The 269,350-nt window shown below is 49.9% G+C and overlaps 1 long non-coding RNA gene, 1 pseudogene and 8 gene segments (V, D, J or C); all 10 read left to right on the forward strand.

Annotated features, from left to right (window-relative positions):
* The first annotated feature begins 11,229 nt into the window (after positions 1 to 11,229).
* On the forward strand, positions 11,230 to 11,734 carry LOC137226767 (immunoglobulin heavy variable 3-23-like). The segment is given in 2 exon segments: positions 11,230 to 11,313; positions 11,418 to 11,734. Coding segments are annotated over 2 exon segments (363 nt in total).
* A 17,031-nt stretch (positions 11,735 to 28,765) lies between these two features.
* On the forward strand, positions 28,766 to 29,278 carry LOC137227935 (immunoglobulin heavy variable 3-23-like). The segment is given in 2 exon segments: positions 28,766 to 28,867; positions 28,962 to 29,278. Coding segments are annotated over 2 exon segments (363 nt in total).
* A 13,312-nt stretch (positions 29,279 to 42,590) lies between these two features.
* Positions 42,591 to 175,278, forward strand: LOC137225841 (immunoglobulin heavy constant mu-like). The segment is given in 11 exon segments: positions 42,591 to 42,690; positions 42,795 to 43,107; positions 108,886 to 108,904; positions 128,329 to 128,347; positions 165,291 to 165,344; positions 170,868 to 171,179; positions 171,253 to 171,588; positions 171,831 to 172,148; positions 172,310 to 172,642; positions 174,829 to 174,944; positions 175,029 to 175,278. Coding segments are annotated over 11 exon segments (1,875 nt in total).
* On the forward strand, positions 56,579 to 57,098 carry LOC137227446 (immunoglobulin heavy variable 3-11-like). The segment is given in 2 exon segments: positions 56,579 to 56,678; positions 56,782 to 57,098. Coding segments are annotated over 2 exon segments (363 nt in total).
* On the forward strand, positions 71,237 to 71,754 carry LOC137228616 (immunoglobulin heavy variable 3-23-like). The segment is given in 2 exon segments: positions 71,237 to 71,336; positions 71,441 to 71,754. Coding segments are annotated over 2 exon segments (360 nt in total).
* On the forward strand, positions 77,003 to 107,031 carry LOC137206904 (eukaryotic translation initiation factor 3 subunit J-like; annotated as a pseudogene).
* A 5,578-nt stretch (positions 175,279 to 180,856) lies between the features above and the next one.
* Positions 180,857 to 210,937, forward strand: LOC137207130 (immunoglobulin heavy constant delta-like). The segment is given in 7 exon segments: positions 180,857 to 180,875; positions 181,238 to 181,303; positions 181,596 to 181,919; positions 182,108 to 182,440; positions 186,650 to 186,792; positions 209,959 to 210,041; positions 210,664 to 210,937. Coding segments are annotated over 7 exon segments (1,242 nt in total).
* Positions 210,938 to 219,676: 8,739 nt separating this feature from the next.
* LOC137207138 (Ig gamma chain C region-like) lies at positions 219,677 to 221,364 on the forward strand. The segment is given in 5 exon segments: positions 219,677 to 219,723; positions 219,808 to 220,055; positions 220,387 to 220,473; positions 220,616 to 220,945; positions 221,030 to 221,364. Coding segments are annotated over 5 exon segments (1,047 nt in total).
* Positions 221,365 to 222,820: 1,456 nt separating this feature from the next.
* On the forward strand, positions 222,821 to 225,316 carry LOC137229163 (uncharacterized). The gene is made up of 2 exons (XR_010945634.1): positions 222,821 to 222,930; positions 224,262 to 225,316. It is a non-coding gene; the product is annotated as an uncharacterized lncRNA (long non-coding RNA).
* A 26,841-nt stretch (positions 225,317 to 252,157) lies between these two features.
* On the forward strand, positions 252,158 to 253,643 carry LOC137226340 (immunoglobulin heavy constant gamma 2-like). The segment is given in 4 exon segments: positions 252,158 to 252,241; positions 252,573 to 252,617; positions 252,753 to 253,082; positions 253,167 to 253,643. Coding segments are annotated over 2 exon segments (600 nt in total).
* Positions 253,644 to 269,350: the final 15,707 nt, after the last annotated feature.

A 269,350-nucleotide genomic window follows, 5' to 3' on the forward strand; every position in this document is an offset into this window, starting at 1 on the left:
TCACTTGCTGTGACAGGGAGAGTAAAAATGAACACTCCTAGAAGTAGCGAGTCGTGCACCGTGACCAGATCACCTGCCCAGCATGTTGGAGTCCTGAGGAGCTTCCAGGAGCTGTCTGTTCTTAGGCCTTGCTAGCCCTGGGGATTCCTCAACGTCCACCCACAAGGAAGGAGCCCTGAAGCTTGCGGTGTTCCTGCAGACACTCAGCTGTGCACAGGAAACACGCAGCTCAGGCTACTGACCATGTCAGCAGTGCTGGGATCCATGACCATCTCAGCAAGAATGACTACCTTGTCCACAAAATACACGGTGTGTTTAGTTGTTAAGAGTAAATCCACTTCCAGAGCAACTCTTGATAATATTTAAACTGTTTCAGGTGAAGAAATGCTCACCCAAGTTAAGGGGAAAATGAGCTCTGTTGTGAATTATGATAAACATTAAATTTTACCTGACTTTGTCTGAATTCAATGTCATTATTACATGTATGGTTTGTCTCAAATACTTGTGCATCCAGGATATAAACATGACGTAATGCAGAAAGGAAAAAACAAGAGTCTGTGGCTGACATCTTGGAGGACCCTGAATGTGTGAAGGGTATTTATGTGAAATATATACATCCATGGGATTAAAGTCTACTCCCCAAATCTGCCGTTAATCCTTGAGCACAGCTGACTTCCTGACTATCCCTTCAGCATCATTTCATTCCTGGACACAGAGTCCCCCAGGCATAGGGAGGGGACGCCAGGTGGGGGCTGAGTTCTCTGAAGGCACAGTCAGCACCCTCCTCAGGTGGAGCCCCAGAGACTGGGACCTCCCTTCACTACTTTCCGATTTTTATAGACTGGTCCCTCCCATATGCAAACATCCCCTTATGTCACAAGGTAAAAACAAAGTACCAGTTCACTTAAATTCGGGTTTCTCCTCATGCTTGAAGAGAATTTCTGGGCTTCATGAATCCCATCTGCAAGAAGATGAATCCACTGTGGTTCTTCCTCTTCCTGGTGTCAGCTCCCAGAGGTGAGTGTCTCAGGGATTCAGACGTGAACACATGGGGAAGCTGCATATGAGCCCATGAGTCACTGTGGTTCTCTCTGTCCACAGGTGCCCTGTCCCAGGTGCAGCTGCAGGAGTCGGGACCCAGCCTGGTGAAGCCCTCACAGACCCTCTCCCTCACCTGCACTGTCTCTGGATTCTCATTAACCAGCACTGCTGTAGCCTGGGTCCGGCAGCCTCCAGGAAAGGGGCTGCAGTGGGTTGGGGGAATATATAGTGGTGGAAGCGCATATTATAACCCAACTCTTAAGTCCCGGCTCAGCATCACCAGGGACACCTCCAAGAGCCAAGTCTACTTATCGCTGAGCAGCCTGACAACTGAGGACACAGCCGTGTATTACTGTGCGAGAGACACAGTGAGGGGAAGTCAGTGTGAGCCCAGACACAAACCTCCCTGCACGGAGGTCCGTTACCACGAGGGGGCGCGCAGGACCCAACAAGTACAGTGCTGAGGCCTGTGGCAGGTGCAGAGAGGGGCTGAGAGGGAATTCTTGTTAGAACCTGTACTTTCCCCTTCCAGCCCAGGACCTCTACCAGAGACCCTGTTCTGTATCCTAATGTTTCTTTGTTGTGGATTATGAAGTGTCTAGAAAATTTTGTGTGCATGTACATATTTGCTGAATTTTTATTTTTATTATAGTTGTGTATATATATATTCATATGCACAGACACATATAATACTCAAGAATTAAGGTTGTTTATCATTTCTTTATTTACCTTTTTCTCAAAGGAGCTCAGAACAACCCTGTGGCTCACCATAATGTTCAATTTCAACCTGAAGTTTGTGGAACTCGTAAATATCCTGACAATGCACATGAGATTTTTAAACCGTATTAATTGTTGTTTTGTTTTTGTAGATGTGGAAGGAAGAGACACACCGTCCTGCTTTCAGGCAACCTGCACAAGCATTCTGAATTCTGCAGCAGGCAGTGTTATAGGCTCTAACGCCAGAGTGCTCCAATACTGCACGTGCAATTATCCTCGTTATTCACAGATTCAATATCTGCAAATTCATCTACTTCTAGCTTTTATGAGCACCCCAAAATAAATACTGTCATTTTGTGGTCATTCACGGACATTTACAATGCAGCTGCTTGTTTGAATCACACAACGCACATGCGCGCTCACACACACAGACACACACACACACACACACACACACACACGCACACATTCCCAGCTGAGGTCAGTCAAGGTGTTGCTCTCTTTTCTTGTTTCAACTCCCGTCATGCAATTGAGCACTTTCTGGGATCAAATTAGTGTCATGCTTTTCACATTTCTGTGATTCTTGGCGATTGTTTAAAGTAGTCCCAGGCATAGGGCTGAGGAACAGTCTAGTGTCCCTATGCACAAATGGCTGTGAATGGACTTAGGGAAAATGTACATGAGACATCAGCTTCATTCAGGCATGCGTTATATGACCATGGGTGGTGAAAATGATACTCATGTTTCCAATATAAAGTTCATCCAAAACCTGAAGACAAAACTCGCTGCTGCATATGGGATGCAGCCTTGGAAACTTGGCTTAATTCCAAATAGAGCCTGGCAAGTGGGGGCTTATGGCCAAGAAGGCGGTGGGGTGGAGTGGACTGGAAGTTATTAAGAGAAGAAATACAAGCTAAGGGGATTCTGGTTACATAGACTCAAAAGGATTCTTGCTAAAGGGCGACCAGGGTGATCAGATAACATATGCATGATAGGGGGTTTGAAGGATTTGATCAAATATTGATGGTGATCAGAGTTCAAGGGTAGGGGATCCTCATTATTCTCACTTAGCAGGGCACTTGACAAAACCTGCTCATGCAAATATAAACACAGAAGCCCACAGGTCATGACTAGCTGAGAAGAGAATTACAAGGATCCTGTTGGCTAATGTGTGGTCAAGTGTCTATGTTACACTTAAGCAGAGAAATATTGAACACACTAAGAAATCAGGGATGCACACACGAGAGAGACAGAGAGAGAGAGAGAGAGAGAGAGAGAGAGAAAGAAAGAAAAGACCATCTGAGGATTCAGTGAGAAAAGGTCCACATGCAAGCAAAGGGCAAAGGCCTGAGAAGAACCCAAACTTGCTGACGCCATGACCTTAGACTTCTATCCTCCAGGGCTGAGAGGAATCCATTTCTGTTGTTTAAGCTGCACAAACTGTTTTTATGTAATGACCACATTAGATGATTATACACAGGTGTTATAGAAGCAGAGAGACAAATATGGAAATGTAAGTATCATTTTGGAAAAGAAAAATCACCCATCCTCATGGGGCGAACTAGATGATCATCCCCCAAAAGACATAAAAGTGCCCACTGTAACATTCTTTAGAATTCATAATAGGGTGTGGAATGATTGCCGGATAAATTTTCAGAAATATTTCCTCATGAGACCTTTATTTGAAATTTAGGTCACTACCTACTCTTATTAGTTGTCCAGTTTTTAATTGTTTAATGACATAAGTGATTCTTCTGTTGAACTTCAAATCTACTTCCAGCTTCAGATGGATTTCCAAGTTCTTTCAGCATGAAAAATCTCCCCAGTCCTGTTTGATGCAATACCTTTCACTGGAATAGTATGAGTATTGTTTATATTTGGAATTTGATGTCCATATAACACTGGAGTCATTTTCTCCCCTAGAGGACATTTGGAAATATCTGGACACGGGTTGGGCTGTAACATGTGGGCTGTGCTGTCAGTACCTAGTTACCTAGTGGGTAGAGTCCATCTGTGCTGACACACATCCTACAATGCACACGACATTATGAGCCACGTGCAAGTCCCCAGTAAAAATGGAGAGAATAACTCTTTTATCAAGGGAAAAAGGGACTTGAAAGGGCTATAGAGAACTGGGTCCGTGGTTTTTCGGGAACACACTGAATCCAGGAAAGAGACATTCGGATATGAAAGCCCAGAACAGGTTCAGGTGTCTATGTGTCATTCAAAGGCTGGTTCACAATGAAGAGCACCTCCTCTCGGGGCTGGTGCCTCAATGGGAGGACCTCTGTCTGCACAGGGTTTAGGGACACAGCAAGGGATGCTTGTCCTCAAACAAGGGTGAGGATGTGGGCTCTCAGCCTCCCACTGAGCATGATTCATAGGTCATCAATCTGCTCCTTTATACAATGGTCCATGTACTGAGTACAAAATTTTAGCTTCATGCATTTGCAAATGAGCTGATGTGTCTTAGGTCAAATATGGACATTCTGAGCCCTGGAAGCATCGCCCAACATCCACACTACCTCTTCCACAGAAGCCTATAAATCCTTTTTTTTCTCTTTGTACATGAAAATAAAGGAAACGCTTTAGGGGGATTAGCTGAAAATCATGGTGATAAATATCGACCCATATTTAACAGTTAGACTCAGTAGCAAAAGGACTTCCAACTTGTATGCAAGCTATTTCAGCAACTGTTCTCTTATGTAAAACTACTGAAGAAATATTGATGGAATCTCCTCTGACTATTTATGCCCCTCACTTGGTTGAGTCTCTTATAAACCCCTGCCACACTCAACACTATTCTGTAAATCAATCAGCCTCCTATGAAGTATTATCACTATCTACACCTAATATTACCCTAGTTTAGTGTAATAACCTTATCCCTGCAACTTTGTTTACAGCACCACAGGAAGAAAAAGACCACGAGTGCATGTTATTAACAGATTAAATTCTTTCTCTTAGGAGCGACTTACAAGAAGCTCTCATTGACAATGCTGGTCTAATTTGGATTAGAGATGGGTCCTAATTAAAATATAAATGAGCACGTTACTGAGCTGTGTATGCAGTAACTTCCACAGTGGACATAACTGAAAGCTCTTATTTACCAGAAATTAAGTCAGCACAACAAGTTGACTTGATTGCTTTCACTTGAGCTTGTCCACTAGCTAAAGACCAGATAGCAAATATTTATACTGACAGCCGTTTTGCCTTTGGAGTTGTGGTGAAAACTCTGAAATGTTATGGCAACAACAAGGCTTTTTAACCTCCTCAGGAGGGCCCAGTAAAAATGAAAAACATGTTGCAGAGTTATTAAATGCTGTACAATTGCCAAAACTGTTAGCAATTATTAAAACGCCGTGACATTCCCAATCTAAGACTATGGAAGCTAAAGGAAATCAGCTTGCTGATGCTGCCACCAACCAAGCAGCTCTAAATAATCTTCTGTCCAGTCTCGAGAATGTCCACTGCTCTCTGTTAACCCTGCTAACTCAATAAAGGATTTCTTTGCACACGGTCAAGAAATCACCACTGAAGAAGAATAACATACGGCAATAAATAAGAGGAATTGTTAACTCCATCACACCAAGAGCATTTGGACCTGATAAGAAACCTATAGCACCTGCTGGAGCCCCATTACCATTGCTACAGCATGTGCATTCTTTAACTTACTGGGCACCTGAGGAAATGATTCTATAGGGAAAACAGTGCATTTGGAGACTTTCTCCCACAGTGGTTCCTAATGTATATGCTCGCTGTAATGTATGTCCTAAATATAACCCTGGAAAGTCACTTCATGGGTCACATGGATACTTTCCCCTTCCTGAGGGACCCTTTGAGGCATGGCAATTGGATTTTGTCCAGACGCCACCCTCTCAAGGAAATAGACATAGCTTGGTAATGATCTGCATGTTTTCACACTGGGTTGAAGCATTTCCATGCAGGAGAGCAATGGCTTTAACAGTAGGTAAATTGTTATTAGAAAAGATAATTCCTATTTGGGTAATTCCTTCTGAATTACGCAGTGACTGGGGAACTCATCTTACTGGACAAATAATTAAATCTATCTTTGAAATTTGACCAATAATGCAGCATTTTCAGTACACTAATCATCCTCAATTTTCAGAATGGTAGGAAGCACTAACAAAACTATCAAAATGCAACTGGCAAAACTTTGAGAAGCATTTCTTCTTACATGATCAAAAGCTCTTCTCCTAGAGCTTCTCAAACTTAGATCTGCACCTTTTGGTAAACACCGGCTGGCCATTTGGAAATAATAACAGGATGGCCTATGCTATTAGATGAGGGAATATATGAACCAAACATGTTCCAAAGAGAAATATTACATTATTGCCAGGGCCTGATTAAATCACTTAAGCAAAATGAAAAATTAGTAGCTGGGCGATGAAGACTTTAAGGATCATGGATTACAGCCTGGAGATTTTGTTTAATGGAAAATACAGAAAATAAAAAATCCATTGCAGCCACTTTGGAAAGGACCTTATCAGATATTATTAACTAATCCATGTGCTGCCACATTAGAAGGCATAGACTCAAGGAATCACACCTCTCATTTTAAAAGACCCCTCCACCTGAATGGATCCCTTATTTCTGACATCCGGCTTTGAATAACTGAGAACAATGCCACCAACCCAAGACAGGAGGAAGATGACAGCAGTAGTAGACGGCTAACCAAGAGTCTGGACCAGTCCTGTAAGACTCATCCTACTAATCTAACTATACTACTTTCCAAAGGTCTGTCCCCAATCAAAATTTAAAGTTACTGTTTTACTTCTGGCTATACTTTTGCCCCAACATTCAGGATGGAAAGAAAAGTCTTTAGTAAAGTTGTTACAAAGTATAGCAACTGGGGGCAATGCAACCAATTTTTGGATTTGTCATCCAAGTCCTCAGTCAATACAAGAACAACATAATCCCCTCATACTACTGTTGCACTTATATTAATACCTCTGGAGAAGTTGAGACGTGCCTAGCAAAATTTTCTCAAAACGCAAAATGGTTACAAGATGTAAGAATAACTGACCCTTTAAATGACCTGTTTAGTTGACTCCCTTCAAGAATAGACAGAATTTTTCACTTTGCTTTACAGATAATTAGTATTATCATAACATGTATTATCACTCTTTTCCTAACTATCAAGCTACTCATGACATGTATCACTTCTTACTTTAAGTCTATGGCTAAAAGTACAGGTACAATGATTGTGCAGCAATTCAATATTGTTGAGAATATGTATACTATGAAATGCTTCATGTCAGTATATCTCTGTGTTTATCCACCACATTCAATTAACTATACCCCCAATGAGGACAACTAGGTAAATCTATTCCTAAATAAATAAATTTAAAAGGTGAAAGAGGTAGACCCAGCTCTGAGGGACATGATGGACCAGGGGCAGGCCGTCACCACCCTGGCTTCAAGGGACATGTATTTTGATCATCAATGCTTTCTTTTCTTTTCTTTTTTAATTTTTTTTTTATACAGCAGGTTCTTATTAGTCATCCATTTTATACACATCAGTGTATACATGTCAAGCCCAATCTCCCAATCCATCATACCACCATTCCCACCCCCACCCCACCCCCCCCCGCCTCTTTCCCCGCTTGGTGTCCATACGTCTTTTCTCTACTTCTGTGTCTCAATTCCTGCCCTGTAAACCAGTCCATCTGTACCATTTTCTAGTTTCCACATATATGCGTTAATATACGATATTTGCTTTTCTCTTTCTGACTTACTTCACTCTGTATGACAGTCTCTAGATCCATCCAGGTCTCTACAAATGACCCAATTTCGTTCCTTTTTATGGCTGAGTAATATTCCATTGTATATATGTACCACATCTTCTTTATCCATTGGTCTGTCGATGGGCATTTAGGTTGCTTCCATGACCTAGCTATTGTAAATAGTGCTGCAATAAACATTGGGATGCATGTGTCGTTTTGAATTCTGGTTTTCTCAGGGTATATGCTCAGTAGCGGGATTGCTGGGTCATATGGTAATTCTATTTTTAGTTTTTTAAGGAACCTCCATACTGTTCTCCATAGATCAATGCTTTCTATTGAAAGGTTTATGATCAAAAGGGGGGACTGATGAAATAAATCTTTCCATATTGAAATATAAGGAAGGCATTCTGGCTTATAAATGAGTTAACTTGAGTTTTTCACTAACTGAAATAGCCTGTTTATCTCCAATCAAACATACATTGTACATCTGATTTATTTAATCAAGTAAATGGCACATTGACCAGAAATAAAGAATGTCCATGTTAAAAATAAAGATTAAATGCCTCTCTTCCTGGGACACCAGTGCTAGTACTCCTTCTGTGATAAGACTCCCTTCCCAGGGCCAAGGCCATAATGAATTGCTGTATACATGCAGCTCTGCTTTTTGTGAAAACTTAAAGAAATATATGCCTAAGTTGTTTAGTGTTCTTTGTTCTGACAAGGTCTAGAACTGTGCTGGAAACCATGCTTCTCCAGAGCAGTTTCTCAGAGTAATCTGGGAAGCTGGTTTCTGGGCTACAGTAGAGTCCGGCTCAAATTAAACCCATTTCTATGTGTATTATTGGTTGTTTATTGATTATTTTTGTTGTCTGAAGGGACAAATCATGAAAACTAACTCTGCCATCCCACCAAGGGGAGCCTCACGCTGCCATGCAGAGAAACCCTGCAGGAAAAGCAGTCCTCAGATTTAATCCCACCAAGGGTAGTCTCATCTGCCCCAAAGAAACCCAGGAGAATAAACAGGGCTCAGAATTTTCATCCCAAGGAAAGTAGCTTCACCCTGTCATGCACACCAACCCAGGAGCTTAAGCAGGACTCAGAGTTTTAATTCCTGTGCTAGGATATCACACTACTGCTCCAAATCCATTGACAAGTACATACCCTGGGTGGAGCAGGAATTACAGTAAGGTGTGTAAAGAAGAAAAGGTGAGTTTCAGGTGTGTGATGGAATATGCCTGTGGGAAACCTGAGGTGTGCATCCTCTCCAACCACAAATGCATAGGATGAAGGGAGCATCGTGAACTCACGTAACAACAATGCTGTAACAATATAACAAGCTGTCAGGGGTGATGAGAACCACATCTCAGGAGAGGGTACAGGGAAAGAAAACAGGAGCTGTGCTGGGCCCCGCACTGAAGAAGCAAGACCCAGGGACTGAGAGGGTGGGGAGCTGTGATTAGATGAGGGAGGGGCAAGAGGTGGGGACCGTGAAGGTGGAAACTCTAGGCTCAGAAATGTGGGGAGTCCTTGGACCTGTTTCCAACCCATCTGGTAGACAATGTGCTTTCCCATCCTATACTTTCAAACCATGTAAATTCACAGGGATCCTGGAATGCCCAGATTAACTGTGATCACAGCCCCTGTGAGCTTACAAAGACAGACCTCTTCAATGAAAATTCCTCATCAAGCTCCAGTGTAAAATCCACCTTGGGCTCTGGGAGCTGTCTGCTCAGGCAGGGCTGAGGTCTGTGGGGAAGGCAGAGCTGTGGTCTAGAAGAAGATGAGGCTGTGGGGTCTTCTCCTCTGTCTGGTGACAGCTCCCCAAGGTTACGGTCTCAGATGTCAGACACAGGTCTGTGAAGATCCTTGTGAATGGAGGCGACTGACAAGGACGGATCCTCCTTGCCTCCAGGTATCCTGTCCCAGGTGCAGTTTCAGGAGTGAGGCCCAGGACTAGTGAAGCCACAGCAGACCCTCTCCCTCACCTGTGCTCTCTCTGGTTACTCCATCACAAGTGGTTATGGTGGGAGCTGGATCAATCAATCCCCAGGGAAGAGGCTGCTGGGGATGGAGAAATATATGATGATGGGACCACTTACTACAGACCATCCCTCAAGAGCTGCACCTCCGTCTCCAGAGACACTTCCAGGAACCAGTTCTCGCTGAAGCTGAGCTCTGTGACCACCAAGGACTGTGCTGTGTATTACTGTCACAGTGAGGGGAAGTCAGTGTGAGCCCAGACACACACCTTCCTGCAGGGAGACAGGAGGGAATGGGTTTCAAGGGCACTCAGGATCCCCAAGGGGCACACAGGTACAGAGGGAGCACACCAATCACCCAGGGGAGACTCAGAACACACCACAGGGCACACAGAACCTCCAGGGGCCACGCAGGAGCACAGGGTCCAGGCTCAGGACCAGGTGCAGCGGAAGGGTAAGGTCTGCTTTCCTGCCACAGTCTGTGGGTGCCTCTGCATCTAAAACTGTTCCATGGAGATCCTTAAGTTTATAGCTAATTGCCAACTACACAGTACAATTTAGAAGCTTTTGTTGTAATACAAAGACACATTCGCACCTCACCAAAGACGTAGGGTCACTTATGGATGCTGAAATGACTGCCAGTGGTCACCAGGGTCAGAGTCCTGAGGAGAATCAGGGACACGGTGAGCCTTTTCCAGTCAGACTCAGAGGACAGATCTCAGTAGGAATCCCAGACGAGGCCGGCACACTGCACACATTTTATGTAAGAAAACAGGGCTTTACTGGATTCTCTTGGTGACATAGAGAAGAAAATGTGTGGTCTACAAACAATTTTAATTTCCTCATTTACCCCAAAAGCTTTATTCCTGAGTTCTCTGTGAGGTCCCGGCTCAGACTTACCTTCCTCATCTGAAACTGTTGATTGTGTCATGATTACTCTTGTTCCCACTTTCAGTGTTTTCCCTCCACGAAAGTACATTCTGCATATTCCCTTCCTTAAATTCTAGAAATAAAAACAAATGTGAAGTAGATCATGATTTGCCTGGATGGGGGAAGGGCAGAGGGAAGGGAGGGATCAGGGGGAATATTTGGGGTGAGGGGCTTGTTCACTATTGTGATTGTGTAGACGAGCACGTATGTCATACTTTCAATTGCAAATGTCCTGAAAATACGCTTGTGTGAACCCTGGTTCTCTGTACATTCCTTCAGGAAACACTAGAATGCAGAAAACTCTCACATATTCTCATTACAGGAAGGGGTCCTGCAAACCTCACTGGACGTGACACTCTCTATTTTGGGGCTCGTTCAGGGGAGAATTTTTGTCCAGGATGAGGATATCAAACCCAGACACTGGGGCTCACATTTACCAGATATAGCCTCTTAGAGACATTCTACAATGCCTTATGATTTTATTTGTAATTTTACATCTGTATAAATGAATTAACATTCATGCCTAATGTCATATTTATGTAATTTTGTAAAAATGAAATAAATATGGTGAAGTTTAAATTTTTATCAATGTATAGCAACATAATGTAAAATTACATTTTCTCAAATACTATCATTGCCACCTAAGTGCGCAGGACACACACGTCTGCTCTGGGGCAACTCCTCCTCTGTTGGTGTCCAAACCAACAACTAGCTATATAGTCAGAAGACATACAAATAACGTCCTCCTTATGCTGATGAAAAGCAGCCCAGCCCTGACCCTGCAGCTCTGGAAGAGGAGCTCCAGCACCTGGATTCCCACGTGCTCCCATTCGGGGTTCCGGACAGAACACTCACCATGGACTTTGGGCTGAGCTGGGTTGTCCTTGTGGCTATTTTACAAGGTAATTTATGGAGAGCAAGAGATATTGAGGATGTGAATGGATATGAGTGAGGGAATCAGTGGATGGGTGACAGTCTCCTGACCAGGATGTCTCTGTGTTTGCAGGTGTCCAGTGTGAGGTGCAGCTGGTGGAGTCTGGGGGAGGCTTGGTGCAGCCTGGGGGGTCTCTGCGACTCTCCTGTGCAGCGTCTGGATTCACCTTCAGTAGCTATGCCATGAGCTGGGTCCGCCAGCCTCCAGGGAAGGGGCTGGAGTGGATCTCAGGTATTAGTAGTAGTGGTGGTAGCACATACTATGCAGACTCTGTGAAGGGCCGATTCACCATCTCCAGAGACAACTCCAAGAACACGCTGTACCTGCAAATGAACAGCCTGAGATCTGAGGACACGGCCGTGTATTACTGTGCAAAAGATACACAGTGAGGGGAAGTCAGTGTGAGCCCAGACACAAACCTCCCTGCAGGGAGAGAGGACGGGGGGATGCATGGGGTGCTCAGGACCCGCCTGCATAGAAGCTTAAACCAGTGACAGGTGCAGAGGGACAGGGAAGTGGCTTCCCCTTGGAGTTAATGATTTCCTTCCACTCCCAGCTGCCAGCTGCCCTCAGGGAAATTTCCTGCTGTGACCTTTTTGGCTTTGATGTGCACACACTCTCTGCAGGCACTAAAGGGAGAAGAAATATTCTCTGTTTGCAGATGAGACCTCTCCTTCATCCGGCCCCTACAGACCCCATATTCCTTGTCACAATCTGATTACGGTTCTCTCACCTCAGAAATGCACATGTTGTCCCCTCATGGTCCCTTCACCCCGCCAGCACAGGGGAATGACCCCACGGGGTTATGATGAGCTCCTGGGGTCTCTGCCCTCCTTGCAGCATGATATCTTCTGGGACCTCATCCACTCGGGTAGACACTGCTGTCCAGGGATTGCCCTTCTGTATTAGTCCCTTAGTCTCCTGGATGAGGAGGTAGTCTGCCTGAGGACTGGACTCCTATTTCCCCACAAGGCAGGGAGGAACACAAGCCCAGAAGTGGAAACCTGCCCCAGCCCGCCTGGGTCACGTCTGGGTGGTCTCTGAAAGCAGTCCTGTGTTGCGTGCTAAGACCTGTCTCAGCCTCCACAGCGAGAATCCGCCTGGATAACGGGAACCAGGTGACAGAGTCCTGATCCTGCCCCCTCTCTGCTATTCCCCTACTTTCCCTAAGATGCCCACCCCATAAATGCTCTCTTCTACAGTAAATGAGGTTGTTTCCTAGTCAGCATTTCAAGATATATTGTTGTGAGTATACATGAACACACACAGTTATTGTGTTTATTTTGCATCCTGAAAGTTATTGAATTTATTGGTTTTAACAGTTTCTCATATGGAGTCTTCTCCTTTCCTTTATAAACATCATACTGTTTGCAAACAAGGAACGTTTCACTTCTTCCTTTCTGGTATGGGTGACTTATATGTCTATTTCTCACCTAAATTGCACTGGCTAAGACTTCCAATACCATGTGAGTAGCAGGATAGTCTCTTCAACAAAAATGGTGCAGGGAAAAGTGGATATCTGCGTCCAAAATAATGAAATCTGACCCTTAACCTATACCATAGTTGAAAAATTATCCCTGTTGAATTTGTGTTTACAATACACTCATATCTTCCGGATGTTATGTAAATGTCACCACAGTGAACATGCACTTTACCCTTTTCTGCTCACAAATTATCTTAGATTTTGTCTGCTCCTTTCTCCCAGTTTCCCTTCTCTCAAAAGGATGGGGTGGAGGTCCCTCTCATATTTCTGGAGTCTGGGATCTAAGCACCAGACCAAGGTTCTCTAGCTGAGCTCAGTCTCTGTGCATTTCCCTGAGCAGAGAACAGAGAGAACATGGTCAGCACTGTCCTGTGATGGTCTCCACTGTCCTCGATCTCTTGTTGGAAATGGCCAGCGGTCATTCAAACCCAAAACTGTTTATCAATATAGATAACAGGGAACTGAGGATGGAGAGCATGGTCATGAAGCTCACACCCCTGAGACACAATCAATCCCACGCCCAAATCCATAGTCTCTGGCTTCCATCCGTTCTGTAACCTGATTTCTGTCTCCACCTGTAACAAAGTATGGGGAGGGCTAAATCCTTAGACCAGGGGTGTGCCTGGGACCTACAAGGATGGCTGAGATGAAGACGAAGGTTCTGTGTGAAGCTCTTTACAGGAACCTTCAGAAATCCAAACCTAGCATTAGATTTTGTTATATTCAGATATGATTGATGACGTTGTACAAGTGGAAAGAGATTTATTATGTACACACAAATAAGACCATGTGACATTGGTGATGGGATAGACACAGATCAGTGTAACAGATGATGTGTGCCTTTGGATAAGCTTAGTTTTAATTTCATAAGACGCATTATGTACAGAACATAAAACAGAATATACTTATTTATACACACATTTTAAAATATTGGAAATGTGAAAGATTTATTTAATAAAATTAACAGAAAATGCCAATTGCAGGAATATAATTAAAACATGTATATCTTAGCTATTAGGTGAAGCAAGCATTTACTACAAAATAAAGCAAAACAAGCCACAATCATAAAACTCAACATCAGGAAACACATGTCTCTGATCTGGAGATAGTGGTCCGTTAAAAGTAATGTCATAAATACTCACATTAAACGAAATGGAAGTTTGAGACAGATTGTCATCTATTATGGAATTATATTTGTAGCAAGTTGATATCAAAATATTGTTTTATATATTAGGATTATAAAATTTGGCAATGCTAGATATATTTAATGTGCTTATTTGGGTTTCAGAAAGTGTCTGGAGAGAACTGTAGTCATTTGTTTTATTTTTCTGTTTCATTTTTTAATTTTTGGCTGCGTTGGGTCTTCGTTGCTGCGCGCAGGCTTTCTCTAGTTGCGGCGAGTGGGGGTTACTCTTCGTTGCAGTGCATGGGCTTCTCATTACCATGGCTTCTCTTGTTGCAGAGCATGGGCTCTAGGCATGTGGGCTTCAGTAGTCATGGCAGGCGCGCTTCAGTAGTTGTGGGTCGCGGACTCTAGTGCGCAGGCTCCGTAGTTGTGGCGCACGGGCTTAGTTGCTCCACGGCATGTGGGATCTTCCCAGACCAGGGCTTGAACCCATGTCCCCAGCACTGGCAGGCAGATTCTTAACCACTGTGCCAACAGGGAAACCCTGGAACTATAATCATTTAAAATAGCTACTTGAATAATACAAGAAATTAAAATTATAGTAACCCACTCATCTCGTGTAGCTTTGTTCTAATGATCAGAAAGAAGGTACCATCACTTGACCTGATCCCAACGTCCCACACTGAACAAGTGTTCTACTAGGAGTGACAGGCTGAGTGAGTCCAAATGCCCCAGATGGCCCAGGGGAGCCTAAGTCAGTGCTTCTCCACTTATAAGGACAGGGATGCCCCACATGCAAATTTTCCTCCATTCTCTAGGGTAAAATGGACCCTTGGGCTGTGGGAGCTCACAGCTCTCTCCTCAGGCAGGGCTGAGGTCTCTGGGGAAGGCAGAGCTGTGGTCTAGAAGAAGATGAGGCTGTGGGGTTTCTCCTCTGCCTGGTGACAGCTCCCCAAGGTAGGGTCTCAGGTGTTAGGCATGGGTCTATGGGGATGGTTATGGCTGTAGGTGGCTCACAGGGACTGATTCTCCTTGCCTCCAGGTGTCCTGTCCCAGGTGCATCTGCAGGAGTCTGGCCCAGCACTGGTGAAGCCACAGCAGACCCTCTCCCTCACCTGTGCTGTCTCTGAATTCTCCAACACAACAAGTGGTTATTGCTGGAGCTGGGTCCGCCAGCCTCCAAGGAAAGATCTAGAGTGGATGGGAATCATATGCTATAATGGTGCCACAGCATATAACCCATCCCTCAAGAGCCACACCTCCATCTCCAGCGACACGTCCAAGAACCAGTATTCCCTGCAGCTGAGCTCTGTGATCACAGAGGACACAGCCACGTATTACTGTGCAAGAGACACAGTGACGGGAAGTCAGTGTGAGCCCAGACACAAACCTCCCTGCACGTGAGACAGGAGGCCTGTGATGCAGCGGGCCGTAAGGGCCTCTGGAATGTACTCAGGACTCACCAATTTTGCCTTTTGTCACCAGAAGCAGGTGCAGACGGTAGTTAATGGTGGTTTCCTGTCAGGGTCTGGGGTTTCCTCTCCATGTAGCATTTTTCCCAGGGGAACCTCTCTAGACCCATGCTTCTGTGCTTACACATTCAGTCTCTGAATTACAAAGGGTTTTTGAAATGGGGAAAATATTATCTCAGGTAAGAAAGGCAGAGAGTCAGAGTTAGATATTCAGGATTTCCCTTGTCTAAATCTAGTCTAAACTGACCTGTTTCAAAACTATTCCATCAGATGTATAAAGAGTTAAACATACTCTTCCTTCCTCATTGTGATATCTCAGTCCTGCCCTACTGTAGACCAGCTGTCCCTGCCAGGATGCTGGCTGGTGACTTGCCTGCTAACCTCTTGCATGAGAAGCATAAATACGCCGAGCAGCTCCGGATCCTCAGGGGGTCGCTGGGAAAGATGCCAGTTAGAGGGGACGTGGGTGGGGGTGTTTCTACATGTGCTCCTTGCTTCCAGGCCCAGTAGAATCCCTATACGCTTAGATCATACCTGCATCCTCTTCTACTGCGCAGATTATTTTATGTAAAATATTCATCGTCAAAGCTATTACCAATAGACAAGTAGTTGGTAGGGAATGGTTGTAGTCAGGTAGATAATAACATGAATTTTCAAAAACTGCTGAAAACCAGTCTATGCTCCTTTCTTCACCACAGCTTCTCAAGGGAGCACTAAAATGCAGGAAAATCACACATGTTCTCATTCCAGGAAGAGTCCTGCAGCCTCACTAGGCACGCCCACCTCTGTCCAGGAACCCCTGCAGGGGCAGCCAGGCCCAGGGTGAGAAGCCCAGGCCTGGATTGGAGGTCTCACTGTGTCCTGATGTGTGCTCTCCAGCACATCACCTAACAAATCCAGGCAGCTGTTTAGCTTCACGTCTGTTAGATGCAGCTGAACTGCCACCTGCAGCACATGCTTGGTGTGAAAATGGAGAAACAAAATAAAAAAAGTTGCTCTGAGTATTGGGGCCCAGGGTAGGCCACCCCAAAGTGCACCTCCGTTGTATATTGATTGCTGTGAATTAAAGTGACTTAAGAAAGCGCCAAGACAGAGAGACAGTCCGACCTTCCTTTCTGTCCCCCTGAAGCAAGAAATTAATCTCTCACGTGAAAGGTGCTCTCCCTGCATCTGGAAGGAGGAGGACACCCTCATCACCAGAGATGGGAATTTGGGCCTGGAAGCCTCTATGAACAAACCATGTTCCTTCTTTAATGCACCACCCCGCCCCCAAACTCTGCTTAGGTTCTACTAATTGGGCACCAATAACATACATTTCTTTGTCCTGTCAATTCCTCAGAAGTATGGCATCTTTCTCTAACTATATAAAAGCTGCCTGCTTTGGTCACTTCTAGATCCATTTTGATGACACATCCATGCACATGATTAAAAGTTATTTTATATCCTGTCAATCTGTCTTTGTTAGTTTTATTATGAGTCCAGCCTCAGGAACTCAAGAGGGGCAGAGGAGGAGATTTCCCTCCTGACATGTCCAAGTTGTCTTCTCTTCAGCCTCACGCTGTACAACTTCTTAGGATCCTCAGTCCTCACGGCTACTGTCACTCTGCTGACATCACCTTGCCAGGTCTGTTTTTCTGGCATCTCTTTTCTGCATTTCCATCTCACCATTCGATATTTCTTCCAAATCGGTGTGACATTTCAGTGTCCATTGTCTGGTGTACACAGTTTATTAGTCATTCCCTATGAAAGGACCTCTTGGTCTTTTCCAAATTTTGTCAGATATGAATAATGCTCAGTGAGCATCGTGTGCAGGGTTTTCTCTGGACTAAAGTCTTATTGTCTTTCAGATACATACAAAGGAGCACTACTGCTGAAACATAGATACGGGTATGTTTAGTATTGTAGGAAGCCCCCAAAATGTCTCCCAATGTGCACCCTGTTCTGCATCCCCACCTGCTGTGAATGGCCCCCCCCCCTGCTGCTTCACATCCTGCAGGTGTTTAAGGTTCTCAGAGTCCTGATCTGATCCACTCTTGTAAGTTTTCAGGGATATATCCTTGTTCGGAATGCCACTTCCCTGTGACATATGTTCTCCCACAGCCTTATTTGCAAACTCTTTGTCTTTTTGGTCAGGTGTCTGTTAAGGGTTTTAGCCCATTTTTTAATACTTTTGTTTCTTTCTTATTGTTGAGTTTAAGGCTTCTTGGAACATATTAGATAACAATCAGATATACTGGATATGTCTTTTGCAAATATTTTCTCCCAATCTCTAGCTTACCTCTGGGTAAATTTCAAATGTGTTTTTTATGCTTCTCAAATATTACTTGTTGTGTTTCTATTACAATGAAAAGTGAAGTTAAACTTTCACTTCCTAAGCCATGGGAACTTTATGTGGGAACATGTCACAGTACACTCAAAGTCTCTCTCTGATACCACAAGGATGGAATGGATAAACAGAGGGGGGACTTCTTCAGAGATGCTCTTCTGGTAAAGAGAAATGTACCAATGTACCCTCCTTCCTGTGTTGCTGGTGAGAACTGTGCTGCGTGTCCACAGAGACACAGATCCTTGATGAGAGAGTGAGATTTCATCAGTTAGAGCGACGGATTCCTAACAATAAATTTTACCCGTGACGGATCTGAGTTTATGAATGATTGTAACTTGAATGATTCAATGGATTTAGCAATGGTTGAAACAAAATCAATACCTTGAATTATTATTATTAATTTTAATTTATGTTGCCCCAGAGAAGAGTTTGACAATTACAATTTCAGTAACACATTTCCATAATTTTTACTTATTCCTGTTAAAATTTAGACAACATGTTGTTTCATAACAAATGTTTCATCTACATCCCTCACATTTGAAACTGGATTCCAAGTAGACCTAGAAAATGAAATGTGAGGACAGTGAATGTCTCCACATTCAGTAACGTCTAAGGCAACAAATCTAACATCACACGAGGACGCTGCTGATTTCCAACTATAGTTCCCGCTTCTTCTTTGCCCAATGATTCCAGGAAAGCTACTAAATGACCTAAACCCTCTGGTCCCAATGTTGCTGAAGCTCACACCTCATTCTGAGCTTATCCCCTCAAGAGTTTATAAGGGAAAACACAGAGACCATCAGAAGGACCTGTCCACGTGGCCCCCAAGAAGCCACCACCATCAGCCCTTCTCCCTCCCATCACGATGGTCAGGCCCTCTTGATGTGACCATCACTGGTAACCTGCAGAGCAAGATGACTGAAATCTCCCCACTTCATTTCCCATCACCCACTGGGCATCTCTAATAGATATTCCCTCAAGCATTATCATATGATCCAGTCTCCAGACATAATTTCCTCCAATTATCTCCACAAAGGAAAAATAACTTTTTTAGTTCTGGTGACCTAACACATTTTTCCTATGGTTAAATGGACCCTAACAACACATCCCCACCCACTGAAACATAAAACACCTGTTATATATCCTTCTATGTTAACACGAATTTGGTTGGATCTCCTCTAATCCACCAGCTCAAGAAGGGCAGGTCAGATGCTGGGGCATCTGTACAAATGCAGGCCCTTCTTCCACCTGCTGAATAATGGGCCCATCTGGTTCCAGGTTTTAGATGCCATCGCTTCCGCTCCCCTATCCCACAGCATATCAGCTCAATTTTCAGGTCCTGACAAAAGGGTCCAGACTTGTCCTGTGATTCTTGCCCATATCACTGTGGTTGGCTCTCCTATTATCAACATTCAAGGAGGCTGATTCTTTAGTATTTAATTTACTCTGCAAATATTATTGGAAAAGCTACAAGAAGTATAGTACTGTGTTCGTGAAAGAGTATGGAGTAAATATCTTCTCACAGACGACAGGCTCGACACCAGTCAGTGTACAGATGAAATCACTGGGGTGAGAGAAAGGTGACCTGCCCCAGACACACAGGTGTGGCCTCTCAGTGCAGGAGTGGAGCCAGCGCTACATGTACAGGGTGTCAGTCAGAAATGGGGACTCACATTGGTCTTTCTGGTTCCCAGAAGAAGTAACATCACTGATGACACTCATGTCAAAATCCAACACGCCTGGCAAACCCACTATAAATGTCAGACATACCATTACCATCGTGATCCCCAATTTACATCCTTGCAGACTGAAATGCAGATGGTGAGGCCACATCCTCAGTGCCCACAGCGAGATGCGATGGAGCTGTGCTCTGCTCTCCAGCACCATTTACTTATATGACCTCAGGCACAGTCCCAGGACTCACTGACCCAGGGACTCTGGAGAGCTGCTCTCAGGTGGACTTTTCAAAGGAACCCATTTCCGGAGGTGGGGCTTTCCTTTGACTATGACGCCCTCATACCCTGCAAGCCATTCACTGTGTAAGTTTACTTCCAAGAATCATGCATGTTCTCTTACCCAGTGCAGAGGGAAATGTGTTCCCTGAGCTCCGATGTCACTGGCTGTGACAGAGTTACAAATGAACACTTCTACAAGGAGTGAGTCTGTGCACTGTGACCAGGTCACCTGCCCAGCATGTTGGAGTCCTGTGGAGCTTCCAGGAGCTGTCTGTTCTAGACCTTGCTAGCCCTGGGGATTCCTCAACGTCCACCGGCAAGGAAGGGGCCCTGAAGCTCGCGGTGTTCCTGCAGACACTCAGTTGTGCACAGGAAACAGGCAGGTCAGGCTACTGGCCATGTCAGCAGTGCTGGGATCCATGACCATCACAGCAAGAGTGACTACCTTGTCCACAAAATACATGGTGTGTTTAGTTGTTAAGAGTAAATCCACCTACAGAGCAACTCTTGATAATACTTAAACTGTTTCAGGTGAAGAAATGTTCACCCAAGTTAAGGGAAACACGAAGTCTGTTGTGAATTGTGATAAACATTAAATTTTACCTGACTTTGTCTGAATTCAATGTCCTTATTACATGTATGGTTTCTCTCAAATACTTGCACATCCAGGATATAAACATGAGGTAATGCAGAAAGGAAAAAACAAGAGTCTGTGTCTGACATCTTGGAGGACCCTGAATGTGTGATGGGTATTTATGTGAAATATATACATCCATGGGATTAAAGTCTATTCCCCAAATCTGCCGTTAATCCTTGAGCACAGCTGGCTTCCTGACTAGCCCTTCAGCATCATTTCATTCCTGGACACAGAGTCCCCCAGGCATGGGGGGGGGGACCCCAGGTGGGGGCTGAGTTCTCTGAGGGCACAGTCAGCACCTTCCTCAGGTGGAGCCCCAGAGACTGGGACCTCCCTTCACTACTTTCTGCTTTTTATAAAAAGGTCCCTCCCTTATGCAAATATCCCCTTAGACCACAAGGTAAAAACAAAGTACCAGTTCACTTAAATTCGGGTTTCTCCTCATGCTTGAAGAGAATTTCTGGGCTTCAGGAATCTCATCTGCAAGAAGATGAATCCACTGTGGTTCTTCCTCTTCCTGGTGTCAGCTCCCAGAGGTGAGTGTCTCAGGGATTCAGACGTGAACACTTGGGGAAGCTGCATCTGAGCCCATGAGTCACCGTGGTTCTCTCTGTCCACAGGTGTCCTGTCCCAGGTGCAGCTGCAGGAGTCGGGACCCAGCCTGGTGAAGCCCTCACAGACCCTCTCCCTCACCTGCACTGTCTCTGGATTCTCACTAACCAGCGATAGTGTATCCTGGGTCCGACAGCCTCCAGGAAAGGGGCTGGAGTGGGTTGGTATCATGTGGAATGATGGAGACACATATTATAACCCAACTCTTAAGTCCCGGCTCAGCATCACCACGGACACCTCCAAGAGCCAAGTCTACTTATCGCTGAGCAGCCTGACAACTGAGGACACAGCCGTGTATTACTGTGCGAAAGACACAGTGAGGGGAAGTCAGTGTGAGCCCAGACACAAACCTCCCTGCACGGATGCCCATTACCACCAGGGGTCGCACAGGACCCACCAAGTACAGGGCTGCGACCTGCAGCAGGTGCATATATGGGCTGGGAGGGAATTCTTGTTAGAACCTATGCTTTCCTCTTCCTGCCCAGGACCTCTACCAGAGACTCTGTTCTGTATCCTAATGTTTCATTGCTGTGGATTATGAAGTGTCTAAAAAATTTTGTGTGCATATACATATTTGCTTTTTATTTTTATTATAGTTGTGTATATATATATTCATATGCACAGACAAATATAATACTCAAGAGTTAAGGTTGTTTATCATTTCTTTATCTTTTTCTCAAAGGAGCTCAAGAAAACCCTGCAGCTCACCATAATGTTCAATTTCAGCCTGAAGTTTGTGAAACGTGTAAATATCCTGACAATGCACACGAGATTTTTAAACCGTATTAATTGTTGTTTTGTTTTTGTACATGTGGAAGGAAGAGACACACCGTCCTGCTTTCAGGCAACCTGCACAAGCATTCTGAATTCTGCAGCAGGCAGTGTTATAGACTCTAACGCCAGAGTGCTCCAATACTGCACGTGCAATTATCCTCGTTATTCACAGATTCCAAATCTGCAAATTCACCTACTTCTAGCTTTTATGAGCACCACAAAATAAATACTGTCAATTTTGTGGTCATTCACGGACATTAAGAATGTGGCCGGTTGTTTGAATCAGGCAAGACACATGCGCGCACGCACACACACACACACACACACACACACACACACACACACACACACACACACATTTTCCCAGCTGAGGTCAGTCAAGGTGATGCTCTCTTTTCTTGTTTCAACTCCCGTCATGTAATTGAGAACTTTCTGGGGTCAAATTACTGCCATGCTTTTCACATTTCTGTGATTCTTGGCGATTGTTTAAAGTAGTCCCAGGCATAGGGCTGAGGAAAGTCTAGTGTCCCTACGCACAAATGGCTGTGAGTGGACTTAGGGAAAATATACATGAGACATCAGCTTCATTCAGTCATGAATTATATGGCCATGGGCGGTGAAATGATACTCATGTCTCCAATATGCAGCTCACCCAAAACCTGAAGACAAAACTCGCTGCTGCATATGGGATGCAGCCTTGGAAACTTGCCTTAATTCCAAATAGAGCCTGGCAAGTGGGGACTTATGGCCAAGAAGGCGGTGGGGTGGAGTGGACTGGAAATTATTAAGAGAAGAAATACAAGCTAAGGGGATTCTGGTTACATAGCCTCAAAAGGATTCTTGCTAAAGGGAGACCAGGGTGGTCAGATACTGTGTGGGTGATAGGAGGTTTGATGGCTTTGATCAAATACTGCGGGTGATCAGAGTTCAAGGGTAGGGGATTCTCATTATTCTCACTTAGCAGGACTCTTGACAAAACCTGGCCATGCACATATAAACACAGAAGCCCACAGGTCAAGAGTAGTTGAGAAGAGAATTGCAAGGATCCTGTTGGCTAAGGGGTGGTCAGGGGTCTTTGTCACACTTAAGAAGAGGAATAATGAACACACAAGTAAACCTGGGATGCACACAGACACACAGAGAAAAGACCATCTGAGGATTCAGTGAGAAGACGTCCATCTGCAAGCAAAGGAGAAAGGCCTGAGAAGGACCCAAACCTGCTGACACCGTGACCTTAGACTTCTTGCCTCCAGGCCTGAGAGGAATCCATTGCTGTTGTTTAATCCACCCAGTCTGTTATTCTGTAATGGCCACACTAGCCAACGAGTACACCTATAATATAGACGCAGATAGACATATATGGAAATGTAAGTATCGTATTGGAAAAGAAACATCACCCATTCTTCAGAGGTGACATGAAGCGGTGTCCACCCTGGATCTCAGCCAGCACCCTCCTCCACAGCCCTAGAGAAGGACCAGCCGGGACCATCTTTATATGGAGACATGCTTCCACCTGCACATCACACCTAGGCTCAAGGGGAAAGCACAGCACCTGTGCTACTCAGAGTCAGGGTTCTCATCTTCACTGACATAACTCTCTGAAAGTCAAAGCATTGATCAAAATGAACGTGAAAATCTTCTGGTCATTCCTCCTCTTGCTGGCATCCCTCAGCTGTGAGCATCTCCTGGGTCTGAGGAAGGTGGAGTTATGGGATGACATCTGTGAACTGGGTGTCTCCTTGTTTCTCCTTCCCCAGGTGTCGTGTCCCAGGTGCTGGTGCAGGAATCGGGCCCAGGACTATTGAAGATCCTCTCCCTTACCAGCTCAGTCTCTGGATTCTCCATCACAAACAGTGCTGGCTGCTGGGACTGGATCCCTCAACCCCAGGGAAAGGGCTGAAGAGACTGGGGTGCTTTGCTTCTGGGAATAGCACAGCATACAAGATGTCTCTCCAGAAATGACTCTCCACCTCCAGAGACACCTCACAAATTCAGTTTTCCCTGCAGCTCAGCTCCGTGATGACCTAGGACACATCCCTGTGTTACTGTTCCAGTTGGTTCAGTGAGAAGTCAGGATGAGTCCAGACACGACCCTCCCTGAGGGGGCCGCTCCAACCACCAGGAGGCGCTCAGGGTCACCAGGAAACAAGAGGACCCATTTCAGGGCAGGTGCAGAGGATGTCACGGAGGCATTTTCTCTCAGAAGCTGTGGTTTCTCCACTGGATCATTGCCACCCCGGAAGCCTCATCCACAATGATTCCAGGGAACTTCCTTGTCTCTAATCTTGAGACTTTTTCATGGAATCAGGCTTGTCTGTCTTTCCCCATCTATCTTTGGAAGAGCTGCACAGAAATATTTCTCCATGACACCTTTATTTGAAGGTTAGGTCACTACTTTCTGTTATTAGTTGTCAAGTTTTTAATCGTTTAATGACATAAATAATTTTTACTGTTGAACTTTAAATCTGCTTTCCGCCATCAGATGGATTTCCAATTCCTCTCATCCTGACAATCTCTTCAGTCCTGTGTGAAGCAACTCCTTTCACTTGAATAGAATGAGTCATGTTGATATTTGGAAATTGATGTCCATACAGCACTGCAGTCATTCTCTGCTCAGGGGACCTTTGGAAATATCGGGACACAGGCTGGGCTGTAACATGTGAGCTGTGTTTCCTGTACCTTTTTATCTAGTGTGGACATTGATAATAAATAATTAGATAAAACAGAGAGATAGATAAAAGGGAACAGAAACAAGTATATCCTAGTCGTATGGAAAATAACCATAAAAACTGACTACATAACCCATATTTAGGGAATGGTAAAGGCTCGAAGGTGTAAAGATGATACAAGCACCCGTATGAAGTTATTTGCATTAACATAAATATTTTTAAAACTTTTGTAAATATTTTTCTAGCTCACGCCTCAATCACTTGATGAGTGTCTGGTTTTCTCTCTAAGAAATTGACAAATATATTCCGATTGGCGGCCACTGGCATCCTTCCAGCAAGCGGATGAGGGGCCTTTCGCTCTACATCATCCCCAGTATTTAAATTTTTTTTTATTTTGTGCTTTAACTGTTGTAATAATTGAGTAGCAGTATTTCATCATCGTGTTATTTTATGTTTCCTTAATGAAGAATCCTGTTAAAACATTTATCTCTTCTATGTGTAAGTATCTTCAAATCACTGGCACAGTGTACATTATTTTCATTATTTATTGCTATCGTTGAGCTGTTAATTTGCTGTATATTCATGATACAAGTCCATATGAATATGATACTAGAAAGCACATTCTCCAAGTCTGTGCCTAATTCCCTTATCAGTGAAGTTATTCTTTCTGTTGCTATTGTTGTTTTTAGTACAGAATTTTTAATGGATACAGAAAAATTACAAATTTATATTACAAATGATGTTTGGGGTATTATATCTAAAAATTCATAATGTAACACAAGGGCACCCATAAGTTCTGCCATGTCCATACTCCAGGCCACTTTCAGGGATGGAGGGTTAAGTTCACCTTCTTGAAGGGAGGATGACCATGATGAGGTACCTGAAGTTATTCCTTAAGGGACATTTATCCTACCTTCCCCATTAGATATATTTATTCAATCTCTTTATATAAGTATGAATCAAGGTATTTGTTTCATAACTTGTGTTGAGGTTATATATTAAGGCATTTTCTTTGCTTCTGTAATTGTGACCACTTGTCAGCCACGGGGAGCTCTTTCAGATTGTCTCCTGTATCCTCTCTGCGGGCCCCCCTCCATTTGTGTGAAGACTTCCTTACTTTCTGGTGCTACAAGAATCTGCAGGATAATCATGTGTATTCTCTTCTCTGGCCCTAGAATTAGCCATGCCTCAGCTGAGTTGCGGATCCTTTTCTGGAGAATAGTAATAGGAATCAGAAGATTGGGTATTAGGATGCTAATGCTGGTGTTCTGTCTACTGGGAGCATTGGCTCTAGACCCTATAAGCTAAAAGACCTTGGAAATATATCTGTGTGCACTACCCCACGTATACACACACACGTCTGCAACTATCTCTGTATCTCACCTTCTGACCTGTGTTAAGGTAAATGTGAGACAATTCTTACATCTCCAATCCTAGAGCAACATCACATGGTTAAATCCAGACTTTCCACCTTGTTTGTCTGTTACGTTCCATCCAACAGTGAGAAAACTGGCTCCACCGATGCCATCCAGCTACTAATTGTTCAATTCCACATGCACAGTAGTAACTGAATGCTTAGCCTGACTCCTGATGGAAATACCGTTATCCACCAGGCTCTAGTGCTTACGTGCAGTGGCTTAGAACTTAGCCTTCACACTCCACACATTTCCAAAGTCACTTAGGTCAAAACCTACTTTCCCACCTTCTCCAGCCATGTTAATTCATAGATTCACTATGATATTAGGTATCATCTATACAGTGTGCATCGTTCCATTCTTCAGTCTCTGAACTTCTAAATGAAATTTATATTTATATTAAAAAGGTTCTCCTATTACTGTATATATTTTGACAAATTCATAGTGCAATGATTCCACCACTGCAATTTCATTGAGAAGAATTTCACCATCCTTAAATATTGTCCATGTTTATCTTATGAAAAACCTTCTCCCAAATTCCTGCTAAATGCTTCTCTTATTGGTTTATATATAGACTTGCCTTTTCCCAAAGGTGAAATAGATGAAACTGAACGTTTTCAGACCGATTTTTTAATTAGCAGTATGCATTTAGGATTCCCTCATGTCCTTTCATGGTATAATAGTTTAATATTTAGATTGCTGAATGCAATTTCACAGCATGGATACATCACTCATTGTTTATCTGCTAATTTTTGGAAGAATGTATTTGTGGCTTCCAATTTTTCTCAATTGTAAATGAAGAGACCACAATAATTCATGGGCAGTCAATGATGGAGCTCTAAGTTTCAAGTCACTTATGTAAATATTACGAGCATGACGTTGGGGTCTTACATTAAGCTCTGTCTAGGTGTGTGAGTGACTGCGTGGAGGAAGTGCTCTGATGCAGAGACCACTCAGCTGACCCAGGCATCGTGCTGAAAGGATGTCAGAGCCCAAGCAATGTCCACACGAGGTGGACACAAGGCCCAGCCCTCAGACCCGGCTGAGCCCCAGCCTACAGTCAGGGTCACCCTCCCTTACACGTGAATGTGCATCACAGGAGCAGGTCCTGTCGCTGAACTTGAGCCTCTCACAGCGACCCTGCATGGGGCAGGGTGGGCTTCTCCTTCAGGCCCTCCCTAAGCAGAGACAGTGAACAAAATAAAGAGCTGCTGTCAGTGTAAACTGTCAGGGGTTGTGGCAGGGTTTTGTGCGTCAGTCAGCACCTGGAACATTCTTATGCATTTCCGCCTGCGATCCTATTGCATATGTGGTAAGTATATGGCACAGTGGGACTGGATGAGGGGACAAAGGTCACACTGTGAGCGGAGATGCTATGAAACAGTGCAGATCCAAGTCCAGGGCCAAGGTCTTCCCCAGGATGCAGGAGGACCTAAGAGCTCAGGCAGGAATCCTGGGCTGTCCCAGGTAGGAAGACACACCTGTGTGGGTAGAGAGGTAACACCATCTGACTCACACTTTAGCAGGACCACGCTGACACTGGCGAGGTATTTAGGAGACGTTGGGACACTATTAAACCCTAACCACACTCGACCTCAAGGCAAACATTTCTAGTTTAATCTTGTAGTAGTTTTTAATCCATTCAGCAGCCTATGTCAGGATTAACATTCTTATTCTTTGTTATTCTGTGAGCATTTGTCTCTCTCCAAGATTTAAATTTGTTGCTGTCTTAGTTCTATAATTATCTGATATATTGGTGAGATTTTGATAATGTGCAACTTGCCCCATTTTGAGGCTGTTTTAAGAACACTAAATAAGAAGCATTTTCTCAGCTTCTCATCTCTCTGCGTCTCCAAGACGAGTATCAGCTTTATTGTAACACCCAGAAACTGGAAAGAGTTCCAATATCACACATCAGCTTAATAAATAAGCCAATCATGCTATGATCATTCTTGAAATGCAACCTGTTATTAAAACCAGGATTCCTGATGCACACAAAAACATGAGAGTATTCACAAATATTTGTGCTGACTAAAATAAGCCATAACAATAAATATATATATATTTTTTTTGTTTTGAACATATATTATGTTCCCACTTTTATAAATTCTAGAAAATGAAAAGTAACCTGCAGTAAAAAGGGAAGATCAACGGTGATGAGGGGACAGGATGGAAGATAACAAGGGACAGGAAGGCGGAAACCCAGAAACTACTGAAAATAATGAGAGGAATTGATTTGTTCTCTCCTGATAATGCTTATGCCTCCGTCAGTATTCATCACAGTGTTCATTCTGAGTGTGTGCGCTTTGTTACATGTCAAGAACGTCATTAAAGTAATTACAAATAAAGGAATGCATGACTTGGGAGGGAAGGAGTGAAGGGAAGATAATGAAACATAAGAGACTCTTGAAAATACTTCTCATCAACGCTGACCCCCTCCATATATTTTAGGTAAACACGAGAAGAGAGCAAAGTCATCATGACCTCATTACAGGAGGGGGATCTCCAAACCTCACCCGGAAACTCCAACTCTGTCCTCTAGTAGGTTCCAGGGAGCAGCCTGGCCCAGAGCTCAGGAGCAGATGCTGCATCTAACGGTCACCCCATGTTTCTCCTTGGACACTACACACACCCTCCATTCCTCTGGGTGTAGTTTACACCTCTAATATGAGGGTAACAATGACAGCTACATGACGGGATGTGAGTGCATATGTAAGATGACATACGGGTCCTAAGGGATTACTCTGGAACAATCACACCATGAAAGTTATATTTCCCAGTTGCTACCAACACCACAAAATCCAAGACTCTCACACCTGCTCTGAGACCCTGCCCTTTCTGAGGACATTCAACGACGTAGCCTCTTATATACTAGAAGGTCATGCAAATAGGGTCCTTCCTCTGCTGATATAAAGCAGCCCCAGCCCTGACCCTGCAGCTCTGGGAGAGGAGCTCCAGCCCCGGATTCCCACGTGCTCCATTCGGGGTTCAGGACAGAACACTCACCATGGACTTTGGCCTGAGCTGGGTTGTCCTTGTGGCTATTTTACAAGGTAATTTATGGAGAGCAAGAGACACTGAGGATGTGAGTGAGGGAATCAGTGGATGGGTGACAGTCTCCTGACCAGGATGTCTCTGTGTTTGCAGGTGTCCAGTGTGAGGTGCAGCTGGTGGAGTCTGGGGGAGGCTTGGTGCAGCCTGGGGGGTCTCTGCGACTCTCCTGTGCAGCCTCTGGATTCACCTTCAGTAGCTATAGCATGAGCTGGGTCCGCCAGGCTCCAGGGAAGGGGCTGGAGTGGATCTCAAGTATTAGTAGTAGTGTTGGTAACACGTACTGTGCAGACTCTGTGAAGGACCGATTCACCATCTCCAGAGACAACTCCAAGAACACGCTGTATCTGCAAATGAACAGCCTGAGATCTGAGGACACGGCCATGTACTACTGTGCGAAAGATACACAGTGAGAGGAAGTCAGTGTGAGCCCAGACACAAACCTCCTTGCAGGGAGGGAGGAGCGGGGATGCAGGGTGCACTCAGGACATACAACTGCTGTGTGGTTCAGCCCCAGGAGCAGGTGCAGATGGTAGTTAAGGGTTGCTTTCCTCTAAGGGTCTGGGGTTTCCTCTCCATGTAGCAGTTTTCCCTGGGGAACCTCTCTGTACTCATCCATGGTTCTTCAGTTACACATTCAGTCTCTCAATTAGAAAGACTTTTCGAAATAGGGGAAACAATGTCATATATGAAAGGCAGAGACTCAAATTTATATGTTCAGGTTTTCCCTTGTCTAACTCTTGTCTAAATTGACCCGTTTCAAAACTATTCCAGCGGATGTATAAAGAGTTGAACATACTCTTCCTTCCTGATTGTGATATCTCAGCCCTGCCCTACTGTAGACAGCTGTCCCTGCCAGGATGCTGGCTGTTGACTTGCTGCTAACCTCTTGCATGAGAAGCATAAGTGCGCTGAGCAGCGCTGGATCCTCAGGGGGTCGCTGGGAAAGATGCCAGTTAGAGGGGACGTGGGTGGGGGTGTTTCTACATGTGCGCCTTGCTTCCAGGCCCAACAGAATCCCTATACACTTAGATCATACCTGTATCCTGTTCTAATGTGCAGTATATTTTAGGAAAAATATTCATCGTCAAAGCTATTACCGATAGACACATATGTAGTTGCCAGGGAAAGTTTATAGTCAGGTGGATAATAACATGAATTTTTAGAAGCTGCTGAAAACAGATCTATTCTCCTTTCTTCTCCACAGCATCTTACGTGAGCACTAAAATGAAGGAAAATCACTCAGGTTCTCATTCCACGAAGAGTCCTGCAGACCTACAGGCAGGCCCACGTCTGTCCAGGAACCTTTGCAGGGGAGGCCAGGTCCAGGGTGGAGAAGCCCAGGCCTCGACAGGAGGTCTCACTGTGTCCTGATGTGTGCTCTCCAGCACATCACGTGCCAATTCCAGGCTGCAGGTTAGCTTCACATCTGTAGGATTCAAGTAAATCTTTACCTACATCACATGCTTGGTGTGCATATGTAGAAACAAAATAATAAAAGAGGCCCTGAGTGTTGGCGCCCAGGGTAGGTCACCCGAAAATATGCCTCAAAGTGACTTAAGACAGAGCCAGTGCAGAGGGACATTCTGGCCTTCCTCCCTGTCACCCTGAAGCAAGAAATAAACCTCCCATGTGAAAGGTGCTCTCCCCACATCTAGGCGTGGAAATGAAATCGTCCTTCACCTCATGCTTTCCACCTGCCATTTTTCTGTGGAAAAATATTTAGCCAAAGAATAAGTTTAATCAGAGAAGCGAGCAAATGCAGAAAGAAGGGAAAACTGTCCAACAAGACTAAATAATAATAGTTTAGTCATTAAGCAAATCAAGGACCTTTAGTTCCTCCTCAAGGGCTATAGATAATATTCTTGTCCATGTCTCATGAGCCGTCTTACAGATACTGAACCTCCCACCAGGAGGAAGAAGTTAACTGCATGATGACCAGACTGTAGCCATGACATAAGCTGCCACAATTGCAAGAACTGGCCTCAAAGAAATGGGAACAAACCGACCCTGGACCTGAAGATTAACTCTACTTAAAACAATCAAGAGGAGGCTGATCAGACCACCACATGACCAACTGCAAGACGACTGTCACAGCTGACTCTGCCGTTTCTGCCCGTAGCCCCTCCTTCCGCCTATAAAAGCCCTTTCCCACAGATGCTCAGTGCGGGGTGGCCTTTGGAGAGAAGTCAGTCCCCCACCCCCGGGTGCAGGCAGTCAAAATAAAGCAAACTTTCCTTTCACCAACTTTGCCTCTTTATTGGCCTTTCAGCACCGAGCAGCCGGACCCTGCTTTCCATTGCAGAGGGACACTCTTATCACCAGGCATGGGGAATTCAGGCCTGGAAACGTCTATGAACAAACCTGTTCCTTCTTTTTTTTTTTTTTTTTTTTGCGGTACGCAGGCCTCTCACTGCTGTGGCCTCTCCCGTTGCGGAGCACAGGCTCCGGACGCGCAGGCTCAGCGGCCATGGCTCATGGCCCCAGCCGCTTGCGGCATGTGGGATCTTCCCAGACTGGGGCACGAACCCATGACCCCTGCATCGGCTGGCGGACTCTCAACCACTGCGCCACCAGGGAAGCCCAGAGCTCTGTTTTGTTAACGGGCCCCAGGGTGACATCTTATCTTGGCAGGACCTGTTCTGAGGAGTGGCTGGAATCTTTGCATTATTGTCATCTTGTCTAGAAGACTGCTGTGTTCTAGAGAGAACACACTAAACAAGTTGGTTAAAAGAAGGCAGGGGTCAAAGATCAGTAAAAGAATTATTGTAACCAGGGGCCCAAGGAGGAGTAAGAACCAGGTTATGCTTCATAGCAGTTTTTGATGGTGGTCCAGGCAGTGTCAGCGCTCGGGTCACCCTGTCCAAAGTTAGAATGACCATATCGTAACAATAAAGTTCACCCGCGACGGATCTGAGTTTATGAATGATCGCAACTCGAAACATTCAAAGGATTTAGCAACGGTTGAAAACACAATCAATACCTTGAATTTTTATTATTGATTTTAATTTATGTTGCCCCAGAGAAGAGTTTGACAATTACAATTTCAGTAACACATTTACGTAATTTTGACTTATACCTCTTGAAATTTAGGTACCACGTTGTTTCATAACAAATGTTTCATCAACATCCCTCACATTTGAAACTGGATTCCAAGTGGATCTAGAAGACGTAATGTGAGGATAGCGAATGTCTCTACAGTCAGTAACATCTAAGGCAACAAACCTAACATCACATGAGGACGCCGCTGATTTCCAAGTATAGTTCCTGCTTCTTCATTGCTCAGTGATTCCAGCAAAGGTACAAAATGACCTAAACCAGTGGTCTCAATGTTCCTGAAGCCCACACCTCATTCTGAGCTTATACCCTCAAGATTTTATGAGGGAAAACACAGAGACCATCAGAAGGACCTGTCCACGTGGCCCCCATGAACCCACCACCATCAGCCCTTCTCCCTCCCATCACGATGGTCAGGCCCTTTTGCTGTGACCATCACTGGTAACCAGCAGAGCAATATGACTTAAGTCTCCCGACTTCATTTCCCATCACCCACTGGGAATCTCTAATGGATATTCCCTCCAGAATTACCATATGATCTCGTCTCCAGACATAATTCCGTCCAATTAGCTCCACAAAGGAAAAATAAGATTTTTTTAGTCCGGGTGCCCTAACACGTTTTTCCTAGGGTTAAATAGACCCTAACAACACATCCCCACCCACTGAAGCATAAAGACACCTGCTATATATCCTTCTATGTTAACATGAATTTGGATGGATCTCCTCTAATCCACCAGCTCAAGAAGGGCAGGTCAGATGCTGGGGTATCTGTACAAATGCAGGCCCTTCTTCCACTTGCTGAATAATGGGCCCACCTGGTTCTATGTTTTAGATGCCATCCCTTCCGCTCCCCTATCCCACAGTGTATCAGCTCAATTTTCAGGTCCTGACAAGAGGGTCCAGACTTGTCCTGTGATTCTTGCCCATATTACTTTTGTTGGGTCTCCTATTATTGACATTCAAGCAGGCAGATTCTTTAGTATTTAATTTACTCTGCAAATATTATTGGAAAAGCTAGAAGAAGTATCGTACTCGGTTCATGAAATTATATGGAGTAAATATCTTCTCATAGACAGTAGGCTCGACATCAGTCAGTGTACAGGTGAAATCACTGGGCTGAGGGAGAACTGACCTGCCCCAGACCCACAGGTGTGACCTCTCAGGGCAGGAGTGGAGCCAGGGCTACATGTACCGGGTGTCAGTCAGAGATGGGGACTCACATTGGTCTTTCTGGTTCCCAGGAGAGATAACATCACTGATCACACTCATGTCAACATCCAGCACCCTGGCAACCCCACTATAAATTTCAGACATACCATTACCATCGTGATCCCAAATTTACATCCTTGCAGACTGAAATGCAGATGGTGAGGCCACATCCTCAGTGCCCACAGCAAGATGCGATGGAGCTGTGCTCTGCTCTCCAACACCCGTTACTGATGTGACATCAGGCACAGTCCCCGGACTCAGTGACACAGGGACTCTGGAGAGCTGCTCTCCGGTGGTCTTTTCAAGGGAAACTGCTTCCTGAGGTGGGGGCTTTCCTCTGACCATGACACCCTCATACTCTGCAAGCCATTCACTGTGAAGGTTTACTTCCAAGAATCATGCATGTTCTCTCACCCAGTGCAGTGGGAACTGTGTTCCCTGAGCTCCAATGTCACTGGCTGTGACAGAGTTACAAATGAACACTTCTACAAGGAGTGAGTCTGTGCACTGTGACCAGGTCACCTGCCCAGCATGTTGGAGTCCTGAGGAGCTTCCAGGAGCTGTCTGTTCTAGACCTTGCTAGCCCTGGGGATTCCTCAACGTCCACATGCAAGGAAGGAGCCCTGAAGCTCGCGGTGCTCCTACAGACACACAGTTGTGCACAGGAAACACGCAGGTCAGGCTACTGTCCATGTCAGCAGTGCTGGGACCCATGACCATCTCAGCAAGAATGACTACCTTGTCCACAAAATACACTGTGTGTTTAGTTGTTAAGAGTAAATCCACCTCCAGAGCAACTCTTGATAATATTTAAACTGTTTCAGGTGAAGAAATGTTCACCCAAATTAAGGGAAACACGAAGTCCGTTGTGAATTATGATAAACATTAAATTTTACCTGACTTTGTCTGAATTCAATGTCATTATTACATGTATGGTTTGTCTCAAGTACTTGCGCATCCAGGAAATAAACATGAGGTAATGCAGAAAGGAAAAAACAAGAGTCAGTGTCTGACATCTTGGAGGACCCTGAATGTGTGAAGGGTATTTATGTGAAATATATACATCCATGGGATTAAAGTCTATTCCCCAAACCTGCCGTTAATACTTGAGCACAGCTGACTTCCTGACTATCCCTTCAGCATCATTTCATTCCTGGACACAGAGTCCCCCAGGCATAGGGAGGGGACCCCAGGTGGGGCTGAGTTCTCTGAGGGCACAGTCAGCACTCTCCTCAGGTGGAGCCCCAGAGACTGGGACCTCCCTTCACTACTTTCCGATTTTTATAGACTGGTCCCTCCCATATGCAAACATCCCCTTATGTCACAAGGTAAAAACAAAGTACCAGTTCACTTAAATTCGGGTTTCTCCTCATGATTGAATAGATTTTCTGGGCTTCATGAATCCCATCTGCAAGAAGATGAATCCACTGTGGTTCTTCCTCTTCCTGGTGTCAGCTCCCAGAGGTGAGTGTCTCAGGGATTCAGACGTGAACACATGGGGAAGCTGCATCTGAGCCCATGAGTCACCGTGGTTCTCTCTGTCCACAGGTGTCCTGTCCCAGGTGCAGCTGCAGGAGTCGGGACCCAGCCTGGTGAAGCCCTCACAGACCCTCTCCCTCACCTGCACTGTCTCTGGATTCTCATTAACCAGCAGTGCTGTAGCCTGGGTCCGGCAGGCTCCAGGAAAGGGGCTGGAATGGGTTGGTGCGATGAGTTATAGTGGAAGCGCATATTATAACCCAGCTCTTAAGTCCCGGCTCAGCATCACCAGGGACACCTCCAAGAGCCAAGTCTACTTATCGCTGAGCAGCCTGACAACTGAAGACACAGCCGTGTATTACTGTGCGGGAGACACAGTGAGGGGAAGTCAGTGTGAGCCCAGACACAAACCTCCCTGCACCGAGGCCCGTTACCACCAGGGGGCGCACAGGACCCACCAAGTACAGGGCTGAGGCCTGCGGCAGGTGCAGATAAGGGCTGGGAGGGGATTCTTGGTAGAACCTGTGCTTTCCACTTCCTGCTCAGGACCTCCACCAGACACCCTCTTCTGTATCCTACTATTTCATTGTTGTGGATTATGTTGTGTCTAGAAAATTTTGTGTGCATGTTCATATTTGCTTTATTTTATTTTTATTATAGTTATAGATATATAAATATATCTATATCTATACATACACACACACATATAGTATACAGGAATTAAGGTTGGTTTTCATGTCTTTAGTTTTCTTTTTCACAAAGGAGCTCAGTACAACCCTGAGCCTCACCGTAACGTTCAGTGTGAGAGTGATGTTTGTGAAACTGGTAAATACCCCGAGAAGGCACCTGAGACTTTTAAACATTATTAATTTTTGTCCTCCTTTTGTACATGTGGAAGGAAGAGACACACCATCCTGCTTTCAGTCAACCTGCACAAGCAGGTTGAGTTCTGCAACATGCAGTGTTACAGACTCTAGTGCCAGAGCGCCCCAACTCTGCACATGCAATGATCCTCGTTATTCACAGATTACATATTTTCAAATTCAGCTACTTGCTAGCTTATTAGCACCCCAAAATTAATGCTGTCATTTTGTGATCGTTCACGGACATTTACAATGTGGCCAGTTCTTTGAATCACCCAACACACACACACACACACACACACACACACACATATTCCCTTCTGAGGTCTGTCAAGGAGATACTCCCGTTTCTTCTTTTAACCCCTGTCATGTAAATGAGCACTTTCTGGGGTCAAATTAGTGCCATGCTTTTCACATTTCTGTGATTCTTGGCAATTGTTTAAAGTAGTCCCACGCATAGGGCTGAGGAACAGTCTAGTGTCCCTACGCACAATGGCTGTGAGTGGACTTAGGGAAAATATACATGAGACATCAGCTTCATTCAGGCATGCGTTATATGGCCATGGGTGGTGAAATGATACTCATGTCTCCAATATGCAGCTCACCCAAAACCTGAAGACAAAACTCGCTGCTGCATATGGGATGCAGCCTTGGAAACTTGCCTTAATTCCAAATACAGCCTGGCAAGTGAGGGCTTATGGCCAAGAAGACGGTGGGGTGGAGTGGACTGGAAATTATTCAGAGAAGAAATACAAGCTAGGGGATTCTGGTTACATAGACTCAAAAGGATTCTTGCTAAAGGGAGACCAGGGTGATCAGATACCGTGTGGGTGATAGGGGGTTTGATGGCTTTGATCAAATACTGCGGGTGATCAGAGCTCAAGGGTAGGGGATCCTCATTATTCTCACTTAGCAGGACTCTTGACAAAACCTGGCCATGCACATATAAACACAGAAGCCCACAGGTCAAGACTAGTTGAGAAGAGAATTACAAGGATCCTGTTGGCGAAGGGGTGGTCAGGGGTCTTTGTCACACTTAAGAAGAGGAATAATGAACATACAAGTAAAGCACGGATGCACACAGACACACAGAGAAAAGACCATCTGAGGACTCAGTGAGAAGACGTCCATCTGCAAGCAAAGGAGAAAGGCCTGAGAAGGACCCAAACCTGCTGACACCGTGACCTTCGACTTCTTGCCTCCAGGCCTGAGAGGAATCCATTGCTGTTGTTTAATCCACCCAGTCTGTTATTCTGTAATGGCCACACTAGCCAACGAGTACACCTATAATATAGACGCAGATAGACATATATGGAAATGTAAGTATCGTATTGGAAAAGAAACATCACCCATTCTTCAGAGGTGACATGAAGCGGTGTCCACCCTGAATCTCAGCCAGCACCCTCCTCCACAGCCCTAGAGAAGGACCAGCCGGGACCATCTTTATATGGAAACATGCTTCCACCTGCACATCACACCTAGGCTCAAGGGGAAAGCACAGCACCTGTGCTACTCAGAGTCAGGGTTCTCATCTTCACTGACATAACTCTCTTAGAGTCAAAGCATTGATCAAAATGAACATGAAAATCTTCTGGTCATTCCTCCTCTTGCGGGCATCCCTCAGCTGTGAGCATCTCCTGGGTCTGAGGAAGGTGGAGTTATGGGGTGACATCTGTGAACTGGGTGTCTCCTTGATTCTCCTTCGCAGGCGTACTGTCCCAGGTGCTGCTGCAGGAATCGGGCCCAGGACTATTGAAGATCCTCTCCCTTACCCACTCAGTCTCTGGATTCTCCATCACAAACGTTGCTGACTGCTGGGACTGGATCCCTCAGCCCCCAGAGAAAGGGCTGGGGTGACTGGGGTGTTTTGGTTTTGGGAATAGCACAGCACACAGGCTGTCTCTCCAGAAATGACTCTCCACCTCAGAGACAGCTCACAAATTCTGTGTTTCCTGCAGCTCAGCTCTGTGATGACCTAGGACACAGCCCTGTGTTACTGTCCCAGGAGGCCCAGTGAGAAGTCAGGGTTAGTCCAGACAGGACCCTCCCTGCAGGGGCCGCTCCAACCACCAGTGGGCGATCAGGGTCATCAGGAAACAAGAGGACCCATTTCAGGGCAGGTGCAGAGGATGTCACGGAGGCATTTTCTCTCAGAAGCTGTGATTTCTCCACTGGATCATTGCCGCCCTTGAAAGCCTCATCCACAATTATTCCAGGGAACTTTCTTGTCTCTAAACTTGAGACTTTTTCATGGAGTCAGGCTTGTCTGTCTTTCCCCATCTATCTTAGGAAGAGCCACACAGAAATATTTCTCCAAGAGACCTTTATTTGAAGGTTAGGTCACTACTTTCTGTTAATAGTTGTCAAGTTTTTAATCGTTTAATCACATAAATAATTTTTACTGTTGAACTTTAAATCTGCTTTCCGCCATCAGATGGATTTCCAATTCCTCTCATCCTGACAATCTCTCCAGTCCTGTCTGATGCAATGCCTTTCACTTGAATAGAATGAGTCATGTTGATATTCGGAAATTGACGTCCATACAGCACTGCAGTCATTCTCTGCTCGGGGGACCTTTGGAAATGTCGGGACACAGGCTGGGCTGTAACATGTGGGCTGTGTTGCCTGCACCTTGTTATCTAGTGTGGAGATTGATAATAGAAATTTAGATAAAATAGAGAGATAGATAAAAGGGAACAGAAACAGGTATATAATCATCGTATGGAAAATAACCATAAAAACTGACTACATAACCCTTTTTTAGGGAGTGGTAAAGGCTGGAAGGTGTAAAGATGATACAAGCACCCGTATGAAGTTATTTGAATAAACATAAATATTCAAACAAATTTGGTAAATACTTTTCCAGCGCACTCCTCAATCCCATGGTGAGTGTCTGGTTTTCTCTCTAAGAAATTGACAAATATATTCCAATTGGCGGCCACTGGCATCCTTCCAGCAAGTGGATGAGGGGCCTTTCGCTCTACATCATCCCCAGTATTTGAATTTCTTATTATTTTGTGCTTTAACTGTTGTAATAACTGAGTAGCAATATCTCATCATTGTTTTATTTTATGTTTCCTTAATGAAGAATCTTGTTAAAACCTTTATCTCTTCTTTGCGGAAGTATCTTCAGATCACTGGCACACGGTTCATTATTTTCATTTTTTGTTACTGTTGTTGAGCTGTGAATTTGCTGTATATTCATGATACAAGTCCTTTATAAATATGATATTAGAAAGCACATTCTCCAAGTCTGTGCCTAATTCCCTTCTCAGTGAAGTTATTGTTACTCTTGCTGTTGTTGGTTTCAGGACAGAAATTTTAATGGATACAGAAAATTACAAATTGATTTTACGAATGATGTTTGGGATATTATACTTAAAAATTCATCATGAAACTCAAGGACACTCTTTAATTTCTATCACAACTCTACGCCAGGCCTCGTTCAGGGATGGAGGGTTAAGTGCACCTTCTTGAAGGGAGGATGACCATGATGAGGTTCCTGAAGTTATTCCTTACGGGAGATTTATCCTACCTTCCCCATTAGATATATTTATTCCATCTCTTTATATAAGTATGAATCAAGATATTTGTTTCATACGTTGTGTTAAGGTTATATACTAAGGCATTTTCTTTGCTTCTGTAATTGTGACCACTTGTCAGCCATGGGGAGCTCTTTCAGATTGTCTCCTGTATCCTCTTTACGGGCACCCATCCATTGGTGTGAACACTTCCTTACTTTCTGGTGCCACAAGAATCTGCAGGATAATCATGTGTATTCTCTTCTGTGGCCCTGGAATAAGCCAGGCCTCACATGAGTCGTGGATCCTTTTGTCGAGAATAGCATTAGCAACCTGAAGGGTGGGTTTAGGACACTAATGCTGGTGTCCTGTCCACTGGCGGCATTGCCTCTAGACCCATAAGCTAATAGACCTTGGAAATATGTCTGTGTGCTCTACCCCACGTATACACACACACGTCTGCAACTATCTCTGTATCTCACCTTCTGACCTGTGTGAAGGTAAAAGTGAGACAATTCTTACATCTCCGATCCTAGTGCAACATCACTTGGGGAAATCCAGGCTTTCCCCCTTGCTTCTCTGTTACTTTCCATCCAACAGTGAGATGCCTGGCTCCACCGATGCCATCCAGCTACTAATTGTTCAATTCCACATGCACAGTAGTAACAGAATTCTTAGCCGGATTCCTGATGAAAATACCGTTATCCACCGGGTTCTAGTGCTTACATGCAGTGCTTACAACTTAGCCTTCAGACTCCACACATTGCCAAGTGACCTGGGTCAAAACCTATTTTTCCACCTTCTTCAGACATGTTAATTGTTAATGTTGATTGTTTACATGTTAATGTTACATGTTGCATGTTAATGCAAATGTTTACGTGTCAATTGTTAATGTTAATTGTTAACATGTTAATTAACATGTTATATGTTAATTCAAAAATTCACTAAAATATTAGGTATCATCTATACAGTGTGCATCGTTCCATCCTTGAGTCTCTGACTTATAGATGAAATTAATATTTATATTCAATAAGGTTCACTCTTTCTCCTATTACTATATATATTTTGACAAGTTCATAGTGCAATGTTTCCACCACTGCAATTTCATAGAGAAGAATTTCACTATCCTTAAATATTGCCCATGTTTCACATATCAAACATCTTCTCCCCAATTCCTGCTAAATGCTCATCTGCTTGCTTTATATATAGACTGAAGTTTTCCCAAATGTGAAATAGGTGAAATTGAAAGTTTTCAGACCGAATTTTTAAATAACAATATGCACTTAGGATTCCCTCATGTCCTTTCATGGTATAATAGTTTAATATTTAAATTGCTGAATACACTTCCACAGCATGGATACATCACGCATTGTTTATGTACTAATTTGTGGAAGAACATATTTGTGGCTTTCATTTTCTCTCAATTGTAAACGAAGAGACCACAATAATTCATGGGCAGTCGATGATGGAGCTCTAAGTTTCAAGTCAGTTATGTAAATATTACGAGCATGACTTCTGGAGTCTTACATTAAGCTCTGTCTAGGTGTGTGAGTGACTGCACGGAGAATGGGCTCTGATGCAGAGACCACTCAGCTGACCCAGGCATCGTGCTGAAAGGATGTCAGAGCCCAAGCAATGTCCACACGAGGTGGACCCAACGCCAGCCCTCAGACCTGGCTGAGCCCCAGCCTACAGTCAGGGTCACCCTCCCTTACACGTGAGTGTGCATCACAAGAGCAGGTACTGCAGGTGAACTTGAGCCTCTCACAGCGATCCTGCATGGGGCAGGGTGGGCTTCTCCTCCAGGCCCTCCCTAAGCAGAGACGGTGAACAAAATAAAGAGCTGCTGTCAGTAGAAACTGTCAGGAGTTGTGGCAGGGTTTTGTGCATGAGTCAGCACCTGGAACATTCTTATGCATTTCCGCCTGCGATCCTATTTCATATGTGGTAAGTATATGGCACAGTGGGACTGGATGAGGGGACAAAGGTCATACTGTGAGTGGAGATGCTATGAAACAGTGCAGATCCAAGTCCAGGGCCAAGGTCCTCCCCAGGATGCAGGAGGACCTAAGAGCTCAGGCAGGAATCCTGCGCTGTCCCAGGTAGGAAGACACACCTGTGTGGATAGCCAGGTAACACCATCTGACTCACACTTTAGCAGGACCACGCTGACACTGGCGAGGTAGTTACTTAGGAGACGTTGGGGCACTATTACACCCTAACCACACTTGACCTCAAAGCATCCATTTCTAGTTTAATCTTGTAGTAGTTTTTGTTCCATTCAGCAGCCTATGGCAGCATTAACAATCTTAGTCTTTGTTATTCTGTGAGCATTTGTCTCTCTCTAATATTTAAATTTGTTGCTGTCTTCGTTCTATAGTTATCTGATGTAATGGTGAGATTTTGATAATGTGCAACTTGCCCCATTTTGAGGCTGTTTTAAGAACACTAAATAAGAAGCATTTTCTCAGCTTCTCATCTCTCTGCGTCTCCAAGACGAGTATCAGCTTTATCGTAACACCCAGAAACTGGAAAGAGTTCCAATGTCACACATCAGCTTAATAAATAAGCCAATCATGCTATGATCATTCTTGAAATACAACCTGTTATTAAAACCAGGATTCTTGATGCACACAAAAACATGAGAGTATTCACAAATATTTGAACAGAGTAAAATAAGCCATAACAATAAATATATATATATATATATATTTTGTTTTGAACTTATGTTATGTTCCGATTTTTATAAATTCTAGAAAATGAAAAGTAACCTGAAGGAACAAGGGAAGATCAACGGTGATGTGGGGACAGGATGGAAGATAACAAGGGACAGGAAGGAGGAAACCCAGAAACTACTGAAAATAATGAGAGGAACTGATTTTTTCTCTCCTGATAATGCTTATGCCTCCGTCAGTATTCATCACAGTGTTCATTCTGAGTGTGTGTGCTTTATTACATGTCAAGAACCTCATTACAGTAATTACAAATAAAGGAATGCATGACTTGGGAGGGAAGGAGTGAAGGGAAGATACTGAAACATAAGAGACTCTTGAAAATACTTCTCATCAACCCTGACCCCCTCCATATGTTTTAGGTAAACACGAGAAGAAAGCAAAGTCATCATGACCTCATTACAGGAGGGGGATCTGCAAACCTCACCCGGAAACTCCAACTCTGTCCTCTAGTAGGTTCCAGGGAGCAGCCTGGCCCAGAGCTCAGGAGCAGATGCTGGATCTAACGGTCACCCCATGTTTCTCCTTGGACACTACACACACCCTCCATTCCTCTGGGTGTAGTTTACACCTCTAACGTGAGGGTAACAATGACAGCTCCATGACGGGATGTGAGTACATATGTAAGATGACATATGGGTCCTAAGGGTTTACTCTGGAACAATCACACCATGAAAGTTATATTTCCCAGTTGCTATCAACACCACAAAATCCAAGACTCTCACACCTGCTCTGAGACCCTGCCCTTTCTGAGGACATTCAACGACGTAGCCTCTTATATACTAGAAGGTCATGCAAATAGGGTCCTTCCTCTGCTGATATAAAGCAGCCCCAGCCCTGACCCTGCAGCTCTGGGAGAGGAGCTCCAGCCCGGGATTTCCACGTGCTCCATTCGGGGTTCCGGACAGAACACTCACCATGGACTTTGGGCTGAGCTGGGTTGTCCTTGTGGCTATTTTACAAGGTAATTTATGGAGAGCAAGAGACACTGAGGATGTGAGTGGATATGAGTGAGGGAATCAGTGGATGTGTGACAATCTCCTGACCAGGATGTATCTGTGTTTGCAGGTGTCCAGTGTGAGGTGCAGCTGGTGGAGTCTGGGGGAGGCTTGGTGAAGCCTGGGGCGTCTCTGAGACTTTCCTGTGCCGCCTCTGGATTTACTTTTGATGATTATGCCATGAGCTGGGTCCGCCAGGCTCCAGGGAAGGGGCTGGAGTGGATCTCAGCTATTAGTTGCAATGGTGGTAGCACATACTATGCAGACGCTGTGAAGGGCCGATTCACCATCTCCAGAGACAACTCCAAGAACACGCTGTATCTGCAAATGAACAGCCTGAGATCTGAGGACACGGCCGTGTATTACTGTGCGAAAGATACACAGTGAGGGGAAGTCAGTGTGAGCCCAGACACAAACGTCCTTGCAGGGAGACAGGAGGGGGGATGCAGGGGGCACTCAGGGCATACAACTGGGTGTTTCAGCCCCAGGAGCAGGTGCAGATGGTAGTTAAGGGCTGCTTTCCTCTAAGGGTCTGGGGTTTCCTCTCCATATAGCAGTTTTCCCTGGGGAACCTCTCTGTACTCATCCATGGTTCTTGACTTACACATTCAGTCCCTCAATTACAAAGACTTTTCGAAATAGGGGAAACAATGTCATATATGAAAGTCCGAGACTCAAAGTTATATATTCAGGTTTTCCCTTGTCTAACTCTTGTCTAAACTGACCCGTTTCAATACTATTCCAGCGGATGTATAAAGAGTTGAACATACTCTTCCTTCCTCATTATGGTATCTCAGCCCTGCCCTACTGTAGACAGCTGTCCCTGCCAGGATGCTGGCTGTTGACTTGCTGCTAACCTCTTGCATGAGAAGCATAAGTGCGCTGAGCAGCCCCGGATCCTCAGGGGGTCGCTGGGAAAGATGCCAGTTAGAGGGACGTGGGTGGGGGTGTTTCTACATGTGCGCCTTGCTATATAGAATCCCTATATGCTTATATAAGACCTGCATCCTGTTCTCCTGTGCAGATTATTTTATGTCAAATATTCATCGTTAAAGCTATTACCAATAGACACATGTGTAGTTGGTAGGGAAAGTTTATAGTCAGGTGGATAATAACATGAATTTTCAGAAGCTGCTGAAAACAAGTCTATTCTCCTTTCTTCTCCACAGCATCTTACGTGAGCACTAAAATGCAGGAAAGCCCCACAGCTTCTCCTTCCAGGAAGAGTCCTGCAGCCTCACTATGCAGACCCACCTCCGTCCAGGAACCCCTGCAGGAGCGAACATAACCAGGGTGGAGACGCCCAGGCCTTGCTGTGTCCTGATGTGTGCTCTCCAGCACATCACCTGCCAAGTCCAGGCTGCACTTTAGCTTCACATCTGTAAGATGCAGGTAAACCGACACTTACATCACATGCTTGGTGTGCATATGTAGAAACAAAATAATAAAAGAGGCCCTGAGTGTTGGGGTCCAGGGTAGGCCACCCCTAAATATGCCTCAAAGTGACTTAAGACAGAGCCTACTACAGGGACACTCTGAATTTCCGCCAAGTCACCCTGAAACGAGAAATAAACCTCCCATGTGAAAGGTGCTCTCCCCCATTTAGGTGTGGAAGTGAAACGGTCCTTCACCTCGTGTTCTCCACCTGCCTTTTTTCTGTAGAAACAATTTAGCTAAAGAATAAGTTTAATCTGAGAAGCGAGCAAATGCAGAAAGAAAGGAAAACTCTCCAATAAGACTAAATAATAATAGTTTGGTCATTCAGCAAATAAAGGACCTTTAGTTCCTCCTCAAGGACTATAGATAATATTCTTGTCCATGTCCCCTGAGCCGTCTTATAGATACTGAACCTCCCACCAGGAGGAAGAAGTTAACTGCATGATGACCAGACTGTAGCCATGACATAAGCTGCCACAATTGCAAGAACTGGCCTCAAGAAATGGGAACAAACCGACCCTGGACCTGAAGATTAACTCTACTTAAAACAATCAAGAGGAGGCTGATCAGACCACCACATGACCAACTGCAAGACGACTGTCACAGCTGACTCTGCCATTTCTGCCCGTAGCCCCTCCTTCTGCCTATAAAGCCCTTTCCCACAGATGCTCAGTGCGGGGTGACCTTTGGAGAGAAGTCAGTCCCCCACCCCCGGGTGCAGGCAGCCAAAATAAAGCAAACTTTCCTTTCACCAACTTTGCCTCTTTATTGGCCTTTCAGCACCGAGCAGCCGGACCCTGCTTTCCATTGCAGTGGGACACTCTTATCACCAGGAATGGGAATTCAGGCCTGGAAGCATCTATGAACAAACCTTGTTCCTTCTTTTTTTTTTTTTTTTTTTTTTTTTTTTTGCGGTACGCGGGCCTCTCACTGCTGTGGCCTCTCCCGCTGCAGAGCACAGGCTCCGGACGCGCAGGCTCAGCGGCCATGGCTCACGGGTCCAGCCTCTCCGCGGCATGTGGGATCTTCCCAGACCGGGGCACGAACCCGTGACCCCTGCATCGGCAGGCGGACTCTCAACCACTGCGCCACCAGGGAAGCCCAGAGCTCTGCTTTGTTAAGGGGCCCCAGGGTGACTTCTTATCTTGGCAGGACCTGTTCTGAGGAGTGGCTGGAATCTTTGCATTATTGTCATCTTGTCTAGAAGACTGCTGTGTTCTAGAGAGAACACACTAAACAAGTTGGTTAAAAGAAGGCAGGGGTCAACGACCAGTAAAGGAATTCTTGTGACCAGGGGCCCAAGGAGGAGTAAGAACCAGGTTATGCTTCATAGCAGTTTTTGATGGTGGTCCAGGCAGTGTCAGCGCTCGGGTCACCCTGTCCAAAGTTAGAATGACCATATCGTAACAATAAAGTTCACCCGCGACGGATCTGAGTTTATGAATGATCGCAACTCGAAACATTCAAAGGATTTAGCAACGGTTGAAAACACAATCAATACCTTGAATTTTTATTATTGATTTTAATTTATGTTGCCCCAGAGAAGAGTTTGACAATTACAATTTCAGTAACACATTTACGTAATTTTGACTTATACCTCTTGAAATTTAGGTACCACGTTGTTTCATAACAAATGTTTCATCAACATCCCTCACATTTGAAACTGGATTCCAAGTGGATCTAGAAGACGTAATGTGAGGATAGCGAATGTCTCTACAGTCAGTAACATCTAAGGCAACAAACCTAACATCACATGAGGACGCCGCTGATTTCCAAGTATAGTTCCTGCTTCTTCATTGCTCAGTGATTCCAGCAAAGGTACAAAAATGACCTAAACCAGTGGTCTCAATGTTCCTGAAGCCCACACCTCATTCTGAGCTTATACCCTCAAGATTTTATAAGGGAAAACACAGAGACCATCAGAAAGACCTGTCCACATGGCCCCCATGAACCCACCACCATCAGCCCTTCTCCCTCCCATCACGATGGTCAGGCCCTTTTGCTGTGATCATCACTGGTAACCAGCAGAGCAATATGACTTAAGTCTCCCGACTTCATTTCCCATCACCCACTGGGCGTCTCTAATGGATATTCCCTCCAGCATTACCATATAATCTGGTCTCCAGACATAATTCCTTCCAATTAGCTCCACAAAGGAAAAATAACTTTTTTTTAGTCCGGGTGCCCTAACACATTTTTCCTAGGGTTAAATAGACCCTAACAACACATCCCCACCCACTGAAACATAAAGACACCTGTTATATATCCTTCTATGTTAACCTGAATTTGGCTGTATCTCCTCTAATCCACCATCTCAAGAAGGGCAGGTCACATGCTGGGGCATCTGTACAAGTGCAGGCCCTTCTTCCACCTGTTGAATAATGGGCCCACCTGGTTCTAGGTTTTAGATGCCATCCCTTCCATTATCCTATCCCACAGCATATCAGCTCAATTTTCAGATCCTGACAACAGGGTCCAGACTTGTCCTTGATTCTTGCCCATATCACTGTGGTTGGCTCTCCTATTATCAACATTCAAGGAGGCAGATTCTTTAGAATTTAATTTACTCTGCAAATATTATTGCAAAAGCTAGAAGAAGTATAGTACTGTGTTCATGAAATTGTATGGAGTAAATATCTTCTCATAGACAGCAGGCTCGACATCAGTCAACGTACAGGTGAAATCACTGGGCTGTGGGAGAGCTGACCTGCCCCAGACCCACAGGTGTGACCTCTCAGGGCAGGAGTGGAGCCAGGGCTACATGTACAGGGTGTCAGTCAGAGATGGGGACTCACATTGGTCTTTCTGGTTCCCAGGAGAGATAACATCACTGATGACACTCATGTCAACATTCAGCACCCCTGGCAAACCCACTATAAATTTCAGACATACCATTACCATCGTGATCCACACTTTACATCCTTGCAGACTAAAATGCAGATGGTGAGGCCACATCCTCAGTGCCCACAGCGAGATGGGATGGAGCTGTGCTCTGCTCTCCAGCACCACTTACTGATGTGACCTCAGGCACAGTCCCAGGACTCACTGACCCAGGGACTCGGGAGAGCTGCTCTCAGGTGGACTTTTCAATGGAACCTGCTTCCTGAGGTGAGGACTTTCCTTTGACCACGACACCCTCATACTCTGCAAGCCATTCACTGTGAAGGTTTACTTCCAAGAATCATGCATGTTCTCTCACCCAGTGCAGTGGGAACTGTGTTCCCTGAGCTCCAATGTCACTGTCTGTGACAGAGTTACAAATGAACACTTCTAGAAGGAGTGAGTCTGTGCACTGTGACCGGGTCACCTGCCCAGCATGTTGGAGTCCTGAGGAGCTTCCAGGAGCTGTCTGTTCTAGACCTTGTTAGCCCTGGGGATTCCTCAACGTCCACCTGCAAGGAAGGGGCCCTGAAGCTCGTGGTGTTCCTGCAGACACTCAGTTTTGCACAGGAAACACGCAGGTCAGGCTACTGGCCATGTCAGCAGTGCTGGGACCCATGACCATCTCAGCAAGAATGACTAGCTTGTCCACAAAATACACGGTGTGTTTAGTTGTTAAGAGTAAATCCACCTCCAGAGCAACTCTTGATAATATTTAAACTGTTTCAGGTGAAGAAATGTTCACCCAAATTAAGGGAAACACGAAGTCCGTTGTGAATTATGATAAACATTAAATTTTACCTGACTTTGTCTGAATTCAATGTCATTATTACATGTATGGTTTGTCTCAAGTACTTGCGCATCCAGGAAATAAACAGGAGGTAATGCAGAAAGGAAAAAACAAGAGTCTGTGTCTGACATCTTGGAGGACCCTGAATGTGTGATGGGTATTTATGTGAAATATATACCTCCATGGGATTAAAGTCTATTCCCCAAATCTGCCGTTAATCCTTGAGCACAGCTGACTTCCTGACTAGCCCTTCAGCATCATTTCATTCCTGGACACAGAGTCCCCCAGGCATAGGGAGGGGACCCCAGGTGGGGGCTGAGTTCTCTGAGGGCACAGTCAGCACCCTCCTCAGGTGGAGCCCCAGAGACTGGGACCTCCCTTCACTACTTTCCGATTTTTATAGACTGGTCCCTCCCGTATGCAAACATCCCCTTATGTCACAAGGTAAAAACAAAGTACCTGTTCACTTAAATTCGGGTTTCTCCTCATGCTTGAAGAGAATTTCTGGGCTTCAGGAATCTCATCTGCAAGAAGATGAATCCACTGTGGTTCTTCCTCTTCCTGGTGTCAGCTCCCAGAGGTGAGTTTCTCAGGGATTCAGACGTGAACACATGGGGAAGCTGCATCTGAGCCCATGAGTTACCGTGGTTCTCTCTGTCCACAGGTGTCCTGTCCCAGGTGCAGCTGCAGGAGTCGGGACCCAGCCTGGTGAAGCCCTCACAGACCCTCTCCCTCACCTGCACTGTCTCTGGATTCTCATTAAGCAGCTATGCTGTAGCCTGGGTCCGACAGCCTCCAGGAAAGGGGCTGGAGTGGGTTGGGGGGATAGATAGTGATGGAAGCACATATTATAACCCAACTCTTAAGTCCCGGCTCAGCATCACCAGGGACACCTCCAAGAGCCAAGTCTACTTATCGCTGAGCAGCCTGACAACTGAGGACACAGCCGTGTATTACTGTGCGAAAGACACAGTGAGGGGAAGTCAGTGTGAGCCCAGACACAAACCTCCCTGCACGGAGGCCCGTTACCACCAGGGGTCGCACAGGACCCACCAAGTACAGGGCTGAGGCCTGTGGCAGGTGCAGATAGGGGCTGGGAGGGAATTCTTGGTAGAACCTGTGCTTTCCACTTCCTGCTGAGGACCTCCACCAGAGACCCTCTTCTGTATCCTACTAGTTCATTGTTGTGGATTATGTTGTGTCTAGAAAATTTTGTGTGCATGTACATATTTGCTTAATTTTATTTTTATTATAGTTATAGATATATAAATATATCTATATCTATACATACACACACACATATAGTATACAGGAATTAAGGTTGGTTTTCATGTCTTTAGTTTTCTTTTTCACAAAGGAGCTCAATACAACCCTGAGCCTCACCGTAACGTTCAGTGTGAGAGTGATGTTTGTGAAACTGGTAAATATCCCGAGAAGGCACATGAGACTTTTAAACATTATTAATTTTTGTCCTCTTTTTGTACATGTGGAAGGAAGAGACACACCATCCTCCTTTCAGTCAACCTGCACAAGCAGGTTGAGTTCTGCAACATGCAGTGTTACAGACTCTAGTGCCAGAGCGCCCCAACTCTGCACATGCAATGATCCTCGTTATTCACAGATTACATATTTTCAAATTCAGCTACTTGCTAGCTTATTAGCACCCCAAAATCAATGCTGTCATTTTGTGATCTTTCACGGACATTTACAATGTGGCCGGTTGTTTGAATCACCCCACACACCCACACACACACACCCACACCCACACACACACACACACACACACACACACACACACACACACACATTCCCAGCTGAGGTCAGTCAAGGTGATGCTCTCTTTTCTTGTTTCAACTCCCGTCCTGTAATTGAGCACTTTCTGGGCTCAAATTAGTGCCATGCTTTTCACATTTCTGTGATTCTTGGCGATTGTTTAAAGTAGTCCCAGGCATAGGGCTGAGGAACAGTCTAGTGTCCCTACGCACAAATGGCTGTGAGTGGACTTAGGGAAAATGTACATGAGACATCAGCTTCATTCAGGCATGCGTTATATGGCCATGGGCGGTGAAATGATACTCATGTCTCCAATATGCAGCTCACCCAAAACCTGAAGAGAAAACTCGCTGCTGCATATGGGATGCAGCCTTGGAAACTTGCCTTAATTCCAAATACAGCCTGGCAAGTGGGGGCTTATGGCCAAGAAGACGGTGGGGTGGAGTGGACTGGAAATTATTAAGAGAAGAAATACAGGCTAAGGGGATTCTGGTTACATAGACTCAAAAGGATTCTTGCTAAAGGGAGACCAGGGTGATCAGATACCATGTGGGTGATAGGGGGTTTGATGGCTTTGATCAAATACTGCGGGTGATCAGAGTTCAAGGGAAGGGGATTCTCATTATTCTCACTTAGCAGGGCTCTTGACAAAACCTGGCCATGCACATATAAACACAGAAGCCCACAGGTCAAGACTAGTTGAGAAGAGAATTGCAAGGATCCTGTTGGCTAAGGGGTGGTCAGGGGTCTTTGTCACACTTAAGAAGAGGAATAATGAACAGACAAGTAAAGCACGGATGCACACAGACACACAGAGAAAAGACCATCTGAGGACTCAGTGAGAAGACGTCCATCTGCAAGCAAAGGAGAAAGGCCTGAGAAGGACCCAAACCTGCTGACACTGTGACCTTAGACTTCTAACTTCCAGGCCTGAGAGGAATCCATTGCTGTTGTTTAATCCACCCAGTTATTCTGTAATGGTCACACTAGCCAACGAGTACACCTATAATATAGACGCAGATAGACATATATGGAAATTTAAGTACCGCATTGGAAAAGAAACATCACCCATTCTTCAGAGGTGACATGAAGCGGTGTCCACCCTGGATCTCAGCCAGCACCCTCCTCCAGAACCCTAGAGAAGGACCAGCCGGGATCATCTTTATATGGAATCTTGCTTCCCACCTGCACATCACACCCAGGCTCAAGGGGAAAGCACAGCACCTGTGCTACTCAGAGTCACGGTTCTCATCGTCACTGACATAACTCTCTGAAAGTCAAAGCATTAATCAAAATAAACATGAAAATCTTCCTTCTCTTGCTGGCATCCCTCAGCTGTGAGCATCTCCTGGGTCTGAGGAAGGTGGAGTTACAGGGTGACATCTGTGAAGTGGGTGTCTCATTGTTTCTACTTCCCCAGGTGTCTTGTTCCAGGTGCTGGTGCAAGAATCGGGCCCACGACTATTGAAGACCCTCTCCCTTACCTGGTCAGTCTCTGGATTCTCCATCACAAACAGTGCTGACTGCTGGGAATGGATCCCTCAGCCCACAGGGAATGGGCTGGGGTGACTGGGGTGCTTTGGGTCTCGGAATAGCACAGCACACAGGCTGTCTCTCCAGAAATGACTCTCCACCTCCAGAGACACCTCACAAATTCAGTTTTCCCTGCAGCTCAGCTCCGTGATGACCTAGGACACAGCCCTGCGTTACGGTCCCAGGAGTTTCAGGGAGAAGTCAGGGTGAGTCTAGACACGACTCTCCCTGCAGGGGCCTCTCCAACCACCAGGGGGCGCGCAGGGTCATCAGGAAACAAGAGGACCCAATTCAGGGCAGATGCAGATGTCATGGAGTGATTTTCTCTTAAAGCTGTGGTTTCTTCCCTGGTTCACTGCCGCCCTTGCAGTCTCCATCCGTAATAATTCCAGGGAGAGACTTCCCTGGTGGCCCAGTGGGTGGTAAGACTCTGAGCTCCCAATGCAGGGGGCCCATGTTCAATCCCTGGTTGGGTAAATAAATCGCACGTGTATGTCACAACTAAGAGTTTGCGTGCCACACTAAGAACAACGATTCCAGGGAACTTTCTTGTCCCTAAACTTGAGACTTTTTCATGGAGTCAGGCTTGTCTGTCTTTCCCCATCTATCTTTGGACGAGCCACACAGAAATATTTCTTCATGAGACCTTTATTTGAAGGTTAGGTCACTACTTTGTGTTATTAGTTGTCAAGATTTTAATCGTTTAATGACAAATAATTTTTACTGTTGAACTATACATCTCTTTTCCACCACCAGATGGATTTCCAATTCCTCTCATCCTGACAATCTCTCCAGTCCTGTCTGATGCAATGCCTTTCACTTGAATAGAATGAGTCATGTTGATATTCGGAAATTGACGTCCATACAGCACTGTAGTCATTCTCTGCTCGGGGGACCTTTGGAAATGTCGGGACACAGGCTGGGCTGTAACATGTGGGCTGTGTTGCCTGCACCTTGTTATCTAGTGTGGAGATTGATAATAGAAATTTAGATAAAATAGAAAGATAGATAAGAGAGAACAGAAACAGGTATATAATCATCGTATGGAAAATAACCATAAAAACTGACTACATAACCCTTTTTTAGGGAGTGGTAACGGCTCGAAGGTGTAAAGATGATACAAGCACCCGTATGAAGTTATTTGAATAAACATAAATATTCAAACAAATTTTGTAAATACTTTTCCAGCGCACTCCTCAATCCCATGGTGAGTGTCTGGTTTTCTCTCTAAGAAATTGACAAATATATTCCAATTGGCGGCCACTGGCATCCTTCCAGCAAGCGGATGAGGGGCCTTTCGCTCTACATCATCCGCAATCTTTGAATTGCTTATTATTTTGCCTTTAACTGTTGTAATAAGTGAGTAGCAGTATCTCGTCATGGTGTTATTTTATGTTTCCTTAATGAAGAATCTAGTTCAAACCTTTATCTCTTCTTTGCGGAAGTATCTTCAGATCACTGGCACAGGGTTCATTATTTTCACTTTTTGTTACTGTTGTTGAGCTGTGAATTTGCTGTATATTCATGATACAAGTCCTTTATAAATATGATATTAGAGAGCACATTCTCCAAGTCTGTGCCTAATTCCCTTCTCAGTGAAGTTATTGTTACTGTTGCTGTTTTTGGTTTCAGGACAGAAATTTTAATGGATACAGAAAAAATACAAATTGATTTTACGAATGATGTTTGGGATATTATACCTAAAAATGCATCATGAAACTCAAGGACACTCTTTAATTTCTATCACAACTCTACGCCAGGCCTCATTCTGGGATGGAGGGTTAAGTGCACCTTCTTGAAGGGAGGATGACCATATTGAGATTCCTGAAGTTATTCCTTACGGGAGATTTATCCTACCTTCCCCATTAGATATATTTATTCCATCTCTTTATATAAGTGTGAATCAAGATATTTGTTTCAGAACTTGTGTTAAGGTTATATACTAAGGCATTTTCTTTGCTTCTGTAATTGTTACAGCTTGTCACCCATGAGGAGCTCTTTCAGATTGTCTCCTGTATCCTCTTTATGGGCACCCATCCATTGGTGTGAACACTTCCTTACTTTCTGGTGCCACAAGAATCTGCAGGATAATCATGTGTATTCTCTTCTGTGGCCCTGGAATTAGCCAGGCCTCACATGAGTCGTGGATCCTTTTGTCGAGAATAGCATTAGCAACCTGAAGGGTGGGTATTAGGACACTAATGCTGGTGTCCTGTCCACTGGCGGCATTGCCTCTAGACCCATAAGCTAATAGACCTTGGAAATATGTCTGTGTGCTCTACCCCACGTATACACACACACGTCTGCAACTATCTCTGTATCTCACCTTCTGACCTGTGTGAAGGTAAAAGTGAGATCATTCTTACATCTCCGATCCTAGTGCAACATCACTTGGGGAAATCCAGGCTTTCCCCCTTGCTTCTCTGTTACTTTCCATCCAACAGTGAGATGCCTGGCTCCACCGATGCCATCCAGCTACTAATTGTTCAATTCCACATGCACAGTAGTAACAGAATTCTAGCCGGATTCCTGATGAAAATACCGTTATCCACCGGGTTCTAGTGCTTACGTGCAGTGCTTACAACTTAGCCTTCAGACTCCACACATTGCCAAGTGACCTGGGTCAAAACCTATTTTTCCACCTTCTTCAGACATGTTAATTGTTAATGTTGATTGTTTACATGTTAATGTTACATGTTGCATGTTAATGCAAATGTTTACATGTTAATTGTTAATGTTAATTGTTAACATGTTAATTAACATGTTATATGTTAATTCAAAAATTCACTAAAATATTAGGTATCATCTATACAGTGTGCATCGTTCCATCCTTGAGTCTCTGACTTATAGATGAAATTTATATTTATATTCAATAAGGTTCACTCTTTCTCCTATTACTATATATATTTTGACAAGTTCATAGTGCAATGTTTCCACCACTGCAATTTCATAGAGAAGAATTTCACTATCCTTAAATATTGCCCATGTTTCACATATCAAACATCTTCTCCTCAATTCCTGCTAATTGCACATCTGCTTGCTTTATATATAGACTGAAGTTTTCCCAAATGTGAAATAGGTGAAATCGAAAGTTTTCAGACCGAATTTTTAAATAGCAATATGCATTTAGGATTCCCTCATGTCCTTTCATGGTATAATAGTTTAATATTTAAATTGCTGAATACACTTCCACAGCATGGATACATCACGCATTGTTTATGTACTAATTTATGGAAGAACGTATTTGTTGCTTGCATTTTTTCTCAGTTGTAAATGAAGAGACCACAATAATTCATGGGCAGTCGATGATGGAGCTCTAAGTTTCAAGTCAGTTATGTAAATATTACGAGCATGACTTCTGGGGTCTTACATTAAGCTCTGTCTAGGTGTGTGAGTGACTGCATGGAGGATGGTGTCTGATGCAGAGACCACTCAGCTGACCCAGGCATCGTGCTGAAAGGATGTCAGAGCCCAGGCAATGTCCACACGAGGTGGACCCAAGGCCCAGCCCTCAGACCCAGCTGAGCCCCAGCCTACAGTCAGGGTCACCCTCCCTTACACGTGAGTGTGCATCAGAGGAGCCGGTCCTGTCGCTGAACTTGAGCCTCTCACAGCGACCCTGTATGGGGCAGGGTGGGCTTCTCCTCCAGGCCCGCCCTAAGCAGAGACGGTGAACAAAATAAAGAGCTGCTGTCAGTAGAAACTGTCAGGGGTTGTGGCAGGGTTTTGTCCGTCATTCAGCACCTGGAACATAATTATTCATTCCCCCGTGTGATCCTATTCCATATGTAGTAAGTATATGGCACAGTGGGACTGGATGAGGGGTCAAAGGCCACACTGTGAGCGGAGATGCTATGAAACAGTGCAGATCCAAGTCCAGGGCCAAGGTCCTCCCCAGGATGCAGGAGGACCTAACAGCTCAGGCAGGAATCCTGGGCTGTCCCAGGTAGGAAGACACACCTGTGTAGGTAGAGACGTAACATCATCTGACTCACACTTTAGCAGGACCACGCTGACACTGGCGAGGTAGTTACTTAGGAGACGTTGGGGCACTATTACACCCTAACCACTCTCGACTTCAAGGCATCCATTTCTAGTTTAATCTTGTAGTAGTTAGTTTTTGTTCCATTCAGCAGCCTATGGCAGCATTAACAATCTTAGTCTTTGTTATTCTGTGAGCACTTGTCTCTCTCCAAGATTTAAATTTGCTGCTGTCTTCGTTCTATAATTATCTGATAAATTGGTGAGATTTTGATAATGTGCAACTTGCCCCATTTTGAAGCTGTTTTAAGAACACTAAATAAGAAGCATTTTCTCAGCTTCTCATCTCTCTGCGTCTCCAAGACGAGTATCAGCTTTATTGTAACACCCAGAAGCTGGAAAGAGTTCCAATATCACACATCAGCTTAATAAATAAGCCAATCATGCTATGATCATTCTTTAAATACAACCTGTTATTAAAACCAAGGATTCTTGATGCACACAAAAACATGAGAGTATTCACAAATATTTGGACAGAGTAAAATAAGCCATAACAATAAATATATATATATATATTTTGTTTTGAACTTATGTTATGTTCCGATTTTTATAAATTCTAGAAAATGAAAAGTAACCTGAAGGAACAAGGGAAGATCAACGGTGATGTGGGGACAGGATGGAAGATAAGAAGGGACAGGAAGGCGGAAACCCAGAAACTACTGAAAATAATGAGAGGAATTGATTTGTTCTCTCCTGATAATGCTGATGGCTCCGTCAGTATTCATCACAGTGTTCATTCTGAGTGTGTGCGCTTTGTTACATGTCAAGAACCTCATTAAAGTAATTACAAATGAAGAAATGCATGACTTGGGAGGGAAGGAGTGAAGGGAAGATACTGAAACATAAGAGACTCTTGAAAATACTTATCATCAACACTGACCCCCTCCATATATTTTAGGTAAACACGAGAAGAGAGCAAAGTCATCATTACCTTATTACAGGAGGGGGATCTGCAAACCTCACCCGGAAACTCCAACTCTGTCCTCTAGTAGGTTCCAGGGAGCAGCCTGGCCCAGAGCTCAGGAGCAGATGCTGGATCTAACGGTCACCCCATGTTTCTCCTTGAACACTACACACACCCTCCATTCCTCTGGGTGTAGTTTACACCTCTAACATGAGGGTAACAATGACAGCTCCATGACGGGATGTGAGTGCATATGTAAGATGACATACGGGTCCTAAGGGTTTACTCTGGAACAATCACACAATGAAAGTTATATTTCCCAGTTGCTACCAACACCACAAAATCCAAGACTCTCACACCTGCTCTGAGACCCTGCCCTTTCTGAGGACATTCAACGACGTAGCCTCTTATATACTAGAAGGTCATGCAAATAGGGTCCTTCCTCTGCTGATATAAAGCAGCCCCAGCCCTGACCCTGCAGCTCTGGGAGAGGAGCTCCAGCCCGGGATTTCCACGTGCTCCATTCGGGGTTCCGGACAGAACACTCACCATGGACTTTGGGCTGAGCTGGGTTGTCCTTGTGGCTATTTTACAAGGTAATTTATGGAGAGCAAGAGACACTGAGGATGTGAGTGGATGTGAGTGAGGGAATCAGTGATGGGTGACAATCTCCTGACCAGGATGTCTCTGTGTTTGCAGGTGTCCAGTGTGAGGTGCAGCTGGTGGAGTCTGGGGGAGGCTTGGTGAAGCCTGGGGGATCTCTGAGACTTTCCTGTGCAGCCTCTGGATTTACTTTTGATGATTATGCCATGAGCTGGTTCCGCCAGGCTCCAGGGAAGGGGCTGGAGTGGATCTCAGCTATTAGTAGTAGTGGTAGTTACACAAACTATGCAGATTCTGTGAAGGGCCGATTCACCATCTCCAGAGACAACTCCAAGAACACGCTGTATCTGCAAATGAACAGCCTGAGATCTGAGGACACGGCCGTGTATTACTGTGCGAAAGATACACAGTGAGGGGAAGTCAGTGTGAGCCCAGACACAAACCTCCTTGCAGGGAGACAGGAGGGGGGATGCAGGGGGCACTCAGGACATACAAGTGTATGTTTCAGCCCCAGGAGCAGGTGCAGATGGTAGTTAAGGGCTGCTTTCCTCTAAGGGTCTGGGGTTTCCTCTCCATATAGCAGTTTTCCCTGGGGAACCTCTCTGTACTCAACCATGGTTCTTGACTTACACATTCAGTCTCTGAATTAGAAAAGCTTTTCAAATTTCTGGGGAAAATGTCATATATGAAAGTCCGAGACTCAAAGCTATATATTCAGGTTTTCCCTTGTCTAATTCTTGTCTAAACTGACCCGTTTCAAAACTATCCCAGCGGATGTATAAACAGTTAAACATATTCTTCCTTCCTCATTGTGGTATCTCAGCCCTGCCCTACTGTAGACAGCTGTCCCTGCCAGGATGCTGGCTGTTGACTTGCTGCTAACCTCTTGCATGAGAAGCATAAGTGCGCTGAGCAGCCCCGGATCCTCAGTGGGTCGCTGGGAAAGATGCCAGTTAGAGGGACGTGGGTGGGGGTGTTTCTACATGTGCGCCTTGCTATATAGAATCCCTATATGCTTATATAAGACCTGCATCCTCTTCTACTGCGCAGTTTATTTTATGTGAAATATTCACCGTCACAGCTATTACCAATAGACACATATGTAGTTGGTAGGGAAAGTTTATAGTCAGGTGGATAATAACATGAATTTTCACAGGTTGCTGAAAACAAATCTCTTCTCCTTTCTTCTCCACAGCATCTTAGGTGAGCACTAAAATGCAGGAAAGTCCCACAGCTTCTCCTTCCAGGAAGAGTCCTGCAGCCTCACTATGCAGGCCCACCTCCGTCCAGGAACCCCTGCAGGAGCGAACATAACCAGGGTGGAGACGCCCAGGCCTGGACAGGGGGCCTTGCTGTGTCCTGATGTGTGCTCTCCAGCACATCACCTGCCAAGTCCAGGCTGCACTTTAGCTTCACATCTGTAAGATGCAGGTAAACCGACACCTACATCACATGCTTGGTGTGCATATGTAGAAACAAAATAATAAAAGAGGCCCTGAGTGTTGGGGTCCAGGGTAGGCCACCCCTAAATATGCCTCCAAGTGACGTAAGACAGAGCTCAGTACAGGGACACTCTGAATTTCCTCCAAGTCACCCTGAAACGAGAAATAAACCTCCCATGTGAAAGGTGCTCTCCCCCATTTAGGTGTGGAAGTGAAACGGTCCTTCACCTCGTGCTCTCCACCTGCCTTTTTTCTGTAGAAACAATTTAGCCAAAGAATAAGTTTAATCTGAGAAGTGAGCAAATGCAGAAAGAAAGGAAAACTCTCCAATAAGACTAAATAATAATAGTTTGGTCATTCAGCAAATCAAGGACCTTTAGTTCCTCCTCAAGGGCTGCAGATAATATTCTTGTCCATGTCCCATGAGCCGTCTTATAGATACTGAAACTCCCACCAGGAGGAAGACGTTAACTCCATGATGACCAGACTGTAGCCATGACATAAGCTGCCACAATTGCAAGAACTGGCCTCAAGAAACGGGAACAAACCGACCCTGGACCTGAAGATTAACTCTACTTAAAACAATCAAGAGGAGGCTGATCAGACCACCACATGACCAACTGCAAGATGACTGTCACAGCTGACTCTGCCGTTTCTGCCTGTAGCCCCTCCTTCCGCCTATGAAAGCCCTTTCCCACAGATGCTCAGTGCGGGGTGGCCTTTGGAGAGAAGTCAGTCCCCCACCCCCGGGTGCAGGCAGCCAAAATAAAGCAAACTTTCCTTTCACCAACTTTGCCTCTTTATTGGCCTTTCAGCACCGAGCAGCCGGACCCTGCTTTCCTTTGCAGAGGGACACTCTTATCACCAGGGATGGGAATTCAGGCCTGGAATTCTCTATGAACAAACCTTGCTCCTTCTTTAATGACTACGCCAGCCCAAACCCTGCTTAGTTTCTTCACTAATTGAGCACCAAAATCATACATTTCCTCCTTCGACCAATTCCTCACAAATATTGCATCTTTGTCTAAACATATAAAAGCTGCCTGCTTTGGTCACTTCTGGGTCCATTTCTATGGCCCATCTATGCCCATGGTTAAATTTTTTTTCTCCTGTTAATCTGTCTTTGTCAATTGTGTTATCAGTCCAGCCTCAGGAACTCAAGAGGGGCAGAGGAGGAGATTTCCCTCCTGACATGTCCAAGTTGTCTTCTCTTCAGCCTCACGCTGTACAACCTCTTAGGAACCTCAGTTCTCACGGCCACTGTCACTCTGCTGACATCACCTTGCCAGGTGTGTTTTTCTGGCATATCTTTTCTGCATTTCCATCTCACCATTCGATATTTCTTCCAAATCGGTGTGACATTTCAGTGTCCATTGTCTGGTGTACACAGTTTATTAGTCATTCCCTATGAAAGGACATCTTGGTCTTTTCCAAATTGTGGCAAATATGAATAAAGCTAAGTGAGCATCGTGTGCAGGGTTTTCTCTGGACTAAAGTCTTACTGTCTTTCAGATACATACAAAGGAGCACTATTGCTGAAACACAGATAAGAGTATGTTTAGTTTTGCAGGAAGCCCCCAAAATGTCTCCCAAGGTGCACCCTGTTCTGCATCCCCACCAGCTGTGAATGGACCCCCTGCTGCTTCACACCCTGCAGGTGTTTAAGGTTCTCAGAGTCCGGATCTGATCCACTCTGGTAAGTTTTCAGGGATATGTCCTTGTTCAGAATGCCACTTCCCTGTGACATATGTTCTCCCACAGCCTTATTTGCAAACTCTTTGTCTGTTTGGTCAGGTGTCTGTTAAGGGTTTTAGCCCATTTTTTAATCCTTTTGTTTGTTTCTTATTGTTGAGTTTAAGGCTTCTTGGTACATATTAGATAACAATCACATATACTAGATATGTCTTTTGGAAATATTTTCTGCGAATCTCTAGCTTGCATTTGGGTAAATTTTAAATGTATTTTTTTTTTTTTTTGCTTCTCAATTATTACTTGTTGTGTTTCTATTACAATGAAAAGTGAAGTTAAACATTCACTTCCTAAGCCATGGGAACTTCATGTGGGAACATGTCACAGTACACTCAAAGACCTCTTTCAGATACCACAAGGATGGAGTAGGTAAACAGAGGAAGCACTTCTTCAGAGATGGTCCTCTGGAAAAGTAGAAATGTACCAACGTACCCTCCTTCCTGTGTTGCTGGTGAGAACTGTGCTGCGTGTCCACAGAGACTCAGATCCTTGATGAGAGAGTGAGATTTCATCAGTTAGAATGACGGTTTCCTAACAATAAATTTTACCCGTGATGGATCTGAGTTTATGAATGATTGTAACTTGAATGATTCCATGGATTTAGCAAAGGTTGAAAACAAAATCAATACCTTGAATTATTATTATTAATTTTAATTTATGTTGCCCCAGAGAAGAGCTTGACAATTACAATCTCAGTAACACATTTCCAAAATTTTAAATTATACCTCTTAAAATTTAGACACCATATTGTTCCATAATAAATGTTTTTTCTGCATCCCTTACATTTGAAACTGGATTCCAAGTGGATCTAGAAGACGTAATGTGAGGACAGCGAATGTCTCTACAGTCAGTAACATCTAAGGCAACAAACCTAACATCACATGAGGACACTGCTGATTTCCAAGTATAGTTCCTGCTTCTTCATTGCTCAGTGATTCCAGCAAAGGTACAAAATGACCTAAACCCTCTGGTCTCAATGCTCCTGAAGTCCACACCTCATTCTGAGCTTATACCCTCAAGATTTCATAAGGGAAAACACAGAGACCATCAGAAGGACCTGTCCACGTCGCCCCCATGAAGCCACCACCATCAGCCCTTCTCCCTCCCATCACGATGGTCAGGCCCTCTTGCTGTGACCATCACGGGTAACCAGCAGAGCAATATGACTTAAGTCTCCCGACTTCATTTCCCATCACCCACTGGGAATCTCTAATGGATATTCCCTCCAGCATTATCATATGATCCAGACATAATTCCCTCCAATTTTCTCCACAAAGGAAAAATAAATTTTTTTAGTCCTGGTGACCTTACACATTTTTCCCAGCGTTAAATGGACCCTAACAACAGATCCCCAACCACTGAAGCATAAAGACACCTGCTATATATCCTTCTATGTTAACATGAATTTGGATGGATCTCCTCTAATCCACCAGCTCAAGAAGGGCAGGTCAGATGCTGGGGCATCTGTACAAATGCAGGCCCTTCTTCCACCTGCTGAGTAATGGGCCCACCTGGTTCTAGGTTTTAGATGCCATCCCTTCCATTCCCCTATCACACAGTGTATGAGCTCGATATTCAGGTCCTGACAATAGGGTCCAGACTTGTCCTGTGATTCTTGCCCATATTACTTTGTTCGGCTCTCCTATTATCGACATTCAGGCAGGCAGATGCTTTAGTATTTAATTTACTCTGCAAATATTATTGCAAAAGCTAGAAGAAGTATAGTACTGTGTTCATGAAACAGTATGGAGTAAATATCTTCTCACAGACAGTAGGCTCGACGTCAGTCAGTGTACAGGTGAAATCACCGGGCTGAGGGAGAGCTGACCTGCCCCAGACCCACAGGTGTGACCTCTCAGGGCAGGAGTGGAGCCAGGGCTACATGTACAGGGTGTCAATCAGAGATGGGGACTCACATTGGTCTTTCAGGTTCCCAGGAGAAGTAACATCACTGATGACACTCATGTCAACATTCAACACCTCTGGCAAACCCACTATAAATTTCAGACATACCATTACCATCGTGATCCCCAGTTTACATCCTTGCAGACCGAAATACAGATGGTGAGGCCACATCCTCAGTGCCCACAGCGAGATGCGATGGAGCTGTGCTCTGCTCTCCATCACCATTTACTTATATGACCTCAGGCACAGTCACAGGACTCACTGACCTAGGGACTCGGGAGAGCTGCTCTCAGGTGGAATTTTCAAGGGAACCTGCTTCCTGAGGTGGGGACTTTCCTCTGACCATGACAGCCTCATACTCTGCAAGCCATTCACTGTGAAGGTTTACTTCCAAGAATCATGCATGTTCTCTCACCCAGTGCAGTGGGAACTGTGTTCCCTGAGCTCCAATGTCACTGGGTGTGACAGGGAGAGTAAAAATGAACACTTCTAGAAGTAGCGAGTCTGTGCACTGTGACCAGGTCACCTGCCCAGCATGTTGGAGTCCTGAGGAGCTTCCAGGAGCTGTCTGTTCTTAGTCCTTGCTAGCCCTGGGGATTCCTCAACGTCCACCTGCAAGGAAGGAGCCCTGAAGCTCGCAGTGCTCCTGCAGACACTCAGTTGTGCACAGGAAACAGGCAAGTCAGGCTTCAGACCATGTCAGTAGTGCTGGGATCCATGACCATCTCAGCAAGAATGACTACCTTGTCCACAAAATACACGGTGTGTTTAGTTGTTAAGAGTAAATCCACCTCCAGAGCAACTCTTGATAACATTTAAATTGTTTCAGGTGAGGAAATGTTCACCCAAGTTAAGGGACACACGAAGTCCGTTGTGAATTATGATAAACATTCAATTTTACCTGACTTTGTCTGAATTCAATGTCATTATTACATGTATGGTTTGTCTCAAGTACTTGCGCATCCAGGATATAAACTTGACGTAATGCAGAAAGGAAAAAACAAGAGTCAGTGTCTGACATCTTGGAGGACCCTGAATGTGTGATGGGTATTTATGTGAAATATATACATCCATGGGATTAAAGTCTATTCCCCAAATCTGTCGTTAATCCTTGAGCACAGCTGATTTCTTCACTATCCCTTCAGCATCATTTCATTCCTGGACACAGGGTCCCCAGGCATAGGGAGGGGACCCCAGGTGGGGGCTGAGTTCTCTGAGGGCACAGTCAGCACCCTCCTCAGGTGGAGTCCCAGAGACTGGGACCTCCCTTCACTACTTTCTGCTTTTTATAAAAAGGTCCCTCCCTTATGCAAATATCCCCTTAGACCACAAGGTAAAAACAAAGTACCTGTTCACTTAAATTCGGGTTTCTCCTCATGCTTGAAGAGAATTTCTGGGCTTCATGAATCCCATCTGCAAGAAGATGAATCCACTGTGGTTCTTCCTCTTCCTGGTGTCAGCTCCCAGAGGTGAGTGTCTCAGGGATTCAGACGTGAACACTTGGGGAAGCTGCATCTGAGCCCATGAGTCACCGTGGTTCTCTCTGTCCACAGGTGCCCTGTCCCAGGTGCAGCTGCAGGAGTCGGGACCCAGCCTGGTGAAGCCCTCACAGACCCTCTCCCTCACCTGCACTGTCTCTGGATTCTCATTAAGCAGCTATTATGTAGCCTGGGTCCGGCAGGCTCCAGGAAAGGGGCTGGAGTGGGTTGGGGTGATATATGGTGGTGGTGGAAGCGCATATTATAACCCAGCTCTTAAGTCCCGGCTCAGCATCACCACGGACACCTCCAAGAGCCAAGTCTACTTATCGCTGAGCAGCCTGACAACTGAGGACACAGCCGTGTATTACTGTGCGAAAGACACAGTGAGGGGAAGTCAGTGTGAGCCCAGACACAAACCTCCCTGCACGGATGCCCGTTACCACCAGGGGTCGCACAGGACCCAACAAGTACAGGGCTGTGACCTGCAGTAGGTGCATATATGGGCTGGGAGGGAATTCGTGTTAGAACCTGTGCTTTCCTCTTCCTGCCCAGGATCTCCACCAGAGACCCTGTTCTGTATCCTAATGTTTCATTGTTGTGGATTATGAAGTGTCTAGAAAGTTTTGTGTGCATGTACATATTTGCTTAATTTTTATTTTTATTATAGTTGTGTATATATATATATTCATTTGCACAGACACATTTAATACTCAAGAATTAAGGTTGTTTTTCATTTCTTTATTTACCTTTTTCTCAAAGGTGCTCAGAACAACCCTGTGGCTCACCATAATTTTCAATTTCAGCCTGAAGTTCGTGAAACTTGTAAATATCCTGAGCGTGCACATGAGACTTTTAAACAGTATTAATTGTTGTTTTGCTTTTGTAGATGTGGAAGGAAGAGACACACCGTCCTGCTTTCAGGCAACCTGCACAAGCATTCTGAATTCTGCAGCAGGCAGTGTTATAGACTCTAACGCCAGAGTGCTCCAATACTGCACATGCAATTATCCTCGTTATTCACAGATTCAATATCTGCAAATTCACCTACTTCTGGCTTTTATGAGCACCACAAAATAAATACTGTCAATTTTGTGGTCATTCACGGACATTAAGAATGTGGCCGGTTGTTTGAATCAGGCAACACACATGCGCGCGCACACACACACACACACACACACATTCCCAGCTGAGGTCAGTCAAGGTGATGCTCTCTTTTCTTGTTTCAACTCCCGTCCTGTAATTGAGCACTTTCTGGGGTCAAATTAGTGCCATGCTTTTCACAGTTCTGTGATTCTTGGCAATTGTTTAAAGTAGTCCCAGGCATACAGCTGAGGAACAGTCTAGTGTCCCTACGCACAAACGGCTGTGAGTGGACTTAGGGAAAATATACATGAGACATCAGCTTCATTCAGGCATGATTACATGGCCATGGGCTGTGGGATTGATATTCATGTATCCAATATAAATCTCATGCAGAACATGAAGACAAAAGTCACTGCTGCATATGGGATGCAGTTTTGGAAACTTGGCCTTATTCCAAATACAGCATTTCAAGTGGGGGCTTATGGCCAAGAAGAGGGTGGGGTGGAGTGGACTGGAAATTATTCAGAGAAGAAATACAGGCTAAGGGAGACCTTAAGCTGTATTTACATAGACTCAAAAGGATTTTTGCCAAAGGCTGACCAGGGTGATCAGATATCATGTGGGTGATAGGGGGTTTGAAGGATTTGATCAAATACTGCGGGGGATCAGAGTTCCAGGGTAGGGGATTCTCATTATTCTCACTTAGCAGGGCTGCTGACAAAACCTGGCCATGCACATATAAACACAGAAGCCCACAGGTCAAGACTACTTGAGAAGAGAATTGCAAGGATCCTGTTGCCTAAGGGGTGGTCAGGGGTCTTTGTCACACTTAAGAAGAGGAATAAAGAACAGACAAGTAAACCAGGGATGCACACAGACACAGAGAAAAGACCATCTGAGGACTCAGTGAGAAGATGTCCATCTGCAAGCAAAGGAGAAAGGCCTGAGAAGGACCCAAACCTGCTGACACCATGACCTTAGACTTCTTGCCTCCAGGCCTGAGAGGAATCTATTGCTGTTGTTTAATCAACTCAGTCTGTTATTCTGTAATGGCCACACTAGCCAAAGAGTACACCTGTAATATAGACGCAGATAGACATATATGGAAATATAAGTATCGTACTGGAAAAGAATCATCACCCATTCTTCAGAGGTGACATGAAGCGGTGTCCACCCTGGATCTCAGCCAGCAACCGCCTCCACAGCCCTAGAGAAGGACCAGCCGGGACCATCTTTATATGGAGACACGCTTCCCATCTGCACATCACACCCAGGCTCAAGGGGAAAGCACAGCACCTGTGCTACTCAGAGTCAGGGTTCTCATCTTCACTGACATAACTCTCTTAGAGTCAGAGCATTAATCAAAATGAACATGAAAATCTTCCGGTCATTTCTCCTCTTGCGGGCATCCCTCAGCTGTGAGCATCTCCTGGGTCTGAGGAAGGTGGAGTTATGGGATGACATCTGTGAAGTGGGTGTCTCCTTGATTCTCCTTCGCAGGCGTACTGTCCCAGGTGCTGCTGTAGGAATCGGGCCCAGGACTATTGAAGATCCTCTCCCTTACCCGCTCAGTCTCTGGATTCTCCATCACAAACAGTGCTGGCTGCTGGACTGGATCCCTCAACCCCAGGGAAAGCGCTGAGGAGACTGGGGTGCTTTGGTTCTGGGAATAGCACAGCACACAGGCTGTCTCTCCAGAAATGACTCTCCACCTCAGAGACACCTCACAAATTCTGTGTTTCCTGCAGCTCAGCTCTGTGATGACCTAGGACACAGCCCTGTGTTACTGTCCCAGGAGGCCCAGTGAGAAGTCAGGGTTAGTTCAGACAGGACCCTCCCTGCAGGGGCGCTCCAACCACCAGGGGGCGATCAGGGTCATCCGGAAACAAGAGGACCCATTTCATGGCAGATGCAGAGGTTGGGATGGAGGGATTTTCTCTCAGAAGCTGTGGTTTCTCCACTGGACCATTGCCGCCCTTGAAAGCCTCATCCACTATGATTCCAGGGAACTTTCTTGTCTCTAAACTTGAGACTTTTTCATGGAGTCAGGCTTGTCTGTCTTTCCCCATCTGTCTTAGGAAGAGCCACACAGAAATATTTCTCCAAGAGACCTTTATTTGAAGGTTAGGTCACTACTTTCTGTTAATAGTTGTCAAGTGTTTAATCGTTTAATGACATAAATAATTTTTACTGTTGAACTTTAAATCTGCTTTCCAGCATCAGATGGATTTCCAATTCCTCTCATCCTGAAAACCTCTCCAGTCCTGTCTGATGCAACTCCTTTCACTTGAATAGAATGAGTCATGTTGATATTCGGAAATTGACGTCCATACAGCACTGTAGTCATTCTCTGCTCGGGGGACCTTTGGAAATGTCGGGACACAGGCTGGGCTGTAACATGTAGGCTGTGTTGCCTGCACCTTGTTATCTAGTGTGGAGATTGATAATAGAAATTTAGATAAAATAGAAAGATAGATAAAAGAGAACAGAAACAGGTATATAATCATCGTATGGAAAATAACCATAAAAACTGACTACATAACCCTTTTTTAGGGAGTGGTAACGGCTCGAAGGTGTAAAGATGATACAAGCACCCGTATGAAGTTATTTGAACAAACATAAATATTCAAACAAATTTGGTAAATGCTTTTCTAGCGCACTCCTCAATCCCATGGTCAGTGTCTGGTTTTCTCTCTGAGAAATTGACAAATATATTCCAATTGGCGGCCACTGGCATCCTTCCAGCAAGCGGATGAGGGGCCTTTTGCTCTACATCATCACCAATCTTTGAATTGCTTATTATTTTGCCTTTAACTGTTGTAATAAGTGAGTAGCTGTATCTCGTCATGGTGTTATTTTATGTTTCCTTAATGAAGAATCTTGTTCAAACCTTTTATCTCTTCTTTGCGGAAGTATCTTCAGATCACTGGCACAGGGTTCATTATTTTCACTCTTTGTTACTGTTGTTGAGCTGTGAATTTGCTGTCTATTCATGATACAAGTCCTTTATAAATATGATATTAGAGAGCACATTCTCCAAGTCTGTGCCTAATTCCCTTCTCAGTGAAGTTTTTGTTACTGTTACTGTTTTTGGTTTCAGGACAGAAATTTTAATGTATACAGAAAAACTACAAATTTATTTTATGTATGATGTTTGGGAGATTATACCTAAAAATTCATCATGAAACTCAAGGACACTGTTTTGTTTTTACCACATCCCTATGCCAGGCCTCGTTCTGGGATGGAGGGTTAAGTGCACCTTCTTGAAGGGAGGATGACCATGATGAGGTTCCTGAAGTTATTCCTTACGGGAGATTTATCCTACCTTCCCCATTAGATATATTTATTCCATCTCTTTATATAAGTATGAATTAAGATACTTGTTTCAGAACTTGTGTTAAGGTTATATACTAAGGCATTTTCTTTGCTTCTGTAATTGTTACAGCTTGTCACCCATGAGGAGCTCTTTCAGATTGTCTCCTGTATCCTCTTTACGGGCACCCATCCATTGGTGTGAACACTTCCTTACTTTCTGGTGCCACAAGAATCTTCAGGATAAGCATGTGTATTCTCTTCTGTGGCCCTGGAATTAGCCAGGCCTCACATGAGTCGTGGATCCTTTTCTGGAGAATAGCATTAGCAACCAGAAAGGTGGGTATTAGGACACTAATGCTGGTGTCCTGTCCACTGGGGGCATTGCCTCTAGACCCTATCAGCTAAAAGACCTTGGAAATATGTCTGTGTGCTCTACCCCACGTATACACACACATGTCTGCAACTAGCTCTGTATCTCACCTTCTGACCTGTGTGAAGGTAAAAGTGAGATCATTCTTACATCTCCGATCCTAGTGCAACATCACTTGGGGAAATCCAGCCTTTCCCCCTTGCTTCTCTGTTACTTTCCATCCAACAGTGAGATGCCTGGCTCCACCGATGCCATCCAGCTACTAATTGTTCAATTCCACATGCACAGTAGTAACAGAATTCTTAGCCGGATTCCTGATGAAAATACCGTTATCCACCGGGTTCTAGTGCTTACGTGCAGTGCTTACAACTCAGCCTTCAGACTCCACACATTGCCAAGTGACCTGGGTCAAAACCTATTTTCCCACCTTCTTCAGACATGTAAATTGTTAATGTTAATTGTTTACATGTTAATGTTACATGTTAATGTAAATGTCCACGTGTTAATTGTTAACATGTTAATTAACATGTTAATATGTTAATTCAAAAATTTACTAAAATATTAAGTATCATCTGTACAGTGTGCATCGTTCCATCCTTGAGTCTCTGACTTATAGATGAAATTTATATTTATATTCAATAAGGTTCACTCTTTCTCCTATTACTATATATATTTTGACAAGTTCATAGTGCAATGTTTCCACCACCGCAATTTCATAGAGAAGAATTTCACTATCCTTAAATATTGCCCATGTTTCACATATCAAACATCTTCTCCCCAATTCCTGCTAAATGCTCATCTGCTTGCTTTATATATAGATTGAAGTTTTCCCAAATGTGAAATAGGTGAAATTGAAAGTTTTCAGACCGAATTTTTAAATAACAATATGCATTTAGGATTCCCTCATGTCCTTTCATGGTACAATAGTTTAATATTTAGATTGCTGAAAACAATTCCACAGCATGGATACGTCACGCATTGTTTATGTACTAATTTGTGGAAGAACGTATTTGTTGCTTCCATTTTTTCTCAGTTGTAAATGAAGAGACCACAATAATTCATGGGCAGTCGATGATGGAGCTCTAAGTTTCAAGTCAGTTATGTAAATATTACGAGCATGACTTCTGGGGTCTTACATTAAGCCCTGTCTAGGTGTGTGAGTGACTGCACGGAGAATGGGCTCTGATGCAGAGACCACTCAGCTGACCCAGGCATCGTGCTGAAAGGATGTCAGAGCCCAGGCAATGTCCACACGAGGTGGACACAAGGCCCAGCCCTCAGACCTGGCTGAGCCCCAGCCTACAGTCAGGGTCACCCTCCCTTACACGTGAGTGTGCATCAGAGGAGCAGGTCCTGTCGCTGAACTTGAGCCTCTCACAGCGACCCTGCATGGGGCAGGGTGGGCTTGTCCTCCAGGCCCTCCCTAAGCAGAGACGGTGAACAAAGTAAAGAGCTGCTGTCAGTAGAAACTGTCAGGGGTTGTGGCAGGGTTTTGTGCATCAGTCAGCACCTGGAACGTTCTTATGCATTTCCGCCTGCGATCCTATTTCATATGTGGTAAGTATATGGCACAGTGGGACTGGATGAGGGGACAAAGGTCACACTGTGAACGGAGATGCTATGAAACAGTGCAGATCCAAGTCCAGGGCCAAGGTCCTCCCCAGGATGCAGGAGGACCTAACAGCTCAGGCAGGAATCCTGGGCTGTCCCAGGTAGGAAGACACACATGTGTCGGTATAGACGTAACACCATCTGACTCACACTTTAGCAGGACCACGCTGACACTGGCGAGGTAGTTACTTAGGAGACGTTGGGACACTATTACACCCTAACCACACTCGACCTCAAGGCATCCATTTCTAGTTTAATCTTGTAGTAGTTTTTATTCCATTCAGCAGCCTATGGCAGGATTAACAATCTTAGTCTTTGTTATTCTGTGAGCACTTGTCTCTCTCCAAGATTTAAATTTGCTGCTGTCTTCGTTCTATAATTATCTGATAAATTGGTGAGATTTTGATAATGTGCAACTTGCCCCGTTTTGAGGCTGTTTTAAGAACATTTAATAAGAAGCATTTTCTCAGCTTCTCATCTCTCTGCGTCTCCAAGACGAGTATCAGCTTTATCGTAACACCCAGAAACTGGAAAGAGTTCCAATATCACACATCAGCTTAATAAATAAGCCAATCATGCTATGATCATTCTTGAAATACAACCTGTTATTAAAACCAGGATTCTTGATGCACACAAAAACATGAGAGTATTCACAAATATTTGAACAGAGTAAAATAAGCCATAACAATAAATATATATATATATATATTTTGTTTTGAACTTATGTTATGTTCCGATTTTTATAAATTCTAGAAAATGAAAAGTAACCTGAAGGAACAAGGGAAGATCAACGGTGATGTGGGGACAGGATGGAAGATAACAAGGGACAGGAAGGAGGAAACCCAGAAACTACTGAAAATAATGAGAGGAACTGATTTTTTCTCTCCTGATAATGCTTATGCCTCCGTCAGTATTCATCACAGTGTTCATTCTGAGTGTGTGTGCTTTATTACATGTCAAGAACCTCATTACAGTAATTACAAATAAAGGAATGCATGACTTGGGAGGGAAGGAGTGAAGGGAAGATACTGAAACATAAGAAACTCTTGAAAATACTTCTCATCAACGCTGACCACCTCCATATGTTTTAGGTAAACACGAGAACAGAGCAAAGTCATCATGACTTCATTACAGGAGGGGGATCTGCAAACCTCACCCGGAAACTCCAACTCTGTCCTCTAGTAGGTTCCAGGGAGCAGCCTGGCCCAGAGCTCAGGTGCAGATGCTGGATCTAACGCTCACCCCATGTTTCTCCTTGGACACTACACACACCCTCCATTCCTCTGGGTATAGTTTACACCTCTAATATGAGGGTAACAATGACAGCTACATCACGGGATGTGAGTACATATGTAAGATGATATACGAGTCCTAAGAGTTTACTCTGGAAAAATCACACAATGAAAGTTATATTTCCCAAATGCTACCAACACCACCAAAATCCAAGACTCTCACACCTGCTCTGAGACCCTGCCCTTTCTGAGGACATTCAACGACATAGCCTCTTATATACTAGAAGGTCATGCAAATAGGATCCTTCCTCTGCTGATATAAAGCAGCCCCAGCCCTGACCCTGCAGCTCTGGGAGAGGAGCTCCAGCCCCGGATTCCCACGTGCTCCCATTCACGGCTCAGGACAGAACACTCACCATGGACTTTGGGCTGAGCTGGGTTGTCCTTGTGGCTATTTTACAAGGTAATATATGGAGAGCAAGAGACACGGAGGATGTGAGTGGATGTGAGTGAGGGAATCAGTGGATGTGTGACAGTCTCCTGACCAGGATGTCTCTGTGTTTGCAGGTGTCCAGTGTGAAGTGCAGCTGGTGGAGTCTGGGGGAGGCTTGGTGAAGCCTGGGGGGACTCTGCGACTCTCCTGTGCAGCCTCTGGATTCACCTTCAGTAGCTATGCCATGAGCTGGGTCCGCCAGGCTCCAGGGAAGGGGCTGGAGTGGATCTCAGATATTAGTAGTGGTGGTAGCACATACTATGCAGACTCTGTGAAGGGCCGATTCACCATCTCCAGAGACAACTCCAAGAACACGCTGTATCTGCAAATGAACAGCCTGAGATCTGAGGACACGGCCGTGTATTACTGTGCGAAAGATACACAGTGAGGGGAAGTCAGTGTGAGCCCAGACACAAACCTCCTTGCAGGGAGACAGGAGGGGGGATGCAGGGGGAACTCAGGACATACAACTGGGTGTTTCAGCCCCAGGAGCAGGTGCAGATGGTAGTTAAGGGCTGCTTTCCTCTAAGGGTCTGGGGTTTCCTCTCCATATACCAGTTTTCCCTGGGGAACCTCTCTGTACTCATCCATGGTTGTTTACTTACACATTCAGTCTCTCAGTTAGAAAGACTTTTCGAAATAGGGGAATAAATGTGATATATGAAAGTCCGAGACTCAAAGCTATATATTCAGGTTTTCCCTTGTCTAACTCTTGTCTAAATTGACCCGTTTCAAAATGATTCCAGCTGATGTGTAAAGAGTTGAACATATTCTTCCTTCCTCATTGTGATATCTCAGCCCTGCCCTACTGTAGACCAGCTGTCCCTGCCAGGATGCTGCCTGTTGACTTGCTGCTAACCTCTTGCATGAGAAGCATAAGTGCGCTGAGCAGCCCCGGATCCTCAGGGGGTCGCTGGGAAAGATGCCAGTTAGAGGGACGTGGGTGGGGGTGTTTCTACATGTGCACCTTGCTTCCAGGCCCAATAGAGTCCCTACACTTAGATAATACCTACATCCTCTTCTACTGCACAGATTATTTTATGTAAAATATTCATCATCAAAGCTATTACCGATAGACACATATGTAGTTAGTAGGAAAAGTTTATAGTCAGGTGGATAATAACATGAATTTTCACAAGCTGCTGAAAACAGATCTATTCTCCTTTCTTCACCACAGCATCTTACGTGAGCACTAAAATGCAGAAAAGTCCCACAGCTTCTCGTTCCACGAAGAGTCCTGCAGACCTACAGGCAGGCCCACCTCTGTCCAGGAACCTTTGCAGGGGAGGCCAGGTCCAGGGTGGAGAAGCCCAGGCCTCGACAGGAGGTCTCACTGTGTCCTGATGTGTGCTCTCCAGCACATCACGTGCCAATTCCAGGATGCAGTTTAGCTTCACATCTGTAGGATTCAAGTAAATCGTTACCTACATCACATGCTTGGTGTGCATATGTAGAAACAAAATAATAGAAGAGGCCCTGAGTGTTGGCGCCCAGGGTAGGTCACCCGAAAATACGCCTCAAAGTGACTTAAGACAGAGCCAGTGCAGAGGGACATGCTGACCTTCCTCCCTGTCACCCTGAAGCAAGAAATAAACCTCCCATGTGAAAGGTGCTCTCCCCACATCTAGGCGTGGAAATGAAATCGTCCTTCACCTCATGCTTTCCACCTGCCATTTTTCTGTGGAAAAATATTTAGCCAAAGAATAAGTTTAATCAGAGAAGCGAGCAAATGCAGAAAGAAGGGAAAACTGTCCAACAAGACTAAATAATATACTTTAGTCATTAAGCAAATCAAGGACCTATAGTTCCTCCTCAAGGGCTGCAGATAATATTCTTATCCATGTCTCATGAGCCGTCTTACAGATACTGAACCTCCCACCAGGAGGAAGAAGTTAACTCCATAATGACCAGACTGTAGCCATGACATAAGCTGCCACAATTGCAAGAACTGGCCTCAAAGAAACGGGAACAAACCGACCCTGGACCTGAAGATTAACTCTACTTAAAACAATCAAGAGGAGGCTGATCAGACCACCACATGACCAACTGCAAGATGACTGTCACAGCTGACTCTGCCGTTTCTGCCTGTAGCCCCTCCTTCCGCCTATAAAAGCCCTTTCCCACAGATGCTCAGTGCGGGGTGGCCTTTGGAGAGAAGTCAGTCCCCCACCCCCGGGTGCAGGCAGCCAAAATAAAGCAAACTTTCCGTTCACCAACTTTGCCTCTTTATTGGCTTTTCAGGACCCAGCAGCCGGACCCTGCTTTCCTTTGCAGAGGGACACTCTTATCACCAGGCATGGGGAATTCAGGCCTGGAAGCGTCTATGAACAAACCTTGTTCCTTCTTTTTTTTTTTTTTTTTTTTTTTGCGGTACGCAGGCCTCTCACTGCTGTGGCCTCTCCCGCTGCGGAGCACAGGCTCCGGACGCGCAGGCTCAGCGGCCATGGCTCACGGGCCCAGCCGCTCCGCGGCATGTGGGATCTTCCCGGACCGGGGCACGAACCCGTGACCCCTGCATCGGCAGGCGGACTCTCAACCACTGCGCCACCAGGGAAGCCCAGAGCTCTGCTTTGTTAAGGGGCCCAGGGTGACTTCTTATCTTGGCAGGACCTGTTCTGAGGAGTGGCTGGAATCTTTGCATTATTGTCATCTTGTCTAGAAGACTGCTGTGTTCTAGAGAGAACACACTAAACAAGTTGGTTAAAAGAAGGCAGGGGTCAACGACCAGTAAAGGAATTCTTGTGACCAGGGGCCCAAGGAGGAGTAAGAACCAGGTTATGCTTCATAGCAGTTTTTGCTGGTGGTCCAGGCAGTGTCAGCGCTCGGGTCACCCTGTCCAAAGTTAGAATGACCATATCGTAACAATAAAGTTCACCCGCGACGGATCTGAGTTTATGAATGATCGCAACTCGAAACATTCAAAGGATTTAGCAACGGTTGAAAACACAATCAATACCTTGAATTTTTATTATTGATTTTAATTTATGTTGCCCCAGAGAAGAGTTTGACAATTACAATTTCAGTAACACATTTACGTAATTTTGACTTATACCTCTTGAAATTTAGGTACCACGTTGTTTCATAACAAATGTTTCATCAACATCCCTCACATTTGAAACTGGATTCCAAGTGGATCTAGAAGACGTAATGTGAGGATAGCGAATGTCTCTACAGTCAGTAACATCTAAGGCAACAAACCTAACATCACATGAGGACGCCGCTGATTTCCAAGTATAGTTCCTGCTTCTTCATTGCTCAGTGATTCCAGCAAAGGTACAAAATGACCTAAACCAGTGGTCTCAATGCTCCTGAAGTCCACACCTCATTCTGAGCTTATACCTTCAAGATTTCATAAGGGAAAACACAGAGACCATCAGAAGGACCTGGCCACGTCGCCCCCATGAACCCACCACCATCAGCCCTTCTCCCTCCCATCACGATGGTCAGGCCCTTTTGCTGTGACCATCACTGGTAACCAGCAGAGCAATATGACTTAAGTCTCCCGACTTCATTTCCCATCACCCACTGGGAATCTCTAATGGATATTCCCTCCAGAATTACCATATGATCTCGTCTCCAGACATAATTCCGTCCAATTAGCTCCACAAAGGAAAAATAAGATTTTTTTAGTCCGGGTGCCCTAACACGTTTTTCCTAGGGTTAAATAGACCCTAACAACACATCCCCACCCACTGAAGCATAAAGACACCTGCTATATATCCTTCTATGTTAACATGAATTTGGATGGATCTCCTCTAATCCACCAGCTCAAGAAGGGCAGGTCACATGCTGGGGCATCTGTACAATGCAGGCCCTTCTTCCACCTGTTGAATAATGGGCCCACCTGGTTCTAGGTTTTAGATGCCATCCCTTCCATTATCCTATCCCACAGCATATCAGCTCAATATTCAGGTCCTGACAACAGGGTGTAGACGTGTCCTGTGATTCTTGCCCATATTACTTTTGTTCGTTCTCCTATTATCGACATTCAAGCAGGCAGATTCTTTAGAATTTATTTTACTGTGTAGATATTATTGGAAAAGCTAGAAGAAGTGTAGTACTCTGTTCATGAAATTGTATGAGTAAATATCTTCTCATAGACAGCAGGCTCGACACCAGTCAACGTACAGGTGAAATCACTGGGCTGAGGGAGAGCTGACCTGCCCCAGACCCACAGGTGTGACCTCTCAGGGCAGGAGTGGAGCCAGGGCTACATGTACAGGGTGTCAGTCAGAGATGGGGACTCACATTGGTCTTTCTGGTTCCCAGGAGAGATAACATCACTGATGACACTGAGGTCAACATTCAGCACCCCTGGCAACCCCACTATAAATTTCAGACATACCATTACCATCGTGATCCCCAGTTTACATCCTTGCAGACTGAAATGCAGATGGTGAGGGCACATCCTCAGTGCCCACAGCGAGATGCGATGGAGCTGTGCTCTGCTCTCCAGCACCACTTACCGATGTGACCTCAGGCACAGTCCCAGGACTCAGTGACCCAGGGACTCGGAAAAGCTCTCAGGTGGACTTTTCAAGGGAACCTGCTTCCTGAGGTGAGGACTTTCCTTTCACCATGACACCCTCACACTCTGCAAGCCATTCACCGTGAAGGTTTACTTCCAAGAATCATCCATGTTCTCTCACCCAGTGCAGTGGGAACTGTGTTCCCTGAGTTCCAATGTCACTGGCTGTGACAGGGAGAGTAAAAATGAACACTTCTAGAAGGAGTGAGTCTGTGCACTGTGACCAGGTCACCTGCCCAGCATGTTGGAGTCCTGAGGAGCTTCCAGGAGCTGTCTGTTCTTAGACCTTGCTAGCCCTGGGGATTCCCCAACCTCCACCCGCAGGGAAGGAGCCCTGAAGCTCGCAGTGTTCCTGCAGACACTCAGTTGTGCACAGGAAACAGGCAAGTCAGGCTTCAGACCATGTCAGTAGTGCTGGGATCCATGACCACCTCAGCAAGAATGACTACCTTGTCCACAAAATACACGGTGTGTTTAGTTGTTAAGAGTAAATCCACCTACAGAGCAACTCTTGATAACATTTAAACTGTTTCAGGTGAGGAAATGTTCACCCAAGTTAAGGGACACACGAAGTCCGTTGTGAATTATGATAAACATTCAATTTTACCTGACTTTGTCTGAATTCAATGTCATTATTACATGTATGGTTTGTCTCAAGTACTTGCGCATCCAGGATATAAACTTGAGGTAATGCAGAAAGGAAAAAACAAGAGTCTGTGTCTGACATCTTGGAGGACCCTGAATGTGTGATGGGTATTTATGTGAAATATATACATCCATGGGATTAAAGTCTACTCCCCAAATCTGCCGTTAATCCTTGAGCACAGCTGACTTCCTGACTAGCCCTTCAGCATCATTTCATTCCTGGACACAGAGTCCCCAGGCATAGGGAGGGGACCCCAGGTGGGGGCTGAGTTCTCTGAGGGCACAGTCAGCACCCTCCTCAGGTGGAGTCCCAGAGACTGGGACCTCCCTTCACTACTTTCTGCTTTTTATAAAAAGGTCCCTCCCTTATGCAAATATCCCCTTAGACCACAAGGTAAAAACAAAGTACCTGTTCACTTAAATTTGGGTTTCTCCTCATGCTTGAAGAGAATTTCTGGGCTTCATGAATCCCATCTGCAAGAAGATGAATCCACTGTGGTTCTTCCTCTTCCTGGTGTCAGCTCCCAGAGGTGAGTGTCTCAGGGATTCAGACGTGAACACTTGGGGAAGCTGCATCTGAGCCCATGAGTCACCGTGGTTCTCTCTGTCCACAGGTGTCCTGTGCCAGGTGCAGCTGCAGGAGTCGGGACCCAGCCTGGTGAAGCCCTCACAGACCCTCTCCCTCACCTGCACTGTCTCTGGATTCTCATTAAGCAGCTATGCTGTATCCTGGGTCCGGCAGGCTCCAGGAAAGGGGCTGGAGTGGGCTGGGGTGATATATGGTGGTGGTGGAAGCGCATATTATAACCCAACTCTTAAGTCCCGGCTCAGCATCACCACGGACACCTCCAAGAGCCAAGTCTACTTATCGCTGAGCAGCCTGACAACTGAGGACACAGCCGTGTATTACTGTGCGAAAGACACAGTGAGGGGAAGTCAGTGTGAGCCCAGACACAAACCTCCCTGCACGGATGCCCGTTACCACAAGGGGTCGCACAGGACCCAACAAGTACAGGGCTGTGACCTGCAGTAGGTGCATATATGGGCTGGGAGGGAATTCGTGTTAGAACCTGTGCTTTCCTCTTCCTGCCCAGGAGCTCCACCAGAGACCCTGTTCTGTATCCTAATGTTTCATTGTTGTGGATTATGAAGTGTCTAGAAAGTTTTGTGTGCATGTACATATTTGCTTAATTTTTATTTTTATTATAGTTGTGTATATATATATTCATTTGCACAGACACATTTAATACTCAAGAATTAAGGTTGTTTTTCATTTCTTTATTTACCTTTTTCTCAAAGGTGCTCAGAACAACCCTGTGGCTCACCATAATTTTCAATTTCAGCCTGAAGTTCGTGAAACTTGTAAATATCCTGAGAGTGCACATGAGACTTTTAAACAGTATTAATTGTTGTTTTGCTTTTGTAGATGTGGAAGGAAGAGACACACCGTCCTGCTTTCAGGCAACCTGCACAAGCATTCTGAATTCTGCAGCAGGCAGTGTTATAGACTCTAACGCCAGAGTGCTCCAATACTGCACATGCAATTATCCTCGTTATTCACAGATTCCAAATCTGCAAATTCACCTACTTCTGGCTTTTATGAGCACCACAAAATAAATACTGTCAATTTTGTGGTCATTCACGGACATTAAGAATGTGGCCGGTTGTTTGAATCAGGCAACACACATGCGCACACACACACACACACACATTCCCAGCTGAGGTTAGTCAAGGTGATGCTCTCTTTTCTTGTTTCAACTCCCGTCCTGTAATTGAGCACTTTCTGGGGTCAAATTAGTGCCATGCTTTTCACAGTTCTGTGATTCTTGGCAATTGTTTAAAGTAGTCCCAGGCATACAGCTGAGGAACAGTCTAGTGTCCCTACGCACAAACGGCTGTGAGTGGACTTAGGGAAAATATACATGAGACATCAGCTTCATTCAGGCATGATTACATGGCCATGGGCTGTGGGATTGATATTCATGTATCCAATATAAATCTCATGCCGAACATGTAGACAAAACTCACTGCTGCATGTGGGATGCAGTTTTGGAAACTTGGCCTTATTCCAAATACAGTATTTCAAGTGGGGGCTTATGGCCAAGAAGGCGGTGGGGTGGAGTGGACTGGAAATTATTCAGAGAAGAAATACAGGCTAAGGGAGACCTTAAGCTGTATTTACATAGACTCAAAAGGATTTTTGCCAAAGGCTGACCAGGGTGATCAGATATCATGTGGGTGATAGGGGGTTTGAAGGATTTGATCAAATACTGCGGGGGATCAGAGTTCCAGGGTAGGGGATTCTCATTATTCTCACTTAGCAGGGCTGCTGACAAAACCTGGCCATGCACATATAAACACAGAAGCCCACAGGTCAAGACTAGTTGAGAAGAGAATTGCAAGGAGCGTGTTGGCTAAGGGGTGGTCAGGGGTCTTTGTCACACTTAAGAAGAGGAATAAAGAACAGACAAGTAAACCAGGGATGCACACAGACACACAGAGAAAAGACCATCTGAGGACTCAGTGAGAAGATGTCCATCTGCAAGCAAAGGAGAAAGGCCTGAGAAGGACCCATCCTGCTGACACCGTGACCTTAGACTTCTTGCCTCCAGGTCTGAGAGGAATCCATTGCTGTTGTTTAATCCACCCAGTCTGTTATTCTGTAATGGCCACACTAGCCAACTAGTACACCTGTAATATAGACGCAGATAGACATATATGGAAATGTAAGTATCGTATTGGAAAAGAATCATCACCCATTCTTCAGAGGTGACATGAAGTGGTGTCCACCCTGGATCTCAGCCAGCACCCTCCTCCACAGCCCTAGAGAAGGACCAGCCGGGACCATCTTTATATGGAGACACGCTTCCCATCTGCACATCACACCTAGGCTCAAGGGGAAAGCACAGCACCTGTGCTACTCAGAGTCAGGGTTCTCATCTTCACTGACATAACTCTCTTAGAGTCAAAGCATTGATCAAAATGAACATGAAAATCTTCTGGTCATTCCTCCTCTTGCGGGCATCCCTCAGCTGTGAGCATCTCCTGGGTCTGAGGAAGGTGGAGTTATGGGGTGACATCTGTGAAGTGGGTGTCTCCTTGATTCTCCTTCGCAGGCGTACTGTCCCAGGTGCTGCTGCAGGAATCGGGCCCAGGACTATTGAAGATCCTCTCCTTAACCGCTCAGTCTCTGGATTCTCCATCACAAACGTTGCTGACTGCTGGGACTGGATCCCTCAGCCCCCAGAGAAAGGGTTGGGGTGACTGGGGTGTTTTGGTTTTGGGAATAGCACAGCACACAGGCTGTCTCTCCAGAAATGACTCTCCACCTCAGAGACAGCTCACAAATTCTGTGTTTCCTGCAGCTCAGCTCTGTGATGACCTAGGACACAGCCCTGTGTTACTGTCCCAGGAGGCCCAGTGAGAAGTCAGGGTTAGTCCAGACAGGACCCTCCCTGCAGGGGCTGCTCCAACCACCAGTGGGCGATCAGGGTCATCAGGAAACAAGAGGACCCATTTCAGGGCAGGTGTAGAGGATGTCACGGAGGGATTTTCTCTCAGAAGCTGTGTTTTCTCCACTGGACCATTGCCGCCTTGAAAGCCTCATCCACTATGATTCCAGGGAACTTTCTTGTCTCTAAACTTGAGACTTTTTCATGGAGTCAGGCTTGTCTGTCTTTCCCCATCTATCTTAGGAAGAGACACACAGAAATATTTCTCCAAGAGACCTTTATTTGAAGGTTAGGTCACTACTTTCTGTTAATAGTTGTCAAGTGTTTAATCGTTTAATGACATAAATAATTTTTACTGTTGAACTTTAAATCTGCTTTCCAGCATCAGATGGATTTCCAATTCCTCTCATCCTGACAATCTCTCCAGTCCTGTCTGATGCAACTCCTTTCACTTGAATAGAATGAGTCATGTTGATATTTGGAAATTGATGTCCATACAGCACTGCAGTCATTCTCTGCTCAGGGGACCTTTGGAAACGTCGGGACACAGGCTGGGCTGTAACATGTAGGCTGTGTTGCCTGCAACTTGTCATCTAGTGTGGAGATTGATAATAGAAATTTAGATAAAATAGCGAGATAGATAAAAGGGAACAGAAACAGGTATATAATCATCGTATGGAAAATAACCATAAAAACTGACTACATAACCCTTTTTTAGGGAGTGGTAAAGGCTCGAAGGTGTAAGATGATACAAGCACCCGTATGAAGTTATTTGAACAAACATAAATATTCAAACAAATTTGGTAAATACTTTTCTAGCGCACTCCTCAATCCCATGGTGAGTGTCTGGTTTTCTCTCTGAGAAATTGACAAATATATTCCAATTGGCGGCCACTGGCATCCTTCCAGCAAGCGGATGAGGGGCCTTTCGCTCTACATCATCCGCAATCTTTGAATTGCTTATTATTTTGCCTTTAACTGTTGTAATAAGTGAGTAGCAGTATCTCGTCATGGTGTTATTTTATGTTTCCTTAATGAAGACTCTAGTTCAAACCTTTATCTCTTCTTTGCGGAAGTATCTTCAGATCACTGGCACAGGATTCATTATTTTCACTTTTTGTTACTGTTGTTGAGCTGTGAATTTGCTGTATATTCATGATACAAGTCCTTTATAAATATGATATTAGAGAGCACATTCTCCAAGTCTGTGCCTAATTCCCTTATCAGTGAAGTTATTGTTACTGTTGCTGTTGTAGGTTTCAGGACAGAAATTTTAATGGATACAGAAAAATTACAAATTGATTTTACGAATGATGTTTGGGATATTATACCTAAAAATTCATCATGAAACTCAAGGACACTCTTTAATTTCTATCACATCCCTACGCCAGGCCTCGTTCTGGGTTGGAGGGTTAAGTGCACCTTCTTGAAGGGAGCATGACCATATTGAGGTTCCTGAAGTTATTCCTCACGGGAGATTTATCCTACCTTCCCCATTAGATATATTTATTCCATCTCTTTATATAAGTATGAATCAAGATACTTGTTTCAGAACTTGTGTTAAGGTTATATACTAAGGCATTTTCTTTGCTTCTGTAATTGTTACAGCTTGTCACCCATGAGGAGCTCTTTCAGATTGTCTCCTGTATCCTCTTTACGGGCACCCATCCATTGGTGTGAACACTTCCTTACTTTCTGGTGCCACAAGAATCTGCAATATAAGCGTGTGTATTCTCTTCTGTGGCCCTGGAATTAGCCAGGCCTCACGTGAGTCGTGGATCCTTTTCTGGAGAATAGCATTAGCAACCAGAAGGGTGGGTATTAGGACACTAATGCTGGTGTCCTGTCCACTGGGGGCATTGCCTCTAGACCCTATCAGCTAAAAGACCTTGGAAATATGTCTGTGTGATCTACCCCACATATACACACACATGTCTGCAACTAGCTCTGTATCTCACCTTCTGACCTGTGTGAAGGTAAAAGTGAGATCATTCTTACATCTCCGATCCTAGTGCAACATCACTTGGGGAAATCCAGCCTTTCCCCCTTGCTTCTCTGTTACTTTCCATCCAACAGTGAGATGCCTGGCTCCACCGATGCCATCCAGCTACTAATTGTTCAATTCCACATGCACAGTAGTAACAGAATTCTAGCCGGATTCCTGATGGAAATACCGTTATCCACCGGGTTCTAGTGCTTACGTGCAGTGCTTACAACTTAGCCTTCAGACTCCACACATTTCCAAGTGACCTGGGTCAAAACCTATTTTTCCACCTTCTTCAGACATGTTAATTGTTAATATTAATTGTTTACATGTTAATGTTACATGTTAATGTAAATGGTTACGTGTTAATTGTTAACATGTTAATATGTTAATTCAAAAATTCACTAAAATATTAGGTATCATCTATACAGTGTGCATCATTCCATCCTTGAGTCTCTGACTTATAGATGAAATTTATATTTATAATCAATAAGGTTCACTCTTTCTCCTATTACTATATATATTTTGACAAGTTCATAGTGCAATGTTTCCACCACTGCAATTTCATAGAGAAGAATTTCACTATCCTTAAATATTGCCCATGTTTCACATATCAAACATCTTCTCCCCAATTCCTGCTAAATGCTCATCTGCTTGCTTTATATATAGATTGAAGTTTTCCCAAATGTGAAATAGGTGAAATTGAAAGTTTTCAGACCGAATTTTTAAATAACAATATGCACTTAGGATTCCCTCATGTCCTTTCATGGTATAATAGTTTAATATTTAAATTGCTGAATACACTTCCACAGCATGGATACGTCACGCATTGTTTATGTACTAATTTATGGAAGAACGTATTTGTTGCTTGCATTTTTTCTCAATTGTAAACGAAGAGACCACAATAATTCATGGGCAGTCGATGATGGAGCTCTAAGTTTCAAGTCAGTTATGTAAATATTACGAGCATGACTTCTGGGGTCTTACATTAAGCTCTGTCTAGGTGTGTGAGTGACTGCACGGAGAATGGGCTCTGATGCAGAGACCACTCAGCTGACCCAGGCATCGTGCTGAAAGGATGTCAGAGCCCAAGCAATGTCAACACGAGGTGGACCCAAGGCCCAGCCCTCAGACCCGGCTGAGCCCCAGCCTACAGTCAGGGTCACCCTTCCTTACACGTGAGTGTGCATCACAGGAGCAGGTCCTGTCGCTGAACTTGAGCCTCTCACAGCGACCCTGCATGGGGCAGGGTGGGCTTCTCCTCCAGGCCCTCCCTAAGCAGAGACAGTGAACAAAATAAAGAGCTGCTGTCAGTGTAAACTGTCAGGGGCTGTGGCAGTGTTTTGTGCATGAGTCAGCACCTGGAACATTCTTATGCATTTCTGCGTGCGATCCTATTTCATCTGTGGTAAGTATATGGCACAGTGGGACTGGATGAGGGGACAAAGGTCACACTGTGAGCGGAGATGCTATGAAACAGTGCAGATCCAAGTCCAGGGCCAAGGCCCTCCTCCCCAGTTTGCAGGAGGACCTAACAGCTCAGGCAGGAATCCTGGGCTGTCCCAGGTAGGAAGACACACCTGTGTGGGTAGAGACGTAACACCATCTGACTCACACTTTAGCAGGACCACGCTGACACTGGCGAGGTAGTTAGGAGACGTTAGACCTCAAAGCATCCATTTCTAGTTTAATCTTGTAGTAGTTTTTGTTCCATTCAGCAGCCTATGGCAGCATTAACAATCTTAGTCTTTGTTATTCTGTGAGCACTTGTCTCTCTCCAAGATTTAAATTTGTTGCTGTCTTCGTTCTATAATTATCTGATATATTGGTGAGATTTTGATAACGTGCAACGTGGCCCATTTTGAGGCTGTTTTAAGAACACTAAATAAGAAGCATTTTCTCAGCTTCTCATCTCTCTGCGTCTCCAAGACGAGTATCAGCTTTATCGTAACACCCAGAAACTGGAAAGAGTTCCAATGTCACACATCAGCTTAATAAATAAGCCAATCATGCTATGATCATTCTTTAAATGCAACCTGTTATTAAAACCAGGATTCTTGATACACACGAAAACATGAGAGTATTCACAAATATTTGTGCTGACTAAAATAAGCCATAACAATAAATATATATATATATATTTTTTGTTTTGAACTTATGTTATGTTCACAGTTTTATAAATTCTAGAAAATGAAAAGTAACCTGAAGTAACAAGGGAAGATCAACGGTGATGTGGGGACAAGATGGAAGATAACAAGGGACAGGAAGGAGGAAACCCAGAAACTACTGAAAATAATGAGAGGAATTGATTTGTTCTCTCCTGATAATGCTTATGCCTCCGTCAGTATTCATCACAGTGTTCATTCTGAGTGTGTGCGCTTTGTTACATGTCAAGAACCTCATTAAAGTAATTACAAATGAAGAAATGCATGACTTGGGAGGGAAGGAGTGAAGGGAAGATACTGAAACATAAGAGACTCTTGAAAATACTTCTCATCAACCCTGACCCCCTCCATATATTTTAGGTAAACACGAGAAGAGAGCAAAGTCATCATGACCTTATTACAGGAGGGGGATCTGCAAACCTCACCCGGAAACTCCAACTCTGTCCTCTAGTAGGTTCCAGGGAGTAGCCTGGCCCAGAGCTCAGGAGCAGATGCTGGATCTAACGGTCACCCCATGTTTCTCCTTGGACACTACACACACCCTCCATTCCTCTGGGTGTAGTTTACACCTCTAACATGAGGGTAACAATGACAGCTACATGACGGGATGTGAGTGTATATGTAAGATGATATATGGGTCCAAAGGGTTTACTCTGGAACAATCACACAATGAAAGATGTATAAAGAGTTGAACATATTCTTCCTTCCTCATTGTGATATCTCAGCCCTGCCCTACTGTAGACCAGCTGTCCCTGCCAGGATGCTGCCTGTTGACTTGCTGCTAACCTCTTGCATGAGAAGCATAAGTGCGCTGAGCAGCCCCGGATCCTCAGGGGGTCGCTGGGAAAGATGCCAGTTAGAGGGACGTGGGTGGGGGTGTTTCTACATGTGCGCCTTGCTATATAGAATCCCTATATGCTTATATAACACCTGCATTCTGTTCTACTGCGCAGTTTATTTTATGTGAAATATTCATCGTCAAAGCTATTACCAATAGACACATATGTAGTTGGTAGGGAAAGTTTATAGTCAGGTGGATAATAACATGAATTTTCAGAAGCTGCTGAAAACAGATCTATTCTCCTTTCTTCACCACAGCATCTTACGTGAGCACTAAAATGCAGGAAAATCACTCAGGTTCTCATTCCAGGAAGAGTCCTGCAGACCTACAGGCAGGCCCACGTCTGTCCAGGAACCTTTGCAGGAGAGGCCAGGTCCAGGGTGGAGAAGCCCAGGCCTCGACAGGAGGCCTCGCTGTGTCCTGATGTGTGCTCTCCAGCACATCACCAGCCAAGTCCAGGCTGCACTTTAGCTTCACATCTGTAAGATGCAGGTAAACCGACACCTACATCACATGCTTGGTGTGCATATGTAGAAACAAAATAATAAAAGAGGCCCTGAGTGTTGGGGTCCAGGGTAGGCCACCCCTAAATATGCCTCCAAGTGACGTAAGACAGAGCCCAGTACAGGGACACTCTGAATTTCCTCCAAGTCACCCTGAAACGAGAAATAAACCTCCCATGTGAAAGGTGCTCTCCCCCATTTAGGTGTGGAAGTGAAACGGTCCTTCACCTCGTGCTCTCCACTGCCTTTTTTCTGTAGAAACAATTTAGCCAAAGAATAAGTTTAATCAGAGAAGTGAGCAAATGCAGAAAGAAAGGAAAACTCTCCAATAAGACTAAATAATAATAGTTTGGTCACTCAGCAAATAAAGGACCTTTAGTTCCTCCTCAAGGACTATAGATAATATTCTTGTCCATGTCCCCTGAGCCGTCTTATAGATACTGAACTTCCCACCAGGAGGAAGAAGTTAACTCCATGATGACCAGACTGTAGCCATGACATAAGCTGCCACAATTGCAAGAACTGGCCTCAAAGAAATGGGAACAAACCGACCCTGGACCTGAAGATTAACTCTACTTAAAACAATCAAGAGGAGGCCGATCAGACCACCACATGACCAACTGCAAGACGACTGTCACAGCTGACTCTGCCGTTTCTGCCCGTAGCCCCTCCTTCCGCCTATAAATGCCCTTTCCCACAGATGCTCAGTGCGGGGTGGCCTTTGGAGAGATGTCTGTCCCCCACCCCCGGGTGCAGGCAGCCAAAATAAAGCAAACTTTCCTTTCACCAACTTTGCCTCTTTATTGGCCTTTCAGCACCGAGCAGCCGGACCCTGCTTTCCTTTGCAGAGGGACACTCTTATCACCAGGGATGGGAATTCAGGCCTGGAATTCTCTATGAACAAACCTTGCTCCTTCTTTAATGACTACGCCAGCCCAAACCCTGCTTAGTTTCTTCACTAATTGAGCACCAAAAGCATACATTTCCTCCTTCTACCAATTCCTCACAAATATTGCATCTTTGTCTAAACATATAAAAGCTGCCTGCTTTGGTCACTTCTGGGTCCATTTCTATGGCCCATCTATGCCCATGGTTAAATTTTTTTTCTCCTGTTAATCTGTCTTTGTCAATTGTGTTATCAGTCCAGCCTCAGGAACTCAAGAGGGGCAGAGGAGGAGATTTCCCTCCTGACATGTCCAAGTTGTCTTCTCTTCAGCCTCACGCTGTACAACCTCTTAGGAACCTCAGTTCTCACGGCCACTGTCACTCTGCTGACATCACCTTGCCAGGTGTGTTTTTCTGGCATATCTTTTCTGCATTTCCATCTCACCATTCGATATTTCTTCCAAATCGGTGTGACATTTCAGTGTCCATTGTCTGGTGTACACAGTTTATTAGTCATTCCCTATGAAAGGACATCTTGGTCTTTTCCAAATTGTGGCAAATATGAATAAAGCTAAGTGAGCATCGTGTGCAGGGTTTTCTCTGGACCAAAGTCTTACTGTCTTTCAGATACATACAAAGGAGCAGTATTGCTGAAACATAGATAAGAGTATGTTTAGTATTGCAGGAAGCATGCAAAATGTCTCCCAAGGTGCACCCCGTTCTGCATCCCCACCAGCTGTGAATGGACCCCCTGCTGCTTCACACCCTGCAGGTGTTTAAGGTTCTCAGAGTGCGGATCTGATCCACTCTGGTAAGTTTTCAGGGATATGTCCTTGTTCTCATTGGCACTTCCCTGTGACATATGTTCTCCCACAGCCTTATTTGCAAACTCTTTGTCTTAAAGAGTTAACAGGTACCTGTTAAGGGTTTTAGCCCATTTTTTAATCCTTTTGTTTCTTTCTTATTGTTGAGTTTAAGGCTTCTTGGTACATATTAGATAACAATCACATATACTAGATATGTCATTTACAAATATTTTCTGCGAATCTCTAGCTTCATTTGGGTAAATTTTAAATGTATTTTTCTTTGCTTCTCAATTATTACTTGTTGTGTTTCTATTACAATGAAAAGTGAAGTTAAACTTTCACTTCCTAAGCCATGGGAACTTCATGTGGGAACATGCCATAGTACACTCAAAGTCTCTCTCTGATACCACAAGGATGGAATGGGAAAACAGAGGAGGGACTTCTTCAGAGATGCTCCTCTGGAAAAGTAGAACTGTACCAACGAACCCTCCTTCCTGTGTTGCTGGTGAGAACTGTGCTGCGTGTCCACAGAGACTCAGATCCTTGATGAGAGAGTGAGATTTCATCAGTTAGAATGACGGTTTCCTAACAATAAATTTTACCCGTGATGGATCTGAGTTTATGAATGATTGTAACTTGAATGATTCAATGGATTTAGCAACGGTTGAAAACACAATCAATACCTTGAATTTTTATTATTGATTTTAATTTATGTTGCCCCAGAGAAGAGTTTGACAATTACAATTTCAGTAACACATTTACGTAATTTTGACTTATACCTCTTGAAATTTAGGTACCACGTTGTTTCATAACAAATGTTTCATCAACATCCCTCACATTTGAAACTGGATTCCAAGTGGATCTAGAAGACGTAATGTGAGGATAGCGAATGTCTCTACAGTCAGTAACATCTAAGGCAACAAACCTAACATCACATGAGGACGCCGCTGATTTCCAAGTATAGTTCCTGCTTCTTCATTGCTCAGTGATTCCAGCAAAGGTACAAAATGACCTAAACCATCTGGTCTCAATGCTCCTGAAGCCCACACCTCATTCTGAGCTTATACCCTCAAGATTTTATAAGGGAAAACACAGAGACCATCAGAAGGACCTGTCCACGTCGCCCCCATGAAGCCACCACCATCAGCCCTTCTCCCTCCCATCACGATGGTCAGGCCCTCTTGCTGTAACCATCACGGGTAACCAGCAAAGCAATATGACTTAAGTCTCCCGACTTCATTTCCCATCACCCACTGGGAATCTCTAATGGATATTCCCTCCAGCATTATCATATGATCCAGACATAATTCCCTCCAATTTTCTCCACAAAGGAAAAATAAATTTTTTTAGTCGTGGTGACCTTACACATTTTTCCTAGCGTTAAATGGACCCTAACAACACATCCTCAACCACTGAAGCATAAAGACACCTGCTATATATCCTTCTATGTTAACATGAATTTGGATGGATCTCCTCTAATCCACCAGCTCAAGAAGGGCAGGTCAGATGCTGGGGCATCTGTACAAATACAGGCCCTTCTTCCACCTGGTGAATAATGGGCCCACCTGGTTCTAGGTTTTAGATGCCATCCCTTCCATTCCCCTATCACACAGCGTATGAGCTCGATATTCAGGTCCTGACAACAGGGTCCAGACTTGTCCTGTGATTCTTGCCCATATTACTTTGTTCGGCTCTCCTATTATCGACATTCAGGCAGGCAGATGCTTTAGTATTTAATTTATCTGCAAATATTATTGCAAAAGCTAGAAGAATTATAGTACTGTGTTCATGAAATAGTATGCAGTAAATATCTTCTCATAGACGGCAGGCTCGACATCAGTCAGTGTACAGGTGAAATCACCGGGCTGAGGGAGAGCTGACCTGCCCCAGACCCACAGGTGTGACCTCTCAGGGCAGGAGTGGAGCCAGGGCTACATGTACAGGGTGTCAATCAGAGATGGGGACTCACATTGGTCTTTCTGGTTCCCAGGAGAAGTAACATCACTGATGACACTCATGTCAACATTCAACACCTCTGGCAAACCCACTATAAATTTCAGACATACCATTACCATCGTGATCCCCAGTTTACATCCTTGCAGACCGAAATACAGATGGTGAGGCCACATCCTCAGTGCCCACAGCGAGATGCGATGGAGCTGTGCTCTGCTCTCCAGCACCATTTACTTATATGACCTCAGGCACAGTCCCAGGACTCAGTGACCCAGGGACTCGGGAGAGCTGCTCTCAGGTGGAATTTTCAAGGGAACCTGCTTCCTGAGGTGGGAACTTTCCTCTGACTCTGACACCTTCATACTCTGCAAGCCATTCACTGTGAAGGTTTACTTCCAAGAATCATGCATGTTCTCTCACCCAGTGCAGTGGGAACTGTGTTCCCTGAGCTCCAATGTCACTGGCTGTGACAGAGTTACAAATGAACACTTCTAGAAGGAGTGAGTCTGTGCACTGTGACCAGGTCACCTGCCCAGCATGTTGGAGTCCTGAGGAGCTTACAGGAGTTGTCTGTTCTTAGACCTTGCTAGCCCTGGGGATTCCCCAACGTCCACATGCAAGAAAGGAGCCCTGAAGCTCGCAGTGCTCCTGCAGACATTCAGTTGTGCACAGGAAACAGGCAGGTCAGGCTACAGACCATGTCAGCAGTGCTGGGATCCATGACCATCTCAGCAAGAATGACTAGCTTGTCCACAAAATACACGGTGTGTTTAGTTGTTTAGAGTAAATCCACCTCCAGAGCAACTCTTGATAATATTTAAACTGTTTCAGGTGAAGAAATGTTCACCCAAATTAAGGGAAACACGAAATCCGTTGTGAATTATGATAAACATTAAATTTTACCTGACTCTGTCTGAATTCAATGTCATTATTACATGTATGGTTTGTCTCAAGTACTTGTGCATCCAGGAAATAAACAGGAGGTAATGCAGAAAGGAAAAAACAAGAGTCTGTGTCTGACATCTTGGAGGACCCTGAATGTGTGATGGGTATTTATGTGAAATATATACATCCACGGGATTAAAGTCTATTCCCCAAATCTGCCGTTAATCCTTGAGCACAGCTGACTTCCTGACTAGCCCTTCAGCATCATTTCATTCCTGGACACAGAGTCCCCAGGCACAGGGAGGGGACCCCAGGTGGGGGCTGCGTTCTCTGAGGAAACAGTCAGCACTCTCCTCAGGTGGAGTCCCAGAGACTGGGACCTCCCTTCACTACTTTCTACTTTTTATAAAAAGGTCCCTCCCTTATGCAAATATCCCCTTAGACCACAAGGTAAAAACAAAGTACCAGTTCACTTAAATTCGGGTTTCTCCTCATGATTGAATAGATTTTCTGGGCTTCAGGAATCTCATCTGCAAGAAGATGAATCCACTGTGGTTCTTCCTCTTCCTGGTGTCAGCTCCCAGAGGTGAGTTTCTCAGGGATTCAGACGTGAACACTTGGGGAAGCTGCATCTGAGCCCATGAGTCACCATGGTTCTCTCTGTCCACAGGTGTCCTGTCCCAGGTGCAGCTGCAGGAGTCGGGACCCAGCCTGGTGAAGCCCTCACAGACCCTCTCCCTCACCTGCACTGTCTCTGGATTCTCATTAAGCAGCTATGCTGTAGCCTGGGTCCGGCAGGCTCCAGGAAAGGGGCTGGAATGGGTTGGTGCGATATGTGGTAGTGGAAGTGCATATTATAACCCAACTCTTAAGTCCCGGCTCAGCATCACCACGGACACCTCCAAGAGCCAAGTCTACTTATCGCTGAGCAGCCTGACAACTGAGGACACAGCCGTGTATTACTGTGCGAGAGACACAGTGAGGGGAGGTCAGTGTGAGCCCAGACACAAACCTCCCTGCACGGATGCCCGTTACCACCAGGGGTCGCACAGGACCCAACAAGTACAGGGCTGCGACCTGCAGCAGGTGCATATATGGGCTGGGAGGGAATTCGTGTTAGAACCTGTGCTTTCCTCTTCCTGCACAGGACCTCTACCAGAGACTCTGTTCTGTATCCTAATGTTTCATTGCTGTGGATTATGAAGTGTCTAAAAAATTTTGTGTGCATATACATATTTGCTTTTTATTTTTATTATAGTTGTGTATATATATTCATATGCACAGACAAATATAATACTCAAGAGTTAAGGTTGTTTATCATTTCTTTACCTTTTTCTCAAAGGAGCTCAAGAAAACCCTGCGGCTCACCATAATGTTCAATTTCAGCCTGAAGTTTGTGAAACGTGTAAATATCCTGACAATGCACATGAGATTTTTAAACAGTATTAATTGTTGTTTTGTTTTTGTAGATGTGGAAAGAAGAGACACACCGTCCTGCTTTCAGGCAACCTGTACAGGCATTCTGAATTCTGCAGCAGGCAGTGTTATAGACTCTAACGCCAGAGTGCTCCAATACTGCACATGCAATTATCCTCGTTATTCACAGGTTCCAAATATGCAAATTCACATACTTCTAGCTTTTATGAGCACCACAAAATAAATACTGACAATTTTGTGGTCATTCACGGACATTAAGAATGTGGCCGGTTGTTTGAATCAGGCAACACACATGCGCGCACACACACACACACACACACATTTTCCTAGCTGAGGTTAGTCAAGGTGATGCTCTCTTTTCTTGTTTCAACTTCCGTCATGTAATTGAGCACTTTCTGGGGTCAAATTAGTGCCATGCTTTTCACATTTGTGTGATTCTTGGCGATTGTTTAAAGTAGTCCCAGGCATAGGGCTGAGGAACAGTCTAGTGTCCCTACGCACAAATGGCTGTGAGTGGACTTAGGGAAAATATACATGAGACATCAGCTTCATTCAGGCATGATTACATGGCCATGGGCTGTGGGATTGATATTCATGTATCCAATATAAATCTCATGCAGAACATGAAGACAAAACTCACTGCTGCATATGGGATGCAGCTTTGGAAACTTGGCCTTATTCCAAATACAGCATTTCAAGTGGGGGCTTATGGCCAAGAAGAGGGTGGGGTGGAGTGGACTGGAAATTATTAAGAGAAGAAATACAGGCTAAGGGAGACCTTAAGCTGTATTTACATAGACTCAAAAGGATTTTTGCCAAAGGCTGACCAGGGTGATCAGATATCATGTGGGTGATAGGGGGTTTGAAGGATTTGATCAAATACTGAGGGTGATCAGAGTTCAAGGGAAGGGGATTCTCATTATTCTCACTTAGCAGGGCTGCTGACAAAACCTGGCCATGCACATATAAACACAGAAGCCCACAGGTCAAGACTAGCTGAGAAGAGAATTGCAAGGATCCTGTTGGCTAAGGGGTGGTCAGGGGTCTTTGTCACACTTAAGAAGAGTAATAATGAACAGACAAGTAAACCAGGGATGCACACAGACACACAGAGAAAAGACCATCTGAGGACTCAGTGAGAAGACGTCCACCTGCAAGCAAAGGAGAAAGGCCTGAGAAGGACCCAAACCTGCTGACACCGTGATCTTAGACTTCTTGCCTCCAGGCCTGAGAGGAATCCATTGCTGTTGTTTAAGCTGCACAAACTGTTTTTCTGTAATGACCACATTAGCGGATTATACACAACTGATATAGATGCAGATAGACATATATGGAAATGTAAGTATCGTATTGAAGAAGAAACATCACTCATCCTCCAGGGATGACTTAATGATCATCCCCAAAAAGACGTGTAAGTGTCCACTGTAACATTCTTTAGAATTCATAATACAGTGCGGAATGATTTCTGGATAAATTAATGTCAGAAATATTTCTTCATGAGACTTTTATTTGAAATTTGGGTCACTACCTACTCTTATTAGTTGTCAAGTTTTTAATTGTTTAATGACATAAGTGATTCTTCTGTTGAACTTCAAATCTACTTCCAGCTTCAGATGGATTTCCAAGTTCTTTTAGCATGAAAAATCTCCCCAGTCCTGTTTGATGCAATACCTTTCACTGGAATAGTATGAGTATTGTTTATATTTGGAATTTGTTGTCCATATAACACTGGAGTCATTTTCTTCCCTAGAGGACATTTGGAAATATCTGGACACGGGTTGGACTGTAACATTTGGGCTGTGCTCTCAGTACCTAGTTATCTAGTGGGTAGAGTCCATCCGTGCTGACACACATCCTACAATGCACACAACATTATGAGCCACATGCAAGTCCCCAGTAAAAATGGAGAGAATAACTCTTTTATCAAGGGAAAAGTGAGGTCGAAAGGGCTATAGAGAACTGAGTCCATGGTTTCTCTTTGGCTGAGTTCTTGCCAGAAAATTAGAGGTAAACTTTCTTCTTCTTGTTGAATTCTGAGATCGTCAAAGGGCATGAGAACCTCCCTTCTGTTAACCCAATTTTATTTGAGTTTTCTCTTCATTATTATTATTATTGTTGTCATTGTTTTTATTTTACTTTTTCCACTTTTTTTACAACTATCTTCTAATTTTAATCGGAGTTAAAGGTTGGACTAGACAATAACATTTGGAACCAATTAAATATAATTTTACCATTTTCTCCCCATGACTTGTTATAATTATCCCACCATGAGGTAATGAATGTTATTGCAGAGAAAAGCTTATTTTTTACTTTCTAAATTTTATTGTTTTAATTAGTTATTTTTATTGAAGAATATTTGATTTATAATGGGTTAGTTTCAGGTGTACAGCAAACTGATTCAGTTATATATATATATATATATTATATATATAAAACAAAATATTATTACAAAATATTGTTACTTATTACAAAATATTGAGAATAGTACCCTGTGATATATAGTAGGTCCTTGTTGATTATCTATTTTATACATAGTAGTGTGTTTATGTTAATCCCAAATTCCTTATTTATCCCTCCCTCTCACCTTTCCCCTTTGGTAGCCATGAATTTTATTTTGAAGTCTCTGAGTCTGTGTCTGTTTTATAAATAAGTTCATTTATATCATTTTTTTAGAATCCATATATAAGTGATTTCACATGTTATTTGTCTTTCTCCATCTGACTTACTAAACCTAGTATAATAATCTCTAAGTCTATCCACGTTGCTGCAAATGGCACTATTTCATTCTTTTTTTATGTCTGAGTAATATTCCATTGTATGCATGCACCATATCTTCTTTATCCATTCATCTGTCAATGGACATTTAGGTTGCTTCCATGTCCTGGATATTGTAAATACTGCTGCAGTAAAAATTGGGGTGCATGTATCTTTTCGAATTATATTTTACTCTGTGTATATTCACAGGAGTGGGATTGCTGGATCATATGGTAGCTCTATTTTTACTTCTTTAAGGAATGTATATACTGTCCACCACAGTGGCTGTAGCTATTTACATTCCCACCGACAGTGTAGGAGGGTTCCTTTTCTACACACCACCTGCAGCATTTATTATTTGTAGCCGTTTTGATGATAGCTATTCTAACTGGTCTGAGGTGATGCCTCATTGTAGTTTTGATTTGCATTTCTCTAATAATTAGCAATGCTGAGCATTATTTCATGTACATTTTTACCATCTGTATATCTTCTTTAGAGAAATGTCTATTAAGTCTTCTGCCCATTTTTTGATTGTACTGTTTGTTTTTCTGATATTGAGCCTTATGATCTGTTTGTATACTTTGGAGATTAATCCCTTGGTTGTTGCATTGTTTGCAAATATTTTCTTCCATTCAGTAGATTTTCTTTTTTTTCTTTCAATTTCCTTTGCTGTGCAAAAGCTTTTAATTAGGTCCCAATTGTTTATTTTTGGTTTTATTTCCATTATTCTAGGAGACAAATGCAAAAAGATATGGCAGTTATGTCAAAGGATGTCTGCCAATGTTTTCTTCTGTTTCATAGTATCCATTTATACAATGGATACTATAAAACTCTTAGTTAGTATCCATTTATATATATTTATAGTACACATTTAGATATTTAATCCCTTTTGAGTTTGTTTTTGTGTATCGTGTTAGAGAATGTTCTAATTTCTTTCTTTTACATGAAGCTGCCAATTTCACGTCACCACTTATTGAAGAGACTGTCTTTTCTCCATTGTATATTCTTGCTTCCTTTGTCATTGATTAATTGACCATATGTGTGTGGGTTTATCTCTGGACTTTTTATCCTGTTTCATTGAACTATATTTCTGTTGTTGTACCAGTACCACACTGTTTTGATGACTGTAGTTCTGTAGTATAATCTAAAGCTAGGAAGCCTGATCCCTCCAGCTCCAATGATCTTTCTCAATATTTCTTTGGCTATTTGGGGTCTTTTGTGGTCCCATAGAAATTTTTTTTTAATTTCTTCTAGTTCTTTGATAAATGTTAGTGGTAATCTGATTGGGATTGCATTTAATCTGTAGAGTATGTTGCGTAGTATCCTCATTTGACAATATTGATTATTCCAATCAAAGAACATAGTATATCTTTCCATCTGTTTGTGTCATCTTTGATTTCTTTCATCACCATCTTATAAATTTCAGAGTACAGATCTTTTCCCTCCTTAGGTAGGTTTATTCCTAGGTGTTTTTTTTTCTTTCATGCCATAGTAAACGGAATTGTTTCCTTAATTTCCCTTTCTGATCTTTGTTTTTAATGGGTAGAAATGCAACAGATTTCTGTGTATTAATTTAGTATCCTGCAACTTTACCAAATTCATTGAGAGTTCTAGTAGTTTTCTGGTAGCACCTTTAGGATTTTCTATGTATAGTATCCTGTCATCTGAAAACAGTGACAGTTTTACTTCTTTTCCAATTTGGATTTTTTTTAATTTCTTTTTCTTCTCTGATTGCCATGGCTAGGACCTCCAAAACTGTGTTGAATAAGAGTGGTGAGAGTGGTCATTCTTATCTTTTTCCTGATCTTAGTGGAAATGCTTTCAGTTTTTCACCATTGAGAATGATGTTTGCTGTGGGTTTGTCATATATGGCCTTTATTATGTTGAGGTAAATTGCCCATTTTCTGGAGTGTTTTTATCATGAATGCATGTTGACATATACATGGAATCTAAAAAAAAAAAATGGTCATGAAGAACCTAGGGGCAAGACGGGAATAAAGACACAGACCTACCAGAGAATGACTTGAGGATACGGGGAGGGGGAAGGGTAAGCTAGGACAAAGTAAGAGGGTGGCATGGACATATATACACTACCAAACGTAAAATAGATAGCTAGTGGGAAGCAGCCACATAGCACAGGGAGATCAGCTCAGTGCTTTGTGACCACCTAGAGGGGTGAGATAGGGAGGGTGGGAGGGAAGGAGACACAAGAGGGAAGAGATATGGGGACATATGTATATGTATAACTGATTCACTTTGTTATAAAGCAGAAACTAACACACCACTGTAAAGCAATTATATTCCAATAAATGTGTTTAATAAATAAATAAATAAATAAAATATGTGTTGAATTTTGTCAAAAGCTTTCTCTGCATTGATTGAGATGATCATATGGTTTTTATTCCTTAATTTGTTAATATGGTGCATCACATTGATTGATTTGCGTATATTGAAGAATACTTGCATTCCTGTGACAAACCCCACTTGATCATGGTGTATGATTCTTTTAATGTGTTGAAGGATTCTGTTTGCTAGTATTCTGTTGAGGATTTTTGCATCTATGTTCATCACTGATATTCATCTGTAATTTTCTTTTTTTGTGATATTTTTGTATGGTTTTGGTATCAGGGCGATGGTGGCCTTGCAGAACCAATTTGGAAGTGTTCCTCCCTCTGCTATATTTTGGAAGAGTTTGAGAAGGATAGGTGTTAGCTCTTCTCAAAATGTTTGATAGAGTTTGCCTGTGCAGCCATCTTGTCCTGGAATTTTGTTTGTTGGAAGATTTTTAATTACAGTTTCATTACTTGTGTTAGGTCTGTTTATGTTTTCTAATTTTTCAGGTCAGTCTTGGAAAATTGTACCTTTCCAAGAATTTGTCCATTTCTTCATGCTTGTCAAGTTTATTAGCATATAGTTGGTTGTAGTAGTCTCTTATAGTCCTTTTTGTTTCTGTGCTGTCTGTTGTGATTTCTCCTGTCTCATTTCTAATTTTATTGATTTGTGTCCTCTCCCTTTTTTTCTTGATGAGTCTGGCTAAATATTTATCAATTTTGTTTATTTCCTCAAAGAACCAACTTTTGGTTTCACTGATCTATGCTATTGTTTTCTTCATCTGTATTGCACATATTTCTGCTCTGATATTTATTATTTCTTTCCTTCTACTTACTTTGGTTTTCTTTGTTCTTTTTTCTTTAATTGCATTAAGTGCAAAGTTAGGTTGTTTACTTGAGATTTCTCTTGTTTCTTGAGGTAAGATTGTATTGCTATAAACTGATGAAAGAAATCAAAGACGACACAAACAGACGGAGAGATATACCATGTTCTTGGACTGGAAGAATCAATATTGTCAAAATGACTATACTACCCCAAGCAATCTACAGATTTAATGTAATCTCTAGTAAATTACTGAGGGCATTTTTCAAAAATTAGAACAAAACATTTTACAATTGGCATGGAAACACAAAAGACTCTGAATAGCCAAAGCGATCTTTAGAAACAAAAATGGAGCCAGAAGAATTAGCTTCCTGACTTCAGACTATACTACAAAGCTACAATCATCAAAACAGTATGGTACTGAGCACAAAAACAGAAATATAGATAAATGGAACAGGATAGAAAGCCCAGAGATAAACCCTCGCACCTATGGACACCTAATCTATGACAAAGTAGACAAGACTATACAGTGGAGAAAAGACAGTCTCTTCAATAAGTGGTGTTGGGAAAATTGGACAGCTACAGGCAAAAGAATGAAAGTGGAACACTCCCTAACACTGTATACAATAATAAACTCAAAATGGATCAAAGACCTAAATGTCAGGCCAGATACTATCAAACTCTTAGAGGAAAACATAGGCAGAACACACTTTGACATAAATCACAGCAAGATATTTTTTGATCCACATCCTAGAGTAATGAAAATTAAACAAAAATAAGCAAATGAGACCTCTTTAAACTTAAAAGACTTTGCAGAGCAAAGGAAACCATGAAAGAAACGAAAAGACAACCCAAAGAATGGGTTGAGAAAATATTTGCAAATGAAGCACCCGACAAGGAATTCATCTCCAAAATATTCAAACAGGCTTGTGCACCTCAATATCCAAAAAAAAAAAAATGCAAACGACCTAAATAAATAATGGGTGGAAGATCTACATAAACTTTTATCTAAAAAAGACATACAAATGACCAAAAGTCACACGAAAAAAATGCTCAACATCACTAATTATTAGAGAAATGCAGATCAAATCTACAATGAGGTATCACCTCACAAAGGTCAGAATGGCTGTCTTCGCAAATCTACTAACAATAAAGGCTGGAGAGGGTGTGGAGAAAAGGGAACCCTCCTACACTCTTGGTGGGAATGTAAATTGATACAGTGACTAAGGAGAACAGGATGGAGGTTCCTTAAAGAACGAAAAATAGAATTACCATATGACCCAACAATCCCAGTCCTGGGCATATACTGAGAGAAAACCATAACTCAGAAAGATACATGCTCCCCAATATTCATTGCAGCACTATTTACAATAGCCAGGACATGGAAGCCACCTAAATGTCCATCAACAGAAGAATGGATAAAGAAGATGCGGTACATATATACAATGGAATATTGCTCAGCCATTTAAAGGAACAAAATAATGCCATTTGCAGCAACATGGGTGGACATAGAGATTGTCATACTAAGTGAAGTAAGTCAGACAGAGAAAGCCAAGTATCACATGAAACCACTTATACGTGGAATCTAAAAAGAACAAAACAAAACAAAACAGGGTACATATGAATTTATTTACAAAACCAAAGTAGAATCATGGAAGTAGAAACAAATTTATGGTTACCAGGGATTAAGTGGGGGAGGGATAAATTGTGAGATTGGGATTGACATATACACACTACTATATATAAAATAGATAACTAATATGAACCTGATGTATAGCACAGGGAACTCTACTCAATAGTCTGTAATGGCCTATATGGGAAAAGAATCAAAAAAAAAAAAAGAAAGAAAGAAAAGAGTGTATGTATATATATGTATAACTGATTCACTTGGTTGTACACGTGAAACTAATATAACATTGTAAATCAACTATATTCCAATAAAAATTAAACAAAAAATAGTGTAATCACTAATTCCGATTAGCAGCTATTCAAAAGTGAAATAAAAAACTAAGTTGCCATTATGGCTATATAACCATCTGAGTCCTTAGAAAAATATAATGATAAATATATGTAAGTACATAATAATAGTAATAATAACAATAAAGTCATAAGAGATTTTGAGCTCTTAGTCAAACATTTTGGGTGGAAACGGTCCACTCTCTAAGGTCATCAGCGGGTTCTGAAGGTCTTACATCAGCAGTTTTCTAGCAAAGATCAGAGCTTCTATAACATCCCTGAGAATCTTCAGTTTGAGGGGCTCACCTGGGGAGCCTTCCAATTGTGTGGAATTATGAATTGATTCCTTAGTTACTGTGATCAGTTCAGTGTTTTTTTCCCAAAAAATACACATGCTGAAACCCAATGCCCAACATGATGGTATTGGGAGAAGTGCCCTTGGGGAAGGGCTTAGGTCGGGAGGGTGGAGACCTTCTGAGTGGGACCAGTGCCTTGTAAAGAGGACAGGGAAGCCCCCTGTCCCATGGCACCAGGTGAGGCATCAGGGAACAGTCAGCCATCTAGGTAGCAGTTTCTCTCCAGGAATCATGTCTTCCAGACCCTGATCTTGGACTTCTCAGACTACAGAAATATGAGAAATAAATGTCTATGGTTATAACCCACCCAGTCTATGGTACTTTGTTTGTGGTGCCAAATGGACTAAGACAGCTGTGAAACAAATACCCAAATGTCCACACTCAGGAGGTTCACAGCTGTGTTTGTTGTTAAAAGTACCTGATATGGTCCCTCAATGAGGTTCAAGGGCAGTTTTTCTCTGATGTCTCTTTCAATAGATAAAATTAACTGGTTGAATATCCTAGAAGGCTATTGATTAGATGTAGTGAGCAGGCAGCCTTTGTCTTGGTGCCAGGAGTGGATGTTATACATGAGTCCTTTCCATTATCTTGTGTGTCTGACTGCAATAGGGCAGGGATGGTACTGCAGGGACGTGTCTCGAAATGCGTGGTCCTTCCAGTTACCACCTCACAGGGCGAAAATTGATTTTTCTTTGAGGTAGTTGATAATGACGTCACTAGTGCTGAGGGGGGGACCTTTGGCCAAGGTTTGGAAATTTTGGATAATTTTAATTTAGGGAGCTACTTTTTCAACCTTTCCAGAAGACTGTGGATGGTGATGACTGTGTAGTACTGAGTCATAGTGACACCTTACAGGGTTGTTTTATAAAGATTCCTGTAAGGTGAGCACCTCAGTCACTCGGTATGAATGTTGCTACACCACAAGTGGAACACAAATTCAAGAATCATTCTATGAACTCTAAGGGCTGTAGCCTTCTGGCAAGGAATTACTTCAAGAAAGCCAGAAATTAGACATAAAATAAATAAAATATATTCAAATTCCAGACTCTGGAGGCTAAGTTAAATCCATCTCAGTGTGTTCAAAGGGCCCTAGAGGGTTGTCTCTGTGTGCCTCCTTTACAGTTCCACAGGATTTCGTTGTTGGCTGCTTACACAGAACTGAGAAATTACCTTAGTTGTATTTTTTATGATTTTTGTGGGGGTTTTTTGTTTATTTGTTTGTTTTTAGTTTCCACATGTGTTGATTTAAGATGGTCACCAGTTTGTCTGTACTGAATTCACACTCCTTCAGATGGGGCAGGTACCCACCACCTCTGACTCAAGAGGAGACTGGAACCCACTGTCATCTGATTGAAACAGCTAACCTGGTGTCCGGACTCTCTGGAGATCGGGTTCTATTGTCCCATCTCAGAAAGAATTCAGCCAGCGGCAAAGCTATAGGCAAAGTCTGAGTTAATTAGCATAGGATGCTTGTGAGAGACACAAGTGGGCAGCCAAGCCCAGAGAACAAAGAGGGCCACATTTGTTTTTTTTTTTTTTTTTTTTTTTTTTGCGGTACGTGGGCCACTCACTGTTGTGGCCTCTCCCATTGGGGAGCACAGGCTCCAGACGCGCAGGTTCAGCAGCCATGGCTCACAGGCCCAGCCGCTCCGCGGCATGTGGGATCTTCCCGGACTGGGGCACGAACCCTTGTCCTCTGCATCGGCAGGCGGACTCTCAACCACTGCGCCACCAGGGAAGCCCGAGGGCCACATTTTTATAATCAATGAAAAAGTGGGAGGGGTGAAGAAAACCTTCTTTGTCATTGTTGGGTAGACATCAAGTCTTACATCACCAATTCCTCCTTTAACCCTGTATGGTTTAACCCGGAAGGTCATGACACTATTTAAATCATATGTATATTAGCAGAAGGGCGGCAACATATACTAAAAATGGTAATTCATCTCAGGTTTCTGTATAATGTCCCCTCTCACTTATATTTCTGTCCTGGCTACATGCAGACATGCTACTCTTCAAGGATTATTAACTCCCTGCCTTCATGTAACAAGATTCCGACACACGTCTATTGTCTTGTGTTTTAACTATCAGGATTTGTGGCTTGAGTGTGTCTGGCACTTGGATGCGCCTGGTCTTCCTTCTAGGTAGAGCAGATTGTTGCTTGGTTACTGGATTCTTTTCTTGAGTGGTCATTAGCTTACAGACATCTCCCAAACTCCTATAATTCCCTTTCTGTCTTTAATCCCCTCGTGAGATTTCTAAACTAATTGTTCAAGTATCCTACTCTATGCCTATCAGTACCATGTAGAGAAGATTAACAGAGAAGTTTAACTTATATTTATTTGAAAATATCCGATGTCACAAAATGTGAGATTGCAGATTACCTGAATGAAGTTGCTAACTCGAATTTTTCTATTATTTTTTACATAAAATCAATTTCTTATTTAAGACTGTATATCTTATGACTTTCTTGGGTGCCTCCAGAATTTTTTTTTTTTTTTTGCCACACTGCATGGCTTGTGGGATCTTAGTTCCCCAACCAGGAATCAAACCCGGGCCCTCGGCAGTGAGAGCGCAGGGTCGTAACCACTGAACCACCAGGGGATTCCCAGAGATTTATCTTTCAGGGTCTAGAAAAGTGAGAACAAGATTAAGGCCACTCTTGGGTAAATGATCTGCTACAGGATTATCTACAGCTTTCATAGTATCTAATTTTGCACTGCCTTCCCCTTTATATGCCAAGTCTCTAGGGTGTAGGCCTGTCTAAAAGTTCCTTACCTTGTTGTTCATCTGATGATGTTTCCAGCAGATGTGAGACGACACCCTGCTTTGTTTTCAAAACAATCCAATACCTTGCGCTACTCCCCAAACCTATGTGTTTATTCTCTGGTCTTCGCCAATTGACAAGCTCTAGTAACAGCAGTAACTTCTATCATTTGGGTGGACTTTACATCAGATAGAGGAATATCTTCTAAAGCAAAGACTTTGCTAGTAATACTAATTCCTGGTTAATAATCTCAGTTTTAATTTTGAGGTATTGTCCATGAAAACATTACACCAGGTCAAGGTTATCAGTGAGAGAGCCTAACACATCTAAGGAATGTACAGAATTTTCCCTGCTGAAGATGAAACCATTGTGAGCACCATCTTGGTGGTCAGCCATGTCTCGTGACTGTCTAATGCAACAAACGCTGACTTTGAGCTCAGTGGAACTTAGTGATTTTCAATTCACTTTTTATCTTAATGGCTTTAGATAATTATGTGAGGCTATTTCAGCAGATAGTGTAGGAAGACAGATTGAACTGAGTAAACAATGAGGAAAATCACAAACTAATGAAACAAGAGCCCAGGTAAGTGTTTCCAGGCTTGGGAGATTCAACAGTTCATGTACCCAGAGAGGGGGTTTGAACAATCTTCCACATGGAACACGCACATGTCAGCTTCACCCCCAGTTGACCCACACCCCGTATGGAGGTGGTGACAGCATTCCCAAGGCCACATGCAGACATGGAAAGGGACTGGGGGTAGGGGGATGACTCCTCCCCTAAATTAGCTCCTCGGGAACCAGGGGTGCCCCATGAGACACTCTCTCCTGCCTTCTGAGTAGAACTTTGTCACCAGGGACATGACCCAGCTCACCTATTGTACTTTTTGAATTCCAGCCTTTTGGTGAGAGGTTTGGAATCTGAGACTTTTATGTAAGAGTCTTGCTGTGTCCTTCATCCCTGTCTTCCTATGTTCAGTTATGTCTGTCCAGGATCCTCTCACACTTAGTGACATTAGATTCCTCCTTTTACTAACAGGTCAAAGATGACCTCTGGTACTTCTGGTTTCTGCATCAACAGGTAACACGTTTGGAAATGGTCATTTCTGTCCTTAAAGCAAGAAAATTCTGAATAAACTGAACACGAATAATCTCCCTGAACCTAACAGAGTCCTGACATTGCAGGGGAAACCCCCACCCCAAAACTAGAGAGGTGGGCACGTCTAGAATCCCGGTGAGATCTGCCCACCTGGAAGAGAAGCTGCTGGGGGAGCACCTATTGTTGAATAATTATGCAAGTCTGCAGGACCAGGGTGGACCAGTGTGAGGATGAGAATTTCTGGGGTCCACACTCCATAATTTGTGGGATTTAACCCCAGAAACATCCAAGTGCTCACAGTAAGGGTCCATATTTATCCCTTCATGACATCTGATAGAGGGAAGCAAAGATTAACAACTGAGAAATATGGAAACATACCCAGAACTTCCATCAGGCAGACCCTCCAGAGGAAGAACTATTCCACAAGCTTCTCCTAGGAGGTGAGTAGGAATTCTTGTCCTCTCCAGACCCAGGGAGGGGGCACAGCTATCAGGTTAAGAGATTAAAAAGGAATAGACAGGGGACACTGCAGCCTGGGAGGGAGTAGGGGCAGGGGATGAGCCACAACACTGGAGACCCTTATGGAGGTGGCAGCCCAGACCCAGTTCCACTGAACCACAGGTATTAAGCCTTAACAATGTAGAAACCCCCTCCTCACACATGACCCCCACCTCAGTGTCCTGGCAGTGGATTAACACCGAAAGATGCACGATGTGCAGACTCTCTCTGGGGAGGGGAACTAGTGATGCACCGAGACCACATCCAGGACATCAGAGCACTGGGGCTTCGGTACCTGCAGCTGGAGACCAGGCTCAGAGCACCTCACTCCTGGACCTCAGATTCCATTCTCTCTTGTGCCCTGATGGTCATGGCCAAAACCTCTGTCCTGCTCTTGGGTATTTGATATGTTCAGGAATACCTATGAAGACTTCACCAGAGACTCAGAACCAGAAAGGGAAGCAGGTTTGTCACAGGGACTTGGTGGAGTGGACGTGGTTGACTAAGTAGTGGGCCTGTCTCCCCATCAGATGCCAGGTCCTGAGGTCCTCGGGGCAGGTGGTCAGGAGGGGAGGTGACCAGCAGGATGGAGCCCAAGGATGGAGGCACCTGTGGCCATCCTTGTGAAGAGGTGCCCTGCCAGGGTACAACTCACACAGCCGACCTAGCTCACCTGCCCAGCGCTGCCTCCTCATGCAGGTCACCCCACAGAGGAGCATCACCTGAGCTGGGTGACAGGGGCTTCTCCTCTTTCGACCTCTCAGGGGTCTCCCCTCCACAGGTGCGGTCACTAGGGGACCCCCAGCTGCACTGCTTTGAGTTATCCAGGGGGTGATTGAACTGGTTTCTGACAATGTGGGGCAAAGCCTGGTCCCTTCTTATGGGGCCCCTGCAGGGTTCCAGGTGCTGCAGAAACAGGCAAGCCCAATGTGTGTGCACCTTTCTTTGTCTACTTGCATTTGTTCTGTTTGTCAAGTCAAGTCACACACCTAGGCTTAGTGCCAGTGGGAGGGGCACAGCCCCTGTGCTAGATTCAGGGAAGAAAGACAAATTTGGGATCATTGCTGCCAACATCAGGCTGTGTGTGTGTGTGTGTTATGGGAATAGTAGAGGGTGAGTGGGCATTGAGCCCCATGATTTCTATGCTCAGCTATTCTCTGACATAATATTAGACCATAGGAGCCTCCAGGAGATGAGAGGCCCCCAAAGTCCTTGAGAGTGTCTGGACTCACTATAAGTGTCAACTGCATCAGTGCATCCACAGATCCAGGGAAGGGGCTCCCTGGTGTTTTCATAAAATGCTTGTTTGGGGTCTCCCTACGGAGTATGTGGATTTATTGAGGCTATTTCTAGAGATGATTAAAAATAATATGTTGTCTCTAAAAGAATATTCTGAAGGCAGAAAACAGCCATTTAATACTGGACTAGAGACGCTGGAAGGTAACTGCCCTGTGAGCCCAGGCAGGATCCTCCCCTGCAGGGTATGCGCTGGGCTGCAGGGGGCGCTCAGGACCACCCAGCACAGGGTTGCAGCCCAGGCGCGGGCGCAGAGGGGACGGGGGAGGGGTTTGCTCTCAGAGGCTGAGTCTCCTCTTTTCAATTAAAACAATAATTAGGCTCACACCCGGCTTGAGATGGCGGCGGCGGCGGCGGCGGGGGACTCCGACTCTTGGGACGCGGCCACGTTCTCCGTGGAAGACCCGGTGCGGAAGGTGGGGGGCGGCGGCACCGCCGGCGGGGACCACTCGGAAGGCGAGGACGAGGACGAGGACGTCAAGTTAGAAGAACCTGGAGAACCTAGAGTGCTAACACCAGAGCAATTAGCAGATAAACTGCGGCTAAAGAAATTACAGGAAGAGTCAGACCTCGAAGTAGCGAAAGAAACTTTTGGTGTTAATAATACAGTTTATGGAATAGATGCTATGAACCCATCTTCAAGAGATGCCTTCACAGAGTTTGGAACGTTACTAAAAGATAAAATTGCACAATATGAAAAATCACTATATTATGCCAGTTTTTTGGAAGCCTTAGTTTGAGATGTGTATTTCATTGGAAATTGATGACTTGAAAAAGATTACCAATTCATTGACTGTACTTTGCAGTGGAAAACAGAAGCAAGAAAAGCAAAGCCAAAAAGCAGAAGAAAGGCGTGGTGCCCAGAGGGGGATTAAAGGCTACCATGAAAGACGGTCTGGCAGATCATGGTGGTTATGATGGAGGTTATGTACAAGACTATGAAGACTTCATGTGACATTTTATCTTCTCCTGGTGTCTTCTTTCACTTGCCCACAATCCCTTCAACATGTAGCACAACTTCCTTTCCTTTCAGTTCTGCCAAATGCTACAATCAGAAGTGCGGTATCTTTTGTGCTGGTTATTTAAGCCCTTGACACTTAGGTGCTAACGTGCAAATGAGGGAACTTGGAACTTGCTGCCAAGGGGTTAAAATTGGGAACCTCCATTGCTACTAAATCATAGTTTAAAAACACAGACCTAATAATGTTGTTGCTGCTATCTGATTCCATAGCAGCAGTCACTAAATTGGAAACAAAAGTTGCAACATGACAAAAAATTGTGTAGTATTTACCAGCACCATTCAGTAATACAGCCTTAACCATACCTCCTTGAACTACTTCATAACTTGTCAAGAAAAGCAGTCTGCTGCAAGGGCATGGGGTGTGCACCTAGTATTAAAATTGCTTTGTCTTAAAATTGAGCGTGAGAATATTAAAAATACATTGTGAAGAAGACTGCTTATCTCAGAGTGAAGATACTGCGGCTGAAAAGCACGAGTTTGATACTTAAAAATTAAATGACCAAAACCCTCCAACCTTGAAGCTGAAGAAGATAAACCTCTCCATTATTGCATTACCAAGTTGTGGAATCTCTTGGACGCATAGACTGTCTAGTTTCTATTTATCAGACTGTTCTACTGATGGAGTGCTTCAGATGGGGGAGGGAAGCTCCTCACCTGCTTTGTTTGCCTGATTTCAGTGTCTGAGAAACAAATCTCCTTTGTTCTCCAAGGCTGCAGTGGATAAGCTTTAATAGGGTTTTGGCATTTCCTTTCCTTTACAAAACGTGTTCAGCAAACTGCGCCACGTAACTACAGTTTGGTAAATTGTTATGTTAACAATTATGACATCCGCAATGTTTTTTTGTTTTGTTTTGTTTTTAACATAATTGGTTTACAATGGTGTGTTAGTTTCTGCTTTATAACAAAGTGAATCAGTTATACATATACATATGTTCCCATATCTCTTCCCTCTTGCGTCTCCCTCCCTCCCACCCTCCCTATTGGTATGCGGGCCTCTCACTGTCGTGGCCTCTCCCGTTGCGGAGCACAGGCTCCGGACGCACAGGCTCAGCGGCCATGGCTCACGGGCCCAGCCGCTCCGCGGCATGTGGGATCTTCCCGGCCCGGGACACGAAGCCGTGTCCCCTGCATCGGCAGGTGGACTCAACCACCGCGCCACCAGGGAAGCCCTGCAGTGTTTTATAAAGCAACTAGTTTAATAAAATCACTATTGTGAGGACTTAAGTTTTGTGTTACCTCCTAAGAGATATTTTTGGAGAGTATAGAACAAAGCTTTTGGGACTAGAGTTCTCTGTATATTTATAAAGCTTAATCAGTGCTTGATGAGTAGACGCAGTTTTAAAACAAAAATGATTTGCGAGGCCCTTAATAGTGTCTCCCGAGAGCAACGACGGTACGGGGCTGCCTTCCTCTTCTTGTTTATTTGGGGAAATTGCTTGGTTGTGTAGGTACTAAGGCCTAATTAAGTACCTAGAAGAACTATTTATTTGGAGTAATTGAGCTTATAACTCAGGTTGTGGCTGTAAGCAGAGATTGGGTGATCTTCTCTGTTATATATTTTCTTTTAAGCAATTTAACCAAATCTGTGGCTGGAGTCTTATTTTGAAACTGCCACAGAATAAAAAGTAGGGACAGAGCAAAAAATGTTTTAAATTTCTCTTACACAGGAAGTAGGAGCCTCAGTCAAAGCTCTGTAGACCACTAAGTGGAAGACAGGACCATCTAAATGATTTGAGGAATTAACCGAAAGCAGTGACTACACAGCAATAATTACAGCCAATAAAGGTTGTTTTAAGGCAGACAAGGGCTAAGATTTCCTTAGCAGTAATAATGACATACACTGAATTTAAAATCTATTTTATTATACAGGTCAGTTTCTAATAAACGGAAATGTGTCATCTGTTCCTTAGCTATGTAAATAATATTAAACTCCTTTGAAACTGGGGGAAGAAAACAGTAATTAGTAGGACAAGGACTGCTGAAGTGTTTAATATTGGGTCCTATTGAAAACACTCACCTAACTCAATAAGACAATGAGAAGCAGGGCTTCAAGATATGTATGTATGTGTGTGTGTGTGTGTGTGTTTGCCTGTTTACCCAGTGGTTGCAGATTTTGGGGACACACTGATTCCAGAAATAGGATATTCAGACATGAAAGCCCAGAACAGGTTCAGGCGTCTGTGCCATTCAAAGGCTGGTTCACAATGAGGACCTTGTCCTAAGTGGGCGGGTCCCTCAGTGGGAGGAGCTCTGCCTGTACAGTGTTTACGAACATGGCAGGAGATGCATGTCCTCAAACGAGGGTGAGGATGTGGACTCTCAGCCTCCCACTAAGCATGGTTTAGGGGTCATCAGTCTGCTTCTTGTAAGATGGTCCATGTATTAAATACAAAATTTTCAGCTTCATGAATATGCAAATGAGCTGGTGTGTCCTAGGTTAAATATGGATGTTCCGAGCCCTGAGAACATCACCTAACAACCACACCCCTTCCTCCACAAGAACCCCAAGAGCACAGCCCTCACCATGGACTGGGGCTGGAGAGTCCTCTTCCTGGTCACAGTGGCTACAGGTAAGGGGCTCCCTGGTCTCTGGGTTGAGGAGGGATCTAGGATCAGTGAAGTGACGTTCCACCTACTTCTGTCTCTTGTCCACGGCTGTCCACTCCCAGGTCCAGCTGGTGCAGTCTGGGGCTGAGCTGAGGACCTGGGGTATCAGGGAAGGTCTCCTGCAAGGTTTCTGGATATGCCTTCACCAGCTACGCTATGATCTGGCTGCCACATGCCCCTCAACAAGGGCTTGAGTGGATGGACAAATCTCCCCTAACGATGGTGACACAGGCTATGCACTATAGTTGAAGGGCAGAGAAGCCTTGACTGTGGACACTTCCACCAGCACAGCCGACATGGAGCTGAGCAGTCTGAGATCTGAGGACACAGCCATGTCTTACTATGCAAACATACAATGTGATAACCTGTATCCTGAGTGTTTCAGAAGCCTGAGGGACAGGGCAGCTGTGCTGGGACTGAGGAAACACAGGGATGATTGGATTAAAGCCTTCCAGAGAAAACGGGGTTAGAAACATGTGTTTACTGGTATAGGAGGGATGTTCCATACAATAAACACCCTGTAAGCAAAATTTAGGGACTACAGAGAAGCTCGAGTGAATAACGCAGGTATGAGCCTTCCCAGGAGGCTGTTGTGTGGACCTGAGTCTTTAAGTGACTTGGGGACCTAGCTGAGAGCAAACTGCTCCACCCCATGGGCAGTCCAGGTTTATCTTCATGGAGAAGCGCTAACACGTGTTGCAGGTGCTTTAGCCACATTACACGCCCAGCCATGAGCGAGCGCTCCTGTGGCCCAGGTCCTCACCAGAGCCTGGTGCGTCCATGTTCTGCGTTCCAGCCTCTCAGCATGCAGTGGTACCTCACAGTTGTTGCAGCTTGCGGTCCCTGATGACATGTGACATGGCGCACCTTTCCAAGTGCTTATTTGCCATCTGTCCATCTTTCTTGGTGAGTTCAGAAATTCGGTCCACTTTTAATTGGCTTGCTTACTTTCTTTGGTTCAGTTATGAGTGTTCGTGTGCATTCACAGCACAAGTTCTTACCAAATATGCTATTTGAAAATATATTTTTCCAGTCTGTGGCTTGCCATTAGATTCCCTTAACAGGGGCTTTCAGAGAACAAATGTTTTTCATTGTGATGCTTTCTAATGTATCAATTCTTTCCCATGGATCGTGCTTTCGGTCTTATGTCTAAAAACTTGTTGACAAATTTAAGGACACCCAGAAGTTCTCCTAAGTTTCTGAGTGCAGGCCACCCTCAACGGGCAGGGTCGATGCTCCTTAACCTTGAAATGGAAGAATGGGGAACATGGAATTATGTGGGATTCTTCTCTGGGGGAGATTGGTCTCTTCTCCTCCACATGCTTTATTCCTTCAATCATTTATTAATATCTGTATGGACTCTTGGATATTTATTCTGCACTTTGAATTAAAACTAAACAGAAGGGAGAGACCTTCAAGACGGCGGAGGAGTAAGACGCGGAGATCACTTTCCTCCCCACAGATACACCAGAAATACATCTACACGTGGAACAACTCCTACAGAACACCTACTGAACGCTGGCAGAAGACCTCCCAAAAGGCAAGAAACTTCCCACGTACCTGGGTAGGGCAAAAGGAAAAAGAATAAACAGAGACAAAAGAATAGGGACGGGCCCTGCACCAGTGGGAGGGAGCTGTGAAGGAGGAAAGGTTTCCACACACTAGAAGCCCCTTCGCGGGTGGAGACTGCGGGTGGCGGAGGGGGAGAGCTTCGAAGCCGCGGAGGAGAGCGCAGCAACAGGGGTGCGGAGGGCAAAGCGGAGAGATTCCCGCCCAGAGGATCTGCGCCGACCAGCACTCACCAGCCCGAGAGGCTTGTCTGCTCACCCGCCGGAGCGGGCGGGGCTGGGAGCTGAGGCTCGGGCTTCGGTCGGAGCGCAGGGAGAGGACTGGGGTTGGCGGCGTGAACACAGCCTGAAGGGGTTAGTGCGACACGGCTAGCCGGGAGGGAGTCCGGGGAAATGTCTGGACCTGCCGAAGAGGCAAGTGACTTTTTCTTCCCTCTTTGTCTCCTGGGGCGTGAGGAGAGGAGATTAAGAGCGACGCTTAAAGGAGCTCCAGAGACGGCGCGAGCTGCGGCTAACAGCGCGGACCCCAGAGACGGGCGGGAGACGCTAAGGCTGCTGCTGCCGCCACCAAGAAGCCTGTGTGCGAGCACAGGTCACTCTCCACACCTCCCTTCCGGGGAGCCTGTGCAGCCCGCCACTGCCAGGGTCCCGGGATCCAGGGACAACTTCCCCAGAAGAACGCACCGCGCACCTCAGGCTGGTGCAACGTCACGCTGGCCTCTGCCGCCGCAGGCCCGCCCCGCCTCCATGCCCCTCCCTCCCTCCCCCCGGGCCTGAGTGAGCCGGAGCCCCCAAATCAGCGGCTCCTTTAACCCCGTCCTGTCTGAGCGAAGAACAGACGCCCTCAGGTGACCTACATGCAGAGGCGGGGCCAAATCCAAAGCTGAGCCCCGGGAGCTGTGCGAACAAAGAAGAGAAAGGGAAATCTCTCCCAGCAGCCTCAGGGGCAGTGGATTAAAGCTCCACAATCAACTTGATGTACCTGCATCTGTGGAATACATGAATAGACAAAGAACCACCCCAAATTAAGGAGGTGGCCTTTGGCAGCAACTGTACACATGGGGTTTGCTTTCTGCATCTAATTCCTTTCGGTTTTATGTTTATCTTAGTTTACTAGTTAGAGTTTATTATCATTGGTAGATTTGTTTATTGATTTGGTTGATCTCTTCCTTTTTATATATATAGATAGATAGATAGATTTTTTTTTCCTTTTTCTCTTTTTGTGAGTCTGTATCTGAATGCTTCTTTGTGTGACTTTATCTGTATAGCTTTGCTTTTACCATTTTCCCAGGGTTCTGTCTGTCCATTTTTGCTTGTTTGTTTTTTGGGCGTTTTTTTTGTATAGTTTTTAGCGCTTGTTATCATTGGTGTATTTGTGTTTTGGCTTGGTTGCTCTCTTCTTTCTTTCTTTTATTATTACTTTTTAATTTTTTAAATAATTTTTCTAATTTTTTATTTTAATAACTTTATTCTATTCTATTTGATTTCTTTCTTTCTTTCTTTCTTTCTTTCTCCCTGTTCTTCTGAGCTGTGTGTCTGACAGGTTCTTGGTGCTCCGGCCTAGTGTCAGGCCTGTGCCTCTAAGGTGGGAGAGCCGAGTTCAGGACATTGGTCCACCAGAGACCTTCCGGCTCCACATAATATCAAATGGAGAAACCTCTCCCAGAGATCTGCATCTCAACTCTAAGACCCAGCTCCACTCAATGACCATCAAGCTGCAGTCCTGGATGCCCCATGCAAAACAACTAGCAAGACAGGAACACAACTGCACCCATTAGCAGAGAGGCTGCCTAAAATTATAATAAGGTCACAGACACCCCAAAACACACCACTGGATGTGATCCTGCCCACCAGAAAGACAAGATTCAGCCTCATCCACCACAACACAGGCACCAGTCCCCTCCACCAGGAAGCCTACACAGTTCACTGAAACAACCTTAGCCACTGGGGCAGACAGAAAAAACAATGGAAACTACAAACCTGTAGCCTGCAAAAAGGAGACCCCAAACACAGTAAGTTAACCAAAATGAGAAGACAGAGAAACACACATTAGATGAAGGAGCAAGGCAAAACCCCACCAGACCTAACAAATGAAGAGGTAATAGGCAGTCTACCTGAAAAAGAATTCAGAGTGATGATAGTAAAGATGATTCAAAATCTTGGAAATAGAATGGAGAAAATACAAGAAAAGTTTAATAAGGACCTAGAAGAACTAAAGAGCAAACAAACAATGATGAACAAACAATAAATAAAATTGAAAATTCTCTAGAAGGAATCAGTAGCAGAATAATTGAGGCAGAAGAACGGATAAGTGAGCTGGAAGCCAAAATAGTGGAAATAACTACTGCAGAGCAGAATAAAGAAAAAAGAATGAAAAGAATTGAGGACAGTCTCAGAGACCTCTGGAAAAACATTAAACACACCAACATTCGAATTATAGGGGTCCCAGAAGAAGAGAAAAAGAAAGGGACTGAGAAAATATTTGAAGAGATTATAGTTGAAAACTTCCCTAATATGGGAAAGGAAAGAGTCAAACAAGTCCAGGAAGTGCAGAGTGTCCCACACAGGATAAATCCAAGGAGAAACATGCCAAGACATATTAAATAAACTATCAAAAATTAAATACAAAGAAAAAATATTAAAAGCAGCAAGGGAAAAACAACAAATAACATACATGGGAATCCCCGTAAGGTTAATAACTGATCTTTCAGCAGAAACTCTGCAAGCCAGAAGGGAGTGGCAGGACATATTTAAAGTGATGAAAAGGAAAAACCTACAACCAAGATTACTCTACCCAGCAAAGATCTCATTCAGATTTGATGGAGAAATTAAAACCTTTACAGACAAGCAAAAGCTAAGAGAACTCAGCACCACCAAACCAGCATTACAAAAAATGGTAAAGGCAATCCTCTACACAGGAAACACAAGAGGAAGAAAAGACCTAAAACAACAAACCCAAAACAATGAAGAAAATGGTAATAGGAACATGTGTATTGATAACTACCTTAAATGTAAATGGATCAAATGCTCCAACCAAAAGACACAGACTGGCTGAATGGATACAAAAACAAGACCCATATATATCCTGTCTACAAGAAACCCACTTCAGACCTAGGGACACATACAGACTGAAAGTGAGGGGCTGAAGGAAGATATTCCATGCAAATGGAAATCAAAAGAAAGCTGAAGTAGCAATTCTCATATCAGACAAAACAGACTTTAAATTAAAAACTATTACAAGAGACAAAGAAGGACATAACATAATCATCAAGGGATCAGTCCAAAAGAAGATATAACAATTGTAAATATTTATGCCCCCAACAGAGGAGCACCTCAATACTTAAGTGCTAACAGCCATAAAAGGGGAAATCAACAGTAACACAATCATTGTAGGGGACTTTAACACCCCACTTTCACCAATGGACAAGTCATCTAAAATGAAAATAAATAAGGAAACACAAACTTTAAATATACATTAAACAATATGGACTTAATTGATATTTATACGACATTCCATCCAGAAACAACAGAATACACATTTTTCTCAAGTGCTCATGGAACATTCCCCAGGATAGATCATATCTTGGGTCACAAATCAAGCCTTGGTAAATTTAACAAAATTGAAATCCTATCAAGTATCTTTTCCAACAAGAACACTATGAGACTAGATATCAATTATAGGAAAAAACATCTGTAAAAAATACAGATACATGGAAGCGAAACAATACACTACTAAATTAGCAAGAGATCACTGAGGAAATCAAAGAGGAAATCAAAAAATACCTAGGAACAAATGACAATGAAAACACGACAACCCAAAACCTATGGGATGCAGCAAAAGCAGTTCTAAGAGTGAAGTTTAGAGCAATACAATCTTACCTCAAGAAACATCTCAAATAAAAAACCTAACCTTACACCTAAAGCAATTAGAGATAGAAGAACAAAAAAAACCCCTAAGTTAGCAGAAGGAAAGAGATCATAAAGATCAGAGGAGAAATAAATGAAAAAGAAATGAAGGAAACAATAGCAAAGATCAGTAAAACTAAAAGCTGGTTCTTTGAGAAGATAAACAAAATTGATAAACCATTAGCCAGACTCACCAAGAAAAAAAGCGAGAAGACTCAAATCAATAGAATTAGAATTGAAAAAAGAGAAGTAACAACTGACACTGCAGAAATACAAAGGATCATGACAGATTACTACAAGCAACTATATGTCAATAAAATGTAAAACCTGGAAGAAATGGACAAATTATTAGAAAAGCAAAACCTTCCGAGACTGAACGAGGAAGAAATAAAATATATAAACAGACCAATCACAAGCATTGAAATTGAAACTGTGATTAAAAATCTTCCAACAAACAAAAGCCCAGGACCAGATGGCTTCACAGGCGAATTCTATCAAATGTTTAGAGAAGAGCTAATATCAATCCTTTTCAAACTCTTCCAAAATATAGCAGAGGGAGGAACACTCCCAAACTCATTCTACGAGGCCACCATCACCCTGATACCAAAACCAGACAAGATGTCACAAAGAAAGAAAACTACAGGCCAATATCACTGATGAACATAGATGCAAAAATCCTCAACAAAATACTAGCAAACAGAATCCAACAGCACATTGAAAGGATCATACACCATGATCAAGTGGAGTTTATCCCAGGAATGCAAGGATTCTTCAATATATGCAAATCAATCAATGTGATACACCATATTAACAAATTGAAGAAGAAAAACCATATGTTCATCTCAATAGATGCAGAAAAACTTTTGACAAAATTCAACACCCATTTATGATAAAACCCTCCAGAATGTAGGCATGGGGGAACTTACCGCAACATAATAAAGGCCATATATGACAAACCCACATCAAACATCATTCTCTATGGTGAAACACTGAAACCATTTCCTCTAAGATCAAGAACGAGACAAGGTTGTCCACTCTCACCACTATTATTCAACATAGTTTTGGAAGTTTTAGCCTCAGCAATCAGAGACGAAAAAGAAATAAAAGGAACCCAAATTGGAAAAGAAGAACTAAAGCTGTCACTGTTTGCAGATGACATGATACTATACATAGAGAATCCTGAAGATGCTACCAGAAAACTACTAGAGCTAATCAATGAATTTGGTAAAGTAGCAGGGTACAAAATTAATGCACAGAAATCTCTTGTATTTCTATACACTAATGATGAAAAATCTGAAAGAGAAATTAAGGAAACACTCCCATTTACCACTGCAAAAAAAAGAATAAAATACCTAGGAATAAACCTACCTAAGGAGACAAAAGACTTGTATGCAGAAAACTATAAGACACTGATGAAAGAAATTAAAGATGATACAAACAGATGGAGAATCATGAATCAAATGAATTGGAAGAATCAACATTGTGAAAATGACTCTACTACCCAAAGCAATCTACAGATTCAATGCAATCCCTATCAAATTACCAATGGCATTTTTCACAGAACTAGAATAAAAAATTTCACAATTTGTATGAAAACACAAAAGACCCTGAATAGCCAAACAATCTTGAGAAAGAAAAACGGAGCTGGAGGAATCAGGCTCCCAGACTTCAGACTATACTACAAAGCTACAGTAATCAAGACAGTATGGTATTGGCACAAAAATGGAAATATAGATCAATGGCACAGGATAGAAAGCCCAGAGATAAACCCCCGCACCTATAGTCACCTTATCTTTGATAAAGGAGGCAAAATATACAATGGAGAAAAGACAGCCTCTTCAATAAGTGGTGCTGAGAAAACTAGACAGCTACATGTAAAAGAATGAAATTAGAACACTCCCTAACACCATACACAAAAATAAGCTCAAAATGAATTAGAGATCTAAATGTAAGGCCGGACACTGTAAAATCTTAGAGGAAAACATAGGCAGAACACTCTATGACATAAATCACAGCAAGATCCTTTTTGACCCACCTCCTACAGAAATGGAAATAAAAACAAAAATAAACAAATGGGACCTAATGAAACTTTAAAAAGTATTTGCACAGCAAAGGAAACCATAAACAAGACCAAAAAACAACCTCAGAATGGGAGAAAATATTTGCAAATGAAGCAACTGACAAAGGATTAATCTCCAAAATTTACAGGCAGCTCATGCAGCTCAATATCAAAAAAAAAACAAGCAACCCAACCCAAAAATGGGCAGAAGACCTAAATAAACATTTCTCCAAGGAAGATATACAGACTGCCAACAGACACATGAAAGGATGCTCAACATCACTAATCATCAGAGAAATGCAAATCAAAACTACAATAAGGTATCACCTCACAACAGTCAGAATGGCCATCATCAAATCATCTACAAACAGCAAATGCTGGAGAGGGTGTGGAGAAAAGGGAACCCTCCTGCACTGTTGGTGAGAATGTAAATTGATACAGCCACTATGGAGAACAGTATGGACGTTCCTTAAAAAACTAAAAATATAACTACCATAGACCCAGCAATCCCACTACTGGGCATATACCCTGAAAAAACTGTAATTCAAAAAGAGTCATGTACCACAATGTCATTGCAGCTCTATTTAAAATAGCCAGGACATGGAAGCAACCTATGTGTCCATCGACAGATGAATGGATAAAGAAGAAGTTGCACATATATACAATGGGATATTACTCAGCCATAAAAAGAAACGAAATTGAGTTATTTGTAGTAAGATGGATGGACCTAGAGTCTGTCATACAGAGTGAAGTAAGTCAGAAAGAGAAAGACAAATACCGTATGCTAACACATATATATGGAATCTAAAAAAAAGTTCTGAAGCACCTAGGGGCAGGACAAGAATAAAGATGCAGATGTAGAGAATGGACTTGTGGACACGGGAAGGGGGAAGGGTAAGCTGGGATGAAGTGAGAGAGTACCATTGACATATATACACTACCAAATGTAAAATAGATAGCTAGTGGGAAGCAGCCGCATAGCACAGGGAGATCATCTCGGTGCTTTGTGACCACCTAGAGGGGTGGGATAGGGAGGGTGGGAGGGAGATGCAAGAGGGGGGGGATATGGGGATATATGAATATTTATAGCTTATTCACTTTGTTATGCAGCAGAAACTAACACACCATTGTAAAGCAATTATACTCCAATAAAGACGTTAAAAAAACAAAATTAAATTAAGAACTTGAGTAGTGTTTAAAAAAATTAAACACGACATTTTAATTTTGTTCCAATTTTTCCAGTCTTAGCCTGAAGCTGGCTAAACTTTGGGGTTGGCTCCTGTATCCTTTTGAAATTCCTCTGTGGTTTTGTGTTTTGGAAGATTCTTTAGGTTGTGGAACTGTGTACAAAAGATGCCCTAGCCTTGTCTTGCATGCTCCTTCTCCAAGCCCTGGAATTAGCCTTTTCTCTAATGAATTCTGTTTTCTTTGGTCATGGAATGTTATCAGAAACCAGGAGTTTGGTGATAGGTGTGCTCAACCTACTGGGCTATCATTACTTCTATGATGGCTTAGCTGACAGAGCAAGGAAATGCGTGTGTCCCGCCCCAGGTACACACAGGTGTCTACCAGTATTTCTGAACCGAGTCTTCTCTACCTATATGCAACTAAACTTGAGAACACAGCGGTGTGTCCAGCCCTAACCCAAAGCCTCACGGACCTCTCTAGCCTTCCTCCCTGTCGTCTGGAACCTCTGGCCCAACAGCGAGAAGCCCGTACCAGGTGCCTCCCGGTACCTAGTGGTTGGGTCCCAGGATGCACATGCGGTGGTTCCGAGCAGTCAGCACGTGTCCACGTGGACACACTGAGGTCAGCATGGCAGCCCCAACAGACGCTCATCTACCATCACCCTTGCAAACTCATGCGTTTGGAAAGTTACCTAGGATGCCACCGCCAGTACACTGTATCAAAATGTGTAATGTCAGTAGACAGGTTTTACAGTCTGTATTCCATCCTGAGATTCAGGATCTCCTAAATGATTTTTTAAATGGATGCGTTAAGGTTCACTCTTTATGCCATAAAGCTCTATGGCTTCTGACAAGGGCATCGTGTCGTGGGCCCACCGTTGCATATCATACAGAATAGTTTCACCACCCTTAAAAATCACCTGTGCTTCACCTGTTCAACACCCTTCCCCCAATTCCTGGATCCACTGACAGCATTATCTTAATTATAGTTTTGCCCTTTCCAGAGTGGCTTATAAATGAAGTCATACAGTATGTGGCCCTTTAAAACTGGATTCTTTCACTTGGCCATATGCATTTAAGGTTCATTCACACCATCCAGGGACACTCCAGAAAGGAAATGAAGAAAGTATTCCATTTAAAGTTGCATCTAAAAGAATTAAATGCCTAGGAATAAATTTAACGAAGGAGAGGAGAGACACATACACTGAAAACTACAAAACACAAAACATGAAAGGAAATTAAAGACACCCTAAATAAATGTAAAGACATCTGTGTTCACAGATAGAAAACTTTTTCATATTGTAGGGTGACAAGACTCCCCACAATAGTCATCCATATCTTCAGTGAGGGGTCGGAAGCCACTGCTTAAAGGGGGCAGGGCTTGCTTTCGGGGTGATGGGAGGGTTTGGGAACTAGAGAGAAGAGCACAGCATTGTGACACTAGATGCTATTCAGCTGCTCGGTGTAAAATGGTTAATTTCATGGTATGTGAAGTTCCCATCCATTAAAAAAAAAAAAAAAGATTCATGGATGACTCTTCAGGTTCGACAGCTCATTCTTCCAGCACTCGAGAGTGTCCCCGTGCGTGTGTGGACCACAGAGAGCCCATTCATCCCCTGTGAAGGGACAGCTTCCTGCTTCCAGCTTCAGCCGCTATGAATGAAGCTACTGCAAGCATTTGTGTGCAGCTCTGTGTGGACGTGGATTTCCAGTTCAGTCAGGTAGATACCTAGAAGCATGATTGCCGTTCGTAGTGTAAAACTACGTTAGCTTTATATGAAAATGTCGCACTGCCTTCCGAGGTGACTGTATCAACCTTCATTCCACCAGCCATGACGAGCTTTTCCATTGTCCTCCATACTGGTCAACAGTGGGCGTTGTGAGACTGGCGGATTTTAGCCATTCTAATAAGCCAGCAGCAGCGGGACTGGGGGTGGGCGGAGCTATCGAGGAGGGTCTGGATTTTCTCTGGTCCTGATGCTCTCAGACATGTTGACTCCAGGCCTGTGGGGACGGACCCTCACTCTCCTGAAAGGCCACTGCACCGTGACCCTTCACGGAAGGGGAGTGGGCCCACATAGAGCACAGGTTACAAGCACGGGGTTCCAGACCCTCCCGCTGAAGTCCAGCTCTTTCATGCATACGCCAGAGTGGACCGAGAGGCCCTTCCCGCCACAAAGGCCCCCTATCATGGTCCCAGGACAATCTCTGTCACCTCAATAGCAGCCCAGGGGGGAGGACAGAAGGATTACGAAGTCCCCTCTGCCTGAGGCACCTGCACGGAGCAGCCGCCCGAACTTCGGCAACTTGGGCACGGGGCTGGTGCAGCATGCAGTGTCCGTGGAGGCTGCACTGTCCTCATGTGCTGTGCTGCTGAAGCCGAAGGGGCTGGCTGGGGGTGGGGGGCACGAGACACAGCTCCCACATGTCCTCATGTGTGCTGTGCTGCTGAAGCCAAAGGAGCTGGCTGGGGGTGGGGGGCCCCACAGACCCTCACCCTCCTCTGCTCCAGCTCTGCCAGTGTCCAGAGAAAGGTTGGAGGTCAGGGGGCAGTGGGGCAGCATGGCCCACCCTGGCTTGCAGATTTGAACCTGTTAAAGAAAAAATGATTTGTGACACCTGTTGAAGATGGTAAGACAGACCTTATTCCAGAGAGAACATCACGACAGGTGGAGGGGCCATGCAATAGGGGTCCTGAGTGGGACCAGCTCCACATACAGCTTGGGCAGGTGGATACTGACAGCCAAGAAGCTGGTGGGGGTTGGTGGGTGGAAAGTTACTAAGAGGAAGCATCAGGGTAGTGGGCTCTGGCTAAACCGACCTCACAGGATTCCTGCTGAAGGTGAGACAGGGTGCTTGAACATGACCTGGGGGTGTCAGGGGCTGATGAACCTGGTCAGGTATGAAGGTGATCAGATACTGATGTATCTGATTGAGGGCAATTCTGATTGAGCTGACTCAGCAAGATTCCTGCCAAAATTGTACCATGTGGAAAGGAAGTGCAGAACAAGAATGCCGAAAGGAAGTCCAGTCCAGAATGTGGAAAGGAAGTCCAGAACCAGGCCCAGTTGAAAAAGAGCTCAGGGGACCCTGCGTGGAGTTTGGTGGAGGAGACAGTCTTTGTCAGCTCTCAGCTCTATGGCCAGTGGTTTCTGGCCCTGTGTCCCTTGGTGACAATCCCAGGGAGGGAGGGAGAGCCCAGAGGGCACAATCCCTGCCCAGGCAGCTGGCACCCCGTCTGAGAGGTCCCCTGAGAAATAGCCCCTGTCCCCCGAGTGGCCGCTCAGAGTCAGGCTGGGCGTGCCCCCCACATAGGTCACTTTGGATGATCTTGAGGCGAAGGTGATGGAGAACCAGCAGAGGCGGGGACAGCTCTTGACCCCCCCAACTGTCTAAGCACAGAGCATCCCATCCCATGTTTGCAAATGATATTCAGTTATAAAGGAAATGCAGGTTTGTAAAGCCACCTCCATACCAAGCGGAGAGCTTCTCAGGAGACAGCACCCGTTGCCCGGCAGACTCTGCCCCAGAGACAAGGCTTCGGCACATCTCCCGCCTCACCTCCCCAGAACCACTCCCCACCCAGAAGGCTTTTCCTTTAGCAGAGGGTGAGACCTCAGCCTCAGTGTCCTGGCTGCCTCTGCAAGGCTCATTTCTGTGTGAAACTCCCACACGTGGGTTGTGAATGGCCATTCACCCTCTAACCCCTCTTTGCACAGAGAGAAGGGGCATGTTCTAGGGCTTGTGCAAGTCTCTGTGCAGACTTTTCTTTAAAAAAAAAAAAACTTTTTATTTTATATTGGAGTACAGTTGATTAACAATGTTGTGTTAGTTGGTGGGAACATAAATTGTTGTAGCCACTATGGAGATCAGTATGAAGGTTCCTTAAGAAACTAAAAATAGAGCTACCATAGGACCCAGAAATCCCACTCCTGGGCATATACCTGGAGAAAAACGTGGTCCGAAAGGATATATTCACCTCAATGTTCATTGCAGTGCTGTTTGCAATGGCCAAGACATAGAAGCAACCTCAATGTCCATCGAGAGAAGAATGTGCAGACTTTTCAAGGGCTGCATGGAAACCCGAGGTCCCGGGGCACTGAAATCATTTAATTTCTGCTGAGCCAGAAACCTTGTCTCCGATATAAAGAGGAAAATCCAGAGACTGCTCTTGCATGGTCAGGACAATCTCCCAGTGATATTATAGATGCTCTCACGCAAGTCTTTCCAAATAGCTTGCAGGGGAAGAAGAGGGAATAGGGCTTACAACTTGAGTCTCTGCAGAAACAGAGGTGTGACACTTGGATTAAGTCCAAGCCTATCCTCTTCTCTCAATAACCAGAGAGCCTCCCAAGCCCTCCAAAAGTACGCAGGTACTGTGAAAGCCAGAACATCGAAAAAACAATTGTCCTGCGTTCCGTCCTCATATGAGAATGCAAACTTGAAAATCAGTCTCCCTAGACACCAGCTCCTTCAGAGGGTCCATTTCTGCTCCTGAGGGACAATTTCCCACCAGTTGACAGGGGCAGCTGGTCCTCAGTTGCACCCCAGAACCCACCATCAAACTTGAAATAGAGGATTGGGAACTGGACGTCTTGACTGAGGGACCACGCCATGCGATCAGAGGACTTGTCTCTACCTGACACCTCTGGCTCCGATCCGGCTGTCGGGGTCTCTCGACCTGCAGATCTCAGCCACCCGGTACCGATCGGCCTTCTGAACACCCATCCCTACTTTGTAGCCCAGCAATCCTTGTAGGTAGACCTGTGCCGTGTAAATCAAATGCCGTCACACGGAAGGAGAAGAAAGCCCTCGTTCTTACTGTCCTTGAAGGAGACGCCCGCCTGGTCTCCGGCCTCACGGGCAGGCGGTGCCGGCGGCTGCGGAGCGCGGAGCCCAGCACACGCTGCCTGCACCGGGCCAGCCCCTCTCTGTGCAGAGCCAGGACGCGAACCCTGGCGACGCTTTCACAGCCGTGTTCTCGTCTTGACTTCCTCACCCGGTAACACCCCCGCCTGCCACCAAACACACAGGGGGACTGAGCCAGACGGAATCACATCGTAAGGGCCCTGTACTCTCCTGCCGCGCCTCCCATCTCGAGACCCCCTCCAGGCGCCGTCCGCACCTCAGTTCCTGCTGCCGCAGCGAGCGGGCTTCCGGGAACAGCCCTGCGCGCTCGCCTTCGCTCCCGCGGCCCCGACGCGCAAGCTGCCTTCGCACTGGCGTTGGGAGCAAGGCGGTCCCCACGGACTGGTCCACCTCCGGGTACCGGGGGCCCTGTCAATAGCGTACAGACCCTCGAAGCCGACTTAGACTCTGCAGCTTCCCCCAGGGTTCCACTCTCAGTCGGCGTGTGGCTGACAAGTTCCCCGGAACCAGACTGGGCAGGGTGGTCCTGGAGACCCCCTCCTTCTCCTGGGTCTCCAGCTAAAGGAGGCCATGAGCCCCTGGATCCGCCCTTCAGCGGGTGAGAACAGCTGGTACCTAGTAGGACACGGGGTGTCTCCGGGCACTCAAAGGCTCGCCCCAAGGCCTTGAGTCAATTTCGTCCTTCCCTGTCCCCACGAGAAAGCAGCCTTGTCGAGCTCTAGGGCTGGCTGGCTACTGCACCCGGGCCCCCTCCCTCTGCTGCTGTTGCCGATCTCCGGTACGCCCCACCCGAGACGCCCCCTCGGAGTCTGTTTCCTGGCCCTCGAGGCTCTAACCCGCTCTGAAGCCTGAACCCCGGCAGGGTCCACACCCCAGCTCTCAGCTTACGCTTAAGGCTTGCCTTTCTGCATTGCCATGAAAATGAGGGCGTGGCCGCAGGTGTCCTGGGACAACCTCCGCCTCTCGGTATGTCCTGCGTCTCCCTCCCCACGTCCGTTAGGCCCGTGGCATCCGGCGCACCCTCTGCTAGCACCTCCACGACCACTGCCGTGAGCGGCCAGGCCTGGACCCACCCCCGAGGCCGCCCCGCTCCCCTCTGTGCCCCCCACGCTGTGCCCGCTCCTGGGCAACGCCTCCCACGCCCACCTCTGCTCTCGGGGCGGGTGACCCAGGAGCAAGCCCCCCTGGCCCACGCCTCCATCCTCTTAGGTCCCCTTCACCCTCTTGATCAGCGACTCCCGTCCCTACTGGGGAGAGAGACCCAGCCCCTTCCACAGGGCTCCTTGCAGCCACAGAAAGGGTCTCTCGGACACGCCTCCGTCAACCCCGACTTCTCTTTTGCAACCGCTAATGTAAACAACATTTGGGGGAAACATAATAGCCGGTTACGCAGGCCACAGGTCCCCACATGCACGTTCTCAGCACGCTCTCTGCCCCAGACCCTGGGGCTCACGCATTGGCAGAGGGAAGGCGACCACTGTTTACAGTCGCTGCAGACGTGCCTTTGGAGTCTGCCCTGCTGTGGGCCCATCCGGAAACCCCACGGGGCCCTGGCCTCTGCTGGTTCTCCTATCGCCCATGGGCGTGTGATGGCTGCCCTGTTACAGGCTGTTCAGCTCCTGCTAATGTTACTACAGTTCCCTCTCCAGCACATACTCGGGAGGCTGACACTGAGTCTCTAGGGGCCCAAGGAGCCGACAGGGCTGCTAAACACACAGCCAAGAATGGACCCCCATCCTTTCCCACCCAGTTCCAGAACCTGCCCGTATCCCTGACGGAGAGCACTGGTGAGCAGGCAGCTTCCCCACACGCTGAAAAGACAAGGGCGTATGTTCAGAAGGGTGGAAACAATGATCAGACGCATTACACCTGAGCCGAGGGGCTTCCTGTGGCTCCCTGTCTTCTGACGTTGTGTCTGGCACTTATCCTGAGCGCGGGGGACCCGTGCAAATGGGGAAGACAAAGAAGCTGTAAGACAGGGGGCTCTGCCTGGCACCCACAAATGATCGCTGTCCACAAACCCCGGGCCACACTCTTTGCCAACACGTGGCGTGTGAATCTGAGCACATCACTGCAGGAAGCCAGCCTGCGTCAGGGAGCCCTCCTGGGCCCGCCCTGGCCCTGCGGCACTCCAGCTGGATCTCATAGACTTGGCTCCAGCTTTATCCAAGACTCCCACCTTTGGGGGACGCTCTGATGCTGAGGGCCTGGACCGCGTGCCATCCAACTAACATGCGATGCCACGACGTGGTAAAGAAATGCACAACTGAGATTATTCCTTGCCGGGTTGGATCAGACCCAGGAATCACCCTACAGCAGAGATAAACCACTTGCTTCCATAAACTCTGGGGTACTCATTGGAACGTCCTACGCTACCACCCTCCATCATCAGGGTGACTGCAGCATTGCCATCTAGACCTAAAAGGGACTCAAGGAAACATCTGTCAAGAAAGTGGACTTGGGTTTTCCCTGGTGGCGCAGTGGTTGAGAGTCCGCCTGCCGATGCAGGGGACGTGGGTTCGTGCCCTGGTCCGGGAAGATCCCACATGCCGCGGAGCGGCTGGGCCCGTGAGCCATGGCCGCTGAGCCTGCGCGACCAGAGCCTGTGCTCCGCGACGGGAGAGGCCACGGCAGTGAGAGGCCCGCGTACTGCAAAAAAATAAATAAATAAATATAAACAAGAAAGTGGACTTACATGGCCAGAATCACTGCCCTTGGCCCTTAAAAAAGTAAGGCTCCAAAGACGAAACATGCATTAACCCCCTTTGACATCGTTTTTCCAAAGGATTCTCTAAACCTTCACTCCTGGGTTCAGTGAACTTTATGGGACTTAGGCGAACAAGCTGACGCTGTGAGTAGCCACAGGCAACGACTAACTCGTGTTGTCCTGAAGCAAATGCTCTGCCAGGCATTTCTCCATCAAAGATGGATTTCTTCGGGATCAGCAGACAATTGCAATTTGGGGTCTGCAACCCCAGGGAGACAGGTTCAAGTCCGCAGGCGGCAAGGAAGGGCGAACTCTTTCGTGGAGGGGAAAGGAAGTCAGGAGGCCGGTAGTAAACGGGCTCACCCCTCAGCCCTGGTAACCAGCACGCTACTCTCTGCTTCTGCACGTTGGATGTTTTCTGATCCCAGGTACGAGTGAGGTCTGCAGGATATGTCCTTCTCTGTCTGACCTATTTCACAAAGTATAATGCCCTCGGGGTCCATCCATGCTGTTGCAAACGGTAGTACTTCCTTTTCACCGTTGGAGAAGCTTCCATTGTGTGTGTCGACGTATTTTAATTCATCTTTATTCACTCATCGACAGAGACAAATTGTTTCAGTGCCTTGGCTATTGAGAACACTGTTGCAATGACTGTGGGGTGCTGACACCTCTTGTAGATGCTGGCTTCATCATCTTCACACATATACCCAGGAGCGGGCTTGCTAGATACTGAGAGGCTTTTAAGTTTACTTTTGGGAGGAGTCGCCCTATTGCTTGCAGCCCACTAGCATCTGCCACCTCTCCTTGTTTTGCTGACAGCCATGCTAACAGGTGAGGTTCCCCCGATGCTGACTGATGTTGAGCACTTATTCATGTCCTGTTGGCCAACTGCATGTCTTCTTTGGAAAGGTGTCTATTCGAGTCCTCTGCCTGCCTCTTTTGGAATAGCATCCCTTGTTTGCTTGTTTTGCTTTTGAGGAGTATGTCTTCTCTATTATATTTTGCATAGTAACCTCTTGTCAGACATATTTTTTGCAAATACTTTTCCCCATTCTGTAGGTTGCCTTTTTGTTTTGTTGATTCTTCCTTTTGCTGTGCAGAAGCTTTCTATTTTGAGGTAGTCCCACTTGTTGGTATTTGCTTTTGTGGCTTACGCTTTTGGTGTCATGTCCGATGGCTTCACTGGTGAATTCCAGCAACATTTGAAGAGAATGAACGCCAAACCTCCTCAGACTCTTCCAAAAAATTGGAAAGGAGAGAACAGTCCCAAACTCATTTTATAAGCTGAGGGTACTCCAAGGAAACTGCTGATCAGTAGCCCCGATGAACACAGATGCAACAATTAACAAAACACCAGCAAACTGAATTCCACAGTACGTTAAAGATATTATACACCGTGACCAAATGGGATTGATTCCTGAGATGAAGAGATAGTTCAGCGTGTGGAAATCAACGAATGTAATACACCACATGAATAAAACTAAAGTCGAAAATCACATGACCGTTTCAATAGATGCAGAGAAAATGTTTGACAAAAGTTAACATTCCTTCACTATAAGAACACTCACCAAATTGGGTAGAGAAGGAAAATACCTCAACAAAGTAAGGGGCATACAAGACACAACCACAGCTAAGATCATACTCAATACTGAAAGGTTGAAAGCTTTTCCTCTAAGATCAGCTTCAAGACAGGGGTACCCACTCTCACCACCCCTATTCAACAGAGTATTGGGATTCAGTATCCCACAATCAGGCAACCAGAAAAGAAAAAGAAATAAAAGGTATCCAGATTGGAAAGGAAGAAGTGAAACTGTTTCTGTTTGCTGACGGCACGAGCTTGCATGTAGAAAGTCCTAAAGATTCCAGCAAAGAAATACTGGAATGAATAAATGACATAATTAAACCTTCGGGGCAAAAAAATAATCTACATACAAAAATTGGTTGCGTTTCTGTACACTCACAATGAACTTCCTAAGAAAGAATGAAAGAAAATCATTACTTTTACAGTAATATCAAAAACAATAAAACCCTTAGGAATAAACTTAATCAAGAAGTAAAACATCTAGATGCTGAAAACTATAAAACATTGAGGAGAGAACCTGAAGAAGACGCAAAAAAGTGGAGAGACACCCCACATTCATAAGTGTGAAGAGTCGGTACTGTTGTAACATCCTTACTACATAAAGCCATCTATGGATTCAATGTCATCCCTGTCCAAATTCCAGTGGGATTTTCAACAATGTCCAAAAAATTCCTAGCATTTGTACAGACCACAACGCCCCCCAAATAGCCAAAACAATCTTGAGAAGGAACAAAATGCGAGGCATCACAGTTCTCAATTTCAAACTTACTACAAAGCTCAACTAATCAGAACAGTATGGTACTGCTATAAAAACAGACACAGACCAATGGAACAGAATGGAGAGCTCAGAAATACACCCACATATATATGGTCAGTGAATACTGGACAAGAACGTCAAGAATACTCAGTGTGGAAAGAATATTCCCTTGAACAAATGGTGTTGGGAAAACTGATATCCACTTCTCAGAGAATGAAATTAAATTAAATTAAACCCCTCTCTTACTCCATTCACGACAGTTAATTAAGGACTTAGGCATAGACTGGAAACACTCTCCTAGAAACACACAGGAGGAAAGTTCCTGGTTATCTTGGTGTAGGTTTTTTGGACACTGTTGGCCACAGACCGCAGGACCTGGAGAGTCGTCCGTCCAGACCCAGCGGAGGCTCTGTCATCCACACTCCGAGCCTGAACACACCGTGAACCCTGCCCTGGACTCCAGACACCTCTGCCCACTGTCCTGCTCCATCCCTGGCCAGAGCCAGCTCTAACCATCTGCCCGCACTACCATCTTCACATCACAGCCTCCATTCTTCCATGGAGACCTGGCTCGGTGGGCAGCTGGTGGGCGACCTTGTGCTGGGTCCTTCGCTGCCTGTGCCCAGCCTGTGGAATAATTAATCACCATAGCAATCACGGCTCCATGGGGATTCATGGTGAGGACCCAACAAAGTGACCCACAGGCACTGGGCGTGGTGTCCAGCCTGCACCGAGCACTCAGCCACGCAAGCCGTTCTTTTTAAATTACTGCCACCACATTCCTCCACCCTGAGCATCCTTCGTCTGTTGCACCTGACATAACCCAAAGCTTCGGAAGCTGTGCACCCACCCCCAAGAGGGTCCATGCCTGTGGAGCCAAAGCCCAGCCTTGGGATTCACCCCAGCAGTCGCGCCCCTCTAGCAGGACACAGGAGGACACAGCCCACATCTTCAAGCTGGGGTCGACCTGCTCCTCTGGTCTTGCTTCACTGCGGTCCACAAGGCGGTGCTTCACCAGGCAGCCAGCAGCCAGCAGCCTGTCCATCCACCTGTGTCTACAGTGCTGTCCCTGAGACTCCGCCCCCGCTCCTGGGCTCTCCCGCCCCTCCCCCACCCACCCCCACCCAGCCCCCGCGCCCACTCCCACCCGGCAGGCTCTGCTCCTGGTGCCCTGGACACAGTGTGTGCTGGGAGGACCAAGCAGGCACAGAGCACAGTTGCTAGCACAGCACACTGACAGCGTCAATGACGTCTCCCGGAGCGTTCCTTTTCTAGCAATAAAACTTAACAAAAGCGACTCAGGAAGAAGTGGAAATCGTAATTAGAGCGCTAACCCTCAGGAAAGCATTCAGATTATCGGGTGTGTGACTACCTGCACAGGCCACTCCAGGCCCAGGTGGCTTTGGGGTGAGCTTTCAGACTTTCACAAAACTGGCCTCAGCCACGTGTATGAACCTGCTCCAACGCCCCCAAAAGGAGGAACACGGGCTGGTTTACAGACCAGCCAATAGCCAGAGGTCATAAACACAATTCTAGGAAGCTGAATTCTGTCCGGTTCATTGAACAGACTCAGACCAGACGTTAGGAACCACGTCTAGCTCATCCCAGCATTCAGGCAAATGATGGCCTGCAATCTTCCCAACGGAAAGTCCCCATCAGACAGAAGCCCTGCGGGCCCACGTGGACGCCATGGGGGTCGCCCCTCTCCTCTCCACACTTGAGGTGACCCTGAAAAGTTGATGAGATAAATTTTGTATTTTAGACAGGGCAGGAAAACTTAAGCATGGTGTGTTCCCGACCCGTACTAGGCCCTCCACGAATGTGTGCATCTGCGTCACACCGTAGCCAGAGCTCCTCAAGGGTGGGCCTGCCTGCCCCCCTGTAGAGACTGATTTTTCCTTTCTTCTGACGCTGGCAGTGCAACTTCGTAAAGAATAGCGTTCCTTCCCAGCTCTGTAGGGTCACGGTGACCCGCTGCCCACTTTGTACGTGCTTCCCTGGGCTGTGCCTCCTTGGGGACCTTTATGTAAATGCCGCATGTCATCCTGACGTACGATCCTTTGTCTCGAACATGTGCGTGACTGTGCCTTCCACTCCGAGCGAGCAGGGCCGTCCTCAGAGCGTCTGAGGATCTGCTTCCCCAGTGAGAATCCTCAGTTGGCTTGAATGAAGTTCCCTTTTTGCTTCTTGACTTGATAGTTCCTTGAATTTTCATTGACAAAGTCCAGAGAACAACTCGGAGCCCCCCAGCTCTGAGCCCCACGGCCCATCGGGAGACACCCGGGCTCTGCTCCCCGAGGCCCCCCAGCTCTGAGCTCCACGGCCCATCGGGAGACACCCGGGCTCTGCTCCCCGAGGCCCCCCAGCTCTGAGCTCCACGGCCCATCGGGAGACACCCGGGCTCTGCTCCCTGAGGCCCCCCAGCTCTGAGCTCCACGGCCCATCGGGGGACACCCGGGCTCTGCTCCCTGAGGCCCCCCAGCTCTGAGCTCCACGGCCCATCCGGGAGACACCCAGGCTCTGCTCCCCGAGGCCCCCCAGCCAGCTGGGCAGAGGGGGCGGCTCACACCCTAGAGACGGCAGGTAGGACAATGACCCTGTGTCCATGCCTTGAGGACAGCTGGTGACACAGAACTCCCAGGGAGAGCCCGGAGCAGCTGTGGCCGTGGCAGCAAAGTCAGGTTCAGTCAGGCCCGGTTCAGGCCGGAGGCTCCCGGCGGGCCACCTTCTCCCGACGCCACCCACTGCGGGCGTGAGTGCCGAGCCCCGACCTCACAGCATCACCTCCGAACCCCAGGAGAAAGCTGGCGACACTGTGCACCCAAGAGGAGGTTCTTTCCAAAGGGTCAGCCTGCCGGGCTGGGTTCCTGGTCAGTCCCTGACCTGCAGCCCCACACGATGCACGGGCGTCCCGAGTGCCTGCGGGCAGCAAACACAGGAGCCCACGTGGATGCTGGGCCGCGTCCAGCACACCCAGGGCCTGGCTCCCCCGCCCCCGCCCCAGACGTGAGGCCCCCGCCCCCTTGCAGCCTCACAGCACACCGACTCCCAGGTCTCACCGCAGGCAGAGAGCCCTAACTCACCGCTGGCCCATCTCCTCGCGGCTCCCAGGGGCCCGCAGTGGGCAGCAGCTGCACTTCGCCCTCTGACTCCTTGACTCGCCCACCAGCGGCCACGCTGCTTTCCCGCCTGGAGCTCCCCAGCTGCCCCACGAAAATGAGAGGCAGAAGAGCGGGCGCCCAGCTCCTCGATCCTGCTGGCTGCTCGGTAAGCACAGCCGCTGGGAGGACCCGGCTCCTAACCAGGTGTGTCCCCCCCCGCCCCAAGAATGCAGGGGCGGCCCAGCACCAGTGGCAGAGAGCCTGGTGTTGAGATGCCTCTGTCATGCTTCCGCTGCACTGCATACCCACAGGGGTTGTCTGTCAGTGGTCCTGGCCGTGACCTTCCCCCAGAAGCGCTGGAGGCTCAGCCTTGCCAGTCCTCAGCTGCCCAACGCCCCTCAGCTGCAGAGAGACACGGAGCCCTCTGTGAGGGCGGAGTCCTGACCCATCCCTGCATCCTTGCCGGCTGGCGGGCACAGCGGCCTCATCGCATCTGCACGGCCACCCTTCCTGGTCCCTCACCAGAGCCCCTGGAGCCCCACCCCTGCTTTCCTGTGACACACTGGTCACCTCTGCTCACAGTGGGTGGACCCAGCTCTCCCCTGCTGTCAAGAGTGACTGAATAAAGGCCGTTTCCACCACTTTCACGTTAAAGGCCCATGGACAGCAGCTGCATGAACGGCTGGCCGGGACAGTGAACGCGGAGCCCATGCTGTTGAGACCCCTCACAGGCCGGCCCTCAGGCCGAGCCCAGCCTGCCGCGGCTCAAAGGCTGCAGGCCAGGCCCTGACTCACCTGGACGTCCGGCCTCCTGGGGGGGCAGGTGCCCTCGTCAGGGGCCGTGAGGAACCCCAAGGAGGAAGAGCACCTCTCACTCGGAGCTGGGGGACAGCACTGCGGAAAGCTGATCTCCAGAGACACCCCAACCGACCGCGGAAACACCCACGTCACACCCGGGGAGGGCCCCCCGCGGCAGGTGCTGAGAGGCGGAGGGGGGACCACTCCACGCTCCCACAGACGACAGACAGCCTCTCACATCCAGTCAGCTGTCCCCGGGCCCCAGTCGACCGACAGATGTCACAGGTTTGACCCCAAACCATCGGCAGCTTCCAGCAGATGCAAGACAAGGGCAAGGGGAGGCCAGACCCTCACTGGTCACACCGGGGACAGAGAAGCTCTCTGAGGGGGGCCCAGAGAGCAGGACAGACACAACCAGAGCACCCTTGAGCCAGGCAGACTGGCGGCCACATGGACCACGGTGGCCAGCAGGGTCGCCTGGGCTGGAGAGGGGGTGCCATGCAGGTTTGGGTCAGACCCCGCCCCCTGCTCACCCCCCAAACCCACCAGAAACGCAGGGTCCCCTCCTCAGAGCCGGCCCGAGCCAGCAAGGGCAGCCCCGGACACACGGCCGCGGGGGGAGGATTCTGAGGGGCGCGTGTCACCGTGATGGTACTGTAGTAGCGGTGACTGCTACACCCGCAGTGACACGGCCCTTGTCCGAAAGCCCCACCTGCACTCGCTCACAGGAAGTGGAGCTTGGCGCTGCGCCCCAGCGCCTGACCGGGAAGTCTCACCCATGGGGTCCGAAAGCAGAGGTGAAGGACACCGAGCAAGATGGAGGGGGTGGGGTGCGAGGGAGGGGGCTCAGCCTCGCTTCGTGCGGGAGTGCATGCGCAGACCCGGCCCGAGAGCACGGCAGGGGCACGGGAGGGGCACGGCAGGGGCATGGGAGGGGCACAGGAAGGGCACGGCAGGGGCACAGGAGGGGCACGGCAGGGGCACGGGAGGGCTGCCGTGAGGACAAAACACCTGCACGCTCTCCCTCCTCGGCGGTTACCACCTGCAGACACTGCCTGCATAAGGGGGGTTTAAACTGATGCAAATGTATTCTTAAAACTCAACGCCTAACGGTGCTAGAAATAGCACCAAGTCCGGGACCTGCGGCTTCTGCCCCCTTCGGGGCCGGGGCCTGGGGCTCAGCCCACTACCAGGGGACACGGGAAGGGCCTGGGGCTCGGCCCACCTGCTGAGGCCCCTGAGCAGAGGCACCGCTGAGGCCCCTTATGTGGGGTCACCAAGGTCCAGATGAGGCAGCAGTTGCAGAGAGCACCCCCGGGGCCTGAGACTTAGGATGCCAGCAGGGCAGGGGTGCCAGTAAAGGGCCAGCCCTCCAGCCCCGGCCCCGGCCCCAGGCCCGGGCACCCCCAGCAGGTGGTGCTGGCACCCTCTCGATGCCCCGTGGTACTGAGGTGGGACCAGGTACAGAGCAGCGTCCACATTCCAGAGGGGACACCGCAGAACTCGCCAGAGCTTTCAGGCCTGGTGGCGATCAGTCACCCCTAGTCACCCCGGAATGGATGCCCAGAGGCCACTGACTCGGCCGTGCTCCAAGGCCTGGAGCTGTGAGGACTCAGAAGGGATGCGTGGACTCAGGGAAGGAGGACCCTGGGCCACCGCAGTGAATGTCTTCCCCCAGGAGCTCTGGACGCCCCGGTGGTCAGGGCAGGGGGAAGTGGGGCCCGAGAGGAGAGGCCACTGGGCACCCCTACACACCTGCTCTAGGTCCTGCTGCAACCAAAAGGCCTGAAGCTGCTCAGAGTTGCATCTGGGGACAGGCAGGCACACCTCGGACCCGGAGCCCCAGGGTTGGCGGCAGCAGGAACGACCCCTGTTTTGCTCCTGGCCTTCCTGGCAGAGAGTGGAGGGGGAGGCACCTGCTGGCCCCAGGGTTACCAAGGGCCCCAAGGTGACCCATACACTGTGTGCAGACAATTTGTCAACCCAGGAGACCGTCACAATGGGTTTGGCTTCCAAACCAGACGCTGACACCAGCTCACTCAGCAGTGCCCTGCCTCAGAGCCTCAGGAAAGAGCTGGGCGTGGTCACTGACCACCGACGGGAGAGGCCTCCCACGTGCTCCCAGCAGGACACGTGCAGCGGCAAGACCGTCCCACAGCTTTCCGGGCCCCTGCTTCCACCTGACAGCCCCCCCGCCCGGCCCCCGGCAGCAGGGATTGGGAGAGGGTCTGTGGCACTGTGGTATGGTTACTGCTCGGGGTATGGCTGTTATACCCACAGCATCACAGCACCCATCAGAAACCCCGCCGGGGAGCCCGAGCCATGGCCCTGTCCCCAGGATTTTGAATGGGGCCACATCACCATGGGTACCACGGCGACCACAGGGAAACAGCCTGTAACACAAACCCACTGGGGCGGAAGCACAGGGAAGGCCCCCAGCACCGCGCCCCCCTCACGCCACAGGCGGACTAGTCACCATCCCCTGGCTCCCATCCAAGCCCATCAGACCATGAAGCCACCCAGGTCTCAGCCAGACACGCTCCAAGGACTGCGACCCCGCTGGCCCTCCCAACACCAAGAAGGTCTCAAGGCCACTGTCCTGGCATCCGGCCAACAGCTTGGGAGCTTCCTCCCTGAGTCACCTGGGGGCCACAGCTGGAGACACAAAGACCCCACTCTGCAAGGACCCTGTGAGCCCCCAAGTCTGGGCAGGCGTGTCACAAGGGAGGGGCTGGCCTGGTGGGCTGGCACTGCCCCTGCCACTCGGAGACTGGGCCTCCTGGCCACACCACCTATGCCCACAGCACTGTGCGCCAACCTGCCCCACACCCCACTGCAGCCCACATCCGCACCACCTGCACCCCACTGCAGCCCACTCTCCACATGTTGCTCCGAGCAGGCTGGGCGCCCTGCCCTGTGGATACAGGAATATGGGCAGGGTCTCTCCCCTTCGGGGGCAGCTGATTGAATTTGGTTTTGGAGCCATTTCTTCCAGGAGAGTGGACCCACCTGCCCATGTCCCTGGGACTGGCCCGGCTAAACTGTCTACCCAGAGCCCAGCAGTGCTCCTGGCCTGGCACCTCCCCCTGCGGCCCACCCAGGACCCTCGCTGCACACGGGCACACAAGAAGCCCTCCAGAGGGGTCACCTCCCAGACACCCTCCCCCGCCCATGCTCAGCCAGATTCAGGTGCAGACCGCGAGCCTGTGTGAGACACCTGCAGGAGTGGGGCCAGCCCCCCGCGAGCCTGTGTGAGACACCTGAGGAGAGGGACCAGCCCCCCGCGAACCTGTGTGAGACACCTGCAGGAGTGGGGCCAGCCCCCCGCGAGCCTGCGTGAGACACCTGAGGAGAGGGGCCAGCCCCCCACGAGCCTGTGTGAGACACCTGAGGAGAGGGGCCAGCCCCCTGCGAGCCTGTATGAGACACCTAAGGAGAGGGGCCAGCCCCCCGCGAGCCTGTGTGAGACACCTGCAGGAGAGGGGCCAGTCCCCCGTGAGCCTGTGTGAGACACCTGAGGAGAGGGGCCAGCCCCCTGCGAGCCTGTGTGAGACACCTGAGGAGAGGGGCCAACCCCCCGCGAACCTGTGTGAGACACCTAAGGAGAGGGGCCAGCCCCCCGCGAGCCTGTGTGAGACACCTAAGGAGAGGGGCCAGCCCCCAGGGCAGCCCCTCAGCCCAGTGCACCTGGACCCCTAAAAGGACTTGGGGTGCCCCCACTCCCGTGCGCCCACTCCACAGAGGCTTGCTTCTGCCCACGCCTTCAGTGGGGGGCACTGCGTCCTTCCTGGGGAGACGGTGCAGACCACCCCCCGACCACGCTTGCAGGGGGTGCGGGTGGGAGGATGTGCTGGGCACCAGTGGAGACAGCCTGCCAGACACCTGCATCCGGGGCCTCCAGCAGGGAAGGGCCTGTGACCACAAGCAGGGCTTTTTGCCGAGGTCCCTGCTACTGTGATACTATGACAGATACCACAGCGACAGACGGGGCAGCAAAAACCCGCTGGTCGGGACAGCCGGGCCTCAAGGCCCAAGGGTCACAGCCCAGGCCTTCAGTGTCCAGCGCCACTCCTGGCTGGCTTGGCCCACGGCCCTGTGTCCAGGCATGGCAGCCGGAGGCTTCAAAGGGCTCTAGGTGACTACACTGACCCACAGAGCCACAAGCCCAGAGCCTAGCCAGCTGGCAGAAGCCCCCTGACTATCAACACCCGCACCCAAAGGAACCAGGAAGGACAGAGCTCACACTGGGCAAACCATCAGGTCAAGTTCCCAGTAGGCAGGACCCCTAGATACCCTCCTGACTCTGCTGGGAGCTCAGAGAAACTGATAGGAGTGGACGCTGGAGCTGGGCCTGTACTCAGTTGCCTAGGAGCTCGCTGGTGAGCACAGTGGGTAGGGTTCAGGGCAGGTGGGAGCACCTTCCAGCCTGCTGCTGGTCCCGAGGCAGGTGGGTCCGCTTCCTGGCCTGGCCCAAGGGGGGTCCAGGGGCCTCTCCCTGGGAGCGGGGCTGTACAGGCTGCTAGTGCAGCCGAGTGTCTCCTAAGATCACGGCCAGGAGGTGCGTGGCACCGGAAGCCCGCCCAGAGCGAGCAGCCTCTGGGGAGAGCCCCTCGGAGGAGCCGGCCCACCTGCGTTTCCCTCTGAGCCCACAGCACGGCTGCCCGCCTGACCCCACAGGCCCTGCCAGGGCGCTTAAGCTGGGCTGGCCTCCCCCCCCGCCCAGGTTCCTGGTGCAGGGCGCTGTCCAGGGCCGCCCCTGCTCTGGGCCTCTGCTGCACTTCCTGCGGTCCCCCGGCCCATCCGCTGCAGGCTCTACGTCCAGGCTTCCCCAGTACGGCACCTCCGGCCTGCCCTTCTGGGCAGACTTTCCTGGAAGGGCGGCTGCAGGGACTTTTGTCACCGTGGGGGTGTGTCTCCGTGTCCCCTACGTGACTTACAGACGTGGCAGCGAAGCTGGAGCCCAGACCCTCCAGAAGGGCAGCCCGAGTCAGGCCATGTCACAGGCCCAGGCTGCTGGCCCTCAGGTGGCAGCAGGGGCACTAGGGACTGTCCCTCCCCCGGTGCCTATCTAGAGCCACGACTTTCCCCTACTGCCCAGCCCTGGGGCCTCCCTCTGCCCAGGCTGGGGGTACCCTGCTCCCCTGCCCACTGCCCCACCTCTGCTCCTCCGAACCAGACAGCTCCCCCCGACAGGACATGCTTCCCAAACCTCCCCGTAAAGGCAGGCGCGGTCCCGGGGGACAGCCCAGCCTCTCATGTGGCAAACACAGGGCCCCTCAGGGGCTGCCCGCCCCACCCAATGCCCCTCAGACCCTGCACGCAGGGCATCAGGACGCCACCTAGATGGCCACCCAAGCCCTGAGCCCAGCCGTGAGCCCCTCCAGCCCACCCCAGGCTCCCACAGGCAGAACGGGTCAGCCAGCGAGGAAGGAGGCTGGCAGCCCGGGCAGGCAGGTGGGGGCCAGGGCCCTGGCGGGACAGGGTGGGCTGTTGTGTGCGCCCCGCCCCAGGGCCGGGGCCCAGCCTCCCCTTCCGCCCGTCTGCCTGCCCCTCCTTCCCTCCAGATGCACCAGGGCGCCCTCCGTGGGGAGGGGAAGTCATGGAGGGTCTGGGAGGAGGGTCTCTCGTGGTGAGACTGCAGCCTGGGCACCACTGCTGCTGGCTGCACAGCCAGACCAGCCGGCGCCTCGGGGAGCTGAGGCCCAGTGGGGACCATGCAGGACCCTCCCCGCTGACCCCAGGGCACCGTCCTGCCGCCAAGGCCCAGCTCCCCTCACCCAGCACCTGGCAGGGCGGGTGTGGGCGGAGTGGAGTGGCTGGGGCGGCTGGGGTGGGGAGGGGAGTCCAGCTGCAGATGCTACCCCGACCCAGGAGCAGGCTTGGGGGTGGGGGAGCGCAGAACTCTCTCACGGCGGGAGCGAGCCCCGCGTCAGCCCTCTGACCCCTGCCCTCAGGAGTCCTCCCTCTGCCGGCGTGGTGACCGGCCAGCCGAGCGGCAGAACCCTGGCTTCAGGTCGGACCCCACGCCCCAAGGAGGCCCGGAGCCCGAAGGCTGCCAGCCCGGGGCTCGGGCAGCCGCTCAGGTCCGGGACGGCCACGCCTCGCGCCTGAAGGGGTGGCGTTCCGTGGCCGCAGGTGGGCAGGGGACAGGGGCATCTGCCTCAGAGTCCACCCCCCGTGGGCTCGTCCCGACGTGGACCAGGCTGAAAGCACCCAGGGGCTCCACGGGACACCACCCTGCAGCATACAAGACCAGCGGGGCGCTGAGCGCCCTGCAGCCAGGGGGTTTCTGCACCTGTCTGTGCCACGGTGGTACGGTAGTAGCTGGTACCACGGCGACACGCTCAGGGACAGAAACCCCCGCCCCCAAGTGGCCCGTTAGCAAGGAGCCTACCCTCTGGATGTGAGGCACAGCCCTGCCCTCCCGGCCAGCAGACACCCGCACACCCTCACCCTGCATTCGCAAGGGGCAGCAGCAGCCTGAGGAAGGGTCCTGGGCCCGGAGGCGGGCTGCCTGAGAGGAGACGCAGCGGGTCTCCCAGCAGCTTCCCGCCACAGGGCCCCTGGCAGAATGGAATTTGCGCGGGCCTGATGCAGGGGGCCCTCTGGCTGGAGCTCACACTGCCTCGGGCCCGCAGGGGGAGTCCGCAGGCTCAGAGGCCCAGGCCCTCGGCCCCGCCCTGACAGGAGACCCCCCCAGCCCAGCCCAGCAGCGCACCCTTCATGGCAGAGGCCTCGAGGCCCAGAGTGCAGCCGGGGATATGCTGAGCAGCCCTGGGTCACGCTGGAGCTGATGGGAACGACACCGTGAGAGAAGCTGTGGCCAAACCGGCCCCCAGGCCTCCGGGGACCCAGGCCCAGGCCAGAGGGCAGAGGGCAGAGTGCAGCCGGCCAGGCGCTGTCCTCGGACCCTGGGGCGACCGCAGCACATGCCCCCCAGTGCCCCGTTTCGTGGTGAGGTCGGGGAGCTGGGCTAGTCCATGGGGTCCTGGACCTGTCCCCGCCCTCCCTCCCACCGTGGCTCCGGAGCCCCTGGCCAGAGCTGCCGAGGGTCACATCCTGCCACCACTGACCCCTCACAGACACCCCAGGAGACCCAGAGCCGGACTGGCCCCGTGCGTCCACCAGGACCACAGCCCTCCCACGTTCTGCCCGCTGCCCGGGGTCAGCAAGGGTGCCGGCTCACGGGGAGCAGACTTGGAGGACACAACCATGGGCTGGAGGCCAGCCAGCACTCAGGCCCCGTTTCAGAAAGTGGCCCCGGGAAGACCACCCCAGAAAGGGACCGCCCCGCCCTCCACGCACCCACAGCCGAGCCTCCGGGCTTCCCCTGGGTGGGGACCTTCCTCCAGGCGACGCCCTCCACAGAAGCCCCACGACACAGCCCCTCCCAGGTCCTCACGGGCCTCTGTCCCAGCCCTGGGGACTCAGCCATGCCAGGCAGCCGGGGTACCCCAGCCCACAGCAGGACCCCCAGAAGCCTGAGCCCACCGTGGGTCAGGGCAGGGTGGACCCTACATTCACAGGTGTGCCCACCTACCTGCGCCCCCCATCACCCCCGAGCCTGTCTCCAGGAGGGTCTGGAGCCCCCCTCATGGTGGGGCTCAGGGCAGCACTCACCGAGCTCCCCTCCTGGGTGAAGGCCGCGAGCCGGGCCCCAACGGCCAGCACTGGTCACCGGTGGGAAGGCAACCTGAGGACAGCCAAGCCCCAGGCAGACTGTTCCCTGTGCAGCAGCCCACGCCCAACTGGCTGCCCGGCATGCAGGAAGCAGATAAACTCCGGGCCAGCTCAGGTGTCCGACCACAGAGCCCTTTCCTGCCCCCCGCTTCCTGCCCTGCCCCACCCGCGCTACACACAGACCTGGGAGGTTCTCAGATAGTTTCAACATAGGGCTGGGATTGCCCTGTTTTCCTTCATTCTTCGCTCTTCCATTTATTCGTCATCCCAGGGTGCCTGAGCGGGGCCTGGGGTGTGGCTGCAGGCAGGCACAGGCCACGCTGCAGTCTGCACACTGGTGCAGCACAAGGCCATGAGCGGAGGCGCAGGGAGTGTGGGTCTCCCTGCCTGATCTGGTCTGGGGTCAGTCAGGGTGACTTCCTGGGGGAGGCGGCACTCTTAGCTACAGTTGGAGAGAAGGAGTATCTAGGACTTGGTGACAGGACAGAGGGATGCACAAGGACATGCCAGAGCTCTGCCTGCACAGATGGGCCCTGGGGAGGACGAGGAAACTCAGCTGGCAGCGCCAGAGGTTCACAGCTCCAAGACCCTACACTCAGCCAGAAAGAGTCCCCAGCAGGGCAGGGGCTCCTCAGACCAGAGCAAGCCGTGCTCCTGACCCTGGGCGGTGGGAAGGGCCCGAGGGAGGACTGGGACCGCAGGGGGGACGCCTAAGCTTCCCCACACCCGCTCCAGGTCCCTAAGATCCGCACTGGAAAGATTGAATGCACCAGGATCACCCAGAATCTCCTCGAAATGCAAAAACAGATGCAGCATTCGGGCGGGGGCAGCCCGGGCGACCCTGAGCCGCTGGTCCACAGTGAAGGGGACTCCAGAGAGTCCTGGACGCACGTGGACAAGGACACACTGCTTGGACAGCGAGCATGCCGGGAAGGTGGCTGTGGAGGGCACCATTCCCCACCCGCCCCAGCCAGCCACCGGGAGGTCCCCGCCACCCCCCAGAAGACGCGGCCCCCACCCAGACTTCACACCCCACAGCAAAGCCCCGAAATCTCCCTCCCTGGCCACACAACCATTCGCCTGGAACCGCACGCCGACCTCCCAGAAGTCCAGACAGTGACCCCCACCCAGAGGAGCCAGGGCACGCGGCTGCCCCTTCCCTCCTGTCCGAGAGCCCCACCCTCCCTGGAAGCCACGGCCTCAGAGCAACACTCACAGTCACTCTCACACTCACATGCACGTGCACGCACACACACACAGACCCGCACACACACTCACACGCGCATGCCAGTCGCCCGCCCCCTCCCTGGGCCCTGGAGGGTTGCTGCTCTGCTCTCCTCCCCGTCACCCACATGTACGCCCTCAGGTCCTGGCCCCGTCTCGCCAGTGCTGTCCTCCTCTCCCTCTTGCCTGCCCCAGGCCAACCTCTGGACCCCTCAGCACCCACCGCTCTGTTCCCAGAATCGCTGTTTGCATCATCCGACCCTCGCCCGCCCACTCCCCTCTCTCCAGCTCCTTCCCTACAGCACCCGTGACCCTCAGCCATTCACCTTTACCCTCGCCACCCCTCACGTCCTCACTTTTCTCTCCCTGAACCCCCTCCAGTGCCGCTCCCCTCCCTACCCCGGTCCTGGGGTCTCCCTGCCCAGAAAGGCCAACGCTACTCTCCCCACCGCCCCAGCTCAGCGTGGTCCACACCAGGGGTCCTCACCCCACCCACAGATCCTGCTCTGTCTGTCTCTGGGGCAGACTATCCTAGTGCCCACCCGATACCCGTCCTCCCCTCACCCTTCCCAATGCAGACCAGACTCCTTGGCAGCTAAGGGCAGCCACATGACCCTCGTCTTGATAGTGAGCTGCAACTGGGGTCCAAGGGTAGGGCTTCCAGAGTGTGGTTTGCTCTCTGCCCATCCTGGGATGCAGATGCAGCGTCTGGAGATGAGCAGCCCCTTTGCACACCAATGAAAGACAGCAGACCTAAAATATAGACACAACCTTGGTCCGCGATAGTGTTTTGAGATTCCTCTGTTGTCACACAGGAGGAATAAGCTCTATCTGGGTCTGCCAGAGTAGCAGGGCTCCTGCTTTGCCCACCCCGACTGAACCCCACTGAAGAGCTTCCCAGCCACCATCCCCACAGGAATTATACTTTACGTCCCATCCACCCTCCCCAGTCCCAGGCGGCCGTGCCTGTTTGCCCGGCTGAGGCCCTCTTCTAGTTGACCAGAATAATAGAAAAGAGGTCCCCACCCCTACCACCTCAGCCACAATGTGCTTGCGCGTGTGCAGGGCCCCAGGGAGGTCGCCCTTGCAGGCAGCCAACAAGGTCACAGCCACACCAGGCAAAAGATAACGTGATTCTGTGAGAGTACAGTAAGTCCCCTACATACGAACCTTCAAGCTGCGAACTTTCAAAGGCGGGAATGTGCGTTCTCATGTCCCATCACGTAAGTTAGCTCACGAGACTGGCATACGATGTCACGTGCGTGCATCCTCTAGAAGTGGTTGTGCTTTTGTGTACTTTACTGTATAGCACTGTATACAGTACAGTAGTACAGTATCCTTATTTCAAGCCCAGGATGTCTGGGAGCAAGCGTAAAGGCAGCATATAGCCAATTGTGTTAGTTGGGTACCTAGGCTAACTCTGTTGGACTTACAAACAAATTGGACTTACGAATGTGCTCTCGGAACGAAACTCGTTCGTATGTAGGGGACTTCCTGTCCTTGCAGATGCACACACCTGTTATCACCGTAACACAGAAACAAGGGTGGGCATCTATTTGAACTTATAGATTATGTGGTATTTGTTTCCTTTTTGTTAAATGAATGTTATTATTTAATCAAAACACTAGGACTAGTGCCAATTAGTGGTACTAGCAGGACTAATTAAACAAATGGTATGTATAAAAACATAACAGTATTTTGTCACGTCTCTTCCGACCTCTGAGGTACCAGTTTATCGTAACGGTTTTGTTTAACTCTCTAGAGCTTCATTTACATTTTGCAAGCTATATTAGTGTATGTTCTTAAGACACCTAAACGCAAGACTTTTTCAAAGCAGAAAGTAAATACGATAGGGTTAATTAGACAGATATTATGTACATTTAATAAAAATAACAAAGATGTGTTTCTGTCCCATGCTGACAATGTCACCCTCTCTGTTTCCTTTTCCCACAACATTTCTGTGCTGCCAGCCCCAGGGGACCCGCTTCTCTCTCTGCAGCACTAAGACTGCAGGTGGGCAGCCATCAGACTCACGATGACTTGACCCTCCGCTGGTACACAGCTCAGTTGCCCCGATGCCCAGGGCATCCAGTGTGCTGACGACGTCTAGCCTCCTGGCCAAAGCGTCTGAGTGCGCAGCCCTCAGGTCCCGACTGGCTGGCATGGCAGGTCCTTGGAGCTGCAGAAACGGTTTCCAGCTCTTTGTGTCCAAGGCTAGCGTTGGTGCCGATTGCCCATCGGCCAGGTCCTTTGCATTTATAAACGCTTCGTGTTGGCTCCCTCCGTCTGCATGCCCATCGGGCATCTTCCTGAATTAGACCCCTAGAGCTTCTCAGAACAAATAGGTCTAAAGCACAGAGGTCCCTTGAACCTCTAAAATCCAAGTTGGATCCCAAATAAGTCATGGTTTTGGTAAAAGATTCTGGGACGTTCAAGTACATGAGCTGCAGACAAGTGACCCCTCCTGCGTCCCGCTAGGTCCCGGCCTCCATGGCATCTGCTCTCTGACCCCATCCCCCGTGGCAGGTGCCCTCTGTCCCCTCTACTCCCTCTCTCGTCCCCGATGCTGACCAGGCCATGCCTAGGACAGCACGTGCCCTCTTTCCTCTCTGCAGGCATCCCTGGTCCTCTGACTCTAATGCCATTTACAGGCTGATGAGTCCCAAAGAGAGAGCTCCAGCCCCGAACCTGGTGGACTGGACACCACACACCTACCCACTGTGCTCCCGGGCAGCCGGGGCAGAGCTCGCCATTCCCGCTGCCGGCCGCCTTCTGAGGACCCGCATGGCTGTCTGCAAACAGACTGCCTGTCCACCCCACACCTCCCCTGCACCCAGCTCTTCATGACAGCACCATGGGCCTTCCAAGTCACTCACCTTGCCGCCAGCCTCGGGTCCCTGCAGCACCTCCTTTCTCAGAGAAAACCCCACACACCCTCCTAAGGCCCATCACGTGTCCTGCCCACACTGGCCACAGTGCTCTCACCTCTCCCAGAAAAGATCCTCCCGGGAGTGTGACACTGGACACTGGTCACACCACCTGCCAATTGCAGGGAGAGGCAGCCAGGAACCCAGAACCAGTATTCTGAGATGCAGCTCAAAACAACGTTTCAGAAATTGCTGAAAATCCCCAGAAAAAAAAACAACCAGAGCAATCCTAAACAAATGGATTTTATTGGAGTTACTTAACTTCAAAATAAGCCAAGCAAACACCTACACAGGATCAGACCACACGTAAGAGGGGAACATTCTGGCACCACTTCTTTAAAAAAATGTATCAATGCCTAGAAAACCCTGTTGGAGAGAAAATATAATCCAAGACCCTTACGCCCAAAAACTAGCAACTAGCATTCAAATACACTTTCCACAGGCATGAACTTGGGAGATTGTCCCCTTCCCAACTGAATAAACTATATATATGTTTAGTTACAATAAAATATAATTTTATCTTCAGTAGTCTATATTGTACATATCGAATATATATGAATACGTGTATATATACACATACATTCAATATTCAGTAAGTATAATGTAGACTATTTAAAATTAAAATTATTTATTTTAATAAAGACAAACATTATCCAACCAAGACAAAAATGGAAAGACTCTGACACAAAAGAAATAACCATTTCAAGTACAACTTAAGAGCCGGCACTGTGGTGTAAGGAAGGGAGAGGGCCGCTCGCGGCCTGGGCACACGAACCTGCCATCTCCACACACGGCAGCCGGGTCTGGGTGACCAGGCGCATTATAGCCTCTAGAGCAAGTGCTCGCAACAGCACGGAAGGAGCAAAGCCAGCGGGAAAGCGGAAGAGAGGCCCAGGTGTGGGGAGAGCTCTCGACAGTGGTGCAGACAGAGCCCGGGGGCCACGGCCATCCCCAGGACCACTGCATCCGAGCCTGAAGGAGCAGCAGGGTGTCCTGGGCTGGGCTCCCCAGAGCCCCCCACTCCTTGCCAGGGAGTGAGGCCAGAATGTGGGACCGGCCTGGCCTTGAGATCCACACCCCAGCCACAAGCAGCCTGTGCTCGGCATGGCACCTCCGGCTGCCGAGCAGGCCAGAGAAGGTGAGGAGGTGGGCTGAGTCACAGAAACCCCTGGGGGGTTCAAGACCTCCTCCAGGCCCACCTCCCCACACAGCAGTTTCCCCTTTCGTTCTCAGAATTTGTGCAAAAGCAAAATGTAGAATTTTTTAATGGAAACTTGCATTTTTTATGAAATTAGGAAAGCTGATATAACCCACAGAATCCAAAACGTATATTAAGGAGCAGATATCACCTGACACTGTCAGAATGGCTATCATCAAAAAGGACCACAGGTAACAAGTGTTGGCGAGGGTGTGGAGAAAAGGGAGCCCTCGCACACCGTCGGTGGGAATGTAAACTGGTGCAGCTGCTGTAGAAAACAGTATGGACGTTCCTCGAAAAACTAAAAATAGAACTACCAAATGACCCAGCAACTCCATTTCTGGGTATTCATACAAAGAAAACAAAACTAACTTGAAAAGAGATCTGCACCCCAGTGTTCACAGCAGCACTATTCACAATAGCCAAGACATGGAAACAACCTAAATGTCCATCGACAGATGAATGGATAAAGAAGACGTGGTACGTATATATACAGTGAAATATTACTCAGCCATAAAAAAAACCTTATCTTTTGTGACAACATGGATGGACCTAGAGAGTTTTATGTGAAGTGAAATAAGTCAGAGAGAGAAAGACAAATACCACATGATCTCACTTATATGTGGAATCTAAAAAACACAAAACAAATGAACAAACATAATAAAATGAAAGAGACTCAGATACAGACATCAAAAAGGTGGTTGCCAGAGGGAAGGGGAGTGCGGAGGAGGCCAAACAGGTGAAGGGGAGTTAGAGGTACAGACCTCCCGTTACACAATAAGTAAGTCAGCACAAGGAATATGGGCAGTAGTACTGTAATAAATAAATGGGCCCAAAGCAGCTGACATCAGGCAGAGGCCACACAGGAGGAAGTACAGTGCTTCCCAGGAGTCGCCTTTCTGGGTGGATCTTCTCCAGCTCCCGTGTCCCACCCAGTATGTGGATGGAGCCAAGCGAGTGGGTTCCTTGGAAGGCCAAGCAGAGAGAGGCTTCATAGCCGCAGCCAAGCAAGGAGACAGGAGGCAGTGTGTTCAGCTTTGTCTCCGATCGCTTGTGAGACGTGGGGAGGGGGAGGGAAGGCGCTCGAAACAACCGGTGGAAAGTAAAGGTCAGTTTCACGGGTTCTCTGCACAGGTGTGGCCGCACTGCACGCTCTCTGTGGGTTCAGGTGCAATCTGGGGGTTACGTGAGCAGCCATGTGTCACGCGTGGTGGGTTTTCGGCCTGCGATGTCCAAAGTTCACCATCAGTCATCCTAGCCCCTCAGGATGCTCCGTCCGAGGGGCTGTCAGCAGATTTCCAGATCTGCGGTTTGCTTTCCCCCATGTTCTGCAAACCAAGCTTGAAGGTCTCCCTTAATCACTTGGTTTCTACCTAAGGGCCTTGAGTGTTTAAAGCACAGGGCGTGGTTTTGAAACTGAGTCCCCCTAAAACCGATTAAGCTCTCTATCCAAAATATCGTTCCCTTTCTTGTCCAACACCTGCTCCCCTCAAGATTGATGAGTATCCAGAAAAAGCGGGATTAAAACCAAGCAGGACCCTGTGGGGCACTCCTGGATCCAAAACCCTCTGTGCCCCCATTTCTGGTTTGTAGGGAAAAGGCTTCAGACTCCTATGCCTTCCCTGAGCCCAAAAAGGCAGATTCAGTTACGAACCAGGGAAGTAAGAGAATGCAGGAACAAAGGAGGAACGGTCAGGAAACAACAGAGTCCTGGCTCCTCCTCCAGGGACACACAGAACGATATACCCTTGAGCTCTTCTGCAGGAACTAAGGCCCCCACCCAGGTGGAGGATGCTAACTCCACGCTGAGCACAGACTCCGGAACACCAGCCTGTTCCCTCACCACCAACGAATCAGAAGAAAGCCACACACCCTGCAGCCCTCCCCTAAATTTTGCCTATAAAAATGCTTCCCCGAGAACCACTGGGGACTTCGGGCTTTCTGAGCACGAGCCACCTCGTCTCTGTGCACGGCCCTGCAATAAACCTTTCTCTGCTCCAAACTCCAGTGTTTCAGTTTGCTTGGTCTCGCTGTGCGTTGGGCACACGAACTTGGGTTCGACGACAGTTTCAGGGCTAGTATTACCTTACTTCAGGATGGAGAGAATTGGAAAGAATTAATTTAGGCAGCATTCAAAACGACCAAATCATCCATAAGAGAGAAGACTGGCTGGTCCTGGATTTCTCAGCAGCCACATTCAGCACCATTGAGCCGTGAACAGCGCCTGAAGGATACTCAGGGGAGGGGGCGTCTAGGAGTTCATATATGCTGGTCTGTCCTCCAAGCATAAAGACCCCTGAAGATGTGGACACAACCCACAACACATCCAGCAGCAGATGAATGATACGGAAGCGGTGGCATGTGTGTGCAATGGAATACTATTCAGCTGCAAGAAAGAAGGACGTCCTGCCATTCGTGACAACATGGATGGACCTTGCAGACATTATGCTGAGTGAGACGAGTCAGACAGAGAACGACAAATACTGTATGATCTCACCAATACGTGGCATTTTAAAAACCAAATTTGTAAAAACAGAGAGTAGAAAGGTGGTTGCCAGGGACTTGGGGGTGGGGGAAATGGGGAGATGTTATTTAAGGTACAAACTTGCAACCAGTAGGTGAGTAAATCCAGGAGATTTAATACCCAGCGTAGAGATTATAGACAACAATGATGTGTTATAGTTTTGAGGGTTGCTAAGAGATTGTTCCCACCACAAAAAATAGCAATGAAAATTGTGGAGGAAAAATTAATTAGTCAATCTGAGAAAGAAGTGGAAATTTTTATTCGAGCCAAATTCAAGGATTATAACCCAGGAAGAGCATCTCAGAAAGCTCTGAGAACTGTTCTGCCCATTAGAAGTCAAGGCACAGTTCTACAATTTGTTGAGACAGAAGGCTGTACGTCAGATGACGTATTATTGACAGTTTACATAATCCAGATCTAAGCGGCATCCTGGTGAGTCATGTGACCCCTTACAAGATCAAGAAGGAATGTGACTATTTGGGGAGTTGTCTTGTCGACGCTAGGAGAAAGTTCCTCTTCACGGTTGAGCAGGTATTCCTGCTGATGGGGGAGGGGGAGGTCTGGTCGACGCCTAACGCAGACACGCAACGCACGGTGCGGGAAGTGAGGAGGCCAAAGGGCAGAGAAGCGTTTTTATGTTCAAAGTTTTCTTGTCTCGCCATAAAATCTGAATTTTATTGCACATAATTATGTGAGGTGATAGAGGTGTTAGCTAAGACTACGGTGGCCTCATTTTGCAAACATGTAAATGTCTTGAATCCACACGTGTGGTCCTTAAACTTTCCACAGTGTTGTAAGTCAGTTACATCTCAGTAGGTTTCCATGACCCCTACATGGTGCAGCCACCAGTGGAAAAACTTCGGCCACCAAAGATGCCCAGAGAAGCTGGGGCCAAAGGACCTGCAGTGGGTACCCAGTGCAGTTTAACTCTGAAGTAGAGCAGAAAGGAAACGGTGTAACGCTCTGACAAGGCAGAAGGTCCACAGCTGTCAAGAACTGGGAGAAGGGAAAGGAACGTGGGCGTTAGAGGTCTTGTGAATTGTTGCCTCACTGCTAAGAGCCAGGCCTCAAACATCAGTAAAGCGAAACCATGGGCTAGCAGCCAAGCACGTGAGGCGGTGTAAACACGCACTGAGAACGTGGCCTCGCAGATTGGACCCACATGGTGGGAGGGATGGGGAAAAGGGACGAAGAGGAGCCCACCCACTCACATGTCACATTTGTTGGGCACAGACCCGTGCGTGCCATCTGAGGAAGCAGCGCAGAGGACACCAGGGAGGTGGCCGCTGCACACACAGCAGCAAAGAAAGACAACTTGAAGCGCACAGCTGCTTTGGAAAATTTACAAAGAGAAAGCATGGGGACTTCCCTGGAGGTCCAGTGGTAGAGAAGCCACCTTACAGTGCAGGGGATGAGGGTTCAATCCCTGGTCAGGGAACTAGGTTCCCACAAGCCGCCGGGCAACGGGGCCCATGTGCCACAACTACTGAGCTTGTGCGCCTCAACTACAGCCCACGCGCCACAACTAGAGAAGAGAAAACCCGCAAGCCACAACTAGAGAGAAGCCCGCACACCGCAACAAAAGATCCCACATGCCTCAACAAAGATCCTGGGTGCCGCAACTAAGACCCAATGCAGCCAGAAATACATAAAACAAATAAATAATAAATAAATCTTTAAAAAATACAAATAGAAAGCATGGCATAAAATGGTAAAACAGGATTGACACCAAACATATCCTTCTGTCTTATCAGTACATGTGAGTGGTCCTAACACGCCTATGAAAAGGAAGAGACATTCAAACTGGACCATCAAACAAAACCCAACTCTGATAGCACATGAGCATGCCACAAAAAATGAGAAAAGTTGGAAGACTTGAGTAAATGAATGCCAGGAAACTTCGGCTGTTTTCTCTGTGATAAAATGGAACGCTCCATGTCCTGGGCAGGTGACACTCCTTGGATCACCTCCTGCCTCTCAGGAGAGGAAATCTGTCAGAAGCACCCCCGCTTTTGTACCAGGTCTTTCGCTTCCACTTTTAATTCCACAAGATTCTGGAAAGCAGGACACTGTTATCTGTCTTTTTTAAAATATATAGTTGATTTATAACGTTGTGTTAATTTCTGCTGAACAGCGAAGTGATTCAGTTATACATAGATATACATTCTTTTTCACATTCTTTTCCAGTTTGGTTTATCACAGGATACTGAATATAGTTCCCTGTGCTCTACAGTAGGACCTTGTTGTTTATCCATTCTATTATACTGGCTTGCATCTGCAAATCCCAAACTCCCACTCCATCCCTCCCCCACCTGCCCTCCCCCTTGGCAACCACAAGTCCTTCTCTATGTCTGTGAGTCTGTTTCTGTTTTGTAGATTAGTTGATTTGTGTCATATTTTAGATTCCACATATAAGTAATATTGTATGGTATTTGTCTTTCTCTTTCTGACTTATTTCACTTAGTATGATAATCTCTTAGTCCATCCATGTAGCTGCAAAGGCATTATTTCGTTCTTTTTGATGACTGAGTAATATTCCAGAGTATACGTGTACTACATCTTCTTTATCCATTCATCTGTCGATGGACATTTAGGTTGCTTCCATGTCTTGGTTACTGTGAATAGTGCTGCTATGAACATAGGGGTGCATGTACCTTTTGGACTATAGTTTTGTCTGGATATATTACCAGGAGTGGGATTGCTGGATAATATGGTAACTCTATTTTAGGTTTTTTGAGGAACATCTATACTGTTTTCCATAGTGGCTGCACCAACTTACATTCCCACCAACAGTGTAGGAGGATCCCCTTTTCTCCACACCCTCTCCAGCATTTGCTATTTGTAGACTTTTTAATGATGGCCATTCAGACTGGTGTGAGGTAGGATCTCATTGTAGTTTTGATTTGCATTTCCCTAATAATTACCGATGTTGAGCATCTTTTCATGCGCCTGTTGGCCATCTGTATACCTTCTTTGGAGAAATGTCTGTTTAGGCCTTCTGCCCATATTTTGATTCTGTTCTTTGTTTTTTTGGTTGTTGAATTGTATGGGCTGTTTCTATATTTTGGAAATTAAGCCCTTCTCAATCATATCATTTGCAAATATTTTCTCCCAGTCTGTATGTTGTCTTTTCGTTTTGTTTACGGTTTCCTTTGCTGTGCAAAAGCTTGTAAGTTTTATTAGGTCCCATTTGTTTATTTTTGCTTTTATTTCTCTTATCTTGGGAGACTGACCTAAGAAAACATTTGTACAATTTATGTCAGAGAATGTTTTGCCTGTGTTCTCTTCTAGGAGTTTTATGGTGTCATGTCTTATGTTTAAGTCTTTAAATCACTTTAAGTTTATCTTTGTGTATGGTGTAAGGGTGTATTCTAATTTCATTGATTTACATGCAGCTGTCCAGCTTTCACAGCACCACTTGCTGAAGAGACTGTCTTTTTTCCAATTATATATTCTTGCCTCCTTTGTCAAAGACTAATTGACCATAGGTGTGTGAGTTTATTTCTGGGCTCTTTATCCTGTTCCTTTGATCCATATGTTTATTTTTGTGCCAATACCATGCTGTTTTGATTACTGTAGCTTTGTAATATTGTCTGAAGTCTGGAAGGGTTATGCCTCCTGCTTTGTTCTTTTTCCTCAGGACTGATTTGGCAATTCTGAGTCTTTTATGCTTCCATATAAATTTTACGATTATTGGTTCTAGTTCTGTGAAAAATGTCATGGGTAATTTGATAGGGATCCCATTAAATCTGTAGATTGCTTTTGTTAATATGGCCATTTGAACAATATTAATTCTTCCAATACAAGAGCGTGTGATTACTTTCCATTTCTTTGACTCATCTTAATTTCCTTTATTAATGTTTTATAGTTCTCAGCATATAAGTCTTTCACCTCCTTGGTCGGATTTATTCCTAAGTATTTTATTTTTTTGGATGTGATTTTTAAAGGTATTGGTTTTTTTTACATTCCCTTTCTAATATTTCATTGTTAGCATAAAGAAATGCAGGCAACTTCTATATGTTAATCTTGTATCCTGCTACTTTGCTGATTTCGTTATGAGTTCTAGTAGTTTTTGTGTGGAGTCTTTAGGGTTTTCTATATATAATATTATGTCATCTGCATATAATGACAATTTTTCCTCTTCCCTTCCAAATTTGGATACATTTTATTAATTTTTCTTATTTGATTGCTGTAGCTAGGACTTCCAATACTATGTTGAAGAGAAGTGGTGAGAGTGGGCACCCTTGTCTCATTCCATATTTTAGTGGGAAGGCTTTTAGCTTTTCACCGTTGAGTATTATATTGGCTGTGGTTTTGTCATAGATAGCTTTTATTACGTTGAGATGTGTTCCCTCTATACCCACTTCTGTAAAATTGTTTGTCATGAATGGATGTTGAATTTTATCAAATGCTTTTTCTGCGTCTATTGAGATGATCATGTGGTTTTGTCATTTCTTTTGTTGATGTGGTGTATTACATTAATTGATTTGTGTGTGTTGAGCCATCCTTGTGAACTTGGGATGAATCCCACTTGGTTGTGGTGTATGCTCTTTTTTATGTGTTGCTGGATTTGGTTTGCTAATATTTTGTTAAGAATTTTTGCATCCTTATTCATCAAAGATATTGGCCTCTAATTGTCTTTTTATGTAGTGTCTTCATCTGGTTTTGGTATCAATGACTTTGGGAGTGTTCCCTCCTATTCAATTTTTTGAAAGAGATTGAGAAGAATTGGTATAATTTCTTCTTTGTGTGTTTGGTAAAATTCACCTGTGAAGCCATCTGGTCCTGGACTTTTGTTTGTAGGGAGTTTTTTTTTTTTTTAATTAGCAATTCTATTTCAAATCTAGTAATTGGTGTGTTCAAATTATCTATTTCTTCTTGATTCAGTTTTGGTAGGTCATATGTTTCTAGAAAATTGTCCATTTTTTCTACGTTGTCCAATTTCTTGGCATATAATTTTTCATAGTATTCTCTTCTGGTTTTTTGTATTTCTGCAGTATCAGTAGTGATTTCTCCTCTTTCATTCCTTTTTTTTAACATCTTTATTGGAGTATAATTTCTTTACATTTTTATGTTAGTTTCTGCTGTATAACAAATTGAATCAGCTATACATACACATATATCCCCTCCTTCTTGCATCTCCCTCCCACCCTCCCTATCCCACCCCTCTAGGTGGTCACAAAGCACCGAGCTGATCCCCCTGTGCTATGTGGCTACTTCCCACTAGCTATCTATTTTACATTTGGTAGTCTATATATGTCACTGCCACTCTCTCACTTTGCCTCAGCTTACCCTTCCCACTACCCATGTCCTCAAGTCCATTCCCTACACCTGCGTCTTTATTCCTGTCCTTCCCCTGGGTTCTTGAGAAACTTTTTTTTTAGATTCCATACATATGTGTTAGCAGACGATATTTGTTTTTCTCTTTCAGATTTACTTCACTCCGTATGACAGACTCTAGGTCCATCCACACCACTTCAAATAACTCAATTTCATTTATTTTTATGGCTGAGAAATATTCCACTGTATATATGTGCCACATCTTCTTTATCCATTCATCTGTCAATGGACACATAGTTTGCTTCCATGTCCTGGGTATTGTAAGTAGGGCTGCAATGAACATTGTGGTACATGACTCTATTTGAATTATGGTTTTCTCAGGATATATGCCCAGTAGTGGGATTGCTGTGTCATATGGTAGTTCTATTTTTAGTTTTCAAAGGAACATCCATACTGTTCTCCATAGTGGCTGTATCAATTTACATTCCCACCAACAGTGCAAGAGGGTACTTTTTTCTCCACACCCTCTCCAGCATTTATTGTTTCTAGATTTTTTGATGATGGCCATTCTGACCAGAGTGAGGTGATACCTCATTGTAGTTTTGATTTGTATTTCTCTAATGATAGTGATATTGAGTATTCTTTCATGTGTTTGTTGGCAATCTGTATATCTTCTTTGGAGAAATGTCTATTCAGGTCTTCTGCCCATTTATGGATTGGGTTGAGTTTTTTTTTTATATTGAGCTGCATGAGCTGCTTGTAAATTTTGGAGATTAATCCTGTGTCAGTTGCTTCATTTGCAAATATTTTCTCCCACTCTGAGGGTTGCCTTTTTGTGTTGTTTATGGTTTCCTTTACTGTGCAAAATCTTTTAAGTTTCATTAGGTCCCATTTGTTTATTTTTGTTTTTATTTCCATTTCTCTAGGAGGTGGGTCAAAAAGGATCTTGCTGTGATTTATGTCATAAAGTGTTCTGCTTATGTTTTCCTCTAAGAGTTTTATAGTGTCTGGCCTTACATTTAGGTATTTAATCCATTTTAAGTGTATTTTTGAATATGGTGTTAGGGAGGGTTCTAATTTCATTCTTTCACATGTAGCTGTCCAGTTTTCCCAGCACCACTTATTGAGGCTGTCTTTTCTCAATTGTATATTCTTGCCTCCTTTATCAAAGGTAAGGTGACCATAGGTGTGTGGGTTTATCTCTGGGTTTTCTATAGTGTTCCATTGATCTGTATTTCTGTTTTTGTGCCGGTACCATACTGTCTTGATTACTGTAGCTTTGTAGTATAGTCTGAGGTCAGGGAGCCTGATTCCTCCAGCTCCGTTTTTCTTTCTCAAGATTGCTTTGGCTATTCGGGGTCTTTTGTGTTTCCATACAAATTGTGAAAGTTTTTGTTCTAGTTCTGTGAAAAATGCCAGTGGTAGTTTGATAGGGATTGCATTGAATCTGTAGATTGCTTTGGATAGTATAGTCATTTTCACAATGTTGATTCTGCCAATCCGAGAACATGGTATATCTCTCCATCTGTTTCTACCATCTTTCATTTCTTTCATCAGTGCCTTATAGTTTTCTGCATACAGGTCTTTTGTCTCCTTAGGTATGTTTATTCCTAGGTATTTTATTCTTTTTGTTGCAATGGTAAACGGGAGTGTTTCCTTAATTTCTCTTTCAGGTTTTTCATCATTAGTGTATAGGAATGCAAGAGATTTCTGTGCATTAATTTTGTATCCTGCTACTTTGCCAAATTCATTGATTAGTTCTAGTAGTTTTCTGGTAGCATCTTTAGGATTCTATATATATAGCATCATGACATCTGCAAACAGTGACAATTTTACTTCTTCTTTTCTGATTCGGATTCCTTTTATTTCTTTTTCGTCTCTGATTGCTGTGGTTAAAACTTCCAAAACTGGGCTTCCCTGGTGGTGCAGTGGTTGAGGGTCCGCCTGCTGATGCAGGGGACACAGGTTTGTGCCCCGGTCCGGGAAGATCCCACATGCCACAGAGCAGCTGGGCCCATTAGCCATGGCCGCTGAGCCTGTGCGTCCGGAGCCTGTGCTCCACAGCAGGAGAGGCCACAACAGTGAGAGGCCCGCATTCAGCAAAAAAAAAAAAAAAAAAAAAAAACTTCCAAAACTATGTTGAATAATAGTGGTGAGAGTGGACAACCTTGTCTTCTTCCTGATCTTAGAGGAAATGGTTTCAGCTTTTCACCGTTGTGAACGATGTTGGCTGTGGGTTTGTCGTATATGGTTTGTTTGTTCTTCTTTTTCTAATTCTCTTAGGTGGTAAGTTAGGTTGTTTATTTGAGGCTTTACTTGTTTATTGAAGAAGGTCTGTATCGCTCTAAACTTCTCTTTAAGAACTGCTTTTTCTGCATCCCATAGATTTTGTATGCCTCTGCTTTCATTGCATTTGTCTCAAGGTATCTTTCAATTTCCTCTTTGATTTCATTGTTGACCCACTGGTTTTTTAGTAACTTGTTGTTTTGTTTCCACATAATCATTTTTTTTTCTCATTTCTTTTCCTGTCATTGATTTCTAGTTTCATGCTGCTGTGGTCAGAGAAGATGCATGAAATAATTTCTATACTCTTAAATTTGTTGAGCCTTGTTTTGTGCCCTAGTATATGATCAATCCTAAAGAATGTTCCACATGCGCTTGAAAAGAATGTTTATTCTGGTTTTTCTGGATGTAATGTCCTGATAATATTAATTAAGTCTAACAGTTTTATTGTATCATTTTGGATCTCTGTTGCTTTATTGATTCTCTGTCTAGAAGATCTGTCCATTGATGTGAGTAGGGTGTTAAATTCTCCTACTATTATTCTGTTCCCATTGATTTCTCCCTTTATGTCTGTTAGCATTTGTTTTATGTATTTAGGTGCTCTTATATTAGGTGCATATATGTTGATGAGTGTAATATCCTCTTCTTGTATTGATCCTTTTATCATTATATAGTGTCCTTCTTTATCTTTCTTTATGGCCTATGTTTTAAAGTCGATTTTGTCTGATATGAGTATTGCAATCCCCACTTTCTTGTCATTTCCTTTTGCATGAAATATCATTTTCCATCCTTCTCTTTCAATCTATGTGTGTCCTTTGCCCTAAAGTGGGTCTCTGGTAGACAGCATATTGTTGGATTTTGGTTTTGTAATCCAATCTGCCACTCTATGTATTTTGATTGGAGCAGTTAATCCATCGACATTTAAGGTTATTTTTGATAGATATGTATTTATGGCCATTTTAAACTTCATTTTCCAGTTGATTCTATATTTCTTCTTTGTTCCTTTTTTTTCTTTTTGTCTTCCCTTTTGTGGTTTAATGATTTCCCTTTATATTATGCTTGTGTTCTCTTCTTTTTGGTTTTTGTGAACCTACTGTATGGTTTTGACTTGTGGTTGCCCTGTTTTTTAAATATGTTAACCCCTTCTTATATCTACTTTCTTTAGACTGATATTTATGTAGGCTCAAACAACTTCTTTTAAAAAAAAATCTGCATTTTCTTACTCTCCTCCTCCATATTTTATGGTTTTTGTTTTGTTTTGTTTTGTTTTTTTGCGGTACGCGGGCCTCTCACTGTTGTGGCCTCTCCCATTGCAGAGCACAGTCTCCAGACGCGCAGGTTCAGCAGCCATGGCTCACGGGCCCAGCCGCTCCACGGCATGTGGGATCTTCCTGGACCAGGGCATGAACCCATGTCCCCTGCATCAGCAGGCAGACTCTCAACCACTGCGCCACCAGGGAAGCCCCATATTTTATGATTTTGATGTCCTCTTTTACATTTTCATACTTATCATTTTGCTGTTCATTGTGGTTATCATTGCTTTCACAAAAATTTTTTGATTTTTTAATCTGTATACTTGCTTAAATAATTTGCTTTCCAATTGTGATTTTTCTCTTTCCTATAGCTTCTTACTTCTTTTCTATTTAGAGAAGGTCTTTCAATATTTCTTTTAGGATAGGATTAGTATTGCTGTATTCTTTTAGTTTTTCCTTGTCTGGGAAATACTTTACCTCTCTTTCTATTCTAAATAATCTTGTTGGGTAGAGTATCTTAGGTTGCAGGTTTTTCCCTTTCAGAACTTTGAATATAACTTGCCACTCCCTTCTGGCCTGCAGTGTTTCTGTAGAGAAATCAGCTGATAGCCTCATGGGGGTTCCCTCATAATTAACTCTTTGTTCTTCTCTTACTGCCTTAGAATCATCTCTGTATCTTTAACTTTTGTCATTTTAATTATATCTTGGTGTAGGTCTGTTTGTTTTCATCTTGTTTGGAACCCTCTGTGCATCCTGTATCTGGAAGTCTGTTTCCTTCTTTAGGTTTGGGAAGTTTTCAACCATAATTTCTTCAAATACAACTTCAATCCCCTTTTCTCTTTCTTCTCCTTCTGTAATCCCTATTATGTGTAGATTGGCCTGCTTACATTATCCCATATGTCTCTTATATTGCTTTCATTATTTTCATTTGGCTTTCTGTCTGCTGATTTGGTTGGGTAATTTCCACTATTCTGTCCTCCAGGTCACTTATTCTTTCTTCTGCATTATTCATTCTGCTCTTCCTTGCTTTGAGCTCAACTTTCATCTCAGCAAATGAATTTTCTAATTTTTCTTGGCTTCACCTTTTAGTTTCTAGTTCCTTTTTACAGTAATCTGCATTTCTGTCAATAGCCTTTCTTAATTCCTTCAGTATTTTCATTGCTGACTTTTTGAACTTGGTGTCTGTTAGACTGAAGAAGTCTGTTTCATTGTTTGTTCCTCCAAGGGAATTCTCTTGGTCTTTTACCTGAGAGTGGTTCCTCTGCTTCATTTGCCTTATATTTCTCTTACTCTGTGAGTTTAGGAGAAACAATTATCTACTGTAGTCTTGGAGGGCTATATATGTGGGGGCGTCTCTGTGTAGCTTGTGTGGGCTTAATATTTTTTGGTACAAGGGCTGTTTTTAGTGTGGATACCTGCCACCTCTTTCCTCAGTGAGTGTTGGCTATTTTCTCCTTGATAGGAAGAGTGACTGGTGTTGTGGTGACCAAAGCCTGCACTGGATGTTGAGCAGGGCTTCCTGTTTTTTCTCTGTGGTTGTCCCAGCCCTGTTGGGGGAAGGGCCTTCTCCCTAGTTGTTGGAGTAGAAGCCCCAAGATCTGTTTCTGAGCTGCAGTCTAAGGTAGGAGGTATTGGAGTGTGCCCACTGCGAGAGGAGCCGCTGAGTATTTCTCCACTGGAGCTGTCCACCAGTAGTGTGCTCTGTGGTGTCACCTGTCACCTGTTGTGATGGCTCACAAAGTACACTGTTGCTGGCACTGCCCTTGGCCCCACCTCAACTGTGGGGATGCCAGCAATCAGCCCTGGGGTCGCTTAGGCATTGTTTTCATAAGGTCACCAGCACAGATCCACTGAAGTCAGGTCCCAGGACCACAGTGGTCATGCACCTGGACCCACTGTGAGTGTTATGGAGGCAGCTCAGACCCAGACCCGGCCCAGCCCCCGTGTGCATGTGCCCACAAAGCCCACAGCTGCTAAGGCCAGACCCACCCCAGCCGTGGGAACACCTGTTGTCTGCCTACAGGCACTGAGTTTACAAAGCTGGTGGTGGTGGTAAAGTCACAGCTCACACAGCCACGGGAAGAGGTTTCAGCCCTGCTTCCTACATCATGCAGCCCCTGGGGTTCACCTCTGTGAGGGGGCAACCTGTTGGCACACACTCCTGGAGCCCACTGAGGTGGCGTCCTGTCTAGTGCATGGAGAAAGAGGCTGCTATGGAATATCCCGCCCCACTCTTCCCTTCACGTCCCACTTAACAATGGTACTTAGCTTCTATGGCAGACCCAGTCTTCTTCCGCATACACCCTGGTTGCAGCCGTACCACACTCCAGCCCCCTCAGGCTGTCTCCACACAGCCAACACCAGTCCTCTCCCCAGGTCTGACCTCCGAAGCCTAACCTTCAGCATCCAGCCCCTGCCTATACCAACAGAAGTACGTCTCAGACTGGGACACTCAGAGCAATGGCAAGTTCTGTCTGTACAGGTCTCCCTCTGTTCTGCCTGCCACAAACCAGTTGCTGCACTCTCCTCCAAACCTCTGAAGCACCCCCCACTACCTGCCAGCTGATCTCACTGGTGAGGGGTCTTCCCAGGGTGTGGGAACCTTTCCTCTTTTACAGCTCCTTCCCAGGGGTGCAGGTCACATCCCGCTTCCTCTTTTTTTCTCTTCTTTTATTCTACCCGGTTATGTGGAGGTCTTTCTTGTCCTTTCATGTGTCTGAGGTCTTCTTCCAGTGCTCAGTAAAGTGTTCTGTGAGAATTGTTCCATATGTAGGTGGTTTTGATGTATCTGTAGGAGGAGGTGAGCTCCACATTCTTCTACTCCACCATCTTGATTCCCTCTTTGTTATCCATCTTTTTATAGACGAGGGAACTCAAGTCTCAGGGCATTTATGTGAGTTTTCCAGGGGAAGGCTGTAGTAAATGTGGACCCGGAGTTGACTGTGACTCTGCAGACACAGAAGTCCTGATCCTTCCTGCTGCAAGAGGAGTGGGTCGGGTCCACACACTGCAGGGGCTGCAGGGAATTGGTGTGGCTCAGAGCAGATGCAGCACCACCAGCAGAAAAGCAACTCACCGTATGTGGGCTAACTGCAGTGAGTCAGTGATGGAGGGGGCGGCGCATTTGGATATGAAGGCCAGCACATCATCAGGTCTTCAGAGGGGGCTCTTCCTGTTCTGGAATCTGAGGGAGCCATGTTTCCTGGTTCTGTTCATCCCTAGACCTCATCCACAGAAAAGCCACTTTCTCCAGCACAGTGTGGGTGCCAGAACCAACGGTCATTGGGAGCCTTCCAAGAATTCCAAGGGCGATGTGCTCTTCTCCCTTCCTTTCACCTTCAGCTGGAAATTTACGACGGCAGGGGTCTGTGGGAACAATGTGGAAGGAGTTCATGGCAGGAAAGAACCTCAAACTCCAAGTCAAGAAAGCCCTAAGGAGAAAAGCTGGCGAACTGCCGCAAACATGCATAAGGCTTGGCAGTGCCAACAAACGCATGCAAGCAAATGCACACAGCGATGACGGGCCAGCTGTCGGGCACCCTCCCTGTCCCGTATGGTGAGGGGGATTGCCTGACACCCTTGGCCCCACCTAAGGCTATGGATGCCCCCTCTGGGGACTGTTGGCCAAGCACTGACCTTGACCTGATGTACTGTAACCTTAGGGCAAAGGAGGGGTGAAGGGGGTGTCATGATCCCTGAGACTTTGTTGAAGATCCAGGTCACTGTACTGAAGGGACAGGCATGTCCCTCTGTCAAAGGCATGCTGCCATCAGGATCTGAACCCCAGGAGCTCCTGCGCCCATCACTGAAAACCCACGGACGTTGCTCACCCCCTTTCCTGTGGCAGCTCCCAGGGGCAACCAGCCTGTGCCAGGCAGAAAGAAGAGGCTAAAATGAAGTGCTCGTAGAGCAGCTCAACCTCCCCAGATCTCCCAGAGGAGGGTGTTCCCGGGTGCAGGGACTGCACAGTCAGGGGAGGCTGTGGACGCAGCATCGTTCTTGACATGGAGGTGTGGGAGCAGCCGGGGCTTCTCTTCTTGCATAAAAGGCCAGGCTGCAATGAGAGTGCATTTGTTCCTGCCCTTCCTTCCTGCCGCAGGTGCTGTGGGAGCCCTTCATGCTTCTAACCATGGCAGCAACTCTGCAGTCATGAGGGAACGGCCAAGACATCCTCAGAGACACAGCCCGCCACCCCCGTGTCCTCAGCACTGAGCAAGTTCCCACCCCAGCTCCTCGTTCTGTGGGGAGGCCAGCCAGCTTTGGTTGTCCTGTTGAAGATCAGGCCTGCTGTCCCCTGTAGCTGGAGGTGTCCTTCCCGTAGAGTGTGGTGACACTCCCAGTCAGTGTCCTCCTCCCAGGACCGTGGGGGAACTTAGGAGACTTCTCAAAACTTTAACCACGCCCCCCACTGCCTCTTCTGGGTTGTAGGGGTGGAGGGGGGAACAGGCCAGCAGGCACTAGAATCTTTTGTTCATTTTTTGACTACTGCCTTTTGAAATTTATAGCATGTGTTGGTGTCCCCCCACACTTACTAAAAAATTTTTGTAAGTTGTTACCTTTTTCTCTGGTTTTTTCCCTTTTTTGCTCATGTCCTTGGGTATTAAAAGAGGTAATTCCTGTTTCTTTTCCTTTTTTTTAAGATGTTTCTTTTATGTGGACAATGTTTAAAGTCTTTATTGAATTTGTTATAATGTTGCTTCTGTTTTATGTTTGTTCTTTTGGCCGTGAGGCATGTGGGATCTTAGCTCCCCAACCAGGGATCAAACACGCACCCCCTTCACATTGGAAGGTGAAGTCTTAACCACTGGACCGCCAGGGAAATCCGCCTGTTTCTTTTCCCTTTGGTAACGTCTTGCAACTCTTGATTTGTTGGCTGAAGCAACCGCGTGCCCTTGTATGCCTTCTGAACTGATCAATGAAGCACCAAGCACTTTTTCCTCTCGTGTTTTTGCCCATAAGGACCTTCCTTCTGGAGCAAAATGTCCAGAGACCAGTTCCCCAAGGGTGGAGGCCGTCAGAAGCCGAATCTCAGATACAAAGCACTCCCCGCACAAACATGAGGAAGGTCCTCCTCACTTGCCAAAGTGCACCCGCATTCTGGCCATCTGGTCTACCACAGTGCCAGCTCTAGGAAAACAGGACCCTGGAGTGGGATTAGCTCACCAAGGCTGCAGGGCCATGGAGAGCCCTGGGCCCAGCCGCAGCCCCCGCCCTTAAGCAAGGCCTCCGATCACCCAAGCACATGTCATCTCTGACTTCTCCATCTCCTGGACACTGTGATCCAGAAGTTCAAGGAGCACAGGGAATGTTGTTCCCACCTGCCTCCCGTCGCGGACATCAAGGCCAGGAGCCATCTGTAGCTCACTGGCTATTTACTGAGGTAATTGCATGGATGTGTCCTGACTCTAATGAGGCAGCTGAGTGACCAGGGCACCCTGGCCTCAGGGGTCCAGTCCTCAGCTTGACTGCAACTCCTGCTCAGGACAGCCCAGCTGTCCTGGGAGATGCCAGCCCGGCTGTCCTGGGAGATACCTTCCCAGCCACCTGCTCCAGAGTGGGGTGGGGGCACCTTATGGGACACAGCTGTGGGCAGAAGCTGGGAGACTGACTCAGCATGGCCAATGGGCCCAGTTCTGGCCACCGCATTACAGAGACCCAGACGCCTCACCTGGCACTCGCTGGGGCACACACTTGTAACACACATGTCCTTTCTCTGGCACATGCTTGAAGTGGGTGGGGGCAGGAGCGGCATCCCAGGACTTGGCCATGGGATGCTATAGCAGGAGCCCAGCCTGGGCATGAGCACAGCCAGCCATGTGGCCTGCAGGCTCCAGACCCACCACTGCTGCCCTGACCCAAGTTCTGCACACCATTGCCAGGAAGGGGGGCCGGGGCAGCCTTTCTCTGAAGGGCTCAAAAAGCTCTGCCGAAGCCAGATCCTGCCACACCTGGGGGCCAAGGGGACATGCCAGCCCCCAAGGGCAGAGCTGCACTCTCCACAGGGTACACGATATTGCAGACTGGCTGATCCTCTGCTGTGCTGAAGAGACAGGGCCCGGGCTGGGTGGGGCCTGAGACACGGGGCTGGAGGAGAGGGGCTGGCAGGGCACGGTGGGCACCTCCCCTCCCCCAGGCAAAAAACCAGATGGCTGGAAGGCCAGAGCAGACATTTCCTGGAGGGCCTGGCACAGCCCCACCCCCCATTTCCTTAAAGGGAGATCAGAGGCCCTGGAGCACAGGGAGAGACTCTCAAAAAGGCTCCCCATCCTTCAGCCTCTTTGCTGAGCACACAGGCCACCTTTAAATCAGGCTACATCCAACCACCTGCCATTCTCCTCCAGGCACAGGGCCCAGCCTCTGGGTCTTGGGGTCAGCTGGACTCACACACACACACACACACAGACTTCCCCACATGCTATCCACTGACGCCTCCCACAGCAAGCCTCCAGGGCATCATCACCCCCTCCCAGTCCCCAGCCATGTCTGTGCCCTTCTGTCCACCCCTGGCAGTGGTCCATGGGCGAGCACGCCCACCACACTTACACCTGGCCTCTGGGCACCTGTGAGCATCTCCCCTCCGTGAGGGCCCACACTTGGCACACCTGTGGGTCCTGGCACCCCAGCCCCAGGTTCAACGCTGCTGAGTGCAGGCCTCCTCTTCCCCTCCCCTGGGGCCCCCCAGGGTTCACGCAGCTCTGGGAGGGGGAATCCACTCCTTTAGACCATCATGCCCCTCCCCTCGCACCCTCCCTCCAGCCAGGGCCATCAAAAGAGCTGAGACCCTCCCCGAGGACCAGCAGCCATGGGACATGGCAGGGATCCGACCGTGTGGGCACACAGTGGTCCAGCATCAGCACAGCCCCAGCCCCCCTGGAGCCCCGTTACCACAGAGGGCAGCGAAAGTCCTCACAGTGCTAACAAAGGGGCTGCTGCCAGCGCCACAGCTGCGACCAGAGAGACCCTGACAGACCCCCCAGGGCACGCCGGCAGGAGCCAGCCACCTTGCGGTCAGCAACGGCCCAGGACCCCGCCCACTGCCATGGCAGGGCTTTCTCCACCTGAGAACCTAGGTCCAGTGCAGGTGGGCGCGAGACAGCCTTGAATATGCTCTCATTTCTAAAAGAAAAAGGAAACCACGCAGGCAGCCTTCAACACTTGCAGGATTATTAGCAGAGCGGCAAATAATCTGTAACCAGCCCAGGAATGAGTGTGGGGACTGGTGGGCAGGGGTCTCCCGTGGGCCCTGTGGCTGACCTGTCCCAGCTCCACCTCGCCCGCTGCCCGCCTTGGGGCTCTGGCCGAGCCAGGAACCACAGTGCTAGCTGGGGCCATGGTGACTGACAACTTTACAAAACCCCTGGGCAGAGAGGCCCCAGGGCAGCTGGGTCCTCGCCCTGAGGGCTCACAGTTGGGTGCACAAGGGGGGCGGGTAGGGAGCCCGAAGAAGGAGTGTCACATGTGCCACCTGGGAAGGTGAAGGGACTTTCCAGGAGGGCACGAGATGGGACACGTTCCAGGCAAGGGACTGGGTCCCTGAGGCCTGGGGAAGGGGTACTGGGTTGAGGGGAGCCCAGCTGGGAATTGAGGAGGGCTGGGCGGCCCTGAGCCTCCGAGCAGCAGGCTGCACAGAAGGCCAAAGGGAAAACGTGACCTCGTGGGAGCAAAGCAAGTCAGGGGTCTGGAGGATGTCCAGTCCCAGACCACGGGGTTCTGGCGGGAGGGTGCTTGCAGGGGCAGGGGCTGGGCGGTCTCTTCAAGCAGGGAGCAGACCTTCCAGCTCCTGGGGGCTCCCTGGGGAGCCTGGGTGCAGGTCTCTGGGCCCCCCAGCACGGGGCCAGCTCACTGTGCCTATATGCTAACTTTGACCTCTGGGGCCAGGGGACCCTGGTCACCGTCTCCTCGGGTGAGGGTCCCCCACGGCTGCTCCGCCTGAGCCGTGGGCCAGGTCCCTGGGGTCTGTGGCTGCGCCACCACTGCCTGTGGTCCCATTCGGGACCAGGCCTGGGAGCTGACAGAGCCCCTGGAGGTGAGCCAGCTGGGAGCTGGGCCAAGAGGCCCTGGGACAGGGGCGGCTGGGAGGGAGGAGCCCTGAGCAGAGCTTCCCCAGGGCCGGGGCCTGTGTGCGTCAGGGCGACCAGAACCGCTTCAGCGCTTGGGGCCAGGGCACCCAGGCCACCATCTCCTCGGGTGAGATGGCTCTCTGCCTCCTCTGTCCTGGGCCAGGGGAAAACCTCCAGAGAGTCCTTGGCCTGTGTGGGACACTCGGGGGTCCCCGGGGGGAGGCTGCTCCTGAGGCCATCTGCCTCCCCGTCCTGCGGAAATGGGACCTCTGCTGGTGGAACAGTCTGGACGGAGCGGGTTCTGCGCCCGGGGCCGCAGAGACCTGGGGGTAGGGCTTCGGGTGGGACCAGGAGGCTGCCAGGGGCTTGGGTTTTTGTACACCTCCCAACGGGGCCCATGGCATTGTGACAACTGGTTACCTGGGGCCAGGGGCTCCTGGTCACCGTCTCCTCAGGTGAGTCCTCACCAGCCCTCCTGCCTCACTTTCTCTGAGACTTTTTTGCTGCATTTGGGGGGAAAACGAGGCTGTCTGGGTCTCAGGTCTAGATGGGGGGCTCGGAAAGAGGGCTGAGGGGGCCCAGGCTCACCCCAGCGGGGAGCAGAGGTTCCAGACGCCCTCTCTGGATGGGCTCTGCAGCCAGAGCTTTCCCTGGGGGTCTCAGCCACCCGGGGGCTCTGGGCTCCCAAGGTCCCCAGCCCTGCCGGCCACAGTAGGTGCTGTGCGAGGTGGCCCGGCGGTCTTGGCCGGCCACCAGTTATTGCTCGGGGTCCCGGCATAGTTGTCACAGTGTGACAACTGGTATGACCCCTGGGGCCAGGGGCTCCTGGTCACCGTCTCCTCAGGTGAGTCCTCAGCCCCTCCACACTTCCACCGCACTTGGGGAGACCCGTGGTGTCAGGGTCTCAATGTCAGAGGCGCGGGGCACTTTGGAGGACCGGAAAGGGAGCCAGGGAGAGGGTCCCCATAAAAGGGGCCCAGAGATGGACCTCCCTGCCCCAAGGACGCCGCAGTGCAGGGACAGCCAAGGCAGCTCCTTTGGCTGGTCTGGCCATTTGATTCGAGCATCACCGCGTCACCAGGGGCTTCCGTCAGCTTTCTGGGGCAGGCGGCTGGCTGTTTGATGTTGATTGGACTTCTGAGTTTGAGTTAAGGATTCGTGATTCATGGTCAGGCAGCCTAGGCGGGCAGTGGTCTGGCTTCTGGGCGCCAGGCTGGGATGTGGCGTCTCCGGGTCAGCCTGGAGGGGGCAGGGCCATCAGAGGGTTCCGGGGCCCTCCGGATAAGTGACTCGGACCGTCGGCTCCCCGGGCGCCATGGGGCCATGCCGGGCCCCCGAGGTTTTTGTGAGGTGAAGCTGGAGATCCCACCACAGTGATTACTGCGGTATAGACGCCTGGGGCCAAGGGATCGATGTCACCGTCTCCTCAGGTAAGAATGGCCCCTCCAGGGCCTTTATTTTCTGCTCCTGTCTCTGGGGTTTCTGGGCATCGCCGTCTGGTCCTCAGGACGTGTCTGTGTCCACCGGGGGACTGGGCAGACTGGCCAGGAGGGGACCAGGACCAGGCGCCCTAGGGATTTCAGAGCCTCTGGATTTTCTGATGTCTTTCAAAAATTGGAATACTGCCGGCATTCAAGAGGCGGCTGCAGGCGGGAAGGGCCACCTGTGGGGGAGTCCCAGGACCCCCTCGGCGGCAGGACAGTTTGGTCTATGGCAAGAGATAATTTGGCTGCTACAATCATAGAGTCAGTTGAGGACTGTGCCTTGATGATTGTGTTTCTAGAACCACAGGAATGCCACATGTGGAAGGCATAGTGAAATATCCTCTTCAGATATGAGGTGTGCTCTGCGCTAGATTGTAATTCAAATTCTTTATTGGTTAGGATTAGAATTGTCTGGGTGAGGATGGACGTGTAGTGTCCCGATCTTGGTGAGAGCGGGGTGCCCCAGCCCCCCGAAAGGAAGAGCCTCGGGAGGTTACAGGTACCGGGCTTTGTGGGGACACTTGCTAAGAGAAAGATACATGTTCATCGTAAGAGGCACGCTTACAAAATACTAAAAGGCAGGATATGCTTCAAGGGGGTCCTGATGATCAGGAAAATTGTGACTTTAGTGAGAGACTGTTAATGTATTTTAAATTTTATCATTCAATTAACAACTGTGAATCCTGTCTTTGGGGAGTTGATAGGGGTGCAAGTTTGGCCGAGGAGTAGTAACTCGGTACTGTCGGCCCCCTGCCCTGTTTCAAGGCTGAGTTTTGGCAACAATAAATTCGGCTTATTTTTTTAATTAATTGGTGGTGCTGAGTTAGTCAAGATGGCCGCGTGTGGGGCTGGCCCCCTGCAGCAGGTGGCAGGAAGCAGATGAGCCGAGAGTCTATTTCAGGAAGCAAGAAAACACAGTTGGTGCATTTTTAGCTCATGGCCACCAAGGTGTGGTTTGGTGAGGGTGTTGCGCGGCCCACAGAACTGAAAATGTTCCACTGAACGCAACAACACCTGGAAAATTTGCATTTCTAAATTAAGGCAAAGATGTTGACAGAAACTAGAAGGTTCCCCTTTTCACTATTTGAATCTATTTCAGTTTTAGCTTATCGACTGCTCGTTTATGTTCCTTTTCAAAGTAAATATTTAAGAAAGTAAATAGTCTTAGGTGCATTTTATCAGTGCATTCGTATAATGTTCTAATGGGGTATTCCTTCAAGGTAATTAATCCCAAACCATCCTCCGATGCCCTGAAGCACTGTTTTCACTATGAGTGTGCCCACGGTCTTTAGCCGGTCGATTTTCTCTTCGTGACTAAGAAACACTCTGGTATTCTGATACGGTTGCCCTCCTTTCAGTATTTTTCAAGACCACTTTGCAGGTACCCAGCTCAGGACAGATTTTAGGTGAAATGTGGGCGTTCGTCATGAAGTATTTCAGTTCACCATGTTGGTTGGCGGATTGAGGAGACGCAGGCGGGTGTGAGTCCGGAAGGACTCAGGACGCTTTGGAAGGGCCGTCTCTGTTCTGAGTCATCGGCCCAGCCAGCATCTTAGTGGAAGGAGCTCCCGTGGAGGGTCCGAGAGCGGGTGCCTCCAGGCCCGCCGTGGCTGGGGGTCTCCTGGGACCACCCGGAGCAGGGGATGGCAGTCCTGGCTTCTGCCACCGGCCAGTGGGCTAGTGGTGAATCAGCCGTTTTTAAGGGATTTGGAGGAATTCTTCCAGGCCAAAGACCCCCCGGGACTTGCCCGTGACCGGGAGCCTGGAAAGGTAAGAGGAAGGCTGCCAGCGCTGCCGGATGTGCTGCTCCGGGAAATCTGTATGAAACGGTTTTGTTTTCGCTCGAAGGGGAATCAGTCTTTGACTACTGCCTGTGTGGGCCCGGGTGCTTCACACACCAGGGCACCCCTTACCGTGTCCTCGCTTAAGCGGGAAAGGCGCCTCTGGGTTTTAGATCGTTGCTGTGCACTGGAAAGCAGCCTCCGCAGAGCTTTGGGATAAAGAGCACAGCTGTGCGCGGCAATTCACAAAAAATGCGTTTCCCGTCATTGTTAATGAGGATTTTTCCTGGAGGGGATTTTGTCAAGTCGGACTCATTTGAGACTCGGGAGTGAGAGGAACTGGGGCCACGGGCACGTGCCCGGGAAGGCCAAGGCGCCGAGGGAAGCGTCCCCGAGGCTCTCCTCTCCCCGGAGAAGCCACGCTGCCCATTCCAGAGAGGCTGGGACCGTCCTTCTGATGAGGGCAAATGCGCCTAGGCTCTTGCAAGATGCTTTAGGGAGTGTAAAGTCGCCAGCAAGCATTATCCCAGGGAGCCGAGGAAGGTGGTGGCTGACACTGCTGGGAGCCGAAGCCGGCCGGGCCCGGGGCAGGCACGGAGGAATCGGGTGCCCAGTGGGAAGGGGAGGGCAGGGACTCCGGGGAGAGGAGAGAGCAAGGGGCACAAAGGGACCTGACCCCGGGCCCAGCCCAGCTGTGCGGGATTCCTGGACCGGGTGCCTTAGCCGAGGCAAGTGGGTCTGGTGCTTTCTGGCTAGAACCACTGGGCTTTCAGGGCTGTGCAGGGCTACCCTGGGCTGCCCATAGCAGGCCTGAGCTGAGCTGGACAAAACCGGACTGAACCGGGCTTTCTGAGCTGAGCTGGATTGGACTGAGCTGAGCCGGGCTTAGTGGGGCTGAACTGGGCTGAGCTGAGCTGGGCTGAGGTGAGCTGAGCTGGGCTGGGCTGAGCTGAGCTGGGCTGAGCTGAGTTGGGCTGGGCTGAGCTGGGCTGAGCTGGGCTGTGCTGAGCTGGGCTGAGCCAGGCTGAGCCGGGCTGAGCCGAGCTGGGCTGAGCTGGGCTGAGCTGGTCTGGGCTGGGCTGAGCTGGGGTGAGCTGGTCTGGGCTGAGCTGAGCTGGGTTGAGCTGGGCTGAGCTGGGCTGAGCTGAGCTGAGCTGAGCTGGGGTGGGCTGTGCTGAGCTGTGCTGAGCTGGGCTATGCTGAGCTGAGCTGAGCTGGGCTGAGCTGGGCTGAGCTGAGCTGGGCTGGGCTGAGCTGAGCTGGGCTGGGCTGAGCTGGGCTGAGCTGGGCTGTGCTGGGCTGAGCTGAGCTGGGCTGGGCTGAGCTGAGCTGGGCTGAGCTGAGTTGGGCTGGGCTGAGCTGGGCTGAGCTGGGCTGTGCTGAGCTGGGCTGAGCCAGGCTGAGCCGGGCTGAGCCGAGCTGGGCTGAGCTGGGCTGAGCTGGTCTGGGCTGGGCTGAGCTGGGGTGAGCTGGTCTGGGCTGAGCTGAGCTGGGTTGAGCTGGGCTGAGCTGGGCTGAGCTGAGCTGAGCTGAGCTGGGGTGGGCTGTGCTGAGCTGTGCTGAGCTGGGCTATGCTGAGCTGAGCTGAGCTGGGCTGAGCTGGGCTGAGCTGAGCTGGGCTGGGCTGAGCTGAGCTGGGCTGGGCTGAGCTGGGCTGAGCTGGGCTGTGCTGGGCTGAGCTGAGCTGGGCTGGGCTGGGCTGAGCTAAGCTGGGCTGAGCTGGGCTGAGCTGGCCTGGGCTGTGCTGAGCTGGACTGAGCTGGGCTGGGCTGAGCTGAGCTGGGCTGAGCTGAGCTGAGCTGAGCTGGGCTGGGCTGGGCTGGGCTGAGCTGGGCTGAGTTGAGCTGGGCTGAGCTGGGCTGTGCTGAGCTGGGCTGAGCTGGGCTGAGCTGGGCTGAGCTGGGCTGGGCTGAGCTGGGCTGAGCTGGGCTGGGCTGAGCTGGGCTGAGCTGGGCTGGGCTGGGCTGGGCTGAGCTGAGCTGAGCTGAGCTGAGCTGGGCTGTGCTGAGCTGGGCTGAGCTGGGCTGAGTTGAGCTGGGCTGAGCTGGGCTGTGCTAAGCTGGGCTGAGCTGGGCTGAGCTGGGCTGTGCTGAGCTGTGCTAAGCTGGGCTGAGCTGGGCTGGGCTGAGCTGGGCTGAGCTGGGCTGGGCTGAGCTGGGCTGAGCTGAGCTGGGCTGTGCTGAGCTGTGCTGAGCTGGGCTGAGCTGGGCTGAGCTGGCCTGTGCTGAGCTGGGCTGTGCTGAGCTGGGCTGTGCCGAGCTGGGCTGAGCTGGGCTGAGCTGAGCTGGGCTGTGCTGAGCTGTGCTGAGCTGGCCTGAGCTGGGCTGAGCTGGGCTGAGCTGAGCTGGGCTGTGCTGAGCTGTGCTGAGCTGGCCTAAGCTGGGCTGAGCTGAGCTGAGCTGAGCTGAGCTGGGCTGAGCTGAGCTGAGCTGGGCTGAGCTGGGCTGAGCTGGTCTGGGCTGAGCTGGGCTGAGCTCGTCTGGGCTGAGCTGAGCTGGGCTGGGCTGAGCTGGGCTGAGCTGGGCTAAGCTGGATGGGCTGAGATGGGCTGAGCCGGGCTGAGCTGGGCCGATCGGGGCTTAGCTGGATGGGCTGAGCTGAGCTGATCCAGGCTGAACTGGATGAGCTGAGCTGGGCTGAAATGGGTTGAGCTGGGTTGATTTGCACTGAACTGGGCTGAACGGGGCTGAGCTGGGCTGAGCTGGGCTGAGCTGGGCTGAGCTGAGCTGGGCTGTGCTGAGCTGTGCTGAGCTGGCCTGAGCTGGGCTGAGCTGGGCTGAGCTGAGCTGGGCTGTGCTGAGCTGTGCTGAGCTGGCCTAAGCTGGGTTGAGCTGAGCTGAGCTGAGCTGAGCTGGGCTGAGCTGAGCTGAGCTGGGCTGAGCTGGGCTGAGCTGGTCTGGGCTGAGCTGGGCTGAGCTGAGCTGAGCTGGGCTGAGCTGGGCTGAGCTCGTCTGGGCTGAGCTGAGCTGGGCTGGGCTGAGCTGGGCTGAGCTGGGCTGAGCTGGGCTAAGCTGGATGGGCTGAGATGGGCTGAGCCGGGCTGAGCTGGGCCGATTGGGGCTTAGCTGGATGGGCTGAGCCGAGCTGATCCAGGCTGAACTGGATGAGCTGAGCTGGGCTGAAATGGGTTGAGCTGGGTTGATTTGCACTGAACTGGGCTGAACGGGGCTGAGCTGGGCTGAGCTGGGCTGAGATGGGCTGAGCCGGGCTGAGCTGAGCTGAGCTGGATGGGCTGAGCTGGGCTGAACTGGGTTGAGCTGGGTTGAACTGCACTGAACTGGGCTGAGCGGGGCTGGGCTAACCAAGGGGGACTGAGATGGGTCCCGCAGAAGTGGACTGGCTGGGCTGGCTCGACTTGGACGAGCTGCTTTGGGAGGGTTTAACCTCAGCTGAGCCCTGGGAGTCACGCTGGGCCGTCCTGGCTGCTCTGGGCCGACCTCAGTGACCTGCTTGTGCTGAGGACCAGTGGAGTTGAGTCTGCATCATCCTCACCGATGACCTTCAGACCCTCCCTCCGACCCCAGACCCCCAGCCTGGGCCCAGTGTGGCTGAGCCAGGGGCAGTGAGGCCGCGCCGGCTCCACTGTCCCAGAGGGAAGGCGGGTCGCCCGAACACCCGACCTACCGGCAGGGCACGAGAGACACTTCTCACGCCCCCTTTCTCTTTTGTCCTCCTCTCGGGTCCTCAGGGAGCCCATCTGCCCCGATTCTCTTCCCCCTGGTCTCCTGCGTGAACTCCCAGTCTGATGAGAACCTGGTGGCCCTGGGCTGCCTGGCCCGGGACTTCTTGCCCAGCTCCATCAGCTTCTCCTGGAGCTACAGTAACAGCACCAGCATCAGCAGCCTGAACATCCACAGCTTCCCGGCCGTCCTGCGGGAGGGCAAGTACGCGGCCTCCTCCCAGGTGCTCCTGCCTTTCTCAAGCATCCCCCAGGGCTCCGAAGAGCACCTGCTGTGCAGCGTCAAGCACCCCAACGGCGACCTGTCAGTGCCTGTCCCAGGTGAGCCGGGCTCCTCCCGCGGCCGGGGGTGGGGTCAGGCCAGGCGCAGCTGACACCTTGTCCTTCTCTGCAGGTCTGGTACCTGGCATGCCACCCAACGTGGTCGTCTTCATGCCCCCCCGAGACGCTTTCTCCGGCAACCCCCAGCGCACGTCCAGGCTCATCTGCCAGGCCACAGACTTCAGACCCAAGCAGATCTCCTTTTCCTGGTTTCGTGACGGAAAGCGGGTGGTGTCTGGCATCAGCGAAGGCCCAGTGGAGACTGTACAGTCCTCATCCGTGACCTTCAGGACCTACAGCATGCTGACCATCACGGAGAGCGAGTGGCTCAGCCAGAGCGTGTTCACCTGTGAGGTGGACCACAGAGAGGGGACCGTCCAGAAGAACGTGTCCTCTGTGTGCGGCTCCCGTGAGTGCAGCCCCCGGGCTGGGTGGGGACCCTCACACAGGTCTGCATACACCGCTCCCGACGTGCCAGCAGCGTCCTGAGCCTTGGCTTCTCAGAGCGGCCCAGGGCAGGGAGGGGCTGTGTGCGGGGCAGCTGGGGGGACCCTGGGCTCACGAGGGACGCAGACAGCTCGGCGCCTGCTCTTTGGGCCGCACTGTTCCTCCGCCTGATTTCACTCCAACCAACTCTCTTCCCACCTCCAGCCCTGCCCTCCCACGTCAGGATCTTCACCATCCCCCCGTCTTTCGCTGGCATCTTCCTCACCAAGTCAGCCAAGCTTTCCTGCCTGGTCACAGACCTGACCACCTATGACAGCCTGAGCATCTCCTGGACCCGCCAGAATGGCGAGGCCCTGCAGACCCACACCAACGTCTCCGAGAGCCACGCCAATGGCACATTCAGCGCCGTGGGTGAGGCCTCTGTCTGCGTAGAGGAATGGGAGTCTGGAGAAAGGTTCACGTGCACGGTGACCCACACAGACCTGCCCTCGCCACTGAAGCGCGACATCTCCAGGCCCACAGGTGAGCCTGCACTGGCCTCCTTCCCTCCGCCCCGGGCTCTCCCACAGCTTCTGGGGTCTGAGGACAACGAGGCGGGACCAGGAGAACCCCTGCGCTCCCCGTCGTCCAGGATGGATCCCTCTCGCCCACGACCCGATCTCACCACCGTGTCTCCCCCACAGAGGTCGCCAAGCACATGCCGTCCGTGTACGTGCTGCCACCAACACGGGAACAGCTGAGCCTGCGGGAGTCCGCCTCCGTCACCTGCCTGGTGAAGGGCTTCTCGCCCGCGGACGTGTTCGTGCAGTGGCTGCAGAAGGGGCAGCCCATGTCCTCCGACAAGTACGTGACCAGTGCCCCGGCGCCCGAGCCCCAGGTCCCTGGCGCCTACTTCGTGTACAGCATCCTGACGGTGAGCGAAGAGGACTGGAACAGCGGGGAGACCTACACCTGCGTCGTGGGCCACGAGGCCCTGCCCCACATGGTGACCGAGAGGACCGTGGACAAGTCCACCGGTAAACCCACCCTGTACAACGTGTCACTGGTCATGTCCGACACGGCCAGCACCTGCTACTGACCACCCGGCCGCCCACTCAGGCCGGGGCCAGAGCCCCTGGGTGACCGTCGCTGTGTGTGTGCATGCGTGCGTGCAAACTAACCATGTCAGTGGGTGAGATGTTGCATTTTATAAAAATTAGAAATAAAAAGATCCGTTCAAAAGACGCTGGTTGTGAGTGAGCGGTGCTCTCCCCGCAGGGGCCATGGCTGTGCTGCCCCCGCCCAGCAGACCGCCCTCCCCCACCGCCCTCGCCCCCGCCTCTGCACGGGCCTCCGACCCAGCCCTGGAAGCCCTGGTGCCCCTTGCAGAATGCTCACAGCAAGCCAAGCCTATACTCACTGCTCCTCTAGCTGCTTCTTCAGCCACACCGGGGGCACACGGGTGTGCAACACGTGCATGCGCATGCACGCACACAGCCACATACATACACGCAGAGACACACATGCATGTGGGCACGCACACAGAGAGACACGTGTGTGCGCGGACACACAGGCACGGACACACAGGCAGGCACGCACATGGACAGAGACATGGATGCACGTGACACAGACACATATGTGATGGACATGGCACACACACAAAGACATGGACACATGCACACGTGGACACACAGAGACCTACACAGATACACAGGTACACACACACACGCACGCACAGTCACAGGCACACATAGGCACGTGCACATGGGCGCTCACACACAGACACACCTGCATGCTCGTGGACAAGTCGTGGGCACGCAGACACACGCTGAGACATGCACACACAGACATATGGACACACACACACCGATGTGCTTGTGCACACACACGGCACACGCACAGGCTTGCACACACGGACACAGATGCCGACCCTCGCACAGCCGTCACCACTCGGTGCCTCTTGGCAGACGCGCCCGCCCCCGCCGGCGGTGTTCCTCTGCACCACTCTGGCTGCCGGGCCGCGCCCAAGCTCTGCTTGTCCTTCTGTCTCAGCTTGGGGGTGTGTCCACGGGCCGGCCCATCCTGGACTCCTGCCATGGCCACCGTCCCCAGCCCCAGGGTAGCGGGCTCCAAGGCCCACCATGGCCCGGCCAGCTGCAGTTCCTCAGGATGGCGCGGGCCCATGCCCCGGAGGGGTGCCTCTCCCGCTCCCGGTCCAGGGCCTTGTGAGGGCGGCAGTGCCCCCATCCCCTCCCGCTGTGAAGAGGCAGCGGGAGGCTGTCCCAGGAGGGGCCTCCTTGGAGTAGGAAGCTGCAGGGGCCCTGTCTGCAAACACTGGCCTGGAAATGGTGGGCACAGAGCCGGGTGGGCAGGGAGGGGAGTGGGGGCCGAGCAGGTCTCCTGGGTCCAGCTCACCACCGCCCCTCCAGGCTGCCTCCCGACCCTCCTGGGCTCCTGGCCCTTTAGGGGCCTGAGCCCCAGAGGACCCCAGGGTCTCTCAGTGCGGGGGCTGCAGACCCCACAGAATGTCCTCCGCCTGTCGTCCTAATGTCTCCCTCCCTGGGGGCTCAGGGTCTGTCTGGCCCCTTGGTCCCCCAGCCTTGAGTGCTGGTGGGGCAGACAAGCCAGCCAGTGCCCCACACGGCCTCTCCCGTGTGCCATTGGCCCCAAGAAGGAGAGGGAGGGAGGCTGGAAGGACGGGCCTCTCAGCACAGACAGCTGCCTGCCCCCGGGGCTGATCCTCACTGGCCGCGGGGCCCACCCCAAACCGCAGGGGACAGGACGCCCACCCCCTGCCTCTCAGCCCCAAGTGGCCCTACGACCTCCAGGGGAGTCCAGGACACCGGGGGCCACTCCACCGGCCCTGGCACAGGCCGCACCCCGTGCGTACTGTGCTGCTCGGTCGTGCTCTCTGCCACCCCAGGTCTCCTGGGACAAGGTGCTTGGGGTCGCCTCTCTGCTCAGCTTGGGCCACGCCCTGCGCCTGCCCGGCCCGGATCGGGTGGTCAGTGGCCTGCCGTGCCTGCCCGAGACCCCGCCTGGCAAGCCCAGGAGCTCCCAGCCCCACAGCAGGGCTGGCGCGGGAGAGCACGTGCCCTCCCGCCCGCCCGCCTGCTTCTGCCATGCCCCCAGCGCTCCCGGTGGCCGCACGGCCGAGGGGCAGCCAGGGTGGGCCCTGCGGGCGTTGCGGCCGAGCTGACCCACTGTGCCATGTCTCCTGCAGAGGGTGAAGTGAGCGCCGAGGAAGAAGGCTTCGAGAACCTCAACACCATGGCCTCCACCTTCATCGTCCTCTTCCTCCTGGGCCTCTTCTACAGCACCACGGTCACCCTGTTCAAGGTGGGCTGCCTGGCCGCGAGGAGCGGGTGGCACACGACCCCCTGGGACCCCCACCCCCACTCACATGGTCTCTGTCGCCTGCAGGTGAAGTGACGGCCAGCCAAGGACATGGGGGACCAGAGACGGAACGAGAGGGGAGCCGCCTTGGGGCCAGGGGGTCTGCGTGGCTTGTCCACTTGTACTGAAGTCTTCCCCGTGTCCCTCTCCAGCTTCGAGCTCTAAGCAACCGGCTTCTCCCGACGTGGCCAAATGCCGTGGCCAAGCACGGAGCCCGCAGCCGTGGGCTGTGCCCGGCCCTGCTTTGCAATGTCTCGCTTGTGGCCTTGAAATAAATACGTACACTTTACCTCGTGACGCTGCTTCCTCGTGAAGGGTCTTCCTCAAGCCATACTCCTGTGTGCTGTGTATCTCGAGAGCTGACCCCAATTCCAAAGGGCTCTTTGGAAAGGGCCGTGCGTCTCCTCCCAGGCCCATAGGGGACGTGCCGGGCTGGGTCTCAGGGCTGGTCCAGAGGAAGAAAGACAGCTGAGCTGGAGAGGACCCCCGGCCTGGTCTCCCAGCGCAGCCTGAGCTGGGGCCCCTGTGTGCGTCAGCGGGGACGCCGCTACGAGCCCCGCGTGAGGCCTTGTCACTCTGTCTCTGTTCCTAGCAAGCCCAGCCACAGGAGGGCTTGTCCGACCTTGGGAGTGCCTGGTGTGTGCGGGTGGGACTCAGGAGGGGCGCCCGGCGCGTGTGCAGCCACCGTGTGCTCTGCAGGAGCGCGGGCCCTCACCCACTGCCCAGCAGACAGTGATGGAGCTCGGAAGCGGGCGCAGAGGTCTCGGGTGAAACGGCCGGGAGAGACACAGAGGAAAGGCCCAGAAAGGGGGACAGCTGGCAGGAGGTAGGGGAGCCAGGGATTAGTGCTCGGAGAAGGGAGCTGAGCCAGGCGATGCAGAGAAGTCCGGGCCAGCTGTGGCAGCAGGCGGTGGGACAGGAGAGGAGGCACAGGGACCAGAGGAGGTGGCCCAGGTGAGGGCGGTCTGGGAGCCATCTCCCCTGGGAGGCAATTTCAGGGTGCTGGGGGCCCACAGGGGTGGCAGGGGCTTGAAGAGGCGACTGCCTAAGAGAGCTGGCAGTGGACACGGGTCCCCAGAGAAACCCTTCCCCTGGCAGTGGGCTCCCGGTGCATATTTCTGATTAAACGGTGCCCTTTGCAGCCCACCCTGTCAGGCTGTGGGACATTCAATGAGGGGTCCCACAGAGCACAGCCACCCCCAGTGGGGATGGGGGGGTTCTCATGCAGGCCACGGGGCTGACAGCTCAGGACAGCACCTGTAGGAGTGTCTGAGGGCTGTCACAACAAAGAACCACAGGCCAGGCTTAAACAACACAAGTTCATTCTCTCACAGCCTAGAGGCTGGAAGCAAGATCAAGGTGCCGGCAGGGCTGGTCCTTCCGAGGCTGTGAGAGGATCCGTTCAGTGCTCCTGGGGTTGCCAGCTCCTACTTCCTATTTAAACTATTTGAATCTATTTCAGTTTTAGCTTATCAACTGCTCGTTTATGTTCCTTTTCAAAGTAAATATTTAAGAAAGTAAATAGTCTTAGGTGCATTTTATCAGTGCATTCGTATAATGTTCTAATGGGGTATTCCTTCAAGGTAATTAATCCCAAACCATCCTCCGATGCCCTGAAGCACTGTTTTCACTATGAGTGTGCCCACGGTCTTTAGCCGGTCGATTTTCTCTTCGTGACTAAGAAACACTCTGGTATTCTGATACGGTTGCCCTCCTTTCAGTATTTTTCAAGACCACTTTGCAGGTACCCAGCTCAGGACAGATTTTAGGTGAAATGTGGGCGTTCGTCATGAAGTATTTCAGTTCACCATGTTGGTTGGCGGATTGAGGAGACGCAGGCGGGTGTGAGTCCGGAAGGACTCAGGACGCTTTGGAAGGGCCGTCTCTGTTCTGAGTCATCGGCCCAGCCAGCATCTTAGTGGAAGGAGCTCCCGTGGAGGGTCCGAGAGCGGGTGCCTCCAGGCCCGCCGTGGCTGGGGGTCTCCTGGGACCACCCGGAGCAGGGGATGGCAGTCCTGGCTTCTGCCACCGGCCAGTGGGCTAGTGGTGAATCAGCCGTTTTTAAGGGATTTGGAGGAATTCTTCCAGGCCAAAGACCCCCCGGGACTTGCCCGTGACCGGGAGCCTGGAAAGGTAAGAGGAAGGCTGCCAGCGCTGCCGGATGTGCTGCTCCGGGAAATCTGTATGAAACGGTTTTGTTTTCGCTCGAAGGGGAATCAGTCTTTGACTACTGCCTGTGTGGGCCCGGGTGCTTCACACACCAGGGCACCCCTTACCGTGTCCTCGCTTAAGCGGGAAAGGCGCCTCTGGGTTTTAGATCGTTGCTGTGCACTGGAAAGCAGCCTCCGCAGAGCTTTGGGATAAAGAGCACAGCTGTGCGCGGCAATTCACAAAAAATGCGTTTCCCGTCATTGTTAATGAGGATTTTTCCTGGAGGGGATTTTGTCAAGTCGGACTCATTTGAGACTCGGGAGTGAGAGGAACTGGGGCCACGGGCACGTGCCCGGGAAGGCCAAGGCGCCGAGGGAAGCGTCCCCGAGGCTCTCCTCTCCCCGGAGAAGCCACGCTGCCCATTCCAGAGAGGCTGGGACCGTCCTTCTGATGAGGGCAAATGCGCCTAGGCTCTTGCAAGATGCTTTAGGGAGTGTAAAGTCGCCAGCAAGCATTATCCCAGGGAGCCGAGGAAGGTGGTGGCTGACACTGCTGGGAGCCGAAGCCGGCCGGGCCCGGGGCAGGCACGGAGGAATCGGGTGCCCAGTGGGAAGGGGAGGGCAGGGACTCCGGGGAGAGGAGAGAGCAAGGGGCACAAAGGGACCTGACCCCGGGCCCAGCCCAGCTGTGCGGGATTCCTGGACCGGGTGCCTTAGCCAAGGCAAGTGGGTCTGGTGCTTTCTGGCTAGAACCACTGGGCTTTCAGGGCTGTGCAGGGCTACCCTGGGCTGCCCATAGCAGGCCTGAGCTGAGCTGGACAAAACCGGACTGAACCGGGCTTTCTGAGCTGAGCTGGATTGGACTGAGCTGAGCCGGGCTTAGTGGGGCTGAACTGGGCTGAGCTGAGCTGGGCTGGGCTGCGCTGAGGTGGTCTGAACTGGACTGAACTGGGCTGAGCTGGTCTGAGCTGGGCTAAGCCGGGCTGAGCTGAGGTGGATTGGACTGAGCTGAGCCTGGTTTAACGGGTGTGAGTGGGGCTGAGCTGGGCCGAGCTGAGCTGGGCTGGGCTGGGCTGAGCTGGGCTGGGCTGAGCTGAGCTGGGCTGAGCTGAGCTGGGCTGGGCTGAGCTGGGCTGTGCTGGGCTGTGCTGAGCTGGGCTGTGCTGGGCTAAGCTGGGCTGAGCTGAGCTGGGCTGGGCTGGGCTGGGCTGAGCTGAGCTGAGCTGAGCTGTGCTGAGCTGTGCTGTGCTGAGCTGAGCTGGGCTGGGCTGGGCTGAGCTGGGCTGAACTGGATGAGCTGAGCTGGGCTGGGCTGGGTTGAGCTGAGTTGAGCTGAGCTGGGTTGAACTGCACTGAACTGGGCTGAGCGGGGCTGGGCTGAGCGGGGCTGGGCTGAGCTGGTCTGGGCTGAGCTGAGCTGGGCTGTGCTGAGCTGTGCTGAGCTGGGCTGAGCTGGGCTGAACTGGGTTGAGCTGGGCTGAGCTGGGCTGGGCTGAGCTGGGCTGAGCTGGGCTAAGCTGAGCTGAACTGGGTTGAGCTGGGTTGATTTGCACTGAACTGGGCTGAGCGGAGCTGAACTGGGCTGAGCGGGGCTGGGCTAACCAAGGGGGACTGAGATGGGTCCCGCAGAAGTGGACTGGCTGGGCTGGCTCGACTTGGACGAGCTGCTTTGGGAGGGTTTAACCTCAGCTGAGCCCTGAGAGTCACGCTGGGCCGTCCTGGCTGCTCTGGGCCGACCTCAGTGACCTGCTTGTGCTGAGGGCCGGTGGAGCTGAGTCTGCATCATCCTCACCGATGACCTTCAGACCCTCCCTCTGACCCCAGACCCCCAGGCTGGGCCCAGTGTGGCTGAGCCAGGGGCAGTTAGGCCGCGCCGGCTCCACTGTCCCAGAGGGAAGGCGGGTCGCCCGAACACCCGACCTACCGGCAGGGCACGAGAGACACTTCTCACGCCCCCTTTCTCTTTTGTCCTCTCTCTCGGGTCCTCAGGGAGCCCGTCTGCCCCGATTCTCTTCCCCCTGGTCTCCTGCGTGAACTCCCAGTCTGATGAGAACCCGGTGGCCCTGGGCTGCCTGGCCCGGGACTTCTTGCCCAGCTCCATCAGCTTCTCCTGGAGCTACAGTAACAGCACCAGCATCAGCAGCCTGAACATCCACAGCTTCCCGGCCGTCCTGCGGGAGGGCAAGTACGCGGCCTCCTCCCAGGTGCTCCTGCCTTTCTCAAGCATCCCCCAGGGCTCCGAAGAGCACCTGCGGTGCAGCGTCAAGCACCCCAACGGCGACCGGTCCCTGTCAGTGCCTGTCCCAGGTGAGCCGGGCTCCTCCCGCGGCCGGGGACTGGGTCAGACCAGGCACGTCCCCACTACATCACCCTGCTCGCCCCTCACCCCCTGCCCTTCCTGTTCACCTTGTGGCCCCACCCCCCAGTACACACTGCACTCTGACCCTCACCTGCTCACTGCTTCCCTGATTTCAGCATCGAAGCAGACTCCAAACCACTTGGTGTCCTCTGTGACGTCCCAGTTAGTGGACTTCACCCTAACCACTCCAAGGATCACAGGTCAGCAGCCCCCGCCCACGCACACCCCCACCTGCCTGCCCGGCCCCCAGCTGCCTCCCTCTGGCAGCCCTCCATGACTTCTCCCATGAGTCCTTAAGTCACAGCCTGAGCCAGGAAGTCAGGGCACTGACCTGAGGGGTACCTACTGCAGAGACCACCTCAGGTCCCCGTGTGGCCATCAGCCCCTCATGAATGTGGTCAGGTCACAACGTGAGGGGCACTGTGAGAGGGAAAGCCCACAGGCCAGCTCCAGGCTCACCTGGCCCAGCAGACCCGCTGACCGTGAGCTCGCCGTGGAGCCTCACGCGGGCACACGTTCCCAAGGCAGCCAGGAGTACGGAACTGAGCCCCGAGACCCTCACAGAAGCAGGGTGCCACCCACAGGGCCGGGGAGCCGTGGCAGCCGGCGAAAGCCGACCTCACCCCCGTTCCACCCGGCTCCAGGCTCTCGAGTGCTGGGGGCCTGGCTGGGGCCCAGGGCCACACCTCCCCCTGCCTGCCACCCTGGGAAGCGTGTCCTCGCTCTGAGAAGGGCAGAAACCACTGGAGGTGTGCTGGCCACACAGAGAATGGCAGCCCCCTCGCCGGCCCTCTGGAGTGCTAGTGCAGCTCCAAGCAGAGGACAGCGGCCGCGACCCGAGGTGGCATCTCCGTGGGGGCCCTGACCAGCTCATTGGTCAAGACGCTCACACCCCAGGGCAGAATCTGCTCCCGCCGTGCGTGTCCCCCAGGCTCGGGGTGGCCTGGTCGGGCACACAGGGCGTGGGGAATCAGGAGATAGTTCAGTCCTCCAGATGAGAAGGTCACCGCGGCAGGGCTGTGCACACCCACAACCCTCCCAGCGTGTGTCAGCACTCAGCCCCAGCCGTGATTCCTGCAGCCAGACCATCCACCCGGCAGCCTTGGCGGGTAGAGGGCGGAGCTTCAAGAGGACAGGCTGGGCCCTCCTGTTCTGGGGCCGGACTGCCCTCCCGTGGAAGATGACCCACCTGGGGCCTAAGGTGTGCTGACCGCACGAGCCAAGCCCTCCGAAAAGGGAGGGCCCCCTGACCCAGACGCTGCCCAGCTCTCGCACGGCCCACAGGCCAGATGCGGCCCAAAGCCTGATCTCTACAGCCTAGGACTGGCCTTTCCAGTTCTAGAGGGATGGACCAGGAGGAGGAGGGCAAGAGGACAGACAGAAACCCCGTGCAGCTGCAAAGCCTAAAGATATTTGCTCTCTGGCCCTTGACAGAAAAGTTGGCTGACCCCTGGGCTGTCGCAATTTATGGCCCAATAACTTACTGGTCACCATCACCCTAAACTGTCGAGGTGACTGTCTTGGGGACGGTCCTTGAGCACTGAGCACAGGTACTCGTGACCAGCAGCAGACAGCCAGGGTCCCGCCAGAGCCTGGAGGTGTACTCGGGGAGGGCTGATGGAGACGACCCCCAGAGGGCGGGAAGGGGGCCGGCAGTGCGGGCAGGCCACAGCGCCAGCCGTCTGTGGAGCTGGGAGGAGACCCTGACTCACCCCGTTCCCCCACAGTGCTGTCCACCAGTCGCACCCAGACAGAAGCCCGGATGCCAGAAAATCCAAAGGACCCCTGCAGAGGTCAGTCCTTGGGGCAACCAAGTGTGGGGGTGGGGAGAAGGGTGGAGAACTTTCAGCGGCCGAGAGAGCCTGCCTGCAAGCGAGACCCCAGCCCGGCTGTGGGCAACGGGAGGTCACCGGCCCCCTGCCCTTCTGAAAGCAGCAAGGGCCGGTGGCTCTGGGGAGAGGGCAGGCCTGGGGCTGGGCGGCGACTAAAGACACCAGGAGCTGCTGGCCACCCCTCGACCCCGCTCCCATCCACTGCGCCAGGGACCACCACGCACCCTCGCCAACCTGTCCCTGTCCCCTGCAGAGTGCCGGAACCACACCCAGCCCCCCAGGGTCTACCTGCTGCGCCCTCCCCTGCAGGGCCTGTGGCTCCAGGCTCAGGCCACCTTCACCTGCCTGGCGGTGGGAGGCGACCTGCAGGCAGCCCGCTTGTCCTGGGAGGTGGATGGGAAGCCCCACAGCGGGCACACGGAGGAGGAGCCCAAAGAGCACACCAACGGGTCCTGGAGCCAGAGCAGCCACCTGCCCCTGTCCAGGGCCTTGTGGGCCAATGGGACGTCCGTCACCTGCACGCTGAGTGGCCCTGGCCTGCAGTCCCCGGTGACTCTGGCAGCACAGAGAGAACACGGTGAGGGCGGCTCCCAGGCCAGGGAGACAGGGCAGCCGCGGGCCCCCTGCGCCCCACACCGCAGCCGGCAGCACCCCTGGCCACCTCCTTCCACCAGGGGACCCCGGGGGGTGGGACCCAGCGTCCCCTGGCCGCCTGGCTTCTCCCGATGCCCCCGGCCCAAAGCGTGACCGGGCTTCTCGCTACAGAGGCCTTGGCGCCCAGCAAGCCTGCCGTCCACGTCCTGACGGCGCCCAGTCCACTGCCCGCTGCCGAGGCAGCCACCTGGCTGCTGTGCGAGGTGTCCAACTTCTCACCGCTGGGCATCCTCCTCGCCTGGCTGGAGGGGCAGCGCGAGGTGGACCCTTCTTGGTCCGCCACGGCGCGCCCTGCAGCCCAGCCTGGGAACTCCTCGTTCCGCACCTGGAGCGTCCTGCGCGTCCCCGCCTTCCCGGGCCGTGCGGCTGCCACCTACACCTGTGTGGTCAGGCACGAGGCCTCCCGGACGCTGCTCAGCGCCAGCTGGAACCTGGACACTGGTGGTGAGTCACGCGGGCTGGGGGCTTCCATCCAAGCCGGTGGCAGACGCTGGGCCGGGGGCGGAGGGGCAGCCCCGGAGGAGCCGGGCAGCAGGGACCAGGCTGCTGCGCGTCTGGAGTGCACGCCTCCCTGCCCTGGGGGCTCTGGGTGCCCTGGAAGCTGCCCCATCAGGCCCGGCCCCGTGTCCACACACCATGTGCTGGCCCAGGAAGGGTGGGAGGTGGGCCCCCCACCCCAGTCCCCGAGGAGCAGCCATCTCCCTCCAAGGTGCACCCACCTCTGGGTGCAGAGCAGGGCCTCCCCTGGGCTGGGTGTGAGGGTGATCACCCCAGACAGTGGCCCCCCGGGGGCGTCCAAGCCTCCCCAGCCCCCAAGACCTCCGCCCATCCGGGAGCACGGTCAGCACCTGGGAAGCCAGATATGCCCGGAAGCGGGGGCTGGGTTAGGGCACCCAAGGGAGTCAGACCACCCAAGGGAGTCAGACCGGCACACACCCACGGCAGGCCCTGACCACACGCCACTCAGAGGGGAAGAGTGGACAGACAGCGCCAGAGAAGAGGGACAGTGGTGGGCACCCTGGGCCGGGCAGGAGCTGTAGCAGGGGCCCAGGCCCCAGGCCACCCGACAGGAGCCAGGCAGAGGAAGGTGTTGGCAGCTGGGGGGCCCGAGTCGGCAAGGCGAGGGGGACAGGAAGGCTCCTGCTCTACTGGGGTCGGGCACCTTGCCTACGGCCCTGGCCCTCGCCAGGGGCACCCCTCGGAGTGGAGGAGACGCCCGGACAGCAGCCCTCACACAGACGGGCCTGGCAGCAGCGGCCTCCTGGTGGGCAGTGCCCCCGCTGGCCCTGCAGGGTCCCCCGGAGAGCGGCTGCACCCCCGGCCCACCTACCTGTGCCCCAGCAGGTGTCCTCCTGAAGTGCCCGCCTGGGGCACAGCCCGATTCACAGCACTGCCCCTCCCCATCCAGGCGCCGTCTGTGCTGGGCCACCTGTCACGGCTCACGCCCCTCCGGCCTGTCTGTTCCTGGGTCACTGAAATGGCCTCCTGCCCCTGCCCCTCTCTCTTCCCCTGGGCAGACGGGCCCCCAGGCACAGCGCAGGCTCTCCGTGGTCTCATGTCCCAGGAGACCCTGGACCGGGCACCTTCAGAGCCTTGACCCACACCTCCCACAGGGGCCAGAAATATGTCCACCCGCCAGGGCCACACACTCTGGAGACAGGGTGGGCGGCAGAGGCGACAGGAGACCTGGCCAGTCCGCAGGGCCCCCTGGGAGTGAGGGGAAGAAAGGCCTCGTCCAGGAGGCCGCGGCCCGCACCATCTCACCCCGGGTCTGAGCCGGCAGGCAGCTGGGCCTTCCCTGCCCCGACCCCTCCTCCCGACCAGTGGAGGGCAGCCAGGACGGCTCCCTGCTTAAGGCAGCCTCGGCCGCCCTCTCCTCAGCCCCTGCACAGCCTGGATTGCAGCCTCTCTCTTCGCTGGGCCAGCTGCATGCCCCCCAAGTCGTGGCTTGCTGCCTCGACGGGTCCTGCTGCTTTCCTCCAAGGACCCAGTGTCCCCCCGGTCCTCCATCCGTAGGCCCGCCATCCCCCGCCGCTCTAGGGTCAGCCCACCACCATCCGCCTCTTCCCAAAGGAGGGGAGACTTGCAGCGTGCTCAGCCTAGGCCAGCACCTGTGGTCCTCGTTATTGTTACAAAACGGCAGCTGGAACGCTGCCTCCCATGGGGCGCCTCGCCTCTCCCTCCTGGCCTGCTCTGCGGCCCCAGCACTCCTCAGCCATGCGTCCCATCCCCCAAAGTGAAGCCAAGGGACCTCGGCCCTCCGCCACCCTCGCAGCCAGGCAGCCCCCCAACTCCTGAATACCTCGAGTCCTCACGCCTCTCTCTGTTGACCCCACCCCAGACCTCCGCGCTCCCTGCCGGTCTCGCTGCCAGCGTCGCCCCCTCCACAGCCCATCCTTCACTCAGCAGCCAAGGTGATCTTTAAACATCCATCGAGGTTCTGCTTCCACTTAGGATGCAGAAGCTAGTGAGATGGTCACTCACGCGGTGACAGGACAACATCGAGTAAACAGTAGAAATCAGATTTATGTAAAGCCTCTGAAGAGCTGAGGACTCAGCGTCCAACTGACCGAGATCCCTGGGCCAGAGGAGGCTGCTGGCCACTGAGAGGCCTGGGCAGCCATGAGAGGAGAGGGACGCGAGGGAATCTGCCGAGGTGTAGCGTCTGTGTGGGCTGGCCTGGGAGTGGGAATACAGATGGGCCCCAGACAAATCTCCCCCACCCGCCGCTTCCCCCACCCAGGACTTCTGCTGAGTGAGCAGTGTCTGGGAGCAGAGCGAGGCAAGAGATCTCCAGCCTTGGACGAGGCTTAGACCCCAAAGCCCCACTGGAGGGGCCTGACCCCACCCAAACATTCAGACCCAGGAGCCAGCGATCCTGCTACCCAGCCCAGCTCAACTCCTGGTGAAAACAATGAGCCCCTCACCCTCCCCGCCCAACAGAGGAGGTGTGTGCCCACTTCATGGAAAATACACATGGATAATCTACCTCAGGCTCCCTGTCTGTCTGTGCACAACGTCCACATGCAATCAAAATCTCCTAGCATGCACATAAGCGAAAACCTTCACGCATCATCAAGATTTAAACTAGCAAACAGAATCAGACCCACAGGTGACCCAGATGTGGGGACTGGAAGCAATGCCAGTCACGTCGCCCCTCGGCTCAAGCTCTTTTCATGGCTTCTTTTGCCCTAAGGAAAACTTCCAGATCCTGTCCCTGTCAGGACAGGACAGAAACCCTGTCCCAGGGTTTCTCAGACTGTGCCCAATGGGCTGCCCGCTGACACATTCCTGCCCCGCTCCAGAGGGGTGAATGGGCATGACCTCTCTCACCTGCAATTCTTCCCAACGCTGCTTCCCCCACCCTAAATCTTTCCCACCTTCTCATCCCGCCAACTTCTGCTTATCATTCACACGAGCTCTCTTGTGTAACTGAGAAGACATCCCTGACGCCAGGGCTGGGTCATGGGGCATCTGGTACACCTGGTCTTTAACTGGATGGAGCAGGTCCATGGGAACCTGTCGTCATGTTTACCCATCTCACTGACCCCCGGCCTGCTCACCCCTGCGTTCCATGTGTGTAGAACAGGCTCCTTCAAGTTTTCTGTGGCAAAGGGCTGCTGCCTTCTAAATTTTTTCCAATGAATCATGGACCAATACCTTTGCAGAATACAATATGAACTAATTACTAGAAATCTGAGACAAACAGAAACCAAGATGTGCTGATTTTTTATTATTAGATTCAACAGACTGCTATAAAAATTTCCAATGCACTCAATTTCCATACCTATTTCCTGTGCCCTGTGACCAGTGGTTCCCGGCCAGTACCACGTACAGACCCCACTTCCAGTAACTCTGGTCAAGCACGAGGAAGACCCTCAATAAACATTCATGGAATGAACGACTAGGGAAGTCCGGGGCATGAGATGGGTCCCAGGACCCAGTACTTCCTACCTGCCCCCGGGGTCTCCCTCCGGACTTTGGGGTGCTTTCCGCACAAGTGTGTTAACCTGGGCTCGGACGCTAGCAAGTTCCTCTCATCCTGCCTTGCACCCCAACCACTCCAACTCCAGCAGGAATGACTTTTTGATATTCAAACTTGGCCTTCACATGCCCTTGCTTAAAGCCCTTTGTTCTCAGGATAAAGTCACCAGCAGGGCCCGGTCCCAGCCCCACTCTGGCCTCCTCTCCCGCCGCTTGGCCCCAGGTCCCCGCTGCAGGCACACGGAGCTCCCGTCCACTTTTCCGCGTCAGGCTCTCTTGAGACAGGGCACTCGTCATGCTGTTCCTCCTGCTTGGACGCTGTTCCCAGCTCTCTCTGCCTGGCTGGCACCATCTTATCTTTCACCCCGTCACAGAGCTGCCACTTCTGAGGGAGGCTCTCACGGTCCAGCCTGGCCGGGCCGGGCCCCCTGTGTCCACATCGGTGTCAGTGCCCCCCACTCGCTGCGCCCAGTCACGCTGGCATGAACTGAGCTGTGAGTCAGTTTGGTTCCAGACCGTCAGCCCCACCAGGCACAGTGACCCGGCGGGCCCTGCGGAGCGCCAGCGGCCAGCGCGGCCCGGCAGGGAGCAGGCCGTTTGCATGTGCGCGTTGGGGGCCCACCGTGTGCCGGCGCAGGCGTGGTCTCAGCGGCACTGGCGTTTCCCCAGGTCTGGCCACCCTGCCCCCGCGGAGCCAGGACGAGAGCGGTGACGACTACTCAGAGCTGGAGGACACGGGCCGCCTGTGGCTCACCTTCGTGGCCCTCTTCCTTGTCACTCTGCTCTATGGCGGCTTCGTCACCTTCATCAAGGTAGGGTGGCCCAGGCAGCCGGCGCCCCGTGAGCAGGGAGCCCGGCAGGGCGGCTCCCCTCCCCCCACCCACAGCCCTAGCATAGGACAGGCATTTGGACCTGCGCTCGTGGGGGTCAGAGAGGTGGGGTCCCTGACTCAGCTGGGCGGGGGCCTGACCTGGGGGCCTGCACCCTGTCCTCTGGGACCCTGCCGCCTTCCTGACCCTGGGGCTCTTGCTGCAGGTGAAGTAGTCCCAGAGAGCTGGTGCCGGCACTGCAGCGGGGGAAGCTTGGCCTCCACGCCGCCCACTGCTGCCAGAGGGCAGGACTCCACCCTGTGCACAGAGGCCTCCAGCCCCACCCCTGACCCCCACTCACTCTCCTCTGCCCACGGCAGAGCCCAGCCCCCGACACAGAGAGGAGGGCATCATGATACAGGGAGGTGGGTGGCTCCCCCAGCTGGCCCTGAGCCAGCAGTCCTGACTGTGGCCCCCTTACCTTCCCGCCCACCGTCCAGCCCCATAAACAGCTTTGGCTCACGTCACCTGCCTCCTGTTTCTGTGTCCCAGCCTTTCGGGTATCCCCAGGTCAGAGAACCCAGAAGGCTGAGGGCAAACATCCGAGGACGGGGGCCGGCAGGGTCAGGGCATGCATCGGGGAGCTGCCGCGACAAGGAAGCTGGGAGAGCTCCCTGCACCAAAGGCCCTGCTGCCCACACCAGACATGTGCCCGTCCACACAGGCAGGCACACGTGCACACATGCATGTGCACATGCATGCACTCCTCACACACATGAGCATGTGTGCGCCTACACATGCAGTGCACACGTGGGTCCGCACCCTGCAAGCACAAGCACACGCACGTGTGCAAACACATGCAAAAGCAAGGGCATATGCACGTGGGCACACGTGTGCGGGTCTGCAGCCACACACACACACGGATTCACACTCACACACACAGGCACACGTGTGCTCATGCAGTGCACACACGCACACGCACAGGAGACAGCACTGAGTGGTGGTGGCGGGAGCAGCTGGGCGCACAGAGCCGCCCTCACCATCTGCACGGCTCGGGCAGCCCCCGAGCCCTCCATGCATCCACCCCTCCGTCAGACGCGGCGACAGCACCCCTCACGCAGGGCGGGCTGGGGAGTAGACAAAGTGCTGCCCCGCAGGGCTTGGAGAAGACGCTGGTCCTGCCCAGCACCTGGTCACTCCCCGCCACTGCCCGGAGTCCCCGTGGCAGGCGAGGGGGTGGACCTGGCCCCGATCAGCCCAGGCTTTCTCGCCCCACCAGGAGGGGCGGCCAGCGTGGCGGACACCTGCCCGGCTGCCAGCCTCGGGCATGTTCTCCCTGCTTCCCCACCCGCGGACCAGGGCGGGGGTGAGGGGTTGGTGCCGAGGCCGTGCCCTCCCTGGCCGGTCTGCGTGTCGGGCGTCATGCTCTCGCCCCCCTCGCTGGCTCCTGGACACCACGCTGCCGGCTTCCCCTTGTCACTGGTTGTGCCCTGCAGCCCCCAACCCAGCCTGTGGCCCAACAGCATTTGTCCACGGCTGGCATTCCTCTCTTGTCCCCAAATGTGGACCTCATTCCACATGTTGGCGCTGGAAGTCAACAACACGTCTCACCCTCAACACACCTGCCACCAAACATCTGGCTGGTGGGCTGGACACGGTCCTGAAGATGTCCTGATCCCTGAAGCCTGTGAGTGGAGACTGTGCAGATGACTACGCCCAGGACCCTGAGATGCGCGAGGGTCCTAGCCTCTCGGCCCAGCGTCATCACCAGGTCCTCACGAGGGGGAGGCACGGGGGACCTGGCACAGAGAGGAAGGGCCTGTGACACAGAGGCAGGGCCGGCTACCCTGCCGGCTTCGAAGACGGAGGACAGGGCCACGGGCCAAGGGATGCCGCTCGGGCGGCTGGAAAAGGCCAGGAGCAGGCCCTCCCCGCGCAGCCCTGCCCTCACTTGCTCGAGGCCCAGTGAGACTGTTTCAGACGTCTGGCCTGCAGACCGTGAGCAGACACGTGTTTGTGGTAATTTGCTGCAGCCGCAGGAACTAAGACACCGACAGTCCCTCCAGACCAGCCCATCCCCAGCATCCTCCCCGTCCCAGCCAAGGGTGCCCCGCCCTGCCAGTGGCTTGGGTGCAAACTCTGGGAATTGACTCCCTTCTTTCTCTGCAGCCTGCCCCAGTCGAGCAGCAGACCTGTGCTCTGCCTGCCACACCCATCCAGGAAGCCTCATTTCCCACACTGGCCGGCCCGCCGCCTTGGCCAGGGCAGTCGCCATGCCTGCAGGCTCCTTGGTGGCATTCTCTGCACCCCCTTGCCTTCTGCAGCCTTCTCAGCCCGGCAGCGAGGGCAGCCCTGTCTCGAGATCTTGGATGAGGCCTCAGCTGGTGCACAGCCCGAAAGGGCCTCACATTTGATCAGAAATTCACCTGCAGGTCCTGGGGTCCTCGTGGTGGCCCCGCCCTGCCCCAGCCTCCCGTCCCTCCACCCCACCTGCTCCCTCCTCCGGGCAGGGCCTCCCCACTGGCTGTCCCCTCGAAGAGACCTCTTCCCAGGCTCTGGAGGCTCCCTCCTTCACCCCCTTCAAGTCTTTGCATGAAGCCCACCCCATCTGCCCTAATGAGAACGGCACCACACCCATCCCCCTTCCCTGCCGAGGTCTCTTCTTTGGCCCTTCTGGCACATTCTACGGCTCACGTACTCATGACACTAGCTGGCTGTTTCTTTGTCCTCACCCAGAAAGTTTACCCCAGAGCACAGGGTTTTCCCTTGCTCCCTGAACAAAGCCCGCGTGCAGGAGGTGCCGACAGACATTCACTGAGGGGATGGAGACCGGGGCTGCCCCTGGCACAGAGCAAGTCCCAAGGTCACAGGTGGACCGGATGGAGCGGCCTCAAAGTAACTTCCCTTCTGAGATCGACCCCTCGCCCCCTCTCTCCCACCTCAGTAAATGAACACCTGCCAAAAAGACACCTCAGGGTCATCTCCAGACGACTCCTGCTCACCCGCTCCCTGGCCCGCAGCCAGGGCGGTCTTTCAAAACTCGCATCTGTCCCGGCAGCCCCAGCCCAAACCCAGTGATGGGCTCCTGTCACACCAAGAATGAAATCAAAACTTCCACGCCTCACCCGGCTGACCCAGATCGGCCAAGCCACCCTGCCCCACGCCCATGTCCCACTTTCACAGCACCTCCCCACCTCTGGGGCCCCTGGTGCTGCCTTATCTCCAGCCTGGACAGCCCGGATGGTACAGCCCCGGCGTGCACAGCAGCTAAGCAATGTGTGAAGGAAGGGAGGGGCAGTCTGGCTGGGGGGGTGAGAGGCCTCAGAGCCACCAAGGAGGGCACGCACGTGGGCCCCCAGCCGACCTCTCCACGGAAGGCCCCTGTGTGGCCACAGCATCTCCCGGCTGCCCCCAGGACCGCGCTCCAGGCTCCCCGCCCTGCCCTGGGGTTTGCGCCGTGGGACCCACCCGCAGGCCCTGGGAGGCCAGAAGGGCTGTCAGCACCAAAGCCTACAGCCGCGATCCCCTGAGCATGGTGGGTGCTGGTCTGGGCCAGGGGGTCTGCACTTGAGCTTCCTTCTGTCCAGGAAACACTTCCACGAAAAGCCCCAAAATAAGGCATGAAGTGCGCTGTCACCCACAAACGTCCCTGCACCCCGCCTAGCGGCTGAGCTCCCCTGACCGCAGCCAGCCCTCAGCCCTCAGCGCCTGCCAGGTGGACTCCGCACATTTTCACCCAGTTCTTCAACAGAAAAACCCAGCGAGCCGCCTGTCCGCAGACTTCCCCTTTTTATCTTAAATAACCATCAGTCCACCTCTGTCACTCCAGAGGCCTCTCTGCAGGAGGCATGTGACAGCCCTGGGGCCCCGGGCTCGGCCATTTCCCCCGACAAGGCTGTGTTTGTGGCCTTCCTGGCACCGCAGCCCCGGCCGCCGCTCAGCCCTGTGACATGCAGCCGAGGGCTGTATTCCCCCCTTGCTCTGCAGCTCACCCGAGTCCCCGCAGCCCCACCTGCCTGGACACCCTCCTCCCAGGGCAGAAACATCTGTTTCCAGCTGTGGTAACAAACAGCACACATCCGCCCTCCCATACTTAAATCAAGGCCTGACAATCCTGGCCCCGTGGTGTGGGATTCACTTCCCAGCCCCTGCCTGGGGCCCAACTGCCCGCCCCTCCCTTGGTGCTTGGGGAAAAGGGTCTCCGCCATTCCTGCTCCCCAAGGCTTGGGAATGAAGCCTCCCCAGACCTGGGCAGAAACCAGGCTGTGCTCTCCAGCCACGGCCCATGTCTGTTCCTGGCCCACAGCAGGCCCTTGTTTGTTGAGTTTATTCTAGAAGACATATGACCAGGACAAGACCTCAAAAGATTTGGGAGATGGAAAGAGCAAAGAGACAGGACACCTGCTCTCACCGTCAGGACAAAAGCAAAGTCAGGACCAGCATTTGATGCAAATCAAAACTCAGACCAGAGGAAATTATGGGAAATTATTTTTGCTCTGCCAGGGTGAATAGGCGTTTTCTCAGAATGACACCACAGCCAGGAACTTTAAAAATAATATTGATAGATTTGCCTACAGAAAGAAAAAATTTTAATCTATGAGGATAAAATCACAATAAACAAAGCTAAATACTATGGGAGAGAGAGCAGCTGAAGTATATAACATGCAAAAGAGTCTGCATCAGTCAGGGTTCTTCAGAGAATAAATATACGAGATAGAGAGATAAATGTACATGCGTATACTGATATACAGATAGCGGGGAAGAGAGAGTCTAAGGAATTGGGTCCTGTGATTGTCAAGATTTGGAGAGTCCAAAACCTGTAGGGTGGGCCAGCAGCCCAGAGACCCAGGGAAGAGTTGATGCCACAGTTTGAGTCCAGAGGCAAATCCCCTCTCCCTCAGGGAACCTCGAGCTTTTCCTCTTAAGGCCTTCACCTGATTAGATGAGGCCCACCCACGTAGGACAATCTACTTTATGCAACATCTACTGATTTAAATGTTAATCCCATTTTCAAATACCTTCACCGTTTGGACTAGTGTTTGGCCAAATATCTGGGTCCTGTGGCCGAGTCAAGTTAATCCATAAAATTAATATTCACAGAGTCCAACTAAATGAACGTTGAAAAAAACGTGAATGGGACAAACTTCAAGGAAAAGTTTTCAGCAGAAGGTGAGGAAGGGGAGATCATTTCCAGCGAGTTGTAAACAACAAATAACCAATAAAACACGGGAAATTGTCAAAAGTCACAGGTAATCAAAGAAAAGCGACTATCAACAGCAGACCATCCATCAGGTGGCAACTATTCAAGCCGACCCACTGCGTGCCACACAGGTGTTAAGGTGGAGACACACACGTGTGACTGCACATGGCACCACTGTCCTGATGGGGGAGAACGATATAATTAGAAACTGATCAACGCCCTACGAAGGGCAAGGTAGCCAGGCAAGGACGGGCACCTCAGTGCCTGGCGTGGTCTGAGAGGATGCACGGTCTGCATGGGGTTGGGGAGGTGCATCCTCGCAGAAGGAGCAGAAGGTAAAAAGTTCCAGGGGCAGAAATGGCTTGGCAAGTTCAAGGAGCAGTGGGAAGGCCAGCGGGGCTGCATGAGCAGATGGAAGTCTGGGGAGAAGGAGGTCAGGAGACAGAGCAGGGCTGACCTCAGGGGCCATGCCAGCCCTGTTTGAGCTCCGGGCTTTATTCTGGGTCGATGGGAAGCCCCAGGAGGCATCTGGCGGGGGGGGGGGGGGGGCGGTGCTTTTCAATCTTGCACTGGACAGCAGGCTGTGCAGGAGGGAGGGTGGAAGCCAAGAGGTCCTGAAGGGAGGGGGTGTGCACCGAGAGAAGCACTCAGATCACACACGTGTCTAGAGAAGGCTGAGGGCCTGTGGAGATAGAGTGGCCCCAGGGCCTCCTGCATCACAGCATCGATGCAGCCAGGACTTAGGGGCTTGGGAAGCACTCAGAGGCGGAGGACCCAACTGGGGACCAGCACGTGGCAGGGTCGGCGCCCAGGACTGGCGGGGACACCACGAGGGGTGCCGTGTGGAGGGAGAGCTGCACTGCATCCCTGCTCCTGAAGGGTCTGGGCAGAGGCTGAGGGGATCCAGGTGGCCTCCCAAGAGCAGTCTCAATGGCGAGGTGGCAGGGACCTGGCTAGACTGGGCTCCAGACCTAAGAGCAGGGACCACCAGCGCGGTCCAGCCAGCCCCACTCTCCCCGAACACATAGCCGACCTGTAAAGCTCAACACCTGTTGGGCCACAGGTTAAACTGCAAAATATTAAAGGCACAGTGTCAAGTTCTCTGACAGCACTGCAAATGAGAAAGACATCCAGGACAAAAGGATAATTGAACTCCACATGTCTCGTGGGTCAAATCAGAAGAGAAATCCATGGCCTTAAATGTCTGGAAAGGAGAAAGCACTGAATTAATAAAGAGTCCAAGTTTTAAAGTTGGGAAAAGAGCAGCAAAGTAAACACAAAGAAAGAAGGAAGTAGATAATAAACATATAAACAAAAAAACAATGAAATATAAGAAGTGAAGCAACAAAGAGGGACAACAAATCCAAAATTGTTTCTTAAAAGGGACAGACCTCTGAGGAAACTAGACAAGAATAAAAGAGAGATGGCAAAAAACAAAAATAAAAATATATGTAATAGGGCTTCCCTGGTGGCGCAGTGGTTGAGGGTCCGTCTGCCGATGCAGGGGACACAGGTTCGTGCCCCAGTCCGGGAAGATCCCACATGCCGCGGAGCGGCTGGACCCGTGAGCCATGACTGCTGAGCCTGCGTGTCCGGAGCCTGTGCTCCACAACGTGAGAGGCCACAACAGTGAGAGGCCCACGTAACGCAAAAAAAAAAAAAAATTGTAATAAAAAGAGGGACTGGGACTTGCTGGTGGTGCATGGTTAAGAATATGCCTGCCAATGCAGGGGACACATGTTCAAGCCATGGAAGATCCCACATGCTGTGGGGCAACTAAGCCCATGTACCACAACTACTGAGCCTGTACTCTAGAGCCCGCGAGCAACAACTACTGAGCCCATAACTACTGGAGCCCACGTGCCCTAGAGCCCACGTGTAGCAACTACTAAGCCCGTGTGCTGCAACTACTGAAGCCCACGCACCTAGAGCCCATGCTCCGCAACAAGAGAAGCCACGGCAACAAGAAGCCCATGCACTGCAACGATGAGTAACCACTGCTCACCGCAACTAGAGAAAGCCTGCGTGCAGCAATGAAAACCCAACACAGCCAAAAATAAATTTAATTTTTTAAAATATATTAAAAAAGAGGGATTAAAATTAGTTATTGATAAAAAGTAGTAAGAGGATATAATAAATAAATGTATTGCACTAATTTTTAGATAAAATTTTAAAATACTAGAAAAGTATCTTATCAAAAATGACTCAACAGAAAAGCTCAATAGTACTATATTAATTAAATAAGTTGAAGTAGTTTAAAATCTTTTCAAATAAAAATACCAGGGCCATGTTTCATCAAATTTTAAAAAATCATTCAAATTTTATAGAAACTCGCAAAAAGTGAAAAAGCGGGAATAATGCCCAATTCATTCTACAAGTCAATGTAACCTTAATCCAGAGCCAGACAAGGATAGCATGGGAAAGAAAGTTGCGGGACGGTCTCATTCATGAAACAGATACAAATATTCCAAAGAAAATATTAGCAAATAATTTTGCTCCTTATAAAAAACAGATAATTCACCATGACCCAGTCAGGTTTATCTCAAAAAGACAAGGATAGTTTAACATTACAAAATCTATCATTGTCATTCAAAGCACTAACATATTAAAGGAGAGAAAATTTAAGATCATCTCAAAAGTACAGAAAAAAAAAGTTGAAAGAATTTAACACTCTTTTATGATATAAAACTTTTGGCAAATTAAAAATGCAATGGAATTCTTTGGCCTGACAAGGTTTATCTACCAAAAACCTTTAAATATTTTTTCTTAAAGAGAATTTGTTGGAAGCAACATTGTACTAGAGGTCTTGGTGGATTCAGCAAGACCAAAAATATGTTAAAGCATGATAACTTTCTAAGTAGAAAAAAATGCAGAATATACAAAACTAATAACTATTAAAAATAACAGGAGAGCTTCAAGATGGCGGAAGAGTAAGACGCGGAGATCACCTTCCTCCCCACAGATAACACCAGAAATACATCTACACATGGAACAACTCCTACAGAACACCTACTGAATGCTGGCAGAAGACCTCAGACCTCCCAAAAGGCAAGAAACTCTCCACGTACCTGGGTAGGACAAAAGAAAAAAGAATAAACAGAAACAAAAGAATAGGGACGGGCCCTGCACCAGCGGGAGGGAGCCGTGAAGGAGGAAAGGTTTCCACACACTAGGAAGCCCCTTCGCGGGCGGAGACTGCGGGTGGCGGAGGGGGAGAGCTTCGAAGCCGCGGAGGAGAGCACAGCCACAGGGGTGCGGAGGGCAAAGCGGAGAGATTCCCGCACAGGATCGGTGCCGACCGGCACTCACCAGCCCGAGAGGCTTGTCTGCTCACCTGCTGGGGCGGGCGGGGCTGGGAGCGGAGGCTCGGGCTTTGGTCGGAGCGCAGGGAGAGGACGGGGGTTGGCGGCATGAGCACAGCCTGCAGGGGGTTAGTGCACCACGGCTGGCCGGGAGGGAGTCTGGGGAGAAGTCTGGACCTGCCGAAGAGGCAAGTGACTTTTTCTTCTCTGTTTCCTGGTGCGCGAGGAGAGGGGATTAAGAGCGCTGCTTAAAGGAGCTCCAGAGACGGGCGCAAGCCGCGCCTAACAGCGAGGACCCCAGAGACAAGCATGAGACACTAAGGCTGCTGCTGCCGCCACCAAGAAGCCTGTGTGTGAGAACAGGTCACTATCCACACCCCCCTTCCGGGGAGCCTGTGCAGCCCGCCGCTGCCAGGGTCCTGGGATCCAGGGACAACTTCCCCAGGAGAATGCACGGCGCGCCTCAGGCTGGTGCAACGTCACGGCGGCCTCTGCCGCCGCAGGCCAGCCCCGCATGTGCACCCCTCCCTCCCCCCGGCCTGAGTGAGCCAGAGCCCCCAAATCAGCGGCTCCTTTAACCCCGTCCTGTTTGAGCGAAGAACAGACGCCCTCCGGCGACCTACACGCAGAGGCAGGGCCACATCCAAAACTGAACCCTGGGAGCTGTGCAAAGAAGAGAAAGGGAAATTTCTCCCAGCAGCCTCAGAAGCAGCGGATTAAAGCTCCACAATCAACTTGATGTACCTGCATCTGTGGAATACATGAATAGACAACGGATCATCCCAAATTGAGGAGGTGGATTTTGGGAGCAACAATATATATTTTTTTCCCTTTTCCTCTTTTTGTGAGTGTGCATGTGTATGCTTCTGTCTGTAATTTTGTCTGTATAGCTTTGCTTTCACCATTTGCCCTAGGGTTCTGTCTGTCCGTTTTTTGTTTTTATTTAAAGAATTTTTTTCTTAAGAATTATTTTTTATTTTACTAACTTCATTTTATTTTATTTTATCTTCTTCTTTCTTTCTTTTTTCCTCCCTTTCATTCTGAGCCGTGTGGAGGAGAGGCTCTTGGTGCTCCAACCAGGAGTCAGTGCTGTGCCTCTGAGGTGGGAGAGCCAACTTCAGGACACTAGTCCACAAGAGACCTCCCAGCTCCACGTAATATAAAACGGTGAAAATCTCCCAGAGATCTCCATCTCAACACCAGCACCCAGCTTCACTCAACGACCAGCAAGCTACAGTGCTGGACACCCTATGCCAAACAACCAGCAAGACAGGAACACAACCCCACCCATTAGCATAGAGGCTGCCTAAAATCGTAACAAGTCCACAGACACCCCAAAACACACCACCAGACGTGGACCTGCCCACCAGAAAGACAAGATCCAGCCTCATCCACCAGAACACAGGCACTAGTCCCCTCCACCAGGAAGCTTACACAACCCACTGAACCAACCTTAGCCACTGGAGATAGACACCAAAAACAACGGGAACTACGAACCTGCACCCTGCAAAAAGGAGACCCCAAACACAGTAATTTAACCAAAATGAGAAGACAAAGAAACACACATCAGATGAAGGAGCGAGATAAAAACCCACCAGACCTAACAAATGAAGAGGAAATAGGCAGTCTACCTGAAAAAGAATTCAGAATAATGATAGTAAAGATGATCCAAAATCTTGGAAATAGAATAGAGAAAATGCAAGAAACATTTAACAAGGACCTAGAAGAACTAAAGAGCAAATAAACAGTGATGAACGACACAATAAATGAAATTTAAAATTCTCTAGAAGGGAACAATAGCAGAATAACTGCAGCAGAAGAACCGATAAGTGACCTGGAAGATAAAATAGTGGAAATAACTACTGCAGAGCAGTATAAAGGAAAAAGATTGAAAAGAATTGAGGACAGTCTCAGAGACCTCTGGGACAACATTAAATGCAACAACGTTCGAATTATAGGGGTCCCAGAAGAAGAAAAGAAAGAGAAAGGGACTGAGAAAATATTTGAAGAGATTATAGTTGAAAACTTCCCTAATATGGGAAAGGAAATAGTCAATCAAGTCCAGGAAGCACAGAGAGAGTCCCATACAGGATAAATCCAAGGAGAAATATGCCAAGACACATATTAATCAAACTATCAAAAATTAAAGACAAAGAACAAATATTAAAAGCAACAAGGGAAAAACAACAAATAACACATAAGGGAATCCCCATACGGTTAACAACTGATCTTTCAGCAGAAACTCTGCAAGCCAGAAGGGAGTGGCAGGACATATTTAAAGTGATGAAGGAGAAAAACCTACAACCAAGATTACTCTACCCAGCAAGTATCTCATTCAGATTTGATGGAGAAATTAAAACCTTTACAGACAAGCAAAAGCTAAGAGAATTCAGCACCACCAAAACAGCTTTACAAAAAATGCTAAAGGAACTTCTCTAGGCAGGAAACACAAGAGAAGGAAAAGACCTAAAATGATAAACCCAAAACAATTAAGAAAATGGTAATAGGAACATACATATCGATAATTACCTTAAAGGTAAATGTTTTAAATGCTTCAACCAAAAGACATAGATTGGCTGAATGGATACAAAAACAAAACCTGTATATATGCTGTCTACAAGAGACCCACTTCAGACCTAGGGACACATACAGACTGAAAGTGAGGGAATGGAAAAAGATATTCCATGCAAATGGAAATCGAAAGAAAGCTGGAGTAGCAATTCTCATATCAGACAAGGTAGACTTTAAAACAAAGACTATTAGAAGAGACAAAGAAGGACACTGCATAATGACCAAGGGATCGATCCAAGAAGAAGATATAACAATTGTAAATATTTATGCACCCAACATAGGAGCACCTCAATACATAGGCAAATGCTAACAGCCATAAAAGGGGATATCGACAGTAACACATTCATAGTAGGGGACTTTAACACCCCGCTTTCACCAATGGACACATCATGCAAAATGAAAATAAATAAGGAAACACAAGCTTTCAGTGATACGTTAAATGAGATGGACTTAATTGATATTTATAGGACATTCCATCCCAAAACAACAGAATACACATTTTTCTCAAGTGCTCATGGAACATTCTCCAGGATAGATCATATCTTGGGTCACAAATCAAGCCTCGGTAAATTTAAGAAAATTGAAATCATATCAAGTATCTTTTCTGACCACAACGCTATGAGACTAGATATCAATTACAGGAAAAATCTGTAAGAAATACAAACACATGGAGGCTAAACAACACACTACTTAATAACCAAGAGATCACTGAAGAAATCAAAGAGGAAATCAAAAAATACCTAAAAACAAATGACAATTAAAACAGGATGACCCAAAACCAATGGGATGCAGCAAAAGCAGTTCTAAGAGGGAAGCTCTAGCAATACAATCCTACCTTAAGAAACAAGAAATATCTCAAATAAACAACCTAACCTTACAGCTAAAGCAATTAGAGAAAGAAGAACAAAAAAACCCCAAAGTTAGCAGAAGGAAAGAAATCATAAAGATCAGATCAGAAATAAATGAAAAAGAAATGAAGGAAACAATAGCAAAGATCAGTAAAACTAAAAGCTGGTTCTTGGAGAAGATAAACAAAGTTGATAAACCATTAGCCAGACTTATCAAGAAAAAAGGGAGAAGACTCAAATCAATAGAATTAGAAATGAAAAAGGAGAAGTAACAACTGACACTGCAGAAATACAAAGGATCATGAGAGATTACTACAAGCAACTCTATGCCAATAAAATGGACAACCTGGAATAAATGGACAAATTCTTAGAAATGCACAACCTGCCGAGGCTGAACCAGGAAGAAATAGAAAATATGAGCAGACTAATCACAAGCACTGAAATTGAAACTGTGATTAAAAATCTTCGAACAAACAAAAGCCCAGGACCAGATGGCTTCACAGGTTAATTCTATCAAATATTTAGAGAAGAGCTAACACCTATCCTTCTCAAACTCTTCCAAAATATAGCAGAGGGAGGAACACTCCCTAACTCATTCTACGAGGCCACCATCACTCTGATACCAAAACCAGAAAAAGATGTCACAAAGAAAGAAAACTACAGGCCAATATCACTGATGAACATAGATGCAAAAATCCTCAACAAAATACTAGCAAACAGAATCCAACAGCACATTAAAAGGATCATACACTATGATCAAGTGGGGTTTATCCCAGGAATGCAAGGATTCTTCAATATAGGCAAATCAATCAACATGATACACCATATTGACAAATTGAAGGAGAAAACCCATATGATCATCTCAATAGATGCAGAGAAAACTTTCGACAAAATTCAACACCAATTCATAATAAAAACCCTCCAGAAAGTAGGCATAGAGGGAACTTTCCTCAACATAATACAGGCCATATATGACACACCCACAGCCAACATCATCCTCAATGGTGAAAAACTGATACCATTTCCACTAAGATCAGGAGCAGGACAAGGTTTCCCACTCTCACCACTATTATTCAACATAGTTTTGGAAGTTTTAGCCAGAGCAATCAGAGAAGAAAAAGAAATACAAGGAATCCAAATCGGAAAAGAAGTAAAGCTGTCACTGTTTGCAGATGACATGATACTATTCATAGAGAATCCTAAAGATGCTACCAGAAAACTACAAGAGCTAATCAATGAATTTGGTAAAGTAACAGGGTACAAAATTAATGCACAGAAATCTCTTGCATTCCTATACAGTAATGATGAAAAATCTGAAACTGAAATTAAGAAAACACTCCCATTTACCATTGCAACAAAAAGAACAAAATATCTAGGAATAAACCTACCTAAGGAGACAAAAGACCTGTATGCAGAAAATTATAAGACACTGATGAAAGAAATTAAAGATGATACAAACAGATGGAGAGATATACCATGTTCTTCGATTGGAAGAATCAACATTGTGAAAATGACTCTACTATCCAAAGCAATCTACAGATTCAATGCAATCCCTGTCAAACTACCACTGGCATTTTTCACAGCACTAGAACAAAAAATTTCACAATTTGTATGGAAACACAGAAGACCCCGAATAGCCAAAGCAATCTTGAGAAAGAAAAACGGAGTTGGAGGAATCAGGCTCCCTGACTTCAGACTATACTACAAAGCTACATTAATCAAGACAGTATAGTACTGGCACAGAAACAGAAATATAGATGAATGGAACAGGATAGAAATCCCAGAGATAAACCCATGCACATATGGTCACCTTATCTTTGATAAAGGAGGCAAGAATATATAGTGGAGAAAAGACAGCCTCTTCAATAAATGGTGCTGGGAAAACTGGACAGCTACATGTAAAAGAATGAAATTAGAACACTCCCTAACACCATACACAAAAATAAACTCAAAGTGGATTAAAGACCTAAATGTAAGGCCGGACACCATGAAATTCTTAGAGGAAAACATAGGCAGAACACTCTATGGCATAAATCACAGCAAGATCCTTTTTGACCCACCTCCTAGAGAAATGGAAATAAAAACAAAAATAAACAAATGGGACCTAATGAAACTTAAAAGCTTTTGCACAGCAAAGGAACCCAAAAACAAGGTGAAAAGACAACCTTCAGAATGGGAGAAAATATTTGCAAATGAAGCAACTGACAAAGGATTAATCTCTAAAATATACAAGCAGCTCATGCAGCTCAATATAAAAAAAAACTCAACCCAATCCAAAAATGGGCAGAAGACCTAAATAGACATTTCTCCTAAGAAGATATACAGATTGCTGACAAACACGTGAAAATATGCTCAGCATCACTAATCATTAGAGAAATGTAAATCAAAACTACAATGAGGTATCACCTCACACCAGTCAGAATGGCCATCCTCTAAAAATCTGCAAACAATAAATGCTGGAGAGGGTGTGGAGAAAAGGGAACCTTCTTGCACTGTTGGTTGGAATGTAAATTGGTACAGCCACTATGGAGAACAGTTTGGAGGTTCCTTAAAAAACTTAAAATAGAACTACCATATGACCCAGCAATCGCACTACTGGGCATATACCCTGAGAAAACCATAATTCCAAAAGAGTCATGTACCACAATGTTCATGGCAGCACTATTTACAATAGCCAGGACATGGAAGCAACCTAAGTGTCCATTGACAGATGAGTGGATAAAGAAGATGTGGCACATATATACAATGGAATATTACTCAGCCATAAAAAGAAATAAAATTGAGTTATCTGTAGTGAGGTGGATAGACCTAGAGACTGTCATACAGAGTGAAGTAAATCAGAAAGAGAAAAACAAATACTGTATGCTAACACATATATATGGAATCTTAAAAAAAAAAATTCTGAAGAACCTAGGGGCAGGACAGGAATAGATACACAGATGTAGAGAATGGACTTGAGGACACGGAGAGGGGGAAGGCTACACTGGGATGAAATGAGAGAATGGCATGGACTTATATATACTACCAAATGTAAAAGAGATAGCTAATGGGAAGCAGCTGCATGGCACAGGGAGATCAGCTGGGTGCTCTGTGACCACCTAGAGGGGTGGGATAGGGAGGGGTGAGAGGGAGACCAAGAGGGTGGAGATATTGGGATATATGTATATGTATAGCTGATTCACTTTGTTATAAAGCAGAAACTAACACACCATTGTAAAACAATTATACTCCAATAAAGTTGTTTTAAAATATCCCAATTACATTTTTTTCAGAAAATTTTTTTAAACCCATCCTAAAATCTATACGGAATCTCAAAGGACCCCCAAATGATGAGAATGATCATGAAAAATAAGGACAAAGTTTTAGGACTCACACTTCCTAATTTCAAAACTTACTACAAAGCTACAGTAATCAAACCAGTTTGGTACTGGCATAAAGACAGACACAGCCCAATGGACTAAAATATGGTCCAGAAATATACCCTCACATATATGACCTAATGATTGTTGACAAGGGTGCCAAGAGCATACAATTGGGAAAAGACAATCTTTTCAACAAATGGTACTGGGAAACTGGATATTCACATGCAAGAGAATGAAGTTGGACCTTGTCTAATACTGTGTACAAAAACTAACTGAAAATGGATCAGACTTAAATGTAGGACTTTAAACTATAAAACTCTTAGAGGAAAACATAGGGCAAAAGCTTCACAACATTAAAATTGACAGTGATTTCTTGGATATGACACCAAAAGTATAGGTAACAGGGCTTCCCTGGTGGCGCAGTCATTGAGAGTCCGCCTGCCGATGCAGGGGACACAGGTTCGTGCCCCGGTCCAGGAGGATCCCACATGCCACGGAGCAGCTGGGCCCGTGAGCCATGGCCACTGAGCCTGCGCGTCCGGAGCCTGTGCTCTGCAACAAGAGAGACCACAGCAGTGGGAGGCCCGCGTACCAAAAAAAAAAAAAAACAAAAGTATAGGCAACAAAAGTAAAGAAGAGACAAATTAGACTTCATGAAAATTTTTGAATTTCATGCATCAAAAGACACTATCCCCATATGTATACATATAGCTGATTCACTTTTTTATAAAGCAGAAACTAACACAAAATTGTAAAGCAATTATACTCCAATAAAGATGTTAAAATAAAAAAAGACACTATCCACAGAATAAAAAGGCAGCCCAGGGCTTCCCTGGTGGCGCAGTAGTTGAGAGTCCACCTGCTGATGCAGGGGACAAGGGTTCGTGCCCCGGTCCGGGAAGATCCCACATGCCGCGGAGCGGCTTGGCCCGTGCGCCATGGCCGCTGAGCCTGAGCGTCTGGAGCCTGTGCTCCACAATGGGAGAGGCCACAACAGTGAGAGGCCCGCACACCGTAAAAAAAAAAAAAAAAAAAAAAAAAAAAAAAAGGCAGCCCATAGAATAGGAGAAAACATTTGCAAATTCCTGATAAGGAATTAATACCCAGAATATACAGAGAACTCCTAAAATTCAACAACAAAGAAATAACTAACCTGATGCAAAAATGGGCAAAGGACTTGAATTAACATTTCTCCAAAGGAAATATATAAATGGCCAACAAGCACATGGAAAGGTGCTCAGTATCACAAATCATTAGAGAAATGCAAATCCAAACAACAATGTGATACCACCTCACACACACACACATAGCTATTAGAACAGCTATGATTTTTTAAAAAACAGAAAATAACAAATGTTGGCAAGGATATGGAGAAACTGGAACCCTTGTGCACTGTTGGTGAGAATGTAAAATGGCATAGCTGCTGTGCAAAACAGCTTGGAAGTTCCTCAAAAAATTTAAAAAAGAACTACATATGATCCAGCAATTTCACTTCTGGGTATATACCCAAAAGAATTGAAAGCAGGGTCTTGAAGAGATACTTTTATACCCATGTTCACAGCAACATTATTCACAATAGCTAAAATGTGGAAGCAACTTAAATGTCCATGGATGAATGAATGGATAAGCAAAATGTGGTATATACATACAATAGAATATTATCCCCCTTAAAAAGGAAAGAAATTGTGACATACATTACAACTTGGATGAACCTTGATGACATTATGCTAAGTGAAATATTAGTCACAAAAAGATAAATACTGTATGATTCCACTTATATTTAGGTACTTAGAGTTGTCTAATTCACAGAAAGAGAAAGTGGAACGGTGGTTACCAGGTGGGAGGTGGGGGGAGAATAGGGGATTATTGTTTAATGGGGATAGAATTTTGGTTTTACAAGATGAAAATAGTGATGGGGATGGATGATGGGGATGGTTGCACAATATTATGAATGAATTTAACATCATTGTACACGTTGAACTGTACATAGGTTTTAACACGGTAAATTTTGCTATGCGTATTTTACGACAGTTTGTTTTTTTTTAAATTTTAAGTAGAGGAAAGCAAGAGAAAACTAACCCATAAAGAAACTGAAACCCTTCAGGAAAATCTGGAGCCTGTGTCTCTCTCACACCTGTGACCCTCAGGATGGAGCTGCACTTCTGCCTGGCCCAGGACTCAGACAACCTGAAGGGTATCTGCGGGGCTGCAGAAGCAGCTTCTCCACACTAACAAAGTGAGTGTGCAGGTCAGTGACAAGACGCATGGGCCTTGGCTGCACTGGGGCTCTTCACCAGCCTTCCAGGACTGCTGCTTCATGCTTGCTTTCCAAAAACTGTAAACTTTTTAAGACCAACCCTAATCTAGGGGGACACACAGGGAAGGGAAGTCTAAGAAATCCAGTTAGAGCTTAGAAACTTGACACAGACCAAAACCACCACAAACCACTCCTTGTCAACCACTTTGGACCACTTTTAGTTTCCAAATTAGAAAAAGAAAAAGCAATATTATCTTCCACCTAATCCAGTGAAATTATCTCGCATTCGACTTAAAACTTGCCTCCAGAAAGAGGAGGTGAAGTCCAACATATCAGTTTAAATATCTTTGGGGGATGTTCATTTCTCTTCTTGATGAATAACACTCAACTTTGGGTATCCTGCATCTTATACACTGTGATACAGTAAATCACCACTAACACATCTTATGTCAGATGGTAGGGGAGTGGGAGGGTGGAAAAAAGAAAAGAATTGGTTAAGGGAGGAGGAGATGGAGATGGTGGGGTAGGAGGACCCTAAGCTCCCCTCCCACCACGAGCACATCAAAGTCACATGTACGTGTAGAGCAGTTCTCACTGAAGACTCACTGGAGGCTGGCGGGATGTATAACCAAGGCTGCAAGGAAGGTCCACACGGAGTCAGGTAGGAAAGGAAGAGGAGCGACTGGGTCGGGAACCACTCCTTAGAGGGACACAGAAGAGGCGGAGGCTTGTACAGTCTTGGAGACCCTCCCTGGGGAGTGAGCACTTCAAGCCACATGTTGGGCTCCCCAGCCCTGGGGTCCACCACCAGGAATATGAGTCCCCTTAGCTGGTTTGAAAACCAGTGGGACTAAGAGGAGGGCTGTAAGAAGCCTAGACTCTGCTCATGCAGAGCACGCACACACCTGCTTACTCCTGGGAACAAGGTGGAGGGAGGAGACTGGAAACATCCAGGGCTCTGGCCAGTTTCCAGCGACAGCCCCACTGCAGGCCCCGCCCGCACTGGGCACATGCTCCAGCCTCTCTTGCTTTGGCGCAGCTCCCCACTAGGGCGAAGGCTGCTGTTGCCAAGGAGGGCGTGGGGTTGGGGGGACAGGGCCGGCTCCGCATCTGAAGGGGCTGAGAACGGCCACTGCTCGCACTTGTGGAGGTGGTGGACTGGGAGCTGTGTCGGGTCTGCTGGGGTGCAAGGGCTGTCCCAGCGCACACCCTGGCCCACAACGGGCACCCACTCTGGCCCCTCTTGTTCCAGCTCTGCTCTCCTCGAGGTGAAGTTGCCATTGCTGGGAGGGGGGAGAGTGCGCCCTTAGAGGGACCAGAACCAGATCAGACCCGACCCTCAGGGCTTCTGCCCCAGCAACTTGAGACCTGACCCTTCCCCAGTAGGGGGTTGATGACCCCTGAATAAAGGAGAAGCTCTGGCTCACACTTGGCTTGGGCTCCAGCCCCTCCATCTCCAGCCTCACCACCTACCAAGGTGGTAGCTGCCAGCACACCCTGGGGGCAGATATGACCGGTGCTCACATCAGAGCCAGCTCTCCCACCAAAGGCTCTGGGCACACACAGACCGCATAGGGACACTCCCACACAAGGACACCCCTTCCAGACCAGGATAGGTGACTGCTTCACCTAATCTCATAGATACAGAGAAAGTTAAGCAAAATTAAAAGACAGAGTAACTGGTCTCAATTGAAAGAGCAAGAGAAAACCCCTAAAAAAACAGCTAATGAAACAAATAAACAATGTACCAAAGAATTCAAAGCATTAGTCATAAGAATGTTAACTGAACTTGGGAGAATCAACTATACTTTAATTTAAATATATTTATATTAATATATTTATATATAGATACAAATTTCACATCAGAATAAGGAACCATCTTAGAATTCCGCCTACCCTACTCAGGATCAATCTGTTCTTCTCATGGTCCATGCATGCATGACTCCAAGAACTTGGGCCGTCAGGTTACAAAAATGGACATGGTTTACGCCCTAAGACACATGAGGTCATGGGACGATGGTCCAGAATGCTTTCTTAATCTGAAACTACCTCACATAAGGCTACTTTGCTGTGCACGATGCTGCATTTTCCACATCAGACGATGGCTGTGCCATGTTTGTACCCAAGGCCTTCGAGGCTGCTGTCCGTGGTGCTGACTTGGTCCAGCCGTCTGTTTACGCCACTGTCCATGGTTCTGCTTCTGTTTTTCTGCACAGCATAATGATATTTTTTAAAAAACAGACTTTGTTCTTTTAGAATAGTTTTAGGTTAACAGATAAATTGAGCAGGAAATACAGAGAGTTCCCTATACTCCAGTGCACCCCACATACACCCACAGTCTCACCTATTATTAATATGTTGAATCAGTGTGCTCTATTTGTTATAAATGATGAACCAATATTAATATATTAATATATTATTATTAACTGAAGTCTATAGTTAACATTATGGTGTTACAGTAGTTACTTTATGTGTACAACTCTATGAGTTTTGACAAATGCACAATGTCATTTGCATCCAGAGGTCCCCAGGCTACTGTCCATGGAACTGCCTTGGTCAGATATGCTGTTTAAGCTGCAGACCATGTAGCCACAAATTCAGCATCATACAGTATAATTTTACTGCCCTGATGATCCCCTGTACTTCACCTATTCATTCCTCACCCCTTCCCTGCAAGTGCCTGGCTACCAATGATCTTTCTTCTGTCTGTATAGAGGTGCCTTTCTGAAAATCATACAGTTAGAATCACACAGCATGTAGCCTTCTCCAATTGGCTTCTTTTACTTAGCAATATGCATTTAAGATTCCTCCATGTGTTTTGTGGCTTGATAGCGTATTTATTTTTTATTAACTTCTTTTTTAACAGCTTTATGGAGGTATAATTGATATATAAAATACCTGCATGTATTTAATGTATACATGAGTTTGGACACATGCATACACCTATGAAACCATCACTACAATCAAGGTAACAGACATATCCATTACCTCTAAAAGTTTCCTTGTGCCTTTGGGTTTATTGTTTTAGAGGGGTGTGTGTGTGTGTGTGTGTGTGTGTGTGTGTGTGTGTGTGTAGAACACTTAACATGAGATCTTCTCTCTAAAAAATGTTGAGGTGCACAGTGCAGTGTTGTTACCTCAGGTACTATATCGTATAGCAGATCCTAGAACTTAACTCATTTTGCATTTCTGAAACTTTATACCCATTGAACAGCAAAGGAATCAAAAACTATCACCACAAAAAAAATCAATGAAACACAGGGACTTCCCTGGCAGTCCAGTGGTTAAGACTCCCTGCTTCCAGTGCAGGGGGCGCAGGTTCAATCCCTGGTCAGGGAACTAAGATCCTGCATGCAGTGTGATGCAGCCCAAAAAAAAAAAAAAATCAATGAAACACAAAGTAATGGAACAAGAAAGAAAAAGAGGAACAAAATAACTACAAGACAGAGAGAAAACTATTAACAAAATGGTGATAGTAGGCATTTTCCTACCAATAGTTACTTTAAAAGTAAATGGTTAAATTATCCAGTCAAAAGCTTTAGGGTGGCTGAATGGAGGAAAAACAAGACCCAGCTATGTGCTGTCCACAAGAGACTCACTTTAGATTTAAACACACACATGGGCTGAAAGTGAAGGGATGGAAAACAGTGTTCCGTGAAAATGGTAAACAAAAGAAGGCTGGGACGGGCACATTTAGACAAAACAGACTCTAAAGTCAAAAACAGTCACAGACTAAGAAGGACATTATACAATGATGAAGGATCCATTCAACAGAAACAGATAGCTCATTTCTCTTTATTGCAAAATACTATCCCATTGTCTGGATGTACCACACTATTAATCCAACTCACCTACTGAGGGACATCTTGGTTGCTTCCAAGTTTGGGCAATTATGAGCACAGCATCTATAAACATTTATCAACTATAAACATCTGTGTGCAGGTTTTGAGGAGGACATAAGTTTTCAGCCATTTGGATGAATATCTAGCAGTGCAGTTGTCGGTTTGTATGGTAAGATTATGTGTAGATTTTTAAGAAACTGCCAAACTGGCCTCCAAACTGGCTGCGCCATGCTGCGCTCCACCAAGAGTGGGTGAGCGTTCCCGTGGCTCCACCTCCTCTCCAGCGTTTGGAATGCTGCGCTCCACCAAGAGTGGGTGAGCGTTCCCGCGGCTCCACCTCCTCTCCAGCGTTTGGAACTGTCAGGATGTTTGTTCCTTGTTTCCAGATTTCCACCATTTTAAAGCTGTGTAGTGGTATGTCACTGCTGTTTAAATTCACAGTCTCTAATGACATGTGATATGGAGCATCTTGTCATGTACTTATCTGTGTCTGTAAGTCTCCTGCGGTGAGAGGTCTGCTCAGATCTTTTGCTCATGTTTAAATTGGGTTGTTTGTTTCCTCACTGTTGGATTTTAACAGTGCTCTGCACATTTTGGACTCAGCTACGTGTTTTGCATGTTTCTAGACATCTGTGGCTTGTGTTTTCATTCTCTTGACAGTGTCTTTCACAGGCAGACACTTTTCATTTTAAGTAAGTTCAGCTAATGAATTTTTCTTTTTCATGAAGTGTGCTTTTGGTGTTGTATCTAAAATCTCATTGCCATCACCATGATCACCTAGATTTTCTGCTATTTTCTAGAAGTTCCATAGTTTTACGTTTTATATTTTGGTCAATGAGTTAATTTTATGACTGCTGTTAAGTTTACACTTAGGTTCATTTTGTGCATGTGGACATCCAGATGTTTCAGCACCATCTGTTGAAAAGACTACCCCTTCTCCATCAAATTACCTTTGCTCCAGTCCAGCACTTGGAGGTGGACCGGGGTGGGGAGAGGTCACCCCTTACCTGAGCTCCTTAGGTGATTCTAGAATGTTCTGTCGCTGAGGGGGACGTGCAATCAGATGGCCTAAGCTATGCGAAGAAAAATTATTTCTAACAGAATTCTGCACCCAAACTGATAATAAAATGTAAGGGTAGAATAAAGACATTCTCAGACATGTGGGATCTCAAAAACCTTTCCCTCCAGACATCCTCTCTCAGCAAGCCAAAGCAGACGGCCCTCAGATCTGAGCTCTCCACGTCAGCTCCCCTGGGTCTCCAGCCTGAGGGCCGCCCTGCACATTGTGGATTACCATCGTGTGAGCCACGGCCTTATAGTAAATCTCCTTCTAGATACAGATGAGACAGAGACAGACACAGGTACAGACATAGGTGCATCCTATTGATTCTGTTTCCCTGGAGACTAATATGTCCTGAGACACAATGGAGTTTTCTTCCAACCCAAAGGAACCAACTGACTCCAGAGAGGATGGGAGGGCAGGTCCAATACACTTAGCAGCAGTCCTGAAGAGGGGGTCAAAGTTGCACTGGAAAGCCAGATGGAGAGCCCAGCACCAATGCCTGATTAAGTCTAAAGGCCATGTTTCCATACGTACAATGTGAGAATGCTAAGTTCTAAGCATTGGGTCCGTTCTGTTCCCTGGGCGGCAATTTTCTTACTAAATGGTGCGTAAAGTAATAGAGCACCGTGCAAGGCACTGCATCTTGGATATGAAGGACGATGGGTGTCACAAACCTGCTGAAAAGTGGGGCGGGCACTTGTAATCTGCACTGGGTGCCCACCAGGCACACGAGCTTCTCGAGAAGGTGGCCTCCATGTGGTCCTGCTATGGGCAGCCGGAGCCCTTCTCCACCTTTAGAGACAAAATGTAGAGACTTCCCCTAGGAAAGAACACTGTGTTACCGGGGCTCTTGCACTTAGCTCGGCTGTGAAGGTGAGTCCCGCCGTCGGGAGGAATGTGGCAACCTTCCACGCTTGAGGCAGAGGAAGGGGACCAATCAACGCCCCACGCCCACGCCCAGACACAAAGGTCACAGCCAAGGGGCTGCGTTCTCCTCCTGGTCACCGCTGGTCCTGCACCGCGACACGTGTCACTGTCTTCACGGCAGCTGCGCCGTCTTGGGGAAGGGCTCACACATCGCGCAGCCACTGTCCTAACAACAGTGACACGCCTGACAAATTCCAGCTCAGTTAGCTGGGCGGGAGCCTCCACCAGGCGATGGCGAGTGCTCTGAAGTCACCAGACAACAAACCTCAGCGTGCAGAGCCGTCTGTGAGCCCCCAGGGAGGGGTTAACCCACATTCTCTCCCGGAACCTCCCCCGGCCACTGCTCCTTCAGTCCTCGGGAGCCCCTCCCACGCCCACACCTTCCTTCCCAGTGAGCTGCGGGCCCCCTCTGCACCAGGAGAGAGCCCCCACCCCCAGGGAGCCGGGGGAGCAAGACCCAGGCAGCAGCATCTGGCCAACCTTTGGCCCATTCCACCTGCAGCTGCTGCCGCTGGGCGCGCAAGAACACAAGCGCCGAGTCTCCTTCTGTAAATGCGCAACCGCCCTGCTCGCGCCTGCACGTCTACGGGTCCCACCGCGGACTCAGCAGCCTCGCTGCTCCAGGACAGAGCCCACCCACCGTGCGGCTGCCATCGCCCACCAAGCAGCCTGCTTGCGTGTCCTGGCGGGTCTCAGCCCAGGGTGGACTCTGCCGCGGGGGCCGCTGCCCCATCGTGGGAGGCGGGGTGCAGCGGGGGTCGGGGAACCAGGCCTAACTCTGCCTCGGCCGCATCCACGTGACGGGCGGAGGGGCCGGCCCAACGGGGTGCTAACAGCACCCTGGTCGTCAAACTCTACAGGGATGGGGCGGGGACGGGGTTTTCTGATTCTCAAGACTCTGGGTGCGGCCCAGCGGGAGCCCCAGGAGCCGGCGCCCACCCACGCTTAGTGGATTGAGAGCAGTCGAGAAGGACGCAGTGGGGGGAGTGCTTGCTGACACGGGTGTGGGCCGAACGTGGGGAGCCCCAGATGTGCCCCTCTGAGGTAAGAATTATTCTGAGCCATGGGCAAGTTAAAAAGCAAACAAGAAAAACCCTCGCCTCCCACCTTCCACCGGGAGGGGCAGGGCGATTCCTCAGGGCGCAGCAGGCCCTTATCAGCCCGTCACCACTGGAGGGTGTTCAGGTTAAGCCCGACTCATGCCTCCCCACACCCGCATCTGCCTTCCCACGTACCCGGGCCCAGGAGCTCAAAGTCCCCTTCCTCTGTCTTGTCACTTGTCTGGAACAGCGCCAACCTTCCTGCCGGGACATACCCTGAGCTCCGTGTGCACGCGCGCGCGTTCTTAAATTTCTGGCCGCTCCCTCTGGGTGACCTGTCAGGTCACGATGGTCCAATGCCTATTAGAAGGAAAGAGAAAGTACTTTAGGAAGCCAGTCAGCCATGAAAAGGTCAAGGAAGTGACCCAAGAGAAAGAAGAAAATGCAGCTCTTCATGATGCCTTGTGGAGGTGTTTAGAAAGTTTACTAACAGAGGCCCCTTCACTCCTGGGGGGCAATCCCTGCTGGGACAACGTTTCATCAGCCAGCCTGCCCCTGATATCAGGCAAAACCCCAAAAGTCACAGTTAGGCCCACAAACCCCTATGCACCAGCTCGCAGAGGTGGTCTTGCGGGTATTTAATAATCAAGATCAACCGGAGGGGGGAGAAGGAACTCAGCATGAGTAGAGGCATGTCAGAGCTCAAGCTCAGCTGATAGCCCAGCTGTCAGCCACGTTTTGCAACCTCGGGAGAACCCAAAGGACACAAGAAAGTTCAACCATCAGTCCGGAAGTAAGACCAGAAAAGGGGAATGCTTCAAATGCAAGCCGACTGGCCATTGGGCCCATGAATGCCAGAAGGAGCCCCCCAGGCCATGCCCAGTCTGCAAGCAGACGGGTCAGCAGAGTGGGACTGCCCTCGGTCCCGAAGGGGAAGGGGGGTTCCTGCTCCTGGGACGGCCATGCTGGACGACGGAGTCAGCCCGGGGATTCTGGCAGCCCCCCCAGCGAGATGTCCATCTCCATCAAGGGGCCCCGGGCGTCCTTGACGTGGCAGGTAGCAAGATCGACTTTTTAGTCCATACGGGAGCCTCTTACTCTGTCCTGATTTCTCACACTGGCCTCTTTCCTCTAAAAGCTGCACTGTAACTGGTGTCGACGGAAAGCCCCTCACCCGTTACTTCACTGGGCCTCTCGTTTGCCGGCTTCAAAAGCCTTTGAGCTCGCATGCCTTTCCGCTTGTCCCCGAAAGCCCCAGCCCACTGCTGGGGAGAGAGCTTCTGGGATCCCTTGGGGCCATATTATGAGTAGGAGACCCTGAGCAACCCCTTATTTTGACCCTAACTGAGGCTAATGAGAAGAGGGAGCTAGATCCTATCCCTAAGCACATCTCTGCAGATACAGTGACCCCTGAGAAGGCCATCAACGTGCTAGCTGCTGCCCAAGGGGGAATGTGCGCCATGTTAAAGGAACAACGCTGGTTTTGGGTAAACCAAACAGGTCAAGTCCAAAAAGGTACTCAGGGCTTCTTATCTGAGGCCTCTCACTCAGGGAGCAGGCAGCCCAGGGGTGGCTCTCACCTGGTCCTTGTTCTCTCGGTTCCTTCCACTCATAGGACCTTGAACCTCTATCTTTCCTCTTCTCCTCTTTGGCCCATGTCTGTTTATCCTCTTAGAAAGATTTGTCTCCTCTAGATTATGGCAATTCCATGTGAAGATGATGGGATGCAGGGATTCCAGCCGCTCCCTGAAACAGATCCTGTCAGGGTGGCAGCAGAACTCACCCTGGGGCCCCTTAACAAGGCAGGCGAGAGTTCTGTGGCCCCAGTTAGGTAGGGTCCATGAGCCCAATACCAGCCCGAAGAAGCTACAGAAGAGGGGCCATCGCCCTATATCCTGCCAATAAAGACTTCTTGGGTCCACACATCTCAGGGGCGATTTGAGGCAGGAGATAGACGGGCCCAGCACAGGCATCAGTTCAACCTCTGTCTCCTAACTTTTCCTAGTAAAATTCATTAAAGAATCCCTTGCCACCTGAGCACACCTTGGGGAGGTGCCTGTGGTCCCTGGGGAGCAGGAGGTTCCCCACCCCGAGGACGTGGACAAGGGGCCAGAGGGAAGGGGGCAGAGGGCAGCTCTGGGCCCCGAGGACCCAAGTGTCCAGCCAGGCTCCGCCTCAAGAGTCCTTCAATGCCCACTGAGACCCCAGTTCAGGCTCCACCACGCCTCCGCCACTGGCCTCCAGCCCAGACTCACCGCCCCTCCCCACACGAAGGTAAAGGCAACAGTCCCACTCCCCGTGGGCAAACCCTGAGGGGCTCATTCAGTGGTCAGTGCAGGAGGCCGCAGGAACACAGCTGCACAAGCACCAGGGTGGAGGCCGGCATCAGCCTCCTGGGGCCCCAGTCACCACCCAGCCGTCCACCCACTGAGCTCACGCAGACAGGCCAGTCCTCAGGCCCCATCCCGCCAGCCTGCCCGGACGTCCCGATGAATAAGCGATAGCTGTCTGGGGCTGGCCGCCACCGTCCTCAAGAAGAAAGCTGGGAGCCACGCAGGCAGGAGCCACAGGCACCAGGGAGAGGGCCGGCTGGCCAAGCACAGTGGTGGGCATGGGCTGAGCCTCCTCCTGAGGGTAAAGAGCTAGAGAAGCCCACCCACAAGGGGCTCTGAAGTCCCATGGAAACGGGGCAGAGCACATGAGCACATGTGACACAGGGCAGGACTCCTTCATATACAAAGAGCACTCGGCAACCAATGACAAGAAAGAAATGTGAGCAGTGGGTCCTGCACTGTAAGGAAAAACCGGGTGGCCAGTAACAGGAAGAAAAGGTTTCAATTATTAGGAAAGGTAAAATAAGGAGGAAACTAGGGGCAGTGAGTGACCCTCTTGGCCTCTTTGAGGACCTGTGAGCAGTTAAGACCATTCTTCAGGGCCCGGTGGCCTCCTTCCCAGCATACGAGTGCCCAGACTCTGTTGACAGGAGAGTCCCCTTGCGGCAAAGGCCCTTCTGAGAGCCGCCATCTGCGCTGGGAGACCAGGCATCCCATGGACTCCGACACGGACCATGCAGCCTGCTGGGGTCGGGCATAGAAAACCCAGGATTGGGCAACTCTGAGGCTTGTCCAGAGAGCCCGAGTGTTTGATTCCAATAGAACATGAGAGGGGCAGTAGAGCACTTCACACAAGGTCAAGGGCGCAGCCCTGCTCTGCTCTGCCCCCTCACACCGACACTCCCTGGGGATCTGCTCCGGAGGCGGGCAGGATGTCCTGGGGATCTGTGCTGGGGGAGGTGGCTGTGGTGCCCATCAGAGTTCAGAGGCCCAGAGGGCTCAGGCGAGGGGCCTATTACCCAGGGTGCTGTGGGCCGAGCAGACATATTCCCTCAGGAGGGTGGAGCCGTGATGTCTGGGGTTCCCACTCTGTCCCCTGGGTCCCTGGGCCCCACTCACCACACCACAAACACCAAAATAATGCATCTCTGCGGCATCTGGACTTCCCCAGGCCCTCTGAGACAGAAAACACCCAGAAGAAAAGGGAACTTCAGGAAGCAAGCCATGCCGCTGGGTTTCAGTCCTGTTCTTAGTGTTTGCAGGGTTGTGGACAAGGAGTTCACACTTCCAGGAACTGGTTACCAGTCCTAGGAAGCAGGGCTGCAGACACAGAGCACAGCCCTGAAGAGCCACATGTGCCTGGGGCCAAAGCAGGGAGGGGGCGTGGAGCCCTGGGCTGCAGGGGAGCGAGGCCAGCAACCCAAACCTTGGTGAGTGGGGTCTGAGAGGACCAGGGTAGGCAGTGGAATGGAGCCATGGAGGGAAGACTGGCCTCGGGGACCCACAGAGCGGCGGGAGCAGCCCAGCGGGCACGGGGAAGGCGGGCTGCCCAGGGCTCACGTGCTGCCCAGGGCAGGGACTAGGGAGCCCAGGCAGGGGCGTGTCCACACCAACAGGGCTGGAAACACAGGGGCGGCAGAGCTCGGTGGGGCTGCTTGGCCTTCGAGGACCGTGATGGGCTGGGGGACGGGAGCCTCAGGGCTTCGCTCAGCCAGATGTGCTGCAGGCACAGGGCTGGGCTGGGGCTGAGGACGAGGCCAGGATGGACAGGTGGGTCTGAGCGAGGACAGAGGGAGGACGCTGGCTAGCACAGGGGAAGGAAAGCCCCCCCCCATGGCGGGGGGCTGAGGGTCCGGTCCAGGACAGTGGGGCCGGCTTGAGTCTCAGGGCAGTGGCAGGCAGGGTGGCGGTGGGCTCTGGGCTGGGGCCGGGACCCAGGACAGCGGGAGCGCCGGGAGCACAGCAGGCAGGGCTGGCCTGGGCTCCTGTGTGCCCCGAGCTGGCCGCACAGGGGAGGGGCTGAGCACGCAGCTGCACAGGCTACACAAGGGGCGGGGGGAGCCAGGGCCTGAGGGCCGGGAGCAGGGGCTGGGGGCCGGGAGCGGGGAGGCAGAGGGCAGGTGACCCGGCAACTGGAGGGAGAAACGACCAGAGCAGGATGCCGGGGTGGTGGGAGAAAGAGGGTGAAGCTCGGAAGGCCAGGAGCTCCTCTGGGAGGGGCCCACGGTGCGACAGGGGCTCTGCCAGGGGAGAGGGGTCGGACACAGGGTGGGCACCTAGCGACTCCAGGGAACAGAGCTCAGCCCTGGGAACGAAAGGAGGCAGGAGGGAAGCTGCACTAGGGTGAGGGCTCGGGGATGGGCCAGAGGGGCAGGGGTGCTGAGGGCCAGAGCTCCAGGGACAAGTGGCAGGGAGGCAGCAGGTGAGCAGGGGGCTGGGAGGGCAGGGGGCTGCCTGGGAGCTTTGGGGGAGCAGGTAGAGCTAGTGTAGGTGACCTGGGCCTGGGAGGGCAGCGCCCTGCCTGGGAGCTTTGGGGGAGCAGGTAGAGCTTGTGCAGGTGAGCCTGGGGCTGGGAGGGCTGGGGGCTCCCTGGGAACGTTGGGGGAGCAGGTAGAGCTAATGCAGGTGAGCCTGGTTCTGGGAGGGCAGGGGGCTGCCTGGGAGCTTTGGGGGAGCAGGTAGAGCTTGTGCAGGTGAGCAGGGGGCTGGGAGGGCAGGGGGCTGCCCGGGAGCTTTGGGGGAGCAGGTAGAGCTAGTGTAGGGGAGCCTGGGGCTGGAGGGCAGGGCGCCAGGGGCTGCCTCAGGGGTTCTGGGGAGCAGGTAGAGCTAGTGTAGGTGACCCTGGGGCAGGGAGGGCAGGGGGCTGCCCGGGAGCTTTGGGGGAGCAGGTAGAGCTAGTGTAGGTGAACCTGGGGCAGGGAGGGCAGGGGGCTGCCCGGGAGCTTTGGGGGAGCAGGTAGAGCTAGTGTAACTGACCTGGGGCTGGGGGAGCAGGGGGCTGCCCGGGAGCTTTGGGGGAGCAGGTAGAGCTAGTGTAGGGGAGCCTGGGGCTGGAGGGCAGGGCGCCAGGGGCTGCCTCAGGGGTCTGGGGAGCAGGTAGAGCTAGTGTAGGTGAACCTGGGGCTGGGAGGGCAGGGCGCCAGGGGCTGCCCGGGAGCTTTGGGGGAGCAGGTAGAGCTAGTGTAGGTGAACCTGGGGCTGGGAGGGCAGGGGGCTGCCTGGGAGCTTTGGGGGAGCAGGTAGAGCTAGTGTAGGTGAACCTGGGGCTGGGAGGGCAGGGGGCTGCCCGGGAGCTTTGGGGGAGCAGGTAGAGCTAGTGTACGTGACCTGGGGCTGGGAGGGCAGGGGGTTGCCTGGGAGCTTTGGGGGAGCAGGTAGAGCTAGTGTAGATGACCTGGGGCTGGGGGGGCAGGGGGCTGCCCGGGAGCTTTGGAGGAGCAGGTAGAGCTTCTGCAGGTGAGTACGGGGCTGGGAAGGTAGGGGGCTTCCTAGTAGCATTGGGGGAGCAGGTAGAGCTAGTGTAGGTGAGCCTGGGGCTGGGAGGGCAGGGGGCTGCCCGGGAGCTTTGGGGGAGCAGGTAGAGCTAGTGTAGGTGAACCTGAGGCTGGGAGGGCAGGGGGCTGCCTGGGAGCTTTGGGGGAGCAGGTAGAGCTAGTGTAGGTGACCTGGGGCTGGGACGGCAGGGGGTTGCCTGGGAGCTTTGGGGGAGCAGGTAGAGCTAGTGTAGGGGAGCCTGGGGCTGGAGGGCAGGGTGCCAGGGGCTGCCTCAGGGCTTCTGGGGAGCAGGTAGAGCTAGTGTAGCTGAGCCTTGGGCTGGGAGTGCAGGGGCCTTCCTGGGAGCTTTTGGGGAGCAGGTAGAGCTTCTGCAGGTGAGTACGGGGCTGGGAAGGTAGGGGGCTTCCTAGTAGCATTGGGGGAGCAGGTAGAGCTAGTGTAGGTGAGCCTGGGGCTGGGAGGGCAGGGGGCTGCCCTGGAGCTTTGGCGGAACAAGTAGAGCTTCTGCAGGTGAGCACGGGGCTGGGAGAGCAGGGGGTTGCCTGGAGCTTTGGGGGAGCAGGTCGAGGTAGTGTAGGTGAGCCTGGGGCTGGAGGGCAGGGCGCCAGGGGCTGCCTCAGGGCTTCTGAGGAGCAGGTAGAGCTAGTGTAGGTGACCTGGGGCTGGGAGGGCAGGGGGCTGCCCGGGAGCTTTGGGGGAGCAGGTAGAGCTAGTGTAGGTGACCTGGGGCTGGGAGGGCAGGGGGCTGCCCGGGGGCTTTGGGGGAGCAGATAGAGCTTCTGTAGGTGAACACGGGGCTGGGAGTGTAGGGGGTTTCCCAGGAGCCTTGGCGGAGCAGGTAGCACTAATGCAGGTGAGCCTGGGTCTGGGAGGGCAGGGGGCTGCCCATGAGTTTTGGGGGAACAGGGAGAGCTTCTGCAGGTGAGCCCGGATCCGGGATGGCAGGGGGCTGCCTGGGAGCTTTGGGGGAGCTGGTAGAGCTAGTGTAGCTGAGCCTGGGACTGGGAGGGCAGGGAGCTGCCCGGGAGCTTTGTGGAGGCAGGTAGAGCTTGTGCAGGTGAGCCTGGGTCTGGGAGGGCAGGGGTCTGCCCGAGAGCATGAGGGAGCAGGTAGAGTTTCTGCAGCTAAGCATGGTGGGTGGAAGGGTAAGGGGCTGCCCCAGGAGCTTTGGGGTAGCAGGTACGCCTTGTGCAGGTGAACAGGAGCCTGGGAGGGGATGGGACTGCCCTGGGAGCTTTGGGGAGCAGGGAGAGCTTGGGCAGGTGAGCAGGGGTTTGGGAGGACAGGGACCTGCCCAGGACCTCAGCAAACCAGGTACTGGGGTGAGCAGGTGAGTAGGCAAGTGTCATAGGGTGCAGGGACCGTTGGTGCTGTGGGCCCAACGCTCCAGGGACGGTAGGCAGTCCGACGCCAGCTGAGCAGATGACATGAGGGTACAGCATCCCTGAGCTGAGCCCAGAGACCTGAGCCTAGGGGACTGGCAGGGCAGGATGCAGGGCAGCTGGCAGTGGGGGCAGAGCAGGGAGTCCTACAGGAGAGCGGGCTGGGGGCCCCCCTGGGGTGTGCGGAGGGCCCAGGGCAGGAGAGAAGGGACACAAGGGCAGGGACGACTCAGGCCTGAGACGGTGAACCGGAGCTCAGATGGGCAGAGGCTAGACACTCGATGGACAGGAAGCCCGGGCTCAGCTGAGGGGCCAGGATGAGGGGTGGAGGCAGGTGAGGGAGCATCTAGATGAGGGGAACCTGAGTGCCCTGAGAAAGGAGAGCAGCCTTTCCGCTGGAGCTCAGGGGGCTGGTAAGGCCGGGCGCAGGGGGCTACCCCAAGAACTCAGGGGAGCAGGCGGGGTTGTGCAGGGCAGCAGGGGGCTGCGAGGGCAGGGGCTGCCCCAGGTGCTCCAGAGTCAGAGGAAGAAAGGCAGAGGAAAAGGGAGCCCTGATCTGCTGGGAGGGGCTTTGTGGATGGCAAGGCCGGGTGGAGAGGGAACCTGGGAGTGCAGGTCTCTGGGGCTGAAGGGGCACGGGCGACCCTGAGGGGACCAAATGGGCCACAGTTCTTGTACCCAGGGTCCCAACCCTGTTCCAGGAGACTGTAGGAGCTGGGACAGGAGGGGTGAATGTGCAGAAGTGAGGTGAGGTTGACAGGGCAGTGGACCTGGCAGAGGGGAAACGAGGGGCTCTTTAGGGGCTCAGACGGGTCTGCATACCTGGGCTGCGCAGAGCAGGGTCAGAGGGGACAGGTCCAGCCGGGGAATGGGGCTTGGGGTGCTAGCACCCTGCAGGAGGAGAAGGCCAGGGGCAATGCAAGGCTCCCAGGGATGCCAATGGGCAGAGCTGATACAGAACACACAGGCCCTGGGTGGCAAAGAGCAGGCCAGGACAAGGGGACAGAAGCAGAGCAGGGCAGTGGGCTCAGGGAGCAGTAGCCACTGGTCAGGGCTCAGACCGAGGGCCTGATCAGGCCAGACACCCACAGGAGGGTAGGGACCCCGGGGATCTGTTAGACCCTGGGCTCAGTGGTCACCCAGCACTGGCCCCCAGCTGTGTCTGGGGCCCACAGCTGCAGACGCAGGGACCTGGGGTGGGAGACAGCCATGCTGGGCCGCTGGTCTTCAGACACGCTGGAAGCACAAGGTCACTGGGCTCAGCAATGGCCCAGGCCTGCACGCCTGATGCCCTGCCTGGACCCTCGCAGGGGTGAGGCCCTGGCAGTCACACGGCCTCCTCCCTCACAGTCTCCGTCAAGGCCCCGGAAGTCTACACTCTGTCTCCCAGCTGTAGGAGCACAACCGGCTCCACAGTGGTCGTGGGCTGCCTGGTCTCGCGCTACATCCCTGAGCCAGTGACCGTGACCTGGAACTCGGGCATCCTACCCAGCAGCGTGCACACCTTCCCATCCGTCCGAGGGTCCTCGGGGCTGTACTCTCTCAGCAGCACTGTGACCGTGCCTGCCAGCACCTCGTCCGGCAAGACCTTCACCTGCAACGTAGCCCACCCGGCCAGCAGCACCAAGGTGGACAAGCACATCGGTGAGAGGACGGGCCGCAGGGAGGGTGTCCACTACGAGACAGGCCCGGGGTCAGCCCTCCCACCTGAACGGACCGCACACCAGGGATGGTGAATCCCACCCAGGGTGTCACGGGAGGCCTGTCTCTCTCCCTCACCTGAAGGCCTCCCAGGCTCAGGGAGGGGGTCCTCTGGGCGTTTCCACCAGGTCCAGGGTGGGCACAGGCTGGACGCCTCCCCCAGCCCCTGGAGCCACAGAGTGGGCACAGGTCTCAGCTGCCAAAACCTGCCCCTGCCCTAAGCCCAGCCCCAGGCCGTCCCCAACCCCGGTAACCTCCAGTCTGTTCTCTGCAGTGTTCAACGGCTCCCCAAATCTCCCATGCCCCAAGTGTCCTGAATGCCACAAGTGTCCTGAATGCCCCAAGTGTCCCAAATGTCCACGTAAGTCAGCCGGCCTCATCCTACGCACCTCGGGGGTGGACCTCGCCCAGGAGTGGCCTTGGGGCTTGGGGGAGGGGGATGGATGGGTGCCCAAGAGGAGGTCTACCCAGGGGCTGACTCCCTACCGTGTCTCCCCAACCAGCCCCTGAGCTCCCAGGAGGACCGTCCGTCTTCATCTTCCCCCCGAAACCCAGGGACACACTCACAATATCCCAAACTCCCGAGGTCACCTGCGTTGTGGTTGACGTGGGCCATGAGGACCCCGATGTCCAGTTCTCCTGGTATGTGGACGATGTAGAGGTGCGCACGGCCAAGACGAAGCCAAGGGAGGAGCAGTTCAACAGCACCTACCGTGTGGTTAGCGCCCTGCCCATCCAGCACCAGGACTGGCTGAAGGGAAAGGAGTTCAAGTGCAAGGTCACCAACAAAGGCCTCCCGGCCCCCATCGTGAGGACCATCTCCAAGGCCAAAGGTGGGTCAGGTGGACGGGCGCAGGAGGGTCCCTGGGGGCCAAGAGCAGTGACCATCGTGCTAACAGCCATACCTCTCCCCACAGGGCAGCCCCGGGAGCCGCAGGTGTACGTACTGGGCCCAGCGCAGGAAGAGCTGGCCAAGAACTCGGTCAGCGTCAGCATAACCTGCATGGTCACCGCCTTCTACCCGAGCGACATCGACGTGGAGTGGCAGAGAAACGGGCAGCCAGAGCCACAGGGCAACTATGGCACGACCCCACCCCAGCTGGAGGCCGACGGGTCCTTCTTCCTGTACAGCAAGCTCAGGGCGGACAAGAGGAGCTGGCAGCGGGGAGACACCTACACGTGTGTAGTGTTGCACGAGGCTCTACGCAATCACAACACGCAGAAGTCCATCACCCAGTCTTCGGGTAAATGAGCCCCACGGCGTTGTTGCCCCAGCGAGCCCTCCCTCCCCGTGGGCTCTCAGGGTCCAGCGAGGACGCCTGAGCCCCAGCCCTGTGTACATGCCTCCCGGGCGCCATGAAATAAAGCGCCCAGCGCCGCCCTGGGACCCGCAACGCTGTCATGGTTCTTTCCGAGCAGAGCCCTGGGGCACGCGGGCCTGCGTGGGGCAGGGGGGGCCCGGCTCTGGGTCACAGTTTGTCACCACCAGTGCGGGAGAGCTGACCCCCTCAGGGCCGGACCCAAGTGTGCGGGCCTGCGCAGGCCGCTTGGGGGCTGCCCGAGGCCGGAGAGGGCCCCTCCCGGAGGGGACAGCTGCTCCGGCCGCCCTCCACCCCGCAGCTGCTGGGGCTGGAGTGTGTGCCCGGAATGGGAGAAGCCCACCAGAGACCCTCAGGAGAATGAGTGCCCACTTCTTCCCGCCCCTGTTCCAGCCCAAGCTGTGGGACACTGGCCGTCCTCGTCCCCACATTCCTGTCCCCGGCTCCAGAGTCCGCGTGCCGGCTCTCTGCCCTCACGGGGGCCACACACAGCCCGGGGTGGGGGGACGGCCCTGCTGCACTGTCAGGCACGGGAGATCAGGACCCCCGCCCCTCAGGCCAGGTGGCTCTGCCCTGCTTGTCCCTGCCAGGGCCAGGCCTGTGCACTCGTGGGGACACTCATCCCTGTGCCCACAAGGGGCAGAGGCAAGCAGCCCTGAGTGCCCAGGGAGGGACCCTCCATACGCACCCGTGGACACTGAGCCCAGAGCCATTGAAAACAAGCCCCCCACTGAGCCACACCAGCCGGCGCACCACCGCCTTCATCCACATGCACTCACCTGCCCGCGTACACACGTGTGCAGTGCACCCGCCACAACACCCACATGCGTGCACACACGCGGGCCTTGCACACGGGCCCTCCCACAGGGCAGCCGCACAGACGCACACCCGACCACAGAGCTGGGTCTCATGAGCCCTCACCGTAGACCCCAGGCTGGTCCCCACCCTCCAACGCCCACGGGACAGAGACCAGCACTGTGCTGCCCCTTCCCTGGGCCAGGGCCCACAGCCCACACGCTCTGCTGACACTCCCGCCCTCCGGGTCTGGCCCCCAGCGGGAGAGGCGGCCGGGGCCTGAGCCACTGTCCTGCGGGGGGTCCGGGCACCCTCCCCGCAAGCGCCCCAGCTCAGCGCACAGCACAGGGGAGGGAGCAGGACCCACTGGCCAGGCCGAGACGGGGGCCCAGGCTGGAGGAATGGGGGGCTGGGGCCGGTGCTCAGCGGCTGTCCTCAGGTGCCTCTGGCCCAGCCCACCGGGGCATCCCGCCACCACCGCGCCACACTGGGAGCCGCGCTGTGAGGCCCCATGAGCCCAGCCCTGCCCCCGGGGGCAGGCACAGCACTGACCCCACCCTCCCTGTGCAGAGCTGCTGCTAGAGGAGGAGACCTGTGCTGATGCCCAAGACGGGGAGCTGGACGGGCTGTGGACGACCATCTCCATCTTCATCACCCTCTTCCTGCTCAGCGTGTGCTACAGCGCCACCGTGACGCTCTTCAAGGTGGGCGGGCCGGCCCCGCGGCACCCTCGCTGTCCCCGCTGTGTCTCCTCCTGGCCCCCGGCCCCTCACTGTCCCTCAAGTCCCCTCACTGTCCCCTCACAGACCCTCACTGTCCTTCACTGCCCCTCACTGTCCCCTCACTGCCCCTCACTGTCCCTCACTGTCCCTCACTGTCCCTCACGGGCCCTCACTGTCCGTCATGGGCCCTCACTGCCTCTCACTGTCCCTCACTGTACCTCAAGGGCCCTCACTGTCCCTCACTGTCCGTCACGGGCCCTCACTGTCCCTCACTGTCCCCTCACAGTCCCTCACAGTCCCTCACTGTCCCTCGCTGTCCCTCACGGGCCCTCACTGTCACTCACTGTCCCTCACTGTCCCTCACTGTCCCCTCACAGTCCCTCACGGTGCCTCACTGCCCCTCACGGGCCCTCATTGTCCCTCACTGTCCCTCACTGTCCCCTCACTGTCCCTCACTGTCCCTTACTGTCCCCTCACAGTCCCTCACTGTCCCTCACTGTCCCCTCACAGTCCCTCAATGTCCTTCACTGCCCCTCACGGGCCCTCACTGTCCTTCACGGTCCTTCACGGTCCCTCACTGTCCTGCACTGTCCCTCACTGTCCCTCACTGTCCCCTCACAGTCCCTCACTGTCCCTCACTGTCCCTAATGGACCCTCACTGTCCCCTCACTTTCCCTCACTGTCCCTCACGGGCCCACACTGTCCTTCACGGTCCCTCACTGTCCCTCACTGTCCCGCACTGTCCCTCTTGTCCCTCACTGTCCCCTCACTGTCCCTCACTGTCCCTTACTGTCCCCTCACTGTCCCTCACTGTTCCTCACTGTCCCCTCACTGTCCCTAACGGGCCCTCACTCTCCCTCACTCTCCCTCACGGGCCCTCACTCTCCCTCACTGTCCCTCTGTCCCCTCACTGTCCCTCACTGTTCTTCACTGTCCCCTCACTGTCCCTCACTGTCCCTAACGGGTCCTCACTCTCCCTCACTCTCCCTCACTGTCCCCTCACTGTCCCTCACTGTCCCTCACTGTCCCCTCACTGTCCCCTCACAGTCCTTCACTGTCCCTCACTGTCCCTAATGGGCCCTCACTGTCCCCTCACTGTCCCGCACTGTCCCGCACTGTCCCTCACTGTCCCCTCACTGTCCCTCACTGTTCTTCACTGTCCCCTCACTGTCCCTCACTCTCCCACACTGTCCCTATCATGGCCTCCTGTCCCCCCGGAACTCCTCGCTGTCCGTCGGCCCGGGGAATGGGGACAGGCCCTGGGGGGCGGCCCGGGTGGTTTCCAGCCTGCGCTCACTCCCGCTGCCCCTCAGGTGAAGTGGATCTTCTCGTCGGTGGTGGAGCTGAAGCGGACGATTGTCCCCGACTACAGGAACATGATCGGACAGGGTGCCTAGCGCTCACTACGGGCTGCGTCCTGGGCCGCCCCTGACCTATAGGACCACGTCTATCCCCCTGTGCCGCTCAGCCTGCGCCAGGCCTCTCCTCCGCCCGCTGACCTCGCCAGCCTCTGAGCTCACGAGCACCCTCACCTGCACCCCCGGCCTCTGGCCTCGTGGCCACCACAACCTGCCCCCCACCCCACTCACAGACCCGAGGGGACCGCAGGTGATGCCCAGCCTGAGCTGATGTCCCCGCAGGACACCTCCGGGACCCCAGGGACCACCGGGAACGCCCGGGTCGGCGTGGGGGTCCCCCTCGAACAGGAGGAGGAGGCCGGCGTCTGGGCCTCTGCACAGGGCCTGGCCCCTGCATCTTGTCCCGGCCGAGCTCCAGACGCAGGGTCCCCGGGAGGAGGGCCTGTGCCAGATGCTGGAGGGGAGCCGCCCGCCTCTCCCAGCAGGAGAGCTTCTGCAGGTGCCGCTAACGGTCCCTCAGGTCACCTCCACCGAGGACGCTGCTCAGAGCAAGGCCTGGGCCCGAGGCCGCTGCAGGAGCCCCAGCGCGGGAGGCGGTGAGGTCCAGCCAGACCGGCCTCCCGGGGAGCACGCTGTTGACCTGGTGCCCCGCGGGCTGAGCTGGAGGGGCTCCCGGACAAGAGGGCAGAAGGCGCGGCGAGCCCATCCTGCAGCCAAAGGCCTGAGGCACGTACAGCAGGAGCTCCGCCTGCACCGGGGTGGGGGTGAGAGACGCGACCCGCGTAGGGCCAGCCTCGGACCCCGGGCCCCCGCCTCAGGGCCCGGTACCAGCTCTCCGGTCTCTGCGGAAAAGCGCAGTCAGCATGCGCGTGTGGTGGAGCTGCTCCCGGACTGGAGAGAAGGGCCCCGTGGTCGCAGCTCGGGAGGCTTTTCTCCTTCTGAACGTGGGGCCCGTCGATGCTCTTCGCTGTGTCTTCATTTTGTTACGACAATAAAGCGTTCTTTACAGTCGCCTAGCTCGCTGAGAAGTCTCCCTAGGTTAGCACGCCGCCTACCCTCGGGAAATCCACAGCCAGTCTCCCCTATGCCACCACCCAAGCCTGGGGTTCCCACCTGGCCTGTGGGTGCAGGGGCGAGCCAGGGGCCTGGGGGAGCCATGGGGAAGCCGCACGTGTTGGGTGTGTCTGCACAGGCGGCTGTAACAGACACCACAGGGGGCCTTTGACCACAGACGTCACTGTCTGACACCCTGGAGGCTGGAATCCCAGATCCTGGAGGTGCAGGGCTGGCTTCTCCCGAGGCCTGGCTCCGTGCCGCGTAGACGCCGTCTTCTCCGTGTCCTCACGTGGTCGTCCCTCTGTGCGTGTCTCTGTCCTAATGTCCTCCTCTTTTAAGGACGCCGGGCAGACTGGATTAGGACCCACCCTAGAGACCCCAGTTTACATCACCACATCTTTACAGACCCCATCTCCAAATACAGTTACATTCTGAGGTCCTGGGAGTCCGGGCTTCAAAGCTGGAATTTGGGGACACAATTCAGCCCAAAACAGCCGAGCTGGGTGCGAGAAAGGAGGACCGGGGGGACGCCAGGACCCCAGGCCAGGAGGGGCAGCGGTGGGGAGGGGCTGCCAAAGAGGAGCAGAGCCAGACCCGGCTCACCGCTCAGGACAGACGGCAGTGAGAAGGACCGCAGGAGGGGAGGGGGTCGGGTGGCACTGAGCTCAGCTGGCTGCACAGAGGTGACCAGTGTGTCACAGGAGAAGCAGGAGTGGGGCTGCAGGGGCTCTGGTGAGGGACCAGGAAGGGTGGCCGTGCAGAGGCGATGAGGCCGCTGTGCCCGCCGGCCGACAAGGATGCAGGGATGGGTCAGGACTCCGCCCTCACGAAGACCAGGGACCCATCCCTCCTGGTGATTCCACCTCAGAGGAGACACACCCCTCCCAGAGGGCAGAGTCGGGATCCACAGCTGTCAGCCCTTCTCAGTAAAACCTCCAAAACAGTGGGCCGGGGTCTGGGTCGGGTGCTGGCCGTGCTGGGCGCCCTCAGGCCGGCGTTTCAGGGGGCTGGCTCATCCCGGGGACGCGGCCTTGGGCTGCCGGAAGCCACGCTTGTGTTTGTTGCAGCCTTTCAGGGCGAGGGGACTAGCAGGACAGCCCCCCAGACCGGCAGCCGGAGTCTGCTCAGCAGGGACGCTGCACCCCAAGGCCGTCCGATGTGCCGGTGCAGCTTCCTGTGGGGGGACAGAGACAGACAGAGGCAGAGACAGAGAGAATGGTATGCAGGGAAGGGACTGCATCGCTCAGCGGTCCCTGCACCAAACGGGGAGGCCGGGAGGGGCGGCAAACAGGATGGCCGAGGGGTGCACAGCAGTGTCCGGGAGAACACCTGGCCCTCGGGGACCCTGCCAGCACGCTGGGCACGCCGGCACAGGACCCCCTCTGCCTGCTGGGCTCCATGGGGGCTCCCGGTGACGGACCTGGGGGTCAGCCCACACCCTGCGTTTCCCTCCCCCGAAACATGTGACCGAGAAGCTGAAGTTGCCTGAGGGCAGCACCGCCTGCCCAGCCCTGGGCCCTGCCCCTCGCTTCCATCCCCCAGACCAACGAGCAGCCGCTAGCCGGCCCGCCCCGCACGAACGCCAGGGTGGTCACACGAGGGCCGGCCCCACGGCCTCCTAGCTGAACCCCGTCCCTGGCACGGCTGCCTCTGGGCCCCTGGAGAACTGCCCCACACTGGGCCCCAGGGCTCCCACCCTCCCCCCCCAGCAGTGCCACACCACACGGCATCCCTCACCTCTCCACGCCCCCCGAGCACCCCGAAGACAGTGGCCGACGCCTGCCCTTGAGCCCCTCGGGCTGCCCCTGTGTGCGCCTGAGATCAGCCTCCCGCTGCGTCCTGACCCCCTAGCGCCCCCCAGACCATGAGCTCCGCACACACCTGTCAGTGCCTCACCTCACCACCACACACCTCCATCTGTGTCTTACACACACACACGGGCGCCCAGAGGTTCCAGCCTAGCCCCAAGGTCGAAGGCAACAGGGGGCCCGCCTATCACAGCCCCACACCACCCCACTTTGGGGCAAGTCCCAGAAGAGCATCTGTTCCCTCCATAGAGAGACCTGGGCTGGGCGTGGGTGCTGACCACCCCAGGCTTCTCCCAGGCCCCTGGGCTCAGGCCCACACCGGTTCTGACTGAACAACCCCTGAAACACAGCGACGGCCTTGAGCCCATGGCCCAGCCCACGCTGGAGCCCAGAGCCAGATCTAGGACTCAGAGTCCCCACCAGCCCGATCCAGCGTCTGAGTCCAGCCCAGCCGAGCCAAGGGCTCACTCCCCAGGCTCAGTCCCGCCCTCAGTGCCCCCAGGGCCAAGTGCGCTGCCCCCCATGCCCTGCTCCTGTCCCCTGCCCACCCTCCCTGCTGTCCACCCCCAGGCCCCGTTCGTGCAGAATGAGGATGCAGAGAAGACCTTCTGGGGAAGGTCCAGGGGAGTTTCCAGGGCTGCAGGCAGGGCGCTAGGCTGTGAGGCAGGGTCCCACAGCAGAAGGCGCTTCCCAAGGGGTCCGCAGTGTGACCACAGCAGCCCTGCAGCACCCACCCACATCCCCTGTGCCCTCGTCCTGACGTAGGAGATAGATGGGCTCCAGGCTGAGCAGCTGCAACCACTCTCCTGCTGACACTTCGAGATGATTGGCCAGAGACCACCTGGAACACCATCCGCATGTAAGAAACCTAAGCCACCCCTACGGCACATGACTCACTGCAAGTTCCCCGTGTGCTCTTCCACTCTGACCTTCCTCCTAGTAAACACTGTCTCTATTTCACAATCTTGGTCTCTTTCCTAAATTCTTTCTTCAAAGAAGCAAGACAGAAGTCCATCTTCCACCTGATCCACTGCCAGAATCAGGTCGGCCCCTCCTCTTTACTTTTCCTTTTAAAGTTCCTTAAAGTAAAGAATCCCTTGCCACCTGAGCATACCTTGGGGAGGTGCCTGTGGTCCCTGGGGAGCAGGAGGTTCCCCACCCCGAGGACGTGGACAAGGGGCCAGAGGGAAGGGGGCAGAGGGCAGATCTGGGCCCCGAGGACCCAAGTGTCCAGCCAGGCTCCGCCTCAAGAGTCCTTCAATGCCCACTGAGACCCCGGTTCAGGCTCCACCACACCTGCGCCACTGGCCTCCAGCCCAGACTCACCGCCCCTCCCCACACGAAGGTAAAGGCAACAGTCCCACTCCCCGTGGGCAAACCCTGAGGGGCTCATTCAGTGGTCAGTGCAGGAGGCCGCAGGAACACAGCTGCACAAGCACCAGGGTGGAGGCCGGCATCAGCCTCCTGGGGCCCCAGTCACCACCCAGCCGTCCACCCACTGAGCTCACGCAGACAGGCCAGTCCTCAGGCCCCATCCCGCCAGCCTGCCCGGACATCCCGATGAATAAGCGATAGCTGTCTGGGGCTGGCCGCCACCGTCCTCGAGAAGAAAGCTGGGAGCCGCGCAGGCAGGAGCCACAGGCACCAGGGAGAGGGCCGGCTGGCCAAGCACAGTGGTGGGCATGGGCTGAGCCTCCTCCTGAGGGTAAAGAGCTAGAGAAGCCCACCCACAAGGGGCTCTGAAGTCCCATGGAAACGGGGCAGAGCACATGTGACACAGGGCAGGACTCCTTCATATACAAAGAGCACTCAGCAACCAATGACAAGAAAGAAATGTGAGCAGTGGGTCCTGCACTGTAAGGAAAAACCGAGTGGCCAATAACAGGAAGAAAAGGTTTCAATTATTAGGAAAGGTAAAATAAGGAGGAAACTAGGGGCAGTGAGTGACCTTCTTGGCCTCTGAGGGCCTGTGAGCAGTTAAGACCATTCTTCAGGGCCCGGTGGCCTCCTTCCCAGCATACGAGTGCCCAGACTCTGTTGACAGGAGAGTCCACTTGCGGCAAAGGCCCTTCTGAGAGCCACCATCTGCGCTGGGAGACCAGGCGTCCCATGAACTCCGACACGGACCATGCAGCCTGCTGGGGTCGGGCATAGAAAACCCAGGATTGGGCAACTCTGAGGCTTGTCCAGAGAGCCCGAGTGTTTGGTTCCAATAGAACATGAGAGGGGCAGTAGAGCACTTCACACAAGGTCAAGGGCGCAGCCCTGCTCTGCTCTGCCCCCTCACACCGACACTCCCTGGGGATCTGCTCCGGAGGCAGGCAGGATGCCCTGGCGATCTGGGCTAGGAGGGAGGGGAGATGCACTGTAATGTAAGCTGGATGCGGAGAGGTGCACTGGGGATCTGTGCTGGGGCGAGGGAGGGGGGATGCACGGGATAAATCCCAAGGGGGCCTCATGAACTTTCTCATTCACAAGACACTAAGGCCAGGGCTGTGGTGGGATACTCAATTTACACCTGTACCTGGCCAACCATATATAAAGATGGAACTCTGACCCAAGAATGAAGCCAACAGCCCAGGACACCCAGCCACCATCACAGGATCCAGCCCAGGAAGCAGTCTGCTCCCTCCATGCTACCCTAAACCCAACCCTCCACGCTAGACCTGCAGGAAGTCAGACCTCCATCTCTAGTGACAGCCCAGGAAGCCCTACAACCGCCCTGTGACATCCCCCACAATGGCCTGGCTTGATCAATAACCCACCCCGTCCATGGTCTTTGTTCTCGCTTCTGACTGAGGACTAACTGGACAAAACCGGACGTGTCCCAGCCATCGCAGGGGTGCCTGCGTCTTGTTGGCCGTCCAGCTTCCCCAGCCACGCAGCCCCCATCAGGACACCAGAGGCACTCTTTTTCCTATAAAGAAGCCTTCTATACACAGAAAATATTTTAACATGCTAACACACACATGATATAATAAGTATGTTATAGGCCCTTACATGGGCATAGTGTTATATGTATATAGTAACAATTAAGCCACATACGCATAAGAAAGCCTCAAAGCCACCCACTCTCCTGCTGCCCGAGTCGCGGCCCAGCCAGCTGGGCACGGCTCCCTGGCTGCAACAGCTCAGATAAACAGCCTCTGCTTTTCCCGTTAAAACGTTTCCAGTGTTTTAGGAGACACAAGGTCTAAGGCCTGACAATAGCTCAGGGTCACAGTGACAGCCCCAAATGCATCCCGAGACCTGGACACAACAGAGACAAAGGTGAAGCTGGCGTTCGGGCCTGGGCAGGGAGGTGATCGCCCATGGAAATGAGCAGAGAAGGGGTTGGCAGGACAGCCACGAGGCCAGAGCAGCACCATGGCAGGTAGCGCCGTGCTTGACAGCTGTGCTCGACCACAGTGCTCTACCACGCAGACGTGGATGCTGACAGAGGGTCTCGCCCTCCTCTTCCTCACAGGACCGGTCACACAGCCAGGCCTGCAGGCACCCTGAAGGGCACCCAAACCACAACACGAGGAGTGTCGGGGCATTTCTTTTTTTTTTTTTTTTGAAATATAGCTGATTTACAATGCTGTGTTCGTTTCAGTTGTACAGCAAAGTGATTCAATTATACATATACATGTATCTATTCCAGATTCTTTTCCCTTATAGGTTATTATCTATTCTATATAGAGTAGTGTGTATATGTGAATCCCAAACTCCTAATTTATCCCTCCCCTCCCCTCTCCCCTTTGGTATCCATACGTTTGTTTTCTATGTCTGTGAAGTCTATAACTGTTTTGTATGTAAGTTCATTTGTATCATTTCTTTTAGATTCCACATATGAGTGATACCATATGATATTTGTCTTTCTCTGTCTGACTAACTTCACTTAGTATGGTAACCTGTAGGCCCATCCATGTTGCTGCAAATGGCATTATTTCATTCTTTATTAGAGCTGAGTAATATTCCTTTGTATATATGTACCACATCTTCTTTATCCATTCATCTGTCGATCGGCATTTAGGTTGCTTCCGTGTCCTGGCTATTGTAAACAGTGTTGCAATGAAAACTGTGGTGCGGGTATCTTTTTGAGTTATGGTTTTCCTGGACATATCCCCAGGAGTGGGATTGCTGGATCATATAGTAGCTCTATTTTTAGGTTTTTCCATACTGTTCTCCATAGTGGCTGTATCAATTTTCATTCCCACCAACAGTGTAGGAGGGTTCCCTTTTCTCCACACCCTCTCTAGCATTATTGTTTGTATAGTTTTTGATGATGGCCGTTCTGACCGGTGAGAGGTGGTGCCTCATTGTGCTTTGATTTTGCGTTTCTCTAATAATTAGTGATGTTGAGCATCCTTTCATGTGCCGTCTGGCCGTCTGTACGTCTTCTTTGGATAAATGTCTATTTAGATGCTCTGCTCATTTTTCTATTGGGTTGTTTCTTTGTTCTTTATATTGAGCCATATGAGCTGTATATACATCTTGGAGATTAATTTCTTATTGGCTGCATGGTTTGCAAATATTTGCTCCCCATCTGTAGGTTATCTTTTTGTTTTGTTTATGATTTTCCATTGCTGTGCAAAAGCTTTTCAGTTTAATTAGGTCCCATTTGTTTATTTTTGTTTTTATTTCCATTACTCTAGGAGGTGGGTCAAAAAAATATTGCTGTGATTTATGTCAAAGAGTGTTCTGCCTATGTTTTCCCCTAGGAGTTTTCTAGTACCCAGCTTCACACTTACGTCTTTAATCCATTTTGAGTTTATTTTTGTCCGTGGTGTTAGAGAATTTTCTAATTTCATTTTTTTACATGTAGCTGTCCAGTTTCCCAGTACCACTTATTGAAGAGACTGTCTTTTCTCCACTGTATATTCTTGCCTCCTTTGTCATAGATTAATTGACCGTAGGTGTGTGGGTTTATTTCTGGGCTGTCTATCCTGTTCCATTGAGCTATATTTCTGGTTTTGTGCCAGTACCATACTGTTTTGATGACTGTAGCTTTGTAGTATAGTCTGAAGTCAGAGAGCCCGATTGCTCCAGCTCCATTTTTCTTTCTTAAGATTGCTTTGGCTATTCAGGGTCTTTTCTGTCTCCATACAATTTTTTAAATTTTTGGTTCTAGTTCTATGAAAGATGCCATTGGTAATTTGATAGGGATTGCATTGAATCTGTAGATTACCTTGGGTAGAACAGTCATTTTTACAATGTTGATTTTTCCAATCCAAGAACATGGTATATCTCTCCATCTGTTTGTGTCATCTTTGATTTCTTTCATCAGTGTCTTATAGTTTTCGGAGTACAGGTCTTTTGTCTCCTTAGGTAGGTTTATTCCTAGGTATTTTATTCTTTTTGGTATGATAGTAAATGGGAGTGTTTCTTTAATTTCTCTTTCTGATCTTTCATTGTTAGTGTATAGAAATGCAACAAATTTCTGTGTATTAATTTTGTATCCAGCAACATTACCGAATTCATTGGTGAGCTCTAGTAGCTTTCTGGTACTGTCTTGAGGATTTTCTATGCATAGTATCATGTCATCCGCAAATAGTGACAGTTTTACTTCTTCTTTTCCAATTTGGATTCCTTTTATTTCTTTTTCTTCTCTGATTGCTGTGGCTATGACTTCCAAAACTATGTTGAATAAAAGTGGTGAGAGTGGACATCCATGTCTTGTTCCTGATCTTAGAGGAAATGCTTTCAGCTTTTCACCATTGAGAATGATGTTAGCTGTGGGTTTGTCACATGTGGACTTTATCATGTTGAGGGACATTTCTTTGAAACTCTGAGTGAGTGTTCCCGTCCAAGGTCTGAGCAACCTCTTGGGGCAGAAGATCATGAGCTTCCTTGGGCCTCCTGAGCCTCAGCGACCATCTCACCTGATAGCACTTTGCCTGCTCTTGTTACAATTTTATACACGTTTGGTTTCCTGGGTGACATCAATTCCCGCCTGAAAGGCCTCCAGGGGCTTGTGTTTTCTGGATTCAACCTGGACTTGCCCAGCAATAAGTAAAAAGTCCTTCTGGAAGCAGAACTTCAACGGTGGAACGGGCACCGTGTCTCTGCCCTGCAAGTAGCAACCATCACGATCCCGGGACAGTGGGCGTGAGATCCGGGCACATGGAGGCCACACCAGCACCTGGAGAGAAAAGGTGTGGGTGTGTCCTCCGCAACAACAGAAGGAAGTGCCAAATAGAGAGGTGAGCAGGGGTGGGCCCAGGAGACTCAGTTGCAACAGGTCGGGTCAAGTCAGGATTGAGCCAGGTCATGGGCAGGTTTTTCCAGACTCTTCATTAATGCAGAGTTAAGCAGAGCTTACATAGATCCATGTGTTTTGTGGGCAACACCAGGGAGTCGTGAGTGCAGCTTGCAGAGCCAGTGACTGACTGTCCAGATGGTGACACCGATCCTGTTCCACATCTAATGGCTTCTCCTACAATGTTTACTCCCTCTGGTGTTGTCAGACTTCCTGTTTTAGCCTTTGGGCTGAAATCCATCTCAGCAAGAAGATGCACATGCTTATCGGAGAGGGTCCTAGGACTGGTCAGATGTGGGAAAATAAGCGAGATAATTGGCCAGAGGAGAACAAGGACCTGAAAGGACTGTCCAGTGTAAGTGATTTAAATCACTTTTTACGGCTCTCCTCCTCATTAGGGAGGACGCCCACACCCTTCCTCTCCAGGTGTGTATTTCTGCCTTGCTTCTGTCTTAAATAAATAAACTACTTCTCTATGAGCTCTCCCTCATGTTGTGCTGTGTCTCTGACAATAAACTTTGTACCTCTTTTCATAGTTTTTCCTCCTTGAAACACTCTTGCTTTCAGAGGGTGCAAGAACCAGGGCAACTTTGTTTCTAGCCTCTAGCCCTGCTGGACTAGCAGCTAGGATTCCTGGTTTTCATCCAGGATACCCAGGTACAATTCCTGGGCAGGGAACTAAGATCCTGCCTCAGGACCACTCACTGGTATCTCTCCAAAACCCGGAAGTTCAAGGTAAACTGCGGGTCTCGTCCAAACTGCTGGCTGGAGACTCCTGACTTTCACTGTCTCTCCCATGCTTCTCTGATTTTCTTTCCCACCTTACTTGCACAGCAAGGTTTCTTTTTTACCTAATACTTTAACACCCGCTTCAGGAAGAACTCACTGCACCCTCGCCGCAGGCAAGCCCACTGTTGTCAGTGTCAGATAAAATCCTCAAGTCCTGACCCCCACGGCACTTTCCAGAGTGGCCACCTGCAGTTCCTCCAGGAGTTCCCCCTTCACTCCAGGCCTTGGAAGCCCATACACCGCGATGCTCAGCCTATTAGTCTGGCCACAGTGCTCAGTCCAGGCCGCAGTGCTCAGACAAGCAGGCCGCAGTGCTCAGTCTCAAGGATAGACAACAGATCCCCACCCACCACCACCAGAAACATCACGGCAACTGCTCTACACTGGTCCAAATGTCCTCTCCAGGTAATAAAGGAGGACACCTTGTGCAAGGTACCAGGGATGACCAGAGACATCTTGTTAGAAATCAGTGGGGGAAGGAGCAGAGTCAAGATGGAGGTGGGGGAATACGCAGAGTTAGCATCTCCCCACAACAAGGGCTCCTGCCAGCAGCTTCTGGGGGACTGTGACCCCCAAGGAGACGGGAGGAACCCCAGAGTGAACCGGTAGGATGGACGTAGGGGGACCGGGGTGGGAGGAGAAGTGGAGGCCAGACAGGCTCTGTGCCCCTGAGGTGGGGGAGATCAGGAGAGGCAGGCAGGAGGTGCTCTCCGGGAAGAGGAAGACGGGAGAGGAGCGGAGGGCGATCGCCTGGCACACTCGGCCGGGGAGCCTGCTGAGCTCCCAGGTGAGCTCCCCTGCCCTCCACAGCCTCTTCCAGGCCGCGTGGGTCCTGGGGGCATAGGAGGGAGGCCGGGGGATCAGGAGAGGCAGGCGGGAGGGGCCCTCCAGGAGGAGCAGGACAGGAGATGAGGGCGATTGCCCCGCCCACTCGGGCCCAGGAAGCCTGCTGGGCTCCCAGGCGAGGTCCCTGCCCTCTGAGACCAGGGGTGGGGAGCACACCTGGGCCCCTTCTGTTCCTTGAGCCTAAGCCCCACCTCCCACAGCCCCCAGGGCGTTTTCCAGCCCTGTGGGTCCTGAGCATTGGCCCCGCCCACTGCCCAAACATCACCCTTGCTTAGGCCCCGCCCTCCACAGCCAAGGTCTCCCCCACCTTCTTTTTTTCCCCTCCTCCTCTTGTTTACTATTGTGGTACTGTTGTACATTCCAGTTGTTGATTCATCTATATTTTTATTGTTATATTCTTCCCAACATATCTGTTAGTTTCCTAGCCTAATTTTATTTTTTACTTTGTTATTGTTTTTGTTGTTGTTGTTGTTGTTTCATTTTTTGCTGCCCCAGGTGGCTTGCGGGATCTTGGTACACAAGGCTGGGGTCAGGCCAAAGCTCCTGCAGAGGGAGCCCCATGTCAGAACCACTGGACTAACAGAGAACCTCAGACCCCAGGGAACATTCATCGGAGTGAGGTCTCACGGAGTTCCTCATCTCAGCACCAAGACCCAGCTCTATCCAATAGCCTACGAACTCCAGTGTTGGAAGCCTCAGGCCAAACAACCAGTAAGAAAGGAGCACAATCCCACTCATTAAAAAAAAAAGAGAGAGACGGCAAAAGGATATGTCACAGATGAAGGAGCAAGGTGGCAACCTACAAGACCAAATAAACGAAGAGGAGATAGGCAGTCTACCTGAAAAAGAATTCGGAGTAATGATAGTAAAGATGATCCAGAATCTCAGAAATAGAATGGAGGCACAGACTGAGAAAATACAAGAAATGTTTACCAAAGATCTAGAAGAACTAAAGAACAAGCAGAGATGAGCAACACAATAACTGAAATGAAAAATACACTAGAAGGAATCAATAACAGAATAACTGAGGCAGAAGAACGAATAAGTGAGCTGGAAGACAAAATGGTGGAAAGAACTGCCAAGGAGCAGAATAAAGAAAATAGAATGAAAAGAATTGAAGACAGTCTCAGAGACCTCTGGGACAACACTAAACACACCAACATTCAAATCATAGGGGTCCCAGAAGAAGAAGAGAAAAAGAAAGGGTCTGAGAAAATATTTGAAGAGATTATAGTTGAAAAGTTCCCTAACTTGGGAAAGGAAATAGTCACCCAAGTCCAGGAAGCACAGAGAGTCCCATACAGGATAAACCCTAGGAAAACACACCAAGACACATATTAAGCAAACAAACAAAAATTAAATTCAAGGAAAAAATATTAAGGGAAAAACAAAAAATAATATACAAAGGAATCCCCATAAGGTTATCAACTGATTTTTCAGTGGAAACTCTGCAGGCTGGAAAAGACTAGCAGGATATACTTAAAGTGATGAAAGAGAAAAACCTGCAACCAAGATTACTCTACCCAGCAAGGATCTCATTCAGATTCAATGGAGAAGTCAAAAGCTTTTCAGATAAGCAAAAGTTAAGAGAATTCAGCACCACCAACCAGCTTTACAACAAATGCTAAAGAAACTTCTCTAAGCGGGAAACACAAGAGAAGAAAAAGACGCACAAAAACAAACCCAAGGGCTTCCCTGGTGGTGCAGTGGTTGAGAGTCCACCTGCCGATGCAGGGGACACGGTTCGTGCCCCGGTCTGGGGGGATACCACATGCCGCAGAGCAGCTGCACCCATGAGCCATGGCCGCTGGGCCTGTGCGTCCAGAGCCTGTGCTCTGCAACGGGAGAGGCCTGCGTACCGCAAAAAAAAAAAAAAACACAATTAAGAAAATGGTAATAGGAACATACATATTGATAATAACCTTGAATGTAAATGGATTAAATGCCCCAACCAAAAGCCACAGACTGGCTGAATGGATACAAAAACAAGACCCTTATATATGCTGTCTACAAGAGACCCACTTCAGACCTAGGGACACACACAGACTGGAAGTGAAGGGATGGAAAAAAATTCCATGCAAATGCAAATCAAAAGAAAGCTGGAGTAGCATACTCATATCAGATAAAATAGACTTTAAAATAAAGACTGTTAAAAGACATAAGGAGGGACACTACATAATGATCAAAGGATCAATCCAAGAGGAAGAAATAACGATTATAAGTGTTTATGCACCCAATATAGGAGCACCTCAATACATAAAGCAAATAATAACAACCATGAAAGGAGAAATCGACAGTAACACAATAATAGTAGGGGACTTTAACACCCCACTTACACCAACAGACAGATCATCCAAACAGAAAATAAATAAGAAAACACAAGCTTTAACTGACACAATAGACCAGATCAATCTGTTTCATATTTATAGAACATTCCACCCAAAAGTGGCAGAATACACTTTCTTCTCAAGTGCACACGGAACATTCTCCAGGATAGATCACATCTTGGGTCACAAATCAAGACTCATAACATTTAAGAAAATTGAAATTGTATCAAGCATCTTTTCTGACCACAACACTATGAGATGGGAAATCAATTACAAGAAAAAAACTGTAAAAAAAAAACCCATAAATACATGGAAGCTAAACAGTGCACTACTAAATAACCAAGAGATTGCTGAAGAACTCAAAGAAGAAAGTTTTAAAATACATAGAAACAAATGACAATGAAAAGAAGATGACCCAAAACCTATGGGACGCAGCAAAAGCAGTTCTAAGAGGGAGGTTTATAGCAATACAATCTCACCTCAAGAAACAAGAAAAATCTCAAATAAACAATCTAACCCTGCACTTAAAACAACTAGAGAAAGAAGAACAAAGAAAACCCAAAGTCAGTAGAAGGAAAGAAATCATAAAGATCAGAGCAGAAATGAAGAAGACAATAGCAAAGATCAATAAAACTAAAAGCTGGTTCTTTGAGAAGATAAACAAAATTGATAAACCCTTAGCCAGACTCATCAAGAAAAAAAGGGAGAGGATGCAAATCAATAAAATTAGAAATGAAAAAGGAGGAATCACAACTGACACTGCAGAAGTACAAAGGATTATAAGAGACTACTACAAACAACTATATGCCAATAAAATGGACCACCTCGAAGAAATGGACAAATTCTTGGAAAGTTACAATTTTCCAAGACTGAGCCAGAAAGAATTAGAAAATATAAACAGACCTATCACAAGTAATGAAATTGAAACTGTAATTAAAAATCTTCCAACAGCAACAAAAAAAATCTTCCAACAAAAATAAGTCCAGGACCAGATAGCTTCACAGGCAAATTCTATCAACATTTAGAGAAGAGCTAACAGCCATCCTTCTCAAACTCTTCCAAAAAATTGCAGAGGGAGAAACACTCCCAAATTCATTCTATGAGGCCACCATCACCCTGATACCAAAACCAGAGAAGGATGTCACAAAGAAAGAAAACTACAGGCCAATATCACTGATGAACATAGATGCAAAAATCCTCGACAAAATACTAGCAAACAGAATCCAACAGCACATTAAAAGGATCATACACCATGATCAAGTGGGTTTTATTCCAGGAATGCAAGGATTCTTCAATGTACGCAAATCGATCAATGTGATACACCATATTAACAGATTAAGGAATAAAAACCACATGATCATCTCATTAGATGCAAAAAAAGCTTTTGACAAAATTCAACACCAATTTATGATAAAAACTCTCAAGAAAATGTGCATAGAGGGAACCGACCTCAACATAATAAAGGCCATATATGACAAACCCACAGCAAACACCAATCTCAATGGTGAAAACCTGAAAGCATTTCCTCTAAGATCAGGAAAAAGACAAGGATGTCCACTCTCACCACTCTTATCCAACATAGTTTTAGAAGTCCTAGCCACAGCAATCAGAGAAGAAAAAGAAATAAAAGGAATACAAATTGGAAAAAAAGAAGTAAAACTGTCACTATTTGCAGATGACATGATACTATACATAGAGAATCCTAAAGATGCCACCAGAAAACTACTAGAACTAATCAATGAATTTGTTAAAGTAGCAGGAAACAAAATTAATGCACAGAAATCTCTGGCATTCCTATACACCAACAATGAGAAGTCAGAAAGAGAAATTAAGGAAACACTCCCATTTACCACTGCAACAAAAAGAATAAAATACCTAGGAATAAGCCTGCCTAAGAGACGAAAGACTTGTACTTGGAAAACTATAAAACACTGATGAAAGAAATCAAAGATGACATAAACAGATGGAGAAATATACCACATTCTTGGATTGGAACAATCAACATTGTGAAAATGACTGTACTACTCAAAGCAATCTACAAATTCAATGCAATCCATATCAAACTACCAATGGAGTTCTTCACAGAATTAGAACAAAAAATTTTACAGTTTTTATGGAAACACAAAAGACCCCGAATAGCCAAAGCAACCTTGAGAAGGAAAACCGGAGTTGGAGGAATCAGGCTCCCCAACTTCAAACTATACCACAAAGCTACAGTAATCAAGACAAGTATGGTGCTGACACAAAAACAGAAATATAGATCAATGGCACAGGACAGAATGTCCAGAGATAAACCCATGCACATATGGGCACCTAATTTACGACAAAGGAGGCAAGCATATACAGTGGAGAAAAGGCAGCCTCTTCACTAAGTGGGGCTGGAAAACTGGACAGGTACATGCAAAAGAATGAAATTAGAACACTCCCTAATACCGTACACAAACATAAACTCAAAATGGATTAAAGACCTAAATGTAAGACCAGACACTATAAAACTCTTAGAGGAAAACATAGGAAAAACACCCTTTGACATAAATCACAGCAAGATCTTTTTTGACCCACCTCCTAGAGTAATGGAAATAAAAACAAAAATAAACACATGGGACCTAATGAAGCTTAAAAGCTTTTGCACAGCAAAGGAAACCATAAACAAGACAAGACAACACTCAGAATGGGAAAAAATATTTGCAAATGAAATAAAAAAGGATTAATCTCCAAAATATACAAACAGCTCATGGAGCTCAATATCAAAAAATCAAACAATCCAGTTAAAAAATGGGCAGAAGACCTAAATAGACATTTCACCAAGGAAGACCTACAGATGGCCAAAAGGCACATGAAAAGATGCTCAACATCACTAATTATTCGAGAAACGCAAATCAAAACTACAATGAGGTGTCACCTGATGCCAATCAGACTGGCCATTATCAAAAAAATCTAGAAACAATAAATGCTGCAGAGGGTGTGGAGAAAAGGGAACCCTCCTGCACTGTTGGTGGGAATGTACATTGATACAACCACTGTGGAAAACAGTATGGAGGTTCCTTAAAAAACTAAAAATAGAACTGCCATATGACCCAGCAATCCCACTACTGGGCATATACCCTGAGAAACCCATAATTCAAAAGAGTCATGTACCACAATGTTCATCGCAGCACTATTTACAATAGCCAGGACACAGGACAACCTAAACGTCCATCGACAGCTGAATGGATAAAGAAGTTGCACATGTATACAATGGAATATTACTCAGCCATAAAAAGAAACGAAATTGAGGTATTTGTAGCGAGGTGGATGGACCTAGAGTCTGTCATACAGAGTGAAGTAAGTCAGCAAGAGAAAAGCAAATGCCATATGCTAACACATATATAGAGAATCTAAAAAAAAAAAAATGGTACTGATGGACACAGTTTCAGGGCATGAATAAAGAGGTAGATGTAGAGAATGGACTTGAGGACATGGGGTGGGAGGGCGAAGCTGGGGCGAAGTGAGAGTAGCATCGACATGTATACACTACCGAGTGTAAAACAGTTAGCTGGTGGGAAGCAGAAGCATAGCACACGGAGATCAACTCGTTGCTCTGCGATGACCTAGAGGGGTGGGATAGGGAGGGTGGGAGGGAGGCTTAAGAGGGAGGGGATATGGGGACGTGTGTATGCATATGGCTGATTCACTTTGTTGTGCGACAGAAACTAACACAGTGTTGTGAAGTAATTATACTCCAGTAAAGGTCTATTTAAAAAAAAAAAACAGAACAGAAATCAGTGGGGGAGTAGAGGACACTTCACATCCCATTAGCGCTGAGGTCAAAGGAAATCCAGACACTCTGAGTCCCCTTCCGGCGCCTCCTACTAATGTTTCCAGGATGCTGGACTTCATTTCTAGGAGCACTGTTCTCGGTTGCAGGCTATTCAACATGGGAGGATCCCCTTTCTAAGCCAGATGGGCTGAGAAAGGGGAAGCTTAGGTTTTGCTGTAACACTGCCTGGCCTTTATATAAGTTGGGGGTTGGGAAAATGGCCTAAAATGTGTCTCTTACAGTTAGATCTTTTTGCCACAGGATGGCAAAATGTACTGAGGTTCCCTATGTTCAGGCCTTTATGGCCCTTTATCATAACCCTGCTCAATGTGGCTCCTATAATCGAACGCCTGAGAAATCAAAAAAAAAAAACAACTCTCCTGACATTCTAAACGATCCTCTTTTAACCACCACCACCCTGCACCCAGCTCTCAGGGGGGAAACCAAGCTTCTCCCACTCATGCAAATTCCCTCCAGATTCTTCGGTCAAACTAAGACCCCCACCTCCCCAGAGGGACAACCCCTGATGGGACAGTGTATCAGCCAGCCTGCCCCTGTTATTAGGGCCAATTTGAGCAATATTTGGTCTATATTTTAGCTATGAAACTATGATTACAGAAAAAGAAAGACGATTTTTTTGACACTGGACGGACACAATATTCTTTAGACTCTGGAGAAAGTTGGTTAAGGTAAAACTCATTTGAAATTACAAAACTGGTTCTTTTTGCATGTGCAGTTAGAGAAAGCTAGCTTGTTAAAACACTTTTTTTCGGAATTCTGACCCTGAGAGAACAAAAATATGCCTAGGGGAAAACTTGAAATTAACTCTTATGCTGTCCTTGAAATACAGAGGTAGCCCACTTTGCCTGAGACTTCGGCCTTGGATTAATTAGTAGAACTTCAAGCCAAGAAAAAGAAAGAGAGAGACAAAGAGGCATTTAAACCTCAAGTGGAAACTATGAGATCTCTGTCTGGATGTATTTATGCCTCAGTTACGCGTCTTTGTCTTTGGACAATATCGCGGAGGTTAATTTGTAAATGAGCTCTATTTACTTGGCTTTTTTTTTTTTTTTTTTTTTTTTTTTTGCGGTACACGGGCCCTCACTGCTGTGGCCTCTCCCGTCGCGGAGCACAGGCTCAGTGGCCATGGCTCACAGGCCCAGCCACTCCGCGACATGTGGTATCTTCCCGGACCGGGGCACAAACCCGTGTCCCCTACATCGGCAGGCGGACTCCCAACCACTGCGCCACCAGGGAAGCCCTACTTGGCTTTTTAAAAGTAAGCACTTACAAATCAAGCAATTCTAAATAGAAGAGGTACTAAGCTAAATAAATTTTAGGTTCACATGACCTGGGAAATATTCAGTGTTGAATCTCTTACAACGTTTGTACACTTTGGAAATAATTATGTTTCGGTTTTTCCAGATTTTTGGCAACTTGAAACTTTAGAGCTTTGCTAAATGAGGTCAAATGAGAAGAACTCATTAAAGGTCTAAATCATTTTTAAGATAAAATACTGGAATATTGATTGCTGAACAAATCTAAATTTACCTTTTGTCTTCTTACAAGAGGGGAACTAAAGATGTTTCGCTTTATTAGACACATGCCTTGTACCACACTGAGAAAAGAAATTGTGCTTTGTGAAAGTGCATGTTTTTAGAGGTTATGGAATACGTTCTTAAGGTCGCTAATCAGAAAATGCCAACATGACAAACAGTTCACAATTGCTTTCGTCTTGGTTTTCACTAGAGATTAAGGTTTTTAGGGGTTAAAAATTATAATACATCATTAAAGCTACTAAAAGGATAAGGGAGGGACTTCCCTGGTGGCATGGCGGATGAGACTCTGCGCTCCCAATGCAAGGGGCCTGGGTTCGATCCCTGGTCAGGGAGCTAGATCCCACATGCATGTCACAACTAAGAGTTCAAATGCCACAACTAAGGAGCCTGCCTGCTGCAACCAAGACCCCACACAACCAAATAAATAAATAAATAAATATTCAAAAAAAAAAGGATAAGGGAAACATTTCGGTGTGTGAAGCAAGTAGAATATATGTTGTCAGTGATAGAAGATATGAAGACTGGAATTTGGTTTTCTCTCTCTGTTAAGAGAACAAAGTTTCCTTGGAAAGCTGCCCTTGGTGACAGATTGTATGAATTTATTTGACTTTAAGTGATTTATATTTGCTTTTAAAATCTTTTGTCACTTTGGTTGAGTAAATAAGAATTATTTCACAATGACCTATGATTCTATTTGACTAAGTGTTTTAAAACTTTTTGATATTTTTAACAAACTTCCCAAGAGTCAAATTCTAATTAAAGTTCTTCTGACCTCCAGCTAACTTTGAGGTGCTTCAGAGGGCCCCTGGAGCATCTGCAAAAATATATATTGAACTAACTGGGATTATTTGACAGATTCAATTACAGGAGAAACATTGTCAAATAAAAGGTAATAATAACAGAATCTGTAAAGATTATGGCACGTGCAGACAAAGTTCATTCCACTTCTACAAAAAGATTAACCCCTCATTGTCAGACTTCTGCCATCCTGATGTCCTTGTAGCATGGCAGTGGTCTACTCCAAAATCAGAGAAATTGAAATGGGTCAACAGTAAGTGTAAGTTAAACAGTCAGGGCTATGGGGAATCCAAGATGGCTGGCTGCTTGGCTCCTCCCGGCTCCCTGGCAAGCCTCATTTTTTATTTGATGGGTTAAAGCCTTCGCTGGCTGCAAGGCTGATGCCCTCACAATGAAAAAGGAAATGGTTAGAAAATGTGTTTTCCACTGGGGGTACACTTTCTATAATCTCCGGTGATCAAGGCACCCACTTCACTGGACAAATCATACAAGCCTTAACCAAAAACCTTACAAATTTCTTAAAATTATCACTGTCACTATCACCCTCAACCATCAGGCAAGGTCAATAAAACTAATGGAAAAACTGGACTCAAACAAAACCAAAACTAATTACATGGGATCCAACGAACTGCTAACTAGGATTATAATTTTTATGACTTTTGTCTGACATCTTACTGGCTTCTAATCTTTGTTTTTCAGATATAGAGAAGCCCTTCTCCTCAAGCTACTTATGGTTTACAGCAATTAGGTGATTTACACCTGTGGGGAAAATGAAAACGTTTTTCTTTTCTCTCTGCCTTGTCCCTCCAGAAATTGCAGACACTTGGTTATGAGCAGACTTGTCAGGTAAATTAAAGAAAGACTGTCTCCTGACGTGTACAGGAATCTCCAAATATTTGGGGGACCTCTAGAAGAGAGACATCCACCAGGCAAAATGTGACGGCAGGACATTGGCATGGCTTCCTTGGCCTTGAGGGGCCTTTTGTGAATTTAGTCTGGACTCCTTCTGAGGAATTACACCAGAGTCAGTATGGAGGAGCCTATGTGGTCAATGGGCCAGACTTATTTTAAAAACAAATTAGTCTTGAGTTGGCTGTGTTTAGTGGAGATGAGGGTACTTTAGGGGGGGAAGAAAAAGAGGATTATGTTTCACTAAATATTAAATTCTAGATTTGTTAACTAAGGTGTTTACTAAAACCCGCTTCCCAGATGGTCCCTTGATGTTATGTTATATTGCTACAAGATTTAATTAAATTATTAAGAGGACACTCTAAGTTTGTTTCTGAAGCTTAACTTCTGTAATCAGTCTTTGGATAAAGATCTCCACTATCTACAAACAGGAGATTAACACCAGGCTATGATCATTTAAGTTTAAAGGAACCAGCCTAGTAATACTAGAAAAAACAGACTAAGTGAGGCAACCTGGGGATATACTGGGCTGCACCTAATGAGAGTTCTTGACCTACCTTCTTACTTATGACCTTACTAATAAGTACTGCTAGCTATTTTATTTTTATTGCCTGTTTTACAAAATCATTCTTTCTTACATTACCAAATGTGTGACTGAGCCTCTGATAAGATGATAATATAGAGTCCCATATGAGGTCAATGATTGTAATGGTGTAACTCTGGGTATGGGAAGAAACACAAAGAGGGAAGAGTTTCCTGGACCACAAGAGACTAGGGAGACAGGTGGTCCAGAGACTTTGGGCTACTGTTAATAAGGCCTACTCCAGTGACAGCACATTGAGTGGCCTGTCAAATAAATCTTTGCCAGAACTGGGAATGAGCATTCCTAGCGCTGTAGGACGAAATGGTCATGAAATGCCCCCCAAACCTTGGTCAGATTCATGACCCTGAAGGGACCCTGCCAGCTGGAGACTGGCGCTTGTTGCCTGCCTCTGTCAGGATTAAATCATGAGCCATTACGGCTGCCAACCGTCAACAGCCCCTGCATGTAGTTCAAGGTGGAGCTCAGGAAAGAGGCACTCTGTGCTCTGGGAGAAACTGACGGAACAGGCCTTCAGATAGATGTTCCCAGGTAAGGATTTTTAAGAACCAAAATTCTTGCATCTTCTCATACTAGAAAAACACTAAAGTCATTAATGGTGACAACTGTTTGGGCTGTTAAGGAAAAAACTACAATTAAAGGTCGAGATGGAAGAACTGTGGTTCAGACATCCAAGGTAATACTAGGTGACACTATGGGTGTGATTTCAGACAGTCCGTGTATTGCTGAGAACTTAAGTTTTATGAGCTGTGTCAGATGTGAGGCCATCAGCTATTCTCAAGACAACACCAGCTGGCAGCTGGTAACTGCAACCTTACGTCTGCAAGGTCTCCTCTCGTACCTGCTACATTTTAGACAATGAAATTGCTTTAGATCAGATGGTAACAAGATGAAAAAACATGTATGATGACAAATTATGTGTTAATACCACACTAAGCTTTAAAACCCACTTAGATAAAACCAGATAAGTGGCCACCTGGCTACAAGTATCTTCGAAATGCCAGGTCCAGACTGGTTTTCAGACTTATTCTCCTGAAAAGAAAGGAGATCGATTTTGTCTATTAACATTCAGGTTGCCCAACTACTTCTAACTGGGTCTGTTACACCTACATCAATCACAATGGGCTAATAAAAAAGACGTTGTGGCCAAAAGACCAAAACAGAAGCAGTATTGTAAGAAATTCAATACAGACTTTAAAAATAGTCCACGTCAGAAAAAAAAAACTTTTAAAAAAACGTATATAACCATGCCAAATGCTCCATTCCTTTGGACAGGGGAACCCAAGCGCTGACAGTACCTGGACCACCAGCAAAAACTGCTATGAAGCATAACCTGGTTCTTACTCCTCCTTGGGCCCCTGGTTACAATAATTCCTTTACTGATCTTTGACCCCTGCCTTCTTTTAACCAACTTGTTTAGTGTGTTCTCCCTAGAACACAGCAGTCTTCTAGACAAGATGACAATAATGCAAAGATTCCAGCCACTCCTCAGAACAGGTCCTGCCAAAATAACAACAGAAGTCACCCTGGGGTCCCTTAACAAAACGGAGCTCTGGGCTTCCCTGCAAAAAAAAAGAAAAAGAATGGAGCAAGAGCTCCATGACCCCCAACTAGGTAGCATCTGCGAGCCCCATGCCAGCCTGAAGAAGCTGCAGAAGACAGACGTTCACCCTTCATCTTCCCAATAAAATATCACGTGGTTCACGTCTCTCAGGGGAGATTTGGGGTAAGAGACAGATGGGCCCCTGGGCTGAGCCGCTGGAGCGTGCCAACAGAGGAAGCTGGAGCTCTGTTTTCCCTGACACTCCAAGGACAAAGTCAGTGGCAGGAGCTGAGCCCTGCTGGAGTAAAGAGATAAGACGACCACGTCTATCGCTCCTGAGGTCAGGGAAAGCTCCCCGACTGCACATGCGCAGGAAGCCTCCTCGGGGGTCAAAAAGGGAGGGCGTGCCAGCCCATAATGTGTTGTCAAACTTCCCGCTAGCCTTTGCGTTGGAATTTTTTTTCTTTTTTTACGGTACACGGGCCTCTCACTGTTGTGCCCTCTCCCGTTGCGGGGCACAGGCTCCGGACGCGCAGGCTCAGCGGCCATGACTCACGTGTCCAGCCGCTCCGCGGAATGTGGGATCTTCCCAGACCGGGGCACGAACCCACGTCCCCTGCATCGGCAGGCGGACTCTCAACCACTGCGCCACCAGGGAAGCCCGCGTTGGAATCTTTCTTGTCAAAAAGATATAGACTTGTCAGGAGGGCCCTAGGGCAGGTCAGATGTGGGTAAAGAGGCGAGGTAATGGGCCAAAGGAAGACAGAGATCCGGGAGAGCCGCGCTGTACAGACGAGCCGAGCACCCCTTCACTTCTCATCAGGGAGGACGCCCACACCCTCTCTCTCCAGGTGAGTATTTCTGCCTCCTCCTGTCTTCAATAAGCTACTTCTCTAGCCCACATGTTGTGCTGTGCTTCTAATAAGAAACTTTATACCTGCTTTTTAGTTTTTGCCTCCTTGAAACATTCTTGCTTTCAAACAGGGCAAGAGCCAGGGCAACTTACCTTCTAGCCTCCGGCCCCTGGTGGTCTAGCAGCTAGGATTCCTGGCTTTCATCCAGGATACCCGGGTTCGATTCCTGGGCAGGGAACTAAGTTCCCGCCTCAGGACCACTCACTGCTGTCTCTCCGAGAACAAGACCTCCACCCATGGCACTTCCGGGTTGGGGGCTACAGTGTCTCTCAGGATCCCCAATCCCTGACTAATGCTGAAGGTACAGGACAGCCCAGGGGGCGCCCTCAGGGTATGAGGGTCAGTGTCCCCCAAAGATGGGACGACCAGTCTCAGCCCACACACAGCAGTGGACAGGCTGCACGCTCTCTCTCACCTAGAGGGCCATTTTCGGGCCCCAGTGACCATCGTGAACTCTGGGGAACAGCTGTGGCCGGAATAACAACTGCCCGCTGACCGTGCACGTTACACTGGCCTTTGGTCAGATATCAAGGCCACGGATGGAGCCACGGAGAGGAGGAGGGAAGAGGTGGAAGACAGAGGTCTGGAGGGGAGGTCACCCCGGCAGGTAGGCAGGACGAGGCAGGGGCTGGGCTGCAGGCTGCGCCCAACCACACACTCTCCAGGGTCAGGAGAGGTGCCCACCAGGGTAGGGACACCCAGAGGGCTCAAGCGAGGGCTGCGGTGGGCAAACCAAGCACAATCCCTGCAGAAGGTGGAAAGCCACGACAGCTGGGGTGCGCACCCTGTCCCCTGGGTCCACCACACCCCACACACCCACAAGAGACACCCCGGCTGCATCTGGACTCCCCCAGGCCCTCTGAGACAGAAACCACCCAGAAGAAAAGGGAACTTCAGGAAGCAAGTCGTGCCACACGGTTTCAATCCACTTCTTAATATTTGCAGGGTTGTGGGCAAGGAGTTCACACTTCCAGGAACTGGTTACCAGTCCTAGGAAGCAGGGCTGCAGACACAGAGCACAGCCCTGAAGAGCCACATGTGCCTGGGGCCAGAGCAGGGAGGGGGCGTGGAGCCCTGGGCTGCAGGGGAGCGAGGCCAGCAACCCAAGCCTTGGTGAGTGGGGTCTGAGAGGACCAGGGCAAGCAGTGGAATGGAGCCACGGAGGGAAGACTGGCCTCGGGGACCCACAGAGCGGCGGGAGCAGCCCAGCGGGCACGGGGAAGGCGGGCTGCCCAGGGCTCACGTGCTGCCCAGGGCAGGGACTAGGGAGCCCAGGCAGGGGCGTGTCCACACCAACAGAGCTGGAAACACAGGGGCGGCAGAGCTCGGTGGGGCTGCTTGGCCTTCGAGGACCGTGATGGGCTGGGGGACGGGAGCCTCAGGGCTTCGCTCAGCCAGATGTGCTGCAGGCACAGGGCTGGGCTGGGGCTGAGGACGAGGCCAGGATGGACAGGTGGGTCTGAGCGAGGACAGAGGGAGGACGCTGGCTAGCACAGGGGAAGGAAAGCCCCCCCCATGGCGGGGGGCTGAGGGTCCGGTCCAGGACAGTGGGGCCTGCTGGAGTCCCAGGGCAGTGGCAGGCAGGGTGGCGGTGGGCTCTGGGCTGGGGCCGGGACCCAGGACAGCGGGAGCGCCGGGAGCACAGCAGGCAGGGCTGGCCTGGGCTCCTGTGTGCCCCGAGCTGGCCGCACAGGGGAGGGGCTGAGCACGCAGCTGCACAGGCTACACAAGGGGCGGGGGGAGCCAGGGCCTGAGGGCCGGGAGCAGGGGCTGGGGGCCGGGAGCGGGGAGGCAGAGGGCAGGTGACCCGGCAACTGGAGGGAGAAACGACCAGAGCAGGATGCCGGGGTGGTGGGAGAAAGAGGGTGAAGCTCGGAAGGCCAGGAGCTCCTCTGGGAGGGGCCCACGGTGCGACAGGGGCTCTGCCAGGGGAGAGGGGTCGGACACAGGGTGGGCACCTAGCGACTCCAGGGAACAGAGCTCAGCCCTGGGAACGAAAGGAGGCAGGAGGGAAGCTGCACTAGGGTGAGGGCTCGGGGATGGGCCAGAGGGGCAGGGGTGCTGAGGGCCAGAGCTCCAGGGACAAGTGGCAGGGAGGCAGCAGGTGAGCAGGGGGCTGGGAGGGCAGGGGGCTGCCTGGGAGCTTTGGGGGAGCAGGTAGAGCTAGTGTAGGTGACCTGGGCCTGGGAGGGCAGCGCCCTGCCTGGGAGCTTTGGGGGAGCAGGTAGAGCTTGTGCAGGTGAGCCTGGGGCTGGGAGGGCTGGGGGCTCCCTGGGAACGTTGGGGGAGCAGGTAGAGCTAATGCAGGTGAGCCTGGGGCTGGGAGGGCAGGGGGCTGCCCGGGAGCTTTGGGGGAGCAGGTAGAGCTTGTGCAGGTGAGCCTGGGGCTGGGAGGGCAGGGGGCCGCCTGGGAACTTTTGGGGAGCAGGTGGAGCTTGTGCAGGTGAGCCTGGGCCTTGGAGCACAGGGGGCTGCCTGGGAGCTTTGGGGAACCAGGTAGAGCTAGTGTAGGTGAGCCTGGGGCTGGAGGGCAGGGCGCCAGGGGCTGCCTCCGGGGTTCTGGGGAGCAGGTAGAGCTTGTGCAGGTGAACACGGGTCTGGCAGTGTAGGGGGCTTCCCAGGAGCCTTGGCGGAGCAGGTAACGCTAATGCAGGTGAGCCTGGGTCTGGGAGGGCAGTGGGCTGCCCGAGAGCATGAGGGAGCAGGTAGAGTTTCTGCAGCTGAGCATGGTGGGTGGAAGGGTAAGGGGCTGCCCCAGGAGCTTTGGGGTAGCAGGTACGCCTTGTGCAGGTGAACAGGAGCCTGGGAGGGGATGGGACTGCCCTGGGAGCTTTGGGGAGCAGGTAGAGCTTGGGCAGGTGAGCAGAGGGCTGTGATGGCAGGGTGCTGCCTGGGAGCTTAGAGGGAGCAGGTGGCACTGTGCAGGTGAGCACAGAGTTGGGAGTGTGGGGGGCTGTCCCAGGACTTTTGGGGGAGCAGCAGAGCTTGTGCAGGTGAGCAGGGGTTTGGGAGGACAGGGACCTGCCCAGGACCTCAGCAGACCAGGTACTGGGGTGAGCAGGTGAGTAGGCAAGTGTCATAGGGTGCAGGGACCGTTGGTGCTGTGGGCCCAACGCTCCAGGGACGGTAGGCAGTCCGACGCCAGCTGAGCAGATGACATGAGGGTACAGCATCCCTGAGCTGAGCCCAGAGACCTGAGCCTAGGGGACTGGCAGGGCAGGACGCAGGGCAGCTGGCAGTGGGGGCAGAGCAGGGAGTCCTACAGGAGAGCGGGCTGGGGGCCCCCCTGGGGTGTGCGGAGGGCCCAGGGCAGGAGAGAAGGGACACAAGGGCAGGGACGACTCAGGCCTGAGACGGTGAACCGGAGCTCAGATGGGCAGAGGCTAGACACTCGATGGACAGGAAGCCCGGGCTCAGCTGAGGGGCCAGGATGAGGGGTGGAGGCAGGTGAGGGAGCATCTAGATGAGGGGAACCTGAGTGCCCTGAGAAAGGAGAGCAGCCTTTCCGCTGGAGCTCAGGGGGCTGGTAAGGCCGGGCGCAGGGGGCTACCCCAAGAACTCAGGGGAGCAGGCGGGGTTGTGCAGGGCAGCAGGGGGCTGCGAGGGCAGGGGCTGCCCACGAGCCCTGGGGTCAGGGGACGAGGGCCTGAGCTAAAGGTGCCTTGGTCTGGTGGGAGGGGCCAGGCGGACGGCAAGGCCGGGTGGAGAGAGGACCATGGGAGGGAAGGTCTCTGAGGCTGAAGGGGCAGGGGCATGACTGCGGGGACGTGATGGGCTGCAATTCATGGGCCCAAGGTCCCCAGTTTTCCAGGCGCCTGTCGGGGCTTGAGACAGGAGGGTACGACGTGCCAAAGCGAGGTGGGGTTGACAGGGCAGTGGATCTGGCTGAGGGCATAGGAAGGGCCCTTTCAGGGCTCCAAAGGGGCTGCAGGTCTGGGCTGATCAGACCAGGTGCAGATGGGACAGGTCCAGCCAGGGAATGCTGCTTGGGGTGCTAGCACCCTGCAGGAGAAAATGGCGAGGGGCAGTGCAAGGCTCCCGGGGATGCCAATGGGCAGAGTGATCCAGAACACACAGGCCCTGGGTGGCAAAGAGCAGGCCAGGACAAGGGGACAGGAGCAGAGCAGGGCAGTGGGCTCAGGGAGCAGTAGCCACTGGTCAGGGCTCAGACCGAGGGCCTGATCAGGCCAGACACCCACAGGAGGACTGGGGCCCCTGGGACTTTAATCCAGGTGGTCACCCAGCCCTGACTGGGCTGCTGAGTCCAGGACCCACAGCTGCGAAGGCAGAGAACCGCAGTGGCAGAGACCATGCCAGGCCGCATCTCTTCAGACTCTCTGGAAGCACATAGTCTCTGGGCTCAACGGTGCCCCAGGCCTGGACACCTGATGCCCTGCCTGGACCCTCGCAGGGGTGAGGCCCTGGCAGTCACACGGCCTCCTCTCTCACAGCTTCCGCCACGGCCCCGGAAGTCTACGCTCTGTCTCCCAGCTGTGGGGACACACCTAGTGCCACAGTGGTCGTGGGCTGCCTGGTCTCGCGCTACATCCCTGAGCCAGTGACCGTGACCTGGAACTCAGGCATCCTACCCAGCAGCGTGCACACCTTCCCATCCGTCCGAGGGTCCTCGGGGCTGTACTCTCTCAGCAGCACTGTGACCGTGCCTGCCAGCACCTCGTCCGGCAAGACCTTCACCTGCAACGTAGCCCACCCGGCCAGCAGCACCAAGGTGGACAAGCGCATCGGTGAGAGGACGGGCCGCAGGGAGGGTGTCCACTACGAGACAGGCCCGGGGTCAGCCCTCCCACCTGAACGGACCACACACCAGGGATGGTGAATCCCACCCAGGGTGTCACGGGAGGCCTGTCTCTCTCCCTCACCTGAAGGCCTCCCAGGCTCAGGGAGGGGGTCCTCTGGGCGTTTCCACCAGGTCCAGGGTGGGCACAGGCTGGACGCCTCCCCCAGCCCCTGGAGCCACAGAGTGGGCACAGGTCTCACCTGCCAAAACCTGCCCCTGCCCTAAGCCCAGCCCCAGGCCGTCCCCAACCCCGGTAACCTCCAGTCTGTTCTCTGCAGAAATCAACGGCCCAAACCCCTGTTCCAGGTGTCCCAAATGTCCACGTAAGTCAGCCGGCCTCACCCTCCACCCCTTGGAGGTGGACCTTGACCAGCCGTGGCACTGGGGGGGAGGGATGGATGGGTGCCCAAGAGGAGGTCCACCCAGGGGCTGACCCCCCACCATGTCTCCCCGACCAGCCTGTGAGATCCGAGAAGGACCGTCCGTCTTCATCTTCCCCCCGAAACCCAGGGACATCCTCACAATGTCCCGAAAACCGGAAGTCTCCTGCATGGTGGTGGATGTGAGCAAGGAGGACACCGATGTCCAGTTCTCCTGGTATGTGGACGATGTAGAGGTGCACACGGCCAAGACAAAGCCAAGGGAGGAGCAGTTCAACAGCACCTACCGTGTGGTCAGCGCCCTGCCCATCCAGCACCAGGACTGGCTGAAGGGAAAGGAGTTCAAGTGCAAGGTCAACAACAAAGGCCTCCCGGCCCCCATCGTGAGGACCATCTCCAAGGCCAAAGGTGGGTCAGGTGGACGGGCGCAGGAGGGTCCCTGGGGGCCAAGAGCAGTGACCATCGTGCTAACAGCCATACCTCTCCCCACAGGGCAGCCCCGGGAGCCGCAGGTGTACGTACTGGGCCCAGCACAGGAAGAGCTGGCCAAGAACTCGGTCAGCGTCAGCATAACCTGCATGGTCACCGCCTTCTACCCGAGCGACATCGACGTGGAGTGGCAGAGAAACGGGCAGCCAGAGCCACAGGGCAACTATGGCACGACCCCACCCCAGCTGGAGGCCGACGGGTCCTTCTTCCTGTACAGCAAGCTCAGGGCGGACAAGAGGAGCTGGCAGCGGGGAGACACCTACACGTGTGTAGTGTTGCACGAGGCTCTACGCAATCACAACACGCAGAAGTCCATCACCCAGTCTTCGGGTAAATGAGCCCCACGGCGTTGTTGCCCCAGCGAGCCCTCCCTCCCCGTGGGCTCTCAGGGTCCAGCGAGGACGCCTGAGCCCCAGCCCTGTGTACATGCCTCCCGGGCGCCATGAAATAAAGCGCCCAGCGCCGCCCTGGGACCCGCAACGCTGTCATGGTTCTTTCCGAGCAGAGCCCTGTGGCACGCGGGCCTGTGTGGGGCAGGGGGGGCCCGGCTCTGGGTCACAGTTTGTCACCACCAGTGCGGGAGAGCTGACCCCCTCAGGGCCGGACCCAAGTGTGCGGGCCTGCGCAGGCCACTTGGGGGCTGCCCGAGGCCGGAGAGGGCCCCTCCCGGAGGGGACAGCTGCTCCGGCCGCCCTCCACCCCGCAGCTGCTGGGGCTGGAGTGTGTGCCCGGAATGGGAGAAGCCCACCAGAGACCCTCAGGAGAATGAGTGCCCACTTCTTCCCGCCCCTGTTCCAGCCCAAGCTGTGGGACACTGGCCGTCCTCGTCCCCACATTCCTGTCCCCGGCTCCAGTGTCCGCGTGCTGGCTCTCTGCCCTCACGGGGGCCACACACAGCCCGGGGTGGGGGGACGGCCCTGCTGCACTGTCAGGCACGGGAGATCAGGACCCCCCCTCAGGCCAGGTGGCTCTGCCCTGCTTGTCCCTGCCAGGGCCAGGCCTGTGCACTCGTGGGGACACTCATCCCTGTGCCCACAAGGGGCAGAGGCAAGCAGCCCTGAGTGCCCAGGGAGGGACCCTCCATACGCACCCGTGGACACTGAGCCCAGAGCCATTGAAAACAAGCCCCCCACTGAGCCACACCAGCCGGCGCACCACCGCCTTCATCCACATGCACTCACCTGCCCGCGTACACACGTGTGCAGTGCACCCGCCACAACACCCACATGCGTGCACACACGCGGGCCTTGCACACGGGCCCTCCCACAGGGCAGCCGCACAGACGCACACCCGACCACAGAGCTGGGTCTCATGAGCCCTCACCGTAGACCCCAGGCTGGTCCCCACCCTCCAACGCCCACGGGACAGAGACCAGCACTGTGCTGCCCCTTCCCTGGGCCAGGGCCCACAGCCCACACGCTCTGCTGACACTCCCGCCCTCCGGGTCTGGCCCCCAGCGGGAGAGGCGGCCGGGGCCTGAGCCACTGTCCTGCGGGGGGTCCGGGCACCCTCCCCGCAAGCGCCCCAGCTCAGCGCACAGCACAGGGGAGGGAGCAGGACCCACTGGCCAGGCCGAGACGGGGGCCCAGGCTGGAGGAATGGGGGGCTGGGGCCGGTGCTCAGCGGCTGTCCTCAGGTGCCTCTGGCCCGGCCCACCGGGGCATCCCGCCACCACCGCGCCACACTGGGAGCCGCGCTGCGAGGCCCCATGAGCCCAGCCCTGCCCCCGGGGGCAGGCACAGCACTGACCCCACCCTCCCTGTGCAGAGCTGCTGCTAGAGGAGGAGACCTGTGCTGATGCCCAAGACGGGGAGCTGGACGGGCTGTGGACGACCATCTCCATCTTCATCACCCTCTTCCTGCTCAGCGTGTGCTACAGCGCCACCGTGACGCTCTTCAAGGTGGGCGGGCCGGCCCCGCGGCACCCTCGCTGTCCCCACTGTGTCTCCTCCTGGCCCCCGGCCCCTCACTGTCCCTCAAGTCCCCTCACTGTCCCCTCACAGACCCTTCACCTTCCCTGACTGTCCCTCACTGTCCGTCACTGTCCCTCACGGCCCCTCACTGTCCCTCACTATCCCTCACTGTCCCCTCACTGTCCTTCACTGTCCCTCACGGTCCCTAACGGTCCCTCACTGTCCCCTCACAGTCCCTCGCTGTCCCTCACTGTCTCCTCACAGTCCCTCACTGTCCTTCACTGCCCCTCACTGTCCCTCACTGTCCCTCACTGTTCTTCACTGTCCCCTCACTGTCCCTCACTGTCCCTAACGGGCCCTCACTCTCCCTCACTCTCCCTCACGGGCCCTCACTCTCCCTCACTGTCCCTCACTGTCCCCTCACTGTCCTTCACTGTCCATCACTGTCCCCTACTGTCCCTCACTGTCCCTCACTCTCCCACACTGTCCCCATCATGGCCTCCTGTCCCCCCGGAACTCCTCGCTGTCCGTCGGCCCGGGGAATGGGGACAGGCCCTAGGGGGCGGCCTGGGTGGTTTCCAGCCTGCGCTCACTCCCGCTGCCCCTCAGGTGAAGTGGATCTTCTCGTCGGTGGTGGAGCTGAAGCAGACGATTGTCCCCGACTACAGGAACATGATCGGACAGGGTGCCTAGCGCTCACTACGGGCTGCGTCCTGGGCCGCCCCTGACCTATAGGACCACGTCTATCCCCCTGTGCCGCTCAGCCTGCGCCAGGCCTCTCCTCCGCCCGCTGACCTCGCCAGCCTCTGAGCTCACGAGCACCCTCACCTGCACCCCCAGCCTCTGGCCTCGTGGCCACCACAACCTGCCCCCCACCCCACTCACAGACCCGAGGGGACCGCAGGTGATGCCCAGCCTGAGCTGATGTCCCCGCAGGACACCTCCGGGACCCCAGGGACCACCGGGAACGCCCGGGTCGGCGTGGGGGTCCCCCTCGAACAGGAGGAGGAGGCCGGCGTCTGGGCCTCTGCACAGGGCCTGGCCCCTGCATCTTGTCCCGGCCGAGCTCCAGACGCAGGGTCCCCGGGAGGAGGGCCTGTGCCAGATGCTGGAGGGGAGCCGCCCGCCTCTCCCAGCAGGAGAGCTTCTGCAGGTGCCGCTAACGGTCCCTCAGGTCACCTCCACCGAGGACGCTGCTCAGAGCAAGGCCTGGGCCCGAGGCCGCTGCAGGAGCCCCAGCGCGGGAGGCGGTGAGGTCCAGCCAGACCGGCCTCCCGGGGAGCACGCTGTTGACCTGGTGCCCCGCGGGCTGAGCTGGAGGGGCTCCCGGACGAGAGGGCAGAAGGCGCGGCGAGCCCATCCTGCAGCCAAAGGCCTGAGGCACGTACAGCAGGAGCTCCGCCTGCACCGGGGTGGGGGTGAGAGACGCGACCCGCGTAGGGCCAGCCTCGGACCCCGGGCCCCCGCCTCAGGGCCCGGTACCAGCTCTCCGGTCTCTGCGGAAAAGCGCAGTCAGCATGCGCGTGTGGTGGAGCTGCTCCCGGACTGGAGAGAAGGGCCCCGTGGTCGCAGCTCGGGAGGCTTTTCTCCTTCTGAACGTGGGGCCCGTCGATGCTCTTCGCTGTGTCTTCATTTTGTTACGACAATAAAGCGTTCTTTACAGTCGCCTAGCTCGCTGAGAAGTCTCCCTAGGTTAGCACGCCGCCTACCCTCGGGAAATCCACAGCCAGTCTCCCCTATGCCACCACCCAAGCCTGGGGTTCCCACCTGGCCTGTGGGTGCAGGGGCGAGCCAGGGGCCTGGGGGAGCCATGGGGAAGCCGCACGTGTTGGGTGTGTCTGCACAGGCGGCTGTAACAGACACCACAGGGGGCCTTTGACCACAGACGTCACTGTCTGACACCCTGGAGGCTGGAATCCCAGATCCTGGAGGTGCAGGGCTGGCTTCTCCCGAGGCCTGGCTCCGTGCCGCGTAGACGCCGTCTTCTCCGTGTCCTCACGTGGTCGTCCCTCTGTGCGTGTCTCTGTCCTAATGTCCTCCTCTTTTAAGGACGCCGGGCAGACTGGATTAGGACCCACCCTAGAGACCCCAGTTTACATCACCACATCTTTACAGACCCCATCTCCAAATACAGTTACATTCTGAGGTCCTGGGAGTCCGGGCTTCAAAGCTGGAATTTGGGGACACAATTCAGCCCAAAACAGCCGAGCTGGGTGCGAGAAAGGAGGACCGGGGGGACGCCAGGACCCCAGGCCAGGAGGGGCAGCGGTGGGGAGGGGCTGCCAAAGAGGAGCAGAGCCAGACCCGGCTCACCGCTCAGGACAGACGGCAGTGAGAAGGACCGCAGGAGGGGAGGGGGTCGGGTGGCACTGAGCTCAGCTGGCTGCACAGAGGTGACCAGTGTGTCACAGGAGAAGCAGGAGTGGGGCTCCAGGGGCTCTGGTGAGGGACCAGGAAGGGTGGCCGTGCAGAGGCGATGAGGCCGCTGTGCCCGCCGGCCGGCAAGGATGCAGGGATGGGTCAGGACTCCGCCCTCACGAAGACCAGGGACCCATCCCTCCTGGTGATTCCACCTCAGAGGAGACACACCCCTCCCAGAGGGCAGAGTCGGGATCCACAGCTGTCAGCCCTTCTCAGTAAAACCTCCAAAACAGTGGGCCGGGGTCTGGGTCGGGTGCTGGCCGTGCTGGGCGCCCTCAGGCCGGCGTTTCAGGGGGCTGGCTCATCCCGGGGACGCGGCCTTGGGCTGCCGGAAGCCACGCTTGTGTTTGTTGCAGCCTTTCAGGGCGAGGGGACTAGCAGGACAGCCCCCCAGACCGGCAGCCGGAGTCTGCTCAGCAGGGACGCTGCACCCCAAGGCCGTCCGATGTGCCGGTGCAGCTTCCTGTGGGGGGACAGAGACAGACAGAGGCAGAGACAGAGAGAATGGTATGCAGGGAAGGGACTGCATCGCTCAGCGGTCCCTGCACCAAACGGGGAGGCCGGGAGGGGCGGCAAACAGGATGGCCGAGGGGTGCACAGCAGTGTCCGGGAGAACACCTGGCCCTCGGGGACCCTGCCAGCACGCTGGGCACGCCGGCACAGGACCCCCTCTGCCTGCTGGGCTCCATGGGGGCTCCCGGTGACGGACCTGGGGGTCAGCCCACACCCTGCGTTTCCCTCCCCCGAAACATGTGACCGAGAAGCTGAAGTTGCCTGAGGGCAGCACCGCCTGCCCAGCCCTGGGCCCTGCCCCTCGCTTCCATCCCCCAGACCAACGAGCAGCCGCTAGCCGGCCCGCCCCGCACGAACGCCAGGGTGGTCACACGAGGGCCGGCCCCACGGCCTCCTAGCTGAACCCCGTCCCTGGCACGGCTGCCTCTGGGCCCCTGGAGAACTGCCCCACACTGGGCCCCAGGGCTCCCACCCTCCCCCCCCAGCAGTGCCACACCACACGGCATCCCTCACCTCTCCACGCCCCCCGAGCACCCCGAAGACAGTGGCCGACGCCTGCCCTTGAGCCCCTCGGGCTGCCCCTGTGTGCGCCTGAGATCAGCCTCCCGCTGCGTCCTGACCCCCTAGCGCCCCCCAGACCATGAGCTCCGCACACACCTGTCAGTGCCTCACCTCACCACCACACACCTCCATCTGTGTCTTACACACACACACGGGCGCCCAGAGGTTCCAGCCTAGCCCCAAGGTCGAAGGCAACAGGGGGCCCGCCTATCACAGCCCCACACCACCCCACTTTGGGGCAAGTCCCAGAAGAGCATCTGTTCCCTCCATAGAGAGACCTGGGCTGGGCGTGGGTGCTGACCACCCCAGGCTTCTCCCAGGCCCCTGGGCTCAGGCCCACACCGGTTCTGACTGAACAACCCCTGAAACACAGCGACGGCCTTGAGCCCATGGCCCAGCCCACGCTGGAGCCCAGAGCCAGATCTAGGACTCAGAGTCCCCACCAGCCCGATCCAGCGTCTGAGTCCAGCCCAGCCGAGCCAAGGGCTCACTCCCCAGGCTCAGTCCCGCCCTCAGTGCCCCCAGGGCCAAGTGCGCTGCCCCCCATGCCCTGCTCCTGTCCCCTGCCCACCCTCCCTGCTGTCCACCCCCAGGCCCCGTTCGTGTAGAATGAGGATGCAGAGAAGACCTTCTGGGGAAGGTCCAGGGGAGTTTCCAGGGCTGCAGGCAGGGCGCTAGGCTGTGAGGCAGGGTCCCACAGCAGAAGGCGCTTCCCAAGGGGTCCGCAGTGTGACCACAGCAGCCCTGCAGCACCCACCCACATCCCCTGTGCCCTCGTCCTGACGTAGGAGATAGATGGGCTCCAGGCTGAGCAGCTGCAACCACTCTCCTGCTGACACTTCGAGATGATTGGCCAGAGACCACCTGGAACACCATCCGCATGTAAGAAACCTAAGCCACCCCTACGGCACATGACTCACTGCAAGTTCCCCGTGTGCTCTTCCACTCTGACCTTCCTCCTAGTAAACACTGTCTCTATTTCACAATCTTGGTCTCTTTCCTAAATTCTTTCTTCAAAGAAGCAAGACAGAAGTCCATCTTCCACCTGATCCACTGCCAGAATCAGGTCGGCCCCTCCTCTTTACTTTTCCTTTTAAAGTTCCTTAAAGTAAAGAATCCCTTGCCACCTGAGCATACCTTGGGGAGGTGCCTGTGGTCCCTGGGGAGCAGGAGGTTCCCCACCCCGAGGACGTGGACAAGGGGCCAGAGGGAAGGGGGCAGAGGGCAGATCTGGGCCCCGAGGACCCAAGTGTCCAGCCAGGCTCCGCCTCAAGAGTCCTTCAATGCCCACTGAGACCCCGGTTCAGGCTCCACCACACCTGCGCCACTGGCCTCCAGCCCAGACTCACCGCCCCTCCCCACACGAAGGTAAAGGCAACAGTCCCACTCCCCGTGGGCAAACCCTGAGGGGCTCATTCAGTGGTCAGTGCAGGAGGCCGCAGGAACACAGCTGCACAAGCACCAGGGTGGAGGCCGGCATCAGCCTCCTGGGGCCCCAGTCACCACCCAGCCGTCCACCCACTGAGCTCACGCAGACAGGCCAGTCCTCAGGCCCCATCCCGCCAGCCTGCCCGGACATCCCGATGAATAAGCGATAGCTGTCTGGGGCTGGCCGCCACCGTCCTCGAGAAGAAAGCTGGGAGCCGCGCAGGCAGGAGCCACAGGCACCAGGGAGAGGGCCGGCTGGCCAAGCACAGTGGTGGGCATGGGCTGAGCCTCCTCCTGAGGGTAAAGAGCTGGAGAAGCCCACCCACAAGGGGCTCTGAAGTCCCATGGAAACGGGGCAGAGCACATGTGACACAGGGCAGGACTCCTTCATATACAAAGAGCACTCAGCAACCAATGACAAGAAAGAAATGTGAGCAGTGGGTCCTGCACTGTAAGGAAAAACCGAGTGGCCAATAACAGGAAGAAAAGGTTTCAATTATTAGGAAAGGTAAAATAAGGAGGAAACTAGGGGCAGTGAGTGACCTTCTTGGCCTCTGAGGGCCTGTGAGCAGTTAAGACCATTCTTCAGGGCCCGGTGGCCTCCTTCCCAGCATACGAGTGCCCAGACTCTGTTGACAGGAGAGTCCACTTGCGGCAAAGGCCCTTCTGAGAGCCACCATCTGCGCTGGGAGACCAGGCGTCCCATGAACTCCGACACGGACCATGCAGCCTGCTGGGGTCGGGCATAGAAAACCCAGGATTGGGCAACTCTGAGGCTTGTCCAGAGAGCCCGAGTGTTTGGTTCCAATAGAACATGAGAGGGGCAGTAGAGCACTTCACACAAGGTCAAGGGCGCAGCCCTGCTCTGCTCTGCCCCCTCACACCGACACTCCCTGGGGATCTGCTCTGGAGGCAGGCAGGATGCCCTGGCGATCTGGGCTAGGAGGGAGGGGAGATGCACTGTAATGTAAGCTGGATGCGGAGAGGTGCACTGGGGATCTGTGCTGGGGCGAGGGAGGGGGGATGCACGGGATAAATCCCAAGGGGGCCTCATGAACTTTCTCATTCACAAGACACTAAGGCCAGGGCTGTGGTGGGATACTCAATTTACACCTGTACCTGGCCAACCATATATAAAGATGGAACTCTGACCCAAGAATGAAGCCAACAGCCCAGGACACCCAGCCACCATCACAGGATCCAGCCCAGGAAGCAGTCTGCTCCCTCCATGCTACCCTAAACCCAACCCTCCACGCTAGACCTGCAGGAAGTCAGACCTCCATCTCTAGTGACAGCCCAGGAAGCCCTACAACCGCCCTGTGACATCCCCCACAATGGCCTGGCTTGATCAATAACCCACCCCGTCCATGGTCTTTGTTCTCGCTTCTGACTGAGGACTAACTGGACAAAACCGGACGTGTCCCAGCCATCGCAGGGGTGCCTGCGTCTTGTTGGCCGTCCAGCTTCCCCAGCCACGCAGCCCCCATCAGGACACCAGAGGCACTCTTTTTCCTATAAAGAAGCCTTCTATACACAGAAAATATTTTAACATGCTAACACACACATGATATAATAAGTATGTTATAGGCCCTTACATGGGCATAGTGTTATATGTATATAGTAACAATTAAGCCACATACGCATAAGAAAGCCTCAAAGCCACCCACTCTCCTGCTGCCCGAGTCGCGGCCCAGCCAGCTGGGCACGGCTCCCTGGCTGCAACAGCTCAGATAAACAGCCTCTGCTTTTCCCGTTAAAACGTTTCCAGTGTTTTAGGAGACACAAGGTCTAAGGCCTGACAATAGCTCAGGGTCACAGTGACAGCCCCAAATGCATCCCGAGACCTGGACACAACAGAGACAAAGGTGAAGCTGGCGTTCGGGCCTGGGCAGGGAGGTGATCGTCCATGGAAATGAGCAGAGAAGGGGTTGGCAGGACAGCCACGAGGCCAGAGCAGCACCATGGCAGGTAGCGCCGTGCTTGACAGCTGTGCTCGACCACAGTGCTCTACCACGCAGACGTGGATGCTGACAGAGGGTCTCGCCCTCCTCTTCCTCACAGGACCGGTCACACAGCCAGGCCTGCAGGCACCCTGAAGGGCACCCAAACCACAACACGAGGAGTGTCGGGGCATTTCTTTTTTTTTTTTTTTTGAAATATAGCTGATTTACAATGCTGTGTTCGTTTCAGTTGTACAGCAAAGTGATTCAATTATACATATACATGTATCTATTCCAGATTCTTTTCCCTTATAGGTTATTATCTATTCTATATAGAGTAGTGTGTATATGTGAATCCCAAACTCCTAATTTATCCCTCCCCTCCCCTCTCCCCTTTGGTATCCATACGTTTGTTTTCTATGTCTGTGAAGTCTATAACTGTTTTGTATGTAAGTTCATTTGTATCATTTCTTTTAGATTCCACATATGAGTGATACCATATGATATTTGTCTTTCTCTGTCTGACTAACTTCACTTAGTATGGTAACCTGTAGGCCCATCCATGTTGCTGCAAATGGCATTATTTCATTCTTTATTAGAGCTGAGTAATATTCCTTTGTATATATGTACCACATCTTCTTTATCCATTCATCTGTCGATCGGCATTTAGGTTGCTTCCGTGTCCTGGCTATTGTAAACAGTGTTGCAATGAAAACTGTGGTGCGGGTATCTTTTTGAGTTATGGTTTTCCTGGACATATCCCCAGGAGTGGGATTGCTGGATCATATGGTAGCTCTATTTTTAGGTTTTTCCATACTGTTCTCCATAGTGGCTGTATCAATTTTCATTCCCACCAACAGTGTAGGAGGGTTCCCTTTTCTCCACACCCTCTCTAGCATTATTGTTTGTATAGTTTTTGATGATGGCCGTTCTGACCGGTGAGAGGTGGTGCCTCATTGTGCTTTGATTTTGCGTTTCTCTAATAATTAGTGATGTTGAGCATCCTTTCATGTGCCGTCTGGCCGTCTGTACGTCTTCTTTGGATAAATGTCTATTTAGATGCTCTGCTCATTTTTCTATTGGGTTGTTTCTTTGCTCTTTATATTGAGCCATATGAGCTGTATATACATCTTGGAGATTAATTTCTTATTGGCTGCATGGTTTGCAAATATTTGCTCCCCATCTGTAGGTTATCTTTTTGTTTTGTTTATGATTTTCCATTGCTGTGCAAAAGCTTTTCAGTTTAATTAGGTCCCATTTGTTTATTTTTGTTTTTATTTCCATTACTCTAGGAGGTGGGTCAAAAAAATCTTGCTGTGATTTATGTCAAAGAGTGTTCTGCCTATGTTTTCCCCTAGGAGTTTTCTAGTACCCAGCTTCACACTTACGTCTTTAATCCATTTTGAGTTTATTTTTGTCCGTGGTGTTAGAGAATTTTCTAATTTCATTTTTTTACATGTAGCTGTCCAGTTTCCCAGTACCACTTATTGAAGAGACTGTCTTTTCTCCACTGTATATTCTTGCCTCCTTTGTCATAGATTAATTGACCGTAGGTGTGTGGGTTTATTTCTGGGCTGTCTATCCTGTTCCATTGAGCTATATTTCTGGTTTTGTGCCAGTACCATACTGTTTTGATGACTGTAGCTTTGTAGTATAGTCTGAAGTCAGAGAGCCCGATTGCTCCAGCTCCATTTTTCTTTCTTAAGATTGCTTTGGCTATTCAGGGTCTTTTCTGTCTCCATACAATTTTTTAAATTTTTGGTTCTAGTTCTATGAAAGATGCCATTGGTAATTTGATAGGGATTGCATTGAATCTGTAGATTACCTTGGGTAGAACAGTCATTTTTACAACGTTGATTTTTCCAATCCAAGAACATGGTATATCTCTCCATCTGTTTGTGTCATCTTTGATTTCTTTCATCAGTGTCTTATAGTTTTCGGAGTACAGGTCTTTTGTCTCCTTAGGTAGGTTTATTCCTAGGTATTTTATTCTTTTTGGTATGATAGTAAATGGGAGTGTTTCTTTAATTTCTCTTTCTGATCTTTCATTGTTAGTGTATAGAAATGCAACAAATTTCTGTGTATTAATTTTGTATCCAGCAACATTACCGAATTCATTGGTGAGCTCTAGTAGCTTTCTGGTACTGTCTTGAGGATTTTCTATGCATAGTATCATGTCATCCGCAAATAGTGACAGTTTTACTTCTTCTTTTCCAATTTGGATTCCTTTTATTTCTTTTTCTTCTCTGATTGCTGTGGCTATGACTTCCAAGACTATGTTGAATAAAAGTGGTGAGAGTGGACATCCATGTCTTGTTCCTGATCTTAGAGGAAATGCTTTCAGCTTTTCACCATTGAGAATGATGTTAGCTGTGGGTTTGTCACATGTGGACTTTATCATGTTGAGGGACATTTCTTTGAAACTCTGAGTGAGTGTTCCCGTCCAAGGTCTGAGCAACCTCTTGGGGCAGAAGATCATGAGCTTCCTTGGGCCCCCTAAGCCTCGGCGACCATCTCACCTGATAGCACTTTGCCTGCTCTTGTTACAATTTTATACACGTTTGGTTTCCTGGGTGACATCAATTCCCGCCTGAAAGGCCTCCAGGGGCTTGTGTTTTCTGGATTCAACCTGGACTTGCCCAGCAATAAGTAAAAAGTCCTTCTGGAAGCAGAACTTCAACGGTGGAACGGGCACCGTGTCTCTGCCCTGCAAGTAGCAACCATCACGATCCCGGGACAGTGGGCGTGAGATCCGGGCACGTGGAGGCCACACCAGCACCTGGAGAGAAAAGGTGTGGGTGTGTCCTCCGCAACAACAGAAGGAAGTGCCAAATAGAGAGGTGAGCAGGGGTGGGCCCAGGAGACTCAGTTGCAACAGGTCGGGTCAAGTCAGGATTGAGCCAGGTCATGGGCAGGTTTTTCCAGACTCTTCATTAATGCAGAGTTAAGCAGAGCTTACATAGATCCATGTGTTTTGTGGGCAACACCAGGGAGTCGTGAGTGCAGCTTGCAGAGCCAGTGACTGACTGTCCAGATGGTGACACCGATCCTGTTCCACATCTAATGGCTTCTCCTACAATGTTTACTCCCTCTGGTGTTGTCAGACTTCCTGTTTTAGCCTTTGGGCTGAAACCCATCTCAGCAAGAAGATGCACATGCTTATCGGAGAGGGTCCTAGGACTGGTCAGATGTGGGAAAATAAGCGAGATAATTGGCCAGAGGAGAACAAAGACCTGAAAGGACTGTCCAGTGTAAGTGATTTAAATCACTTTTTACGGCTCTCCTCCTCATTAGGGAGGACGCCCACACCCTTCCTCTCCAGGTGTGTATTTCTGCCTTGCTTCTGTCTTAAATAAATAAACTACTTCTCTATGAGCTCTCCCTCATGTTGTGCTGTGTCTCTGACAATAAACTTTGTACCTCTTTTCATAGTTTTTCCTCCTTGAAACACTCTTGCTTTCAGAGGGTGCAAGAACCAGGGCAACTTTGTTTCTAGCCTCTAGCCCTGCTGGACTAGCAGCTAGGATTCCTGGTTTTCATCCAGGATACCCAGGTACAATTCCTGGGCAGGGAACTAAGATCCTGCCTCAGGACCACTCACTGGTATCTCTCCAAAACCCGGAAGTTCAAGGTAAACTGCGGGTCTCGTCCAAACTGCTGGCTGGAGACTCCTGACTTTCACTGTCTCTCCCATGCTTCTCTGATTTTCTTTCCCACCTTACTTGCACAGCAAGGTTTCTTTTTTACCTAATACTTTAACACCCGCTTCAGGAAGAACTCACTGCACCCTCGCCGCAGGCAAGCCCACTGTTGTCAGTGTCAGATAAAATCCTCAAGTCCTGACCCCCACGGCACTTTCCAGAGTGGCCACCTGCAGTTCCTCCAGGAGTTCCCCCTTCACTCCAGGCCTTGGAAGCCCATACACCGCGATGCTCAGCCTATTAGTCTGGCCACAGTGCTCAGTCCAGGCCGCAGTGCTCAGACAAGCAGGCCGCAGTGCTCAGTCTCAAGGATAGACAACAGATCCCCACCCACCACCACCAGAAACATCACGGCAACTGCTCTACACTGGTCCAAATGTCCTCTCCAGGTGATAAAGGAGGACACCTTGTGCAAGGTACCAGGGATGACCAGAGACATCTTGTTAGAAATCAGTGGGGGAAGGAGCAGAGTCAAGATGGAGGTGGGGGAATACGCAGAGTTAGCATCTCCCCACAACAAGGGCTCCTGCCAGCAGCTTCTGGGGGACTGTGACCCCCAAGGAGATGGGAGGAACCCCAGAGTGAACCGGTAGGATGGACGTAGGGGGACCGAGGTGGGAGGAGAAGTGGAGGCCAGACAGGCTCTGTGCCCCTGAGGTGGGGGAGATCAGGAGAGGCAGGCAGGAGGTGCTCTCCGGGAAGAGGAAGACGGGAGAGGAGCGGAGGGTGATCGCCTGGCACACTCGGCCGGGGAGCCTGCTGAGCTCCCAGGTGAGCTCCCCTGCCCTCCACAGCCTCTTCCAGGCCGCGTGGGTCCTGGGGGCATAGGAGGGAGGCCGGGGGATCAGGAGAGGCAGGCGGGAGGGGCCCTCCAGGAGGAGCAGGACAGGAGAGGAGGGCGATTGCCCCGCCCACTCGGGCCCAGGAAGCCTGCTGGGCTCCCAGGCGAGGTCCCTGCCCTCTGAGACCAGGGGTGGGGAGCACACCTGGGCCCCTTCTGTTCCTTGAGCCTAAGCCCCACCTCCCACAGCCCCCAGGGCGTTTTCCAGCCCTGTGGGTCCTGAGCATTGGCCCCGCCCACTGCCCAAACATCACCCTTGCTTAGGCCCCGCCCTCCACAGCCAAGGTCTCCCCCACCTTCTTTTTTTCCCCTCCTCCTCTTGTTTACTATTGTGGTACTGTTGTACATTCCAGTTGTTGATTCATCTATATTTTTATTGTTATATTCTTCCCAACATATCTGTTAGTTTCCTAGCCTAATTTTATTTTTTACTTTGTTATTGTTTTTGTTGTTGTTGTTGTTGTTTCATTTTTTGCTGCCCCAGGTGGCTTGCGGGATCTTGGTACACAAGGCTGGGGTCAGGCCAAAGCTCCTGCAGAGGGAGCCCCATGTCAGAACCACTGGACTAACAGAGAACCTCAGACCCCAGGGAACATTCATCGGAGTGAGGTCTCACGGAGTTCCTCATCTCAGCACCAAGACCCAGCTCTATCCAAGAGCCTACGAACTCCAGTGTTGGAAGCCTCAGGCCAAACAACCAGTAAGAAAGGAGCACAATCCCACTCATTAAAAAAAAGAGAGAGAGACGGCAAAAGGATATGTCACAGATGAAGGAGCAAGGTGACAACCTACAAGACCAAATAAACGAAGAGGAGATAGGCAGTCTACCTGAAAAAGAATTCGGAGTAATGATAGTAGAGATGATCCAGAATCTCAGAAATAGAATGGAGGCACGGATTGAGAAAATACAAGAAGTATTTAACAAAGATCTAGAAGAACTAAAGAACAAACAAACAGAGATGAGCAACACAATAACTGAAATGAAAAATACACTAGAAGGAATCAATAACAGAATAACTGAGGCAGAAGAACGAATAAGTGAGCTGGAAGACAAAATGGTGGAAAGAACTGCCAAAGAGCAGAATAAAGAAAATAGAATGAAAAGAATTGAAGACAGTCTCAGAGACCTCTGGGACAACACTAAACACACCAACATTCAAATCATAGGGGTCCCAGAAGAAGAAGAGAAAAAGAAAGGGTCTGAGAAAATATTTGAAGAGATTATAGTTGAAAAGTTCCCTAACTTGGGAAAGGAAATAGTCACCCAAGTCCAGGAAGCACAGAGAGTCCCATACAGGATAAACCCTAGGAAAACACACCAAGACACATATTAAGCAAACAAACAAAAATTAAATTCAAGGAAAAAATATTAAGGGAAAAACAAAAAATAATATACAAAGGAATCCCCATAAGGTTATCAACTGATTTTTCAGTGGAAACTCTGCAGGCCGGAAAAGACTAGCAGGATATACTTAAAGTGATGAAAGAGAAAAACCTGCAACCAAGATTACTCTACCCAGCAAGGATCTCATTCAGATTCAATGGAGAAGTCAAAAGCTTTTCAGATAAGCAAAAGTTAAGAGAATTCAGCACCACCAACCAGCTTTACAACAAATGCTAAAGAAACTTCTCTAAGCGGGAAACACAAGAGAAGAAAAAGACGCACAAAAACAAACCCAAGGGCTTCCCTGGTGGTGCAGTGGTTGAGAGTCCACCTGCCGATGCAGGGGACATGGTTTGTGCCCCGGTCTGGGGGGATACCACATGCCGCAGAGCAGCTGCACCCGTGAGCCATGGCCGCTGGGCCTGCGCGTCCAGAGCCTGTGCTCTGCAACGGGAGAGGCCTGCGTACCGCAAAAAAAAAAAAAAACACAATTAAGAAAATGGTAATAGGAACATACATATTGATAATAACCTTGAATGTAAATGGATTAAATGCCCCAACCAAAAGCCACAGACTGGCTGAATGGATACAAAAACAAGACCCTTATATATGCTGTCTACAAGAGACCCACTTCAGACCTAGGGACACACACAGACTGGAAGTGAAGGGATGGAAAAAAATTCCATGCAAATGCAAATCAAAAGAAAGCTGGAGTAGCATACTCATATCAGATAAAATAGACTTTAAAATAAAGACTGTTAAAAGACATAAGGAGGGACACTACATAATGATCAAAGGATCAATCCAAGAGGAAGAAATAACGATTATAAGTGTTTATGCACCCAATATAGGAGCACCTCAATACATAAAGCAAATAATAACAACCATGAAAGGAGAAATCGACAGTAACACAATAATAGTAGGGGACTTTAACACCCCACTTACACCAACAGACAGATCATCCAAACAGAAAATAAATAAGAAAACACAAGCTTTAACTGACACAATAGACCAGATCAATCTGTTTCATATTTATAGAACATTCCACCCAAAAGTGGCAGAATACACTTTCTTCTCAAGTGCACACGGAACATTCTCCAGGATAGATCACATCTTGGGTCACAAATCAAGACTCATAACATTTAAGAAAATTGAAATTGTATCAAGCATCTTTTCTGACCACAACACTATGAGATGGGAAATCAATTACAAGAAAAAAACTGTAAAAAAAAAACCCATAAATACATGGAAGCTAAACAGTGCACTACTAAATAACCAAGAGATTGCTGAAGAACTCAAAGAAGAAAGTTTTAAAATACATAGAAACAAATGACAATGAAAAGAAGATGACCCAAAACCTATGGGACGCAGCAAAAGCAGTTCTAAGAGGGAGGTTTATAGCAATACAATCTCACCTCAAGAAACAAGAAAAATCTCAAATAAACAATCTAACCCTGCACTTAAAACAACTAGAGAAAGAAGAAC

This window comes from Pseudorca crassidens, chromosome 1 (assembly GCF_039906515.1).
Source record: "Pseudorca crassidens isolate mPseCra1 chromosome 1, mPseCra1.hap1, whole genome shotgun sequence".
NCBI classification, from domain to species: Eukaryota; Metazoa; Chordata; class Mammalia; order Artiodactyla; family Delphinidae; genus Pseudorca; species Pseudorca crassidens.